This window comes from Procambarus clarkii, chromosome 20 (genome assembly GCF_040958095.1).
Source record: "Procambarus clarkii isolate CNS0578487 chromosome 20, FALCON_Pclarkii_2.0, whole genome shotgun sequence".
NCBI lineage: Eukaryota > Metazoa > Arthropoda > Malacostraca > Decapoda > Cambaridae > Procambarus > Procambarus clarkii.
The window spans coordinates 4,792,449-5,080,806 of record NC_091169.1 but is presented as its reverse complement, the minus strand read 5'-3'; positions in this window follow the sequence as shown (position 1 = coordinate 5,080,806).

Below are 288,358 nucleotides of genomic sequence, written 5' to 3'. Positions count from 1 at the left end.
TTTTATGATGTGCGATGTTAGTGCAACTGGTCTATAATTTTTGCCAATGCTTTGCTCCCTCCCTTGTGTAGAGGGGCTATGTCTGCTACTTTAAGTGCATCTGGTATCTCCCCCGTGTCCAAGCTCTTCCTCCACACTATACTGAGTGCCTGTGCTACCGGCACTTTGCATTTCTTCATAAATATTGAATTCCATGAGTCTGGACCAAGGGCCGAGTGCATGGGCATGTTTTCAATTTATTTTTCAAAATTTAGTGCGCTCGTGTTTATATCAGTTATATTTACAGGGGTTTGAATATCCCGCATAAAGAAATTGTCTGGATCTTCCACCTTCATCTTGTTTATTGGAGTGCTAAACATGTCCTCATACTGCTTTTTTAGGATTTCACTAATTTCTTTGTCATCCTCCGTGTATGAACCTTCACTTGTACGAATAGGTCCAATACTGGCAGTGGTTTTTGCTTTTGATTTCGCATATGAGAAGAAATATTTTGGATTTTTCTTTATTTCCTGAATGGCTTTCTGTTCTAACTGCCTTTCTTCCGTTTCATATGAGTGTTTCAATTTCCGCTCGATTTCTTCAATCTCCCTATTTAAATTATTCCTTCTTTGACGGGAAATTCGTGTCTGCATAAGCAGGTCCGTTATTTTTTTCCTGCGTTTATAGTGTCGTCTGCGTTCTCTTTCTACGTTAGATCTCTTTCTGGCTTTCCTCAAAGGAACATATTTCAGACAGGCTTGATACGCTTCTGAAGTCAGTTTTTCTATTCCTTCTGTAGGACTTGTATTACTTAGAACAGTTCCCCATGGAATGTTTGTAAGTTCCCTGTTTATTATCTCCCAGTCTATCCTTTTATTATTAAAATTGAATTTACTGAATAGCCCCTCTCGCTTTATCAACGTTTTAGGTCTATTCTGAGTATTGATGGTCGTTTGCACTTCAATGAGCTTGTGATCTGAATATGTGGTATCTGATATCGTAATGTCTCTGATAATGTCTTCATTGTTCGTAAAGACCAGATCTAGAATATTTTCATTTCTCGTTGGCTCCGATATCTGCTGATTGAGTGAAAATTTGTCACAGAATCTAAGTAGTTCTCTAATCTGTGGTTAGTTAGGTCCTGATAGATTTCCTGGTATAATATTATTGTTTGCTATTTTCCACCTGAGACTAGGCAAGTTGAAGTCACCTAGGAAGATAATATCAGGTATCGGGTTCTCCAAATTATCAAGGCTATTCTCTATTTTGATTATCTGTTCTGTGAATTCCTCAGCCGTTGCATCTGGCGGTTTGTATATTAGTATAATCACTAAATTTATTTTCTCTATTTTTAAACCCAGTACCTCTATCACCTCATTTGTAACGTTTAGGAGCTCCGAGCATACAAGGTCTTCCCTAATATACAGACCCACTCCTCCATGTGACCTAATTTTCCTATCACACCTGTATAGGTTTTATCCTGGAATCCAGATCTCACTGTCCAACAATTCCCCTGCATGGGTTTCTGTGAAAGCTCCAAATACTGCATTTGACTCCGTGAGGAGGCCATTTATGAACTGTACTTTGTTGTTTGTTCTTGTTTTCAGTCCTTGTATGTTGGCAAAGATGAATGAGGTTACTCTATTAGTGATATTTTGAATGGGAGACTTTTTCGGCAAGTCCATTATTCGTGGACATAATGAGTTTGTTCTGACCAGTACTGATTGTTGTAGGGCAGTTGTCTGTCGTAGTTGTAGTTCCCTTTCGGTGGGTAATTGTATCTGTAATTCTGGAATGCAAGTGGATCTGGCATCCAGTTCCATACACTCTCCATGCTGCTCCTTTTGAATTCTCTGCCGGTCTGGTATAAAAAATTTATAGAGTTTCCTCCAAATTCATTATCCTGCTTGCCACTCTTTATGTAGCGTTCCGTGCCTTTCACGTTAAAGTGTGGGCAGCTGAGGTCATAGCATTTTCTGTCCTCCAGTGAGGTTTGGCACATGTCAGGATGGAAAAACCTTCATATTGATCCAAATCGACACTCACCTTTCTTAAGCATATTTAAACATTTTTGGGGATGTTGGTAACTGCATTCTAATCCTTTCTTATTACCAGCATATCTATGTCTGCATATGCCCTTTGCATAAAATTTGCATAAGTCTGTCCTTCTGTTCTGAATTGCTCTATCGGGAACCGTCGTAGTGTCTGTACCTATCGAGCTGTCAGTGCTGTCTGTTACACTTTCTAGTTTACTGTCATCTACATCCTGGCCTACTGAGTCAGAGTTTACAACTTCCTGAGTTTCAGCCTCAGTTTCATCCCTGACTATATCCTCCGCCCCTTGTATATTAATTTTGTTGTTCCTTTCCCACTCCTTCTGGATGGCTGGTAGGCTTCCAATGAATGATGTTTTCCGATCATGCGTCATGTTATCTAGAAGGTTTTTTAGGATATTCCAAGCTGGCAGGTCATTTTTACACACCCAGAGCAAGTGGCCAGCTCTCAGTGCCGTAGTTTTACTCACTCCTGTACAAGCTGAATGGAATCTAGTCTTACAGATATAACATTCAATTCCCGTTACCTTCGTCTTTAAGAAGTTGTTACAGTGGCCACAAATTTGTTTATTTACTCCCATATTGCCTTGTTTTGTTGTATATATCTATATATTTATAATATTATATGTATATTGTATATTTGTAACAATATATATGTATATATATATTTATATGTTTAATATTTATAATATTATATGTATACCGTAAATTTGTAATATTATGTATGTTATTTTGTTCAAATTTTATGGCAGGTACTTAGCGTAGATAGCGAGGCTGGTCCCCCGGTCAGTACAGTGACCTCTTGTGGCCCAGGTTGATGTCACCAGTTTCCAGTTACCCGATTTATAACCACTGATGCCGCCTCTTGCCACTATTTTATATTTCTAGTATTCTATATTTATAATATTCACTTCCAACTTATATGTTGTGTCTGCAGGATCGAGCATTGACTCTTGGATCCCGCCTTTCGAGCATCGGTTGTTTACAGCAATGACTCCTGTCCCATTTCCCTATCATACCTGATTTTAAAATTATGAATATATTTGCTTCCACAACCTGTTCCTGAAGTGCATTCCATTTTCCCACTACTCTCACGCTAAAAGAAAACTTCCTAACATCTCTGTGACTCATCTGAGTTTCAAGCTTCCATCCATGTCCCCTCGTTATGTTACTATTCCGTGTGAACATTTCGTCTATGTCCACTCTGTCAATCCCTCTGAGTATCTTATACGTTCCTGTCATGCCCCCCCTCTCCCTTCTTCTTTCTAGTGTCGTAAGGCACAGTTCCCTCAGGCGCTCCTCGTACCCCATCCCTCGTAGCTCTGGGACGAGTCTCGTTGCAAACCTCTGAACCTTTTCCAGTTTCATAATATGCTTCATCAGATAGGGACTCCATGATGAGGCGGCATACTCTAAGACTGGCCTCACGTAGGCAGTGTAAAGCGCCCTAAATGCCTCCTTACTTAGGTTTCTGAATGATGTTCTAACTTTTGCCAGTGAAGAGTACGCTGCTGTCGTTATCCTATTTATATGTGCCTCAGGAGATAGATTAGGTGTTACGTCCACCCCCAGGTCTCTTTCGCGCGTCGTCACAGGTAGGCTGTTCCCCTTCATCGTGTACTGTCCCTTTGGTCTCCTATCTCCTAGTCCCATTTCCATAAATTTACATTTGCTCGTGTTGAATTCCAATAGCCATTAATACAAATTAATACAAATCACAAAAAGGAAAAGGGGATGATAAACGTCAAAATATTGCTAAATTCGATGATGTTTAGTACGAAACAAAATGCAAGAAAACTTGCTTAAAATGCAATATTATGCGAAAATCTGAGATATGAAGGCAAAATAACATATCGTGATACTATATGAAATAGTATCGAAATATTGGTAAAAATGAATAATTTACGTAATATCAAACTACATGAAAAACGTGAAAAAGTCAATATTATTCCAAATTTGTGGATTTTAACTTCGAATCATAAAGCGAGGTTTCGTATTATTTAGATCCAAGTAAAGATATATGACAATGTTGTTTGGAAAACAAATGATAAAAAATCAATGTGTTTTCATTAGAATTAACTAAAATGTTCCTGATTTTTCGGTTATATTACCGATGGAAGATGTACACGTAAAACCGCTCTATTCCGGCTGAAACGTCGATATATGCAATAAAAACCGAACTTCTCCCCTTTTCAATATCTTACTCAGTATTTTAACGAGAAACAAATAGATGATTGAAAATGAAGTATTTAAGGTTATTATCTAATCAATTATGTGTTTGTATCATTTTTATCGTATATTTAATGAATTAATACCAATAAACTGGAAATTCACAAAAACGTGGAAAAACAGCAAAATATTGCCTAATTCGATGATATTTTGTTTATATCACATAAAAGAAAAGGGAGATGATAAACGTCAAAATATTACTAAATTCGATGATGTTTAGTACGAAACAAAATGCAAGAAAACTTGCTTAAAATGCAATATTATGCGAAATTCTGAGATTTGAAGGCCAAATCACAAATCGTAATACTACATGAAAAAGTATCGAAATATTGGTAAAAATGAATATATTTACGTAATATCAAACTAAATGAAAAACGTGAAAAAGTCACTATTATACCAAATTTGAGGGTTTTAACTTCGAATCATAACGCGAGGTTTCGTATTATTTAGATCCAAGAAAAGACATATGACAATGTTGTTTGCAATACAAATGATAAAAAATCAATGTGTTTTCATTAGAATTAACTAAAATGTTCCTGATTTTTCGTTTATATTACCTATGGAAGATGTACACGTAAAATCGCTCTATTCCGGCTGAAACGTCGATATATGCAATAAAAACCGAACTTCTCCCCTTTTCAATACAGTATCTTACTCAGTATTTCAACGAGAAACAAATAGATGATTGAAGATGAAGTATTTAAGATTATTATCTAATCAATTATGTGTTTGCATCATTTTTATCGTATAATTAATGAATTAATAACAATAAACTGAAAATTTACAAATACGTGGAAAAACAGCAAAATATTGCCTAATTCGATGATATTTTGTTTATATCACATAAAGGAAAAGGGGGATGATAAACGTCAAAATATTACTAAATTCGATGATTTATAATACGAAACAAAATGCAAGAAAACTTGCTTAAAATGCAATATTATGCGAAATTCTGAGATTTGAAGGCCAAATCACATATCGTGATACTACATGAAAAAGTATCGAAATATTGGTAAAAATGAATATATTTACGTAATATCACACTACATGAAAAACGTGAAAAAAGTCACTATTAAACCAAATTTAATGATTTTAACTTCGAATCATAAAGCGAGGTTTCGTATTATTTAGATCCAAGAAAAGACATATGACAATGTTGTTTCCAATACAAATGATGAAAATCAATGTGTTTTCATTAGAATGAACTAAAATGTTCCTGATTTTCCGTTTATATTACCGATGGAAGATGTACACGTAAAACCGCACAATTCCGTCTGAAACGTCGATATATGCAATAAAAACCGAACTTCTCCCCTTTTCAATATCTTACTCAGTATTTCAACGAGAAACAAACAGATGATTGAAGATGAAGTATTTAAGTTTATTATCTAATCAATTACGTGTTTACATCATTTTTATCGTTTATTTAATGAATTAATAACAATAAACTGAAAATTTACAAAAACGTGGAAAAACGGCAAAATATTGCCTAATTCGAGGATATTTTGTTTAAATCACATAAAGGAAAAGGGGATGATAAACGTCAAAATATTGCTAAATTCGATAATGTTTAGTACGAAACAAAATGCAAGAAAACTTGCTTAAAATGCAATATTATGCGAAAATCTGGGATATGTAGGCCAAATCACATATCGTGATACTACATGAAATAGTATCGAAATATTGGTAAAAATGAATATATTTACGTAATATCAAACTACATGAAAAACGTGAAAAAAGTCAATATTATTCCAAATTTGAGAATTTTAACTTCGAATCATAAAGCGAGGTTTCGTATTATTTAGATCCAAGACAATGTTGTTTCCAATACAAATGAAAAAAATCAATGTGTTTTCATTAGAATTAACTAAAATGTTTCTGATTTTTCGTTTATAAAACCGATGGAAGATGTATACGTAAAACAGCTCTATTCCGGCTGAAATGTCGATATATGCAATAAAAACCGAACTTCTCCCCTTTTCAATATCTTACTCAGTATTTCAACGAGAAACAAATAGATGATTGAAAATTAAGTATTTAAGTTTATTATCTAATCAATTACGTGTTTGCATCATTTTTATCGTATATTTAATGAATTAATACCAATAAACTGAAAATTCACAAAAACGTGGAAAAACGACAAAATATTGCCTAATTCGATGATATTTTGTTTGCATCCCTTTTATGAGCCTCTGCATCCCTCTCTTGAACCTTTGCATCACCCTCGTAAGCCTCTGCATCCCTCCCTTGAGCCCCTTCATCCCTCTCTTAAGCCTCTGCATCACTCTCGTAAGCCTCTGCATCACTCTCTTGAGCCTCTGCATCACCCTCTTGAGCCTCTGCATCCCTCTCTTGAGCCTCTGCATCACTCTCTTCAGCCTCTGGATCCCTCTCTTGAGCCTCTGCATCATTCTCCTAGGCCTCTGCATCACTCTCTTGAGCCTCTGCATCACTCTCTTGAGCCTCTACATCCTTCTCTTGAGCCTCGTCATCCCTCTCCTTAGCCTCTGCATCGCTCTCTTGTGCCTCTGAATCACTCTCTTGAGCCTCTGCATCACTCTCTTGAGCCTCTGCTTCTCTCTCTTGAGCCTCTGTATCACTCTCTAGAGCCTCTGCATCACTCTCTTGAGCCTCTGCATACCTCTCTTAAGCCTCTGCAACACTCTTCAGCCACTGCATCACTCACTTAAGCCTTTGCAACACTCTTCAGCCTCTGCATCACTCACTTAAGCCTCTGCGTCCCTCTCCTGATCCTCTGCATCACTCTAGTACGCCTCTGCATCACTCTCTTGAGCCTCTGCATAAATCTGTTTAGCCTCTGCATCACTCTCTTGAGATTCTGCATCTCTCTCTTGAGCCTCTGCAACACTCTCTTCAGCCTCTGCATCACTCTCTTAAGCCTCTGCATCACTCTCTTCTGCCTCTGCATCACTCTCTTAAGACTCTGCTTCCCTCTCTTGATCCTCTGCATCACTCTCTTGAGCCTCTGCATCACTCTCTTGATCCTCTGCATCACTCTCATGAGCCTCTGCATCACTCTCTTGAGCCTCTACATCACTGTCTTGAGCTTCTGCAATACTCTCTTGAGCCTCTGCATCACTCTCTTAAGCCTCTGCATCCCTCTCTTTATCCTCTGCATCACTCTCTTGAGCCTCTGATTCATTCTCTTGATACTCTGCATCCCTCTCTTAAGCCTCTACATCATTCTCTGGAGCCTCTGCATTACTCTCTTGAGCCTCTGCATCACTCTCTTAAGCTTCTGCATCTCTCTCTTCAGCCTCTGCATCACTCTCTTTAGCCTCAGCATCCCTCTCTTGAGCCTCTGCAGCACTCTCTTGAGCCTCTGCATCATTCTCTTGAGCCTCTGCATCCCTCTCTTAAGTCTCTGCATCCCTCTCTTGAGCATCTGCATCACTCTCTTGGGCCCCTGCATCAATCTCTTGAGCCTCTGCATCCCTCTCTTGAGCCTTTGCATCACTCTGTTAAGCCTCTGCCTACCTCTCTTGAGCCTCTGCATCACTCTCGTAAGCTTAAGGAGGCTTAAGAGAGTGTTGCAAAGGATCAAGTGAGGGATGCAGAGGCTCATGAAAGCGATGCAGGAGTTCAAGAGGGTGATGCAGTGGCTCAAGAGAAGGATGCATAGGCTCAAGTGAGGGATGAAAGTGAGGTAATTACCTCAAGTGAGGTAATGAAAACACATTGATTTTTATCATTTGTATTGGAAACAACACCTTTATATATCTTTTCTAGGATCTAAATAATACGAAACCTCGCTTTATGATTTGAAGTTAAAATCCTCAAATTGGTAATATAGCGATTTTTTCACGTTTTTCATGTAGTGTGATTGTACGTAAATATATTCGTTTTACCAATATTTCGCTACTACTTCATGTTTTCTCACGATATGTGATTTGGCCTTCAAATCTCAGAATTTCGCAAATTTTGCATTTTTATGCAAGTTTTCTTGCGTTGTGTTTTGTACTAAAAATCGTCGAATATAGCAATATTTTGACGTTTATCATCCTCTTTTCCTTTATGTGATATAAACAAAATACCATCGAATTAGGCAATATTTTGCCGTTTTCCACGTTTTTGTGAATTTTCATTTTATTGTTAATAGGTCATTAAATATACGATAAAAATGATGCAAACACATAATTGATTAGAAAAAACTTTAAATACTTCTTTTTCAATCAACTATTTGTTTCTCGTTATAATACTCAGTAAGAAATTGGAAAGGGGAGGAGTTCTGTTTTTATTGCATATATCGACGTTTCAGCCGGATTCGAGCGGTTTTACGTGTACATCTTCCATCGGTAATATAAACGGAAAATCAGGAACATTTTAGTTAATTCTAATGAAAACACATTGATTTTTATCATTTGTATTGGAAACAACATTTTTATGTCTTTTCTAGGATCTAAAATATACGAAACCTCGCTTTATGATTTGAAGTAAAAATCCTCAAATTTGGTAATATAGCGACTTTTTTCACGTTTTTCATGTAGTGTTACTTTACGTAAATATATTCGTTTTTACCAATATTTCGATACTACTTCATGTTTTCTCACGATATGTGATTTGGCCTTCAAATCTCAGAATTTCGCAAATTTTTCATTTTTCAGCAAGTTTTCTTGCATTTTGTTTTGTACTGAAAATTATCGAATTTAGCAATATTTTGACGTTTGTTAATCACTCTCTTGAGCCTCTGCATCCCTCTCTTAAGCCTTTACATCGCTCTCTGGTGCCTCTGCATCTCTCTCTGGAGCATCAGCATCCCTCTCATGAGCCTCTGCAGCACTCTCTTGAGCCTCTTCATCATTCTCCTGAGCCTCTGCATCCCTCTCTTGACCCTCTGCATCCCTCTCTTGAGTAATTAGATATTACTAAAGATATTACTAAATTAGATATTACTAAAGATATTACTAAAAAGTCGTAATATCAAACTGCGAATACTAAAGATATTACTAAACTAAAGATATTACTACTAAAGATATTACTAAATTAGATATTACTAAAGATATTACTAAAAAGTCGTAATATCAAACTGCGAATACATGCAGAGAGCCAGAATTTGGCTCCAAAATATGGTTCAAGCGTCGAATTTGGGATGTTTGTGATATTTTTAAAACTGCAGGGAGGGTTTTGGCAAAATGTGACTCATCGGCGCGCTCAGTAATTGGCATATTTTCGGTATAAAAATTCGTAATTTCAAAAAGCGAATACGTGCAGAGAGTCAGAACTTGGCTCCAAAATATGGCCCAAGCATCGAATTTGGGATGTTTTGGATATTTTCAAAACTGCAGGGTGGGTTTTGGCAAACTGTGACCCATCGCCGCTCTCAGCAATTGGCATATTTTCGGTATAAAATTCGCAATTTCAAAATGCGAATACATACAGAGAGCCAGAATTTGGCTCGTTAATATGGCCCAAACGTCGAATTTGGGATGTTTGGGATATTTTGAAAACTGTAGGGAGGGTTTGGGCAAAATGTGACTCATCGGCATATTTTCGGTATAAAATTCGTAATTTCAAACTGCGAAAACGAGCCGGGAGCCAGAATTTGGCTTGTTATTATGGCCCAAGCGTCGAATTTGGGATGTTTGGGATATTTTAAAAACTGCAGGGAGGGTTTGGGCAAAATGTGATCCATCGCCGCTCTCAGTAATTGGCATTTTTTCTTTATAAAAAGTCGTAATTTCAAACTGCGAATACGAGCAGAGAGCCAGAATTTGCTCCAAAATATGGCTCAATAGTCGAATTTGGGATGTTTGGGATATTTTGAAAACTGAAGGGAGGGTTTGGGCAAAATGTGACTCATCGGCATATTTTCGGTATAAAATTCGTAATTTCAAACTGCGAAAACGTTCCGAGAGGCAGAATTTGGCTCCAAAAAATGGCTCAAGCGTCGAATTTGGGTCTTTTGGGATATTTTTAAAACTGCAGGGAGGGTTTGGGCAAAATGTGACCTATCGCTGATCCCAGTAATTGGCATATATTCGGTATAAAAAGTCGTAATTTCAAACAGCGAATACGTGCAGAGAGCGAGAATTTTGCTCCAAAATATTGCTCAAGCGTCAAATTTGGGATGTTTTGGATATTTTCAAAACTGCAGGGTGGGTTTTGGCAAACTGTGAACCATCGCCGCTCTCAGCAATTGGCATATTTTCGGTATAAAATTCGTAATTTCAAAATGCGAATACATACAGAGAGCCAGAATTTGGCTCGTTAATATGGCCCAAACGTCGAATTTGGGATGTTTGGGATATTTTGAAAACTGCAGGGAGGGTTTGGGCAAAATGTGACTCATCGGCATATTTTCGGTATAAAATTCGTAATTTCAAACTGCGAAAACGTGCCGGGAGGCAGAACTTGGCTCCAAAATATGGCTCAAGCGTCGAACTTGGGACTTTTGGGATATTTTGAAAACTGCAGAGGGGTTTGGGCAAAATGTGACCCATCGCCGCTTTCAGTAATTGGTATATTTTCGGTATAAAATGTAGTAATTTCAAACTGCGAATACGTGCAAAGAGCCAGGATTTGGCTACAAAATATGGTTCAAGCGTTGAATTTGGGATGTTTGTGATATTTTTAAAACTGCAGGGAGTGTTTGGGCAAAATGTGACCCATCGCTGATCCCAGTAATTGGCATATATTCAGTATAAAAAGTCGTAATTTCAAACTGCGAATACGTGCAGAGAACCAGAATTTGGCTCCAAAATATTGCTCAATAGTCGAATTTGGGATGTTTGGGATATTTTCAAAACTGCAGGGTGGGTTTGGGCAAACTGTGACCCATCGCCGCTCTCTGTAATTTGCTTATTTTCGGTATAAAATTCGCAATTTCAAACTGCGAAAACGTGCCGAGTGCCAGAATTTGGCTCCAAAATATGGCTCAAGCGCCGAATTTGGGACGTTTGGGATATTTTGAAAACTGCAGGGAGGGATTGAGCAAAATGTGATCCATCGCCGCTTTCAGTGACTGGCTTATTTTCGGTATAAAAAGTCTTTATTTCATACTGCGAATACGTGCAGAAAGCCAGAATTTGGCTCCAAACTATGCCTCAAGGGTCGTATTTTGGATGTTTGGGATATTTTAAAAACTGCAGTGGGGGTTTGGGCACAATGTGACCCAACGCTGCTTTCAGTATTTGGTATATTTTCGGTATAAAAAGTAGTAATTTCAAACTGTGAATACGTGCAGAGAGCCAGAATTTGGCTTCAAAATATGGTGCAAGTGTCGAATTTGGGATGTTTGGGATGTTTTGAAAACTGCAAGGAGGACTTGGGCAAAATGTGACTCAACGGCGCGTTCAGTAATTGGCATATTTTCGGTATAAAAATTCGTAATTTCAAAAAGCGAATACGTGCAGAGAGCCAGAACATGGCTCCAAAATATGGCTCAAGCGTCGAATTTGGGATGTTTGTGATATTTTTAAAACTGCAGGGAGGGTTTGGGCAAACTGTGACTCATCGCCGCTCTCAGTAATTGGCATATCTTCGGTATAAAATTCGTAATTTCAAACTGCGAATACATGCAGAGAGCCAGAATTTGGCTCTTTAATATGGCCCAAGCGTCGAATTAGGGATGTTTGGGATATTTTGAAAACTGCAGGGAGGGTTTGGGCAAAATGTGATCCATCGCCGCTTTCAGTAATTGGCATTTTTTCTGTATACAAAGTCGTAATTTCAAACTGCGAATACGTGCAGAGAGCCAGAATTTGGCTCCAAAATATGGTTCAAGCGTCGAATTTGGGATGTTTGTGATATTTTTAAAACTGCAGGGAGGGTTTGGGCAAAATGTGACCCATCGCTGATCCCAGTAATTGGCATATATTCGGTATAAAAATTCGTAATTTCAAACTGCGAATACGTGCAGAGAGCCAGAGTTTGGCTCCAAAATATGGCTCAATAGTCGAATTTGGGATGTTTGGGATATTTTGAAAACTGCAGGAAGGATTTGGGCAAAATGTGACTCAACGGCGCGTTCAGTAATTGGCATATTTTCGGTATAAAAAGTCGTAATTTCAAACTGCGAATACGTGCAGAGAGCCAGAATTTGGCTACAAAATATGGCTCAAGAGTAGAATTTGGGATGTTTGTGATATTTTTAAAACTACAGGGAGGGTTTTGGCAAATTGTGACCCATCGCTGATCCCAGTAATTGGCATATATTAGGTAAAAAAAGTCATAATTTCAAACTGCGAATACGTACAGAGAGCGAGAATTTTGCTCCAAAATATTGCTCAAGCGTCAAATTTGGGATGTTTTGGATATTTTGAAAAATGCAGGGAGGGTTTGGGCAAAATGTGACTCATCAGCGCGTTCAGTAATTGGCATATTTTGGTATAAAAATTCGTAATTTCAAACTGCGAATACGTGCAGAGAGCAATAATTTGGCTTCAAAATATGGTTCAAGTGTCGAATTTGGGAAGTTTGAGATATTTTGATAACTGCAGGGAGGGTTTAGGCAAAATGTGACTCATCGGCGCGTTCAGTAATTGGCATATTTTGGTATAAAAATTCGTAATTTCAAACTGCGAATACGTGCAGAGAGCCAGAATTTGGCTACAAAATATGGTTCAAACGTCGAATTTTGGATGTTTGGGGTATTTTTAAAACTGCAGGGTGAATTTGTGCAAACTGTGACCCATCGCCGCTCTCAGTAATTGGCATATTTTCGGTATAAAATTCGTAATTTCAAACTGCGAAAACGTGCCGAGAGCCAGAAATTTGCTCCAAAATATGGCTCAAGCGTCGAATTTGGGACTTTTGGGATATTTTGAAAACTGCAGAGAGGGCTTGGGCAAAATGTGATCCATCGCCGCTTTCAGTAACTGGCATATTTACGGTATAAAAATTCGGAATTTCATACTGCGAATACGTGCAGAGAGCCAGAAATTGGATCCAAAAATTTCCTCAAGGGTCGTATTTGGGATGTTTGGGATATTTCGAAAACTGCAAAAGGGTTTGGGCAAAATGTGACCGATCGCTGATCCCAGTAATTGGCATATATTCGGTATAAAAATTCGTAATTTCAAATTGCGAATACGTGCAGAGAGCCAGAGTTTGGCTCCAAAATATGGCTCAATAGTCGAATTTGGGATGTTTGGGATATTTTGAAAACTGCAGGGAGGATTTGGGCAAAATGTGACTCATCGGCGCGTTCAGTAATTGGCATATTTTCGGTATAAAAAGTCGTAATTTCAAACTGCGGATACGTGCAGAGAGCCAGAATTTGGCGCCAAAATATGGCTCAAGCGTCGAATTTGGGATGTTTGGGATAATTTCAAAACTGCAAGGTGGGTTTGGGCAAACTGTGACCCATCGCTACTCTCAGTAATTGGCATATTTTCGGTACAAAATTCGGAATTTCAAACTGCGAATACAAGCAGAGAGCCAGAATTTGGTTCCTTAATATGACCCAAGCGTCGAATTTGTGATATTTGGGATATTTTGAAAACTGCAGGGAGGGTTTGGGATAAATGTGATCCATCGCCGCTTTCAGTAATTGGCATTTTTTTTGTATAAAAAGTCGTAATTTCAAACTGCTAATACGTTCAGAGAGCCAGAATTTGGCTCCAAAATATGGTTCAAGAGTCGAAATTGGGGTGATTGTGATATTTTTAAAACTGCAGGGAGGGTTTGGGCAAAATGTGACCCATCGCTGATCCCAGTAATTGGCATATATTCGGTAAAAAAAAGTCATAATTTCAAACTGTGAATACGTGCAGAGAGCGAGAATTTTGCTGCAAAATATTGCTCAAGCGTCAAATTTGGGATGTTTTGGATATTTCGAAAACTGCAGAGGGGTTTGGGCAAAATGTCACCCATCGCCGCTTTCAGTAATTGGTATTTTTCTGTATAAAAAGTCGTAATATCAAACTGCGAATACGTGCAGAGAGCCAGAATTTGGCTCCAAAATATGGTTCAAGCGTCGAATTTGGGATGTTTGTGATATTTTTAAAACTGCAGGGAGGATTTGGGTAAAATGTGACCCATCGCTGATCCCAGTAATTGGCATACATTCGGTATAAAAAGTCGTAATTTCAAACTGCGAATACATGCAGAGAGCCGGAATTTGGCTCCAAAATATTGCTCAATAGGCGAATTTGGGATGTTTGGGATATTTTGAAAACTGAAGGGAGGGTTTGGACAAAATGTGACTCATAGGCGCGTTCAGTAATTGGCATATTTTGGTATAAAAAGTCGTAATTTCAAACTGCGAATACGTGCAAAGAGCCAGAATTTGGCTACAAAATATGGTTCAAGCGTCGAATTTGGGATGTTTGTGATATTTTTAAAACTGCAGGGAGGGTTTGGTCAAAATGTGACCCATCGCTGATCCCAGTAATTGGCATATATTCGGTATAAAAAGTCGTAATTTCAAACTGCGAATACGTGCAGAGAGCAAGAGTTTGGTTACAAAATATGGCTCAAGAGTTGAATTTGGGATGTTTGAGATATTTTCAAAACTGCAGGGTGAATTTGGGCAAACTGTGACCAATCGCCGCTCTCAGTAATTGGCATATTTTCGGTATAAAATTCTTAATTTCAAACTGCGAAAACTTGCCGAGAGCCAGAATTTGGCTCCAAAATATGGCTCAAACGTCAAATTAGGGACGTTTGGGATATTTTGAAAACTGCAGAGAGGTCTTGGGCAAAATGTGATCCATCGCCGCTTTCAGTAAATGTCATATTTTCGGTATAAAAATTCGTAATTTCATATTGCGAATACGTGCAGAAAGCCGGAAATTGGCTTCAAAATATTCTTCAAGGGTCGTATTTGGGATGTTTGGGATATTTTGAAAACTGCAGATAGGGTTTGGGCAAAATGTGATCCATCGCCGCTTTCAGTAATTGGCATTTTTTCTGTATAAAAAGTCCTAATATCAAACTGCGAATACGTGCAGAGAACCAGAATTTTGCTCCAAAATATGGTTTAAGCGTCGAATTTGGGATGTTTGTGATATTTTTAAAACTGCAGGGAGGGTTTGGGCAAAATGTGACACATCGCTGATCCCAGTAATTGGCATATATTCGGTATAAAAAGTCGTAATTTCAAACTGCGAATACGTGCAGAGAGCCAGAATTTGTCTCTAAAATATTGCTCAATACTCGAATTTGGGATGTTTAGGATATTTCGAGAACTGCAGGGAGGGTTTGGGCAAAATGTGACTCATCGGCGCGTTCAGTAATTGCCATATTTTCGGTATAAAATTCTTAATTTCAAACTGCGAAAACGTGCCGAGAGCCAGAATTTGGCTCCAAAATATGGCTCAAGCGTCGAATTTGGGACGATTGGGATATTTTGAAATCTGCAAAGAGGGCTTGGGCAAAATGTGATCCATCGCTGCTTTCTGTAACTGGCATATTTTCGGTATAAAAAGTCGTAATTTCATACTGCGAATACGTGCAGAGAGCCAGAAATTGGCTCCAAAATATTCTTCAAGGGTCGTATTTGGGATGTTTTTGAAATTTCGAAAACTGCAGAGGGGTTTGGGCAAAATGTGACTCATCGGCGCGTTCAGTAATTGGCATATTTTCGGTATAAAAAGTCGTAATTTCAAACTGCGAATACGTGCAGAGAGCCAGAATTTGGCGCCAAAATATGGCTCAAGCGTCGAATTTGGGATGTTTGGGATATTTTCAAAACTGCAAGGTGGGTTTCTTCAAACTGTGACCCATCGCCGCTCTCAGTAATTGGCATATTTTCGGTATAAAATTCGTAATTTCATACTGCGAATATATGCAGAGAGCCAGAATTTGGCTCGTTAAAATGGCCCAAGCGTCGAATTTGGGACGTTTGGAATATTTTGAAAACTGCAAGGAGGGTTTGGGCAAAATGTGATCCATCGTCGCTTTCAGTAATTGGCATTTTTTCTGTACAAAATGTCGTAATTTCAAACTGCGAATACGTTCAGAGAGCCAGAATTTAGCTCCAAAATATGGGTCAAGAGTCGAATTTGGGATGTTTATGATATTTTTAAAAAACACATTGTTTTTTATCATTTGTATTGGAAACAAAATAGTCATATGTCTTTTCTTGGATCTAAATAATACGAAACCTCGCTCTATGATTTGAAGTTAAAATCCTCAAATATGGTAAAATAGTGACTTTTTCACGTTAATCATGGAGTTTGATATTACGTAAATATATTCATTTTTACCAATATTTCGATACTATTTCATGTAGTATCACGATATGTGATTTGGCCTTCAAATCTCAGAATGTCGCACAATATTGCATTTTAAGCAAGTTTTCTTGCATTTTGTGCCGTACGAAAAACCATCGAATTTAGCAATATTTTGACGTTTATCATCCTCTTTTCCTTTATGTGATATAAACAAAATATCATCGAATTAGGCAATATTTTGCCGTTTTTCCACGTTTTTGTAAATTTTCAGTTTATGGGTATTAATTCATTATATATACGATAAAAATGATGCAAACACATAATTGATTAGATAATAACCTTAAATACTTAATTTTCAATCAAATATTTGTTTCTCGTTAAAATACTGAGTAAGATATTGAAAAGGGGAGAAGTTCGGTTTTTATTGCATATATCAACGTTTCAGCCGGATTAGAGCGGTTTTACGTGTACATCTTCCATCGGTAATATAAATGGAAAATCAAGAACATTTTAGTTAATTCTAATGAAAACACATTGTTTTTTATCATTTGTATTGGAAACAACATTGTCATGTCTTTTCTTGGATCAAAATAATACGAAACCTCGCTCTATGATTTGAAGTTAAAATCCTCAAATATGGTAAAATAGTGACTTTTTCACGTTAAACATGTAGTTTGATATTACGTAAATATATTCATTTCTACCAATATTTCGATACTATTTCATGTAGTATCACGAGATGTGATTTGGCCTTCAAATCTCAGAATGTCGCAAATTTTGAATCTTAAGCAAGTTTTCTTGCATTTTGTTTCGTACGAAAAATCATCGAATTTAGCAATATTTTGACGTTTATCATCCCCTTTTCCTTTATGTGATTTAAACGAAATATCATCAACTTAGGCCATATTTTGCCGTTTTTCCACGTTTTTGTGAATTTTCAGTTCATGGGTATTAATTCATTATATATACGATAAAAATGATGCAAACACATAATTGATTAGATAATAGCCTTAAGTATTTCATTTTCAATCACCTATTTGTTTCTCGTTAAAATACTGAGTAAGATATTGAAAAGGGGAGAAGTTCTATTTTTATTGCAATTATCGACGTTTCAGCCGGATTAGAGCGGTTTTACGTGTACATCTTCCATCGGTAATATAAACGGAAAATCAGGAACATTTTAGTTAATTCTAATGAAAACACATTGATTTTAATTTTTGTATTGGAATCAACATTGTCATATGTCTTTTCTTGGATCTAAATAATATGAAACCTCGCTCTATGATATGAAGTTAAAATCCTCATATATGGTTAAATAGTGACTTTTCACGTTAATCATGTAGTTTGATATTACGTAAATATATTCATTTTTACCAATATTTCGATACTATTTCATGTAGTATCAAGATATGTAATTTGGCCTTCAAATCTCAGAATATCGCATAATATTGCATTTTAAGCAAGTTTTCTTGCATTTTGTTTCGTACGAAAAATCATCAAATTTAGCAATATTTTGACGTTTATCATCCCCTTTTCCTTTATGTGATTTAAACAAAATATCATCGAATTAGGCAATATTTTGCCGTTTTTCCACGTTTTTGTGAAATTTCAGTCTAATGGTATTAATTCATTATATATACGATAAAAATGATGCAAACACATAATTGATTAGATAATAGCCTTAAATATTTAATTTTCAATCATCATTTGTTTCTCGTTAAAATACTGAGTAAGATATTGAAAAGGGGAGAAAATCTGTTTTTATTGCATTTATCGACGTTTCAGCCGGATTAGAGCGGTTTTACGTGTACATCTTCCATCGGTAATATAAACGGAATATCAAGAACATTTTAGTTAATTCTAATGAAAACACATTGTTTTTTATCATTTGTATTGGAAACAACATTGTCATATGTCTTTTCTTGGATCTAAACAATACGAAACCTCGCTCTATGATTTGAAGTTAAAATCCTCAAATATAGTAAAATAGTGACTTTTTCACGTTAATCATGTAGTTTGATATTACGTAAATATATTCATTTTTACCAATATTTCGATACTATTTCATGTAGTATCACGATATGTGATTTGGCCTTCAAATCTCAGAATGTCGCATAATATTGCATTTTATGCAAGTTTTCTTGCATTTTGTGCCGTACGAATAGTCATCGAATTTAGCAATATTTTGACGTTTATCATCTCCTTTTCCTTTATGTGATTTAAACAAAATATCATCGAATTAGGCAATATTTTGCCGTTTTTCCACATTTTTGAAAATTTTCAGTTTATGGGTATTAATTCATTATATATACGATAAAAATGATGCAAACACATAATTGATTAGATAATAGCCTTAAATACTTCATTTTCAATCATCTATTTGTTTCTCGTTAAAATACTGAGTAAGATATTGAAAAGGGGAGAAGTTCTGTTTTTATTGCAAATATCGACGTTACAACCGGTATAGAGATGTTTTCGTGTACATCTTCCATCGGTAATATAAACGGAAAATCAGGAACATTTTAGTTAATTCTAATGAAAACACATTGATTTTAATCTTTGTATTGGAATCAACATTGTCATATGTCTTTTCTTGGATCTAAATAATATGAAACCTCGCTCTATGATATGAAGTTAAAATCCTCATATATGGTTAAATAGTGACTTTTCACGTTAATCATGTAGTTTGATATTACGTAAATATATTCATTTTTACCAATATTTCGATACTATTTCATGTAGTATCAAGATATGTGATTTGGCCTTCAAATCTCAGAATATCGCATAATATTGCATTTTAAGCAAGCTTTCTTGCATTTTGTTTCGTACGAAAATCATCAAATTTAGCAATATTTTGACGTTTATCATCCCCTTTTCCTTTATGTGATTTAAACAAAATATCATCGAATTAGGCAATATTTTGCCGTTTTTCCACGTTTTTGTTAAATTTCAGTCTAATGGTATTAATTCATTATATATACGATAAAAATGATGCAAACACATAATTGATTAGATAATAGCCTTAAATATTTCATTTTCAATCATCTATTTGTTTCTCGTTAAAATACTGAGTAAGATATTGAAAAGGGGAGAAAATCTGTTTTTATTGCAATTATCGACGTTTCAGCCGGATTAGAGCGGTTTTACGTGTACATCTTCCATCGGTAATATAAACGGAATATCAAGAACATTTTAGTTAATTCTAATGAAAACACATTGTTTTTTATCATTTGTATTGGAAACAACATTGTCATATGTCTTTTCTTGGATCTAAACAATACGAAACCTCGCTCTATGATTTGAAGTTAAAATCCTCAAATATGGTAAAATAGTGACTTTTTCACGTTAATCATGTAGTTTGATATTACGTAAATATATTCATTTTTACCAATATTTAGATACTATTTCATGTAGTATCACGATATGTGATTTGGCCTTCAAATCTCAGAATGTCGCATAATATTGCATTTTATGCAAGTTTTCTTGCATTTTGTGCCGTACGAATAGTCATCGAATTTAGCAATATTTTGACGTTTATCATCCCCTTTTCCTTTATGTGATTTAAACGAAATATCATCAACTTAGGCCATATTTTGCCGTTTTTCCACGTTTTTGTGAATTTTCAGTTTATGGGTATTAATTCATTATATATACGATAAAAATGATGCAAACACATAATTGATTAGATAATAGCCTTAAATACTTCATTTTCAATCATCTATTTGTTTCTCGTTAAAATACTGAGTAAGATATTAAAAAGGGGAGAAGTTCTGTTTTTATTGCATATATCGATGTTTCAGCCGGTATAGAGATGTTCTCGTGTACATCTTCCATCGGTAATATAAACGGAAAATCAGGAACATTTTAGTTAATTCTAATGAAAACACATTGATTTTTATCATTTGTATTGGAAACAACATTGTCATATGTCTTTTCTTGGATCTAAATAATATGAAACCTCGCTCTATGATATGAAGTTAAAATCCTCATATATGGTTAAATAGTGACTTTTCACGTTTTTCATGTCGTTTGATATTACCTAAATATATTCATTTTTACCAATATTTCGATACTATTTTATGTAGTATCACGATATGTGATTTGGCCTTCAAATCTCTGAATGTCGCATAATATTGCATTTTAAGCAAGTTTTCTTGCATTTTGTTTCGTACGAAAAATCATCAAATTTAGCAATATTTTGACGTTTATCATCCCCTTTTCCTTTATGTAATTTAAACTAAATATCATCAACTTAGGCAATATTTTGCCGTTTTTCCACGTTTTTGTGAATTTTCAGTTTATTGGTATTAATTCATTATATATACGATAAAAATGATGCAAACACATAATTGATTAGATAATAGCCTTAAATACTTCATTTTCAATCATCTATTTGTTTCTCGTTAAAATACTGAGTAAGATATTAAAAAGGGGAGAAGTTCTGTTTTTATTGCATATATCGATGTTTCAGCCGGTATAGAGATGTTCTCGTGTACATCTTCCATCGGTAATATAAACGGAAAATCAGGAACATTTTAGTTAATTCTAATGAAAACACATTGATTTTTATCATTTGTATTGGAAACAACATTGTCATATGTCTTTTCTTGGATCTAAATAATATGAAACCTCGCTCTATGATATGAAGTTAAAATCCTCATATATGGTTAAATAGTGACTTTTCACGTTTTTCATGTCGTTTGATATTACGTAAATATATTCATTTTTACCAATATTTCGATACTATTTTATGTAGTATCACGATATGTGATTTGGCCTTCAAATCTCTGAATGTCGCATAATATTGCATTTTAAGCAAGTTTTCTTGCATTTTGTTTCGTACGAAAAATCATCAAATTTAGCAATATTTTGACGTTTATCATCCCCTTTTCCTTTATGTAATTTAAACTAAATATCATCAACTTAGGCAATATTTTGCCGTTTTTCCACGTTTTTGTGAATTTTCAGTTTATTGGTATTAATTCATTATATATACGATAAAAATGATGCAAACACATAATTGATTAGATAATAGCCTTAAATACTTCATTTTCAATCATCTATTTGTTTCTCGTTAAAATACTGAGTAAGATATTGAAAAGGGGAGAAGTTCTGTTTTTATTGCATATATCGACGTTAAAACCGGTATAGAGATGTTTTCGTGTACATCTTCCATCGGTAATATAAACGGAAAATCAGGAACATTTTAGTTAAATATAATGAAAACACATTGATTTTTATCATTTGTATTGGAAACAACATTGTCATATGTCTTTTCTTGGATCTAAATAATATGAAACCTCGCTCTATGATATGAAGTTAAAACCCTCATATATGGTTAAATAGTGACTTTTCACGTTTTTCATGTAGTTTGATATTACGTAAATATATTCATTTTTACCAATATTTCGATACTATTTTATGTAGTATCACGATATGTGATTTGGCTTTCAAATCTCAGAATTTCGCATAATATTGCATTTTAAGCAAGTTTTCTTGCATTTTGTTTCGTACGAAAAATCATCATATATAGCAATATTTTGACGTTTATCATCCCATTTTCCTTTATGTGATTTAAACAAAATATCATCGAATTAGGCAATATTTTGCCGTTTTTCCACGTTTTTGAGAAATTTCAGTCTATGGGTATTAGTTCATTATATATACGATAAAAATGATGCAAACACATAATTGATTAGATAATAGCCTTAAATACTTCATTTTCAATCATCTATTTGTTTCTCGTTAAAATACTGAGTAAGATATTGAAAAGGGGAGAAGTTCTGTTTTTATTGCAATTATCGACGTTTCATCCGGATTAGGGCGGTTTTACGTGTACATCTTCCATCGGTAAAATAAACGGAATATCAAGAACATTTTAGTTAATTCTAATGAAAACACATTGTTTATTATCATTTGTATTGGAAACAACATTGTCATATGTCTTTTCTTGGATCAAAATAATACGAAACCTCGCTCTATGATTTGAAGTTAAAATCTTCAAATATGGTAAAATAGTGACTTTTTCACGTTAATCATGTAGTTTGATTTTACGTAAATATATTCATTTCTACCAATATTTCGATACTATTTCCTGTAGTATCACGATATGTGATTTGGCCTTCAAATCTCAGAAGGTCGCATAATATTGCATTTTAAGCAAGTTTTCTTGCATTTTGTTTCGTACGAAAAATTATCATATTTAGCAATATTTTGACGTTTATCATCCCCTTTTCCTTTATGTGATTTAAACAAAATATCATCGAATTAGGCAATATTTTGCCGTTTTTCCACGTTTTTGTGAAATTTCAGTCTAATGGTATTAATTCATTATAAATACGATAAATATGATGCAAACACATAATTGATTAGATAATAGCCTTAAATATTTCATTTTCAATCATCTATTTGTTTCTCGTTAAAATACTGAGTAAGATATTGAAAAGGGGAGAAAATCTGTTTTTATTGCAATTATCGACGTTTCAGCCGGATTAGAGCGGGTTTTACGTGTACATCTTCCATCGGTAATATAAACGGAATATCAAGAACATTTTAGTTAATTCTAATGAAAACACATTGTTTTTTATCATTTGTATTGGGTACCACATTGTAATATGTCTTTTCTTGGATCTAAACAATACGAAACCTCGCTCTATGATTTGAAGTTAAAATCCTCAAATATGGTAAAATAGTGACTTTTTCACGTTAATCATTTAGTTTGATATTACGTAAATATATTCATTTCTACCAATATTTCGATACTATTTCATGTAGTGTTACGATATGTGATTTGGCCTTCAAATCTCAGAATGTCTCAAATTTTGCATCTTAAGCAAGTTTTCTTGCATTTTGTTTTGTACGAAAAATCATCGAATTTAGCAATATTTTGACGTTTATCATCCCCTTTTCCTTTATGTGATTTAAACGAAATATCATCAACTTAGGCCATATTTTGCCGTTTTTCCACGTTTTTGTGAATTTTCAGTTTATGGGTATTAATTCATTATATATACGATAAAAATGATGCAAACACATAATTGATTAGATAATAGCCTTAAATACTTCATTTTCAATCATCTATTTGTTTCTCGTTAAAATACTGAGTAAGATATTAAAAAGGGGAGAAGTTCTGTTTTTATTGCATATATCGATGTTTCAGCCGGTATAGAGATGTTCTCGTGTACATCTTCCATCGGTAATATAAACGGAAAATCAGGAACATTTTAGTTAATTCTAATGAAAACACATTGATTTTTATCATTTGTATTGGAAACAACATTGTCATATGTCTTATCTTGGATCTAAATAATATGAAACCTCGCTCTATGATATGAAGTTAAAATCCTCATATATGGTTAAATAGTGACTTTTCACGTTTTTCATGTCGTTTGATATTACGTAAATAAATTCATTTTTACCAATATTTCGATACTATTTTATGTAGTATCACGATATGTGATTTGGCTTTCAAATCTCAGAATTTCGCATAATATTGCATTTTAAGCAAGTTTTCTTGCATTTTGTTTCGTACGAAAAATCATCATATATAGCAATATTTTGACGTTTATCATCCCATTTTCCTTTATGTGATTTAAACAAAATATCATCGAATTAGGCAATATTTTGCCGTTTTTCCACGTTTTTGAGAAATTTCAGTCTATGGGTATTAGTTCATTATATATACGATAAAAATGATGCAAACACATAATTGATTAGATAATAGCCTTAAATACTTCATTTTCAATCATCCATTTGTTTCTCGTTAAAATACTGAGTAAGATATTGAAAAGGGGAGAAGTTCTGTTTTTATTGCAATTATCGACGTTTCATCCGGATTAGAGCGGTTTTACGTGTACATCTTCCATCGGTAAAATAAACGGAATATCAAGAACATTTTAGTTAATTCTAATGAAAACACATTGTTTATTATCATTTGTATTGGAAACAACATTGTCATATGTCTTTTCTTGGATCAAAATAATACGAAACCTCGCTCTATGATTTGAAGTTAAAATCTTCAAATATGGTAAAATGGTGACTTTTTCACGTTAATCATGTAGTTTGATTTTACGTAAATATATTCATTTCTACCAATATTTCGATACTATTTCCTGTAGTATCACGATTTGTGATTTGGCCTTCAAATCTCAGAAGGTCGTATAATATTGCATTTTAAGCAAGTTTTCTTGCATTTTGTTTCGTACGAAAAATTATCATATTTAGCAATATTTTGACGTTTATCATCCCCTTTTCCTTTATGTGATTTAAACAAAATATCATCGAATTAGGCAATATTTTGCCGTTTTTCCACGTTTTTGTGAAATTTCAGTCTAATGGTATTAATTCATTATAAATACGATAAATATGATGCAAACACATAATTGATTAGATAATAGCCATAAATATTTCATTTTCAATCATCTATTTGTTTCTTGTTAAAATACTGAGTAAGATATTGAAAAGGGGAGAAAATCTGTTTTTATTGCAATTATCGACGTTTCAGCCGGATTAGAGCGGTTTTACGTGTACATCTTCCATCGGTAATATAAACGGAATATCAAGAACATTTTAGTTAATTCTAATGAAAACATATTGTTTTTTATCATTTGTATTGGAAACCACATTGTCATATGTCTTTTCTTGGATCTAAACAATACGAAACCTCGCTCTATGATTTGAAGTTAAAATCCTCAAATATGGTAAAATAGTGACTTTTTCACGTTAATCATTTAGTTTGATATTACGTAAATATATTCATTTCTACCAATATTTCGATACTATTTCATGTAGTGTTATGATATGTGATTTGGCCTTCAAATCTCAGAATGTCTCAAATTTTGCATCTTAAGCAAGTTTTCTTGCATTTTGTTTTGTACGAAAAATCATCGAATTTAGCAATATTTTGACGTTTATCATCCCCTTTTCCTTTATGTGATTTAAACGAAATATCATCAACTTAGGCCATATTTTGCCGTTTTTCCACGTTTTTGTGAATTTTCAGTTTATGGGTATTAATTCATTATATATACGATAAAAATGATGCAAACACATAATTGATTAGATAATAGCCTTAAATACTTCATTTTCAATCATCTATTTGTTTCTCGTTAAAATACTGAGTAAGATATTGAAAAGGGGAGAAGTTCTGTTTTTATTGCAATTATCGACGTTTCAGCCGGATTAGAGCGGTTTTACGTGTACATCTTCCATCGGTAATATAAACGGAATATCAAGAACATTTTAGTTAATTCAAATGAAAAAACATTGTTTTTTATCAATTGTATTTGAAACAACATTGTCATATGTCTTTACTTGGATCTAAATAATACGAAACCTCGTTTTATGATTTGAAGTTAAAAATCCTCAAATATGGTAAAATAGTGACTTTTTCACGTTAATCAAGTAGTTTGATATTACGTAAATATATTCATTTTTACCAATATTTCGATACTATTTCATGTAGTATCAAGATATGTGATTTGGCCTTCAAATCTCCGAATGTCGCATAATATTGCATTTTATGCAAGTTTTCTTGCATTTTGTGCCATACGAATAATCATCGAATTTAGCAATATTTTGACGTTTATCATCTTCTTTTCCTTTATGTGATTTAAACAAAATATCATCGAATTAGGCAATATTTTGCCGCTTTTCCACGTTTTTGTAAATTTTCAGTTTATGGGTATTAAATCATTATATATACGATAAAAATGATGCAAACACATAATTGATTAGATAATAGCCTTAAATACTTCATTTTCAATCATCTATTTGTTTCTCGTTAAAATACTGAGTAAGATATTGAAAAGGGGAGAAGTTCTGTTTTTATTGCATATATCGACGTTAAAACCGGTATAGAGATGTTTTCGTGTACATCTTCCATCGGTAATATAAACGGAAAATCAGGAACATTTTAGTTAATTCTAATGAAAACACATTGATTTTTATCATTTGTATTGGAAACAACATTGTCATATGTCTTTTCTTGGATCTAAATAATATGAAACCTCGCTCTATGATATGAAGTTAAAATCCTCATATATGGTTAAATAGTGACTTTTCACGTTTTTCATGTAGTTTGATATTATGTAAATATATTCATTTTTACCAATATTTCGATACTATTTTATGTAGTATCACGATATGTGATTTGGCTTTCAAATCTCAGAATTTCGCATAATATTGCATTTTAAGCAAGTTTTCTTGCATTTTGTTTCGTACGAAAAATCAAATATAGCAATATTTTGACGTTTATCATCCCATTTTCCTTTATGTGATTTAAACAAAATATCATCGAATTAGGCAATATTTTGCCGTTTTTCCACGTTTTTGAGAAATTTCAGTCTATGGGTATTAGTTCATTATATATACGATAAAAATGATGCAAACACATAATTGATTAGATAATAGCCTTAAATACTTCATTTTCAATCATCTATTTGTTTCTCGTTAAAATACTGAGTAAGATATTGAAAAGGGGAGAAGTTCTGTTTTTATTGCAATTATCGACGTTTCATCCGGATTAGAGCGGTTTTACGTGTACATCCTCCATCGGTAAAATAAACGGAATATCAAGAACATTTTAGTTAATTCTAATGAAAACACATTGTTTATTATCATTTGTATTGGAAACAACATTGTCATATGTCTTTTCTTGGATCAAAATAATACGAAACCTCGCTCTATGATTTGAAGTTAAAATCTTCAAATATGGTAAAATAGTGACTTTTTCACGTTAATCATGTAGTTTGATTTTACGTAAATATATTCATTTCTACCAATATTTCGATACTATTTCATGTAGTATCACGATATGTGATTTGGCCTTCAAATCTCAGAAGGTCGCATAATATTGCATTTTAAGCAAGTTTTCTTGCATTTTGTTTCGTACGAAAAATTATCATATTTAGCAATATTTTGACGTTTATCATCCCCTTTTCCTGTATGTGATTTAAACAAAATATCATCGAATTAGGCAATATTTTGCCGTTTTTCCACGTTTTTGTGAAATTTCAGTCTAATGGTATTAATTCATTATAAATACGATAAATATGATGCAAACACATAATTGATTAGATAATAGCCTTAAATACTTAATTTTCAATCAACTATTTGTTTCTCGTTAAAATACTGAGTAAGATATTGAAAAGGGGAGAAGTTCGGTTTTTATTGCATATATCGACGTTTCAGCCGGATTAGAGCGGTTTTACGTGTACATCTTCCATCGGTAATATAAACGGAAAATCAAAAACATTTTAGTTAATTCAAATGAAAAAACATTGTTTTTTATCAATTGTATTTGAAACAACATTGTCATATGTCTTTACTTGGATCTAAATAATACGAAACCTCGTTTTATGATTTGAAGTTAAAAATCCTCAAATATGGTAAAATAGTGACTTTTTCACGTTAATCATTTAGTTTGATATTACGTAAATATATTCATTTCTACCAATATTTCGATACTATTTCATGTAGTCTTACGATATGTGATTTGGCCTTCAAACCTCAGAATGTCTCAAATTTTGCATCTTAAGCAAGTTTTCTTGCATTTTGTTTTGTACGAAAAATCATCGAATTTAGCAATATTTTGACGTTTATCATCCCCTTTTCCTTTATGTGATTTAAACGAAATATCATCAACTTAGGCCATATTTTGCCGTTTTTCCACGTTTTTGTGAATTTTCAGTTTATGGGTATTAATTCATTATATATACGATAAAAATGATGCAAACACATAATTGATTAGATAATAGCCTTAAATACTTCATTTTCAATCATCTATTTGTTTCTCGTTAAAATACTGAGTAAGATATTGAAAAGGGGAGAAGTTCTGTTTTTATTGCATATATCGACGTTAAAACCGGTATAGAGATGTTTTCGTGTACATCTTCCATCGGTAATATAAACGGAAAATTAGGAACATTTTAGTTAATTCTAATGAAAACACATTGATTTTTATCATTTGTATTGGAAACAACATTGTCATATGTCTTTTCTTGGATCTAAATAATATGAAACCTCGCTCTATGATATGAAGTTAAAATCCTCATATATGGTTAAATAGTGACTTTTCACGTTTTTCATGTAGTTTGATATTACGTAAATATATTCATTTTTACCAATATTTCGATACTATTTTATGTAGTATCACGATATGTGATTTGGCTTTCAAATCTCAGAATTTCGCATAATATTGCATTTTAAGCAAGTTTTCTTGCATTTTGTTTCGTACGAAAAATCAAATATAGCAATATTTTGACGTTTATCATCCCATTTTCCTTTATGTGATTTAAACAAAATATCATCGAATTAGGCAATATTTTGCCGTTTTTCCACGTTTTTGAGAAATTTCAGTCTATGGGTATTAGTTCATTATATATACGATAAAAATGATGCAAACACATAATTGATTAGATAATAGCCTTAAATACTTCATTTTCAATCATCTATTTGTTTCTCGTTAAAATACTGAGTAAGATATTGAAAAGGGGAGAAGTTCTGTTTTTATTGCAATTATCGACGTTTCATCCGGATTAGAGCGGTTTTACGTGTACATCTTCCATAGGTAAAATAAACGGAATATCAAGAACATTTTAGTTAATTCTAATGAAAACACATTGTTTATTATCATTTGTATTGGAAACAACATTGTCATATGTCTTTTCTTGGATCAAAATAATACGAAACCTCGCTCTATGATTTGAAGTTAAAATCTTCAAATATGGTAAAATAGTGACTTTTTCACGTTAATCATGTAGTTTGATTTTACGTAAATATATTCATTTCTACCAATATTTCGATACTATTTCATGTAGTATCACGATATGTGATTTGGCCTTCAAATCTCAGAAGGTCGCATAATATTGCATTTTAAGCAAGTTTTCTTGCATTTTGTTTCGTACGAAAAATTATCATATTTAGCAATATTTTGACGTTTATCATCCCCTTTTCCTGTATGTGATTTAAACAAAATATCATCGAATTAGGCAATATTTTGCCGTTTTTCCACGTTTTTGTGAAATTTCAGTCTAATGGTATTAATTCATTATAAATACGATAAATATGATGCAAACACATAATTGATTAGATAATAGCCTTAAATACTTAATTTTCAATCAACTATTTGTTTCTCGTTAAAATACTGAGTAAGATATTGAAAAGGGGAGAAGTTCGGTTTTTATTGCATATATCGACGTTTCAGCCGGATTAGAGCGGTTTTACGTGTACATCTTCCATCGGTAATATAAACGGAAAATCAAAAACATTTTAGTTAATTCAAATGAAAAAACATTGTTTTTTATCAATTGTATTTGAAACAACATTGTCATATGTCTTTACTTGGATCTAAATAATACGAAACCTCGTTTTATGATTTGAAGTTAAAAATCCTCAAATATGGTAAAATAGTGACTTTTTCACGTTAATCATTTAGTTTGATATTACGTAAATATATTCATTTCTACCAATATTTCGATACTATTTCATGTAGTCTTACGATATGTGATTTGGCCTTCAAACCTCAGAATGTCTCAAATTTTGCATCTTAAGCAAGTTTTCTTGCATTTTGTTTTGTACGAAAAATCATCGAATTTAGCAATATTTTGACGTTTATCATCCCCTTTTCCTTTATGTGATTTAAACGAAATATCATCAACTTAGGCCATATTTTGCCGTTTTTCCACGTTTTTGTGAATTTTCAGTTTATGGGTATTAATTCATTATATATACGATAAAAATGATGCAAACACATAATTGATTAGATAATAGCCTTAAATACTTCATTTTCAATCATCTATTTGTTTCTCGTTAAAATACTGAGTAAGATATTAAAAAGGGGAGAAGTTCTGTTTTTATTGCATATATCGATGTTTCAGCCGGTATAGAGATGTTCTCGTGTACATCTTCCATCGGTAATATAAACGGAAAATCAGGAACATTTTAGTTAATTCTAATGAAAACACATTGATTTTTATCATTTGTATTGGAAACAACATTGTCATATGTCTTTTCTTGGATCTAAATAATATGAAACCTCGCTCTATGATATAAGGTTAAAATCCTCATATATGGTTAAATAGTGACTTTTCACGTTTTTCATGTCGTTTGATATTACGTAAATATATTCATTTTTACCAATATTTCGATACTATTTTATGTAGTATCACGATATGTGATTTGGCCTTCAAATCTCAGAATTTCGCATAATATTGCATTTTAAGCAAGTTTTCTTGCATTTTGTTTCGTACGAAAAATCATCAAATTTAGCAATATTTTGACGTTTAGCATCCCCTTTTCCTTTATGTGATTTAAACAAAATATCATCGAATTAGGCAATATTTTGCCGTTTTTCCATGTTTTTGTGAAATTTCAGTCTATGGGTATTAATTCATTATATATACGATAAAAATGATGCAAACACATAATTGATTAGATAATAGCCTTAAATACTTCATTTTCAATAATCTATTTGTTTCTCGTTAAAATACTGAGTAAGATATTGAAAAGGGGAGAAGTTCTGTTTTTATTGCAATTATCGACGTTTCAGCCGGATTAGAGCGGTTTTACGTGTACATCTTCCATCGGTAATATAAACGGAATATCAAGAACATTTTAGTTAATTCTAATGAAAACACATTGTTTTTTATCATTTGTATTGGAAACAACATTGTCATATGTCTTTTCTTGGATCAAAATAATACGAAACCTCGCTCTATGATTTGAAGTTAAAATCCTCAAATATGGTAAAATAGTGACTTTTTCACGTTAATCATGTAGTTTGATATTACGTAAATATATTCATTTCTACCAATATTTCGATACTATTTCATGTAGTATCACGATATGTGATTTGGCCTTCAAATCTCAGAATGTCGCATAATATTGCATTTTAAGCAAGTTTTCTTGCATTTTTTTTCGTACGAAAAATCATCAAATTTAGCAATATTTTGACGTTTATCATCCCCTTTTCCTTTATGTAATTTAAACTAAATATCATCAACTTAGGCAATATTTTGCCGTTTTTCCACGTTTTTGTGAATTTTCAGTTTATTGGTATTAATTCATTATATATACGATAAAAATGATGCAAACACATAATTGATTAGATAATAACCTTAAATACTTATTTTTCAATCAACTATTTGTTTCTCGTTAAAATACTGAGTAAGATATTGAAAAGGGGAGAAGTTCGGTTTTTATTGCATATATCGACGTTTCAGCCGGATTAGAGCGGTTTTACGTGTACATCTTCCATCGGTAATATAAACGGAAAATCAAAAACATTTTAGTTAATTCAAATGAAAAAACATTGTTTTTTATCAATTGTATTTGAAACAACATTGTCATATGTCTTTACTTGGATCTAAATAATACGAAACCTCGTTTTATGATTTGAAGTTAAAAATCCTCAAATATGGTAAAATAGTGACTTTTTCACGTTAATCAAGTAGTTTAATATAACGTAAATATATTCATTTTTACCAATATATCGATACTATTTCATGTAGTATCAAGATAAGTGATTTGGCCTTCAAATCTCCGAATGTCGCATAATATTGCATTTTATGCAAGTTTTCTTGCATTTTGTGCCATACGAATAATCATCGAATTTAGCAATATTTTGACGTTTATCATCTTCTTTTCCTTTATGTGATTTAAACAAAATATCATCGAATTAGGCAATATTTTGCCGCTTTTCCACGTTTTTGTAAATTTTCAGTTTATGGGTATTAAATCATTATATATACGATAAAAATGATGCAAACACATAATTGATTAGATAATAGCCTTAAATACTTCATTTTCAATCATCTATTTGTTTCTCGTTAAAATACTGAGTAAGATATTGAAAAGGGGAGAAGTTCTGTTTTTATTGCATATATCGACGTTAAAACCGGTATAGAGATGTTTTCGTGTACATCTTCCATCGGTAATATAAACGGAAAATCAGGAACATTTTAGTTAATTCAAATGAAAACACATTGATTTTTATCATTTGTATTGGAATCAACATTGTCATATGTCTTTTCTTGGATCTAAATAATACGAAACCTCGCTCTATGATATGAAGTTAAAATCCTCATATATGGTTAAATAGTGACTTTTCACGTTTTTCATGTAGTTTGATATTACGTAAATATATTCATTTTTACCAATATTTCGATACTATTTTATGTAGTATCACGATATGTGATTTGGCTTTCATATCTCAGAATTTCGCATAATATTGCATTTTAAGCAAGTTTTCTTGCATTTTGTTTCGTACGAAAAATCATCAAATATAGCAATATTTTGACGTTTATCATCCCATTTTCCTTTATGTGATTTAAACAAAATATCATCGAATTAGGCAATATTTTGCCGTTTTTCCACGTTTTTGAGAAATTTCAGTCTATGGGTATTAGTTCATTATATATACGATAAAAATGATGCAAACACATAATTGATTAGATAATAGCCTTAAATACTTCGTTTTCAATCATCTATTTGTTTCTCGTTAAAATACTGAGTAAGATATTGAAAAGGGGAGAAGTTCTGTTTTTATTGCAATTATCGACGTTTCATCCGGATTAGAGCGGTTTTACGTGTACATCTTCCATCGGTAATATAAACGGAATATCAAGAACATTTTAGTTAATTCTAATGAAAACACATTGTTTATTATCATTTGTATTGGAAACAACATTGTCATATGTCTTTTCTTGGATCAAAATAATACGAAACCTCGCTCTATGATTTGAAGTTAAAATCTTCAAATATGGTAAAATAGTGACTTTTTCACGTTAATCATGTAGTTTGATTTTACGTAAATATATTCATTTCTACCAATATTTCGATACTATTTCATGTAGTATCACGATATGTGATTTGGCCTTCAAATCTCAGAAGGTCGCATAATATTGCATTTTAAGCAAGTTTTCTTGCATTTTGTTTCGTACGAAAAATTATCATATTTAGCAATATTTTGACGTTTATCATCCCCTTTTCCTTTATGTGATTTAAACAAAATATCATCGAATTAGGCAATATTTTGCCGTTTTTCCACGTTTTTGTGAAATTTCAGTCTAATGGTATTAATTCATTATAAATACGATAAATATGATGCAAACACATAATTGATTAGATAATAGCCTTAAATATTTCATTTTCAATCATCTATTTGTTTCTCGTTAAAATACTCAGTAAGATATTGAAAAGGGGAGAAGTTCTGTTTTTATTGCAATTATCGACGTTTCAGTCGGATTAGAGCGGTTTTACGTGTACATCTTCCATCGGTAATATAAACAGAATATCAAGAACATTTTAGCTAATTCTAATGAAAACACATTGTTTTTTATCATTTGTATTGGAAACAACATTGTCATATGTCTTTTCTTGGATGTAAACAATACGAAACCTCGCTCTATGATTTGAAGTTAAAATCCTCAAAGATGGTAAAATAGTGACTTTTCACGTTTTTCATGTAGTTTGATATTACGTATATATATTCATTTTTACCAATATTTCGATACTATTTTATGTAGTATCACGATATGTGATTTGGCTTTCAAATCTCAGAATGTCGCATAATATTGCATTTTAAGCAAGTTTTCTTGCATTTTGTGCCGTACGAAAAACCATCGAATTTAGCAATATTTTGACGTTTATCATCCCCTTTTCCTTTATGTCCTTTATAAACAAAATATCATCGAATTAGGCAATATTTTGCCGTTTTTCCACGTTTTTGTAAATTTTCAGTTTATGGGTATTAATTCATTATATATACGATAAAAATGATGCAAACACATAATTGATTAGATAATAACCTTAAATACTTAATTTTCAATCAAATATTTGTTTCTCGTTAAAATACTGAGTAAGATATTGAAAAGGGGAGAAGTTCGGTTTTTATTGCATATATCAACGTTTCAGCCGGATTAGAGCGGTTTTACGTGTACATCTTCCATCGGTAATATAAATGGAAAATCAAGAACATTTTAGTTAATTCTAATGAAAACACATTGTTTTTTATCATTTGTATTGGAAACAACATTGTCATATGTCTTTTCTTGGATCAAAATAATACGAAACCTCGCTCTATGATTTGAAGGTAAAATCCTCAAATATGGTAAAATAGTGACTTTTTCACGTTAATCATGTAGTTTGATATTACGTAAATATATTCATTTCTACCAATATTTCGATACTATTTCATGTAGTATCACGATATGTGATTTGGCCTTCAAATCTCAGAATGTCGCAAATTTTGCATCTTAAGCAAGTTTTCTTGCATTTTGTTTCGTACGAAAAATCATCGAATTTAGCAATATTTTGACGTTTATCATCCCCTTTTCCTTTATGTGATTTAAACGAAATATGATCAACTTAGGCCATATTTTGCCGTTTTTCCACGTTTTTGTGAATTTTCAGTTTATGGGTATTAATTCATTATATATACGATAAAAATGATGCAAACACATAATTGATTAGATAATAGCCTTAAATACTTCATTTTTAATCATCTATTTGTTTCTCGTTAAAATACTGAGTAAGATATTGAAAAGGGGAGAAGTTCTGTTTTTATTGGATGAAGAGGGATGCAGAGGCTTAAGAGAGGGATGCAGGAGTTCAAGAGAGTAATGCAGAGGCTCAAGAGAGTGATTCAGAGGCTTACGAGAGTGATGCAGAGGCTAAAGAAAGTGATGCAGAGGCTTAAGAGAGGGATGGAGGGGCTCAAGAGAGGGATTCAAAGGCTCTTGAGAGTGATGCAAAGGCTCAAAAGAGGGATGCAGAGGCTCATGAGAGGGATGCAGGAGTTCAAGAGAGGGATGCAGAGGCTCAAGAGAGTGATTCAGAGGCTTACGAGAGTGATGCAGAGGCTTAAGAAAGTGATGCAGAGGCTTAAGAGAGGGATGCAGGGGCTCAAGAGAGGGATTCAGAGGCTCTTGAGAGTGATGCAAAGGCTCAGGAGAGGGATGCAGAAGCTCATGAGAGGGATGCAGGAGTTAAAGAGAGTGATGCAGAGGCTCAAGAAAGGAATGCAAAGGCTTAAGAAAGTGATGCAGAAGCTCAAAAAAGGGATGCAGAGGCTTAAGAGAGTGATGCAGAGGCTGAAGAGAGTGTTGCAGAGGCTCAAGAGAGGGATGCAGAGGCTCAAGAGAGTGATGCAGAGACTGATTTTCCGTTTATATTACCGACGGAAGATGTACACGTAAAACCGCTCTAATCCGGCAGAAACGTCGATATATGCAATAAAAACATAAATTCTCCCCTTTTCAATATCTTACTGAGGATTTTACCGAGAAACAAATATTTGATTGAAAATTAAGTATTTAAGGTTAATTTCTAATCAATTATGTGTTTGCATCATTTTTATCGTATAATTAATGAATTAATAACAATAAACTGAAAATTTACAAAAACGTGGAAAAACGGCAAAATATTGCCTAATTCGATGATATTTTGTTTATATCACATAAAGGAAAAGGGGGATGATAAACGTCAAAATATTACTAAATTCGATGATTTTTAGTACGAAACAAAATGCAAGAAAACTTGCTTAAAATGCAATATTATGCGAAATTCTGAGATATGAAGGCCAAATCACATATCGTGATACTGTATGAAATAGTATCGAAATATTGGTAAAAATTAATATATTTACGTAATATCAAACTACATGAAAAACGTGAAAAAAGTCAATAGTATTCCAAATTTGAGGATTTTTACTTCGAATTATAAAGCGAGGTTTCGTATTATTTAGATCCAAGAAAAGACATGATAATGTTGTTTGCAATGCAAATGATAAAAAATCAATGCGTTTTCATTAGAAATAACTAAAATGTTCGTGATTTTTCGTTTATATTACCGATGGAAGATGTACATGTAAAACCGCTCTATTCCGGCTGAAACGTCGATATATGCAATAAAAACCGAACTTCTCCACTTTTTAATATCTTAGTATTTCAACGAGAAACAAATAGATGATTGAAAATAAAGTATTTAAGGTTATTATCTAATCAATTATGTGTCTGTATCATTTTTATCGTATATTTAATGAATTAATACCAATAAACTGGAAATTCACAAATACGTGGAAAAAGAGCAAAATATTGCCTAATTCGATGATATTTTGTTTATATCACTTAAAAGAAAAGGGAGATGATAAACGTCAAAATATTACTAAATTCGATGATTTTTAGTACGAAACAAAATGCAAGAAAACATGCTTAAAATGCAATATTATGCGAAATTCTGAGATTTGAAGGCCAAATCACAAATCGTAATACTACATGAAAAAGTATCGAAATATTGGTAAAAATGAAAATATTTACGTAATATCAAACTACATGAAAAACGTGAAAAAAGTCAATATTATTTCAAATTTGAGGATTTTAACTTCGAATCATAAAGCGAGGTTTCGTATTATTTAGATCCAAGAAAAGACATATGACAATGTTGTTTCCAATACAAATGATAAAAATCAATGTGTTTTCATTAGAATTAACTAAAATATTCCTGATTTTCCGATTATATTAATGATGGAAGATTTAGACGTAAAACTGCACAATTCCGGCTGGAACTTCGATATATGCAATAAAAACTTAACTTCTAGCCTTTTCAATATCTTACTCAGTATTTCACCGAGAAACAAATAGATAATTGAAGATGAAGTATTTAAGGTTATTATCTAATCAATTATGTGTTTGCATCATTTTTATCGTATATTTAATGAATTAATACCAATACACTGAAAATTCACAAAAACGTGGAAAAAACGGCAAAATATTGCCTAATTCGATGATATTTTGTTTAAATCACATAAAGGAAAAGGGGATGATAAACGTCAAAATATTGCTAAATTCGATGATGTTTAGTACGAAACAAAATGCAAGAAAACTTGCTTAAAATGCAATATTATGCGAAAATCTGAGATATGAAGGCCAAATCACATATCGTGATACTATATGAAATAGTATCGAAATATTGGTAAAAACGAATATATTTACGTGATATCAAACTACATGAAAAACGTGAAAAAAGTCAATAGTATTCCAAATTTGAGGATTTTAACTTCGAATCATAAAGCGAGGTTTCGTATTATTTAGATCCAAGAAAAGACATATGACAATGTTGTTTGAAATACAAATGATAACAAATCAATGTGTTTTCATTAGAATTAACTAAAATGTTTCTGATTTATCGTTTATATTACCGATGGAAGATGTACACGTAAAACCGCTCTATTCCGGCTGAAACGTCGATATATGCAATAAAACCCGAACTTCTCCCCTTTTCAATATCTTACTCAGTATTTCAACGAGAAACAAATAGATGATTGAAGATGAAGTATTTAAGGTTATTATCTAATCAATTATGGGTTTGCATAATTTTAATAGTACATTTTATGAATTAATACCAATAAACTGAAAATTCACAAAAACGTGGAAAAACGGCAAAATATTGCCTATTTCGAGGATATTTTGTTTAAATCACATAAAGGAAAAGGGGATGATAAACGTCAAAATATTGCTAAATTCGATGATGTTTAGTACGAAACAAAATGCAAGAAAACTTGCTTAAAATGCAATATTATGCGAAAATCTGAGATATGAAGGCCAAATCACATATCGTGATACTATATGAAAAAGTATCGAAATATTGGTAAAAATGAATATATTTACGTAATATCAAACTACATGAAAAACGTGAAAAAAGTCAAAAGTATTCCAAATTTGAGGATTTTAACTTCGAATCATAAAGCGAGGTTTCGTATTATTTAGATCCAAGAAAAGACATATGACAATGTTGTTTCCAATACAAATGATAAAAATCAATGTGTTTTCATTAGAATTAACTAAAATGTTCCTGATTTTTCGTTTATATTACCGATGGAAGATGTACACGTAAAACCGCTCTATTCCGGCTGAAACGTCGATATATGCAATAAAAACCGAACTTCTCCACTTTTCAATATCTTACTTAGTATTTCAACGAGAAACAAATAGATAATTGAAAATAAAGTATTTAAGGTTATTATCTAATCAATTATGTGTTTGTATCATTTTTATCGTATATTTAATGAATTAATACCAATAAACTGGAAATTCATAAAAACGTGGAAAAAGAGCAAAATATTGCCTAATTCGATGAAATTATGTTTATATCACATAAAAGAAAAGGGAGATGATAAACGTCAAAATATTACTAAATTCGATGATTTTTAGTACGAAACAAAATGCAAGAAAACTTGCTTAAAATGCAATATTATGCGAAATTCTGAGATTTGAAGGCCAAATCACAAATCGTAATACTACATGAAAAAGTATCAAAATATTGGTAAAAATTAATATATTTGCGTAATATCAAACTAAATGAAAAACGTGAAAAAAGTCACTGTTATACCAAATTTGAGGATTTTAACTTCGAATCATAACGCGAGGTTTCGTATTATTTAGATTCAAGAAAAGACATATGACAATGTTGTTTGAAATACAAATGATAAAAAATCAATGTGTTTTCATTAGAATTAACTAAAATGTTTCTGATTTATCGTTTATATTACCGATGGAAGATGTACACGTAAAACCGCTCTATTCCGGCTGAAACGTCGATATATGCAATAAAACCCGAACTTCTCCCCTTTTCAATATCTTACTCAGTATTTCAACGAGAAACAAATAGATGATTGAAGATGAAGTATTTAAGGTTATTATCTAATCAATTATGGGTTTGCATAATTTTAATAGTATATTTTATGAATTAATACCAATAAACTGAAAATTCACAAAAACGTGGAAAAACGGCAAAATATTGCCTAATTCGAGGATTTTTTGTTTAAATCACATAAAGGAAAAGGGGATGATAAACGTCAAAATATTGCTAAATTCGATGATGTTTAGTACGAAACAAAATGCAAGAAAACTTGCTTAAAATGCAATATTATGCGAAAATCTGAGATATGAAGGCCTAATCACATATCGTGATACTATATGAAAAAGTATCGAAATATTGGTAAAAATGAATATATTTACGTAATATCAAACTACATGAAAAACGTGAAAAAAGTCAATAGTATTCCAAATTTGAGGATTTTAACTTCGAATCATAAAGCGAGGTTTCGTATTATTTAGATCCAAGAAAAGACATATGACAATGTTGTTTCCAATACAAATGATAAAAATCAATGTGTTTTCATTAGAATTAACTAAAATGTTTCTGATTTTTCGTTTATATTACCGATGGCAGATGTACACGTAAAACCGCTCTATTCCGGCTGAAACGTCGATATATGCAATAAAAACCGAACTTCTCCACTTTTCAATATCTTACTTAGTATTTCAACGAGAAACAAATAGATAATTGAAAATAAAGTATTTAAGGTTATTATCTAATCAATTATGTGTTTGTATCATTTTTATCGTATATTTAATGAATTAATACCAATAAACTGGAAATTCATAAAAACGTGGAAAAAGAGCAAAATATTGCCTAATTCGATGAAATTTTGTTTATATCACATAAAAGAAAAGGGAGATGATAAACGTCAAAATATTACTAAATTCGATGATTTTTAGTACGAAACAAAATGCAAGAAAACTTGCTTAAAATGCAATATTATGCGAAATTCTGAGATTTGAAGGCCAAATCACAAATCGTAATACTACATGAAAAAGTATCAAAATATTGGTAAAAATTAATATATTTGCGTTATATCAAACTAAATGAAAAACGTGAAAAAAGTCACTGTTATACCAAATTTGAGGATTTTAACTTCGAATCATAACGCGAGGTTTCGTGTTATTTAGATCCAAGAAAAGACATATGACAATGTTGTTTGAAATACAAATGATAAAAAATCAATGTGTTTTCATTAGAATTAACTAAAATGTTTCTGATTTATCGTTTATATTACCGATGGAAGATGTACACGTAAAACCGCTCTATTCCGGCTGAAACGTCGATATATGCAATAAAACCCGAACTTCTCCCCTTTTCAATATCTTACTCAGTATTTCAACGAGAAACAAATAGATGATTGAAGATGAAGTATTTAAGGTTATTATCTAATCAATTATGGGTTTGCATAATTTTAATAGTATATTTTATGAATTAATACCAATAAACTGAAAATTCACAAAAACGTGGAAAAACGGCAAAATATTGCCTAATTCGAGGATTTTTTGTTTAAATCACATAAAGGAAAAGGGGATGATAAACGTCAAAATATTGCTAAATTCGATGATGTTTAGTACGAAACAAAATGCAAGAAAACTTGCTTAAAATGCAATATTATGCGAAAATCTGAGATATGAAGGCCAAATCACATATCGTGATACTATATGAAATAGTATCGAAATATTGGTAAAAATGAATATATTTACGTAATATCAAACTACATAAAAAACGTGAAATAAGTCAATATTATTCCAAATTTGAGGATTTTAACTTCGAATCATAAAGGGAGGTTTCGTATTATTTAGATCCAAGAAAAGACATATGACAATGTTGTTTCCAAAGCAAATGATAAAAATCAATGTGTTTTCATGAGAATTAACTAAAATGTTCCTGATTTTTCGTTTATATTACCGGTGGAAGATGTACACGTAAAACCGCTCTATTTCGGCTGAAACGTCGATATATGTAATAAAAACCGAACTTCTCCACTTTTCAATATCTTACTTAGTATTTCAACGAGAAACAAATAGATAATTGAAAATAAAGTATTTAAGGTTATTATCTAATCAATTATGTGTTTGTATCATTTTTATCGTATATTTAATGAATTAATACCAATAAACTGGAAATTCACAAAAACGTGGAAAAAGATCAAAATTTTGCCTAATTCGATGATATTTTGTTTATATCACATAAAAGAAAAGGGAGATGATAAACGTCAAAATATTACTAAATTCGATGATTTTTAGTACGAAACAAAATGCAAGAAAACTTGCTTAAAATGCATTATTATGCGAAATTCTGAGATTTGAAGTCAAAATCACAAATCGTAATACTACATGAAAAAGTATCGGAATATTGGTAAAAATGAATATATTTACGTAATATCAAACTAAATGAAAACGTGAAAAAAGTCACTATTATACCAAATTTGAGGATTTTAACTTCGAATCATAACGCGAGGTTTCGTATTATTTAGATCCAAGAAAAGACATATGACAATGTTGTTTGCAATACAAATGATAAAAAATCAATGTGTTTTCATTAGAATTAACTAAAATGTTCCTGATTTTTCTTTTATATTACCGATGGAAGATGTACACGTAAAACCGCTCTATTTCGGCTGAAACGTCGATACATGCAATAAAAAGCCTCTAAATACCTCTCTTGAGCCTCTGCATCACTCTCTCGAGCCTCTGCATCACTCTCTTGATCCTCTGCATTACTATCTTGAGCCTCTGCATCACTCTCTTAATCCTCTGCATCACTCTCTTGAGCCTCTGCATTCCTCTCTTGAGCCTTTGCGTCACTCTCTTATGCCTCTGCATACCTCTCATGAGCCTCTGCATCACTCTCAAGAGCCTCTGCATCCCTCTCTTGTGCCTCTGCATCCCTCACTTGAGCCTCTGCATTCTTCTCTTGAGCCTTTGCGTCACTCTCTTATGCCTCTGCATCACTCTCTTGAGCCTCTGCATCACACTCTTAAGCCTGTGCATCCGTTTCGTGATCCTCTTGAGCCTCTGCATCCCTCTCCTAAGCCTCTACATCATTCTCTTGAGCCTCTGCATCACTCTCTTAAGCCTCTGCATCTCTCTCTTCAACCTCTGCATCACTCTCTTTAGCCTCTGCATCCCTGTCTGGAGCGTCAGCATCCCTCTCTTGAGCCTCTGCAGCACGCTCTTGAGCCTCTGCATCATTCTCTTGAGCCTGTGCATCCCTCTCTTGAGCCTCTGCATCACTCTCCTGAGCCTCTGCTTCCTTCTCTTGAGACTCTGCATCCCTCTCTTGAGCTCCTGCATCCCTCTCATGAGCCTCTGCATCCCTCTCTTGAGCCTTTGTATCACTCTCTTAAGCCTCTGCATCCCTCTCTTGAGCCCCTGCATCCCTCTCTTCTGCCTCTGCGTCGCTCTCTTGAGCCTCTGCAACCCTCTCTCTTAAGCCTCTGCCTCACTCTCTTAAGCCTCTCCATTACTCTCGTAAGCCTTTGCATCATTCTCTTGAGCCTCTGCATCCCTCTCTTGAGCATCTGCATCCCTCTCTTAAGCATCTGCATCACTCTCCTGGGCCCCTGCATCCCTCTCTTGAGCCTCTGCATCACTCTCTTGAGCCTCTTCATCACCCTCTTAAGCCTCTGCATCCCTATTTTGAGCCTTTGCATCACTCTCGTAAGCCTCTGCATCACTCTCTTTAGCCTCTGCATTACTCTCGTGAGTCTCTGCTTCATTCTCTTGAGCCTCTGCATCCCTCTCTTGAGACTCTGCAACACCCTCTTCAGCCTCTGCATCACTCTCCTAAGCCTCTGAATACCTCTCCTGAGCCTCTGCATCACTCTCTCGAGCCTCTGCATCACTCTCGTGATCCTCTGCATTACTATCTTGAGCATCTGCATCACTCTCTTAACCCTCTGCATCACTCTCTTGAGCCTCTGTATCCCTCTCTTGAGCCTTTGCATCACTCTCTTATGCCTCTGCATACCTCTCATGAGCCTCTGCATCACTCTCTTAACCCTCTGCATCCCTTACTTGAGCCTCTGAATCCTTCTTTTGAGCCTCTGCATCCCTCTCAGGAGCCTCTGCATCCCTTCCTTGAGCCTCTGCATCCCTCTCTTAAGCCTCTGCATCACTCTCTTAAGCCTCTGCATCACTCTCGTAAGCCTCTGAATCACTCTCTGAAGCCTCTGGATCCCTCTCATGAGCCTCTGCATCACTCTCAAGAGCCTCTGCATCCCTCTCTTGTGCCTCTGCATCCCTCACTTGAGCCTCTGCATCCTTTTCTTGAGCCTCTGCGTCCCTCTCTTGAGCCTCTGCATCCCTAGCTTGAGCCTTTACATCCCTCTATTGAGCCCCTGCATCCCTCTCTTGAGCCTCTGCATCACTCTCTTGAGCCTCCGCATCACCCTTTTAAGCCTCTGCATCCCTCTTTTGAGTCTTTGCAATACTTTCTTAAGCCTCTGCATCACTCTCTTGAGCCTCTGCATCACTCTCTTGAACTCCTGCATCTCTCTCATGAGCCTCTGCATCCCACTCTTGAGCCTTTGCATCACCCTGTTAAGCCTCTGCATCCTTCTCTTGAGCCCCTGCATACCTCTCTTGAACATCTGCATCCCTCTCTTGAACTCCTGCATCCCTCTCATGAGCCTCTGCATCCCTCTCTTGAGCCTTTGCATCACCCTCTTAAGCCTCTGCATCCCTCCCGTGAGCCCCTGCATCCCTCTCTTAAGCCTCTGCATCACTCTCTTAAGCCTCTGCATCACACTCTTCAGCCTCTGGATCCCTATCTTGAGACTCTGCATCATTCTCTTAGGCCTCTGCATCACTCTCTTGAGCCTCTACGTCCTTCTCTTGAGCCTCTTCATCACTCTTTTGAGCCTCGTCATCCCACTCCTAAGCCTCTGCAACACTCTCTTGAGCCTCTGCATCCCTCTCTTGAACCTCTGTATCACTCTCTTGAGCCTCTGCACCACTCTCAAGAGCCTCTGCATCCCTCTCTTGTGCCTCTGCATCCCTCACTTGAGCCTCTGCTTCCCTCTCTTGAGCCTCTGCATCCCTCTCTTGATCCTCCGCATCACCCTTTTAAGCCTCTGCATCCCTCTTTTGAACCTTTGCATTACTTTCTTAAGCCTCTGCATTCCTCTCTTGAGCCTCTGCATCCCACTATTGAGCCTTTGCATCACCCTGTTAAGCCTCTGCATCCTTCTCTTGAGCCCCTGCATACCTCTCCTGAACCTCTGCATCCCTCTCTTGAACTCCTGCATCCCTCACATGCGCCTCTGCATCCCTCTATTGAGCCTTTGCATCACCCTCTTAAGCCTCTGCATCCCTCCGTTGAGCCCCTGCATCCCTCTCTTAAGCCTCTGCATCACTCTCTTAAGCCTTTGCATCACACTCTTCAGCCTCTGGATCCCTCTCTTGAGCCTCTGCATCATTCTCTTAGGCCTCTGCATCACTCTCTTTAGCCTCTACGTCCTTCTCTTGAGCCTCTTCATCACTCTTTTGAGCCTCGTCATCCCACTCCAAAGCCGCTGTAACACTCTCATGAGCCTCTGCATCACTCTCTTTAAACTCTGCATCCCTCTCTTGAGCCTCTGCATCACTCTCTTGAGCCTCTGCATCACTCTCTTGAGCCTCTGTATCACTCTCTTGAGCCTCTGCATCACTCTCAAGAGCCTCTGCATCCCTCTCTTGTCCCTCTGCATCCCTCACTTGAGCCTCTGCTTCCCTCTCTTGAGCTTCTGCATCCCTCTCTTGAGCCTCTGCATCCCTCTCTTGGGCCTCTGCATCCCTCTCTAAAGCCTCTGCATCACTCTCTTAAGCCTCTGCATCACTCTCGTAAGCCTCTGAATCACTCTCTTGAGCTTCTGCATCACTCTCTTGAGCTTCTGCATCACTCTCTTGAGCCCCTGCATCCCTCTTTAGAGCCTCTGCATCACTCTATGAGCCTCTACATCATTCTCTTGAGCCTCTGCATCCCTCTCTTGAGCTCCTTCATCCCTCTCATGAGCCTCTGCATCCCTCTCTTGAGCCTTTGCATCACTCTCTTAAGCCTCTGCATCCCTCTCTTAAGCCTCTGCATCCCTCTCTTGAGCCCCTGCATCCCTCTCTTCAGCCTCTGCATCGCTCTCTTGAGCCTCTGCATCACTCTCTTAAGCCTCTGCATCACTCTCTTAAGCCTCTGCACCACTCTCTTAAGAATTTGCATCATTCTCTTGAGCCTCTGCATCACTCTCTTCAGCCTCTGAATCCCCCTCTTGAGCCTCTGCATCATTCTCTTAGCCCTCTGCATCACTCTCTTGGGCCTCTGCATCACTCTCCTGAGCCTCTACATCCCTCTCTTGAGCCTCTACATCACTCTCATGACCCTCGGCATCCTTCTCATAAGTATCTACATCACTCTCTTGATTCTCTGCATCACTCTCTTAAGCCTCTGCATCCCTCTTTTGAGCCTCTGCATCACTCTCTTGGGCCTCTGCATCACTCTCTTTAGCCTCTGCATCACTCTCTTGAGCCTCTGCATCACTCCCTTGAGCCTCTGCATCCCTCTCTTAAGCCTCTGCATCACCCTCTTGAGCCTCTGTATCACTCTCTTTAGCCTCTGCATCACTTTCTTGAGCCTCGGCATCACTCTCTTGAGCCTCGGCATCCATCTCATAAGTCTCTGCATCACTCTCTTGAGCCTCGGCATCACTCGCTTGAGCCTCTGCATTCCTCTCATAAGCCTATGCAACACTTTCTTCAGCCTCTGCATCACTCTCTTAAGCCTCTGCATCCCTCTCTTGATCCTCTGCATCACTCTCGTAAGCCTCCGCATCACTCACTTGACCCTCTGCATAACTCTTTTTAGCCTCTGCATCACTCTCTTGAGCCTCTGCTTCCTTCTCTTGAGCCTCTGCAACACTCTCTTCAGCCTCTGCATAACTCTCTTAAGCCTCTGCATCACTCTCTTCGGCCTCTGCATCACTCTCTTAAGCCTCTGCTTCCTCTCATGATCCTTTGCATCACTCTCTTGAGCCTCTGCATCACTCTCTTGATCCTCTGCATCACACTCTTGAGCCTCTGCATCACTCTCTTAAACCTCTGCACCACTCTCTTGAGCCTCTGCATCACTCTCTTAAGCCTCTGCTTCCTCTCATGATCCTCTGCATCACTCTCTTGAGCCTCTGCACCACTCTCTTGAGCCTCTTCATCACTATCTTGAGCCTCTGCATCACTCTTAAGCCTGTGCATCCGTCTCTTGATCCTCTTGAACCTCTGCATCAATCTCCTAAGCCTCTACATCATTCTCTTGAGCCTCTACATCACTATCTTAAGCCTCTGCATCTCTCTCTTCAACCACTGCATCACTCTCTTTAGCCTCTGCATCCCTGTCTGGAGCGTCAGCATCCCTCTCTTGAACCTCTGCAGCACGCTCTTGAGCTTTTGCATCATTCTCTTGAGCCTGTGCATCCCTCTCTTGAGCCTCTGCATCACTCTCTTGAGCCTCTACATCCATTTCCTAAGCCTTTGCATCACTCTCTTAAGCCTCTGCATCCCTCTTTTGAGCCTCTGCATTACTCTCAAGAGCCTCTGCATCCCTCTCTTGAGCCTCTGCATCCTGCTCTTGAGCCACTGCATCACTCTTTTGAGCCTCTGCATCCCTCACTTAAGCCTCTGCATCACTCTCTTCAGCCTCTGCATCACTGTCTTGAGCCTCTGCATCCCCTCTCTTAAGCCTCTGCATCACTCTCTTAAGCCTCATCATCGCTTTCAGTAATTGGCATATTTTCTGTATAAAATGTCGTAATTTCAATCTGCGAATACGTGCAGAGAGCCATAATTTGGCTCCAAAATATGCCTCAAGGGTCAAATTTGAGATGTTTGGGAAATTTTGAAAACTGCAGGGGGGGGGGGGGTTGAGCAAAATGTGACCCATCGCAGCTCCGAGTAATTGGCATATATTCTGTACAAAGTTCGTAATTTAAAACTGCGAATACGTGCTGAGAGCCAGAATTTGCCTCTAAATATGGCTCAACGCTTGAATTTTGGATGTTTGAGATATTTAAAAAACTGCCTGGGAGGGTTTGGGCAAAAATTGACCCATCGCCGCTCTCAGTAATTGCCATATTTACGGAATAAAAAGTCGTAATTTTAAACTGCGAATACGTGCAGAGAGCGAGAATTTGGCTCCAAAATATGGCTCAAGCGTCGAAATTGGGAGGTTTGGGATATTTTGAAAACTGCAGGGGGGTTTGGGCAGAATGTGACCCATCGCAGCTCTCAGTAATTAGCATATTTTCGGTATAAAAAAGCCAGAATTTGGTTCTTAAAAATGGTTCAAGCGTCGAATTTTGGATGTTTTTGAAATTTTGAAAACTGCAGGGGGGGTTTGGGCAAAATGTGAATTATCACCGCTGTCATTAATTGGCATATTTTCGGAAAAAAAGTCGTAATTTCAAACTTCGAATACGTGCTGAGAGCGAGAATTTGGCTCCAAAATATGGCTTAAGGGTCGAATTTTGGATGTTTAGGATATTTTGAAAACTGCAGGAGGGGTTTGGCCAAAATATAACCCATCGCCACTCTCAGTTATTGGCATACTTTTGGTATAGTCGTATAACCGAAGATACCGGTATACTTCGTATACCGAAGTCGTAATGTCAAACTGCGAATACGTGCACACAGCCAGAATTTGGCTCCAAAATATGGCTCAAACGTCGAATTTGGAGTGTTTGGGATATTTTGAAAACTGCAGGGTGGGTTTGGGCAAAATGTAACATTGACCGCTCTCATTAATTGGCATATTTTCGGTATAAAAATTCGTAGTTTCAAACAGCGAATACGTGCAGAGAGACAGAATTTTGCTCCAAAATATGACTCAAGGCTCGAATTTGGGATGTTAGGGATATTTTGAAAACTGAACGGGGGTTTGGGCAAAATGTGACCCATCTCCGCTCTCAGTAATTGGCATATTTTCTGTATAAAAAACTGAAATTTCAAACTGCGAATACGTGCAAAGAGCCAGAATTCGGCTCCTACATATGGCTCAAGCGCGAATTTGGGTTGTTTGGGATATTTTGAAAACTTCCGGGTAGGGTTTAGGCAAAATTTGACCCATCGCGGCTCTCAGTAATTGACATATTTTCTGTATAAAAGTCGTAATTTCATACTTCGAATACGTGCAGAGAGCGAGAATTTGGCTCAAAAATATGGGTCGAGCGTCGAAATTAGGAAGTTTGGGATATTTTGAAAACTGCAGGGAGTGTTTGGGCAAAATGTGATCCATCGCCGCCTAAAGTAATTGGCATATTTTCTGAATAAAAAGTAGTATTTTCAAACTGCGAAAAAGTGCAGAGAGCCAGAATTTGGCTCCAAAATATGGCTAAAGGGTCGAATTTGGGATGTTTGGGATATTTTGAAAACTGCTGGGGGGGTTTGGGCAAAATGTAACCCATCGTAACTCTGAGTAAAGGCATATTTTCGGTATAAAAAGTCGTAATTTCAAAATGCAAATACTTCCAGAGAGCCAGAAGTTGGCTCCAAAATATGGCTCAAACGTCGAATTTGGAGTGTTTGGGATATTTTGAAAACTGCAGGGTGGGTTTGGGCAAAATGTGACCATCACCGCTCTCAAAAATTGGCGTATTTTCGGTATAAAAATTCGTAATTTCAAACAGCGAATACGTGCAGAGAAAAAGAATTTTGCTCCAAAATTTGGCTCAAGGGTCGAATTTGGGATGTTTGAGATATTTTGAAAACTCCTGAGGGGTTTGGGCAAAATGTGATCCATCGCTGCTTTCAGTAATTGGCATATTTTCTGTATAAAAGTCGTAATTTCAATCTGCGAATATGTGCAGAGAGCCATAATTTGGCTCCAAAATATGACTCAAGGGTTGAATTTGAGATGTTTGGAATATTTTGAAAACTGCTGGAGGAGGGGGGGGGGGTCAAAATGTGACCCATCGCCACTCCCAGTAATTGGCGTATATTCGGTATAAAATTCGTAATTTCAAACTGCGAATACGTGCAGAGAGCCAGAATTTGGCTCCAAATATGGCTCAAGGCTCGAATTTGGGATGATTGGGGTATTTTAAAAACTACCGGGGAGGGTTTGGGCAAAAATTGACCCATCGCCACTCCCAGTAATTTACATATTTTCGGTAAAAAAAAGTCGTAATTTCAAACGGCGAATACGTGCAGAGTCAGAATTTGGCTCCAAATTGTGGCTCCAGCGTCGAATTTGGGATGTTTGGGATATTTTGAAAACTGCCGGGAGGGTTTGGGCAAAATGTGATCCATCGCCGCCTATAGTAATTGGAATATTTTCTGTATAAAAAGTAGTATTTTCAAACTGGGAATACGTGCAGAGAGCCAGAATTTGGCCGCAAAATATGGCTCATAGGTCGAATTTTGGATGTTTTCTATATTTTGAAAACTGCATGGGGGTTTGGGCAAAATGTGACCTATCGCTGCTCTCAGTAATTATCATATTTTCGGTATAAAAAGTCGTAATTTCAAACTGCGAATACGTGCAGAGAGCCAGAATTTTGTTTCTAAAAATGGTTCAAGCGTCGAATTTGGGATGTTTGGGATATTTTGAAAACTGCAGGGAGGGTTTGGGCAAAATGTGATCCATCGCTGCTCTCACTAGTTTGCATATTTTCGGTATAAAAAGTGGTAATTTCAAACGGCGAATACGTGCTGAGTGCGAGAATATGGCTAGAAAATTTTGCTCAAGCGTCGAATTTAGGATGTTTAGGATATGAGCAGTTTTACGTGTACATCTTCTCCTGGTAATATTACTGGAAAATCACGAACATTTTAGTTAATTCTAATGAAAACACATTGATTTATATAATTTGTACTGAGAACATTTTCAAATGCTCTTTTAATGGTCTAAATAACTCGAAACCTCGCAGTATGATTTAAAGTAAAAATCCCCGAATATGGTAATATAGTGATTTTTTCACGTTTTTCATGTTTTGTGAATTTAAGCAAATGTATTCGAATTAACTAATAATTCGTCAGTACTTCACGTTTTCTCGTGATATGTGATTTGGCCTACAAATCTCAGGATTTCGCATAATATTGCATTTTTAAGCAAGTTTTCTTGCATTATGATTTGTTCTTAAAATCTTCGAATTTAGCAATATTTTGACGTTTATCATCCCTTTTTCCTTTATGTGTTTTGAACCACATATCAACGATTTTGGCAATATTTTACCATTTTCCTACTTTCTGAAGAATTTTTAGTTTATTGTTATTAATTCATTGAATATACGATATATATGATGCAAACCCGTAATTGATTGCAAATTCAATTTAAATACTTGATTTTCATTCAACCATTTGTACCTCGTTATAATAGTAAGTAAAATATAGATTTAGGAGAGATTAATCTTTTTTTTTTTTTTGCATATTTCGACGTTTCAATGGAATTAGAGCAGTTTTACGTGTAAATCTTCTCCCGGTATAATTAATGGAAAATCACGAACATTTTAGTTAATTCTAATGAAAACACATTGATTTTTATAATTTGTACTGAAAACACATTGATTTTTAAAATTTGTACTGAAAACAATATTTTCATATGCCCTTTTAATGGTCTAAATAACTCGAAACCTCGCTGTATGATTTGAAGTTAAATTCCCCGAATATGGTAATATAGTGACTTTTTTACGTTTTTCATGTTGTGTGATTTTTAGCAAAAATATTCGAATTTACTAATAATTCGATACTACTTCATGATTTCTCGCGATATGTGGTTTGGCCTACAACTCTCAGAATTACGCATAATATTGCGTTTTTAAGGAAGTTTTCTTGCATTATGGTTTGTACTGAAAATCTTAAAATTTAGCAATATTTTGACGTTGATCATCCTTATTTTCCATTATGTGATTTAAACGAAATATCAACGATTTAGGCAATATTTTGCCACTTTTCCACCTTGTAAAGATTTTTTTGTTTATTGTTATTAATTCTTTGAATACACGATAAATATGATGCAAACCCGTAATTGATTGCACATTCACTTTAAATACTTGATTTTCAATCAGCCATTTGTATCTAGTTATAATAGTGAGTAAAATGATGATAGGGAGAGCAATCCTGTTTTTATTGCATATTTCGACGTTTTAGCGGGAATAGAAAAGTTTTACGTGTACATCTTCTCCCAATAACGATAAAGGAAAATCACGAACATTTAATTAATTCTAATGAAAACACATTGATTTTTATAATTTGTACTGAAAACAACATTTTCATATACCCTTTTAATGGTCTAAATAACAAGAAAACTCGCTGTAGGATTTGTAGTAAAAATCCCCGAATATGGTAATATAGCGACTTTTTTCACGTTTTTCATGTTGTATGATTTTAAGCAAAAATATTTGAATTTACTAATAATTGGATACTGCTTCATGTTTTCTCGTGATATGCGATTTGGGCTACAAACCTCAGAATTACGCAAAATATTGTTTTTTTAAGCACGTTTTCTTGCATTATGTTTTGTACTGAAAATCTTCGAATTTAGCAAAATTTTGACGTTTATCATTCTTTTTTCCTTTATGTGATTTAAACGAAATATCAACGATTTAGGCAATATTTTGCCATTTTTCCACTTTTTTAAGATTTTTTTATTTTTGTTATTAAATCATTGAATACACGATAAATATGATGCAAACCCGAAATTGATTGCAAATTCACTTTAAATACTTTTTTTTCAATCAACCATTTATACCTCGTTATAATAGTAAAATATTGATTAGGAGAGCAATCCTGTATTTATTGCATATATCGACATTTCAGCCGGATTAGAGCAGTTTTACGTGTACATCTTCTTCCGGTAATATTATTGGAAAATCGCGAACATTTTAGTTAATTCTAATGAAAACACATTGATATTTTTAATTTATACTGAGAACAACATTTTCATAAACCTTCCCCGGAAGTTTTCAAAATATCCCAAACATCCCAAATTCGACGCTTGAGCCATATGTAAGAGCCAAATTCTTGCTCTCTGCACGTATTCGCCGTTTGAAATTACCACTTTTTATACCGAAAATATGCAAATTACTGAGAGCAGCGATTGGTCACATTTTGCCACCCCCCCCCCCCCCTGCAGTTTTCAAAATATTCTAAACATCCCAAATTCGACGCTTGAGCCATATTTTGGAGCCTAATTCTGGCTCTCTGCACGCATTCGCAGTTCGAAATAACGACTTTTTATACCGAAAATATGCCAATTACTGAGAGCGGAGATGGGTCACATTTTGCCCAAAACACCCCCTGCAGTTTTCAAAATAACATCCCAAATTCGACACTTGGGCCATATTTTGGAGCCAAATTCTGGCTCATTTGAGGTATTCGCAGTTTGAAATTACTACTTTTTATACTAAAAATATGCCAATTATTGAGCCAAGAGAGTGATGCAGAGGGTTAAGAGAGTGATGCAGTGGCTCAAGATAGTGATGCAGAGAATCAAGAGAGTGATGCAGAGGCTTGAGCGAGTGATGCAGAGGCTCAAGAGAGGGATTCAGAGGATTAGGAGAGTGATGCAGAGGTTGAAGAGGGTGTTGCAGAGGCTCATGAGAGGGATGCAGAGGCTCAAGAGAGTAATGCAGAGGCTTAGGAGAGAGTTGACGAGGCTCAAAAGAGTGATGAAGAGGCTCAAGAGAAGGATGTAGAGGCTCAAGAGAGTGATGCAGAGGCTGAAGAGAGTGATGCAGAGGCCTAGGAGAATGATGCAGAGGCTCAAGAGAGGGATCCAGAGGCTGAAGAGAGTGATGCAGAGGCTCAAAAGAGGGATGCAGAGGCTCAAGAGAGTGATGCAGAGGCTCAAGCGACTGATGCAGAGGCTTAAGAGAGTGATGCAGAGGCTTAAGAGAGGGATGCAGGGGCTCAAGGGAGGGATGCAGAAGCTTAAGAGGGTGATGCAGAGGGTGGTGATTACCATGATTGGGATGCAGAGGCTCATGAGAGGTATGCAGGAGTTCAAGAGAGGGATGCAGAGGTTCAAGAGAGGTATGCAGAGGCTCAAGAGAGTGATGCAGAGACTCAAGAGAGTTATGCAGAGGCTCAAGAAAGTGATGCAGAGGCTTACTAGAGTGATGCAGAGGCTCAAGGGAGGGATGCAGAGGCTTAAGAAAGGGATGCAGAGGCGTAAGAAAGTGATGCAAAGGCTCAAAATAGGGATGCAGAGGCTTACGAGGGTGATGAAGAGGCTCAAGAGAGTGATGCAGAGGCTCAAGAGAGGGATGCAGGGGCCCAAGAGAGTGATGCAGATGCTCAAGAGAGGGATGCAGAGGATGATGAGAATGATGCATAGGCTCGAGAGAGGGATGCAGGGGCCCAAGAGAGTGATGCAGATGCTCAAGAGAGGGATGCAGAGGATGATGAGAATGATGCATAGGCTCGAGAGAGTGATGCAGAGGCTCAAGAGAGGGATTCAGAGGCTCAAGAGAGGGATTCAGAGGCTTAAAAGAGTGATGCAGAGGCTCAAGAGAGTGTTGCAGAGGCTCAAGATAGGGATGCAGAAGCTCAAGAGAGTGATGCAGAGACTCAAGAGAGTTATGCAGAGGCTCAAGAGAATGTTGCATAGGCTTACGAGAGTGGTACAGAGGCTCCAGTGAGGGATGTAGAGGCTCAAGAGAATGATGCAGAAGCTCAAGGGAGTGATACCGCATCACTCTCTTGAGCCTCTGCATAACACTTTTTAGCCTCTGCATCACTCTCTTGAGCCTCTGCATCCTTCTCTTGAGCCCCTGCAACACTCTCTTCAGCCTCTGCATCACTCTCCTAAGCCTCTGCATCACTGTCTTCGGCCTCTGCATCACTCTCTTGAGCCTCTGCATCAACCTCTTACGCCTCTGCATCACTCTCTTGAGCCTCTGCATCCCTCTCCTAAGCCTCTGCCTCACTCTCTTAAGCCTCTGCATCACTCTCGTAAGCCTCTGAATCACTCTCTTGAGCCTCTGCATCCCTCTTTTGAACCTCTGCATCACTCTCTTCAGATTCTTCATCCCTCTCTTGAGCCTCTGCAACACACTCTTCAGCCTCTACATTACTCTCTTAAGCCTCTGAATCCCTCTCTTTAGGCCTCTGCATAACTCTCTCGAGCCTCTGCATCACTCTCTTGATCCTCTGCATTACTCTCGTAAGCCTCTGAATCACTCACTTGAGCCTCTTCATCCCTCTCGTGAGCCTCTGCATCCCTCTCTTAAGCTTCTGCATCACTCTCTTAAGCCTCTGCATCAGTCTCTAGAGCCTCTGCATCATTCTCTTCAGCCTCTGCATCACTCTCATGAGCCTCTGCATCACTCTCTTAAGCATATGTCTTTCTCTCTTGAGCCTTTGCATCACTCTCTTGAGCCTTTGCATCCCTCTCTGGAGCCTCGGCATCCCTCTCTTGAGCCTTTTGCAGCACTCTCTTGAGGCTCTGCATCACTCTCTTAAGCCTCTGCATCACTCTCTAGAGTTTCTGCATCACTCTCTTCAGCCTCTGCATCCCTCTCTTGAGCCTTTGCATCACTCTCTTAAGCCTCTGCATCCCTCTCTTGAGCCTCTGCATCACTCTCAAGTGCCTCTGCATCTTTCTCTTGTGCCTTAGCATCACTCACTTTAGCCTCTGCATCCCTTTCTTGAGACTCTGCATCCCTCTCTTGAGCCTATTCATCCCTCTCATGAACCTCAGCATCCCTCTCTTGAGCCTTCGCATCACTCTCTTAAGCCTCTGAATCACTCTCGTAAGCCTCTGCATCACTCTCTTAAGAATCTGCATCACTCTCTTAAGCCTCTGAATCACTCTCTTGAGCCTCTCCATCCCTCTCTTGAGCCTCTGCATCACTTTCTTAAGCCTCTGCATCACTCTCGTAAGCCTCTGCATAACTCTCTTAAGCCTCTGCATCACTCCCGTTAACCTCTGAATCACTCTCTTGAGCCTCTCCATCACTCTCTTGAGCCTCTGCATCCCTCTATTGAGCCTTTGCATCACTCTCTTGAGCCTCTGCATAACCCTCCTAAGCCTCTGCATCCCTATTTTGAGCCTCTGCATCACTTTCTGAAGCCTCTGCATCCCTTTCATGAGCCTTTGCATCTCTCTCCTGAACTCCTGCATCCCTCGTATGAGCCTCTGCATCCCTCTCTTGAGCCTTTGCATCACTCGCTTTAGCCTCTGCATCCCAGTTTTGAGCCTCTGCATTACTCTCTTAAGCCTCTACATCCCTCTCTTGATCCTCTGCATCACTCTCTTGAGCCTCTGCATCATTCTCTTGAGCCTTTGCATCCCTCTCGTAAGCCTCTGCATCACTCTTTTGAGCCTCTGCATCTCGTAAGCCTGTGCATCACTCTCTTAAGCCTCTGCATCACTCCCGTAAACCTCTGAATCACTCTCTTGAGCCTCTCCATCACTCTCTTGAGCCCCTGCATCCCACTATTGAGTCTCTGCATCACTCTCCTGAGCCTCTGCATCACTTTCTTAAGCCTTTGCATCCCTCTCTTGAGCCTTTACGTCACTCGCTCAAGCCTCTGCATCCCTCTCTTGAGCCTCTGCATCAATCTATTAAGCCTCTGCATCCCTCTCTTGATCCTCTGCATCACTCTCTTGAGCCTCTGCATCATTCTCTTGAGCCTCTGCATCCCTCTAGTAAGCCTCTGCATCACTCTCTTGAGCCTCTGCATCACTCTCTTAAGCCTCTGCATCACTCTCGTAAGCCCCTGCATCACTCTCTTAAGCCTCTGCATCACTCCCATAAACCTCTGAATCACTCTCTTGAGCCTCTCCATCACACTCTTGAGCCCCTGCATCCCTCTATTGAGCCTCTGCATCACTCTCTTGAGCCTCTGCATCACCCTTATAAGCCTCTGCATCCCTCTTTTGAGCCTCTGCATCACCCTTATAATCCTCTGCATCCCTCTTTTGAGCCTCTGCATCACTTTCTTAAGCCTCTGCATCCCTTTCATGAGCCTTTGCATCTCTCACTTGACCTCCTGCATCCCTCTTATGAGCCTCTGCATCCCTCTCTTGAACCTTTGCATCACTCTCTTAAGCCTCTGCATCCCTCTCTTGTGCCTCTGCATCTCTCACTTGAGCTTCTGCATCCCTCTCTTCAGCCATTGCATCCCTCTCTTAAGCCTCTGCATCCCTCTCTTGAGCCTCTGCATCCCTCTCTTAAGCCTCTGCATCACTCTCTTGAGCCCCGGCATCCCTCTTTTGACCCTCTGCATCACTCTCTTGAGCCTCTGCATCCCTCTCTTAAGCCTCTGCATCACTCTCATGAGCCTCTGCATCACTCCCTTGAGACTCTGCATCACTCTCTTGAGCCTCTGCATCACTCCCTTGAGACTCTGCATCACTCTCTTGAGCCTCTGCATTCATCTCTTAAGCCTCTGCTTCCCTCTCATGATCCCCTACATCACTGTCTTGAGCCTCTGCATCACTCTCTTGATCCTCTGCATCACTCTCTTGAACCTCTGCATCACTCTCCAGAACCTCTACATCACTCTCTTGAGCATCTACATCACTCGCTTCAGCCTCTGCACCACTCTCTTAAGCCTCTGCATCACTCTCTTGATCCTCTGCGTCACTCTCTTAAGGCCTCTTCATCATTCTCTTGAGCCTCTGCATCCCTCTCTTAAGTCTCTGCATCACTCTCTTTAGCCTTTGCATCCCTCTATTAAGCCTCTGCATCTCTCTCTAGAACCTCTGCATCACTCTCAGGAGCCTCTGCATCCCTCTCTTGTGCCTCTTCATCCCTCACTTGAGCTTCTGCATCCCTCCATTGAGCATCTGCATCCCTCTCTTGAGCCTCTGCATCCGTCTCTTACGCCTCTGCCTTTCTGTCTTGAGCCTCTGCATCACTCTCTTGAGCCTCTGCATCCCTCTCTGGAGCCTCATCATCCCTCTCTTGAGCCTTTTGCAGCACTCTGTTGAGCCTCTGCATCACTCTCTAGAGTCTCTGCATCACTCTCTTCAGCCTCTGCATCCGTATCTTGAGCCTTTGCGTCACTCTCTTAAGCCTCTGCATCCCTCTCTTGAGCCTCTGCATCACTGTCAAGTGCCTCTGCATCTTTCTCTTGTGCCTCTACATCACTCACTTTAGCCTCTGTATCCCTCTCTTGACCCTCTGCATCCCTCTCTTGAGCCTATTCATCCCTCTCTTGAGCCTCTGCATCACTCTCTTAAGCCTCTGCATCACTCTTCTGAGCCTCTGCATCACTCTCCTGAGCCTCTGCATCACCTTCTTAAGCTTCTTCATCCCTCTTTTGAGCCTCTGCGTCACTTTCCTAAGCCACTGCATCTCTTTTATGAGCCTTTGCATCTCTCTCTTGATTTCCTGCATCCCTCTTACGAGCCTCTGCATCCCTCTCTTGAGCCTTTGCATTACTCGCTTTAGCCTCTGCATCTCTTTCTTGAGCCTCTGCATCACTATCTTAAGCTTCTACATCCCTCTCTTGAGCCTATTCATCCCTCTCATGAACCTCTGCATCCCTCTCTTGAGCCTCTGCATCACTCTCTTAAGCCTCTGCATCACTCTCGTAAGCCTCTGCATCACTCTCTTAAGCCTCTGCATCACTCTCTTAAGCCTCTGCATCACTCCCGTAAACCTCTGAATCACTCTCTTGAGCCTCTCCATCACACTCATGTGCCCCTGCATCCCTTTATTGAGCCTCTGCATCATTCTCTTGAGCCTCTGCATCACCCTCTTAAGCCTCTGCATCCCTCTTTTGAGCCTCTGCATCACCTTCTTATGCCTCTGCATCCCTTTCATGAGCCTTTGCATCTCACTCTTGACCTCCTGCATCCCTCTTATGAGCCTCTGCATCCCTCTTTTAAACCTTTGCATCACTCGCATAAGCCTCTGCATCCCTCACTTGAGCCTCCGCATTCCTTTCTTGAGCCATTGCATCACTCTCTTGAGCGACTGCATCACTCTCATGACCCTCTGCATCACTCCCTTGAGATTCTGCATCACTCTCTTGAGCCTCTGCATCCCTCCCTTAAGCCTCTGCAACACTCTTTTCAGCCTATGCATCACTCTCTTAAGCCTCTGCTTCCCTCTCATGATCCTCTGCATCACTCACTTGAGCCTCTGCATCACTCTCTTGATCCTCTGCATCACTTTCTTGAGCCTCTGCATCACTCTCCAGAACCTCTACATCACTCTCTTGAGCCTCTACATCACTCGCTTCAGCCTCTGCATCACTCTCTTAAGCCTCTGCATCACTCTCTTTAGCCTTTGCATCCCTCCCTTAAGCCTCTGCATCACTCTCTTGAGCTTCTGCATTCCTCTCTTGAACTCCTGCATCCCTCTCATGATTCTCTGCATCCCTCTCTTGAGCCTTTGCATCACTCTCTTAAGCCTCTGCATCTCTCTCTTGAACCTCTGCATCACTCTCAAGAGCCTCTGCATACCTCTCTTGTGCCTCTTCATCCCTCACTTGAACCTCTGCATCCCTCTCTTGAGCCTCTGCATCCCTCCCTTGAGCCTCTTCATACCTCTCTTGAGCCTCTGCATCCGTCTCTTAAGCCTCTGCATCACTCTCGTAAGCCTCTGCATCACTCTCGTAAGCCTCTGCATCACTCTCTTAAGCCTCTGCATCCCTCTCTTGATCCTCTGCATCCCTCTCATAAGCCTATGCATCACTGTCTGTTGCCTCTTCATCACTCTCTTAAGCCTCTGATTCACTCTCCTGAGCCTCCGCATCACTCTCTTGAGCCCCTGCATCCCTCTCCTGAGCCACTGCATCACTCTCTTGAGACTCTGCATCCATCTCTTGAGTCTATTCATCCCTTTCATGAACCTCTGCATCCCTCTCTTGAGCCTCTGCATCACTCTCTTAAGCCTCTGCATCACTCTCGTAAGCCTCTGCATCACTCTCTTAAGCCTCTGCATCACTCCCGAAAACCTCTGAATCACTCTCTTGAGCCTCTCCATCACTCTCTTGAGCCCCTGCATCCCTCTATTGAGCCTTTGCATCACTCTTTTGAGCCTCTGCATCACCCTCTTAAGCCTCCGCATCCCTCTTTTGAGCCTCTGCATCCCTCTCTTGACCCTCAGCATCACTCTTTTGAGTCTCTGCATCCCTCTCCTAAGCCTCTGCATCCCCTGTCTTGAGCCTCTGCATCACTCTCTTGAGTCTCTTCATCCCTCTCTTAAGCCTCTGCATCATTCCCTTCAGCCTCTGCATCACTCACTTAAGCCTTTGCATCATTCTCTTGAGCCTCTGCATCACTCTCTTGAGCCTCTGCATCACTCTCCTTAGCCTCTGCATCACTCTTTTAAGCCTCTGCATCATTCTCTTCAGCCTCTGCATCCCTCTCTTAAGCCTCTGCACCACTCTCTTGAACCTCTGCATCATTCTCTTCAGCTTCTGCATCACTTTCTTAAGCCTTTGCTTTCCTCTTTTGATCCTCTGCATCACTCTCTTTAGCCTCTGCATCACTCTCTTGAGCCTCTGCATCACCCTCTTAAGCCTCTGCATCCCTTTTTTGAGCCTCTGCATCACTCTCGTAAGCCTCTGAATCACGCTTTTGAGCCTCTGCATCCCTCTCTTGAACTCCTATATCCCTCTCATGAGCCTCTGCATCTCTCTCTTGAGCCTTTGCATCACTCTCAAGAGCCTCTGAATCCCTCTCTTGAGCCTCTGCATCACTCTTGAGCCTCTGCATCACCCTCTTAAGCCTCCGCATCCCTCTTTTGAGCCTCTGCATCCCTCTCTTGACCCTCAGCATCACTCTTTTGAGTCTCTGCATCCCTCTCCTAAGCCTCTGCATTCCCTGTCTAGAGCCTCTTCATCACTCTCTTGAGTCTCTTCATCCCTCTCTTAAGCCTCTGCATCATTCCCTTCAGCCTCTGCATCATTCTCTTGAGCCTCTGCATCACTCTCCTTAGCCTCTGCATCACTCTTTTAAGCCTCTGCATCATTCGCTTCAGCCTCTGCATCCCTCTCTTAAGCCTCTGCACCACACTCTTGAACCTCTGCATCAATCTCTTAAAGCTCTGCATCTCTCTCTTCAGCCTCTGCATCACTCTCTTGAGCCTCTGCATCACTCTCTTGAGCCTCTACATCTCTCTCTTGAGCCTCTGCATCCCTCTCCTAAGCCTCTGCATCCCTCTCTTGATCCTCTGCATCACTCTCCTGAGCCTCTGCATCACCCTCTTAAGCCTCTGCATCCCTTTTCTGAGCCTCTGCATCACTCTCGTAAGCCTCTGAATTACTCTCTTGAGCCTCTGCATCCCTCTCTTGAACTCCTACATCCCTCTCATAAGCCTCTGCATCCCTCTCTTGAGCCTTTGCATCACTCTCTTAAGCCTCTGAATTCCTCTCTTGAGCCTCTGCATCACTCTCCAGAACCTCTGCATCCCTATCTTGTGCCTCTGCATCCCTCACTTGAGCCTCTGCATCCCTCTCTTGAGCCTCTGCATCCCTCTCTTGAACCTTTGCATCCCTCTCCTAAGCCTCTGCATCCCTCTCTTGGTCCTCTGCATCACTCTCTTGAGCCTCTGCATCACCCTCTTAAGCCTCTGCATCCCTTTTCTGAGCCTCTGTATCACTCTCGTAAGCCTCTGAATCACTCTCTTGAGCCTCTGCATCCCTCTCTTGAACTCCTACATCCCTCTCATAAGCCTCTGCATCCCTCTCTTGAGCCTTTGCATCACTCTCTTAAGCCTCTGAATTCCTCTCTTGAGCCTCTGCATCACTCTCCAGAACCTCTGCATCCCTCTCTTGTGCCTCTGCATCCCTCTCTTGAGCCTCTGCATCCCTCTCTTGAGCCTCTGCATCCCTCTCTTGAGCCTCTGCATCCCTCTCCTAAGCCTCTGCATCCCTCTCTTGATCCTCTGCATCACTCTCTTGAGCCTCTGCATCACCCTCGTAAGCCTCTGCATCCCTTTTCTGAGCCTCTGCATCACTCTCGTAAGCCTCTGAATCACTCTCTTGAGCCTCTGCATCCCTCTCTTGAACTCCTACATCCCTCTCATAAGCCTCTGCATCCCTCTCTTGAGCCTTTGCATCTCTTTCTTAAGCCTCTGAATTCCTCTCTTGAGCCTCTGCATCACTCTCCAGAACCTCTGCATCCCTCTCTTGTGCCTCTGCATCCCTCACTTGAGCCTCTGCATCCCTCTCTTGAGCCTCTGCATCCCTCTCTTGAGCCTCTGCATCCCTCTCCTAAGCCTCTGCATCCCTCTCTTGATCCTCTGCATCACTCTCTTGAGCCTCTGCTTCACCCTCGTAAGCCTCTGCATCCCTTTTCTGAGCCTCTGCATCACTCTCGTAAGCCTCTGAATCACTCTCTTGAGCCTCTGCATCCCTCTCTTGAACTCCTACATCCCTCTCATAAGCCTCTACATCCCTCTCTTGATCCTTTGCATCACTCTCTTAAGCCTCTGAATTCCTCTCTTGAGCCTCTGCATCACTCTCCAGAACCTCTGCATCCCTCTCTTGTGCCTCTGCATCCCTCATTTGAGCCTCTGCATCCCTCTCTTGAGCCTCTGCATCCCTCTCTTGAGCCTCTGAATCCCTCTCTTGAGCCTCCGCATCACTCTAGTGAGCCTCTACATCACTCTCTTGAGCCCCTGCATCCCTCTCTCTTTAGCTTCTGCATCCCTCTCCTAAGCCTCTGCCTCACTCTCTTTGGCCTCTGCATCACTCTATTAAGCCTCTGCATCACTCTCTTCAGCCTCTTCAACCATCTTTTGAGCCTCTGCAACACTTTCTTCAGCCTCTGTATCACTCTCTTAAGCCTCTGAATCCCTCTCCTGAGGCCTCTGCATAACACTCTCGGGCCTCTGCTTCACTCTCTTTATCCTCTGCATCACTCTCGTAAGCCTCTGAATCACTCTCTTGAGCCTCTGCATCCCTCTCTTGAGCCTCTGCATCCCTTTATTAAGCCTCTGCATCACTCGCTTAAGCCTCTGTATCACTCTCTAGAGCCTCCGCATCACTCTCTTCAGCCTCTGCATCATTCTCATAAGCCTCTGCTTCCCTCTCTTGATCCTCTGCATCACTCTCTTGACCCTCTGCATCACTTTCTTGATCGTCTGCATCACACTCTTGAGTCTCCGCATCAATCTCTTGAGGCTCTGCATCACTCTCTTGAGCCTCTGCATAACTCTCTTAAGCCTCTGCCTTTCTCTCTTGAGCCTCTGCATCACTCTCTTGAGCCTCTGCATCCCTCTCTGGAGCCTCAGCATCACTCTCTTGATCCTCTGCATCACTCTCTTGAGCCTTTTGCAGCACTCTCTTCAGCCTCTGCATCATTCTCTTGAGCCTCTGCATCCCTCTCTTTAGCCTCTGCATCACTCTCTTGAGCCTCTGCATCCCTCTATTAAGCCTCTGTATCACTCTCTTGAGCCTCTGCATCTCTCTCTTGATCCTCTGCATCACTCTCTAGAGCCTCTGCATCACTCTCTTGAGCCTCTGCATCACTCTCTTGAGCCTCTGCATCACTCTCTTAAACCTCTGCATCCCCCTCTTGATCCTCTGCATCACTCTCTTGAGCCTCTGCATCATTCTCTTGAACGTCTACATCCCTCTCTTAAGCTTCTGCATCATTCTCATGAGCCCATTCATCACACTTTTGAGCCTCTGCATCACTCTCTTGAGCCTCTGCATCACTCTCTTAAGCCTCTGCATCTCTCTCTTCAGCCTCTGCATCACTCTCTTGAGCCTCTGCATCATTCTCTTGAGCCTCTGCATCCCGCTCTTGAGTCTCTACATCATTCTCTTGAGCCTTTTCATCCTTCTCCTGAGCCTTTGCATCACTCTCTTAAGCCTCTGCATCACTCTCTTACGCCTCTGCATCACTCTCTTAGGCCTCTAAATCAATCTCTTGAGCCTCTGCATCACTCTCTTGAGCCTCTGCATCACTCTCTTGAGCTCCTGCATCCCTCTCTTGAGCATCTGCATCCCTCTCCTGAGCCTCTGCCTAACTCTCTTAGGCCTCTGCATCACTCTCTTAAGCCTCTGCATCACTCTCGTAATCCTCTGAATCACTCTCTTGAGCCTCTGCATCCCTGTCTTGAGCCTCTGCTTCACTCTCTTAAGCCTCTTCAACCATCTCCTGAGCCTCTGCAACACTCTCTTCAGCCTCTGTATCACTCTCTTAAGCCTCTGAATCCCTCTCTTGTGGCCTCTGCATAACTCTCTCGAGCCTCTCATCACTCTCTTGATCCTCTGCATCACTCTCTTGAGCCTCTGCATCACTCTCTTGAGCCTCTGCATTACTTTCTTGAGCCTATTGAGCCTATTACTTGAGTTCAGTAATTGGCATCTTTTCGGTATAAAAAGTCGTAATTTCAAACTGCGAATACGTGCAGAGAGCCAAAATTTGGCTCCAAAATATGGCACAAGCTTCGAATTTGGGATGTTTGGAATATTTTCAAAACTGCAGGGAGGGTTTGGGCAAAATGTGACTCATCGGCGCGTTCAGTAATTGGCATATTTTCGGTATAAAAAGTCGTAATTTCAAACTGCGTATACGTGCAGAGAGCCAGAATTTGGCGCCAAAATATGGCTCAAGAGTCGAATTTGGGATGTTTGGGATATTTTGAAAACTGTAGGGAGGGTTTGGACAAAATGTGACCCATCGCCGCTTTCAGTAATTGGCATTTTTTCTGTATAAAAAGTCGTAATTTCAAACTGCGAATACGTGCAGAGAGACTGAATTTGGCTCCAAAATATGGTTTAAGAGTTGAATTTGGGATGTTTGTGATGTTTTTAAAACTGCAGGGAGGGTTTGGGCAAAATGGGACACATCGGCGCGTTCAGTAATTGGCATATTTTCGGTATAAAATTTCGTAATTTCAAACGGGGAATACGTGCAGAGAGCCAGAAATTGACGCCAAAATATGGCTCAAGAGTCGAATTTGGGATGTTTGGGATATTTTGAAAAATGCAGGGAGGACTTGGGCAAAATGTGATCCATCGCTGCTTGCAGTAACTGGCATATTTTCGGTATAAAAATTCGTAATTTCAAAAAGCGAATACGTGCAGAGAGCCAGATCTCGGCTTCAAAATATGGCTCAAGCGTCGAATTTGGGATGTTTGGGATATTTTGAAAACTGCAGGGAGGGTTTGGGCAAAACGTGACACATCGCTTATCCAAGTAATTTGCATATATTCGGTATAAAAAGTCGTAATTTCAAACTGCGAATACGTGCAGAGAGCAAGAATTTGGCTCCAAAATATTGCTCAAGCGTCAAATTTGGGATGTTTGGGATATTTTGAAAACTGCAGGGAGGGTTTGGGCAAAATGTGACTCATCGGCGCGTTCAGTAATTGGAAATATTTTGGTATAAAACGTAGTAATTTCAAACTGCGAATACGTGCAGAGAGCCAGAATTTGGCTCCAAAATATGGCTCAAGGGTCGAATTTGGGATGTTTTGGATATTTTGAAAACTACCGGGGGGTTTAGGCAAAATGTGACTCATCACTGCTTTAAGAATTTGGCACATTGTCGGTATAAAAAGTCGTAATTTCAAACTGCGAATACGTGCAAAGAGCCAGAATTTGGATACAAAATATGGTTCAAGCGTCGAATTTGGGATGTTTGTGATATTTTTAAATCTGCAGGGAGGGTTTGGGCAAAATGTGACCCATCGCTGATCCCAGTAATTGGCATATATTCGGTATAAAATGTCATATTTCAAACTGCGAATACGTGCAGAGAGCCAGAGTTTGGTTCCAAAATATGGCTCAAGAGTCGAATTTGGGATGTTTGGGATATTTTCAAAACTGCAGGGTGGGTTTGGGCAAACTGTGACCCATCGCCGCTCTCTGTAATTGGCATATTTTCGGTATAAAATTCGTAATTTCAAACTGCGAAAACGTGCAGAAAGCCAGAATTTGGCTCCAAAATATGGCTCAATAGTCGAATTTCGGATGTTTGGGATATTTTGAAAACTGCAGGAAGGGTATGGGCAAAATATGACTCATCGGCGCGTTCAGTAATTTGCATATTTTCGGCATAAAAAGTCGTTATTTCAAACTGCGAATACATGCAGAGAGCCAGAATTTGGCGCCAAAATATGGCTCAATTGTCGAATTTGGGATGTTTGGGATATTTTGAAAACTGAAGCGTGGGTTTGGTCAAACTGTGACCCATCGCTGCTCTCAGTAATTGGCATATTTTCGGTATAAAATTCGTAATTTCAAACTGCGAATACATGCAGAGAGCCAGAATTTGGCTCCTTAATAAGGCCCAAGCGTCGAATTTGGGATGTTTGGGATATTTTGAAAACTGCGGGGAGGGTTTGGGCAAAAGGTTATCCATCGCTGCTTTCAGTAATTGGCATTTTTTCTGTATAAAAAGTCGTAATTTAAAACTGCGAATAAGTGCAGAGAGCCAGAATTTGGCTCCAAAATATGGTTCAAAGGTCGAATTTGGGATGTTTGGGATATTTTGAAAACTGCAGGGAGGACTTGGGCAAAATGTGACTCATCTGCGCGTTCAGTAATTGGCATATTTCCGTTATAAAAAGTCGTAATTTCAAACTGCGAATACGTGCAGAGAGCCAGAATTTGGCTCCTAATTATGGTTCAAGCGTCGAATTTGGGATGTTTGTGATATTTTCAAAACTGCAGGGAGGGTTTGGGCAAAATGTAACCCATCGCTGATCCCATTAATTGGCATATATTCGGTATAAAAAGTCGTAATTTCAAACTGCGAATACGTGCAGAGAGCGAAAATTTTGCTCCAAAATATTGCTCAAGCGTCAAATTTGGGATGCTTGGGATATTTTAAAAGCTGCAGGGAGGGTTTGGGCAAAATGTGACACATCGGCGCGTTCAGTAATTGGCATTTTTTCGGTATAAAAAGTTGTAATTTCAAAATGCGAATACGTGCAGAGAGCCAGAATTTAGCTCCAAAATATGGCTCAAGAGTAGAGTCGAATTTGGGATGTTTGGGATATTTTCAAAACTGCAGGGTGGGTTTGGGCAAACTGTGACCCATCGCAGCTCTCAGTAATTGGCTTTTTTCGGTATAAAATTCGTAATTTATAACTGCGAAAACGTGCCGAGAGACAGAAATTGGCTCCAAAATATGGCTCAAGCGTCGGATTTGGGACGTTTGGGAAATTTTGAAAACTGCAGGGAGGGCTTGGGCAAAATGTGATCCATCGACGCTTTCAGTGACTGGCATATTTTCGGAATAAAAAGTCGTAATTTCAAACTGCGAATACATGCAGAGAGCGAGAATTTGGCTCCAAAATATTGCTCATGCGTCAAATTTGGGATGTTTGGGATATTTTGAAAACTGCAGAGAGGGTTTGGGCAAAATGTGACTCGTCGGCGCGTTCAGTAATTGGCATATTTTCGGTATAAAAATTCGTTATTTCAAACTGCGAATACGTGCAGAGAGCCAGAATTTGGCGCCAAAATATGGCTCAAGCGTCGAATTTGGGATGTTTGGGATATTTTCAAAACTGCAGGGTGGGTTTGGTCAAACTGTGACCCATCGCCGCTCTCAGTAATTGGCATATTTTCGGTATAAAATTCGTAATTTCAAACTGGGAATACATGCAGAGAGCCAGAATTTGGCTCGTTAATATGGCCCAAGCGTCGAATTTGGGATGTTTGGGATATTTTGAAAACTGCAAGCAGGGTTTGGGCAAAATGTGATCCATCGCCGCTTTAAGTAATTGGCATTTTTTCTGAATAAAATATCGTAATTTCAAACTGCGAATATGTGCAGAGAGCCAGAATTTGGCTTCTAAATATGGTTCAAGAGTCGAATTTGGAATGTTTGTGATATTTTTAAAACTGCAGGGAGGGTTTAGGCCAAATGTGACCCATCGCTGATCCCAGTAATTGGCATATATTCGGTATAAAAAGTCATAATTTCAAACTGCGAATACGTGCAGAGAGCCAGAATTTGGCTCCAAAATATGGTTCAAGGGTCGAATTTGGGATGTTTGGGATTTTTTGAAAACTGCAGGGAAGGTTTTGGCAAAATGTGACTCATCGGCGCGTTCAGTAATTGGCATATTTCTGTTATAAAAATTCGTAGTTTCAAACTGCGAATACGTGCAGAGAGCCAGAATTTGGCTCCAAAATATGGTTAAAGAGTCGAATTTGGGATGTTTGGGATATTTTCAAAACTGCAAGGTGGGCTTGGTCAAACTGTGACCCATCGCCGCTCTCAGTAATTGGCATATTTTCGGTATAAAACTCGTAATTTCAAACTGCGAATACATGCAGTGAGCCAGAATTTGGTTCCTTAATATGACCCAAGCGTCGAATTTGGGATGTTTGGGATATTTTGAAAACTGCAGGAAGGGTTTGGGCAAAATGTGACTCATCGGCGCGTTCAGTAATTGGCATATTTTCGGTACAAAAAGTCGTTATTTCAAACTGCGAATACGTGCAGAGAGCCAGAATTTGGCCCCAAAATATGGTTCAAGCATCGAATTTGGGATGTTTGGGATATTTTCAAAACTGAAGGGTGGATTTGGTCAAACTGTGACCCATCGCTGCTCACAGTAATTGGAATATTTTCGGTATAAAATTCGTAATTTCAAACTGCGAATACATGCAGAGAGCCAGAATTTTCCTCCTTAATATGGCCCAAGCATCGAATTTGGGATGTTTGGGATATTTTATAAACGGCAGGGAGGGTTTGGGCAAAATGTGATCAATCGCCGCTTTCAGCATTTTTGCATATTGTCGGTATAAATAGTCGTAACTTCAAACTGCGAATACGTGCAAAGAGCCAGAATTTGGCTACAAAATATGGTTCAAGCGTCGAATTTGGGATGTTTGTGATATTTTTAAAACTGCAGGGAGGGTTTAGGCAAAATGTGACTCATCGCTGATCCCAGCAATTGGCATATATTCGGTAAAAAAAGTCGTATTTTCAAGCTGCGAATACATGCAGAGAGTCAGAGTTTGATTCCAAAATATGGCACAAGAGTCGAATTTGGGATGTTTGAGATATTTTCAAAACGGCAGGGTGAATTTGGGCAAACTGTGACCCATCGCCGCTCTCAGTAATTGGCATATTTTCGGTATAAAATTCGTAATTTCAAACTGCGAAAACGTGCCGAGAGCCAGAATTTGGCCCCAAAATATGGCTCAAGCGTCGATTTTGGGACGTTTGGGATATTTTGAAAACTGCAGAGAGGGCTTGGGCAAAATGTGATCCATCGCTGCTTTCAGTAACTGGCATATTTTCGGTATAAAAAGTCGTAATTTCATACTGCGAATACGTGCAGAGAGCCAGAAATTGGCTCCAAAATATTCCTCAAGGGTCGTATTTGGGATGTTTGGGATATTTCGAAAACTGCAGAGGGGTTTTGGCAAAATTTGACCCATCGCTTCTTTCAGTAATTGGTATATTTTCGGTATAAAATATCGTAATTTCAAACTGCGAATTCGTGCAGAGAGCCAGAATTTGGCTCCAAAATATGGTTCAAGGGTCGAATTTGGGATGTTTGGGATATTTTGAAAACTGCAGAGAGGGTTTGGGCAAAATGTGATCCATCGGCGCTTTCAGTAATTGGCATTTTTTCTGTATAAAACTCGTAATATCAAACTGCGAATACGTGCAGAGAGCAAGAATTTAGCTCCAAAATATGGTTCAAGCGTCGAATTTGGGATGTTTGCGATATTTTTAAAACTGCAGTGAGGACTTGAGCAAAATGTGACTCATCGGCGCGTTCACTAATTGGCATATTTTCGGTATAAAAAGTCATAATTTCAAACTGCGAATACGTGCAGAGAGCCAGAATTTGGCTCCAAAATATGGCTCAAGCGTCGAATTTGGGACGTTTGGGATATTTGGAAAACTGCAGGGAGGGCTTGGGCAAAATGTGATCCATCGCTGCTTTAAGTAAATGGAATATTTTCATTATAAAAAGTCGTAATTTCATACTGCGAATACGTGCAGAGAACCAGAATTTGGCTCCAAAATATGGTTCAAGGGTCGAATTTGGGATGTTTGGGATATTTTGAAAACTGCAGGGAGGACCTGGGCAAAATATGACTCATCTGCGCGTTAAGTAATTGGCATATTTCCGTTATAAAAAGTCGTAATTTCAATCTGCGAATACGTGCAGAGAGCTAGAATTTGGCTCCAAAATATGGTTCAAGGGTCGAATTTGGGATGTTTGGGATATTTTCAAAACTGCAGGGAGGGTTTGGGCAAACCGTTACCCATCGCTGATCCCAGTAATTGGCATATATTCGGTATAAAAAGTCATAATTTCAAACTGCGAATACGTGCAGAGAGCGATAATTTTGCTCCAAAATATTCCTCAAGCGTCAAATTTGGGATGTTTTGGATATTTTGAAAACTGCAGGGAGGGTTTGGGCAAAATGTGACTCATCGGCGCGTTCAGTAATTGGCATATTTTCGGTATAAAAAGTCGTAATTTTAAACTGCGAATACGTGCAGAGAGCCAGAATTTGGCGCCAAAATATGGCTCAAGAGTCGAATTTGGGATGTTTGGGATATTTTGAAAACTGTAGGGAGGGTTTGGACAAAATGTGACCCATCGCCGCTTTCAGTAATTGGCATTTTTTCTGTATAAAAAGTCGTAATTTCAAACTGCGAATACGTGCAGAGAGACTGAATTTGGCTCCAAAATATGGTTTAAGAGTTGAATTTGGGATGTTTGTGATGTTTTTAAAACTGCAGGGAGGGTTTGGGCAAAATGGGACACATCGCTAATCCCAGTAATTGGCATATATTCGGTATAAAAAGTCATAATTACAAACTGCGAATAAGTGCAGAGAGCGATAATTTTGCTCCAAAATATTGCTCAAACGTCAAATTTGGGATGTTTTGGATATTTTGAAAATTGCAGGGAGGGTTTGGGCAAAATGTGACTCATCGGCGCGTTCAGTAATTGGCATATTTTCGGTATAAAATTTCGTAATTTCAAACGGGGAATACGTGCAGAGAGCCAGAAATTGACGCCAAAATATGGCTCAAGAGTCGAATTTGGGATGTTTGGGATATTTTGAAAAATGCAGGGAGGACTTGGGCAAAATGTGATCCATCGCTGCTTGCAGTAACTGGCATATTTTCGGTATAAAAATTCGTAATTTCAAAAAGCGAATACGTGCAGAGAGCCAGATCTCGGCTTCAAAATATGGCTCAAGCGTCGAATTTGGGATGTTTGGGATATTTTCAAAACTGCAGGGAGGGTTTGGGCAAACTGTGACCCATCACCGCTCTCAATAATTGGCATATTTTCGGTATAAAATTCGTAATTTCAAACTGTGAATACATGCAGAGAGCCAGAATTTGGCTACTTAATATGGCCCAAGCGTCGAACTTGGGATGTTTGGGATATTTTGAAAACTGCAGGGAGGGATTGGGCAAAACGTGACACATCGCTTATCCAAGTAATTTGCATATATTCGGTATAAAAAGTCGTAATTTCAAACTGCGAATACGTGCAGAGAGCAAGAATTTGGCTCCAAAATATTGCTCAAGCGTCAAATTTGGGATGTTTGGGATATTTTGAAAACTGCAGGGAGGGTTTGGGCAAAATGTGACTCATCGGCGCGTTCAGTAATTGGAAATATTTTGGTATAAAACGTAGTAATTTCAAACTGCGAATACGTGCAGAGAGCCAGAATTTGGCTCCAAAATATGGCTCAAGGGTCGAATTTGGGATGTTTTGGATATTTTGAAAACTACCGGGGGGTTTAGGCAAAATGTGACTCATCACTGCTTTAAGTATTTGGCACATTGTCGGTATAAAAAGTCGTAATTTCAAACTGCGAATACGTGCAAAGAGCCAGAATTTGGATACAAAATATGGTTCAAGCGTCGAATTTGGGATGTTTGTGATATTTTTAAATCAGCAGGGAGGGTTTGGGCAAAATGTGACCCATCGCTGATCCCAGTAATTGGCATATATTCGGTATAAAATGTCATATTTCAAACTGCGAATACGTGCAGAGAGCCAGAGTTTGGTTCCAAAATATGGCTCAAGAGTCGAATTTGGGATGTTTGGGATATTTTCAAAACTGCAGGGTGGGTTTGGGCAAACTGTGACCCATCGCCGCTCTCTGTAATTGGCATATTTTCGGTATAAAATTCGTAATTTCAAACTGCGAAAACGTGCAGAAAGCCAGAATTTGGCTCCAAAATATGGCTCAATAGTCGAATTTCGGATGTTTGGGATATTTTGAAAACTGCAGGAAGGGTATGGGCAAAATATGACTCATCGGCGCGTTCAGTAATTTGCATATTTTCGGTATAAAAAGTCGTTATTTCAAACTGCGAATACATGCAGAGAGCCAGAATTTGGCGCCAAAATATGGCTCAATCGTCGAATTTGGGATGTTTGGGATATTTTGAAAACTGAAGCGTGGGTTTGGTCAAACTGTGACCCATCGCTGCTCTCAGTAATTGGCATATTTTCGGTATAAAATTCGTAATTTCAAACTGCGAATACATGCAGAGAGCCAGAATTTGGCTCCAAAATATGGCTCAAGCGTCGGATTTGGGACGTTTGGGAAATTTTGAAAACTGCAGGGAGGGCTTGGGCAAAATGTGATCCATCGACGCTTTCAGTGACTGGCATATTTTCGGTATAAAAAGTCGTAATTTCAAACTGCGAATACATGCAGAGAGCGAGAATTTGGCTCCAAAATATTGCTCAAGCGTCAAATTTGGGATGTTTGGGATATTTTGAAAACTGCAGAGAGGGTTTGGGCAAAATGTGACTCGTCGGCGCGTTCAGTAATTGGCATATTTTCGGTATAAAAAGTCGTTATTTCAAACTGAGAATACGTGCAGAGAGCCAGAATTTGGCGCCAAAATATGGCTCAAGCGTCGAATTTGGGATGTTTGGGATATTTTCAAAACTGCAGGGTGGGTTTGGTCAAACTGTGACCCATCGCCGCTCTCAGTAATTGGCATATTTTCGGTATAAAATTCGTAATTTCAAACTGGGAATACATGCAGAGAGCCAGAATTTGGCTCGTTAATATGGCCCAAGCGTCGAATTTGGGATGTTTGGGATATTTTGAAAACTGCAAGCAGGGTTTGGGCAAAATGTGATCCATCGCCGCTTTAAGTAATTGGCATTTTTTCTGTATAAAATATCGTAATTTCAAACTGCGAATATGTGCAGAGAGCCAGAATTTGGCTCCTAAATATGGTTCAAGAGTCGAATTTGGAATGTTTGTGATATTTTTAAAACTGCAGGGAGGGTTTAGGCCAAATGTGACCCATCGCTGATCCCAGTAATTGGCATATATTCGGTATAAAAAGTCATAATTTCAAACTGCGAATACGTGCAGAGAGCCAGAATTTGGCTCCAAAATATGGTTCAAGGGTCGAATTTGGGATGTTTGGGATTTTTTGAAAACTGCAGGGAAGGTTTTGGCAAAATGTGACTCATCGGCGCGTTCAGTAATTGGCATATTTCTGTTATAAAAATTCGTAGTTTCAAACTGCGAATACGTGCAGAGAGCCAGAATTTGGCTCCAAAATATGGTTAAAGAGTCGAATTTGGGATGTTTGGGATATTTTCAAAACTGCAAGGTGGGCTTGGTCAAACTGTGACCCATCGCCGCTCTCAGTAATTGGCATATTTTCGGTATAAAACTCGTAATTTCAAACTGCGAATACATGCAGTGAGCCAGAATTTGGTTCCTTAATATGACCCAAGCGTCGAATTTGGGATGTTTGGGATTTTTTGAAAACTGCAGGGAAGGTTTTGGCAAAATGTGACTCATCGGCGCGTTCAGTAATTGGCATATTTCTGTTATAAAAATTCGTAGTTTCAAACTGCGAATACATGCAGAGAGCCAGAATTTGGCCCCAAAATATGGTTCAAGCATCGAATTTGGGATGTTTGGGATATTTTCAAAACTGAAGGGTGGATTTGGTCAAACTGTGACCCATCGCTGCTCACAGGAATTGGAATATTTTCGGTATAAAATTCGTAATTTCAAACTGCGAATACATGCAGAGAGCCAGACTTTTGCTCCTTAATATGGCCCAAGCATCGAATTTGGGATGTTTGGGATATTTTATAAACGGCAGGGAGGGTTTGGGCAAAATGTGATCAATCGCCGCTTTCAGCATTTTTGCATATTGTCGGTATAAATAGTCGTAACTTCAAAATGCGAATACGTGCAAAGAGCCAGAATTTGGCTACAAAATATGGTTCAAGCGTCGAATTTGGGATGTTTGTGATATTTTTAAAACTGCAGGGAGGGTTTAGGCAAAATGTGACTCATCGCTGATCCCAGCAATTGGCATATATTCGGTATAAAAAGTCGTATTTTCAAACTGCGAATACATGCAGAGAGTCAGAGTTTGGTTCCAAAATATGGCTCAAGAGTCGAATTTGGGATGTTTGAGATATTTTCAAAACGGCAGGGTGAATTTGGGCAAACTGTGACCCATCGCCGCTCTCAGTAATTGGCATATTTTCGGTATAAAATTCGTAATTTCAAACTGCGAAAACGTGCCGAGAGCCAGAATTTGGCCCCAAAATATGGCTCAAGCGTCGATTTTGGGACGTTTGGGATATTTTGAAAACTGCAGAGAGGGCTTGGGCAAAATGTGATCCATCGCTGCTTTCAGTAACTGGCATATTTTCGGTATAAAAAGTCGTAATTTCATACTGCGAATACGTGCAGAGAGCCAGAAATTGGCTCCAAAATATTCCTCAAGGGTCGTATTTGGGATGTTTGGGATATTTCGAAAACTGCAGAGGGGTTTTGGCAAAATTTGACCCATCGCTTCTTTCAGTAATTGGTATATTTTCGGTATAAAATATCGTAATTTCAAACTGCGAATTCGTGCAGAGAGCCAGAATTTGGCTCCAAAATATGGTTCAAGGGTCGAATTTGGGATGTTTGGGATATTTTGAAAACTGCAGAGAGGGTTTGGGCAAAATGTGATCCATCGGCGCTTTCAGTAATTGGCATTTTTTCTGTATAAAACTCGTAATATCAAACTGCGAATACGTGCAGAGAGCAAGAATTTAGCTCCAAAATATGGTTCAAGCGTCGAATTTGGGATGTTTGCGATATTTTTAAAACTGCAGTGAGGACTTGAGCAAAATGTGACTCATCGGCGCGTTCAGTAATTGGCATATTTCTGTTATAAAAATTCGTAGTTTCAAACTGCGAATACGTGCAGAGAGCCAGAATTTGGCTCCAAAATATGGTTAAAGAGTCGAATTTGGGATGTTTGGGATATTTTCAAAACTGCAAGGTGGGCTTGGTCAAACTGTGACCCATCGCCGCTCTCAGTAATTGGCATATTTTCGGTATAAAACTCGTAATTTCAAACTGCGAATACATGCAGTGAGCCAGAATTTGGTTCCTTAATATGACCCAAGCGTCGAATTTGGGATGTTTGGGATTTTTTGAAAACTGCAGGGAAGGTTTTGGCAAAATGTGACTCATCGGCGCGTTCAGTAATTGGCATATTTCTGTTATAAAAATTCGTAGTTTCAAACTGCGAATACATGCAGAGAGCCAGAATTTGGCCCCAAAATATGGTTCAAGCATCGAATTTGGGATGTTTGGGATATTTTCAAAACTGAAGGGTGGATTTGGTCAAACTGTGACCCATCGCTGCTCACAGGAATTGGAATATTTTCGGTATAAAATTCGTAATTTCAAACTGCGAATACATGCAGAGAGCCAGACTTTTGCTCCTTAATATGGCCCAAGCATCGAATTTGGGATGTTTGGGATATTTTATAAACGGCAGGGAGGGTTTGGGCAAAATGTGATCAATCGCCGCTTTCAGCATTTTTGCATATTGTCGGTATAAATAGTCGTAACTTCAAAATGCGAATACGTGCAAAGAGCCAGAATTTGGCTACAAAATATGGTTCAAGCGTCGAATTTGGGATGTTTGTGATATTTTTAAAACTGCAGGGAGGGTTTAGGCAAAATGTGACTCATCGCTGATCCCAGCAATTGGCATATATTCGGTATAAAAAGTCGTATTTTCAAACTGCGAATACATGCAGAGAGTCAGAGTTTGGTTCCAAAATATGGCTCAAGAGTCGAATTTGGGATGTTTGAGATATTTTCAAAACGGCAGGGTGAATTTGGGCAAACTGTGACCCATCGCCGCTCTCAGTAATTGGCATATTTTCGGTATAAAATTCGTAATTTCAAACTGCGAAAACGTGCCGAGAGCCAGAATTTGGCCCCAAAATATGGCTCAAGCGTCGATTTTGGGACGTTTGGGATATTTTGAAAACTGCAGAGAGGGCTTGGGCAAAATGTGATCCATCGCTGCTTTCAGTAACTGGCATATTTTCGGTATAAAAAGTCGTAATTTCATACTGCGAATACGTGCAGAGAGCCAGAAATTGGCTCCAAAATATTCCTCAAGGGTCGTATTTGGGATGTTTGGGATATTTCGAAAACTGCAGAGGGGTTTTGGCAAAATTTGACCCATCGCTTCTTTCAGTAATTGGTATATTTTCGGTATAAAATATCGTAATTTCAAACTGCGAATTCGTGCAGAGAGCCAGAATTTGGCTCCAAAATATGGTTCAAGGGTCGAATTTGGGATGTTTGGGATATTTTGAAAACTGCAGAGAGGGTTTGGGCAAAATGTGATCCATCGGCGCTTTCAGTAATTGGCATTTTTTCTGTATAAAACTCGTAATATCAAACTGCGAATACGTGCAGAGAGCAAGAATTTAGCTCCAAAATATGGTTCAAGCGTCGAATTTGGGATGTTTGCGATATTTTTAAAACTGCAGTGAGGACTTGAGCAAAATGTGACTCATCGGCGCGTTCAGTAATTGGCATATTTCTGTTATAAAAATTCGTAGTTTCAAACTGCGAATACGTGCAGAGAGCCAGAATTTGGCTCCAAAATATGGTTAAAGAGTCGAATTTGGGATGTTTGGGATATTTTCAAAACTGAAGGGTGGATTTGGTCAAACTGTGACCCATCGCTGCTCACAGTAATTGGAATATTTTCGGTATAAAATTCGTAATTTCAAACTGCGAATACATGCAGAGAGCCAGAATTTTGCTCCTTAATATGGCCCAAGCATCGAATTTGGGATGTTTGGGATATTTTATAAACGGCAGGGAGGGTTTGGGCAAAATGTGATCAATCGCCGCTTTCAGCATTTTTGCATATTGTCGGTATAAATAGTCGTAACTTCAAACTGCGAATACGTGCAAAAAGCCAGAATTTGGCTACAAAATATGGTTCAAGCGTCGAATTTGGGATGTTTGTGATATTTTTAAAACTGCAGGGAGGGTTTAGGCAAAATGTGACTCATCGCTGATCCCAGCAATTGGCATATATTCGGTATAAAAAGTCGTATTTTCAAACTGCGAATACATGCAGAGAGTCAGAGTTTGGTTCCAAAATATGGCTCAAGAGTCGAATTTGGGATGTTTGAGATATTTTCAAAACGGCAGGGTGAATTCGGGCAAACTGTGACCCATCGCCGCTCTCAGTAATTGGCATATTTTCGGTATAAAATTCGTAATTTCAAACTGCGAAAACGTGCCGAGAGCCAGAATTTGGCCCCAAAATATGGCTCAAGCGTCGATTTTGGGACGTTTGGGATATTTTGAAAACTGCAGAGAGGGCTTGGGCAAAATGTGATCCATCGCTGCTTTCAGTAACTGGCATATTTTCGGTATAAAAAGTCGTAATTTCATACTGCGAATACGTGCAGAGAGCCAGAAATTGGCTCCAAAATATTCCTCAAGGGTCGTATTTGGGATGTTTGGGATATTTCGAAAACTGCAGAGGGGTTTTGGCAAAATTTGACCCATCGCTTCTTTCAGTAATTGGTATATTTTCGGTATAAAATATCGTAATTTCAAACTGCGAATTCGTGCAGAGAGCCAGAATTTGGCTCCAAAATATGGTTCAAGGGTCGAATTTGGGATGTTTGGGATATTTTGAAAACTGCAGAGAGGGTTTGGGCAAAATGTGATCCATCGGCGCTTTCAGTAATTGGCATTTTTTCTGTATAAAACTCGTAATATCAAACTGCGAATACGTGCAGAGAGCAAGAATTTAGCTCCAAAATATGGTTCAAGCGTCGAATTTGGGATGTTTGCGATATTTTTAAAACTACAGTGAGGACTTGAGCAAAATGTGACTCATCAGCGCGTTCAGTAATTGGCATATTTTCGGTATAAAAAGTCATAATTTCAAACTGCGAATACGTGCAGAGAGCCAGAATTTGGCTCCAAAATATGGCTCAAGCGTCGAATTTGGGACGTTTGGGATATTTGGAAAACTGCAGGGAGGGATTGGGCAAAATGTGATCCATCGCTGCTTTAAGTAAATGGAATATTTTCATTATAAAAAGTCGTAATTTCATACTGCGAATACGTGCAGAGAGCCAGAATTTGGCTCCAAAATATGGTTCAAGGGTCGAATTTGGGATGTTTGGGATATTTTGAAAACTGCAGGGAGGACCTGGGCAAAATATGACTCATCTGCGCGTTAAGTAATTGGCATATTTCCGTTATAAAAAGTCGTAATTTCAAACTGCGAATACGTGCAGAGAGCCAGAATTTGGCTCCAAATTATGGTTCAAACGTCGAATTTGGGATGTTTGTGATATTTATAAAACTGCAGGGAGGGTTTGGGCAAAATGTAACCCATCGCTGATCCAAGTAATTGGCATATATTCGGTATAAAAAGTCGTAATTTCAAACTGCGAATACGTGCAGAGAGCGAGAATTTTGCTCCAAAATATGGCTCAAGCGTCAAATTTGGGATGTTTGGGATATTTTGAAAACTGCAGGGAGGGTTTGGGCAAAATGTGACTCATTGGCGCTTTCAGTAATTGGCATGTTTTCGGTATAAAAATCGTAATTTCATACTGCGAATACGTGCAGAGAGCCAGAATTTGGCGCCAAAATATGGCTCAAGCGTCGAATTTAGGACGTTTGGGATATTTTGAAAACTGCAAAGAGAGCTTGGGCAAAATGTGATCCATCGCTGCTTTCAGTAACTGGCATATTTTTGGTATAAAAAGCCGTAATTTCATACTGCGAATACGTGCAGAGAACCAGCAATTGGCTCCAAAATTCTTCAAGGGTCGTATATGGGATGTTTTTGATATTTCGAAAACTGCAGAGGGGTTTGGGCAAAATGTGACTCATCGGCGCGTTCAGTAATTGGCAAATTTTCGGTATAAAAAGTCATAATTTCAAAATGCGAATACGTGCAGAGAGCCAGAATTTGGCGCCAAAATATGGCTCAAGCGTCGAATTTGGAATGTTTGGCATATTTTCAAAACTGCAGGGTGGGTTTGGTCAAACTGTGACCCATCGCCGCTCTCAGTAATTGGCATATTTTCATAATAAAATTCGTAATTTCAAACTGCGAATACTTGCAGAGAGCCAGAATTTGGCTCGTTAATATAGCCCAAGCGTCGAAGTTGGGATGTTTGGGATATTTTGAAAACTGCAAGGAGGGTTTGGGCAAAATGTGATCCATCGCCGCTTTCAGTAATTGGCATTTTTTCTGTATAAAATGTCGTAATTTCAAACTGCGAATACGCGCAGAGAGCCAGAATTTCGCTCCAAAATATGGTTCAAGAATCGAAATTGGGATGTTTGTGATATTTTTAAAACTGCAGGGAGGGTTTAGGCAAAATGTGACTCATCGCTGATCCCAGTAATTGGCATATATTCGGTATAAAAAGTCATAATTTCAAACTGCGAATACGTGCAGAGAGCCAGAATTTTGCTCCAAAATATTGCTCAAGCGTCAAATTTGGGATGTTTTGGATATTTTGAAAACTGCAGGGAAGGTTTGGGCAAAATGGGACTCATCGGCGCGTTAAGTAATTGGCATATTTTGGTATAAAACGTCGTAATTTCAAACTGCGAAAACTTGCAGAAAGCCAGAATTTGGCTCCAAATTATGGTTCATGCGTCGAATTTGAGATGTTTGTGATATTTTTAAAACTGCAGGGAGGATTTGGGCAAAATGTAACCCATCGCTGATTCCATTAATTGGCATATATTAGGTATAAAAAGTCGTAATTTCAAACTGCGAATACGTGCAGAGAGCCAGAATTTATCTCCAAAATATGGCTCAAGAGTCGAATTTATGATGTTTGGGATTTTTTCAAAACTGCAGGGTGGGTTTGGGCAAACTGTGACCCATCGCTGCTCTCAGTAATTGGCTTGTTTTCGGTATAAAATTCGTAATTTATACCTGCGAAAAGGTGCCGAGAGCCAGAAATTTGCTCCAAAATATGGCTCAAGCGTCGAATTTGGGACGGTTGGGATATTTTGAAAACTGCAGGGAGGGCTTGGGCAAAAAGTGATCCATCACCGCTTTCAGTGACTGGCATATTTTCGGTATAACAAGTCGTTATTTCATGCTGCGAATACGTGCAGAAAGCCAGAATTTGGCTCCAAATTATGCCTCAAGGATCGTATTTGGGATGTTTGGGATATTTTTAAAACTGCAGGGGGGGTTTGGGCAAAATGTGACCCATCGCTGCTTTCAGTATTTGGAATATTTTCGGTATAAAAAGTAGTAATTTCAAACTGCGAATACGTGCAGAGAGCCAGAATTTGGCTTTAAAATATGGTTCAAGTGTTTAATTTAGGATGTTTGGGATATTTTGAAAACTGCAGGGAGGACTTGGGCAAAATGTCGGCGGCGCGCTCAGTAATTGGCATATTTTCGGTATAAAAATTCGTAATTTCAAAAAGCGAATACGTGCAGAAAGCCAGAACTTGGCTCTAAAATATGGCTCAAGCGTCTAATTTGGGATGTTTGCGTTATTTTCAAAACTGCAGGGTGGGTTTGGGCAAACTGTGAGCCATTGCTGCTCTCAGTAATTGGCATATTTTCGGAATAAAATTCGTAATTTCAAACTGCGAAAACATGCAGAGAACCAGAATTTGGCTCCTTAATATGGCCCAAGCGTCGAATTTGGGATGTTTGGGATATTTTGAAAACTGCACGGAGGGTTTGGGCAAAATGTGATCCATCGCCGCTTTCAGTAATTGGCATTTTTTCTGTATAAAAAGTCGTAATTTCAAACTGCGAATACGTGCAGTGAGCGAGAATTTGGCTCCAAAATATTGCTCAAGCGTCAAATTTGGGATGTTTGGGATATTTTGAAAACTGCAGAGAGGGTTTGGGCAAAATGTGATTCATCGGCGCGTTCAGTAATTGGCATATTTTAGGTATAAAAAGTCGTAATTTCAAACTGAGAATACGTGCAGAGAGCCAGAATTTGGTGCCAAAATATGGCTCAAGCGTCGAATTTGGGATGTTTGGGATATTTTCAAAACTGCAGGATGGGTTTGGTCAAACTGTGACCCATCGCCACTCTCAGAAATTGGCATATTTTCGGTATAAAATTCGTAATTTCAAACTGCGAATACATGCAGAGAGCGAGAATTTGGCTCGTTAATATGGCCCAAGCGTCGAATTTGGGATGTTTGGGATATTTTGAAAACTGCAAGCAGGGTTTGGGCAAAATGTGATCCATCGCCGCTTTCAGTAATTGGCATTTTTTCTGTATAAAATGTAATTTCAAACTGCGAATACGTGCAGAGAGCCAGAATTTGGCACCAAAATATGGTTCAAGGGTCGAATTTGGGATGTTTTAGATATTTTGAAAACTGCAGGGAGTACTTGGGCAAAATGTGACTCATCTGCACGTTCAGTAATTGGCATATTTCCGTTATAACAAGTCGTAATTTCAAACTGCGAATATGTGCAGAGAGCCAGAATTTGGCTCTAAAATATGGCACAAGAGTCGAATTTGGGATGTTTGGGATATTTTCAAAACTGCAGGGTGGGTTTGGGCCATCAGTGACATATCGCTGGTCTCAGTAATTGGATATTTTCGGTATAAAATTCGTAATTTCAAACAGCGAAAAGGTGCCGAGAGCCAGAATTTGGCTCATAAATATAGCTCAAGCGTCGAATTTTGGACGTTTGGGATATTTTGAAAACTGCTGGGAGGGTTTGGGCAAAACGTGATCCATCGCCGCTTTTAGTAATTAGCATTTTTTCTGTATAAAAATTCGTAATTTCAAACTGCGAATACGTGCAGAGAGCCAGAATTTGGCTCCAAATTATGGTTCAAGCGTCGAATTTGGGATGTTTGTGATATTTTTAAAACTGCAGGGAGGGTTTGGGCAAAATGTAACCCATCGCTGATCCCATTAATTTGCATATATTCGGTATAAAAAGTCGTAATTTCAAACTGCGAATACGTGCAGAGAGCGAGAATTTTGCTCCAAAATATTGCTCAAGCGTCAAATTTGGGATGTTTAGGATATTTTGAAAACTGCAGGGAGGGTTAGGGAAAAATGTAACTCATCGGCGCGTTCTGTAATTGGCATATTCTCTGTACAAAAAGTTGTAATTTCAAAATGCGAATACGTGCAGAGAGCCAGAATTTAGCTCCAAAATATGGCTCAAGCGTCGAATTTGGGATGTTGGGGATATTTTCAAAACTGCAGGGTGGGTTTGGGCAAACTGTGACCCATCGCCGCTCTCAGTAATTGGCTTATTTTCGGTATAAAATTCGTAATTTCAAACTGCGAAAACGTGCCAAGAGCCAGAATTTGGCTCTAAAATATGGCTCAAGCGTCGAATTTGGGATGTTTGGGATATTTTGAAAACTGCAAGCAGGGTTTGGGCAAAATGTGATCCATCGCCGCTTTCAGTAATTGGCATTTTTTCTGTATAAAATGTAATTTCAAACTGCGAATACGTGCAGAGAGCCAGAATTTGGCTCCAAAATATGGTTCACGGGTCGAATTTGGGATGTTTTAGATATTTTGAAAACTGCAGGGTGGGTTTGGGCAAACTGTGACATATCGCTGGTCTCAGTAATTGGATATTTTCGGTATAAAATTCGTAATTTCAAACAGCGAAAACGTGCCGAGAGCCAGAATTTGGCTCCAAAATATAGCTCAAGCGTCGAATTTTGGACGTTTGGGATATTTTGAAAACTGCAGGGAGGGATTGGGCAAAACGTGATCCATCGCCGCTTTCAGTAATTAGCATTTTTTCTGTATAAAAAGTCGTAATTTCAAACTGCGAATACGTGCAGAGAGCCAGAATTTGGCTACAAATTATTGTTCAAGCGTCGAATTTGGGATGTTTGTGATATTTTTAAAACTGCAAGGAGGGTTTGGGCAAAATGTAACCCATCGCTGATCCCATTAATTTGCATATATTCGGTATAAAAAGTCGTAATTTCAAACTGCGAATACGTGCAGAGAGCGAGAATTTTGCTCCAAAATATTGCTCAAGCGTCAAATTTGGGAGTTTGGGATATTTTGAAAACTGCAGGGAGGGTTAGGGAAAAATGTGACTCATCGGCGCGGTTAGTAATTGGCATATTTTCGGTATAAAAATTCGTAATTTCAAAAAGAAAATACGTGCAGAGAGCCAGAATTGAGCTCCAAAATATGGCCCAAGAGTCGAATTTGGGATGTTTGGGATATTTTCAAAACTGGAGGGTGGGTTTGAGCAAACTGTGACCTATCGCCGCTCGCAGTAATTGGCATATCTTTGGTATAAAATTCGTAATTTCAAACTGCGAATACATGCAGAGAGCAAGAATTTGGCACTTTCGCTCGGGGATGACGCAGCATTGCGTCATCCGTTTACTGGCGGTAATGCCGGGGATGACGCAGCATTGCGTCATCCACTTTAAAAATTCGCCAAAAATCAGGTTTGTATCCGATTTTTTGGGGACTGGTTTTAAAATGTGCGCCGATGTCTTCCCATTTCCTTTGTTGAGCCTCGTGGCCCTCAGGCGGCTTGGCACACGCCGTGGGCCCATTGTCTTTGCTCCACTGTTGTGACCAATGTCGTCTCCCCTCGCATCTCAAACGTGTGAACATTTCGGCTATTTTCCGTGGCTATATTTCTTACTGCGGCTTTAGAAACTATCTACGCTTACTCCACGATGGATAGTAATCATGAACAAGGCCCTTCCAGGAAGAAAATTGCGAAAGAAAGGCTTGAAAAGGGTGGGAATTGGGAGTGTAGTAGGAAGGCCTCTGAGCGCTCACTCACGGCTAACGCGTGGCCCGTCTTCAACTCGTCGGCGGTTGGAGCGTGACCAGGTGTTTTTTTTTATATGCTAATGTTCCTCTAGAGAATTTTATTACGAACCCATTGAGACCAAAATGAAAGACCTAGGACAAAAATTGAGGTGACCAGAGTGAAAATAGTGAAAACATTTTATCCCGTTTGCGCGCTCCCGGGTAACTCGTTCGCACTTTCTCTGTTTGCTGCGGGTAATTAGCCGGGCTTTTGGAGTTTATATGCAATTAGTGCTGTAGAGAATTTTATTGCGAACACAATGATACCAAATTTATTCTCGTAGAAGGAGAATTGAGGTGACAAAGTTGAAGAGAGTATACACTTTTCGGAATTAACGCGCGCTTCCGTGACACGCTGGGGCCCATATCGCCCTGTCGAGGGGTGGCGCGCGGGGTGAGCGAAAGTGTTAATATGGCCCAAGCGTCGAATTTGGGATGTTTGGGATATTTTGAAAACTGCAAGCAGGGTTTGGGCAAAATGTGATCCATCGCCGCTTTCAGTAATTGGCATTTTTTCTGTATAAAATGTAATTTCAAAATGCGAATACGTGCAGAGAGCCAGAATTTGGCTCCAAAATATGGTTCACGGGTCGAATTTGGGATGTTTTAGATATTTTGAAAACTGCAGGGTGGGTTTGGGCAAACTGTGACATATCGCTGGTCTCAGTAATTGGATATTTTCGGCATAAAATTCGTAATTTCAAACAGCGAAAACGTGCCGAGAGCCAGAATTTGGCTCCAAAATATAGCTCAAGCGTCGAATTTTGGACGTTTGGGATATTTTGAAAACTGCAGGGAGGGATTGGGCAAAACGTGATCCATCGCCGCTTTCAGTAATTAGCATTTTTTCTGTATAAAAATTCGTAATTTCAAACTGCGAATACGTGCAGAGAGCCAGAATTTGGCTCCAAATTATTGTTCAAGCGTCGAATTTGGGATGTTTGTGATATTTTTAAAACTGCAAGGAGGTTTTGGGCAAAATGTAACCCATCGCTGATCCCATTAATTTGCATATATTCGGTATAAAAAGTCGTAATTTCAAACTGCGAATACGTGCATAGAGAGAGAATTTTGCTCCAAAATATTGCTCAAGCGTCAAATTTGGGATGTTTGGGATATTTTGAAAACTGCAGGGGGGGTTAGGGAAAATTGTGACTCATCGGCGCGTTCAGTAATTGGCATATTTTCGGTATAAAAATTCATTATTTCAAAAAGCAAATACGTGCAGAGAGCCAGAATTTAGCTCCAAAATATGGCCCAAGAGTCGAATTTGGGATGTTTGGGATATTTTCAAAACTGCAGGGTGGGTTTGGGCAAACTGTGACCTATCGCCGCTCTCAGTAATTGGCATATCTTCGGTATAAAATTCGTAATTTCAAACTGCGAATACATGCAGAGAGCCAGAATTTGGCTCCTTAATATGGCCCAAGCGTCGAATTTGGGATGTTTGGGATATTTTGAAAACTGCGGGGAGGGTTTGGGCAAAATGTGATCCATCGCCGCTTTCAGTAATTAGCATTTTTTCTGTATAAAAAGTCGTAATTTCAAATTGCGAATACATGCAGAGAGCCAGAATTTCTCTCCTTAATATGGCTCAAGAGTCGAATTTGGGATGTTTGTGATATTTTTAATACTGCAGGGAGGGTTTTGGCAAAATGTGACCCATCGCTGATCCCAGTAATTGGCATATATTAGGTATAAAAATTCCAAATTTCTAACTGCGAATACGTGCAGAGAGCAAGAATTTGGCTTCAAAATATGGTTCAAGTGTCGAATTTTGGATGTTTGAGATATTTTGAAAACTGCAGGGAGGGTTTGGGCAAAATGTGACTCATCGGCGCGTTCAGTAATTGGCATATTTTGGTATAAAAAGTCGTAATTTCAAACTACGAATACGTGCAGAGAGCCAGAATTTGGCTACAAAATATGGTTCAAGCGTCGAATTTGGGATGTTTGGGGTATTTTTAAAACTACAGGGTGAATTTGGGCAAACTGTGACCCATCGCCGCTCTCAGTAATTGGCATATTTTCGGTATAAAATTCGTAATTTCAAACTGCGAAAACGAGCCGAGAGCCAGAATTTTGCTCCAAAATATGGCTCAAGCGTCGAATTTGGGACTTTTGGGATATTTTGAAAACTGCAGAGAGGGCTTGGGCAAAATGAGATCCATCGCCGCTTTCAGTAACTGGCATATTTTTGGTATAAAAATTCGGAATTTCATACTGCGAATACGTGCAGAGAGCCAGAAATTGGTTCCAAAAATTTCCTCAATGGTCGTATTTGGGATGTTTGGGATATTTCGGAAACTGCAAAAGAGTTTGGGCAAAATGTGACCGATCGCTGATCCCAGTAATTGGCATATATTCGGTATAAAAATTCGTAATTTCAAACTGCGAATACGTGCAGAGAGCCAGAGTTTGGCTCCAAAATATGGCTCAATAGTCGAATTTGGGATGTTTGGGATATTTTGAAAACTGCAGGGAGGATTTGGGCAAAATGTGACTCATCGGCGCGTTCAGTAATTGGCATATTTTCGGTATAAAGGTCGTAATTTCAAACTGCGAATACGTGCAGAGAGCCAAAATTTGGAGCCAAAATATGGCTCAAGCGTCAAATTTGGGATGTTTGGGATAATTTCAAAACTGCAAGGTGGGTTTGGGCAAACTGTGACCCATCGCCGCTCTCAGTAATTGGCATATTTTCGGTACAAAATTCGGAATTTCAAACTGCGAATACATGCAGAGAGCCAGAATTTGGTTCCTTAATATGACCCAAGCGTCGAATTTGTGATGTTTAGGATATTTTGAAAACTGCAGGGAGGGTTTGGGATAAATGTGATCCATCGCCGCTTTCAGTAATTGGCATTTTTTTTTTATAAAAATTCGTAATTTCAAACTGCTAATACGTTCAGAGAGCCAGAATTTGGCTCCAAAATATGGTTCAAGAGTCGAAATTGCTGTGATTGTGATATTTTTAAAACTACAGGGAGTGTTTGGGCAAAATGTGACCCATCGCTGATCCCAGTAATTGGCTTATATTAGGTATAAAAAGTCATAATTTCAAACTGCGATTACGTGCAGAGAGCCGGAATTTGGCTCCAAAATATTGCTCAATAGGCGAATTTGGGATGTTTGGGATATTTTGAAAACTGAAGGGAGGGTTTGGGCAAAATGTGACTCATCGGCGCGTTCAGTAATTGGCATATTTTGGTATAAAAATTCGTAATTTCAAAATGCGAATACGTGCATAGAGCCAGAATTTGGCATCAAAATATTGCTCAAGGGTAGAATTTGGGATGTTTGGGATATTTTGAAAACTGCAGGGTGGGTTTGGGCAAAATGTGACTCACCGCCGCTTTTGGCATACTGTCGGTATAAAAAGTCGTAATTTCAAACTGCGAATACGTGCAAAGAGCCAGAATTTGGCTACAAAATATGGTTCAAGCGTCGAATTTGGGATGTTTGTGATATTTTTAAAACTGCAGGGAGGGTTTGGTCAAAATGTGACCCAACGGTGATCCCAGTAATTGGCATATATTCGGTATAAATAGTCGTAATTTCAAACTGCGAATACGTGTAGAGAGCAAGAGTTTGGTTACAAAATATGGCTCAAGAGTTGAATTTGGGATGTTTGAGATATTTTCAAAACTGCAGGGTGAATTTGGGCAAACTGTGACCAATCGCCGCTCTCAGTAATTGGCATATTTTCGCTATAAAATTCTTAATTTCAAACTCCGAAAACGTGCCGAGAGCCAGAATTTGGCTCCAAAATATGGCTCAAACGTCGAATTAGGGACATTTGGGATATTTTGAAAACTGCAGAGAGGTCTTGGGCAAAATGTGATCCATCGCCGCTTTCAGTAACTGGCATATTTTCGGTATAAAAAGTCTTAATTTCATATTGCGAATACGTGCAGAAAGCCAGAAATTGGCTCCAAAATATTCTTCAAGGGTCGTATTTGGGATGTTTGGGATATTTTGAAAACTGCAGATAGGGTTTGGGCAAAATGTGATCCATCGCCGCTTTCAGTAATTGGCATTTTTTCTGTATAAAAAGTCGTAATATCAAACTGCGAATACGTGCAGAGAGCCAGAATTTGGCTCCAAAATATGGTTTAAGCGTCGAATTTGGGATGTTTGTGATATTTTTAAAACTGCAGGGAGGGTTTGGGCAAAATGTGACCCATCGCTGATCCCAGTAATTGGCATATATTCATTATAGAAAGTCGTAATTTCAAACTGCGAATACGTGCAGAGAGCCAGAATTTGGCTCTAAATATTGCTCAATACTCGAATTTGGGATGTTTAGGATATTTCGAGAACTGCAGGGAGGGTTTAGGCAAAATGTGACTCATCGGCGTGTTCAGTAATTGGCATATTTTCGGTATAAAATTCTTAATTTTAAACTGCGAATACGTGCAGAGAGCCAAAATTTGGCGCGAAAATATGGCTCAAGCGTCGAATTTGGGTTGTTTGGGATATTTTCAAAACTGCAAGGTGGGTTTCTTCAAACTGTGACCCATCGCCGCTCTCAGTAATTGGCATATTTTCGGTATAAAATTCGCAATTTCAAACTGCGAATACATGCAGAGAGCCAGAATTTGACTCGTTAAAATGGCCCAAGCGTCGAATTTGGGATGTTTGGGATATTTTGAAAACTGCAAGGAGGGTTTGGGCAAAATGTGATCCATCGTCGTTTCAGTAATTGGCATTTTTTCTGTATAAAATGTCGTAATTTCAAACTGCGAATACGTTCAGAGAGCCAGAATTTGGCTCCAAAATATGGTTCAAGAGTCGAATTTGGGATGTTTGTGATATTTTTAAGAAACACATTGTTTTTTATCATTTGTATTGGAAACAACATTGTCATATGTCTTTTCTTGGATCTAAATAATACGAAACCTCGCTCTATGATTTGAAGTTAAAATCCTCAAATATGGTAAAATAGTGACTTTTTCACGTTAATCATGAAGTTTGATATTACGTAAATATATTCATTTTTACCAATATTTCTATACTATTTTATGTAGTATCACGATATGCGATTTGGCCTTCAAATCTTAGAATGTCTCATAATATTGCATTTTAAGCAAGTTTTCTTGCATTTTGTGCCGTACGAAAAATCATCGAATTTAGCAATATTTTGACGTTTATCATCCCCTTTTCCTTTATGTGATTTAAACAAAATATCATCGAATTAGGCAATATTTTGCCGTTTTTCCACGTTTTTGTAAATTTTCAGTTTATGGGTATTAATTTATTATATATACGATAAAAATGATGCAAACACATAATTGATTAGATAATAACCTTAAATACTTAATTTTCAATCAACTATTTGTTTCTCGTTAAAATACTGAGTATGATATTGAAAAGGGGAGAAGTTCGGTTTTTATTGCATATATCAACGTTTCAGCCGGATTAGAGCGGTTTTACGTGTACATCTTCCATCGGTAATATAAACGGAAAATCAAGAACATTTTAGTTAATTCTAATGAAAACACATTGTTTTTTATCATTTGTATTGGAAACAACATTTTGTCATATGTCTTTTCTTGGATCTAAATAATACGAAACCTCGCTCTATGATTTGAAGTTAAAATTCCCAAATATGGTATAATAGTGACTTTTTCACGTTAATTATGTAGTTTGATATTACGTAAATATATTCATTTTTACCAATATTTCGATACTATTTCATGTAGTATCACGATATGTGATTTGGCCTTCAAATCTCAGAATGTCGCAAATTTTGCATTTTAAACAAGTTTTCTTGCATTTTGTTTCGTACGAAAAATCATCGAATTTACCAAAATTTTGACGTTTATCATCCCCTTTTCCTTTATGTGATTTAAACGAAATATCATCAACTTGGGCAATATTTTGCCGTTTTCCACGTTTTTGTGAATTTTCAGTTTATGGCTTTTAATTCATTATATATACGATAAAAATGATGCAAACACATAATTGATTAGATAATAACCTTAAATTTTTAATTTTCAATCAACTATTTGTTTCTCGTTAAAATACTGAGTAAGATATTGAAAAGGGGAGAAGTTCTGTTTTTATTGCATATATCATCGTTTCAGCCGGTATAGAGATGTTATCCTGTACATCTTCCATCGGTAATATAAACGGAAAATCAGGAACATTTTAGTTAATTCTAATGAAAACACATTGATTTTTATCATTTGTATTGGAAACAACATTGTCATATGTCTTTTCTTGGATCTAAATAATACGAAACCTCGCTCTATGATATGAAGTTAAAATCCTCAAATATGGTAAAATAGTGACTTTTTCACGTTAATCATGTAGTTTGATATTACGTAAATATATTCATTTTTACCAATATTTCGATACTATTTCATGTAGTATCACGATATGTGATTTGGCCTTCAAATCTCAGAACGTCGCATATTATTGCTTTTTATGCAAGTTTTCTTGCATTTTGTGCCGTACGAATAATCATCGAATTTAGCAATATTTTGACGTTTATCATCCCTTTTTCCTTTATGTGATTTAAACAAAATATCATCGAATTAGGCAATATTTTGCCGTTTTTCCACGTTTTTGTGAAATTTCAGTCTATGGGTATATTCATTATATATACGATAAAAATGATGCAAACACATAATTGATTAGATAATAGCCTTAAATACTTCATTTTCTATCATCTATTTGTTTCTCGTTAAAATGCTGAGTAAGATATTGAAAAGGGGAGAAGTTCTGTTTTTATTGCATATATCAACGTTTCAGCCGGATTAGAGCGGTTTTACGTGTACATCTTCCATCGGTAATATAAACGGAAAATCAAAAACATTTTAGTTAATTCTAATGAAAACACATTGTTTTTTATCATTTGTATTGGAAACAACATTGTCATATGTCTTTTCTTGGATCTAAATAATACGAAACCTCGCTCTATGATTTGAAGTTAAAATCCCCAAATATGGTAAAATAGTGACTTTTTCACGTTAATCATGTAGTTTGATATTACGTAAATATATTCATTTTTACCAATATTTCGATACTATTTCATGTAGTATCACGATATGTGATTTGGCCTTCAAATCTCAGAATGTCGCATAATATTGCATTTTAAGCAAGTTTTCTTGCATTTTGTTTCGTACGAAAAATCATCGAATTTACCAATATTTTGACGTTTATCATCCCCTTTTCCTTTATGTGATTTAAACGAAATATCATCAACTTAGGCAATATTTTGCCGTTTTTCCACGTTTTTGTGAATTTTCAGTTTATGGGTATTAATTCATTATATATACGAAAAAAATGATGCAAACACATAATTGATTAGATAATAACCTTAAATACTTCATTTTCAATCAACTATTTGTTTCTCGTTAAAATACTGAGTAAGATATTGAAAAGGGGAGAAGTTCTGTTTTTATTGCATATATCGACGTTTCAGCCGGTATAGAGATGTTTTCGTGTAAATCTTCCATCGGTAATATAAACGGAAAATCAGGAACATTTTAGTTAATTCTAATGAAAACACATTGATTTTTATCATTTGTATTGGAAACAACATTGTCATATGTCTTTCCTTGGATCTAAATAATACGAAACCTCGCTCTATGATATGAAGTTAAAATCCTCATATATGGTTAAACAGTGACTTTTCACGTTTTTCATGTAGTTTGATATTACGTAATTATATTCATTTTTACCAATATTTCGATACGATTTTATGTAGCATCACGATATGTGATTTGGCCTTCAAATCTCAGAATGTCGCATAATATTGCATTTTAAGCAATTTTTATTGCATTTTGTTTCGTTCGAAAAATCATCGAATTTAGCAATATTTTGACGTTTATCATCCCCTTTTCCTTATTTGATTTAAACATAATATCATCGAATTAGGCAATATTTTGCCGTTTTTCCACGTTTTTGTGAATTTTCAGTTTATTGTTATTAATTCATTAAATATACGATAAAAATGATGCAAACACATAATTGATTAGAAATTAACATTAAATACTTCATTTTCAGTCAACCATTTGTTTCTCGTTAAAATACTGAGTAGGATATTGAAAAGGGGAGAAGTTCGGTTTTTATTGCATATATCGACGTTTCAGCCGGATTAGAGCGGTTTTACGTGTACATCTTCCATCGGTAATATAAACGGAAAATCAAGAACATTTTAGTTAATTCAAATGAAAACACATTGTTTTTTATCATTTGTATTGGAAACAACATTGTCATATGTCTTTTCTTGGATCTAAATAATACGAAACCTCGCTCTATGATTTGAAGTCTAAATCCTCATATATGGTAAAATAGTGACTTTTTCACGTTAATCATGTAGTTTGATATTATGTAAATATATTCATTTTTACCAATATTTCGATACTATTTTATGTAGTATCACGATATGTGATTTGGCCTTCAAATCTCAGAATTTCGCATAATATTGCATTTTAAGCAAGTTTTCTTGCATTTTGTTTCGTACGAAAAATCATCAAATTTAGCAATATTTTGACGTTTATCATCCCCTTTTCCTTTATGTGATTTAAACAAAATATCATCGAATTAGGCAATAATTTGCCGTTTTTTCCACGTTTTTGTGAAATTTCAGTCTATGGGTATTAATTCATTATATATACGATAAAAATGATGCAAACACATAAATGATTAGATAATAGCCTTAAATGCTTCATTTTCAATCATCTATTTGTTTCTCGTTAAAATACTGAGTAAGATATTGAAAAGGGGAGAAGTTCTGTTTTTATTGCAATTATCGACGTTTCATCCGGATTAGAGCGGTTTTACGTGTACATCTTCCATCGGTAATATAAACGAAATATCAAGAACATTTTCGTTAATTCTAATGAAAACACATTGTTTTTTATCATTTGTATTGGAAACAACATTGTCATATGTCTTTTCTTGGATCAAAATAATACGAAACCTCGCTCTATGATTTTAAGTTAAAATCCTCAAATATGGTAAAATAGGGAATTTTTCACGTTAATCATGTAGTTTGATATTACGTAAAAATATTCATTTCTACCAATATTTCGATACTATTTCATGTAGTATCACGATATGTGATTTGGCCTTCAAATCTCTGAATGTCGCATAATATTGATTTTTATGCAAGTTTTCTTGCATTTTGTGCCGTACGAATAATCATCGAATTTAGCAATATTTTGACGTTTATCATCCCTTTTTCCTTTATGTGATTTAAACAAAATATCATCGAATTAGGCAATATTTTGCCGTTTTTCCACGTTTTTGTAAATTTTCAGTTTATGGGTATTAATTCATTATATATACGATAAAAATGATACAAACACATAATTGATTAGATAATAACCTTAAATACTTCATTTTCAATCAACTATTTGTTTCTCGTTAAAATAATGAGTAAGATATTGAAAAGGGGAGAAGTTCTGTTTTTATTGCATATATCATCGTTTCAGCCGGTATAGAGATGTTTTCCTGTACATCTTCCATCGGTAATATAAACGGAAAATCAGGAACATTTTAGTTAATTCTAATGAAAACACATTGATTTTTATCATTTGTATTGGAAACAACATTGTCATATGTCTTTTCTTGGATCTAAATAATACGAAACCTCGCTCTATGATATGAAGTTAAAATCCTAAAATATGGTAAAATAGTGACTTTTTCACGTTAATCATGTAGTTTGATATTACGTAAATATATTCATTTTTACCAATATTTCGATACTATTTTATGTAGTATCACGATATGTGATTTGGCCTTCAAATCTCAGAATGTCGCATAATATTGCATTTTAAGCAAGTTTTCTTGCATTTTGTTTCGTACGAAAAATCATCAAATTTAGCAATATTTTGACGTTTATCATCCCCTTTTCCTTTATGTGATTTAAACAAAATATCATCGAATTAGGCAATATTTTGCCGTTTTTCCACGTTTTTGTGAAATTTCAGTCTATGGGTATATTCATTATATATACGATAAAAATGATGCAAACACATAATTGACTAGATAATAGCCTTAAATACTTCATTTTCTATCATCTATTTGTTTCTCGTTAAAATACTGAGTAAGATATTGAAAAGGGGAGAAGTTCGGTTTTTATTGCATATATCAACGTTTCAGCCGGATTAGAGCGGTTTTACGTGTACATCTTCCATCGGTAATATAAACGGAAAATCAAAAACATTTTAGTTAATTCTAATGAAAACACATTGTTTTTTATCATTTGTATTGGAAACAACATTGTCATATGTCTTTTCTTGGATCTAAATAATACGAAACCTCGCTCTATGATTTGAAGTTAAAATCCTCAAATATGGTAAAATAGTGACTTTTTCACGTTAATCATGTAGTTTGATATTACGTAAATATATTCATTTCTACCAATATTTCGATACTATTTCATGTAGTATCACGATATGTGATTTGGCCTTCAAATCTCAGAATTTCGCATAATATTGCATTTTAAGCAAGTTTTCTTGAATTTTGTTTCGTACGAAAAATCATCAAATTTAGCAATATTTTGACGTTTATCATCCCCTTTTCCTTTATGTGATTTAAACAAAATATCATCGAATTAGGCAATATTTTGCCGTTTTTCCACGTTTTTGTGAAATTTCAGTCTATGGGTATTAATTCTTTATATATACGATAAAAATGATGCAAACACATAATTGATTAGATAATAGCCTTAAATACTTCTTTTTCTATCATCTATTTGTTTCTCGTTAAAATACTGAGTAAGATATTGAAAAGGGGAGAAGTTCTGTTTTTATTGCATATATCGACGTTTCAGCCGGATTAGAGCGGTTTTACGTGTACATCTTCCATCGGTAATATAAACAGAAAATCAAGAACATTTTAGTTAATTCTAATGAAAACACATTGTTTTTTATCATTTGTATTGGAAACAACATTGTCATATGTCTTTTCTTTTATCTAAATAATACGAAACCTCGCTCTATGATTTGAAGTTAAAATCCTCAAATATGGTAATATAGTGACTTTTTCACGTTAATCATGTTGTTTGATATTACGTAAATATATTCATTTTTACCAATATTTCGATACTATTTCATGTAGTATCACGATATGTGATTTGGCCTTCAAATCTCAGAATGTCGCATAATATTGCATTTTATGCAAGTTTTCTTGCATTTTGTGCCGTACGAATAATCATCGAATTTAGCAATATTTTGACGTTTATCATCCCCTTTTCCTTTATGTGATTTAAACAAAATATCATCGAATTAGGCAATATTTTGCAGTTTTTCCACGTTTTTGTAAATTTTCAGTTTATGGGTATTAATTCATTATATATACGATAAAAATGATGCAAACACATAATTGATTAGATAATAACCTTAAATACTTCATTTTCAATCAACTATTTGTTTCTCGTTAAAATACTGAGTAAGATATTGAAAAGGGGAGAAGTTCTGTTTTTATTGCATATATCGACGTTTCAGCCGGTATAGAGATGTTATCCTGTACATCTTCCATCGGTAATATAAACGGAAAATCAGGAACATTTTAGTTAATTCTAATGAAAACACATTGATTTTTATCATTTGTATTGGAAACAACATTGTCATATGTCTTTTCTTGGATCTAAATAATACGAAACCTCGCTCTATGATATGAAGTTAAAATCCTCAAATATGGTAAAATAGTGACTTTTTCACGTTTAATCATGTAGTTTGATATTACGTAAATATATTCATTTTTACCAATATTTCGATACTATTTCATGTAGTATCACGATATGTGATTTGGCCTTCAAATCTCAGAACGTCGCATATTATTGCATTTTTATGCAAGTTTTCTTGCATTTTGTGCCGTACGAATAATCATCGAATTTAGCAATATTTTGACGTTTATCATCCCTTTTTCCTTTATGTGATTTAAACAAAATATCATCGAATTAGGCAATATTTTGCCGTTTTTCCACGTTTTTGTGAAATTTCAGTCTATGGGTATATTCATTATATATACGATAAAAATGATGCAAACACATAATTGATTAGATAATAGCCTTAAATACTTCATTTTCTATCATCTATTTGTTTCTCGTTAAAATGCTGAGTAAGATATTGAAAAGGGGAGAAGTTCTGTTTTTATTGCATATATCAACGTTTCAGCCGGATTAGAGCGGTTTTACGTGTACATCTTCCATCGGTAATATAAACGGAAAATCAAAAACATTTTAGTTAATTCTAATGAAAACACATTGTTTTTTATCATTTGTATTGGAAACAACATTGTCATATGTCTTTTCTTGGATCTAAATAATACGAAACCTCGCTCTATGATTTGAAGTTAAAATCCCCAAATATGGTAAAATAGTGACTTTTTCACGTTAATCATGTAGTTTGATATTACGTAAATATATTCATTTTTACCAATATTTCGATACTATTTCATGTAGTATCACGATATGTGATTTGGCCTTCAAATCTCAGAATGTCGCATAATATTGCATTTTAAGCAAGTTTTCTTGCATTTTGTTTCGTACGAAAAATCATCGAATTTACCAATATTTTGACGTTTATCATCCCCTTTTCCTTTATGTGATTTAAACGAAATATCATCAACTTAGGCAATATTTTGCCGTTTTTCCACGTTTTTGTGAATTTTCAGTTTATGGGTATTAATTCATTATATATACGAAAAAAATGATGCAAACACATAATTGATTAGATAATAACCTTAAATACTTCATTTTCAATCAACTATTTGTTTCTCGTTAAAATACTGAGTAAGATATTGAAAAGGGGAGAAGTTCTGTTTTTATTGCATATATCGACGTTTCAGCCGGTATAGAGATGTTTTCGTGTAAATCTTCCATCGGTAATATAAACGGAAAATCAGGAACATTTTAGTTAATTCTAATGAAAACACATTGATTTTTATCATTTGTATTGGAAACAACATTGTCATATGTCTTTCCTTGGATCTAAATAATACGAAACCTCGCTCTATGATATGAAGTTAAAATCCTCATATATGGTTAAACAGTGACTTTTCACGTTTTTCATGTAGTTTGATATTACGTAATTATATTCATTTTTACCAATATTTCGATACGATTTTATGTAGCATCACGATATGTGATTTGGCCTTCAAATCTCAGAATGTCGCATAATATTGCATTTTAAGCAATTTTTATTGCATTTTGTTTCGTTCGAAAAATCATCGAATTTAGCAATATTTTGACGTTTATCATCCCCTTTTCCTTATTTGATTTAAACATAATATCATCGAATTAGGCAATATTTTGCCGTTTTTCCACGTTTTTGTGAATTTTCAGTTTATTGTTATTAATTCATTAAATATACGATAAAAATGATGCAAACACATAATTGATTAGAAATTAACATTAAATACTTCATTTTCAGTCAACCATTTGTTTCTCGTTAAAATACTGAGTAGGATATTGAAAAGGGGAGAAGTTCGGTTTTTATTGCATATATCGACGTTTCAGCCGGATTAGAGCGGTTTTACGTGTACATCTTCCATCGGTAATATAAACGGAAAATCAAGAACATTTTAGTTAATTCAAATGAAAACACATTGTTTTTTATCATTTGTATTGGAAACAACATTGTCATATGTCTTTTCTTGGATCTAAATAATACGAAACCTCGCTCTATGATTTGAAGTCTAAATCCTCATATATGGTAAAATAGTGACTTTTTCACGTTAATCATGTAGTTTGATATTATGTAAATATATTCATTTTTACCAATATTTCGATACTATTTTATGTAGTATCACGATATGTGATTTGGCCTTCAAATCTCAGAATTTCGCATAATATTGCATTTTAAGCAAGTTTTCTTGCATTTTGTTTCGTACGAAAAATCATCAAATTTAGCAATATTTTGACGTTTATCATCCCCTTTTCCTTTATGTGATTTAAACAAAATATCATCGAATTAGGCAATAATTTGCCGTTTTTCCACGTTTTTGTGAAATTTCAGTCTATGGGTATTAATTCATTATATATACGATAAAAATGATGCAAACACATAAATGATTAGATAATAGCCTTAAATGCTTCATTTTCAATCATCTATTTGTTTCTCGTTAAAATACTGAGTAAGATATTGAAAAGGGGAGAAGTTCTGTTTTTATTGCAATTATCGACGTTTCATCCGGATTAGAGCGGTTTTACGTGTACATCTTCCATCGGTAATATAAACGAAATATCAAGAACATTTTCGTTAATTCTAATGAAAACACATTGTTTTTTATCATTTGTATTGGAAACAACATTGTCATATGTCTTTTCTTGGATCAAAATAATACGAAACCTCGCTCTATGATTTTAAGTTAAAATCCTCAAATATGGTAAAATAGGGAATTTTTCACGTTAATCATGTAGTTTGATATTACGTAAAAATATTCATTTCTACCAATATTTCGATACTATTTCATGTAGTATCACGATATGTGATTTGGCCTTCAAATCTCTGAATGTCGCATAATATTGATTTTTATGCAAGTTTTCTTGCATTTTGTGCCGTACGAATAATCATCGAATTTAGCAATATTTTGACGTTTATCATCCCTTTTTCCTTTATGTGATTTAAACAAAATATCATCGAATTAGGCAATATTTTGCCGTTTTTCCACGTTTTTGTAAATTTTCAGTTTATGGGTATTAATTCATTATATATACGATAAAAATGATACAAACACATAATTGATTAGATAATAACCTTAAATACTTCATTTTCAATCAACTATTTGTTTCTCGTTAAAATAATGAGTAAGATATTGAAAAGGGGAGAAGTTCTGTTTTTATTGCATATATCATCGTTTCAGCCGGTATAGAGATGTTTTCCTGTACATCTTCCATCGGTAATATAAACGGAAAATCAGGAACATTTTAGTTAATTCTAATGAAAACACATTGATTTTTATCATTTGTATTGGAAACAACATTGTCATATGTCTTTTCTTGGATCTAAATAATACGAAACCTCGCTCTATGATATGAAGTTAAAATCCTAAAATATGGTAAAATAGTGACTTTTTCACGTTAATCATGTAGTTTGATATTACGTAAATATATTCATTTTTACCAATATTTCGATACTATTTTATGTAGTATCACGATATGTGATTTGGCCTTCAAATCTCAGAATGTCGCATAATATTGCATTTTAAGCAAGTTTTCTTGCATTTTGTTTCGTACGAAAAATCATCAAATTTAGCAATATTTTGACGTTTATCATCCCCTTTTCCTTTATGTGATTTAAACAAAATATCATCGAATTAGGCAATATTTTGCCGTTTTTCCACGTTTTTGTGAAATTTCAGTCTATGGGTATATTCATTATATATACGATAAAAATGATGCAAACACATAATTGACTAGATAATAGCCTTAAATACTTCATTTTCTATCATCTATTTGTTTCTCGTTAAAATACTGAGTAAGATATTGAAAAGGGGAGAAGTTCGGTTTTTATTGCATATATCAACGTTTCAGCCGGATTAGAGCGGTTTTACGTGTACATCTTCCATCGGTAATATAAACGGAAAATCAAAAACATTTTAGTTAATTCTAATGAAAACACATTGTTTTTTATCATTTGTATTGGAAACAACATTGTCATATGTCTTTTCTTGGATCTAAATAATACGAAACCTCGCTCTATGATTTGAAGTTAAAATCCTCAAATATGGTAAAATAGTGACTTTTTCACGTTAATCATGTAGTTTGATATTACGTAAATATATTCATTTCTACCAATATTTCGATACTATTTCATGTAGTATCACGATATGTGATTTGGCCTTCAAATCTCAGAATTTCGCATAATATTGCATTTTAAGCAAGTTTTCTTGAATTTTGTTTCGTACGAAAAATCATCAAATTTAGCAATATTTTGACGTTTATCATCCCCTTTTCCTTTATGTGATTTAAACAAAATATCATCGAATTAGGCAATATTTTGCCGTTTTTCCACGTTTTTGTGAAATTTCAGTCTATGGGTATTAATTCTTTATATATACGATAAAAATGATGCAAACACATAATTGATTAGATAATAGCCTTAAATACTTCTTTTTCTATCATCTATTTGTTTCTCGTTAAAATACTGAGTAAGATATTGAAAAGGGGAGAAGTTCTGTTTTTATTGCATATATCGACGTTTCAGCCGGATTAGAGCGGTTTTACGTGTACATCTTCCATCGGTAATATAAACAGAAAATCAAGAACATTTTAGTTAATTCTAATGAAAACACATTGTTTTTTATCATTTGTATTGGAAACAACATTGTCATATGTCTTTTCTTTTATCTAAATAATACGAAACCTCGCTCTATGATTTGAAGTTAAAATCCTCAAATATGGTAATATAGTGACTTTTTCACGTTAATCATGTTGTTTGATATTACGTAAATATATTCATTTTTACCAATATTTCGATACTATTTCATGTAGTATCACGATATGTGATTTGGCCTTCAAATCTCAGAATGTCGCATAATATTGCATTTTATGCAAGTTTTCTTGCATTTTGTGCCGTACGAATAATCATCGAATTTAGCAATATTTTGACGTTTATCATCCCCTTTTCCTTTATGTGATTTAAACAAAATATCATCGAATTAGGCAATATTTTGCAGTTTTTCCACGTTTTTGTAAATTTTCAGTTTATGGGTATTAATTCATTATATATACGATAAAAATGATGCAAACACATAATTGATTAGATAATAACCTTAAATACTTCATTTTCAATCAACTATTTGTTTCTCGTTAAAATACTGAGTAAGATATTGAAAAGGGGAGAAGTTCTGTTTTTATTGCATATATCGACGTTTCAGCCGGTATAGAGATGTTTTCGTGTACATCTTCCATCGGTAATATAAACGGAAAATCAGGAACATTTTAGTTAATTCTAATGAAAACACATTGATTTTTATCATTTGTATTGGAAACAACATTGGCATATGTCTTTTCTTGGATCTAAATAATACGAAACCTCGCTCTATGATATGAAGTTAAAATCCTAAAATATGGTTAAATAGTGACTTTTCACGTTTTTCATGTAGTTTGATATTACGTAAATATATTCATTTTTACCAATATTTCTATACTATTTTATGTAGTATCACGATATGCGATTTGGCCTTCAAATCTTAGAATGTCTCATAATATTGCATTTTAAGCAAGTTTTCTTGCATTTTGTTTCGTACGAAAAATCATCGAATTTAGCAATATTTTGACGTTTATCATCCCCTTTTCCTTTATGTGATTTAAACAAAATATCACCGAATTAGGCAATATTTTGCCGTTTTTCCACGTTTTTGTGAAATTTCAGTCTATGGGTATATTCATTATATATACGATAAAAATGATGCAAACACATAATTGACTAGATAATAGCCTTAAATACTTCATTTTCTATCATCTATTTGTTTCTCGTTAAAATACTGAGTAAGATATTGAAAAGGGGAGAAGTTCGGTTTTTATTGCATATATCAACGTTTCAGCCGGATTAGAGCGGTTTTACGTGTACATCTTCCATCGGTAATATAAACGGAAAATCAAAAACATTTTAGTTAATTCTAATGAAAACACATTGTTTTTTATCATTTGTATTGGAAACAACATTGTCATATGTCTTTTCTTGGATCTAAATAATACGAAACCTCGCTCTATGATTTGAAGTTAAAATCCTCAAATATGGTAAAATAGTGACTTTTTCACGTTAATCATGTAGTTTGATATTACGTAAATATATTCATTTCTACCAATATTTCGATACTATTTCATGTAGTATCACGATATGTGATTTGGCCTTCAAATCTCAGAATTTCGCATAATATTGCATTTTAAGCAAGTTTTCTTGAATTTTGTTTCGTACGAAAAATCATCAAATTTAGCAATATTTTGACGTTTATCATCCCCTTTTCCTTTATGTGATTTAAACAAAATATCATCGAATTAGGCAATATTTTGCCGTTTTTCCACGTTTTTGTGAAATTTCAGTCTATGGGTATTAATTCTTTATATATACGATAAAAATGATGCAAACACATAATTGATTAGATAATAGCCTTAAATACTTCTTTTTCTATCATCTATTTGTTTCTCGTTAAAATACTGAGTAAGATATTGAAAAGGGGAGAAGTTCTGTTTTTATTGCATATATCGACGTTTCAGCCGGTATAGAGATGTTTTCGTGTACATCTTCCATCGGTAATATAAACGGAAAATCAGGAACATTTTAGTTAATTCTAATGAAAACACATTGATTTTTATCATTTGTATTGGAAACAACATTGTCATATGTCTTTCCTTGGATCTAAATAATACGAAACCTCGCTCTATGATATGAAGTTAAAATCCTCATATATGGTTAAACAGTGACTTTTCACGTTTTTCATGTAGTTTGATATTACGTAAATATATTCATTTTTACCAATATTTCGATACTATTTTATGTAGCATCACGATATGTGATTTGGCCTTCAAATCTCAGAATGTCGCATAATATTGCATTTTAAGCAATTTTTATTGCATTTTGTTTCGTTCGAAAAATCATCGAATTTAGCAATATTTTGACGTTTATCATCCCCTTTTCCTTATTTGATTTAAACATAATATCATCGAATTAGGCAATATTTTGCCGTTTTTCCACGTTTTTGTGAATTTTCAGTTTATTGTTATTAATTCATTAAATATACGATAAAAATGATGCAAACACATAATTGATTAGAAATTAACATTAAATACTTCATTTTCAGTCAACCATTTGTTTCTCGTTAAAATACTGAGTAGGATATTGAAAAGGGGAGAAGTTCGGTTTTTATTGCATATATCGACGTTTCAGCCGGATTAGAGCGGTTTTACGTGTACATCTTCCATCGGTAATATAAACGGAAAATCAAGAACATTTTAGTTAATTCAAATGAAAACACATTGTTTTTTATCATTTGTATTGGAAACAACATTGTCATATGTCTTTTCTTGGATCTAAATAATACGAAACCTCGCTCTATGATTTGAAGTCTAAATCCTCATATATGGTAAAATAGTGACTTTTTCACGTTAATCATGTAGTTTGATATTATGTAAATATATTCATTTTTACCAATATTTCGATACTATTTTATGTAGTATCACGATATGTGATTTGGCCTTCAAATCTCAGAATTTCGCATAATATTGCATTTTAAGCAAGTTTTCTTGCATTTTGTTTCGTACGAAAAATCATCAAATTTAGCAATATTTTGACGTTTATCATCCCCTTTTCCTTTATGTGATTTAAACAAAATATCATCGAATTAGGCAATAATTTGCCGTTTTTCCACGTTTTTGTGAAATTTCAGTCTATGGGTATTAATTCATTATATATACGATAAAAATGATGCAAACACATAAATGATTAGATAATAGCCTTAAATGCTTCATTTTCAATCATCTATTTGTTTCTCGTTAAAATACTGAGTAAGATATTGAAAAGGGGAGAAGTTCTGTTTTTATTGCAATTATCGACGTTTCATCCGGATTAGAGCGGTTTTACGTGTACATCTTCCATCGGTAATATAAACGAAATATCAAGAACATTTTCGTTAATTCTAATGAAAACACATTGTTTTTTATCATTTGTATTGGAAACAACATTGTCATATGTCTTTTCTTGGATCAAAATAATACGAAACCTCGCTCTATGATTTTAAGTTAAAATCCTCAAATATGGTAAAATAGGGAATTTTTCACGTTAATCATGTAGTTTGATATTACGTAAAAATATTCATTTCTACCAATATTTCGATACTATTTCATGTAGTATCACGATATGTGATTTGGCCTTCAAATCTCTGAATGTCGCATAATATTGATTTTTATGCAAGTTTTCTTGCATTTTGTGCCGTACGAATAATCATCGAATTTAGCAATATTTTGACGTTTATCATCCCTTTTTCCTTTATGTGATTTAAACAAAATATCATCGAATTAGGCAATATTTTGCCGTTTTTCCACGTTTTTGTAAATTTTCAGTTTATGGGTATTAATTCATTATATATACGATAAAAATGATACAAACACATAATTGATTAGATAATAACCTTAAATACTTCATTTTCAATCAACTATTTGTTTCTCGTTAAAATAATGAGTAAGATATTGAAAAGGGGAGAAGTTCTGTTTTTATTGCATATATCATCGTTTCAGCCGGTATAGAGATGTTTTCCTGTACATCTTCCATCGGTAATATAAACGGAAAATCAGGAACATTTTAGTTAATTCTAATGAAAACACATTGATTTTTATCATTTGTATTGGAAACAACATTGTCATATGTCTTTTCTTGGATCTAAATAATACGAAACCTCGCTCTATGATATGAAGTTAAAATCCTAAAATATGGTAAAATAGTGACTTTTTCACGTTAATCATGTAGTTTGATATTACGTAAATATATTCATTTTTACCAATATTTCGATACTATTTTATGTAGTATCACGATATGTGATTTGGCCTTCAAATCTCAGAATGTCGCATAATATTGCATTTTAAGCAAGTTTTCTTGCATTTTGTTTCGTACGAAAAATCATCGAATTTAGCAATATTTTGACGTTTATCATCCCCTTTTCCTTTATGTGATTTAAACAAAATATCATCGAATTAGGCAATATTTTGCCGTTTTTCCACGTTTTTGTGAAATTTCAGTCTATGGGTATATTCATTATATATACGATAAAAATGATGCAAACACATAATTGACTAGATAATAGCCTTAAATACTTCATTTTCTATCATCTATTTGTTTCTCGTTAAAATACTGAGTAAGATATTGAAAAGGGGAGAAGTTCGGTTTTTATTGCATATATCAACGTTTCAGCCGGATTAGAGCGGTTTTACGTGTACATCTTCCATCGGTAATATAAACGGAAAATCAAAAACATTTTAGTTAATTCTAATGAAAACACATTGTTTTTTATCATTTGTATTGGAAACAACATTGTCATATGTCTTTTCTTGGATCTAAATAATACGAAACCTCGCTCTATGATTTGAAGTTAAAATCCTCAAATATGGTAAAATAGTGACTTTTTCACGTTAATCATGTAGTTTGATATTACGTAAATATATTCATTTCTACCAATATTTCGATACTATTTCATGTAGTATCACGATATGTGATTTGGCCTTCAAATCTCAGAATTTCGCATAATATTGCATTTTAAGCAAGTTTTCTTGAATTTTGTTTCGTACGAAAAATCATCAAATTTAGCAATATTTTGACGTTTATCATCCCCTTTTCCTTTATGTGATTTAAACAAAATATCATCGAATTAGGCAATATTTTGCCGTTTTTCCACGTTTTTGTGAAATTTCAGTCTATGGGTATTAATTCTTTATATATACGATAAAAATGATGCAAACACATAATTGATTAGATAATAGCCTTAAATACTTCTTTTTCTATCATCTATTTGTTTCTCGTTAAAATACTGAGTAAGATATTGAAAAGGGGAGAAGTTCTGTTTTTATTGCATATATCGACGTTTCAGCCGGATTAGAGCGGTTTTACGTGTACATCTTCCATCGGTAATATAAACAGAAAATCAAGAACATTTTAGTTAATTCTAATGAAAACACATTGTTTTTTATCATTTGTATTGGAAACAACATTGTCATATGTCTTTTCTTTTATCTAAATAATACGAAACCTCGCTCTATGATTTGAAGTTAAAATCCTCAAATATGGTAAAATAGTGACTTTTTCACGTTAATCATGTAGTTTGATATTACGTAAATATATTCATTTTTACCAATATTTCGATACTATTTCATGTAGTATCACGATATGTGATTTGGCCTTCAAATCTCAGAATGTCGCATAATATTGCATTTTATGCAAGTTTTCTTGCATTTTGTGCCGTACGAATAATCATCGAATTTAGCAATATTTTGACGTTTATCATCCCCTTTTCCTTTATGTGATTTAAACAAAATATCATCGAATTAGGCAATATTTTGCAGTTTTTCCACGTTTTTGTAAATTTTCAGTTTATGGGTATTAATTCATTATATATACGATAAAAATGATGCAAACACATAATTGATTAGATAATAACCTTAAATACTTCATTTTCAATCAACTATTTGTTTCTCGTTAAAATACTGAGTAAGATATTGAAAAGGGGAGAAGTTCTGTTTTTATTGCATATATCGACGTTTCAGCCGGTATAGAGATGTTTTCCTGTACATCTTCCATCGGTAATATAAACGGAAAATCAGGAACATTTTAGTAAATTCTAATGAAAACACATTGATTTTTATCATTTGTATTGGAAACAACATTGTCATATGTCTTTTCTTGGATCTAAATAATACGAAACCTCGCTCTATGATATGAAGTTAAAATCCTCATATATGGTTAAATAGTGACTTTTCACGTTTTTCATGTAGTTTGATATTACGTAAATATATTCATTTTTACCAATATTTCGATACTATTTTATGTAGTATCACGATATGTGATTTGGCCTTCAAATCTCAGAATTTCGCATAATATTGCATTTTAAGCAAGTTTTCTTGCATTTTGTTTCGTACGAAAAATCATCGAATTTAGCAATATTTTGACGTTTATCATCCCCTTTTCCTTATTTGATTTAAACATAATATCATCGAATTAGGCAATATTTTGCAGTTTTTCCACGTTTTTGTAAATTTTCAGTTTATGGGTATTAATTCATTATAAATACGATAAAAATGATGCAAACACATAATTGATTAGATAATAACCTTAAATACTTCATTTTCAATCAACTATTTGTTTCTCGTTAAAATACTGAGTAAGATATTGAAAAGGGGAGAAGTTCTGTTTTTATTGCATATATCGACGTTTCAGCCGGTATAGAGATGTTTTCGTGTACATCTTCCATCGGTAATATAAACGGAAAATCAGGAACATTTTAGTTAATTCTAATGAAAACACATTGATTTTTATCATTTGTATTGGAAACAACATTGGCATATGTCTTTTCTTGGATCTAAATAATACGAAACCTCGCTCTATGATATGAAGTTAAAATCCTAAAATATGGTTAAATAGTGACTTTTCACGTTTTTCATGTAGTTTGATATTACGTAAATATATTCATTTTTACCAATATTTCTATACTATTTTATGTAGTATCACGATATGCGATTTGGCCTTCAAATCTTAGAATGTCTCATAATATTGCATTTTAAGCAAGTTTTCTTGCATTTTGTTTCGTACGAAAAATCATCGAATTTAGCAATATTTTGACGTTTATCATCCCCTTTTCCTTTATGTGATTTAAACAAAATATCACCGAATTAGGCAATATTTTGCCGTTTTTCCACGTTTTTGTGAAATTTCAGTCTATGGGTATATTCATTATATATACGATAAAAATGATGCAAACACATAATTGACTAGATAATAGCCTTAAATACTTCATTTTCTATCATCTATTTGTTTCTCGTTAAAATACTGAGTAAGATATTGAAAAGGGGAGAAGTTCGGTTTTTATTGCATATATCAACGTTTCAGCCGGATTAGAGCGGTTTTACGTGTACATCTTCCATCGGTAATATAAACGGAAAATCAAAAACATTTTAGTTAATTCTAATGAAAACACATTGTTTTTTATCATTTGTATTGGAAACAACATTGTCATATGTCTTTTCTTGGATCTAAATAATACGAAACCTCGCTCTATGATTTGAAGTTAAAATCCTCAAATATGGTAAAATAGTGACTTTTTCACGTTAATCATGTAGTTTGATATTACGTAAATATATTCATTTCTACCAATATTTCGATACTATTTCATGTAGTATCACGATATGTGATTTGGCCTTCAAATCTCAGAATTTCGCATAATATTGCATTTTAAGCAAGTTTTCTTGAATTTTGTTTCGTACGAAAAATCATCAAATTTAGCAATATTTTGACGTTTATCATCCCCTTTTCCTTTATGTGATTTAAACAAAATATCATCGAATTAGGCAATATTTTGCCGTTTTTCCACGTTTTTGTGAAATTTCAGTCTATGGGTATTAATTCTTTATATATACGATAAAAATGATGCAAACACATAATTGATTAGATAATAGCCTTAAATACTTCTTTTTCTATCATCTATTTGTTTCTCGTTAAAATACTGAGTAAGATATTGAAAAGGGGAGAAGTTCTGTTTTTATTGCATATATCGACGTTTCAGCCGGATTAGAGCGGTTTTACGTGTACATCTTCCATCGGTAATATAAACAGAAAATCAAGAACATTTTAGTTAATTCTAATGAAAACACATTGTTTTTTATCATTTGTATTGGAAACAACATTGTCATATGTCTTTTCTTTTATCTAAATAATACGAAACCTCGCTCTATGATTTGAAGTTAAAATCCTAAAATATGGTAAAATAGTGACTTTTTCACGTTAATCATGTAGTTTGATATTACGTAAATATATTCATTTTTACCAATATTTCGATACTATTTCATGTAGTATCACGATATGTGATTTGGCCTTCAAATCTCAGAATGTCGCATAATATTGCATTTTATGCAAGTTTTCTTGCATTTTGTGCCGTACGAATAATCATCGAATTTAGCAATATTTTGACGTTTATCATCCCCTTTTCCTTTATGTGATTTAAACAAAATATCATCGAATTAGGCAATATTTTGCAGTTTTTCCACGTTTTTGTAAATTTTCAGTTTATGGGTATTAATTCATTATATATACGATAAAAATGATGCAAACACATAATTGATTAGATAATAACCTTAAATACTTCATTTTCAATCAACTATTTGTTTCTCGTTAAAATACTGAGTAAGATATTGAAAAGGGGAGAAGTTCTGTTTTTATTGCATATATCGACGTTTCAGCCGGTATAGAGATGTTTTCCTGTACATCTTCCATCGGTAATATAAACGGAAAATCAGGAACATTTTAGTAAATTCTAATGAAAACACATTGATTTTTATCATTTGTATTGGAAACAACATTGTCATATGTCTTTTCTTGGATCTAAATAATACGAAACCTCGCTCTATGATATGAAGTTAAAATCCTCATATATGGTTAAATAGTGACTTTTCACGTTTTTCATGTAGTTTGATATTACGTAAATATATTCATTTTTACCAATATTTCGATACTATTTTATGTAGTATCACGATATGTGATTTGGCCTTCAAATCTCAGAATTTCGCATAATATTGCATTTTAAGCAAGTTTTCTTGCATTTTGTTTCGTACGAAAAATCATCGAATTTAGCAATATTTTGACGTTTATCATCCCCTTTTCCTTATTTGATTTAAACATAATATCATCGAATTAGGCAATATTTTGCAGTTTTTCCACGTTTTTGTAAATTTTCAGTTTATGGGTATTAATTCATTATATATACGATAAAAATGATGCAAACACATAATTGATTAGATAATAACCTTAAATACTTCATTTTCAATCAACTATTTGTTTCTCGTTAAAATACTGAGTAAGATATTGAAAAGGGGAGAAGTTCTGTTTTTATTGCATATATCGACGTTTCAGCCGGTATAGAGATGTTTTCGTGTACATCTTCCATCGGTAATATAAACGGAAAATCAGGAACATTTTAGTTAATTCTAATGAAAACACATTGATTTTTATCATTTGTATTGGAAACAACATTGGCATATGTCTTTTCTTGGATCTAAATAATACGAAACCTCGCTCTATGATATGAAGTTAAAATCCTAAAATATGGTTAAATAGTGACTTTTCACGTTTTTCATGTAGTTTGATATTACGTAAATATATTCATTTTTACCAATATTTCTATACTATTTTATGTAGTATCACGATATGCGATTTGGCCTTCAAATCTTAGAATGTCTCATAATATTGCATTTTAAGCAAGTTTTCTTGCATTTTGTTTCGTACGAAAAATCATCGAATTTAGCAATATTTTGACGTTTATCATCCCCTTTTCCTTTATGTGATTTAAACAAAATATCACCGAATTAGGCAATATTTTGCCGTTTTTCCACGTTTTTGCGAAATTTCAGTCTATGGGTATATTCATTATATATACGATAAAAATGATGCAAACACATAATTGACTAGATAATAGCCTTAAATACTTCATTTTCTATCATCTATTTGTTTCTCGTTAAAATACTGAGTAAGATATTGAAAAGGGGAGAAGTTCGGTTTTTATTGCATATATCAACGTTTCAGCCGGATTAGAGCGGTTTTACGTGTACATCTTCCATCGGTAATATAAACGGAAAATCAAAAACATTTTAGTTAATTCTAATGAAAACACATTGTTTTTTATCATTTGTATTGGAAACAACATTGTCATATGTCTTTTCTTGGATCTAAATAATACGAAACCTCGCTCTATGATTTGAAGTTAAAATCCTCAAATATGGTAAAATAGTGACTTTTTCACGTTAATCATGTAGTTTGATATTACGTAAATATATTCATTTCTACCAATATTTCGATACTATTTCATGTAGTATCACGATATGTGATTTGGCCTTCAAATCTCAGAATTTCGCATAATATTGCATTTTAAGCAAGTTTTCTTGAATTTTGTTTCGTACGAAAAATCATCAAATTTAGCAATATTTTGACGTTTATCATCCCCTTTTCCTTTATGTGATTTAAACAAAATATCATCGAATTAGGCAATATTTTGCCGTTTTTCCACGTTTTTGTGAAATTTCAGTCTATGGGTATTAATTCTTTATATATACGATAAAAATGATGCAAACACATAATTGATTAGATAATAGCCTTAAATACTTCTTTTTCTATCATCTATTTGTTTCTCGTTAAAATACTGAGTAAGATATTGAAAAGGGGAGAAGTTCTGTTTTTATTGCATATATCGACGTTTCAGCCGGATTAGAGCGGTTTTACGTGTACATCTTCCATCGGTAATATAAACAGAAAATCAAGAACATTTTAGTTAATTCTAATGAAAACACATTGTTTTTTATCATTTGTATTGGAAACAACATTGTCATATGTCTTTTCTTTTATCTAAATAATACGAAACCTCGCTCTATGATTTGAAGTTAAAATCCTAAAATATGGTAAAATAGTGACTTTTTCACGTTAATCATGTGGTTTGATATTACGTAAATATATTCATTTTTACCAATATTTCGATACTATTTTATGTAGTATCACGATATGTGATTTGGCCTTCAAATCTCAGAATGTCGCATAATATTGCATTTTAAGCAAGTTTTCTTGCATTTTGTTTCGTACGAAAAATCATCAAATTTAGCAATATTTTGACGTTTATCATCCCCTTTTCCTTTATGTGATTTAAACAAAATATCATCGAATTAGGCAATATTTTGCCGTTTTTCCACGTTTTTGTGAAATTTCAGTCTATGGGTATATTCATTATATATACGATAAAAATGATGCAAACACATAATTGACTAGATAATAGCCTTAAATACTTCATTTTCTATCATCTATTTGTTTCTCGTTAAAATACTGAGTAAGATATTGAAAAGGGGAGAAGTTCGGTTTTTATTGCATATATCAACGTTTCAGCCGGATTAGAGTGGTTTTACGTGTACATCTTCCATCGGTAATATAAACGGAAAATCAAAAACATTTTAGTTAATTCTAATGAAAACACATTGTTTTTTATCATTTGTATTGGAAACAACAGTCATATGTCTTTTCTTGGATCTAAATAATACGAAACCTCGCTCTATGATTTGAAGTTAAAATCCTCAATTATGGTAAAATAGTGACTTTTTCACGTTAATCATGTAGTTTGATATTACGTAAATATATTCATTTCTACCAATATTTCGATACTATTTCATGTAGTATCACGATATGTGATTTGGCCTTCAAATCTCAGAATTTCGCATAATATTGCATTTTAAGCAAGTTTTCTTGAATTTTGTTTCGTACGAAAAATCATCAAATTTAGCAATATTTTGACGTTTATCATCCCCTTTTCCTTTATGTGATTTAAACAAAATATCATCGAATTAGGCAATATTTTGCCGTTTTTCCACGTTTTTGTGAAATTTCAGTCTATGGGTATTAATTCTTTATATATACGATAAAAATGATGCAAACACATAATTGATTAGATAATAGCCTTAAATACTTCTTTTTCTATCATCTATTTGTTTCTCGTTAAAATACTGAGTAAGATATTGAAAAGGGGAGAAGTTCTGTTTTTATTGCATATATCGACGTTTCAGCCGGATTAGAGCGGTTTTACGTGTACATCTTCCATCGGTAATATAAACAGAAAATCAAGAACATTTTAGTTAATTCTAATGAAAACACATTGTTTTTTATCATTTGTATTGGAAACAACATTGTCATATGTCTTTTCTTTTATCTAAATAATACGAAACCTCGCTCTATGATTTGAAGTTAAAATCCTCAAATATGGTAATATAGTGACTTTTTCACGTTAATCATGTTGTTTGATATTACGTAAATATATTCATTTTTACCAATATTTCGATACTATTTCATGTAGTATCACGATATGTGATTTGGCCTTCAAATCTCAGAATGTCGCATAATATTGCATTTTATGCAAGTTTTCTTGCATTTTGTGCCGTACGAATAATCATCGAATTTAGCAATATTTTGACGTTTATCATCCCCTTTTCCTTTATGTGATTTAAACAAAATATCATCGAATTAGGCAATATTTTGCAGTTTTTCCACGTTTTTGTAAATTTTCAGTTTATGGGTATTAATTCATTATATATACGATAAAAATGATGCAAACACATAATTGATTAGATAATAACCTTAAATACTTCATTTTCAATCAACTATTTGTTTCTCGTTAAAATACTGAGTAAGATATTGAAAAGGGGAGAAGTTCTGTTTTTATTGCATATATCGACGTTTCAGCCGGTATAGAGATGTTTTCCTGTACATCTTCCATCGGTAATATAAACGGAAAATCAGGAACATTTTAGTTAATTCTAATGAAAACACATTGATTTTTATCATTTGTATTGGAAACAACATTGTCATATGTCTTTTCTTGGATCTAAATAATACGAAACCTCGCTCTATGATATGAAGTTAAAATCCTCATATATGGTTAAATAGTGACTTTTCACGTTTTTCATGTAGTTTGATATTACGTAAATATATTCATTTTTACCAATATTTCGATACTATTTTATGTAGTATCACGATATGTGATTTGGCCTTCAAATCTCAGAATTTCGCATAATATTGCATTTTAAGCAAGTTTTCTTGCATTTTGTTTCGTACGAAAAATCATCGAATTTAGCAATATTTTGACGTTTATCATCCCCTTTTCCTTATTTGATTTAAACATAATATCATCGAATTAGGCAATATTTTGCAGTTTTTCCACGTTTTTGTAAATTTTCAGTTTATGGGTATTAATTCATTATATATACGATAAAAATGATGCAAACACATAATTGATTAGATAATAACCTTAAATACTTCATTTTCAATCAACTATTTGTTTCTCGTTAAAATACTGAGTAAGATATTGAAAAGGGGAGAAGTTCTGTTTTTATTGCATATATCGACGTTTCAGCCGGTATAGAGATGTTTTCGTGTACATCTTCCATCGGTAATATAAACGGAAAATCAGGAACATTTTAGTTAATTCTAATGAAAACACATTGATTTTTATCATTTGTATTGGAAACAACATTGGCATATGTCTTTTCTTGGATCTAAATAATACGAAACCTCGCTCTATGATATGAAGTTAAAATCCTAAAATATGGTTAAATAGTGACTTTTCACGTTTTTCATGTAGTTTGATATTACCTAAATATATTCATTTTTACCAATATTTCTATACTATTTTATGTAGTATCACGATATGCGATTTGGCCTTCAAATCTTAGAATGTCTCATAATATTGCATTTTAAGCAAGTTTTCTTGCATTTTGTTTCGTACGAAAAATCATCGAATTTAGCAATATTTTGACGTTTATCATCCCCTTTTCCTTTATGTGATTTAAACAAAATATCACCGAATTAGGCAATATTTTGCCGTTTTTCCACGTTTTTGTGAAATTTCAGTCTATGGGTATATTCATTATATATACGATAAAAATGATGCAAACACATAATTGACTAGATAATAGCCTTAAATACTTCATTTTCTATCATCTATTTGTTTCTCGTTAAAATACTGAGTAAGATATTGAAAAGGGGAGAAGTTCGGTTTTTATTGCATATATCAACGTTTCAGCCGGATTAGAGCGGTTTTACGTGTACATCTTCCATCGGTAATATAAACGGAAAATCAAAAACATTTTAGTTAATTCTAATGAAAACACATTGTTTTTTATCATTTGTATTGGAAACAACATTGTCATATGTCTTTTCTTGGATCTAAATAATACGAAACCTCGCTCTATGATTTGAAGTTAAAATCCTCAAATATGGTAAAATAGTGACTTTTTCACGTTAATCATGTAGTTTGATATTACGTAAATATATTCATTTCTACCAATATTTCGATACTATTTCATGTAGTATCACGATATGTGATTTGGCCTTCAAATCTCAGAATTTCGCATAATATTGCATTTTAAGCAAGTTTTCTTGAATTTTGTTTCGTACGAAAAATCATCAAATTTAGCAATATTTTGACGTTTATCATCCCCTTTTCCTTTATGTGATTTAAACAAAATATCATCGAATTAGGCAATATTTTGCCGTTTTTCCACGTTTTTGTGAAATTTCAGTCTATGGGTATTAATTCTTTATATATACGATAAAAATGATGCAAACACATAATTGATTAGATAATAGCCTTAAATACTTTTTTTTCTATCATCTATTTGTTTCTCGTTAAAATACTGAGTAAGATATTGAAAAGGGGAGAAGTTCTGTTTTTATTGCATATATCGACGTTTCAGCCGGATTAGAGCGGTTTTACGTGTACATCTTCCATCGGTAATATAAACAGAAAATCAAGAACATTTTAGTTAATTCTAATGAAAACACATTGTTTTTTATCATTTGTATTGGAAACAACATTGTCATATGTCTTTTCTTTTATCTAAATAATACGAAACCTCGCTCTATGATTTGAAGTTAAAATCCTCAAATATGGTAAAATAGTGACTTTTTCACGTTAATCATGTTGTTTGATATTACGTAAATATATTCATTTTTACCAATATTTCGATACTATTTCATGTAGTATCACGATATGTGATTTGGCCTTCAAATCTCAGAATGTCGCATAATATTGCATTTTATGCAAGTTTTCTTGCATTTTGTGCCGTACGAATAATCATCGAATTTAGCAATATTTTGACGTTTATCATCCCCTTTTCCTTTATGTGATTTAAACAAAATATCATCGAATTAGGCAATATTTTGCAGTTTTTCCACGTTTTTGTAAATTTTCAGTTTATGGGTATTAATTCATTATATATACGATAAAAATGATGCAAACACATAATTGATTAGATAATAACCTTAAATACTTCATTTTCAATCAACTATTTGTTTCTCGTTAAAATACTGAGTAAGATATTGAAAAGGGGAGAAGTTCTGTTTTTATTGCATATATCGACGTTTCAGCCGGTATAGAGATGTTTTCCTGTACATCTTCCATCGGTAATATAAACGGAAAATCAGGAACATTTTAGTTAATTCTAATGAAAACACATTGATTTTTATCATTTGTATTGGAAACAACATTGTCATATGTCTTTTCTTGGATCTAAATAATACGAAACCTCGCTCTATGATATGAAGTTAAAATCCTCATATATGGTTAAATAGTGACTTTTCACGTTTTTCATGTAGTTTGATATTACGTAAATATATTCATTTTTACCAATATTTCGATACTATTTTATGTAGTATCACGATATGTGATTTGGCCTTCAAATCTCAGAATTTCGCATAATATTGCATTTTAAGCAAGTTTTCTTGCATTTTGTTTCGTACGAAAAATCATCGAATTTAGCAATATTTTGACGTTTATCATCCCCTTTTCCTTATTTGATTTAAACATAATATCATCGAATTAGGCAATATTTTGCAGTTTTTCCACGTTTTTGTAAATTTTCAGTTTATGGGTATTAATTCATTATATATACGATAAAAATGATGCAAACACATAATTGATTAGATAATAACCTTAAATACTTCATTTTCAATCAACTATTTGTTTCTCGTTAAAATACTGAGTAAGATATTGAAAAGGGGAGAAGTTCTGTTTTTATTGCATATATCGACGTTTCAGCCGGTATAGAGATGTTTTCGTGAACATCTTCCATCGGTAATATAAACGGAAAATCAGGAACATTTTAGTTAATTCTAATGAAAACACATTGATTTTTATCATTTGTATTGGAAACAACATTGGCATATGTCTTTTCTTGGATCTAAATAATACGAAACCTCGCTCTATGATATGAAGTTAAAATCCTAAAATATGGTTAAATAGTGACTTTTCACGTTTTTCATGTAGTTTGATATTACCTAAATATATTCATTTTTACCAATATTTCTATACTATTTTATGTAGTATCACGATATGCGATTTGGCCTTCAAATCTTAGAATGTCTCATAATATTGCATTTTAAGCAAGTTTTCTTGCATTTTGTTTCGTACGAAAAATCATCGAATTTAGCAATATTTTGACGTTTATCATCCCCTTTTCCTTTATGTGATTTAAACAAAATATCACCGAATTAGGCAATATTTTGCCGTTTTTCCACGTTTTTGTGAAATTTCAGTCTATGGGTATATTCATTATATATACGATAAAAATGATGCAAACACATAATTGACTAGATAATAGCCTTAAATACTTCATTTTCTATCATCTATTTGTTTCTCGTTAAAATACTGAGTAAGATATTGAAAAGGGGAGAAGTTCGGTATTTATTGCATATATCAACGTTTCAGCCGGATTAGAGCGGTTTTACGTGTACATCTTCCATCGGTAATATAAACGGAAAATCAAAAACATTTTAGTTAATTCTAATGAAAACACATTGTTTTTTATCATTTGTATTGGAAACAACATTGTCATATGTCTTTTCTTGGATCTAAATAATACGAAACCTCGCTCTATGATTTGAAGTTAAAATCCTCAAATATGGTAAAATAGTGACTTTTTCACGTTAATCATGTAGTTTGATATTACGTAAATATATTCATTTCTACCAATATTTCGATACTATTTCATGTAGTATCACGATATGTGATTTGGCCTTCAAATCTCAGAATTTCGCATAATATTGCATTTTAAGCAAGTTTTCTTGAATTTTGTTTCGTACGAAAAATCATCAAATTTAGCAATATTTTGACGTTTATCATCCCCTTTTCCTTTATGTGATTTAAACAAAATATCATCGAATTAGGGAATATTTTGCAGTTTTTCCACGTTTTTGTAAATTTTCAGTTTATGGGTATTAATTCATTATATATACGATAAAAATGATGCAAACACATAATTGATTAGATAATAACCTTAAATACTTCATTTTCAATCAACTATTTGTTTCTCGTTAAAATACTGAGTAAGATATTGAAAAGGGGAGAAGTTCTGTTTTTATTGCATATATCGACGTTTCAGCCGGTATAGAGATGTTTTCCTGTACATCTTCCATCGGTAATATAAACGGAAAATCAGGAACATTTTAGTTAATTCTAATGAAAACACATTGATTTTTATCATTTGTATTGGAAACAACATTGTCATATGTCTTTTCTTGGATCTAAATAATACGAAACCTCGCTCTATGATATGAAGTTAAAATCCTCATATATGGTTAAATAGTGACTTTTCACGTTTTTCATGTAGTTTGATATTACGTAAATATATTCATTTTTACCAATATTTCTATACTATTTTATGTAGTATCACGATATGCGATTTGGCCTTCAAATCTTAGAATGTCTCATAATATTGCATTTTAAGCAAGTTTTCTTGCATTTTGTTTCGTACGAAAAATCATCGAATTTAGTAATATTTTGACGTTTATCATCCCCTTTTCCTTATTTGATTTAAACATAATATCATCGAATTAGGCGATATTTTGCCGTTTTTCCACGTTTTTGTGAATTTTCAGTTTATTGTTATTAATTCATTAAATATACGATAAAAATGATGCAAACACATAATTGATTAGAAATTAACCTTAAATACTTCATTTTCAGTCAACCATTTGTTTCTCGTTAAAATACTGAGTAGGATATTGAAAAGGGGAGAAGTTCGGTTTTTATTGCATATATCGACGTTTCAGCCGGATTAGAGCGGTTTTACGTGTACATCTTCCATCGGTAATATAAACGGAAAATCAAGAACATTTTAGTTAATTCAAATGAAAACACATTGTTTTTTATCTTTTGTATTGGAAACAACATTGTCATATGTCTTTTCTTGGATCTAAATAATACGAAACCTCGCTCTATGATTTGAAGTTAAAATCCTCATATATGGTAAAATAGTGACTTTTTCACGTTAATCATGTAGTTTGATATTAAATAAATATATTCATTTTTACCAATATTTCGATACTATTTTATGTAGTATCACGATATGTGATTTGGCCTTCAAATCTCAGAATTTCGCATAATATTGCATTTTAAGCAAGTTTTCTTGCATTTTGTTTCGTACGAAAAATCATCAAATTTAGCAATATTTTGACGTTTATCATCCCCTTTTCCTTTATGTGATTTAAACAAAATATCATCGAATTAGGCAATATTTTGCCGTTTTTCCACGTTTTTGTGAAATTTCAGTCTATGGGTATTAATTCATTATATATACGATAAAAATGATGCAAACACATACTTGATTAGATAATAGCCTTAAATACTTCATTTTCTATCATCTATTTGTTTCTCGTTAAACTACTGAGTAAGATATTGAAAAGGGGAGAAGTTCTGTTTTTATTGCATATATCGACGTTTCAGCCGGATTAGAGCGGTTTTACGTGTTCATCTTCCATCGGTAATATAAACGGAAAATCAAGAACATTTTAGTTAATTCTAATGAAAACACATTGTTTTTTATCATTTGTATTGGAAACAACATTGTCATATGTCTTTTCTTGGATCTAAATAATACGAAACCTCGCTCTATGATTTGAAGTTAAAATCCTCAAATATGGTAAAATAGTGACTTTTTCACGTTAATCATGTAGTTTGATATTACGTAAATATATTCATTTTTACCAATATTTCGATACTATTTCATGTAGTATCAAGATATGTGATTTGTCCTTCAAATCTCAGAATGTCGCATAATATTGCATTTTATGCAAGTTTTCTTGCATTTTGTGCCGTACGAATAATCATCGAATTTAGCAATATTTTGACGTTAATCATCCCCTTTTCCTTTATGTGATTTAAACAAAATATCATCGAATTAGGCAATATTTTGCCGTTTTTCCACGTTTTTGTAAATTTTCAGTTTATAGGTATTAATTCATTATATATACGATAAAAATGATGCAAACACATAATTGATTAGATAATAACCTTAAATACTTCATTTTCAATCAACTATTTGTTTCTCGTTAAAATACTGAGTAAGATATTGAAAAGGGGAGAAGTTCTGTTTTTATTGCATATAACGACGTTTCAGCTGGTATAGAGATGTTTTCGTGTTCATCTTCCATCGGTAATATAAACGGAAAATCAGGAACATTTTAGGTAATTCTAATGAAAACACATTGATTTTTTTCATTTGTATTGGAAACAACATTGTCATATGTCTTTTCTTGGATCTAAATAATACGAAACCTCGCTCTATGATATGAAGTTGAAATCCTCATATATGGTTAAATAGTGACTTTTCACGTTTTTCATGTAGTTTGATATTACGTAAATATAATTATTTTTAACAATATTTCGATACTATTTTATGTAGTATCACGATATGTGATTTGGCCTTCAAATCTCAGAATGTCGCATAATATTGCATTTTAAGCAAGTTTTCTTGCATTTTGTTTCGTACGAAAAATCATCGAATTTAGCAATATTTTGACGTTTATCATCCCCTTTTCCTTATTTGATTTAAACATAATATCATCGAATTAGGCAATATTTTGCCGTTTTTCCACGTTTTTGTGAATTTTCAGTTTATTGTTATTAATTCATTAAATATACGATAAAAATGATGCAAACACATAATTGATTAGAAATTAACCTTAAATACTTCATTTTCAGTCGTCAACCATTTGTTTCTCGTTAAAATACTGAGTAGGATATTGAAAAGGGGAGAAGTTCGGTTTTTATTGCATATATCGACGTTTCAGCCGGATTAGACCGGTTTTACGTGTACACCTTCCATCGGTAATATAAACGGAAAATCAAGAACATTTTAGTTAATTCAAATGAAAACACATTTTTTTTTATCATTTGTATTGGAAACAACATTGTCATATGTCTTTTCTTGGATCCAAATAATACGAAACCTCGCTCTATGATTTGAAGTTAAAATCCTCATATATGGTAAAATAGTGACTTTTTCACGTTAATCATGTAGTTTGATATTATGTAAATATATTCATTTTTACCAATATTTCGATACTATTTTATGTAGTATCACGATATGTGATTTGGCCTTCAATTCTCAGAATTTCGCATAATATTGCATTTTAAGCAAGTTTTCTTGCATTTTGTTTCGTACGAAAAATCATCAAATTTAGCAATATTTTGACGTTTATCATCCCCTTTTCCTTTATGTGATTTAAACAAAATATCATCGAATTAGGCAATAATTTGCTGTTTTTCCACGTTTTTGTGAAATTTCAGTCTATGGGTATTAATTCATTATATATACGATAAAAATGATGCAAACACGTAATTGATTAGATAATAGCCTTAAATACTTCATTTTCAATCATCTATTTGTTTCTCGTTAAAATACTGAGTAAGATATTGAAAAGGGGAGAAGTTCTGTTTTTATTGCAATTATCGACGTTTCATCTGGATTCGAGCGGTTTTACGTGTACATCTTCCATCGGTAATATAAACGAAATATCAAGAACATTTTAGTTAGTTCTAATGAAAACACATTGTTTTTTTTCTTTTGTATTGGAAACAACATTGTCATATGTCTTTTCTTGGATCTAAATAATACGAAACCTCGCTCTATGATTTGAAGTCTAAATCCTCATATATGGTAAAATAGTGACTTTTTCACGTTAATCATGTAGTTTGATATTTCGTAAATATATTCATTTTTACCAATATTTCGATACTATTTCATGTAGTATCACGATATGTGATTTGGCCTTCAAATCTCAGAATGTCGCATAATTTTGCATTTTATGCAAGTTTTCTTGCATTTTGTGCCGTACGAATAATCATCGAATTTAGCAATATTTTGACGATTATCATCCCCTTTTCCTTTATGTGATTTAAACAAAATATCATCGAATTAGGCAATATTTTGCCGTTTTTCCACGTTTCTGTGAAATTTCAGTCTATGGGTATTAATTCATTATATATACGATAAAAATGATGCAAACACATAATTGATTAGATAAGAGCCTTAAATACTTCATTTTCTATCATCTATTTGTTTCTCGTTAAAATACTGAGTAAGATATTGAAAAGGGGAGAAGTTCTGTTTTTATTGCATATATCGACGTTTCAGCTGGTATAGAGATGTTTTCGTGTACATCTTCCATCGGTAATATAATCGGAAAATCAGGAACATTTTAGGTAATTCTAATGAAAACACATTGATTTTTATCATTTGTATTGGAAACAACATTGTCATATGTCTTTTCTTGGATCTAAATAATACGAAACCTCGCTCTATGATATGAAGTTAAAATCCTCATATATGGTTAAATAGTGACTTTTTCACGTTAATCATGTAGTTTGATATTACGTAAATATATTCATTTTTACCAATATTTCGATACTATTTCATGTAGTATCACGATATGTGATTTGGCCTTCAAATCTCAGAATGTCGCATAATATTGCATTTTATGCAAGTTTTCTTGCATTTTGTGCCGTACGAATAATCATCGAATTTAGCAATATTTTGACGTTTATCATCCCCTTTTCCTTTATGTGATTTAAAGAAAATATCATCGAATTAGGCAATATTTTGCCGTTTTTCCACGTTTTTGTGAAATTTTCAGTTTATAGGTATTAATTCATTATATATACGATAAAAATGATGCAAACACATAATTGATTAGATAATAACCTTAAATACTTCATTTTCAATCAACTATTTGTTTCTCGTTAAAATACTGAGTAAGATATTAAAAAGGGGAGAAGTTCTGTTTTTATTGCATATATCGACGTTTCAGCTGGTATAGAGATGTTTTCGTGTACATCTTCCATCGGTAATATAATCGGAAAATCAGGAACATTTTAGGTAATTCTAATGAAAACACATTGATTTTTATCATTTGTATTGGAAACAACATTGTCATATGTCTTTTCTTGGATCTAAATAATACGAAACCTCGCTCTATGATATGAAGTTTAAATCCTCATATATGGTTAAATAGTGACTTTTCACGTTTTTCATGTAGTTTGATATTACGTAAATATATTCATTTTTACCAATATTTCGATACTATTTTATGTAGTATCACGATATGTGATTTGGCCTTCAAATCTCAGAATGTCACATAATATTGCATTTTAAGCAAGTTTTCTTGCATTTTGTTTCGTACGAAAAATCATCGAATTTAGCAATATTTTGACGTTTATCATCCCCTTTTCCTTATTTGATTTAAACATAATATCATCGAATTAGGCAATATTTTGCCGTTTTTCCACGTTTTTGTGAATTTTCAGTTTATTGTTATTAATTCATTAAATATACGATAAAAATGATGCAAACACATAATTGATTAGAAATTAACCTTAAATACTTCATTTTCAGTCAACCATTTGTTTCTCGTTAAAATACTGAGTAGGATATTGAAAAGGGGAGAAGTTCGGTTTTTATTGCATATATCGACGTTTCAACCGGATTAGAGCGGTTTTACGTGTACATCTTCCATCGGTAATATAAATGGAAAATCAAGAACATTTTAGTTAATTCAAATGAAAACACATTGTTTTTTTATCATTTATATTGGAAACAACATTGTCATATGTCTTTTCTTGGATCTAAATAATACGAAACCTCACTCTATGATTTGAAGTTAAAATCCTCATATATGGTAAAATAGTGACTTTTTCACGTTAATCATGTAGTTTGATATTATGTAAATATATTCATTTTTACCAATATTTCGATACTATTTTATGTAGTATCACGATATGTGATTTGGCCTTCAAATCTCAGAATTTGGCATAATATTGCATTTTAAGCAAGTTTTCTTGCATTTTGTTTCGTACGAAAAATCATCAAATTTAGCAATATTTTGACGTTTATGATCCCCTTTTCCTTTATGTGATTTAAGCAAAATATCATCGAATTAGGCAATATTTTGCCGTTTTTCCACGTTTTTGTGAAATTTCAGTCTATGGGTATTAATTCATTATGTATACGATAAAAATGATGCAAACACATAATTGATTAGATAATAGCCTTAAACACTTCATTTTCTATCATCTATTTGTTTCTCGTTAAACTACTGAGTAAGATATTGAAAAGGGGAGAAGTTCTGTTTTTATTGTATATATCGACGTTTCAGCCGGATTAGAGCGGTTTTACGTGTACATCTTCCATCGGTAATATAAACGGAAAATCAAAAGTAAGTAAGTAATTATCAAAAGAAGGCACCAAACCGGGAAGGCTATGTAGCACCATCAAATACGCAAAATAATCAGAGGGCGCTAAATATCACCAAGGATGCCAATACGAGAACAAAAACGCATAAGGCGAACGATATCAAAAGTATCCGAGTCACCAAGAATTCTATTGAGGGACAGGTGACCGCGAGGGGCGGTCGGAAAGCAAGACACACGCTCGTCCTGGAAGTCAGGACATTCAAGAAGGACATGCACGACCGTAAGAGGGACAATGCAACTAGGACAATAAGGAGCAGGGCGGCGCTCCATCAAGTGACCATGGGTTAAGCGAGTATGGCCAATACGCAACCTCGCCAGAGCTGTTTCCCACCGCCGGTTACGGTGGAAGGAGGACGGCCACGAGGAAACACAACATTTAAGAGTACGTAGCTTGTTACCAGTAACAGACAACCAAGAAGCCTGCCAACGGGTAAGGACTGAGGAATGGATAACTGGGTAAAAGTCGGAATACGGAATGCCTTTACGAGAGATGGGACAAGAGCGGACAGCTTCCTTAGCGGCAGGAAAATCAAAAATCAAAAACATTTTAGTTAATTCTAATGAAAACACATTGTTTTTTATCATTTGTATTGGAAACAACATTGTCATATGTCTTTTCTTGGATCTAAATAATACGAAACCTCGCTCTATGATATGAAGTTTAAATCCTCATATATGGTTAAATAGTGACTTTTCACGTTTTTCATGTAGTTTGATATTACGTAAATATATTCATTTTTACCAATATTTCGATACTATTTTATGTAGTATCACGATATGCCATTTGGCCTTCAAATCTCAGAATGTCACATAATATTGCATTTTAAGCAAGTTTTCTTGCATTTTGTTTCGTACGAAAAATCATCGAATTTAGCAATATTTTGACGTTTATCATCCCCTTTTCCTTATTTGATTTAAACATAATATCATCGAATTAGGCAATATTTTGCCGTTTTTCCACGTTTTTGTGAAATTTCAGTCTATGGGTATTAATTCATTATATATACGATAAAAATGATGCAAACACATAATTGACTAGATAATAGCCTTAAATACTTCATTTTCAATCATCTATTTGTTTCTCGTTAAAATACTGAGTAAGATATTGAAAAGGGGAGAAGTTCTGTTTTTATTGCATATATCGACGTTTCAGCTGGTATAGAGATGTTTTCGTGTACATCTTCCATCGGTAATATAAACGGAAAATCAGGAACATTTTAGGTAATTCTAATGAAAACACATTGATTTTTATCATTTGTATTGGAAACAACATTGTCATATGTCTTTTCTTGGATCTAAATAATACGAAACCTCGCTCTATGATATGAAGTTAAAATCCTCATATATGGTTAAATAGTGACTTTTCACGTTTTTCATGTAGTGTGATATTACGTAAATATATTCATTTTTACCAATATTTCGATACTATTTTATGTAGTATCACGATATGTGATTTGGCCTTCAAATCTCAGAATGTCGCATAATATTGAATTTTAAGCAAGTTTTCTTGCATTTTGTTTCGTACGAAAAATCATCGAATTTAGCAATATTTTGACGTTTATCATCCCCTTTTCCTTATTTGATTTAAACATAATATCATCGAATTAGGCAATATTTTGCCGTTTCTCCACGTTTTTGTGAATTTTCAGTTTATTGTTATTAATTCATTAAATATACGATAAAAATGATGCAAACACATAATTGATTAGAAATTAACCTTAAATACTTCATTTTCAGTCAACCATTTGTTTCTCGTTAAAATACTGAGTAGGATATTGAAAAGGGGAGAAGTTCGGTTTTTATTGCATATATCGACGTTTCAGCCGGATTAGAGAGGTTTTACGTGTACATCTTCCATCGGTAATATAAACGTAAAATCAAGAACATTTTAGTTAATTCAAATGAAAACACATTGTTTTTTATCATTTGTATTGGAAACAACATTGTCATATGTCTTTTCTTGGATCTAAATAATACGAAACCTCGCTCTATGGTTTGAAGTTAAAATCCTCATATATGGTAAAATAGTGACTTTTTCACGTTAATCATGTAGTTTGATATTATGTAAATATATTCATTTTTACCAATATTTCGATACTATTTTATGTAGTATACGATATGTGATTTGGCCTTCAAATCTCAGAATTTCGCATAATATTGCATTTTAAGCAAGTTTTCTTCCATTTTGTTTCGTACGAAAAATCATCAAATTTAGCAATATTTTGACGTTTATCATCCCCTTTTCCTTTATGTGATTTAAACAAAATATCATCGAATTAGGCAATAATTTGCCGTTTTTCCACGTTTTTGTGAAATTTCAGTCTATGGGTATTAATTCATTATATATACAATAAAAATGATGCAAACACATAATAGATTAGATAATAGCCTTAAATACTTCATTTTCAATCATCTATTTGTTTCTCGTTAAAATACTGAGTAAGATATTGAAAAGGGGAGAAGTTCTGTTTTTATTGCAATTATCGATGTTTCATCCGGATTAGAGCGGTTTTACGTGTACATCTTCCATCAGTAATATAAACGAAATATCAAGAACATTTTAGTTAATTCTAATGAAAACACATTGTTTTTTATCATTTGTATTGGAAACAACATTGTCATATGTCTTTTCTTGGATCAAAATAATACGAAACCTCGCTCTATGATTTGAAGTTAAAATCCTCATATATGGTAAAATAGTGACTTTTTCTCGTTAATCATGTAGTTTGATATTACGTAAATATATTCATTTCTACCAATATTTCGATACTATTTCATGTAGTATCACGATATGTGATTTGGCCTTCAAATCTCAGAATGTCGCATAATATTGCTTTTTATGCAAGTTTTCTTGCATTTTGTGCCGTACGAATAATCATCGAATTTAGCAATATTTTGACGTTCATCATCCCTTTTTCCTTTATGTGATTTAAACAAAATATCATCGAATTAGGCAATAATTTGCCGTTTTTTCACGTTTTTGTGAAATTTCAGTCTATGGGTATTAATTCATTATATATACGATAAAAATGATGCAAACACATAATTGATTAGATAATAGCCTTAAATACTTCATTTTCAATCATCTATTTGTTTCTCGTTAAAATACTGAGTAAGATATTGAAAAGAGGAGAAGTTCGGTTTTTATTGCATATATCAACGTTTCAGCCGGATTAGAGCGGTTTTACGTGTACATCTTCCATCGGTAATATAAACGGAAAATCAAAAACATTTTAGTTAATTCTAATGAAAACACATTGTTTTTTATCATTTGTATTGGAAACAACATTGTCATATGTCTTTTCTTGGATCTAAATAATACGAAACCTCGCTCTATGATTTGAAGTTAAAATCCCAAAATATGGTAAAATAGTGAATTTTTCACGTTAATCATGTAGTTTGATATTACGTAAATATATTCATTTTTACCAATATTTCGATACTATTTTATGTAGTATCACGATATGTGATTTGGCCTTCAAATCTCAGAATGTCGCATAATATTGCATTTTAAGCAAGTTTTCTTGCATTTTGTTTCGTACGAAAAATCATCGAATTTACCAATATTTTAACGTTTATCATCCCCTTTTCCTTTATGTGATTTAAACGAAATATCATCAACTTAGGCAATATTTTGCCGTTTTTCCACGTTTTTGTGAATTTTCAGTTTATGGGTATTAATTCATTATATATACGATAAAAATGATGCAAACACATAATTGATTAGATAATAACCTTAAATACTTAATTTTCAATCAACTATTTGTTTCTCGTTAAAATACTGAGTAAGATATTGAAAAGGGGAGAAGTTCTGTTTTTATTGCAGATATCGACGTTTCAGCCGGTATAGAGATGTTTTCGTGTACATCTTCCATCGGTAATATAAACGGAAAATCAGGAACATTTTAGTTAATTCTAATGAAAACACATTGATTTTTATCATTTGTATTGGAAACAACATTGTCATATGTCTTTTCTTGGATCTAAATAATACGAAACCTCGCTCTATGATTTGAAGTTAAAATCCTCATATATGGTAAAATAGTGACTTTTTCACGTTAATCATGTAGTTTGATATTACGTAAATATATTCATTTTTACCAAAATTTCGATACTATTTTATGTAGTATCACGATATGTGATTTGGCCTTCAAATCTCAGAATTTCGCATAATATTGCATTTTAAGCAAGTTTTCTTGCATTTTGTTTCGTACGAAAATTCATCAAATTTAGCAATATTTTGATGTTTATAATCCCCTTTTCCTTTATGTGATTTAAGCAAAATATCATCGAATTAGGCAATATTTTGCCGTTTTTCCACGTTTTTGTGAAATTTCAGTCTATGGGTATTAATTCATTATGTATACGATAAAAATGATGCAAACACATAATTGATTAGATAATAGCCTTAAACACTTCATTTTCTATCATCTATTTGTTTCTCGTTAAACTACTGAGTAAGATATTGAAAAGGGGAGAAGTTCTGTTTTTATTGTATATATCGACGTTTCAGCCGGATTAGAGCGGTTTTACGTGTACATCTTCCATCGGTAATATAAACGGAAAATCAAAAGTAAGTAAGTAATTATCAAAAGAAGGCACCAAACCGGGAAGGCTATGTAGCACCATCAAATACGCAAAATAATCAGAGGGCGCTAAATATCACCAAGGATGCCAATACGAGAACAAAAACGCATAAGGCGAACGATATCAAATGTATCCGAGTCACCAAGAATTCTATTGAGGGACAGGTGACCGCGAGGGGCGGTCGGAAAGCAAGACACACGCTCGTCCTGGAAGTCAGGACATTCAAGAAGGACATGCACGACCGTAAGAGGGACAATGCAACTAGGACAATAAGGAGCAGGGCGGCGCTCCATCAAGTGACCATGGGTTAAGCGAGTATGGCCAATACGCAACCTCGCCAGAGCTGTTTCCCACCGCCGGTTACGGTGGAAGGAGGACGGCCACGAGGAAACACAACATTTAAGAGTACGTAGCTTGTTACCAGTAACAGACAACCAAGAAGCCTGCCAACGGGTAAGGACTGAGGAATGGATAACTGGGTAAAAGTCGGAATACGGAATGCCTTTACGAGAGATGGGACAAGAGCGGACAGCTTCCTTAGCGGCAGGAAAATCAAAAATCAAAAACATTTTAGTTAATTCTAATGAAAACACATTGTTTTTTATCATTTGTATTGAAAACAACATTGTCATATGTCTTTTCTTGGATCTAAATAATACGAAACCTCGCTCTATGATTTGAAGTTAAAATCCTCAAATATGGTAAAATAGTGACTTTTTCACGTTAATCATGTAGTTTGATATTACGTAAATATATTCATTTTTAACAATATTTCGATACTATTTCATGTACTATCACGATATGTGATTTGGCCTTCAAACCCAGAATGTCGCATAATATTGCATTTTATGCAAGTTTTCTTGCATTTTGTGCCGTACGAATAATCATCGAATTTAGCAATATTTTGACGTTTATCATCCCCTTTTCCTTTATGTGATTTAAACAAAATATCATCGAATTAGGCAATATTTTGCCTTTTTTCCACGTTTTTGTAAATTTTCAGTTTATAGGTATTAATTCATTATATATACGATAAAAATGATGCAAACACATAATTGATTAGATAATAACCTTAAATACTTCATTTTCAATCAACTATTTGTTTCTCGTTAAAATACTGAGTAAGATATTAAAATGGGGAGAAGTTCTGTTTTTATTGCATATATCGACGTTTCAGCTGGTATAGAGATGTTTTCGTGTACATCTTCCATAGGTAATATAATCGGAAAATCAGAAACATTTTAGGTAATTCTAATGAAAACACATTGATTTTTATCATTTGTATTGGAAACAACATTGTCATATGTCTTTTCTTGGATCTAAATAATACGAAACCTCGCTCTATGATATGAAGTTTAAATCCTCATATATGGTTAAATAGTGACTTTTCACGTTTTTCATGTAGTTTGATATTACGTAAATATATTCATTTTTACCAATATTTCGATACTATTTTATGTAGTATCACGATATGTCATTTGGCCTTCAAATCTCAGAATGTCACATAATATTGCATTTTAAGCAAGTTTTCTTGCATTTTGTTTCGTACGAAAAATCATCGAATTTAGCAATATTTTGACGTTTATCATCCCCTTTTCCTTATTTGATTTAAACATAATATCATCGAATTAGGCAATATTTTGCCGTTTTTCCACGTTTTTGTGAAATTTCAGTCTATGGGTATTAATTCATTATATATACGATAAAAATGATGCAAACACATAATTGACTAGATAATAGCCTTAAATACTTCATTTTCAATCATCTATTTGTTTCTCGTTAAAATACTGAGTAAGATATTGAAAAGGGGAGAAGTTCTGTTTTTATTGCATATATCGACGTTTCAGCTGGTATAGAGATGTTTTCGTGTACATCTTCCATCGGTAATATAAACGGAAAATCAGGAACATTTTAGGTAATTCTAATGAAAACACATTGATTTTTATCATTTGTATTGGAAACAACATTGTCATATGTCTTTTCTTGGATCTAAATAATACGAAACCTCGCTCTATGATATGAAGTTAAAATCCTCATATATGGTTAAATAGTGACTTTTCACGTTTTTCATGTAGTGTGATATTACGTAAATATATTCATTTTTACCAATATTTCGATACTATTTTATGTAGTATCACGATATGTGATTTGGCCTTCAAATCTCAGAATGTCGCATAATATTGAATTTTAAGCAAGTTTTCTTGCATTTTGTTTCGTACGAAAAATCATCGAATTTAGCAATATTTTGACGTTTATCATCCCCTTTTCCTTATTTGATTTAAACATAATATCATCGAATTAGGCAATATTTTGCCGTTTCTCCACGTTTTTGTGAATTTTCAGTTTATTGTTATTAATTCATTAAATATACGATAAAAATGATGCAAACACATAATTGATTAGAAATTAACCTTAAATACTTCATTTTCAGTCAACCATTTGTTTCTCGTTAAAATACTGAGTAGGATATTGAAAAGGGGAGAAGTTCGGTTTTTATTGCATATATCGACGTTTCAGCCGGATTAGAGAGGTTTTACGTGTACATCTTCCATCGGTAATATAAACGTAAAATCAAGAACATTTTAGTTAATTCAAATGAAAACACATTGTTTTTTATCATTTGTATTGGAAACAACATTGTCATATGTCTTTTCTTGGATCTAAATAATACGAAACCTCGCTCTATGGTTTGAAGTTAAAATCCTCATATATGGTAAAATAGTGACTTTTTCACGTTAATCATGTAGTTTGATATTATGTAAATATATTCATTTTTACCAATATTTCGATACTATTTTATGGAGTATACGATATGTGATTTGGCCTTCAAATCTCAGAATTTCGCATAATATTGCATTTTAAGCAAGTTTTCTTCCATCTTGTTTCGTACGAAAAATCATCAAATTTAGCAATATTTTGACGTTTATCATCCCCTTTTCCTTTATGTGATTTAAACAAAATATCATCGAATTAGGCAATAATTTGCCGTTTTTCCACGTTTTTGTGCAATTTCAGTCTATGGGTATTAATTCATTATATATACAATAAAAATGATGCAAACACATAATAGATTAGATAATAGCCTTAAATACTTCATTTTCAATCATCTATTTGTTTCTCGTTAAAATACTGAGTAAGATATTGAAAAGGGGAGAAGTTCTGTTTTTATTGCAATTATCGATGTTTCATCCGGATTAGAGCGGTTTTACGTGTACATCTTCCATCAGTAATATAAACGAAATATCAAGAACATTTTAGTTAATTCTAATGAAAACACATTGTTTTTTATCATTTGTATTGGAAACAACATTGTCATATGTCTTTTCTTGGATCAAAATAATACGAAACCTCGCTCTATGATTTGAAGTTAAAATCCTCATATATGGTAAAATAGTGACTTTTTCTCGTTAATCATGTAGTTTGATATTACGTAAATATATTCATTTCTACCAATATTTCGATACTATTTCATGTAGTATCACGATATGTGATTTGGCCTTCAAATCTCAGAATGTCGCATAATATTGCTTTTTATGCAAGTTTTCTTGCATTTTGTGCCGTACGAATAATCATCGAATTTAGCAATATTTTGACGTTCATCATCCCTTTTTCCTTTATGTGATTTAAACAAAATATCATCGAATTAGGCAATAATTTGCCGTTTTTTCACGTTTTTGTGAAATTTCAGTCTATGGGTATTAATTCATTATATATACGATAAAAATGATGCAAACACATAATTGATTAGATAATAGCCTTAAATACTTCATTTTCAATCATCTATTTGTTTCTCGTTAAAATACTGAGTAAGATATTGAAAAGAGGAGAAGTTCGGTTTTTATTGCATATATCAACGTTTCAGCCGGATTAGAGCGGTTTTACGTGTACATCTTCCATCGGTAATATAAACGGAAAATCAAAAACATTTTAGTTAATTCTAATGAAAACACATTGTTTTTTATCATTTGTATTGGAAACAACATTGTCATATGTCTTTTCTTGGATCTAAATAATACGAAACCTCGCTCTATGATTTGAAGTTAAAATCCCAAAATATGGTAAAATAGTGAATTTTTCACGTTAATCATGTAGTTTGATATTACGTAAATATATTCATTTTTACCAATATTTCGATACTATTTTATGTAGTATCACGATATGTGATTTGGCCTTCAAATCTCAGAATGTCGCATAATATTGCATTTTAAGCAAGTTTTCTTGCATTTTGTTTCGTACGAAAAATCATCGAATTTACCAATATTTTAACGTTTATCATCCCCTTTTCCTTTATGTGATTTAAACGAAATATCATCAACTTAGGCAATATTTTGCCGTTTTTCCACGTTTTTGTGAATTTTCAGTTTATGGGTATTAATTCATTATATATACGATAAAAATGATGCAAACACATAATTGATTAGATAATAACCTTAAATACTTAATTTTCAATCAACTATTTGTTTCTCGTTAAAATACTGAGTAAGATATTGAAAAGGGGAGAAGTTCTGTTTTTATTGCAGATATCGACGTTTCAGCCGGTATAGAGATGTTTTCGTGTACATCTTCCATCGGTAATATAAACGGAAAATCAGGAACATTTTAGTTAATTCTAATGAAAACACATTGATTTTTATCATTTGTATTGGAAACAACATTGTCATATGTCTTTTCTTGGATCTAAATAATACGAAACCTCGCTCTATGATTTGAAGTTAAAATCCTCATATATGGTAAAATAGTGACTTTTTCACGTTAATCATGTAGTTTGATATTATGTAAATATATTCATTTTTACAAATATTTCGATACTATTTCATGTAGTATCACGATATGTGATTTGGCCTTCAAATCTCAGAATGTCGCATAATATTGCTTTTTATGTAAGTTTTCTTGCATTTTGTGCCGTACGAATAATCATCGAATTTAGCAATATTTTGACGTTTATCATCCCTTTTTCCTTTATGTGATTTAAACAAAATATCATCGAATAAGGCAATATTTTGCCGTTTTTCCACGTTTTTGTAAATTTTCAGTTTATGGGTATTAATTCATTATATATACGATAAAAATGATGCAAACAAATAATTGATTAGATAATAACCTTAAATACTTCATTTTCAATCAACTATTTGTTTCTCGTTAAAATACTGAGTAAGATATTGAAAAGGGGAGAAGTTCTGTTTTTATTGCATATATCGACGTTTCAGCCGGTATAGAGATGTTTTCCTGTACATCTTCCATCGGTAATATAAACGGAAAATCAGGAACATTTTAGTTAATTCTAATGAAAACACATTGATTTTTATCATTTGTATTGGAAAGAACATTGTCATATGTCTTTTCTTGGATCTAAATAATACGAAACCTCGCTCTATGATATAAAGTTAAAATCCTAAAATATGGTTAAATAGTGACTTTTCACGTTTTTCATGTAGTTTGATATTACATAAATATATTCATTTTTGCCAATATTTCGATACTATTTTATGTAGTATCACGATATGTGATTTGGTTTCAAATCTCAGAATTTCGCATAACATTGCATTTTAAGCAAGTTTTCTTGCATTTTGTTTCGTACGAATAATCATCAAATTTAGCAATATTTTGACGTTTATCATCCCCTTTTCCTTTATGTGATTTAAACAAAATATCATCGAATTAGGCAATAATTTGCCGTTTTTCCACGTTTTTGTGAAATTTCAGTCTATGGGTATTAATTCATTATATATACGATGAAAATGATGCAAACACATAATTGATTATATAATAACCTTAAATACTTAATTTTCAATCAACTATTTGTTTCTCGTTAAAATACTGAGTAAGATTTTGAAAAGGGGAGAAGTTCGGTTTTTATTGCATATATCGACGTTTCAGCCGGATTAGAGCGGTTTTACGTGTACATCTTCTATCGGTAATATAAACGGAAAATCAGAAACATTTTAGTTAATTCAAATGAAAAAAACATTGTTTTTTATCATTTGTTTTGGAAACAACATTGTCATATGTCTTTTCTTGGATCTAAATAATACGAAGCCTCGCTCTATGATTTGAAGTTAAAATCCTCAAATATGGTAAAATAGTGACTATTTCACGTTAATCATGTAGTTTGATATTACGTAAATATATTCATTTTTACCAATATTTCGATACTATTTCATGTAGTATCAAGATATGTGATTTGGCCTTCAAATCTCAGAATGTCGCATAATATTGCATTTTATGCAAGTTTTCTTGCATTTTGTGCCGTACGAATAATCATCGAATTTAGCAATATTTTGACGTTTATCATCTCCTTTTCCTTTATGTGATTTAAACAAAATATCATCGAATTAGGCAATATTTTGCCGTTTTTCCACGTTTTTGTAAATTTTCAGTTTATAGGTATTAATTCATTATATATACGATAAAAATGATGCAAACACATAATTGATTAGATAATAACCTTAAATACTTCATTTTCAATCAACTATTTGTTTCTCGTTAAAATACTGAGTAAGATATTGAAAAGGGGAGAAGTTCTGTTTTTATTGCATATATCGACGTTTCAGCCGGTATAGCGATGTTTTCGTGTACATCTTCCATCGGTAATATAAACGGAAAATCAGGAACATTTTAGTTAATTCTAATGAAAACACATTGATTTTTATCATTTGTATTGGAAACAACATTGTCATATGTCTTTTCTTGGATCTAAATAATACGAAACCTCGCTCGATGATATGAAGTTAAAATCCTCATATATGGTTAAATAGTGACTTTTCACGTTTTTCATGTAGTTTGATATTACGTAAATATATTCATTTTTACCAATATTTCGATACTATTTCATGTAGTATCACGATATGTGATTTGGCCTTCAAATCTCAGAATTTCGCATAACATTGCATTTTAAGCAAGTTTTCTTGCATTTTGTTTCGTACGAAAAATCATCATATTTAGCAATATTTTGACTTTTATCATCCCCTTTTCCTTTATGTGATTTAAACATAATATCATCGAATTAGGCAATATTTTGCCGTTTTTCCACGTTTTTGTGAATTTTCAGTTTATTGTTATTAATTCAATAAATATATCCCAATTATCCAAAATTCCACCCTTGAGCCAAATTTTGGAGCCAAATTCTGGCTCTCTGCACGTCTTCGCAGTTTTATATTAGGATTTTTTTATACCGAAAATATGCCAATTACTTAGAGCGGCGATGGATCACATTTTGCCTAAACCCTCCTTGCAGTTTTCAAAATATCCATAACATCCCAAATTTGACCCTTGAGCCATATGTTGGAGCCAAATTCTGGCTCTCTGCACGTATTCGCTGTTTGAAATTACGAATTTTTATACCAAAAATATGCAAATTACTGAAAGCGGCAATGAATCACATTTTACCCAAACCCTCCCTGAAGTTTTCAAAATATTCCAAACATCCCAAATTCAACCCTTGAGAATTATTTTGGAGGCAAATTCTGGCTCTCTGCACGTATTCGCAGTTTGAAATTTCGACTTTTTATCGAAAACATCCCAAATTTGTCGCTTGAAAATATGCCAATTACTGAAACAAGCGATGTGTCACATTTTGACCAAACCCCCCTGCAGTTTGCAAAATATCCCAAACGTCCCAAATTCGACCAATGAGCAATATTTTAGAACCAAATTCTGGCTTTCTGTGCGAATTCGCAGTATGAAATTACGATTTTTTATTCCGAAAACATGACAATTACTGAAAGCAGCGATGGATCACATTTTGCCAAAACCCTCCCTGCAGTTTTCAAAATCTCCCAAACATCCCAAATTCGAAGCTTGAGCCATATTTTGGAGCCAAATTCGGGCTCTCTGTACGTATTCGCAGCTTGAAATTACGACTACTTATACCGAAATTACGCCAATTACTGAAAGCAGCGATGGAATACACATTGCCAAACCCTCCCTGCAGTTTTCAAAATATCCCAAACATCTCAAATTCGTCCCTTGAGCTATATTTTGGAACCAAATTCTTGCTCTCTACATATATTCGCAGTTTGAAATTACGAATTTTTATACCGAAAATATGTCACGATATGTCACGATCACGATATGTGATTGGGCCTTCATATCTCAGATTTTCGCATAATATTGCATTTTAAGCAAGTTTTCTTGCATTTTGTGCCGTACGAATAATCATCGAATTTAGCAATATTTTGACGTTTATCATCCCCTTTTCCTTTATGTGATTTAAACAAAATATCATCGAATTAGGCAATATTTTTCCGTTTTTCTACGTTTTTGTAAATTTTCAGTTTATAGGTATTAATTCATTATATATACGAAAAAAATAATGCAAACACATAATTGATTAGATAATAACTTTAAACACTTCATTTTCAATCAACTATTTGTTTCTCGTTAAAATACTGAGTAAGATATTGAAAAGGGGAGAAGTTCTATTTTTATTGCATATATCGACGTTTCAGCCGGTATAGAGATGTTTTCGTGTACATCTTACATCGGTAATATAAACGGAAAATCAGGAACATTTTAGTTAATTCTAATGAAAACACATTGATTTTTATCATTTGTATTGGAAACAACATTGTCATATGTCTTTTCTTGGATCTAAATAATACGAAACCTCGCTCTATGATATGAAGTTAAAATCCTCATATATGGTTAAATAGTGACTTTTCACGTTTTTCGTGTAGTTTGATATTACGTAAATATATTCATTTTTACCAATATTTCGATACTATTTTATGTAGTATCACGATATGTGATTTGGCCTTGAAATCTCAGAATTTCGCATAACATTCCATTTTAAGCAAGTTTTCTTGCATTTTGTTTCGTACGAAAAATCATCAAATTTAGCAATATTTTGACGTTTTTCATCCCCTTTTCCTTTATGTGATTTAAACAAAATATCATCGAATTAGGCAATAATTTGCCGTTTTTCTACGTTTTTGTGAAATTTCAGTCTATGGGTATTAATTCATTATATATACGATAAAAATGATGCAAACACATAATTGATTAGATAATAGCCTTAAATACTTTATTTTCAATCATCTATTTATTTCTCGTTAAAATACTGAGTAAGATATTGAAAAGGGGAGAAGTTCTGTTTTTATTGCATATTTCGACGTTTCAGCCGGATTAGAGCGGTTTTACGTGTACATCTTCTATCGGTAATATAAACGGAAAATCAAAAACATTTTAGTTAATTCAAATGAAAACACATTGTTTTTTATCATTTGTAATGGAAACAACATTGTCATATATCTTTTCTTGGATCTAAATAATACGAAACCTCGCTCTATGATTTGAAGTTAAAATCCTCAAATATGGTAAAATAGTGACTATTTCACGTTAATCATGAAGTTTGATATTACGTAAATATATTCATTTTTATCAATATTTCGATACTATTTCATGTAGTATCAAGATATGTGATTTGGCCTTCAAATCTCAGAATGTCGCATAATATTGCATTTTATGCAAGTTTTCTTGCATTTTGTGCCGTACGAATAATCATCGAATTTAGCAATATTTTGACGTTTATCATCCCCTTTTCCTTTATGTGATTTAAACATAATATCATCGAATTAGGCAATATTTTGCCGTTTTTCCACGTTTTTGTGAATTTTCAGTTTATTGTTATTAATTCAATAAATATATCCCAATTATCCAAAATTCCACCCTTGAGCCAAATTTTGGAGCCAAATTCTGGGTCTCTGCACGTCTTCGCAGTTTTACATTAGGATTTTTTTATACCGAAAATATGCCAATTACTTAGAGCGGCGATGGATCACATTTTGCCTAAACCCTCCTTGCAGTTTTCAAAATATCCATAACATCCCAAATTTGACCCTTGAGCCATATGTTGGAGCCAAATTCTGGCTCTCTGCACGTATTCGCTGTTTGAAATTACGAATTTTTATACCGAAAATATGCCAATTACTGAAAGCGGCAATGAATCACATTTTACCCAAACCCTCCCTGAAGTTTTCAAAATATTCCAAACATCCCAAATTCAACCCTTGAGAATTATTTTGGAGGCAAATTCTGGCTCTCTGCACGTATTCGCAGTTTGAAATTTCGACTTTTTATCGAAAACATCCCAAATTTGTCGCTTGAAAATATGCCAATTACTGAAGCAAGTGATGTGTCACATTTTGACCAAACCCCCCTGCAGTTTGCAAAATATCCCAAACGTCCCAAATTCGACCAATGAGCAATATTTTAGAACCAAATTCTGGCTTTCTGTGCGAATTCGCAGTATGAAATTACGATTTTTTGTTCCGAAAACATGACAATTACTGAAAGCAGCGATGGATCACATTTTGCCAAAACCCTCCCTGCAGTTTTCAAAATCTCCCAAACATCCCAAATTCGAAGCTTGAGCCATATTTTGGAGCCAAATTCGGGCTCTCTGTACGAATTCGCAGCTTGAAATTACGGCTACTTATACCGAAATTACGCCAATTACTGAAAGCAGCGATGGAATACACATTGCCAAACCCTCCCTGCAGTTTTCAAAATATCCCAAACACCCCAAATTCGACCCTTGAGCCATATTTTGGAACCAAATTCTTGCTCTCTACATATATTCGCAGTTTGAAATTACGAATTTTTATACCAAAAATATGTCACGATATGTCACGATCACGATATGTGATTGGGCCTTCATATCTCAGATTTTCGCATAATATTGCATTTTAAGCAAGTTTTCTTCCATTTTGTTTCGTACGAAAAATCATCAAATTTAGCAATATTTTGACGTTTATGATCCCCTTTTCCTTTATGTGATTTAAACAAAATATCATCGAATTAGGCAATAATTTGCCGTTTTTCCACGTTTTTGTGAAATTTCAGTCTATGGGTATTAATTCATTATATATACGATAAAAATGATGCAAACACATAATTGATTAGATAATAGCCTTAAATACTTCATTTTCTATCATCTATTTGTTTCTCGTTAAAATACTGAGTAAGATATTGAAAAGGGGAGAAGTTCGGTTTTTATTGCATATATCAACGTTTCAGCCGGATTAGAGCTGTTTTACGTGTACATCTTCCATCGGTAATATAAACGGAAAATCAAAAACATTTTAGTTAATTCTAATGAAAACACATTGTTTTTTATCATTTGTATTGGAAACAACATTGTCATATGCCTTTTCTTGGATCTAAATAATACGAAACCTCGCTCTATGATTTGAAGTTAAAATCCCCAAATATGGTAAAATAGTGACTTTTTCACGTTAATCATGTAGTTTGATATTATGTAAATATATTCATTTTTACCAATATTTCGATACTATTTTATGTAGTATCATGATATGTGATTTGGCCTTCAAATCTCAGAATTTCGCATAATATTGCATTTTAAGCAAGTTTTCTTGCATTTTGTTTCGTACGAAAAATCATCAAATTTAGCAATATTTTGACGTTTATCATCCCCTTTTCCTTTATGTGATTTAAACAAAATATCATCGAATTAGGGAATAATTTGCCGTTTTTCCACGTTTTTGTGAAATTTCAGTCTATGGGTATTAATTCATTATGTATACGATAAAAATGATGCAAACACATAATTGATTAGATAATAGCCTTAAACACTTCATTTTCTATCATCTATTTGTTTCTCGTTAAACTACTGAGTAAGATATTGAAAAGGGGAGAAGTTCTGTTTTTATTGTATATATCGACGTTTCAGCCGGATTAGAGCGGTTTTACGTGTACATCTTCCATCGGTAATATAAACGGAAAATCAAAAGTAAGTAAGTAATTATCAAAAGAAGGCACCAAACCGGGAAGGCTATGTAGCACCATCAAATACGCAAAATAATCAGAGGGCGCTAAATATCACCAAGGATGCCAATACGAGAACAAAAACGCATAAGGCGAACGATATCAAAAGTATCCGAGTCACCAAGAATTCTATCGAGGGACAGGTGACCGCGAGGGGCGGTCGGAAAGCAAGACACACGCTCGTCCTGGAAGTCAGGACATTCAAGAAGGACATGCACGACCGTAAGAGGGACAATGCAACTAGGACAATAAGGAGCAGAGCGGCGCTCCATCAAGTGACCATGGGTTAAGCGAGTATGGCCAATACGCAACCTCGCCAGAGCTGTTTCCCACCGCCGGTTACGGTGGAAGGAGGACGGCCACGAGGAAACACAACATTTAAGAGTACGTAGCTTGTTACCAGTAACAGACAACCAAGAAGCCTGCCAACGGGTAAGGACTGAGGAATGGATAACCGGGTAAAAGTCGGAATACGGAATGCCTTTACGAGAGATGGGACAAGAGCGGACAGCTTCCTTAGCGGCAGGAAAATCAAAAATCAAAAACATTTTAGTTAATTCTAATGAAAACACATTGTTTTTTATCATTTGTATTGGAAACAACATTGTCATATGTCTTTTCTTGGATCTAAATAATACGAAACCTCGCTCTATGATATGAAGTTAAAATCCTCATATATGGTAAAATAGTGACTTTTTCACGTTAATCATGTAGTTTGATATTATGTAAATATATTCATTTTTACCAATATTTCGATACTATGTTATGTAGTATCACGATATGTGATTTGGCCTTCAAATCTCAGAATTTGGCATTATATTGCATTTTAAGCAAGTTTTCTTGCATTTTGTTTCGTACGAAAAATCATCAAATTTAGCAATATTTTGACGTTTATGATCCCCTTTTCCTTTATGTGATTTAAACAAAATATCATCGAATTAGGCAATATTTTGCCGTTTTTCTACGTTTTTGTGAAATTTCAGTCTATGGGTATTAATTCATTATGTATACGATAAAAATGATGCAAACACATAATTGATTAGATAATAGCCTTAAACACTTCATTTTCTATCATCTATTTGTTTCTCGTTAAACTACTGAGTAAGATATTGAAAAGGGGAGAAGTTCTGTTTTTATTGTATATATCGACGTTTCAGCCGGATTAGAGCGGTTTTACGTGTACATCTTCCATCGGTAATGTAAACGGAAAATCAAAAACATTTTAGTAATTCTAATGAAAACACATTGTTTTTTATCATTTGTATTGAAAACAACATTGTCATATGTCTTTTCTTGGATCTAAATAATACGAAACCTCGCTCTATGATTTGAAGTTAAAATCCTCAAATATGGTAAAATAGTGACTTTTTCACGTTAATCATGTAGTTTGATATTACGTAAATATATTCATTTTTACCAATATTTCGATACTATTTCATGTACTATCACGATATGTGATTTGGCCTTCAAACCCAGAATGTCGCATAATATTGCATTTTATGCAAGTTTTCTTGCATTTTGTGCCGTACGAATAATCATCGAATTTAGCAATATTTTGACGTTTATCATCCTTTTTTCCTTTATGTGATTTAAACAAAATATCATCGAATTAGGCAATATTTTGCCTTTTTTCCACGTTTTTGTAAATTTTCAGTTTATAGGTATTAATTCATTATATATACGATGAAAATGATGCAAACACATAATTGATTAGATAATAACCTTAAATACTTCATTTTCAATCAACTATTTGTTTCTCGTTAAAATACTGAGTAAGATATTAAAAAGGGGAGAAGTTCTGTTTTTATTGCATATATCGACGTTTCAGCTGGTATAGAGATGTTTTCGTGTACATTTTCCATCGGTAATATAATCGGAAAATCAGGAACATTTTAGGTAATTCTAATGAAAACACATTGATTTTTATCATTTGTATTGGAAACAACATTGTCATATGTCTTTTCTTGCATCTAAATAATACGAAACCTCGCTCTATGATATGAAGTTTAAATCCTCATATATGGTTAAATAGTGACTTTTCACGTTTTTCATGTAGTTTGATATTACGTAAATATATTCATTTTTACCAATATTTCGATACTATTTTATGTAGTATCACGATATGTGATTTGGCCTTCAAATCTCAGAATGTCACATAATATTGCATTTTAAGCAAGTTTTCTTGCATTTTGTTTCGTACGAAAAATCATCGAATTTAGCAATATTTTGACGTTTATCATCCCCTTTTCCTTATTTGATTTAAACATAATATCATCGAATTAGGCAATATTTTGCCGTTTTTCCACGTTTTTGTGAATTTTTAGTTTATTGTTATTAATTCATTAAATATACGATAAAAATGATGCAAACACATAATTGATTAGAAATTAACCTTAAATACTTCATTTTCAGTCAACCATTTGTTTCTCGTTAAAATACTGAGTAGGATATTGAAAAGGGGAGAAGTTCGGTTTTTATTGCATATATCGACGTTTCAGCCGGATTAGAGCGGTTTTACGTGTACATCTTCCATCGGTAATATAAACGGAAAATCAAGAACATTTTAGTTAATTCAAATGAAAACACATTGTTTTTTATCATTTGTATTGGAAACAACATTGTCATATGTCTTTTCTTGGATCTAAATAATACGAAACCTCGCTCTATGATTTGAAGTTAAAATCCGCATATATGGTAAAATAGTGACTTTTTCACGTTAATCATGTAGTTTGATATTATGTAAATATATTCATTTTTACCAATATTTCGATACTATTTTATGTAGTATCACGATATGTGATTTGGCCTTCAAATCTCAGAATTTCGCATAATATTGCTTTTTATGCAAGTTTTCTTGCATTTTGTGCCGTACGAATAATCATCGAATTTAGCAATATTTTGACGTTCATCATCCCTTTTTCCTTTATGTGATTTAAACAAAATATCATCGAATTAGGCAATAATTTGCCGTTTTTTCACGTTTTTGTGAAATTTCAGTCTATGGGTATTAATTCATTATATATACGATAAAAATGATGCAAACCCATAATTGATTAGATAATAGCCTTAAATACTTCATTTTCAATCATCTATTTGTTTCTCGTTAAAATACTGAGTAAGATATTAAAAAGGGGAGAAGTTCGGTTTTTATTGCATATATCAACGTTTCAGCCGGATTAGAGCTGTTTTACGTGTACATCTTCCATCGGTAATATAAACGGAAAATCAAAAACATTTTAGTTAATTCTAATGAAAACACATTGTTTTTTATCATTTGTATTGGAAACAACATTGTCATATGTCTTTTCTTGGATCTAAATAATACGAAACCTCGCTCTATGATTTGAAGTTAAAATCCCCAAATATGGTAAAATAGTGACTTTTTCACGTTAATCATGTAGTTTGATATTACGTAAATATATTCATTTTTACCAATATTTCGATACTATTTTATGTAGTATCACGATATGTGATTTGGCCTTCAAATCTCAGAATGTCGCATAATATTGCATTTTAAGCAAGTTTTCTTGCATTTTGTTTCGTACGAAAAATCATCGAATTTACCAATATTTTAACGTTTATCATCCCCTTTTCCTTTATGTGATTTAAACGAAATATCATCAACTTAGGCAATATTTTGCCGTTTTTCCACGTTTTTGTGAATTTTCAGTTTATGGGTATTAATTCATTATCTATACGATAAAAATGATGCAAACACATAATTGATTAGATAATAACCTTAAATACTTAATTTTCAATCAACTATTTGTTTCTCGTTAAAATACTGAGTAAGATATTGAAAAGGGGAGAAGTTCTGTTTTTATTGCATATATCGACGTTTCAGCCGGTATAGAGATGTTTTCGTGTACATCTTCCATCGGTAATATAAACGGAAAATCAGGAACATTTTAGTTAATTCTAATGAAAACACATTGATTTTTATCATTTGTATTGGAAAGAACATTGTCATATGTCTTTTCTTGGATCTAAATAATACGAAACCTCGCTCTATGATATAAAGTTAAAATCCTAAAATATGGTTAAATAGTGACTTTTCACGTTTTTCATGTAGTTTGATATTACATAAATATATTCATTTTTGCCAATATTTCGATACTATTTTATGTAGTATCACGATATGTGATTTGGTTTCAAATCTCAGAATTTCGCATAACATTGCATTTTAAGCAAGTTTTCTTGCATTTTGTTTCGTACGAAAAATCATCATATTTAGCAATATTTTGACTTTTATCATCCCCTTTTCCTTTATGTGATTTAAACAAAATATCATCGAATTAGGCAATAATTTGCCGTTTTTCTACGTTTTTGTGAAATTTCAGTCTATGGGTATTAATTCATTATATATACGATAAAAATGATGCAAACACATAATTGATTAGATAATAGCCTTAAATACTTTATTTTCAATCATCTATTTATTTCTCGTTAAAATACTGAGTAAGATATTGAAAAGGGGAGAAGTTCTGTTTTTATTGCATATTTCGACGTTTCAGCCGGATTAGAGCGGTTTTACGTGTACATCTTCTATCGGTAATATAAACGGAAAATCAAAAACATTTTAGTTAATTCAAATGAAAACACATTGTTTTTTATCATTTGTAATGGAAACAACATTGTCATATATCTTTTCTTGGATCTAAATAATACGAAACCTCGCTCTATGATTTGAAGTTAAAATCCTCAAATATGGTAAAATAGTGACTATTTCACGTTAATCATGAAGTTTGATATTACGTAAATATATTCATTTTTATCAATATTTCGATACTATTTCATGTAGTATCAAGATATGTGATTTGGCCTTCAAATCTCAGAATGTCGCATAATATTGCATTTTATGCAAGTTTTCTTGCATTTTGTGCCGTACGAATAATCATCGAATTTAGCAATATTTTGACGTTTATCATCCCCTTTTCCTTTATGTGATTTAAACATAATATCATCGAATTAGGCAATATTTTGCCGTTTTTCCACGTTTTTGTGAATTTTCAGTTTATTGTTATTAATTCAATAAATATATCCCAATTATCCAAAATTCCACCCTTGAGCCAAATTTTGGAGCCAAATTCTGGGTCTCTGCACGTCTTCGCAGTTTTACATTAGGATTTTTTTATACCGAAAATATGCCAATTACTTAGAGCGGCGATGGATCACATTTTGCCTAAACCCTCCTTGCAGTTTTCAAAATATCCATAACATCCCAAATTTGACCCTTGAGCCATATGTTGGAGCCAAATTCTGGCTCTCTGCACGTATTCGCTGTTTGAAATTACGAATTTTTATACCGAAAATATGCCAATTACTGAAAGCGGCAATGAATCACATTTTACCCAAACCCTCCCTGAAGTTTTCAAAATATTCCAAACATCCCAAATTCAACCCTTGAGAATTATTTTGGAGGCAAATTCTGGCTCTCTGCACGTATTCGCAGTTTGAAATTTCGACTTTTTATCGAAAACATCCCAAATTTGTCGCTTGAAAATATGCCAATTACTGAAGCAAGTGATGTGTCACATTTTGACCAAACCCCCCTGCAGTTTGCAAAATATCCCAAACGTCCCAAATTCGACCAATGAGCAATATTTTAGAACCAAATTCTGGCTTTCTGTGCGAATTCGCAGTATGAAATTACGATTTTTTGTTCCGAAAACATGACAATTACTGAAAGCAGCGATGGATCACATTTTGCCAAAACTCTCCCTGCAGTTTTCAAAATCTCCCAAACATCCCAAATTCGAAGCTTGAGCCATATTTTGGAGCCAAATTCGGGCTCTCTGTACGAATTCGCAGCTTGAAATTACGGCTACTTATACCGAAATTACGCCAATTACTGAAAGCAGCGATGGAATACACATTGCCAAACCCTCCCTGCAGTTTTCAAAATATCCCAAACACCCCAAATTCGACCCTTGAGCCATATTTTGGAAACAAATTCTTGCTCTCTACATATATTCGCAGTTTGAAATTACGAATTTTTATACCGAAAATATGTCACGATATGTCACGATCACGATATGTGATTGGGCCTTCATATCTCAGATTTTCGCATAATATTGCATTTTAAGCAAGTTTTCTTGCATTTTGTGCCGTACGAATAATCATCGAATTTAGCAATATTTTGACGTTTATCATCCCCTTTTCCTTTATGTGATTTAAACAAAATATCATCGAATTAGGCAATATTTTGCCGTTTTTCCACGTTTTTGTAAATTTTCAGTTTATAGGTATTAATTCATTATATAAACGATAAAAATGATGCAAACACATAATTGATTAGATAATAACCTTAAATACTTCATTTTCAATCAACTATTTGTTTCTCGTTAAAATACTGAGTAAGATATTGAAAAGGGGAGAAGTTCTGTTTTTATTGCATATATCGACGTTTCAGCCGGTATAGAGATGTTTTCGTGTACATCTTCCATCGGTAATATAAACGGAAAATCAGGAACATTTTAGTTAATTCTAATGAAAACACATTGATTTTTATCATTTGTATTAGAAACAACATTGTCATATATCTTTTCTTGGATCTAAATATTACGAAACCTCGCTCTATGATATGAAGTTAAAATCCTCATATATGGTTAAATAGTGACTTTTCACGTTTTACATGTAGTTTGATATTACGTAAATATATTCATTTTTACCAATATTTCGATACTATTTTATGTAGTATCACGATATATGATTTGGCCTTCAAATCTGAGAATTTCGCATAACATTGCATTTTAAGCAAGTTTTCTTGCATTTTGTTTCGTACGAAAAATCATCAAATTTAGCAATATTTTGACGTTTATCATCCCCTTTTCCTTTATGTGATTTAAACAAAATATCATCGAATTAGGCAATAATTTGCCGTTTTTCCACGTTTTTGTGAAATTTCAGTCTATGGGTATTAATTCATTATATATACGATGAAAATGATGCAAACACATAATTGATTAGATAATAACCTTAAATACTTCATTTTCAATCAACTATTTGTTTCTCGTTAAAATACTGAGTAAGATATTGAAAAGGGGAGAAGTTCTGTTTTTATTGCATATATCGACGTTTCAGCCGGTATAGAGATGTTTTCGTGTACATCTTCCATCGGTAATATAAACGGAAAATCAGGAACATTTTAGTTAATTCTAATGAAAACACATTGATTTTTATCATTTGTATTAGAAACAACATTGTCATATATCTTTTCTTGGATCTAAATATTACGAAACCTCGCTCTATGATATGAAGTTAAAATCCTCATATATGGTTAAATAGTGACTTTTCACGTTTTACATGTAGTTTGATATTACGTAAATATATTCATTTTTACCAATATTTCGATACTATTTTATGTAGTATCACGATATATGATTTGGCCTTCAAATCTGAGAATTTCGCATAACATTGCATTTTAAGCAAGTTTTCTTGCATTTTGTTTCGTACGAAAAATCATCAAATTTAGCAATATTTTGACGTTTATCATCCCCTTTTCCTTTATGTGATTTAAACATAATATCATCGAATTAGGCAATATTTTGCCGTTTTTCCACGTTTTTGTGAATTTTCAGTTTATTGTTATTAATTCAATAAATATATCCCAATTATCCAAAATTTCACCCTTGAGCCAAATTTTGGAGCCAAATTCTGGCTCTCTGCACGTCTTCGCAGTTTTACATTGGGATTTTTTTATACCGAAAATATGCCAATTACTTAGAGAGGCGATGGATCACATTTTGCCTAAACCCTCCTTGCAGTTTTCAAAATATCCATAACATCCCAAATTTGACCCTTGAGCCATATGTTGGAGCCAAATTCTGGCTCTCTGCACGTATTCGCAGTTTGAAATTACGAATTTTTATACCGAAAATATGCCAATTACTGAAAGCGGCAATGAATCACATTTTACCCAAACCCTCCCTGCAGTTTTCAAAGTATTCCAAACATCCCAAATTAAACCCATGAGAATTATTTTGGAGGCAAATTCTAGCTCTCTGCACGTATTCGCAGTTTGAAATTTCGACTTTTTATCGAAAACATCCCAAATTTGTAGCTTGAAAATATGCCAATTACTGAAACAAGCGATGTGTCACATTTTGACCAAACCCCCCTGCAGTTTGCAAAATATCCCAAACGTCCCAAATTCGACCAATGAGCAGTATTTTAGAACCAAATTCTGGCTTTCTGTGCGAATTCGCAGTATGAAATTACGATTTTTTATTCCGAAAACATGACAATTACTGAAAGCAGCGATGGATCACATTTTGCCCAAACCCTCCCTGCAGTTTTCAAAATCTCCCAAACATCCCAAATTCGACGCTTGAACCATATTTTGGAGCCAAATTCGGGCTCTCTGTACGTATTCGCAGCTTGAAATTACGACTGCTTTTACCGAAATTACGCCAATTACTGAAAGCTGCGATGGAATACACTTTGCCAAACCCTCCCTGCAGTTTTCAAAATATCCCAAACATCCCAAATTCGACCCTTGAGCCATATTTTGGAACCAAATTCTTGCTCTCTACATATATTCGCAGTTTGAAATTACGAATTTTTATACCGAAAATATGTCAAGATATGTCACGATCACGATATGTTATTGGGCCTTCATATCTCAGATTTTCGCATAATATTGCATTTTAAGCAAGTTTTCTTGCATTTTGTGCCGTACGAATAATCATCGAATTTAGCAATATTTTGCCGTTTATCATCCCCTTTTCCTTTATGTGATTTAAACAAAATATCATCGAATTAGGCAATATTTTTCCGTTTTTCTACGTTTTTGTAAATTTTCAGTTTATAGGTATTAATTCATTATATATACGATAAAAATAATGCAAACACATAATTGATTAGATAATAACCTTAAATACTTCATTTTCAATCAACTATTTGTTTCTCGTTAAAATACTGAGTAAGATATTGAAAAAGGGAGAAGTTCTGTTTTTATTGCATATATCGACGTTTCAGCCGGTATAGAGATGTTTTCGTGTACATCTTCCATCGGTAATATAAACGGAAAATCAGGAACATTTTAGTTAATTCTAATGAAAACACATTGATTTTTATCATTTGTATTGGAAACAACATTGTCATATGTCTTTTCTTGGATCTAAATAATACGAAACCTCGCTCTATGATATGAAGTTAAAATCCTCATATATGGTTAAATAGTGACTTTTCACGTTTTTCATGTAGTTTGATATTACGTAAATATATTCATTTTTACCAATATTTCGATACTATTTTATGTAGTATCACGATATGTGATTTGGCCTTCAAATCTCAGAATTTCGCATAACATTGCATTTAAAGCAAGTTTTCTTGCATTTTGTTTCGTACGAAAAATCATCAAATTTAGCAATATTTTGACGTTTATCATCCCCTTTTCCTTTATGTGATTTAAACATAATATCATCGAATTAGGCAATATTTTGCCGTTTTTCCACGTTTTTGTGAATTTTCAGTTTATTGGTATTAATTCATTAAATATACGATAAAAATGATGCAAACACATAATTGATTAGATAATAACCTTAAATACTTCTTCTTCAATTATCTATTTGGTTCTCGTTGAAATACTGAGTAAGATATTGAAAAGGGGAGAAGTTCAGTTTTTATTGCATATATCAACGTTTCAGCTGGAATTGTGCGGTTTTACGTGTACATCTTCCATCGGTAATATAAACGGAAAATCAGGAACATTTTAGTTCATTCTAATGAAAACACATTGATTTTTATCATTTGTATTTAAAACAACATTGTCATATGTCTTTTCTTGGATCTAAATAATACGAAGCCTCGCGTTATGATTCGAAGTTAAAATCCTCAAATTTGGTATAATAGTGACTTTTTTCACGTTTTTCATTTAGTTTGATATTACGTAAATATATTCATTTTTACCAATATTTCGATACTTTTTCATGTAGTATTACGATTTGTGATTTGGCCTTCAAATCTCAGAATTTCGCATAATATTGAATTTTAAGCAAGTTTTCTTGCATTTTGTTTCGTACTAAAAATCATCGAATTTAGTAATATTTTGACGTTTATCATCTCCCTTTTCTTTTATGTGATATAAACAAAATATCATCGAATTAGGCAATATTTTGCTCTTTTTCCACGTTTTTGTGAATTTCCAGTTTATTGGTATTAATTCATTAAATATACGATAAAAATGATACAAACACATAATTGATTAGATAATAATATTAAATACTTTATTTTCAATCATCTATTTGTTTCTCGTTGAAATACTGAGTAAGATATTGAAAAGGGGAGAAGTTCGGTTTTTATTGCATATATCGACGTTTCAGCCGGAATAGTTTTACGTGTACATCTTCCATCGGTAATATAAACGGAAAATCAGGAACATTTTAGTTCATTCTAATGAAAACACATTGATTTTTATCATTTGTATTAAAAACAACATTGTCATATGTCTTTTCTTGGATCTAAATAATACGAAACCTCGCTTTATGATTCAAAGTTAAAATCCACAAATTTGGAATAATATTGAATTTTTCACGTTTTTCATGTAGTTTGATATTACGCAAATTATTCATTTTTACCAATATTTCGATAAAATTTCATTTAGTATCACGATATGTGATTTGGCCTTCATATCTCAGATTTTCGCATAATATTGCATTTTAAGCAAGTTTTCTTGCATTTTGTTTCGTACTAAACATCATCGAATTTAGCAATATTTTGACGTTTATCATCCCCTTTTCCTTTTTGTGATTTAAACAAAATATCATCGAATTAGGCAATATTTTGCCGTTTTTCCACGTTTTTGTGAATTTTCAGTTTATTGGTATTAATTCATTAAATATACGATAAAAATGATGCAAACACATAATTGATTAGATAATAACCTTAAATACTTCATCTTCAATCATCAATTTGTTTCTCGTTGAAATACTGAGTACGATATTGAAAAGGGGAGAAGTTCGGTTTTTATTGCATATATCGACGTTTCAGCCGGAATAGGGCGGTTTTACGTATACATCTTCCATCGGTAATATAAACGAAAAATCAGGAACATTTTAGTTATTTCTAATGAAAACACATTGATTTTTTATAATTTACATTGCAAACAACATTGTCATGCCTTTTCTTTGATTTAGATCCGAAATAATAATTTAGATAACACGAAACCTAGTTTTATGATTCGAAGTTAAAATCCTCAAATTTGGAATACTATTGACTTTTTTCACGTTTTTCATGTAGTTTGATATTACGTAAATATATTCATTTTTACCAATATTTCGATACTATTTCATACAGAATCACGATATGTGATTTGGCCTTCATATCTCAAAATTTCGCATAATATTGCATTTTAAGCACGTTTTCTTCTGCATATTGAGCCTCTGCATCACTCTCTTAACCCTCTGCATCACTCTCTTGAGCCTCTGCATCCCTCTCTTGAGCCTTTGCCTCACTCTCTTATGCCTCTGCATACCTATCATGAGCCTCTGCATCACTCTCAAGAGCCTCTGCATCCCTCTGTTGTGCCTCTGCATCCCTCACTTGAGCCTCTGCATCCTTCTCTTGAGCCTCTGCATCCCTCTCAGGAGCCTCTGCATCCCTTTCTTGAGCCTCTGCATCCCTCTCTTAAGCCTCTGCATCTCTCTCTTAAGCCTCTGCATCACTCTCGTAAGCCTCTGAATCACTCTCTGAAGCCTCTGGATCCCTCTTATGAGCCTCTGCATCCCTCTCTTGTGCCTGTGCATCCCTCACTTGAGCCTCTGCATCTTTCTCTTGGGCCTCTGCGACCCTCTCTCGAGCCTCTGCATCCCTAGCTTGAGCCTCTGCATCCCTCTCTTGAGCCCCTGCAGCCCTCTCTTGAGCCTCTGCATCACTCTCTTGAGCCTCCGCATCATCCTTTTAAGCCTCTGCATCCCTCTTTTGAGCCTTTGCATTACTTTCTTAAGCCTCTGCATCCCTCTCTTGAGCCTCTGCATCACTCTCTTGAACTCCTGCATCTCTCTCATGAGCTTCTGCATCCCACTCTTGAGTCTTTGCATCACCCTGTTAAGCCTCTGCTTCCTTCTCTTGAGCCCCTGCATACTTCTCTTGAACCTCTGCATCCCTCTCTTGAACTCCTGCATCCCTCTCATGAGCCTCTGCATCCCTCTCTTGAGCCTTTGCATCACCCTCTTAAGCCTCTGCATCCCTCCCTTGAGCCCCTGCATCCCTCTCTTAAGCCTCTGCATCACTCTCTTAAGCCTCTGCATCACACTCTTCAGCCTCTGGATCCCTCTCTTGAGCCTCTGCATCACTCTCTTAGGCCTCTGCATCACTCTCTTGAGCCTCTACGTCCTTCTCTTGAGCCTCTGTATCACTCTCTTGAGCCTCTGCATCACTCTCTTAGCCCTCTGCATCACTCTTTTGAGCCTCGTCATCCCACTCCTAAGCCTCTGCAACACTCTCTCGAGCCTCTGCATCACTCTCTTTAAACTCTGCATCCCTCTCTTGAACCTCTGCATCACTCTCTTGAGCCTCTGCATCACTCTCTTGAGCCTCTGTATCACTCTCTTGAGCCTCTGCATCACTCTCGTAAGCCTCTGAATCACTCTCTTGAGCTTCTGCGTCACTCTCTTGATCCCCTGCATCCCTCTCTAGAGCCTCTGCATCACTCTATGGGCCTCTACATCATTCTCTTGAGCCTCTGCATCCCCCTCTTGAGCTCCTGCATCCCTCTCATGAGCCTCTGCATCCCTCTCTTGAGCCTTTGCATCACTCTCTTAAGCCTCTGCATTCCTCTCCTGAGCCCCTGCATCCTTCTCTTCAGCCTCTGCATCGCTCTCTTGAGCCTCTGCATCCCTCTCTCTTAAGCCTCTGCATCACTCTCATAAGCCTCTACATCACTCTCGTAAGAATTTGCCTCATTCTCTTGAGCCTCTGCATCACTCTCTTCAGCCTCTGAATCCCTCTCTTGAGCCTCTGCATCACTCTCTTAGCCCTCTGCATCACTCTCTTGAGCCTCTGCATCATTCTCCTGAGCCTCTACATCCCTCTCTTGAGCCTCTGCATCACTCTCTAGACCCTCGACATCCTTCTCATAAGTCTCTGCATTACTCTCTTGATTCTCTGCTTCACTCTCTTAAGCCTCTGCATCCCTCTCTTGAGCCTCTGCATCACTCTCTTGAGCCTCTGCATCACTCTCTTTAGCCTCTGCATCACTCTCTTGAGCCTCTGCATCTTTCCCTTGAGCCTCTGCATCCCTCTCTTAAGCCTCTGCATCACTCTCTTGACCCTCTGCATCACTATCTTGAGCCTCTGTATCACTCTCTTTAGCCTCTGCATCACTTTCTTGAGCCTCGGCATCACTGTCTTGAGCCTCGGCATCCATCTCATAAGTATCTGCATCACTCTCTTGAGCCTCGGCATCACTCGCTTGAGCCTCTGCATTCCTCTCATAAACCTATGCAACACTCTCTTCAGCCTCTGCATCACTCTCTTAAGCCTCTGCATCCCTCTCTTGATCCTCTGCATCACTCTCGTAAGCCTCCGCATCACTTACTTGAGCCTCTGCATAACTCTTTTTAGCCTCTGCATCATTCTCTTGAGCCTCTGCATCACTCTCTTGCGCCTCTGCATCACTCTCTTCGGCCTTTGCATCACTCTCTTATGCCTCTGCTTCCTCTCATGATCCTTTGCATCACTCTCTTGAGCCTCTGCATCACTCTATTGATCCTCTGCATCACTCTCTTGCGCCTCTGCATCACTCTCTTAAACCTCTGCACCACTCTCTTGAGCCTCTGCATCACTCTCTTAAGCCTCTGCTTCCTCTCATGATCCTGTGCATCACTCTCTTGAGCCTCTGCACCACTCTTGAGCCTCTGCATCACTCTCTTGAGCCTCTGCATCATTCTCTTGAGCGTCTGCATTACTCTCTTGAGCCTCTGCATCCATCTCCTAAGCCACTGCATCCTTCTCTTGAGGCTCTGCATTACTCTCATGAGCCTCTGCATCACTCTCTTAAGCCTCTGCATCTCTCTCTTCAACCTCTGCATCACTCTCTTTAGCCTCTGCATCCCTGTCTGGAGCGTCAGCATCCCTCTCTTGAGCCTCTGCAGCACGCTCTTGAGCCTCTGCATCATTCTCTTGAGCCTGTGCATCCCTCTCTTGAGCCTCTGCATCACTCTCTTGAGCCTCTACATCCCTTTCCTAAGCCTTTGCATCACTCTCTTAAGCCTCTGCATCCCTCTTTTGAGCCTCTGCATTACTCTCAAGAGCCTCTGCATCCCTCTCTTGAGCCTCTGCATCCTTCTCTTGAGCCACTGCTTCCCTCTCTTGAGCCTCTGCATCCCTCACTTAAGCCTCTGCATCACTCTCTTCAGCCTCTGCATCACTCTCTTAAGCCTCATCATCGCTTTCAGTAATTGGCATATTTTCTGTATAAAATGTCGTAATTTCAATCTGCGAATACGTGCAGACAGCCATAATTTGGCTCCAAAATATGCCTCAAGGGTCAAATTTGAGATGTTTGGGAAATTTTGAAAACTGCAGGGGGGGGGGGGGGGTTTGAGCAAAATGTGACCCATCGCAGCTCCCAGTAATTGGCATATATTCTGTACAAAGTTCGTAATTTAAAACTGCGAATACGTGCAGAGAGCCAGAATTTGGCTCTAAATATGGCTCAACGCTCGAATTTGGGATGTTTGAGGTATTTTAAAAACTTCCGGGGAGGGTTTGGGCAAAAATTGACCCATCGCCGCTCTCAGTAATTGCCATATTTACGGAATAAAAATTCGTAATTTCAAACTGCGAATACGTACAGAGAGCGAGAATTTGGCTCCAAAATATGGCTCAAGCGTCGAAATTGGGAGGTTTGGGATATTTTGAAAGCTGCAGGGGGGTTTGGGCAGAATGTGACCCATCGCAGCTCTCAGTAATTAGCATATTTTCGGTATAAAATTCTTAATTTCAAACTGCGAATACATGCAGAGAGCGAGAATTTGGCTCGTTAATATGGCCCAAGCGTCGAATTTGGGATGTTTTTGAAATTTTGAAAACTGCAGGGGGGGTTTGGGCAAAATGTGAATTATCACCGCTGTCATTAATTGGCATATTTTCGGAAAAAAAGTCGTAATTTCAAACTTCGAATACGTGCTGAGAGCGAGAATTTGGCTCCAAAATATGGCTCAAGGGTCGAATTTTGGATGTTTAGGATATTTTGAAAACTGCAGGAGGGGTTTGGCCAAAATATAACCCATCGCCACTTTCAGTTATTGGCATATTTTCGGTATAGTCGTATAACCGAAGATACCGGTATACTTCGTATACCGAAGTCGTAATGTCAAACTGCGAATACGTGCAGAGAGACAGAATTTTGCTCCAAAATATAGCTCAAGCGTCAAATTTGGGATGTTTGGGATATTTTGAAAACTACAGAGAGGGTTTGGGCAAAATGTGACTCATCGGCGCGTTCCGTAATTGGCATATTTTAGGTATAAAAAGTCGTAATTTCAAACTGCGAATACGTGCAGAGAGCCAGAATTTGGCGCCAAAATATGGCTCAAGCGTCGAATTTGGGATGTTTGGGATATTTTCAAAACTGCAGGATGGGTTTGGTCAAACTGTGACCCATCGCCGCTCTCAGTAATATGCATATTTTCGGTATAAAATTCTTAATTTCAAACTGCGAATACATGCAGAGAGCGAGAATTTGGCTCGTTAATATGGCCCAAGCGTCGAATTTGGGATGTTTGGGATATTTTGAAAACTGCAAGCAGGGTTTGGGCAAAATGTGATCCATCGCCGCTTTCAGTAATTGGCATTTTTTCTGTAAAAAATGTAATTTCAAACTGCGAATACGTGCAGAGAGCCAGAATTTGGCTCCAAAATATGGTTCAAGGGTCAAATTTGGGATGTTTTAGATAATTTGAAAACTGCAGGGTGGGTTTGGGCAAACTGTGACATATCGCTGGTCTCAGTAATTGGATATTTTCGGTATAAAATTCGTAATTTCAAACAGCGAAAACGTGCCGAGAGCCAGAATTTGGCTCCAAAATATAGCTCAAGCTTCGAGTTTTGGACGGTTGGGATATTTTGAAAACTGCAGGGAGGGTTTGGGCAAAACGTGATCCATCGCCGCTTTCAGTAATTAGCATTTTTTCTGTATAAAAAAGTCGTAATTTCAAACTGCGAATACGTGCAGAGAGCCAGAATTTGGCTCCAAATTATGGTTCAAGCGTCGAATTTGGGATGTTTGTGATATTTTTAAAACTGCAGGGAGGGTTTTTGCAAAATGTAATCCATCGCTGATCCCATTAATTTGCATATATTCGGTATAAAAATTCGTAATTTCAAACTGCGAATACGTGCAGAGAGCGAGAATTTTGCTCCAAAATATTGCTCAAGCGTCAAATTTGGGATGTTTGGGATATTTTGAAAACTGCAGGGAGGGTTAGGGAAAAATGTGACTCATCGGCGCGTTCAGTAATTGGCATATTTTCGGAACAAAAAGTTGTAATTTCAAAATGCGAATACGTGCAGAGAGCCAGAATTTAGCTCCAAAATATGGCTCAAGAGTCGAATTTGGGATGTTTTGGATATTTTCAAAACTGCAGGGTGGGTTTGGGCAAACTGTGACCCATCGCCGCTCTCAGTAATTGGCTAATTTTCGGTATAAAATTCGTAATTTCAAACTGCGAAAAGGTGCCGAGAGCCAGAATTTGGCTCCAAAATATGGCTCAAGCGTCGAATTTGGTACGTTTGGGATATTTTGAAAACTGCTGGGAGGGTTTGGGCAAAATGTGATCCATCGCCGCTTGCGGTGACTGCCATATTTTCGGTATAAAAAGTCGTTATTTCATACTGCGAATACGTGCAGAAAGCCAGAATTTGGCTCCAAACTATGCCTCAAGGGTCGTATTTGGGATGTTTGGGATATTTTAAAAACTGCAGGGGGGGTTTGGGCACAATGTGACCCATCGCTGCTTTCAGTATTTGGCATATCTTCGGTATAAAATTCGTAATTTCAAACTGCGAATACATGCAGAGAGCCAGAATTTGGCTCCAAAATATGGCTCAAGATTCGTATTTGGGATGTTTGGGATGTTTTGAAAACTGCAAGGAGGACTTAGGCAAAATGTGACTCAACGGCGCGATCATTAATTGGCATATTTTCGGTATAAAAATTCGTAATTTCAAAAAGCGAATACGTGCAGAGAGCCCTAATTTGGCTCAAAAATATGGCTCAAGCGTCGAATTTGTGATGTTTGGGATATTTTCAAAACTGCAGGGTGGGTTTGGGCAAACTGTGACCCATCGCCGCTCTCAGTAATTGGCATATCTTCGGTATAAAATTCGTAATTTTAAACTGCGAATAACTGCAGAGAGCCAGAATTTGGCTCCTTAATATGGCCCAAGCGTCGAATTTGGGATGTTTGGGATATTTTGAAAACTGCAGGGAGGGTTTGGGCAAACTGTGCCCCATCGCCGCTCTCAGTAATTGGCATATCTTCGGTATAAAATTAGTAATTTCAAACTGCGAATACATGCAGAGAGCCAGATTTTGGCTCCAAAATATGGCTCAAGAGTCGTATTTGGGATGTTTGTGATATTTTTAAAACTGCAGGGAGGGTTTTGGCAAAATTTGACCCATCGCTGATCCCAGTAATTGGCATATATTAGGTAAAAAAAGTCATAATTTTAAACTGCGAATACGTACAGAGAGCGAGAATTTTGCTCCAAAATATTGCTCAAGCGTTAAATTTGGGATGTTTTGGATATTTTGAAAACTGCAGGGAGGGTTTGGGCAAAATGTGACTCATCAGCGTGTTCAGTAATTGGCATATTTTCGGTATAAAAAGTCGTAATTTCAAACTGGAAATACGTGCAGAGAGCCAGAGTTTGGCTCCAAAATATGGCTCAATAGTCGAATTTGGGATGTTTGGGATATTTTGAAAACTGCAGGGAGGATTTGGGCAAAATGTGACTCATCAGCGCGTTCAGTAATTGGGATATTTTCGGTATAAAAAGTCGTAATTTCAAACTGCGAATACGTGCAGAGAGCCAGAATTTGGCTCCAAAATATGGTTCAAGCGTCGAATTTGGGATGTTTGTGATATTTTTAAAACTGCAGGGAGGATTTGGGCAAAATGTGACCCATCGCTGATCCCAGTAATTCGCATATATTCGGTATAAAAAGTCGTAATTTCAAACTGCGAATACGTGCAGAGAGCCAAAATTTGGCTCTAAATATGGCTCAACGCTCGAATTTGGGATGTTTGAGGTATTTTAAAAACTTCCGGGGAGGGTTTGGGCAAAAATTGACCCATCGCCGCTCTCAGTAATTGCCATATTTACGGAATAAAAATTCGTAATTTCAAACTGCGAATACGTACAGAGAGCGAGAATTTGGCTCCAAAATATGGCTCAAGCGTCGAAATTGGGAGGTTTGGGATATTTTTAAAACTGCAGGGTGAATTTGGGCAAACTGTGACCCATCGCCGCTCTCAGTAATTGGCATATTTTCGGTATAAAATTCGTAATTTCAAACTGCGAAAACGTGCCGAGAGCCAGAATTTTGCAACAAAATATGGCTCAAGCGTCGAATTTGGGACGTTTGGGATATTTTGAAAACTGCAGAGAGGACTTGGGCAAAATGTGATCCATCGCCGCTTTCAGTAACTGGCATATTTTCGGTATAAAAATTCGGAATTTCATATTGCGAACACGTGCAGAGAGCCAGAAATTGGCTCCAAAAATTTCCTCAAGGGTCGTATTTGGGATGTTTGGGATATTTCGAAAACTGCAAAGGGGTTTGGGCAAAATGTGACCGATCGCTGATCCCAGTAATTGGCATATATTCGGTATAAAAATTCGTAATTTCAAACTGCGAATACGTGCATAGAGCCAGAGTTTGGCTCCAAAATATGGCTCAATAGTCGAATTTGGGATGTTTGGGATATTTTGAAAACTGCAGGGAGGATTTGGGCAAAATGTGACTCATCAGCGCGTTCAGTAATTGGCATATTTTCGGTAAAAAAAAGTCGTAATTTCAAACTGCGAATACGTGCAGAGAAGCCAGAGAGCCAGAGTGCAGAGAGCCAGAGCCAGAGCCAGACCACCAGCCGCCACCACCACCACCACCAGCCGCCATCACCGCCACCAGCTGCCACCACCACCAGCCGCCATCACCGCCACCAGCTGCCACCACCACCAGCCGCCACCACCAGCCGCCACCACCACCACCTGCCACCAGCCGCCACCACCGCCCGCTATCAGCCGTCACCGCCCGTTGCCACAGTCGCCACCGGAAGCCGCCACCGCCAGCCGCCACCAGCCCCCCCTACCGCCGATCGTCACCACCCATCACAGCCGCCGCCACCCGCCACCACCCGCCACCACCCACCACCACCCACCACAGCCGCCACCACCCACCACCCGCCGCCACCACCACCAGCAGCCGCCGCCACCACTATCCGCCACAGCCGCCACTGTCCGCCCGCCGCCACTGTCCGCCCGCCGCCACTGTCCGCCCGCCGCCACTATCCGCCTCCACTGTCCTCCCGCCGCCACTGTCCGCCCGCCGCCACTGTCCGCCCGCCGCCACTGTCCGCCCGCCGCCACTGTCCGCCCGCCGCCACTATCCGCCACCGCCGCCACTGTCCGCCCCCCCGCCACTGTCCGCCCGCCGACACTATCCGCCACCGCCGCCACTGTCCGCCCGACGCCACTGTCCGCCCGCCGCCACTATCCGCCACCGCCGCCACTGTCCGCCCGCCGCCACTGTCCGCCCGCTGCCACTGTCTGCCACCGCCACCACTGTCTGCCACCGCCACCACTGTCCGCCCGCCGCCACCACTGTCCGCCCGCCGCCACCACTGTCCGCCCGCCGCCACCACTGTCCGCCCGCCGCCACCACTGTCCGCCCGCCGCCACCACTGTCCGCCCGCCGCCGCCACTGTCCGCCCGCCGCCGCCACTGTCCGCCCGCCGCCGCCACTGTCCGCCCGCCGCCGCCACTGTCCGCCCGCCGCCGCCACTGTCCGCCCGCCGCCACTGTCCACCACCGCCGCCAAAGCCGCCACGGTCCGCCCATCGCCACTATCCGCCACAGCCGCCACTATCCGCCACCGCCGCCACTGTCCGCCCGCCGCCACTATCCGCCACCGCCGCCACTGTCCGCCACAGCCGCCACTCTCCGCCGTACAGCCTCCCTTCTCTCCGTTAGTAAATAATTATAATTGTTAGTAAATAATAAAAGAAATATAAATTATTAGATTTGTTTACCCTTAAATTGGTTTTAATATTTAAATTGAAAATAATAATATAATATAAAATATAATAAAAATAATATAATATAAAATATAAAAATAATATAATATAAAATATAATAAAAATAATATAATAAAAATAATATAATATAAAATATAATAAAAATAATATAATATAAAATATAATTTAATTTCAAGAAATTTAACTTTAAACACAAAGAAGTGAAAAGGGTTCAGATTATTGGCTCAAACCTTTCATAAGAGATTCATATTGGCATATGAATGGATTATGAATGACTCATGTTAGGAGTGTAAAGTTGCCACAACATCTCAAATTAGTGTTAGATACATGTGTCTTGGTTATAAGTTTAGGAAACCTATTTAAGTCCACACACAATATCGTATCTGATACGATAAAACAAACGTTTCCAATACTTTCAAATACTTTCCAGATATGTTGGGGCAAAATAAAATTGTTTGCTGGGAAGCCTCTGCATCACTCTCGTAAGCCTCTGTATCACTCTCTTAAGCCTCTGCATCACTCTCGTAAACCTCTGAATCACTGTCTTGAGCCTCTGCATCACCCTCCTAAGCCTCTGCATCCCTCTTTTGAACCTCTGCATCACTTTCTTAAGCCTCTGCATCCCTTTCTTGAGCCTCTTCATCTCTCCCTTGAACTCCTGCATCCCTCTCATGAGCCTCTGAATCCCTCTCTTGAGCCTCTGCATCACTCACAAGAGCCTATGCATCCCTCTCTTGTGCCTCTGCATCCCTCACTTGGGCCTCTGCACCCCTCTCTTGAGCCCCTGCATCCCTCTCTTAAGCCTCTGCATCACTCTCGTAAGCCTCTGAATCACTCTCTTGAGCCTCTGCATCCCTCTCTTGAGCCTCTGCATCACTCTCTTGAGCCTCTGCATCACTCTCTTGAGCCTCTGCATCCCTCTCTTGAGCCTCTGCATCACTCTCTTGAGCCTCTGCATCACGCTCTTGAGCATGTACATCCCACTCTTGAGCCTCTGCATCCCTCTCTTGAGCCTCTGCATCACTCTCTTAACCCTCTGCAACACTCTCTTCAGCCTCTGCATCACTCTCTTGAGCCTCTGCATCACTCTCTTAACCCTCTGCATCACTCTCTTAAGCCTCTGCATCCCTCTCTTGATCATCTGCATCACTCTCGTAAGCCTCTGCATCAATCTCTTGAGCCTCAGCATAACTCTCTTGAGCCTCTGCATAACTCTCTTGAGCCTCTGCATCCCTCTCTTGAGCCTCTGAATCCCTCTCTTGATGCCTCTGCATCACTCTCTCGAGCCTCTGCATCACTCTCTTGATCCTCTGCATCACACTCTTGAGCCTCTGCATCACTCTCTTAAGTCTCTGCTTCACTCTCTTGATCCTCTGCATCTCTCTCATGAGCCTCTGCATCCATCTCTTGAGCCTTTGCATCACTCTCTTAAGCCTCTGCATCCTTCTCTTGAGCCTCTGCATCACTCTCAAGATCCTCTGCATCCCTCTCTTGAGCCTTGCATCCCTCTCTTGGCCCTCTGCATCCCTCTCTTGAGCCTCCGCATCCCTCTTTTAAGCCTCTGCATCACTCTTGAGTCTCTGCATCCCTCCCTAGAGCATCAGCATCCCTCTCATGAGCCTTTTGAAGCACTCTCTTGAGTCTGCATCATTCTCTTGAGCCTCTGCATCCCTCTCTTAAGCCTCTGCATCACTCTTTTGAGCCTCTGCATCCCTCTATTAATCCTCTGCATCACTCTCTTGAGCCTCTGCATCCCTCTCCTGAGCCTCTGCATCACTCTCTTGAGCCTCTGCATCACTCTCTCTCTGCATTACTCTCTTGATCCTCGGCATCCCTCTCCTAAGTCTCTGCCTCACTCTCTTAAGCCACTGCATCACTCTCTTGAGCCTCTGCATCATTCTCCTGAGCCTCTACATCCTTCTTCTAAGCCTCTACACCATTCTCTTTAGCCCCTGCATCACTCTCTTGAGCCTCTGCATCACTCTCTTAAGCCTCTGCATCTCTCTCTGGAGCCTCTGCATCCCTCTCTTGAGCCTTTTGCAGCACTCTCTTGAGTCTCTGCATCATCCTCTTGAGCCTCTGCATCCCTCTCTTAAGCCTCTGCATCACTCTCTAGAGCCTCTGCATCCCTCTATTAATCCTCTGCATCACTCTCTTGAGCCTCTGCATCCCTCTCCTGAGCCTCTGCATCACCCTCTTGAGTCTCTGCATCACTCTCTTGAGCCTGTGCATTACTCTCTTAAGCCTCTGCATCTCTCTCTTCAGCCTCTGCATCACTCTCTTGATCGTCTGCATCACTCTCGTGAGCCTCTGCATCATTCTCTTGACCCTCTGCATCCCTCTCTTAAGCCTCTACATCATTCTCTTGAGCCTCTGCATCCCTCTCATGAGCTTTTGCATCACTCTCTTAAGCCTCTGTATCACTTTCTTAAGCCGCTGCATCTCTCTCTTCAGCATCTCACTCTCTCTGCATCTCACTCTGGATGTTTTTTATATTTTGAAAACTGCAGGGGGGTTTGAGCAAAATGTGACCTATCGCTGCTCTCAGTAATTGGCATATTTTCTGTATAAAAAGTCGTAATTTCAATCTGCAAATACGTGCAGAGAGCCATAATTTGGCTCCAAAATATGCCTCAAAGGTCGAATTTGAGATGTTTTGGATATTTTGAAAACTGCAGTGGGGGTTTGGGCAAAATGTGACCCATCGCAGCTCCCAGTAATTAGCATATATTCGGTACAAAGTTCGTAATTTAAAGCTGCGAATACGTGCGGAGAGCCAGAATTTGGCTCTAAATATGGCTCAACGGTCGAATTTGGGATGTTTGGGGTATTTGAAAAACTGCCGGGGAGGGTTTGGGCAAAAATTGCCCCATCGCCGCTCCCAGTAATTTACATATTTTCGGTAAAAAAAAGTCGTAATTTCAAACGGCGAATACGTGCAGAGTCAGAATTTGGCTCCAAATTGTGGCTCCAGCGTCGAATTTGGGATGTTTGGGATATTTTGAAAACTGCCGGGAGGGTTTGGGCAAAATGTGATTCATCGCCGCCTATAGTAATTGGAATATTTTCTGTATAAAAAGTAGTATTTTCAAACTGGGAATACGTGCAGAGAGCCTGAATCTGGCTCCAAATATGGCTCATGGGTCGAATTTGGGATGTTTGGTATATTTTGAAAACTGCATGGGGGTTTGGGCAAAATGTGACCTATCGCTGCTCTCAGTAATTATCATATTTTCGGTATAAAAAGTCGTAATTTCAAACTGCGAATACGTGCAGAGAGCCAGAATTTTGTTTCTAAAAATGGCTCAAGCGTCGAATTTGGGATTTTTGGGATATTTTGAAAACTGCAGGGAGGGTGTGGGCAAAATGTGATCCATCGCTGCTCTAAGTAGTTTGCATATTTTCGGTATAAAAAGTGGTAATTTCAAACTGCGAATACGTGCTGAGAGCCAGAATATGGCTAGAAAATATTGCTCAAGCGTCGAATTTAGGATGTTTAGGATAAGAGCAGTTTTACGTGTACATCTTCTCCTGGTAATATTACTGGAAAATCACGACCATTTTAGTTAATTCTAATGAAAACACATTGATTTATATAATTTGTACTGAGAACAACTTTTTCAAATGCCCTTTTAAGGGTCTAAATAACTCGAAACCTCGCAGTATGATTTAAAGTAAAAATCCCCGAATATGGTAATATAGTGATTTTTTCACGTTTTTCATGTTTTGTGAATTTAAGCAAATGTATTCGAATTAACTAATAATTCGTCAGTACTTCACGTTTTCTCGTGATATGTGATTTGGCCTACAAATCTCAGGATTTCGCATAATATTGCATTTTTAAGCAAGTTTTCTTGCATTATGATTTGTTCTTAAAATCTTCGAATTTAGCAATATTTTGACGTTTATCATCCCTTTTTCCTTTATGTGTTTTGAACCACATATCAACGATTTTGGCAATATTTTACCATTTTCGTACTTTCTGAAGAATTTTTAGTTTATTGTTATTAATTCATTGAATATACGATATATATGATGCAAACCCGTAATTGATTGCAAATTCAATTTAAATACTTGATTTTCATTCAACCATTTGTACCTCGTTATAATAGTAAGTAAAATATAGATTTAGGAGAGATTAATCTTTTTTTTTTTTGCATATTTCGACGTTTCAGTGGAATTAGAGCAGTTTTAGGTGTAAATCTTCTCCCGGTATAATTAATGGAAAATCACGAACATTTTAGTTAATTCTAATGAAAACACATTGATTTTTATAATTTGTACTGAAAACACATTGATTTTTAAAATTTGTACTGAAAACAATATTTTCATATGCCCTTTTAATGGTCTAAATAACTCGAAACCTCGCTGTATGATTTGAAGTTAAATTCCCCGAATATGGTAATATAGTGACTTTTTTACGTTTTTCATGTTGTGTGATTTTTAGCAAAAATATTCGAATTTACTAATAATTCGATACTACTTCATGATTTCTCGCGATATGTGGTTTGGCCTACAACTCTCAGAATTACGCATAATATTGCGTTTTTAAGGAAGTTTTCTTGCATTATGGTTTGTACTGAAAATCTTAAAATTTAGCAATATTTTGACGTTGATCATCCTTATTTTCCATATGTGATTTAAACGAAATATCAACGATTTAGGCAATATTTTGCCACTTTTCCACCTTGTAAAGATTTTTTTGTTTATTGTTATTAATTCTTTGAATACACGATAAATATGATGCAAACCCGTAATTGATTGCACATTCACTTTAAATACTTGATTTTCAATCAGCCATTTGTACCTAGTTATAATAGTGAGTAAAATGATGATAGCGAGAGCAATCCTGTTTTTTTTTTTGCATATTTTGACGTTTTAGCCGGAATAAAAAAGTTTTACGTGTACATCTTCTCCCAATAACGATAAAGGAAAATCACGAACATTTAATTAATTCTAATGAAAACACATTGATTTTTATAATTTGTACTGAAAACAACATTTTCATATACCCTTTTAATGGTCTAAATAACTAGAAAACTCGCTGTAGGATTTGTAGTAAAAATCCCCGAATATGGTAATATAGTGACTTTTTTCACGTTTTTCATGTTGTATGATTTTAAGCAAAAATATTTGAATTTACTAATAATTGGATACTGCTTCATGTTTTCTCGTGATATGCGATTTGGGCTACAAACCTCAGAATTACGCAAAATATTGTTTTTTTAAGCACGTTTTCTTGCATTATGTTTTGTACTGAAAATCTTCGAATTTAGCAAAATTTTGACGTTTATCATTCTTTTTTCCTTTATGTGATTTAAACGAAATATCAACGATTTAGGCAATATTTTGCCATTTTTCCACTTTTTTAAGATTTTTTTTATTTTTGTTATTAAATCATTGAATACACGATAAATATGATGCAAACCCGAAATTGATTGCAAATTCACTTTAAATACTTTTTTTTCAATCAACCATTTATACCTCGTTATAATAGTAAAATATTGATTAGGAGAGCAATCCTGTATTTATTGCATATATCGACGTTTCAGCCGGATTAGAGTAGTTTTACGTGAACATCTTCTTCCTGTTATATTATTGGAAAATCGCGACCATTTTAGTTAATTCTAATGAAAACACATTGATATTTATAATTTATACTGAGAACAACATTTTCATAAACCTTCCCCGGCAGTTTTCAAAATATCCCAAACATCCCAAATTCGACGCTTGAGCCATATGTAGGAGCCAAATTCTGGCTCTCTGCACGTATTCGCCGTTTGAAATTACCACTTTTTATACCGAAAATATGCAAATTACTGAGAGCGGCGATTGGTCACATTTTGCCGCCCCCCCCCCCCATGCAGTTTTCAAAATATTCTAAACATCCCAAATTCGACGCTTGAGCCATATTTTGGAGCCTAATTCTGGCTCTCTGCACGCATTCGCAGTTCGAAATAACGACTTTTTATACCGAAAATATGCCAATTACTGAAAGCGGCGATCGGTCACATTTTGCCCAAAATACCCCCTGCAGTTTTCAAAATAACATCCCAAATTCGACCCTTGAGGAATATTTTGGAGCCTAATTCTGTCTCTTTGCACGTATTCGCAATTTGAAATTACGAATTCTATACCGAATATATGGCAATTACTGGGAGCGGTGATGGGTCACATTTTGCCCCCCTCCCCCCCCCCCCCCCCTTGTTTTCAAAATATCACAAACATCCCAAATTCGACACGTATGCCATATTTTGGAGCCAAATTCTGGCTCTTTTGAGGTATTCGCAGTTTGAAATTACTACTTTTTATACTAAAAATATGCCAATTATTGAGGCAAAATCTGGACCTCTGCACTTATTCGCAGTTTGAAATTATAACTTTTTATACCGAAAATATGCCAATTACTGAAAGAGGCGATGCAAAACTGCACATTTTGCAGTTTTCAAAATATCCCAAACATCCCAAATTCTACCCTTGGGCCATATTTTTAAGCCAAATTCCGGACATCTGCACGTATTCGCAGTGTGAAATTACGACATTTTATACCGAAAATATGCCAATTACTGTAAGCAGCGATGGATCACATTTTGCCCAAACCCTCCCTGCAGTTTTAAAAATATCCCAAACATCCCAAATTCGACGCTTGAGAATATTTTGGAGCCAAACTCTTGCTCTTTGCACTTATTCCCAGTTTGAAATTACGAATTTTAATACCAAAAAAATCCTATTACTCAGTGCAGCGATTGGTCACATTTTGCCCAAACCCTCCATGCACATTTCAAAATATCCCAAACATCCCAAATTCGACGCTTGAGCAACATTTTGCAGCCAAATTCTCGCTCTCGGCATGTATTCGCAGTTTGAAATTACGAGTTTTTTTTTACCGAAAATATGCCAATTACTATTGGCGGCGATGGATCACATTTTGCCCAAACCCTCCCTGCAGTTTTCAAAATATCCCAAACATCCCAAATTCGACGCTTGAACTATATTTTGGAGCCAAATTCTGGCTCTCTGCACGTATTCGCAGTTTGAAATTACGACTTTTAATACCGAAAATATGCCAATGACAGAAATTACCTAAGGGTCACATTTTGACCAAACCCTCCCAGCAGTTTTCAAAATATCCCAAACTTCCTAAATTCGACGCTTGAGCCATATTTTGGAGCCATATTCTGGCTCTCAGCACGTATTCGCCGTTTGAAGATACCACTTTTTGTACCGAAAATATGCAAAAAACTGAGAGCAGCGATGGATCACATTTTGCCCAAACCCTCCCTGCAGTTTTCAAAATATACCAAACATCCCAAATTCGACTTATGAGCCATATTTTAGAGCCAAATTCTGGCTCTCTGCACGTATTCCCAGTTTGAAAATACTACTTTTTATACAGAATATATTCCAATTACTATAGGCGGCGATGGATCACATTTTGCCCAATCACTCCCTGCAGTTTTCAAAATATCCTTAACTTCCCAATTTCGACGCTAGATCCATAATTTGGAGCCAAATTCTCGCTCTCTGCACGTATTCGCCGTTTGAAATTACCACTTTTTATACCGAAAATATGCAAATTACTGAGAGCAGCGATGAATCACATTTTGCCAAAAAAAGTCACTATTTTACCATATTTGAGGATTTTATCTTCAAATCATAGAGCGAGGTTTCGTATTATTTAGATACAAGAAAAGACATATGACAATGTTGTTTCCAATACAAATGATAAAAAACAATGTGTTTTCATTAGAATAAACTAAAATGTTCTTGATTTTCCGTTTATATTACCGATGGAAGATGTACACGTAAAACCGCTCTAATCCGGCTGAAACGTCGATATATGCAATAAAAACCGAACTTCTCCCCTTTTTAATATCTTACTCAGTATTTTAACGAGAAACAAATAGTTGATTGAAAATTAAGTATTTAAGGTTATTATCTAATCAATTATGTGTTTGCATCATTTTTATCGTATATATAATGAATTAATACCCATAAACTGAAAATTTACAAAAACGTGGAAAAACGGCAAAATATTGCCTAATTCGATGATATTTTGTTTAAATCACATAAAGGAAAAGGGGATGATAAACGTCAAAATATTGCTAAATTCGATGATTTTTCGTACGGCACAAAATGCAAGAAAACTTGCTTAAAATGCAATATTATGCGACATTCTGAGATTTGAAGGCCAAATCACATATCGTGATACTACATGAAATAGTATCGAAATATTGGTACAAATGAATATATTTACGTAATATCAAACTCCATGATTAACGTGAAAAAGTCACTATTTTACCATATTTGAGGATTTTAACTTCAAATCATAGAGCGAGGTTTCGTATTATTTAGATCCAAGAAAAGACATATGACAATGTTGTTTCCAATACAAATGATAAAAAACAATGTGTTTTCATTAGAATTAACTAAAATGTTCTTGATATTCTGTTTATATTACCGATGGAAGATGTACACGTAAAACTGCTCTAATCCGGCTGAAACGTCGATAATTGCAATAAAAACAGAACTTCTCCCCTTTTCAATATCTTACTCAGTATTATAACGAGAAACAAATAGATGATTGAAAATTAAGTATTTAAGGTTATTATCTAATCAATTATGTGTTTGTATCATTTTTATCGTATATATAATGAAATAATACCCATAAACTGAAAATTCACAAAAACGTGGAAAAACGGCAATATATTGCCTAAGTTGATGATATTTCGTTTAAATCACATAAAGGAAAAGTGGATGATAAACGTCAAAATATTGGTAAATTCGATGATTTTTCGTACGAAACAAAATGCAAGAAAACTTGCTTAAAATGCAAAATTTGCGACATTCTGAGATTTGAAGGCCAAATCACATATCGTGATACTACATGAAATAGTATCGAAATATTGGTAAAAATGAATATATTTACGTAATATCAAACTCCATGATTAACGTGAAAAAGTCACTATTTTACCATATTTGAGGATTTTAACTTCAAATCATTGAGCGAGGTTTCGTATTATTTAGATCCAAGAAAAGACATATGACAATGTTGTTTCCAATACAAATGATAAAAAACAATGTGTTTTTTAAAAATATCACAAACAACCCAAATTCGACTCTTGAACTATATTTTGGAGCCAAATTCTGGCTCTCTGAACGTATTCGCAGTTTGAAATTACGACTTTTATACTGAAAATATGCCAATTACTGAGAGCGGCGATGGGTCACAGTTTGAAGAAACCCACCTTGCAGTTTTGAAAATATCCCAAACATCCCAAATTCGACACTTGAGCCATATTTTGGCGCCAAATTCTGGCTCTCTGCACGTATTCGCAGTTTGAAATTACGACTTTTTATACCGAAAATATGCCAATTACTGAACGCGCCGATGAGTCACATTTTGCCCAAACCCCTCTGCAGTTTTCGAAATATCAAAAACATCCCAAATACGACCCTTGAAGAATATTTTGGAGCCAATTTCTGGCTCTCTGCACGTAATCGCAGTATGAAATTACGACTTTTTATACCGAAAATATGCCAGTTACTGAAAGCGGCGATGGATCACATTTTGCCCAAGCCCTCTTTGCAGATTTCAAAATATCCCAATCGTCCCAAATTCGACGCTTGAGCCATATTTTGGAGCCAAATTCTGGCTTTCGGCACGTTTTCGCAGTTTGAAATTAAGAATTTTATACCGAAAATATGCCAATTACTGAACGCGCTGATGAGTCACATTTTGCCCAAACCCTCCCTGCAGTTTTCGAAATATCCTAAACATCCCAAATTCGAGTATTGAGCAATATTTTAGAGCCAAATTCTGGCTCTCTGCATGTATTCGCAGTTTGAAATTACGACTTTTTATACCGAATATATGCCAATTACTGGGATAAGCGATGGGTCACATTTTGCTCAAACCCTCCCTGCAGTTTTAAAAATATCACAAACATCCCAAATTCGACGCTTAAACCATATTTTGGAGCCAAATTCTGGCTCTCTGCACGTATTCGCAGTTTGATATTACGACTTTTTATACAGAAAAAATGCCAATTACTGAAAGCGGCGATGGATCACATTTTGCCCAAACCCTATCTGCAGTTTTCAAAATATCCCAAACATCCCAAATACGACCCTTGAAGAATATTTTGGAGCCAATTTCTGGCTTTCTGCACGTATTCGCAATATGAAATTACGACTTTTTATACCGAAAATATGCCAGTTACTGAAAGCGGCGATGGATCACATTTTGCCCAAGACCTCTCTGCAGTTTTCAAAATATCCCAAACGTCCCTAGGTCGACGTTTGAGCCATATTTTGGAGCCAAATTTTGGCTCTCGGCACGTTTTCGCAGTTTGAAATTAAGAATTTTATACCGAAAATATGCCAATTACTGAGAGCGGCGATTGGTCACAGTTTGCCCAAATTCACCCTGCAGTTTTCAAAATATCCCAAACATCCCAAATTCTACGCTTGAGCCATATTTTGGAGCCATGTTCTGGCTCTCTGCACGTATTCGCTTTTTGAAATTACGAATTTTTATACCGAAAATATGCCAATTACTGATCGCGCCGTTGAGTCACATTTTGCCCAAGTCCTCCTTGCAGTTTTCAAAACATCCCAAACATCCCAAATTCGACACTTGAACCATATTTTGAAGCCAAATTCTGGCTCTCTGCACGTATTCGCAGTATGAAATAACGACTTTTTATACCGAAAATATGCCAAATACTGAAAGCACCGATGGGTCAAATTGTGCCCAAACCCCCCCTGCAGTTTTTAAAATATCCCAAACATCCCAAATACGACCCTTGAGGCATAGTTTGGAGCCAAATTCTGGCTTTCTGCACGTATTCGCAGTATGAAATAACGACTTTTTATACCGAAAATATACCAGTCACTGAAAGCGGCGATGGATCACATTTTGCCCAATCCCTCCCTGCAGTTTTCAAAATATCCCAAACGTCCCAAATTCGACGCTTGAGCCATATTTTGGAGCCAAATTCTGGCTCTCGGCACGTTTTCGCAGTTTGAAATTACGAATTTTATACCGAAAATAAGCTAATTACTGAGAGCGGCGATGGGTCACAGTTTGCCCAAACCCACCCTGCAGTTTTGAAAATATCCCAAACATCCCAAATTCGACGCTTGAACCATAATTTGGAGCCAAATTCTGGCTCGCTGCACGTATTCGCATTTTGAAATTACAACTTTTTGTACCGAAAATATGCCAATTACTGAACGCGCCGATGAGTCACATATTTCCCTAACCCTACCCTGCAGTTTTCAAAATATCCCAAACATCCCAAATTTGACGCTTGAGCAATATTTTGGAGCAAAATTCTCACTCTCTGCACGTATTCGCAGTTTAAAATTACGACTTTTTATACCGAATATATGCAAATTAATGATCACAGCGATGGGTTACATTTTGCCCAAACCCTCCCTGCAGTTTAAAAATATCACAAACATCCCAAATTCGACGCTTGAACCATAATTTGGAGCCAAATTCTGGCTCGCTGCACGTATTCGCAGTTTGATATTACGACTTTTTATAACGGAAATATGCCAATTACTGAACGCGCAGAGGAGTCACATTTTGCCCAAGTCCTCCCTGCAGTTTTCAAAATATCCCAAACATCCCAAATTCGACCCTTGAACCATATTTTGGAGCAAAATTCTGCCTCTGCACGTATTCTATGTTTGAAATTATGACTTTTTATACCGAATATATGCCAATAACTGGGATCAGCGATGGGTCACATTTTGCCTAAACCCTCCCTGCAGTTTTAAAAATATCACAAACATACCAAATTCGATGCTTGGGCCATATTAAGGAGCAAAATTCTGGCTCTCTGCATGTATTCGCAGTTTGAAATTACGAATTTTATACCGAAAATATTCCAATTATTGTGAGCAGCGATGGGTCACAGTTTGACCAAATCCACCCTTCAGTTTTAAAAATATCCCAAACATCCCAAATTCGATGCTTGATCCATATTTTGGGGCCAAATTCTGGCTCTCTGCACGTATTCGCAGTTTGAAATAACGACTTTTTATACCGAAAATATGCCAATTACTGAACGCGCCGATGAGTAACATTTTGCCCAAACCCTTCCTGCAGTTTTCAAAATATCCCAAACATACAAAATTCGACGCTTGGGTCATATTAAGGAACCAAATTCAGGCTCACTGCATGTATTCGCAGTTTGAAATTACGAATTTTATACCGAAAATATGCCAATTACTGAGAGCGGCGATGGGTCACAGTTTGACCAAGCCCACCTTGCAGTTTTGAAAATATCCCAAACATCCCAAATTCGACTATTGAGCCATATTTTGGAGCCAAGTTCTGGCTCTCTGCACGTATTCGCTTTTTGAAATTACAAATTTTTATACCGAAAATGTGCCAATTACTGAGCGCGACGGTGAGTCACATTTTGCCCAAATCCTCCCTGCAGTTTTCAAAATATCCCAAACATCCCAAATTCGACACTTGAACAATATTTTGAAGCCAAATTCTGGCTCTCTGCACGTATTCGCAGTTTGAAATTACTACTTTTTATACCGAAAATATGCCAAATACTGAACTCGCCGATGAGTCTCATTTTGCCCAAACCCTCTCTGCAGTTTTCAAAATATCCAAAACATCCCAAATTTGACGCTTGAGCAATATTTTGGAGCCAAATTCTCGCTCTCTGCATGTATTCGCAGTTTGAAATTAAGACTTTTTATACCGAATATATGCCAATTACTGGGATCAGCGATGTGTCACATTTTGCCCAAACTATCCCTGCAGTTTTAAAAATATCACAAACATCCCAAATTCGACTCTTGAACCATATTTTGGAGCCAAATTCTGGCTCTCTGCACGTATTCGCAGTTTGAAATGCGACTTTTTATCAATTCCTCCCTGCAGTTTTCAAAATATCCCAAACATCCCAAATTCGACTATTGAGCCATATTTTGGAGCCAAGTTCTGGCTCTCTGCTCGTATTCGCTTTTTGAAATTACAAATTTTTATACCGAAAATATGCCAATTACTGAGCGCAACGATGAATCACATTTTGCCCAAGTCCTCCCTGCAGTTTTCAAAATATCCCAAACATCCCAAATTCGACGCTTGAACCATATTTTGAAGCCAAATTCTGGCTCTCTGCACGTATTCGCAGTTTGAAATTACTACTTTTTATACCGAAAATATGCCAAATACTGAAAGCAGCGGGTATGGTGGTGGGCATGTGGGTTTGCGGGCCGCTCCAAGCAACAGCCTGGTGGACCAAACTCTCACAAGTCGAGCCTGGCCTCGGGCCGGGCTTGGGGAGTAGAAGAACTCCCAGAACCCCATCAACCAGGTATCAACCAGGTATCAGCGATGGGTCACATTTTGCCCAAACCCCCCTTGCAGTTTTAAAAATTTCCTAAATATCCCAAATACGACCCTTGAGGCATAATTTGGAGCCAAATTCTGGCTTTCTGCACGTATTCGCAGTATGAAATAACGACTTTTTATACAGAAAAAATGCCAATTACTGAGGGCAGCGATGGATCACGTTTTGCCGAAACCCTTCCTGCAGTTTTCAAAATATCCCAAACGTCCAAAATTCGAAGCTTGAGCCATATTTTGGAGCCAAATTCTGGTTCTCGGCACGTTTTCGCTGTTTCAAATTACGAATTTTATATCGAAAATATGCCAATTACTGAGAGCAGCGATATGTCACAGTTTGCCCAAACCCACCCTGCAGTTTTTAAATATCCCAAACATCCCAAATTCGACTCTTGAACCATAATTTGGAGCCAAATTCTAGCTTTCTGCACGTATTCGCAGTTTGAAATTACGATTTTTTTTAACGGAAATATGCAAATTACTTAACGCGCAGATGAGTCACATTTTGCCCAAGTCCTCCCTGCAGTTTTCAAAATATCCCAAACATCCCAAATTCAACCCTTGAACCATATTTTGGAGCCAAATTCTGGCTCTCTGCACGTATTCGCAGTTTGAAATTATGTCTTTTTATACCGAATATATGCCAATTACTGGGATCAGCGATGGGTCACATTTGGCCTAAACCCTCCCTGCAGTTTTAAAAATATCACAAACATCCCAAATTCGACTCATGAACCATATTTTGGAGCCAAATTCTGGCTCTCTGCAAGTATTCGCAGTTTGAAATTACGACATTTTATACAGAAAAAATGCCAATTACTTAAAGCGGCGATGGATCACATTTTGCCCAAACCCTGCTTGCAGTTTTCAAAATATCCCAAACATCCCAAATCCGACGCTTGGGCCATATTAACGAGCCAAATTCTGGCTCTCTGCATGTATTCGCAGTTTGAAATTACGAATTTTATACCGAAAATATACCAATTACTGAGAGCGGCGATGGGTCACAGTTTGACCAAACCCACCCTGCAGTTTTATAAATATCCCAAACATCCCAAATTCGACGCTTGAGCCATATTTTGGCGCCAAATTCTGGCTCTCTGCACGTATTCGCAGTTTGAAATAATGACTTTTTATGCCGAAAATATGCCAATTACTGAACGCGCCGATGAGTCTCATTTTGCCCAAACCCTCTCTGCAGTTTTCAAAATATCCCAAACATCCCAAATTTGACGCTTGAGCAATATTTTGGAGCAAAATTCTCGCTCTCTGCATGTATTCGCAGTTTGAAATTACGACTTTTTATACCGAATATATGCCAATTACTGGGATCAGCGATGTGTCACATTTTGACCCAAACCATCCCTGCAGTTTTAAAAATATCACAAACATCCCAAATTCGACTCTGGAACCATATTTTGGAGCCAAATTCTGGCTCTCTGCACGTATTCGCAGTTTGAAATTACGACTTTTTATCTAATCCTCCCTGCAGTTTTCAAAATATCCTGAACATCCCAAATTCGACTATTGAGCCATATTTTGGAGCCAAGTTCTGGCTCTCTGCACGTATTCGCTTTTTGAAATTACAAATTTTTATTCCGAAAATATGCCAATCACTGAGCGCGCCGATGAATCACAATTTGCCCAAGTCCTCCCTGCAGTTTTCAAAATATCCCAAACATCCCAAATTCGACACTTGAACCATATTTTGAAGCCAAATTCTGACTCTCTGCACGTATTCGCAGTTTGAAATTACTACTTTTTATACCGAAAATATGCCAAATACTGAAAGCAGCGGGTATGGTGGAAGGTATGTGGGCCTGCGGGCCGGTCCAAGAAACAGCCTGGTGAACCAAACTCTCACAAGTCGAGACTGGCCTCGGGCCGGGCTTGGGGAGTAGAAGAACTCCCAGAACCCCATCAACCAGGTATCAACCAGGTATCAGCTATGGGTCACATTTTGCCCAAACCCCCCATGCAGTTTTAAAAATATCCCAAATATCCCAAATACGACCCTTGAGGCATAATTTGGAGCCAAATTCTGGCTTTCTGCACGTATTCGCAGTATGAAATAACGACTTTTTATACCGAAAATATGCCAGTCACTGAAAGCGTTGATGGATCACATTTTGCCCAAGCCCTCCCTGTAGTTTTCAAAATTTCCCAAACGTCCCAAATTCGACGCTTGAGCCATATTTTGGAGCCAATTTCTGTCGCTCGGCACGTTTTCGCAGTTATAAATTACGAATTTTATGCCGAAAATAAGCCAATTACTGAGAGCTGCGATGGGTCACAGTTTGCCCAAACCCTGCAGTTTTGAAAATATCCCAAACATCCCAAATTCGACTCTACTCCTGAGCCATAGTTTGGAGCTAAATTCTGGCTCTCTGCACGTATTCGCATTTTGAAATTACAACTTTTTATACCGAAAAAATGCCAATTACTGAACGCGCCGATGAGTCACATTTTGCCCAAACCCTCCCTGCAGTTTTCAAAATATCCCAAGCATCCCAAATTTGACGCTTGAGCAATATTTTGGAGCAAAATTTTCGCTCTCTGCAAGTATTCGCAGTTTGAAATTACGACTTTTTATGCAGAGAAAATGCCAATTACTGAAAGCGGCGATGGATCACGTTTTGCCGAAACCCTCCCTGCAGTTTTCAAAATATCCCAAACGTCCAAAATTCGACGCTTGAGCCATATTTTGGAGCCAAATTCTGGCTCTCGGCACGTTTTCGCTGTTTCAAATTACGAATTTTATACCAAAAATATGCCAATTACTGACAGCAGCGATATGTCACAGTTTGCCCAAACCCACCCTGCAGTTTTGAAAATATCCCAAACATCCCAAATTCGACCCTTGAACCATATTTTTGCACCAAATTCAGGCTCTCTGCACGTATTCGCAGTTTGAAATAACGACTTTTTATACCGAAAATATGCAAATTACTGAACGCGACGATATGTCATATTTTGCCCATACCCTTCCTGCAGTTTTCAAAATATCCCAAATATCCCAAATTCGACTATTGAGCCATATTTTGGAGCCAAATTCTGGCTCTCTGCACGTTTTTGCAGTTTGAAATTACGAATTTTATACCGAAAATATGCCAATTACTGAGAGCGGCGATGGGTCACAGTTTGCCCAAACCCACCCTGCAGTTTTGAAAATATCCCAAACAACCCAAATTCGACTCTTGAACCATATTTTTTTAGCCAAATTCTGGCTCTCTGCACGTATTCGCAGTTTGGAATTACGACTTTTTATACAAAAAAAATGCCAATTACAGAAAGCGGCGATGGATCACATTTTGCCCAAACCCTCCCTGCAGTTTTAAAAATATCCCAAACATCCCAAATTCAACGCTTGGGCCATATTAAGGAGCCAAATTCTGACTCTCTGCATGTATTCGCAGTTTGAAATTACGAATTTTATACCGAAAATATGCCAATTACTTAGAGCGGCGATGGGTCACAGTTTGCCCAAACACACCCTGCAGTTTTGAAAATATCCCAAACATCCCAAGTTCGACGCTTGAGCCATATTTTGGCGCCAAGTTTTGGCTCTCTGCACGTATTCGTAGTTTGAAATTACGACTTTTTATACCGAAAATATGCCAATTATTGAACGCGCCGATGAGTCACATTTTGCCCAAACCCTCCCTGCAGTTTTCAAAATATCCAAAACATCCCAAATTTGACGCTTGAGCAATATTTTAGAGCAAAATTATCGCTCTCTGCACGTATTCGCAGTTTGAAATTATGAATTTTTATACCGAATATATGCCAATTACTGGGATCAGCGATAGATCACATTTTGCCCAAACCCTCCCTGCAGTTTTCAAAATATCCCCAACCTCCCAAATTCGACGCTTGGGCCATATTAAGGAGCCAAATTCTGGCTCTCTGCATGTATTCGCAGTTTGAAATTACGAATTTTTTACCGAAAATATGCCAATTACTGAGAGCGGCGATGGGTCACAGTTTGACCAAACCCACCCTGCAGTTTTCAAAATATTCCAAACATCCCAAATTCAACGCTTGAGCCATATTTTGGCGCCAAATTCTGGCTCTCTGCACATATTCGCAGTTTGAAATTACAACTTTTTATACCGAAAATATACCAATTAATGAACGCGCCGATGAGTCACATTTTGCCTAAACCCTCCCTGCGGTTTTCAAAATATCCCAAACATCCCAAATTCGCCTATTGAGCCATATTTTGGAGCCAAATTCTGGCTGTCTGCACGTATTCGCAGAATGAAATTACGACCTTTTATACCGAAAATATGCCAATTACTGGGATCAGCGATGGGTCACACTTTGCCAAAACCCTCCCTGCAGTTTTAAAAATATCACAAACATCCCAAATTCGACCATTGAGGAATATTTTGGAGCCAATTTCTGGCTCTCTGCACGTATTCGCAGAATGAAATTACGACCTTTTATACCGAAAATATGCAAGTTACTGAAAGCGGCGATGGATCACATTTTGCTAAAGCCCTCTCTGCAGTTTTCAAAATATCTCAAACGTCTCAAATTCGATGCTTGAGCCATATTTTGTAGCCAATTTCTGGCTCTTTGCACGTATTCGCAGATTGAAATTACGACTTTTTATACCAAAATATGCCAATTACTGAACGCGCTGACGAGTCAAATTTTGCCTAAACCCTCCCTGCAGTTTTCAAAATATCCCAAACATCCCAAATTTGACGCTTGAGCAATATTTTGGATCAACATTCTCGCTCTCTGCACGTATTCGCATTTTGAAATTACGACTTTTTATACCGCATATATGCCAATTACTGGGATCAGCGATGGGTCACATTTTGCCCAAACCCTCCCTGCAGTTTTAAAAATATCACAAACATCCCAATTTCGACTCTTGAACCATATTTTGGAGCCAAATTCTGGCTCTCTGCACGTATTCGCAGTTTGAAATTACGACTTTTTATACAGAAAAAATGCCAATTACTGAAAGCGGCGATGGATCACATTTTGCCCAAACCCTCCCTGCAGTTTTCTAAATATCCTAAACATCCCAAATTCGACGCTTGGGCCATATTAAGCAGCCAAATTCTGGCTCTCTGCATGTATTCACAGTTTGAAATTACGTATTTATACCGAAAATATGCCAATTACTGAGAGCGGCGATGGGTCACAGTTTGCCCAAGTTCACCCTGCACCTCTTAAATTATCCCAAACATCCCAAATACGACCCTTGAGGCATATTTTGGAGCCAATTTCTGGCTCTCTGCACGTATTCGCTTTTTGAAATTACGACTTTTTATACCGAAAATATGCCAGTTCTTTTAAATTTCCAACACTAATACAATACAATTGTATTATTATAAACTAGTATTAAAATATACTAATTACTGTAGTAACTAAAATTAACTAATAATAGTGTTCGCATGAACTAATTATTATGTCTGTATGAGAATACTGGAATTCTTACGAAACCAAGCACCAGTATTGCGTCAGATTCTACTAGTTAAACACATTTATATCCAGTGAGTTAGAGAATTGAATGTGATTCTCTAAAATCATCATTATTCCGTGTGATAATTATTTACGGATAGCATAACTCCCAAATAATTCCAAATCGAGAGTTTTTAGTTACAATTGTTATCAAGTAATAATTTTACCGTCACGCGTGAATGCCATGGAGAAAACTAAAATCTTCTCCATTTCTTGTTTACTACCAAAAGACGAGAAAGTAATAATATTTAACTCCCTAGAATAACAACCCAGTCTTTATTAAAGCATTTTAGCCACAACTGCGCGAAATAATATTATTCGTGATAAATAATTTTTGTGGCGAATGCGGGACGCTAGTGGGTGAGGGGGAGAAGCCATTGTTGTTGAGGAGGACGAGACGCCTGAGTGCGGCGTGAAGTCTCGTATTGCGGAATTGAGCAACAAGGTCTTGGTGTCAGAGTCCGGGACACGTTACGGTGAAGTTATCAGCAAGAATTACCCTGATACTCATCATAGAACTAGTTAATATTGTTCTACGTGATCTGTAGTGACCGGCCAACTAAAACGCGTCGACATTCAAGCCAAGCTATCAACCACGTGTACGCCATTGTGAGAGTGGGAGCTTGGGACGCGATTTCGGCAAGCTTCAACATAATCTGTACCCCTTAACTAAGTACATGATTCCCTTTTGATGCATCATTAGAGATTGTATATGTCGGGGCAGCTTGTCGTTATATCGAGCGACCTCAACAAAACCCAAGTTAGTATTATAACTAATTTATTTTCCATTTCCATGAATATAGATATTTCAGTAGCCTAGTTCAATGCTAAGTAATATGCCTTAAATTACAGCTCGCGTGTGAGGAATCCACGAGCTGTTACCTTACCCGTGTTATTCATCTCCCAGTGTTCTACGAGGAATTCCGGTGATCCCGAGGATGATTCGTAAATAGTGTCATTGAAATCGTCTTAAAGCTAAGACTTTTCGTATTCATTTATTTTATTCAAATTTTCATTAATTCTATCCTATCATTTAATTGGATGCTGTGTACACTGGAGATAATACGTGTTTTATTAGAATGATTAATTTCTGATGCTAATGATCTTTATAATTACTGGTGATATTCTTCTATAGATTTCTTTAATTTGGTCATAAGGTTAGTTATTACACAATGGACTGGTGCTCGAACCACACTAGTTCCTAGACGTATATGAAGTTCTAGCAATAACCCCCCAATGTAGGTGTTTGAGGCTTTGATTCAAGTTAATTATCTGTACAGCCCATTAATTATTTAAGTGATTATACTTCCGAATATATAACCATAGACACTGGTTCTCACTGAAGTTTCTGATGATCACTTTTTTCATAGTTTCCCTCTTTTCTTAAAAGTGGGTGGTCCTTCGTAATTACTTTCATTAATTTGATAATCAAATAAATAGAGTCAAACCCCAAATGTCCCACACCAGTCACTGAAAGCGTCGATGGATCACATTTTGCCCAAGCCCTCCCTGCAGTTTTCAAAATATCCCAAACGCCCAAAATTTGACGCTTGAGCAATATTTTGGCGCAAAATTCTCGCTCTTTGCACGTATTTGCAGTTTGAAATTACGACTTTTTATACCGAATATATGCCAATTACTGGCATCGGCGATGGGTCACATTTTGCCCAAACCCTCCCTGCACTTTTGAAAATATCCCAAACATCCCAAATTCGACCCTTGAACCATATTTTGGAGCCAAATTCTGGCTCTCTGCCCGTATTCGCAGTTTGAAATTACGATTTTTATACCGAAAATATGCCAAATACTGAAAGTGGCAATGAGTCACATTTTGCCCAAACCCCCCCTGCAGTTTTCAAAATATTCCAAACATCCCAAATTCGACCCTTGAGTCATATTTTGGAGTCAAATTCTGGCTCTCGGCACGTTTTCGCAGATTGAAATTACGAATTTTATGCCAAAAATATGCCAATTACTGAGAGCGGCGATGGGTCACAGTTTCCCAAACCCACCCTGCTTTTTTGAAAATATTCCAAACATCCCAAATTCGATTCTTGAGCCATATTTTGGAGCCAAATTCTGGCTCTCTGCACGTATTCGCAGTTTGAAATTACGATTTTTTATACCGAGAAGATGCCAATTACTGAACGCACCGATAGGCTCAAGAAAGTAATGCAGAGGCTCAAGAGAGTGATGCAGAGGCTCAAGAGAGTGATGCAGAGGATCAAGAGAGTGATGCAGAGGCTCGAGAGAGTTATGCAGAGGCCCCAAGAGAGGGATTCAGAGGCTTAAGAAAGTGATACAGAGGCTGAAGAGAGTGTTGCAGAGGCTCAAGAGATGGTTGAAGAGGCTGAAGAGAGTGAAGCAGAGGCTCAAGAGAGGGATGCAGAGGCTCAAGAGAGTGATTCAGAGGATTACGAGAGTGATGCAGAGGCATAAGAGAGTGATGCAGAGGCCTAAGAGAGTTAGGCAGAGGCTCAGGAGAGGGATGCAGATGCTCAAGAGAGGGATGCAGGGGCTCAAGAGAGTGATGCAGAGGCTCAAGAGAGTGATGCAGAGGCTCAAGAGATTGATTTAGAGGCTTAAGAGAGTGATGCAGAGGCGTGAGAGAGTGATGCAGAGGCTTAAGAGAGGGATGCAGAGGCTCAAGAGAGGGATGCAGAGGCTCAAGAGAGGGAAGCAGAGGCTCAAGAGAGGGATGAAGAGGCTCAAGTGAGGGATGCAGAGTCACAAGAGAAAGATGCAGAGGCACTTGAGAGTGATGCAAAGGCTCAAGAGAGGGATGCAGAGGCTTAAGAGAGTGATGCAAAGGCTCAAGAGAGGGATGAAAAGGCTCAAGAGAATGATGTAGAGGCTCAAGAGAGGGATGCAGAGGCTCAAAAGAATGATGCAGAGGCTAAAGAGAGCGATGCAGAGGATGAAGAGAGTGATGCAGAGGCTGAAGAGAGAGATGCAGAGGCTTAAGAGAGTGATGCAGAGGCTCAAAAGTGTGATGCATGGGCTCATGAGAATGATGCAGAAGCTTAAGAGAGGGATGTAGACGTTCAAGAGAATGATGCAGAGGCTCAAGAGAGTGATGCAGAGGCTCAAGAGAGTGATGCAGAGGCTCTAGAGAGTGATGGAGAGGATCAAGAGAGGGATGCAGAGGCTCAAGAGAGTGATGCAGAGGCTTAATAGAGGGATGCAGAGGCTCAAGAGAGTGATGCAGAGGCTTAAGAGAGGGATGCAGAGGCTCAAGAGAATGATGCAGAGGCTGAAGAGAGTGCTGCAAAAGGCTCAAGAGTGATGCAGAGGATCAAGAGAGTGATGCTGAGGCTCCAGAGAGGGATGCAGAGGCTCAAGAGAGTGATGCAGAGCCTCAAGAGATTGATGCGGAGACTCAAGAGTGTGTGATGCAGACGATCAAGAACGTGATGCAGAGGGTCAAGAGAGTGATGCAGAGGATCAAGAGAGGGAAGCAGAGGGTTATGAGAGTGATGCAGAGGCTGAAGAGAGTGATGCGGAGGCTCTAGAGAGTGATACAGAGGCTTAAGCGAGTGATGCAGAGGCTTAATAAAGGGATGCAGAGGCTCAAGAGAGGGATGCAGAGGCTCAAGAGAGTGATTCAGAGGCTTACGAGAGTGATGCAGAGGATAAAGAGAGTGAAGCAGAGGCCCGAGAGAGTTATGCAGAGGCCTCAGGAGAGGGATTCAGAGGCTTAAGGGAGTGATACAGAGGCTGAAGAGAGTGTTGCAGAGGCTCAAAAGATGGTTGAAGAGGCTGAAGAGAGTGATGCAGAGGCCAAAGAGAGTGAGGCAGAGGCTTAGGAGAGGGATGTAGAAGCTCAAGAGAGGGATGCAGGGGCTCAAGAGAGTGATGTAGAGGCTCACGAGAGTGATGCAGAGGCTCAAGAGAGGGATTCAGAGGCTCAAGAGAGGGATGCAGAGGCTCAAGAGAGGGATGCAGAGGCTTATGAGAGGGATGTAGGAGTTCAAGAGAGGGATGCAGAGGCTCAAGAGAGTGATTCAGAGGCACAAGAGAGGGATGCAGAGATTCTGGAGAGTGATGCAGAGGCTCAGGAGAGGAATTCAGAGGCTTAAGAGAGTGATGCAAAGGCTCAAGAGTGGGATGCAGAGGCTTATGAGAGGGATGTAGGAGTTCAAGAGAGGGATGCAGAGGCTCAAGAGAGTGATTCAGAGGCTTACGAGAGTGATGCAGAGGCTCAAAAAAGGGATGCAGAGGCTTAAGAGGGTGATGCAGAGGCTCAAGAGAGTGATGCAGAGGATCAAGAGAGGGATGCAGAGGCTTAGGAGAGAGATGCAGAGGCTCATGAGAGAGATGTAGAGGCTCAAGAGAGTGATGCTGAGGCTCAAGAGAGTGATGCAGAGGCTGAAGAGAGAGATGCAGAGCTTTAAGAGATTGATGCAGAGGTTCAAGAGAGTGGTGCTGAGGCTTAAGAGAGGGATGCAGAGGCTGAAGCGAATGATGCAGAGGCTTAAAAGAGTGATGCAGACGCTAAGGAGAGTGATGCAGAGGCTCAAGAGAATGATGCAGAGGCTCACGAGAATGATGCAAAGGCTTAAGTGAGTGATGCAGAGGCTGAAGGGAATGATGCAGAGGCTTAAGAGAGGGATGAAGAGACTCAAGAAAGTGATGCAGAGGCTCAAGACAGGGGATGCAGAAGCTTAGGAGAGGGATGCAGAGACTCAAAAGAGTGATGCTGAGGGTCAAGAGAGGGATGCAGAGGCTTAGGAGAATGATGCAAAGGCTCAAGAGAGGGATGCAGAGGCTCACGAGAGGGGTGCAGAGGCTCAAGTTAGGGATGGGGAGACTTAGGAGAATGATGCAGAGGCTCAGGAGAGGGATGCAAAGGCTCAAGAGAGTGATGCAGAGGCTCAAAAGAGTGATGCAGAGGCTCAAGAGAGGGATGCAGAGGCTCACGAAAGTGATGCAGAGGCTCAAGAGAGTGATGCAGAGGCTCAAAAGGGTGATGCAGAGGCTTAAGAGAGTGATGCAGAGGCTTAGGGGAATGATGCAGAGGCTCAAGAGAGGGATGCAGAGGCTGAAGAGAGTGATGCAGAGGCTGAAGAGAGAGATGCAGAGGCTCGAGAGTGATGCAGAGGCTCAAGAGAGGGATTCAGAGGCTCTTGAGTGTGATGCAAAGGCTCAAGAGAGGGATGCAGAGGCTCATGAGAGGGATGTAGGAGTTCAAGAGAGGGATGCAGAGGCTCAAAAGTGTGATTCAGAGGCTTACGAGAGTGATGCAGAGGCTGAAAAAAGGGATGCAGAGGCTTAAGAGGGCGATGCAGAGGCTCAAGAGAGTGATGCAGAGGCTCAGGAGAGTGATGCAGAGGATCAAAAGAGGAAAGCAAAGGCTTAAGAGAGTGATGTAGAAGCTGAACAGAGTGATGCAGAGGTTCAAGAGAGTGGTGCAGAGGCTCAAGAGAGGGATGCAGAGGCTCAAGAGAGTGATGCAGAGGCTCAAGCGAGTGATGCAGACGATCAAGAGAGTGATGCGGAGGCTCGAAAGAGTTATGCAGAGGCCTAAATAGTGAAATTCAGAGGCTTAATAGAGTGATGCAGAGGCTGAAGAGAGTGTTGCAGAGGCTCAAGAGTGGGATGCAGAGGCTTATAAGGGTGATGCAGAGGCTCAAAAGAGGGATGCAGAGGCTTATAAGGGTGATGCAGAGGCTCAAGAGAGTGATGCAGAGGCTCAATAGAGGGATGCAGGGGCTCAAGAGTGTGATGGAGAGGCTCAAGAGAGTGATGCAGAGGATCAAGAGAGGGATGCAGAGGCTTAATAGATTGATGCAGAGGCTCAAGAGAGGGATGCAGAGGCTTGAGCGAGTGATGTAAAGGCTCAAGAGAGGGATGCAGAGGCTTAAGAAAGTGATGCAGAGGCTCAAAGGAGGGATGCAGAGGCTTAAGAGGTTGATGCAGAGGCTCAGGAGAGTGATGCAGAGACTCAATAGAGGGATGCAGGGGCTCAAGAGAGTGATGGAGAGGCTCAAGAGAGTGATTCAGAGGTTTACGGGAGGCTACCTACCTTGAGGTGCTTCCGGGGCTTAGTGTCCCCGCGGCCCGGTCGTCGACCAGGCCTAATGCAGGAGTGATGCAGAGGCTTAAGAGAGTGATGCACAGGCTTACGAGAGTGATGCAGAGGCTTAAGTGAGTGATGCAGAGGCTCAAAAGAGGGATGGACCCAGCAAACACAAATCATCTACACAACGTTCGCCTATCTCTTCCCATAGGTGTGGGAATGATTTGCATTGAGAATGGTGCAGGAGAGCCTTTGAGAAACTTTTACTCAAAAAATCCAAACACAAAGGTTTAATTATAAATTGTTTTTCTACAATTATTTTCTTCCAAATGTAAAACAAATAGTTTTTACATGTTTAAATATAAAATTTATGGTGTTTTTTTTGTAAAATTCATTAATAAATTGTGAATGATATATATTGGCTGAGTGAAACCTTTAAAATCCATTTAGTTATAATATGAACAGAAAAAAGTAGTTTTCCAAATTTTCTAAAAATCGCTCTTTTTAACACAATTTGACTCCTTATGCATTCCACTAAACACTAATATCATGTTTAAATATATAATTTATGTATTATTCCCTAAGATAATTTATATAAATTTTAAAAGTTGCTGGAAAGTGGTGAGAAAGAATCTGAAAACGTTTTGTTGTCTTATATTGGCGTGTTCTTATTAACTAGAGTGAGTAAGAGTGAGCGAGAGTGGGTAAGAGTGAGTAAGAGTGACTGAAGGTGAGTGAGAGTGCCAGAGTGTGTGTAAGTGTGAGTAAGAGTGAGTATAAGTAAGAGTGACAGAGTGAGTAAGAGTGAGAGTAAGGGTGACAGAATGAGTAAGAGTGAGAGTAAAGTGATTGAGAGTAAGGGTGAGTATGAGAGTAAGAGTGATTGAGAGTTAGAGTGACAGAGAGTAAGAGTGACAGAGTAAGAGTGACAGAGTAAGAGTGACAGAGTAAGAGTGACAGAGATTAAAAGTGACAGAGAGTAAGAGTGACAGAGTAAGAGTGAGTATGAGAGTGAGTAAGGATGACTGAGAAAAAGAGTGAGTAATAGTGCGTAAGAGTGATTGAGAGTTAGAGTGAGAGTAAGAGTGATTGAGAGTTAGTGAGAGTAAGAGTGATTGAGAGTAAGAGTGATTGAGAGTAAAAGTGATTGAGAGTAAGAGTGATTGAGAGTAAGAGTGATTGGGAGTAAGAGTGATTGAGAGTAAGAGTGATTGGGAGTAAGAGTGATTGGGAGTAGGAGTAAGAATGAGAATAAGAGTGATTGAGAGTAAGAGTGAGTAAGAGTAAGAATGAGAGTAAGAGTGACTGAGAGTAAGAGTGATTGAGAGTAAGAGTGATTGAGAGTAAGAGTGATTGGGAGTAAGAGTGATTGAGAGTAAGAGTGATTGGGAGTAAGAGTGATTGGGAGTAGGAGTAAGAATGAGAATAAGAGTGATTGAGAGTAAGAGTGATTGAGAGTAAGAGTGATTGGGAGTAAGAGTGATTGGGAGTAAGAGTAATAGTGAGAGTAAGAATGAGAATAAGAGTGATTGAGAGTAAGAGTGATTGGGAGTAAGAGTGATTGAGAGTAAGAGTATGAGAGTAAGAGTGAGAGAGTGAGTATGAATGGGTAAGGGTGACTGAGAGTGAGTAAGAATGACAGAGTAAGAGTGACAGAGTAAGAGTGACAGAGAGTAAGAGTGACAGAGTAAGAGTGACAGAGTAAGAGTGACAGAGAGTAAGAGTGACAGAGAGTAAGAGTGACAGAGAGTAAGAGTGACAGAGAGTAAGAGTGACAGAGTAAGAGTGACAGAGTAAGAGAGTGAGAGTGATTATGAGAGAGTTAAGAGTGTGAGGTGTGAGAGAGTAGCAGGGCAGGGAGGCAGGATGTGTGGTCACAGGCGAGGCCTAGGCCTCGTGATCTCTAATGTTGGTTTTTATATATACGTGGGATTTTTTATCCTGTTTCAAATTATAATTATTTAGCAGGAACGTAATAAGATATTGCACAGTATTAATGTGACAATAATATATGCATTATTTCCTTGATAATCAAACTTGTTGTTCAAAGATAATATACAACCTTTGAAGGAAACATTTTGAGAGCGCGAGCTGGCAACACTGGGCTGGTGGGTGAGAGAGACATATGGTTAGTTGTACTCAGACCTTCACTGGTGAAGGGTGTGTCCCAGTTGGCCGCCACCAGCCGCCACCCGCCGCCCACCACCCGCCGCCACCCGCCGCCACCCGCCACCCGCCGCCACCCGCCACCACCCGCCGCCACCACCCACCACCAGCCGCCACCCGCCACCACCACCCACCACCAGCCGCCACCCGCCACCACCAGCCGCCACCCACCACCAGCCGCCACCCGCCACCACCAGCCGCCACCCACCACCAGCCGCCACCCGCCGCCACCCGCCGCCGCCACCCACCACCCGCCGCCACCCGCCGCCACCAGCCGCCACCCGCCGCCACCAGCCACCACCAGCCGCCACCCGCCACCACCAGCCACCACCAGCCGCCACCCGCCACCACCAGCCACCACCAGCCGCCACCCGCCACCACCAGCCACCACCAGCCGCCACCCGCCACCACCAGCCACCACCAGCCGCCACCCGCCACCACCCGCCACCACCAGCCGCCACCCGCCACCACCAGCCGCCACCCGCCACCACCAGCCGCCACCCACCACCACCAGCCGCCACCCACCACCAGCCACCACCAGCCGCCACCCGCCACCACCAGCCGCCACCCGCCACCACCCACCACCAGCCGCCACCCGCCACCACCAGCCGCCACCCGCCACCACCAGCCGCCACCCGCCACCACCCAACACCAGCCGCCACCCGCCACCCGCCACCCACCACCAGCCTCACCCGCCGCCACCCACCACCAGCCGCCACCCACCACCAGCCGCCACCCGCCGCCGCCCACCACCAGCCGCCACCCACCACCAGCCGCCACCCGCCACCACCCACCACCAGCCGCCACCCGCCACCACCAGCCGCCACCCGCCACCACCAGCCGCCACCCGCCACCACCAGCCGCCACCCGCCACCACCCGCCACCAGCCGCCACCCGCCACCAGCCACCGCCACCCACCACCGCCACTCACCACCCGCCGCCACCACCCACCACCAGCCGCCACCCGCCACCACCCACCACCAGCCGCCAGCCGCCACCCACCACCAGCCGCCACCCGCCACCACCCACCACCAGCCGCCACCCGCCACGACCCACCGCCACCCGCCACCCGCCACCCGCCACCACCCACCACCAGCCGCCACCCGCCACCACCCACCACCAGCCGCCACCAGCCACCGCCACCCACCACCGCCACTCACCACCCGCCGCCACCACCCACCACCCGCCGCCACCCGCCACCCACCACCAGCCGCCACCCGCCACCACCAGCCGCCACCCGCCACCACCCGCCACCCGTCACCACCCGCCACCAGCCACCGCCACCCACCACCCGCCGCCACCACCCACCACCAGCCGCAACCCGCCACCAGCCACCGCCACCCACAACCGCCACCCGCCGCCACCACCCACCACCACCACCCACCACCACCAGCCGCCGCCGCCACCACCACCCACCACCACCGCCGCCACCACCCATCACCGCCGCCGCCACCACCACCCACCACCACCGCCGCCGCCACCACCCATCACCGCCGCCGCCACCACCACCCACCACAGCCGCCGCCGACACCACCGCCACCACCCACCACAGCCGCCGCCACCACCCACCATCACCACCACCACCCACCACCGCCGCCACCACCAGCCGCCACCGCCCGCCACCGCCCGCCACCAGCCGCCATCACCACCACCACCACCACCAGCCGCCACCAGCCGCCACCAGCTGCCACCAACACCAGCCGCCACCACCACCACCACCAGCTGCCACCACCGCCAGCCGCCATCACCGCCACCAGCCGCCATCACCGCCGCCAGCCGCCATCACCGCCACCAGCCGCCACCACCACCAGCCGCCATCACCGCCACCAGCTGCCACCACCACCAGCCGCCACCACCAGCCGCCATCACCGCCACCAGCTGCCACCACCACCAGCCGCCACCACCAGCCGCCACCACCGCCACCACCACCTGCCACCAGCCGCCACCACCGCCCGCTATCAGCCGTCACCGCCCGTTGCCACAGTCGCCACTGCAAGCCGCCGCCACAGCCCCCCCCACCGCCGATCGTCACCACCCACCACAGCCGCCGCCGCCCGCCACCGCCCGCCACCACCCACCACAGCCGCCACCACCCACCACCCGCCGCCACCACCCACCACCACCAGCCGCCGCCGCCGCCACCCACCACCGCCAGCCGCCACCGCCAGACACAGCCGCCAGTGTCCGCCACCGCCGCCACTGTCCGCCACCGCCGCCACTATCCGCCACCGCCGCCACTGTCCACCCGCCGCCACTATCCGCCACCGCCGCCACTATCCGCCACCGCCGCCACTGTCCGCCCGACACCACTGTCCGCCCGCCGCCACTATCCGCCACCGCCGCCACTGTCCGCCCGCCGCCACCGCCGCTACTGTCCGCCCGCCGCCGCCACTGTCCGCCCGCCGCCGCCACTGTCCGCCCGCCGCCACTGTCCGCCCGCCGCCACTGTCCGCCCGCCGCCACTATCCGCCACCGCCGCCACTGTCCGCCCGCCGCCACCGCCGCTACTGTCCGCCCGCCGCCACCGCCGCTACTGTCCGCCCGCCGCCACTGTCCGCCCGCCGCCACTATCCGCCACCGCCGCCACTGTCCGCCACAGCCGCCACTCTCCGCCGTACAGCCTCCCCTCTCTCCGTTAGTAAATAATTATAATTGTTAGTAAATAATAAAAGAAATATAAATTATTACATTTTTTTTACCCCTTAAATTGGTTTTAATATTTAAATTGAAAATAATAATATAATGTAAAATATAATAAAAATAATATAATATAAAATATAATTTAATTTCAAGAAATTTAACTTTAAACACAAAGATGTGAAAAGGGTTCAGATTATTGGCTCAAACCTTTCATAAGAGATTCATATTGGTATATGAATAGATTATGAATGACTCATGTTAGGAGTGTAAAGTTGCCACAACATCTCAAATTAGTGTTAGATACATATGTCTTGGTTATAAGTTTTGGAAACCTATTTAAGTCCACACACAATATCGTATCTGATACGATAAAACAAACGTTTCCAATACTTTCAAATACTTTCCAGATATGTTGTTTCAACCTAAAATTGTTTGCTGGGGAGATGCTCAAGAGTGTGAGTCAGAGGCTTAAGAGAGTGATGCCGGGGGTTACGAGAGTGATGCAGAGGCTTATGAGAGTGATGCAGAGGCTTAAGAGAGTGATGCAGAGGCTCAAGAGAGGGATGCAGAGGCTCAAGAGAGGGATGAATAGACTCTAGAGAGGGATGCAGAGGCTCAAGAGAGGAATGCAGAGGCTAAAGTGAGTGACGCAGAGGCACAAAAGAAAGATGCAGAGGCACTTGAGAGTGATGCAGAGGCTCAAGATAGGGATGCAGAGGCTTAAGAGAGTGATGCAAAAGGCTCAAGAGAGGGATGCTGAGGCTCCAGAGAGGGATGCAGAGGCTCAAGAGAGAGATGCAGAGGCTCAAGAGAGTGATGCAGAGGCTCAAATGAATGATGCAGAGGCTCAAGGGAGTGATGCAGAGGATCAAGAACGGGATGCAGAGGCTTAAGAGAGTGATAGAGAGGCTCAAGAGAGTGATGCAGAGGCTTAAGAGAGTGATGCAGAGGCTTACGAGAGTGATGCAGAGGCTTAGGAGAGTGATGCAGAGGCTCAAGAGAGGGATGCAGAGGCTCAAGAGAGGGATGAATAGGTTCTAGAGAGGGATGCAGAGGCTCAAGAGAGGAATGCAGAGGCTAAAGTTAGTGATGCAGAGGCACAAGAGAAAGATGCAGAGGCACTTGAGAGTGATGCAGAGGCTCAAGAGAGTGAATCAGAGGCTTAAGAGAGTGAAGAAGAGGCATAAGAGAGTGATGCATAGGCTTAAGAGAGGGATGCAGTGGATCAAGAGAGGGATGCAGAGGCTCAAGAGAGGGATGCAGAGGCTCAAGAGAGGGATGCAGAGGCTCAAGTGAGGGATGCAGAGGCACAAGAGAGGGATGCAGAGGCTCTTGAGAGTGAGGCAGAGGCTCAAGAGAGGGATGCAGAGGCTTAAGAGAGTGATGCAGAGGCTTAAGAGAGGGATGCAGAGGTCAAGAGAGGGATGCAGGGGGCTCAAGAGAGGGATGCAGAGGCTCAAGAGAGTGACGCAGAGGCTCATGAGAGGGATGAAGAGGCTTAAGAAAGTGATGCAAAGGCTCCGGGGATGGATGCAGAGGCTCATGAGAGGGATGCAGGAGTTCAAGAGAGTGATGCAGAGGCTCAAGAAAGGGATGCAGAGGCTTAAGAAAGTGATGCAGAGGCTCAAAAAAGAGATGCAGAGCTTTAAGAGGGTGATGCAGAGGCTCAAGAGAGTGATGCAGAGGCTCCAGAGAGGGATACAGGGGCTCAAGTGAGGGATGCAGAGGCTCAAAAGAATGATGCATTGGGTCAAGGGACTGATGCAGCGGATCAAGAACGGGATGCAGAGGCTTAAGAGAGTGATAGAGAGGCTCAAGAGAGTGATGCAGAAGCTCAAGAGAGTGATGCAGACGATCCAGAGAGTGATGCAGAGGCTCAAGTGAGTGATGCAGTGGATCAAGAGTGGGAAGCAGAGGCTTTAGAGAGTGATGCAGAGGCTTAAAAGACGGATGCAGAGGCTCTAGAGAGTGATGCAGAGGCTCAAGGGAGGGATGCAGAAGCTAAAGAGAGGGATGCAGAGGCTCAATTGAGGGATGAAGATGCACAAGAGAGGGATGCAGAGGCTCTTGAGAGTGATGCAGAGGTTCAAGAGAGAGATGCAGAGGCTTAAGAGAGTGATGCAAAGGCTCAAGAGAGGGATGCAGAGGCTAATGAGAGAGATGCACGAGTTCAAGAGAGGGATGCAGAAGCTCAAGAGAGTGATGCAAAGGCTTAAGAGAGGGATGAAAAGGCTAAAGAGAGTGATACAGATCCTTCAGAGAGGGATGCAGAGGCTCAAGAGAATGATGAAGAGGCTCAAGAGAGTGATGCAGACGATCAAGAGAGTGATGCAGAGGCTTACGAGAGTGATGCAGAGGCTGAAGCAAGTGATGCAGAGGCTGAAGCAAGTGATGCAGAGGCTGAAGCAAGTGATGCAGAGGCTCAGGGGAGTGATGTAGAGGCTCTGGAGAGTGATGCATAGGCTGAAGAGAGTGATGCAGAGGATCATGAGAGGGAAGCAGAGGCTTAAGAGAGGGATGATGAGGCTCAAGAGAGGGCTGTATAGGCTCAAGAGAGTGATGCAGAGGCTGAAGAGAATGATGCAGATGCTCAAGAGAGGGATGCAGTGGCTCAAGAGAGTGATTCAGAGGATTGCGAGAGTGATGCCGAGGCTTAAGAGAGGGATGCAGAGGCTCAAGAGGGGGATGCAGAGGCTCAAGAGAGGGATGCAATGGCTCAAGAGAGGGATGCTGAGGCTCAAGTGAGGGATGCAGAGGCACAAGAGAGGGATGCAGAGGCTTAAGAGAGTGATGCAGAGGCTCAAGAGAGTGCTGCAAAAGGCTCAAGAGAGGGATGCTGAGGCTCCAGAGAGGGATGCAGAGGCTCAAGTGAGTTATGCAGAGGCTCAAGAGACGGATGCAGAGGCTTATGCGAGTGATGCAAAGGTTCAAAAGAGGGATGCAGAGGCTCATAAGAGGGTGTTGCAGAGGCTCAAGAGAGGGATGCAGAGGGTCAAGAGTGTGATGCAGAGACTCAAGAGAGATATTCAGAGCCTCAAGAGAGTGATGCAGAGGCTCAATAAAGGGATGCAGGGGCTCAAGAAAGTGATGGAGACGCTCAAGAGAGTGATTCAAAGGTTTATGGGAGTGATGCAGAGGCTTAAGAGAGTGATGCAGAGGCTTACGAGAGTGATGCAGAAGCTTACGAGAGGGATGCAAAGGCTCAAGAGAGTGATGCAGAGGATCAAGAGAGGGATGTAGAGGCTTAAGAGAGTAATGCAGAGGCTCAAAAGAGGGATGCAGAGGCTAAAGCGAGTGATGCAGAGGCTCAAAAGAGGGATGCAGAGGCTTAAGAGGGTTATGCAGAGGCTCAAGAGAGTGATGCAAAGGCTCAATAGAGGGATGCAGAGGCTCAAGAGATTGATGAAGAGGCTCAAGAGAGTGATTCAGAGGTTTACGGGAGTGATGCAGAGGTTAAGAGAGTGATGAATAGGCTTACGAGAGTGATGCAGAGGCTTAAGCGAGTGATGCAGAGGCTCAAGAGAGGGATGGAGAGGCTCAAGAGAGTGATTCAGAGGCTTAAGAGAGATGCAGAGGCTTAAGAGAGTGATGCAGAGGTTTACGAGAGTGATTCAGAGGCTTGAGAGAGTGATGCGAAGGCTCAAGAGAGGGATGCTGAGGTTCATGAGAGGGATGAATAGGCTCAAGAGAGGGATGCAGAAGCTCAAGAGAGGGATGCAGAGGCTAAAGTGAGTAATGCTAAGGCACAAGAGAAAGATGCAGAGGCACTTGAGAGTGATGCAGAGGCTCAAGAGAGGGATGCAGAGGCTTAAGAGAGTGATGCAAAGGCTCAAGAGAGGGATGCAGAGGCTGAAGAGAGTGATACAGAGGCTCAAGAGAGTGCTGCAAAAGGCTCAAGAGAGGGATGCCGAGGCTCCAGAGAGGGATGCAAAGGCTCAAGAGAGTGATGCAAAGGCTCAAGAGAGAAAGACAGATGCTTAAGAGAGTGATGCAGAGGCTCATGACAGTGATGCAGAGGCTGAAGAGAATGATGCAGAGGCTCTAGAGACTGATGCAGAGGCTTAAGAGATTGATGCAGAAGCTTAAGAGAGGGATGCAGAGGCTCATGAGAGGGATGAAGAGGCTGAAGTGAGTGATTCAGAGGCTTACGAGAGTGATGCAGAGGATCAAGAGAGTGATGCAGAGGCTCGAGAGAGTTATGCAGAGGCCTAAAGAGAGGGATTCAGAGGCTTAAGAGAGTAATGCAGAGGCTGAAGAGTGTGTTGCAGAGGCTCAAGAGAGGGATGAAGAATCTGAAGAGAGTGATGCAGAGGCTCAAGTGAGGGATGCAGAGGCTCAAGAGAGTGATTCAGAGGCTTACGAGAGTGATGCAGAGGCTTAAGAGAGTGAGGCAGAGGCTTAGGAGAGGGATGCAGAGGCTCAAGAGAGTGATGCAGAGGCGTAAGAGGTTGATGCAGAGGCTCAAGAGAGTGATGCAAAGGCCGAAGAGAGTGATGCAGAGGCTTAAGAGAGTGATGCAGAGGCTGAAGAGAGTGTTGCAGGGGCTGAAGAGACGGATGCAGAGGCTCAAGAGAGTGATGCAGAGGCTAAAAAGTGTTATGCAGAGGCTCAAGAGAGTGATGCGGTATCACTCTCTTGAGCCTCTGCATCATTCTCTTGAGCCTCTACATCCCTCTCTCGAGCCTATGCATCATTCTCATCATCCTCTGCATCTTGCATCTCTGCTCAATCTTTAGCATCTGCATCACTCTCTAGGGCCCCTGCATCCCTCTCTTGAGCCTCTGCATCACTCTCCTGAGCCTCTTCATCACCCTCGTAAGCCTCTGCATCCCTATTTTGAGCCTTTGCATCACTTTCTTACGCCTCTGCATCACTCTCGTAAGCCTCTGCATCACTTTCTTGAGCCTCTGCATGACTCTCTTGAGTCTCTGCATCACTCTCTTGAGCCTCTGCATCCCTCTCTTGAGCCCATGCATACCTCTCTTGAACCTCTGCATCCCTCTCTTGAACTCCTGCATACCTCTCATGAGCCTCTGCATCCTTCTCTTGAGCCTTTGCATCACCCTCTTAAGCTTCTGCATCCCTCCCTTGAGCCCCTGCATCCCTCTCTTAAGCCTCTGCATCACTCTCTTAAGCCTCTGCATCAGTCGCTTGAGCCTCTGCATCACTCTCTTGAGCCTCTGCATCCCTCTTTTGAGCCTCTGCATCACTCTCTTCAGCCTCTGGATCCCTCTCTTGACCCTCTGCATCATTCTCCTTGGCCTCTGCATCACTCTTCAGCCTCTGCATCACTCTCTTGAGCCTCTACATCCTTCTCTTGAGCCTCTTCATCACTCTTTTGAGCCTCGTCATCCCCTCTCCTAAGCCTCTGCATCCCTCTCATGAGCCTCTGCAACACCCTCTTCAAACTCTGCATCACTCCCCTAATCCTCTGAATCCCTCTCTTGAGCCTCTGCATCACTCGCTCAAGCCTCTGCATCACTCTCTTGATCCTCTGCATCACTATCTTGAGCAACTGCATCACTCTCTTAACCCTCTGCATCACTCTCTTGGCTCAATAATTGGAATATTTTTTGTATAAAAAGTAGTAATTTCAAACTACGAATACCTCAAAAGAGCCAGAATTTGGCTCCAAAATATGGCCCAAGTGTCGAATTTGTGATGTTTGTGATATTTTGAAAACAAGGGGGAAGGGGGCAAAATGTGACCCATCGCCGCTCCCAGTAATTGGCAAATATTCGGTATAGAATTCGTAATTTCAAACTGCGAATACGTGCAAAGAGACAGAATTAGGCTCCAAAATATTCCTCAAGGGTCGAATTTGGGATGTTATTTTGAAAACTGCAGGGGGTGTTTTGGGCAAAATGTGACCGATCGCCGCTTTCAGTAATTGGCATATTTTCGGTATAAAAAGTCGTTATTTCGAACTGCGAATGCGTGCAGAGAGCCAGAATTAGGCTCCAAAATATGGCTCAAGCGTCGAATTTGGGATGTTTAGAATATTTTGAAAACTGCAGGGGGGGGGGCGGCAAAATGTGACCAATCGCTGCTCTCAGTAATTTGCATATTTTCGGCATAAAAAGTGGTAATTTCAAACGGCGAATACGTGCAGAGAGCCAGAATTTGGCTCCTACATATGGCTCAAGCGTCGAATTTGGGATGTTTGGGATATTTTGAAAACTTCCGGGGAAGGTTTATGAAAATGTTGTTCTCAGTATAAATTATAAATATCAATGTGTTTTCATTAGAATTAACTAAAATGTTCGCGATTTTCCAATAATATTACCGGAAGAAGATGTACACGTAAAACTGCTCTAATCCGGCTGAAACGTCGATATATGCAATAAATACAGGATTGCTCTCCTAATCAATATTTTACTATTATAACGAGGTATAAATGGTTGATTGAAAAAAAAGTATTTTAAGTGAATTTGCAATCAATTTCGGGTTTGCATCATATTTATCTTGTATTCAATGATTTAATAACAAAAATAACAAAATCTTAAAAAAGTGGAAAAATGGCAAAATATTGCCTAAATCGTTGATATTTCGTTTAAATCACACATAGGAAAAAAGAATGATAAACGTCAAAATTTTGCTAAATTCGAAGATTTTCAGTACAAAACATAATGCAAGAAAACGTGCTTAAAAAAACAATATTTTGCGTAATTCTGAGGTTTGTAGCCCAAATCGCATATCACGAGAAAACATGAAGCAGTATCCAATTATTAGTAAATTCAAATATTTTTGCTTAAAATCATACAACATGAAAAACGTGAAAAAAGTCGCTATATTACCATATTCGGGGATTTTTACTACAAATCCTACAGCGAGTTTTCTAGTTATTTAGACCATTAAAAGGGCATATGAAAATGTTGTTTTCAGTACAAATTATAAAAATCAATGTGTTTTCATTAGAATTAATTAAATGTTCGTGATTTTCCTTTATCGTTATTGGGAGAAGATGTACACGTAAAACTTTTGTATTCCGGCTAAAACGTCGAAATATGCAATAAAAACAGGATTGCTCTCCCTATCATCATTTTACTCACTATTATAACTAGGTACAAATGGCTGATTGAAAATCAAGTATTTAAAGTGAATGTGCAATCAATTACGGGTTTGCATCATATTTATCGTGTATTCAAAGAATTAATAACAATAAACAAAAAAATCTTTACAAGGTGGAAAAGTGGCAAAATATTGCCTAAATCGTTGATATTTCGTTTAAATCACATAATGGAAAATAAGGATGATCAACGTCAAAATATTGCTAAATTTTAAGATTTTCAGTACAAACCATAATGCAAGAAAACTTCCTTAAAACGCAATATTATGCGTAATTCTGAGAGTTGTAGGCCAAACCACATATCGCGAGAAATCATGAAGTAGTATCGAATTATTAGTAAATTCGAATATTTTTGCTAAAAATCACACAACATGAAAAACGTAAAAAAGTCACTATATATCACACCATATTCGGGGAATTTAACTTCAAATCATACAGCGAGGTTTCGAGTTATTTAGACCATTAAAAGGGCATATGAAAATATTGTTTTCAGTACAAATGTTAAAAATCAATGTGTTTTCAGTACAAATTATAAAAATCAATGTGTTTTCATTAGAATTAACTAAAATGTTCGTGATTTTCCATTAATTATACCGGGAGAAGATTTACACGTAAAACTGCTCTAATTCCACTGAAACGTCGAAATATGCAAAAAAAAAAAAAAAAAAAAAAAAAATTAATCTCGCCTAAATCTATATTTTACTTACTATTATAACGAGGTACAAATGGTTGAATGAAAATCAAGTATTTAAATTGAATTTGCAATCAATTACGGGTTTGCATCATATATATCGTATATTCAATGAATTAATAACAATAAACTAAAAATTCTTCAGAAAGTAGGAAAATGGTAAAATATTGCCAAAATCGTTGATATGTGGTTCAAAACACATAAAGGAAAAAGGGATGATAAACGTCAAAATATTGCTAAATTCGAAGATTTTAGGAACAAATCATAATGCAAGAAAACTTGCTTAAAAATGCAATATTATGCGAAACCCTGAGATTTGTAGGCCAAATCACATATCACGAGAAAACGTGAAGTACTGACGAATTATTAGTTAATTCAAATACATTTGCTTAAATTCACAAAACATGAAAAACGTGAAAAAATCACTATATTACCATATTCGGGGATTTTTACTTTAAATCTTACTGAGAGGTTTCGAGTTATTTAGACCGATAAAAGGGCATTTGAAAATGTTCTCAGTACAAATTATATAAATCAATGTGTTTTCATTAGAATTAACTAAAATGTTCGTGATTTTCCAGTAATATTACCAGGAGAAGATGTACACGTAAAACTGCTCTTAACCTAAACATCCTAAATTCGACGCTTGAGCAATATTTTCTAGCCATATTCTGGCTCTCAGCACGTATTCGCCGTTTGAAATTACCACTTTTTATACCGAAAATATGCAAACTACTGAGAGCAGCGATGGATCACATTTTGCCCAAACCCTCCCTGCAGTTTTCAAAATATCCCAAACATCCCAAATTCGACGCTTGAGCCATTTTTAGAAACACAATTCTGGCTCTCTGCACGTATTCGCAGTTTGAAATTACGACTTTTTATACCGAAAATATGATAATTACTGAGAGCAACGATAGGTCACATTTTGCCCAAACCCCCATGCAGTTTTCAAAATATACCAAACATCCCAAATTCGACCCATGAGCCATATTTGGAGCCAGATTATGGCTCTCTGCACGTATTCCCAGTTTTAAAATACTACTTTTTATACAGAAAATATTCCAATTACTATAGGCGGCGATGGATCACATTTTGCCCAAACCCTCCCGGCAGTCTTCAAAATATCCCAAACATCCCAAATTCGACGCTGGAGCCACAATTTGGAGCCAAATTCTGACTCTGCACGTATTCGCCGTTTGAAATTACGACTTTTTTTTACCGAAAATATGTAAATTACTGGGAGCGGCGATGGGTCAATTTTTGCCCAAACCCTCCCCGGCAGTTTTTAAAATACCCCAAACATCCCAAATTCGAGCGTTGAGCCGTATTTAGAGCCAAATTCTGGCTCTCTGCACGTATTCGCAGTTTGAAATTACGAATTTTATACCGAATATATGCCAATTACTGGAAGCGGCGATGGGTCACATTTTGACTCCCCCCCCTCCCCCAGCAGTTTTCAAAATATTCCAAACATCTCAAATTCAACCCTTGAGTCATATTTTGGAGCCAAATTATGGCTCTCTACACATATTCGCAGATTGAAATTACGACTTTTATACAGAAAATATGCCAATTACTGAAAGCAGCGATTTTTCAAAATATCTCAAAACATCCCAAATTCGACCCTTGAGCCATATTTTGGAGCAAAATTCTTTCTCTCTGCACGTATTCGGTGTTTGAAATTACGAATTTTTATACCGAAAATATGCCAATTTTTGAGAGCGGTGATGGTCACATTTTGCCCAAACCCACCCTGCAGTTTTCAAAATATCCCAAACACTCCTAATTCGATGTTTGAGCCATATTTTGGAGCCAACTTCTGGCTCTCTGGACGTATTTGCATTTTGAAATTACGACTTTTTATACCGAAAATATGCCTTTACTCAGAGTTACGATGGGTTACATTTTGCCCAAACCCCCCCTGCAGTTTTCAAAATATCCCAAACATCCCAAATTCGAGCCTTGAGTCATATTTTGGAGCCAAATTCTGGCTCTCTGCACGTATTCGCAGTTTGAAATTACGAATTTTATACCGAATATATGCCAATTACAGGGAGCGGCGATGGTTCACATTTTGCCCCCCCCCCCCCAGCCGTTTTCAAAATATCCCAAACATCCCAAATTCGAGCCTCGAGTCATATTTTGGAGCCAAATTCTGACTCTCTGCACGTATTCGCAGTTTGAAATTACGAATTTTATACCGAATATATGCCAATTACAGGGAGCGGCGATGGTTCACATTTTGCCCCCCCCCCCCAGCCGTTTTCAAAATATCCCAAACATCCCAAATTCGAGCCTTGAGTCATATTTTGGAGCCAAATTCTGACTCTCTGCACGTATTCGAAGTTTGAAATTACGAATTTTTTCCGAAAATAAGCCAATTAATGACAGCGGTGATAATTCACATTTTGCCCAAACCCCCCCTGCAGTTTTCAAAATTTCAAAAACATCCCAAATTCGACGCTTGAACCATTTTTAAGAACCAAATTTTGGCTCTGCACGTATTCGCAGTTTAAAATTACGACTTTTTTATACCGAAAATATGCTAATTACTGAGAGCTGCGATGGGTCACATTCTGCCCAAACCCCCCTGCAGTTTTCAAAATATCCCAAACCTCCCAATTTCGACGCTTGAGCCATATTTTGGAGCCAAATTCTCGCTCTCTGCACGTATTCGCAGTTTGAAATTACGACTTTTTATTCCGTAAATATGACAATTACTGAGAGCGGCGATGGGTCAATTTTTGCCCAAACCATCCCCGGCAGTTTTTAAAATACCTCAAACATCCCAAATTCGAGCGTTGAGCCATATTTAGAGCCAAATTCTGGCTCTCTGCACGTATTCGCAGTTTTAAATTACGAACTTTGTACAGAATATATGCCAATTACTGGGAGATGCGATGGGTCACATTTTGCTCAAACCCCCCCCCCTGCAGTTTTCAAAATTTCCCAAACATCTCAAATTTGACCCTTGAGGCATATTTTGGAGCCAAATTATGGCTCTCTGCACGTATTCGCAGATTAAAATTACGACATTTTTTACAGAAAATATGCCAATTACTGAAAGCGATGATGAGGCTTAAGAGAGTGATGCAGAGGCTTAAGAGAGGGGATGCAGAGGCTGAAGAGAGTGATGCAGAGGCTGAAGAGAGTGATGCAGAGGCTTAAGTGAGGGATGCAGAGGCTCAAGAGAGGGATGCAGTGGCTCAAGAGAACGATGCAGAGGCTCAAGAGAGGGATGCAGAGGCTCTTGAGAGTAATGCAGAGGCTCAAAAGAGGGATGCAGAGGCTTAAGAGAGTGATGCAAAGGCTTAGGAAAGGGATGTAGAGGCTCAAGAGAGTGATGCAGAGGCTCAAGAGAGGGATGCACAGGCTCAAGAGAATGATGCAGAGGCTCAAGAGCGTGCTGCAGAGGCTAAAGAGAGTGATGCAGAGGTTGAAGAGAGAGATGCAGAGGCTAAAGAGAGTGATGCAGAGGTTGAAGAGAGAGATGCAGAGGCTCAAGAGAGTGATGCAGAGGCTCATGAGAGTAATGCAGAGCCTCAAGAGAAGGATGCAGTGGCTTAGGAGAGGGATGCAGAGGCTCAAGAGAGTAATGCAGAGGCTCAAGAGAATGATGTAGAGGCTTAGGAGAGGGATGCAGAGGCTCAGGAGGATCAAGAGACAGATGCACAGGCTTAAGAGAGTGATGCAGAGGCTCAAGAGAGTGATGCAGAGGCTCAAGAGAGTGGTGCAGAGGCTCAAGAGAGTGATGCAGAGGATCATGAGAGGAAGCAGAGGCTTAAGAGAGTGATGCAGAGGATCAAGAGAGTGGTGCAGAGGTTTAAGAGAGTGATGCAGAGGCTCAAGAGAGAGATGCAAAGGATCATGAGAGGAAGCAGAGGCTTAAGAGAGTGATGCAGAGGCCGAAGAGAGTGATGCAGAGGCTTAAGAGAGTGATGCAGAGGCTGAAGAGAGTGTTGCAGAGGCTTATGAGAGGAATGCAGAGGCTCAAGCGAGTGATGCCGAGGCTCATGAGAGTGATGCAGAGACTTATGAGATGGATTCCGAGGCTCAAGAGAGTGAAGCAGAGGCTAAAAAGAGTTATGCAGAGGTTCAAGTGAGTGATGCGGAGGCTTACGAGAGTGATGCAGAGGATCAAGAGAGGGATGCAGAGGCTTAAGAGTGATGCAGAGGCTGAAGAGAGTGTTGCATAGGCTTATGAGAGGAATGCAGAGGCTCAAGCGAGTGATGCCGAGGCTCAAGAGAGTGATGCAGAGACTTATGAGATGGATGCCGAGGCTCAAGAGAGTGATGTCGAGGCTCAAGAAAGTGATGCAGAGGCTAAAGAGAGTGATACAGAGGCTCAAGAGAGTGATGCAGAGGGTCAAGAGAGTGATGCAGAGGCTTAAGAGAGGGATGCAGAGGCTCAAGGGAGTGATGCAGAGGCTCAAGAGAGTGATGCAGAGGCTAAAGAGAGTGATGCAGAGGCTCAAGAGAGGGATGCACAGGCTCAAGAGAATGATGCAGAGGCTCAAGAGCGTGCTGCAGAGGCTAAAGAGAGTGATGCAGAGGTTGAAGAGAGAGATGCAGAGGCTAAAGAGAGTGATGCAGAGGTTGAAGAGAGAGATGCAGAGGCTCAAGAGAGTGATGCAGAGGCTCATGAGAGTAATGCAGAGCCTCAAGAGAAGGATGCAGTGGCTTAGGAGAGGGATGCAGAGGCTCAAGAGAGTAATGCAGAGGCTCAAGAGAATGATGTAGAGGCTTAGGAGAGGGATGCAGAGGCTCAGGAGGATCAAGAGACAGATGCACAGGCTTAAGAGAGTGATGCAGAGGCTCAAGAGAGTGATGCAGAGGCTCAAGAGAGTGGTGCAGAGGCTCAAGAGAGTGATGCAGAGGATCATGAGAGGAAGCAGAGGCTTAAGAGAGTGATGCAGAGGATCAAGAGAGTGGTGCAGAGGTTTAAGAGAGTGATGCAGAGGCTCAAGAGAGAGATGCAAAGGATCATGAGAGGAAGCAGAGGCTTAAGAGAGTGATGCAGAGGCCGAAGAGAGTGATGCAGAGGCTTAAGAGAGTGATGCAGAGGCTGAAGAGAGTGTTGCAGAGGCTTATGAGAGGAATGCAGAGGCTCAAGCGAGTGATGCCGAGGCTCATGAGAGTGATGCAGAGACTTATGAGATGGATTCCGAGGCTCAAGAGAGTGAAGCAGAGGCTAAAAAGAGTTATGCAGAGGTTCAAGTGAGTGATGCGGAGGCTTACGAGAGTGATGCAGAGGATCAAGAGAGGGATGCAGAGGCTTAAGAGTGATGCAGAGGCTGAAGAGAGTGTTGCATAGGCTTATGAGAGGAATGCAGAGGCTCAAGCGAGTGATGCCGAGGCTCAAGAGAGTGATGTCGAGGCTCAAGAAAGTGATGCAGAGGCTAAAGAGAGTGATACAGAGGCTCAAGAGAGTGATGCAGAGGGTCAAGAGAGTGATGCAGAGGCTTAAGAGAGGGATGCAGAGGCTCAAGGGAGTGATGCAGAGGCTCAAGAGAGTGATGCAGAGGCTAAAGAGAGTGATGCAGAGGCTAAAGAGAGTGATGCAGAGGCTAAAGAGAGTGATGCAGAGGCACAAGAGAGGGATGCAGAGGCTTAAGAGAGGGATGCAGAGAATCAAGAGAGTGATGCAGAGACTTATGAGAAGGATGCCGAGGGTCAAGAGAGTGATGCAGAGGCTCAAGAGAGGGATGTAGAGGCTCAGGAGAGTGATGCAGAGGCTCAAGAGAGTGATGCAGAGGACTAAGAGAATGATACAGAGGCTCAAGAGAGGTATTCAGAGGCTGAAGAGAGTGATGCAGAGGCTCAAGAGAATGATGCAAATTCTTACGAGAGTGATGCAGAGGCTTAAGAGAGAGGGATGCAGAGGCTCAAGAGAGCGATGCAAAGGCTGAAGAGAGGGATGCAGGGGCTCAAGAGAGGGATGCAGAGGCTTAAGAGAGTGATGCAAAGGCTCAAGAGAGGGATGCAGAGGCTCATGAGAGGGATGCAGGAGCTCAAGAGAGGGATGCAGAGGCTCAAGAGAATGATGTAGAGGCCCATAGAGTGATGCAAAGGCTCTAGAGAGGGATGCAGGGGCTCAAGAGAGTGATGCAGAAGCTCATGAGAGTGATTCAGAGGCTTACGAGAGTGATGCAGAGGCTTAAGAGAGTGATGCAGAGGCTTAAGAGAGTGATGCAGAGGCTTAAGAGAGTGATGCAGAGGCTTTAGAGAGGGATGCGGAGGCCCAAGAGAGGGATGCAGAGGCTCAAGAGAGGGATGCAGAGACTCAAGAGAGGGATGCAGAGACTCAAGAGAGGGAAGCAGAGGCTCAAGTGAGGGATGCAGAGGCACAAGAGAGGGATGCAGAGGCTCTTGAGAGTGATGCAGAGGCTCAAGAGAGTGATACAGAGGCTCAAGAGAGTGATGCAGAGGCTCAAGAGAGTGATGCAGAGGCTCGAGAGAGGGATGCAGAGTTTAAAGAGAGTGATGCAGAGGCTCAAGAGAGTGTTGCAGAGGCTTAGGAGTGGGATGACGAGGCTCAAAAGAGTGATGAAGAGGCTCAAGAGAAGGACGTAGAGGCTCAAGAGAGTGATGCAGAGGCCTAAGAGAATGATGCAGTGGCTCAAGAGAGGGATCCAGAGGCTGAAGAGTGTGATGCAGGGACTCAAGGGAGGGATGCAGAGGCTTAAGAGGGTGATGCAAAGGCTCAAGAGAGGGATGCAGAGGCTCATGAGAGGGATGCAGGAGTTCAAGAGAGGGATGCAGAGGTTCAAGAGAGGTATGCAGGGCCTCAAGAGAAGGATGCTGAGGCTTAACAGGGTGATGCAAAGGTCAAGAGTGGGATGCAGAGGCTCATGAGAGAAATGCCGGAGTTCAAGAGAGTGATGCAGAGGCTCAAGAGAGGGATGCAGAGGCTTAAGAAAGTAATGCAAAGGCTCAAAAGAGGGATGCAGAGGCTTAAAAGGGTGATGCGGAGGCTCAAGAGAGTGATGCAGAGGCTCAAGAGAGGGCCGCAGGGGCTACCTTACCTTGAGGTGCTTCCGGGGCTTAGCGTCCCCGCGGCCCGGTCGTCAACCAGGCCTCCTGGTTGCCGGACTGATCAACGAGGCTGTTGGACGCGGCTGCTCGCAGCCTGACGTACGAGTCACAGCCTGGTTGATCAGGTATCCTTTGGAGGTGCTTATCCAGTTCTCTCTTGAACACTGTGAGGGGTCGGCCAGTTATGCCCCTTATGTGTAGTGGAAGCGTGTTGAACAGTCTCGGACCTCTGATGTTGATAGAGTTTTCTCTCAGAGTACCAGTTGCACCTCTGTTTTTCAACGGGGGTATTCTGCACATCCTGCCATGTCTTCTGGTCTCATGTGATGTTATTTCTGTGTGCAGGTTTGGGACCAGCCCCTCTAATATTTTCCACGTGTAAATTATTATGTACCTCTCCCGCCTGCGCTCAAGGGAGTACAGTTTTAGGCTCTTTAGTCGGTCCCAATAGTTTAGATGTTTTACTGAGTGGATTCTAGCAGTAAAGGATCTCTGCACGCTCTCCAGGTCAGTAATTTCTCCAGCTTTGAAAGGGGCTGTCATTGTGCAGCAGTACTCCACTCTAGAGAGCACAAGCGTTTTGAAAAGTATCATCATCGGTATAGCATCTCTAGTGTGAAATGTTCTTGTTATACAACCTGTCATTTTTCTTGCAGTTGTGACGGCTACTTTGTTGTGTTCTTTAAAGGTAAGGTCTTCCGACATGAGTACACCCAGATCCTTTACATTGCCTTTTCGTTCTATGTTATGATTTGCCTGAGTTTTGTACGTGGTTTCCGTTTTTATATTTTCATTTTTTCCATAGCGCATGAGCTGGAACTTATCTTCGTTAAACACCATATTATTTTCTGTAGCCCATAGAAAGACCTGATCTACATCTGACTGGAGGTTCGCCGTGTCCTCTATGTTGCCTACTCTCATGAAGATCCTAGTGTCATCTGCAAAGGACGATACAGTGCTATAGGTTGAGTTCTTGTCTATGTCCGAAATGAGGATGAGAAAAAGTACTGGAGCAAGCACAGTACCCTGGGGGACTGAGCTCTTCACGGTTGATGGGCTGGATTTTATTTTGTTGACTATTACACATTGGGTTCTGTTGGTCAGGAAATTGTAGATCCACCGGCTTATTTTACGGTAATTCCTTTTGAACGCATTTTATGTGCAATAACACCATGGTCACATTTATCAAAAGCTTTTGCGAAATCTGTGTAAATTACATCCGCGTTATGTTTGTCTTCCATAGCATCTAATGCCATATCATAGTGGTCCAGCAACTGCGACAGGCAAGAGCGCCCTGTTCTGAAACCATGTTGTCCGGGGTTATGGAGTTGCTGTGATTCCATGTATTTTGTGATTTTACTTCTTAGCACTCTCTCAAAAATTTTTATGATGTGCGATGTTAGTGCTATCGGTCTGTAGTTTTTTGCCTCTGCCTTATTTCCTCCTTTATGAAGTGGTGCTATCTCTGCTGTTTTTAGTATATCAGGAATAACGCCAGTATCTAGGCTTTGTCTCCACAGAATGTGGAGGGCCTGCGATAGTGGTTTTTTACAGTTCTTTATGAATATGGAGTTCCAAGAATCAGGGCCTGGTGCAGAGTGCATAGGCATACTGTTTATGGCTTCTTCAAAATCCAGTGGGGATAGGGTGACGTCTGATATATGATTTGATGTTGGTATCGTATCCATGAAAAATTCATTTGGGTTATCAATCTTTAGTGTGTTTAATGGCTCGCTGAAAACAGAGTCGTACTGCGTCCTCAGTAGCTCGCTCATTTCTTTGTTGTCATCGGTGAAAGTTCCATCTCCCTTTCGCAGGGGCCCGATACTAGATGTGGTTTTTGATCTTGATTTTGCATAGGAGAAAAAATATTTCGGATTTCTTTCTATTTCACTGATGGCCTTTTGCTCTCTTTGCCTCTCCTGGGTTTTGTATGATTCTTGTAGCTTCCGTTCAATTGTTTCTATTTCTCTACCTAACCTTCTTCGCCGTTCTTGAGATAGGGTGCGACTCTCAAGTTGTTCCGCGATTCGTTTTCTTCGCCTATATAGGGAACGACGTTCCCGTTCCAATCTGCATCTCTTCCTCTTTTTTCTTAGAAGTATGCGGTTTGAACATATTTCTAGTGCTACTGAGCTTATTTTTCCCAGGCACTGGTGCAGGTTTGCATTTTCTAGCTGTTCTTCCCAGTTTATTTCTGTGAAGTCCTGGTTTATTTGCTCCCAGTTTATCTGTTTATTATTGAAGTTGAATTTGCTGAAATCTCCTCCACTGGGAATCTGGACTGGTTTTGAAGGTCTACTCCCCATGGTTGTCATAACTTCAATTAAGTTGTGATCTGAGTAACAGGTATTTGTAATCATTATGTTCCTGATCAATTTATCATTATTAGTGAAAATGAGGTCCAGCGTGTTCTCCTTCGTAGTTGGTTCTACTATTTGCTGGTTTAAGGCAAACCTGTCGCACATCCGTAGCAGGTCATTTGCATGTGCCTGTTCATTTAGGCTACTTCCTGGTATTCTTTCTGATATTACTGTATTAGCCAGGTGCTTCCATTTCAGGTGCCGTAGGTTGAAGTCCCCAAGCAGGATGATGTTCGGAGCTGGATTTGTTAGGTTTTCCAAGCAGTGTTCTATTTTCATTAGTTGGTCTTTAAACTGCTGAGGGTTTGCCTCCGGTGACTTATATACAAGGACAATAACTACATTTAAAATCTCTATTTGGATTATCAGCACTTCCACCATGTCATTTGAGGTGTTTAGCAGCTCAGTACAGATGAGTGTGTCTTTGATGTAGAGGCTGACCCCACCCTGAAGCCGGTGTTTCCTATCACATCTGAAAAGATTGTACTCTGAGATCCATATTTCACCATCATGGTAGTCCTTTGTGTGGGTTTCTGTTAGGGCTGCAAACACTGCATTTGCCTCATGAAGGAGACCATCTATAAATTGAACTTTGTTGGTTTTGCGTGTTTTTATACCCTGGATGTTGGCAAATATAAATGATGTTATCGTGTTAGTGGAAGTGCTGGAAGCCTTACTTGGTGGTAATATCTGAGGCTCTGGTAAGGAGGCCACTGTGTTTGCGTCCAGGGTGTGTCGTTTTGGAAGTGATTCGTCCAGTTTTGGTAGTAGGACGGGTGTTGTCTGGTGTAGTACCTGTGTGCTTGTTGGTAATTTGAATTCCAGTCTTGTGGGTATCTCCGTTCCCCTCTGTAATCCTGTAGTGGTTCCATCTGACTGTTCCTCTCTCTTATATTTGCTACTCTGTTTCTGCCTTCCTCTAAAAAATTTCCAGTAGTGTCATATTGATCTTCCCGTCTATAACGCTCTGTACCTCTCACATGGAATTCCGGACACTGAAGATTGTAGCATTTTTTGTCCCTAATTGAAAATTGACATAATTTAGGGTGGAAGTATCTACACCCTGTTCCAAAACGGCATGTACCCCTCTCCAACATGTTCCTGCACTCTCTTGGCTCAAGAGAGGGATGCAGAGGCTCAAGCTAGGGATGCAGAGGCTCAAGAGAGGGACGCAAAGGCTCAAGAGAAGGATGCAGAGGCTCAAGTGAGGGATGCAGAGGCACAAGAGAGGGATGCAGAGGCTCATGAGAGGGATCCAGAGGCTTCAGAGAGTGATTCAGAGGCTTACGAGAGTGATGCAGAGGCTTAAGAGAGTGATGCAGAGGCTTAAGAGAGGGATGCAGAGGCTCAAGAAAGGGATGCAGAGGCTCTTGAGAGTGATGCAGAGGCTCATGAGAGGTATGCAGAGGCATAAGAGAGTGATGCAGAGGCTCAAGAGAGGGATGCAGAGGCTCAAGAGAGTGATGCAGAGGGTTAAGAGAGTGATGCAGAGGCTCAAGATAGTAATGCAGAAGAAAACTTGCTTAAAATGCAATATTATGCGAAATTCTGAGATATGAAGGCCAAATCACATATCGTGATACTGTATGAAATAGTGTTGAAATATTGGTAAAAATTAATATATTTACGTAATATCAAACTACATGAAAAACGTGAAAAAAGTCAATAGTATTCAAAATTTAAGGATTTTAACTTAGAATCATAAAGCGAGGTTTCGTATTATTTAGATCCAAGAAAAGACATATGATAATGTTGTTTTTAATACAAATGATAAAAATCAATGTGTTTTCATTAGAATTAACTAAAATGTTCCTGATTTTCCGTTTATATTACCGATGGAAGATGTACACGTAAAACCGCTCTATTCCGGCTGAAACGTCGATATATGCAATAAAAACCGAACTTCTCCCCTTTTCAATATCTTACTCAGTACTTCAACGAGAAACAAATAAATGATTGAAAATGAAGTATTTAAGGTTATTATCTAATCAATTATGGGTTTGTATCATTTTTATCGTATATTTAATGAATTAATACCAATAAACTGGAAATTCACAAAAACGTGGAAAAACAGCAAAATATTGCCTAATTCGATGATATTTTGTTTATATCACATAAAAGAAAAGGGAGATGATGAACGTCAAAATATTACTAACTTCGATGATTTTTAGTACGAAACAAAATGCAAGAAAACTTGCTTAAAATGCAATATAATGCGAAATTCTGAGATTTGAAGGCCAAATCACAAATCGTAATACTACATGAAAAAGTATCGAAATATTGGTAAAAATGAGTATATTTAAGTAATATAAAACTGTATGAAAAACGTGAAAAAAGTCACTATTATACCAAATTTGAGGATTTTAACTTCGAATCATAACGCGAGGTTTCGTATTATTTAGATCCAAGAAAAGACATATGATAATGTTGTTTTTAATACAAATGATAAAAATCAATGTGTTTTCATTAGAATTAACTAAAATGTTCCTGATTTTCCGTTTATATTACCGATGGAAGATGTACACGTAAAACCGCTCTATTCCGGCTGAAACGTCGATATATGCAATAAAAACCGAACTTCTCCCCTTTTCAATATCTTACTCAGTACTTCAACGAGAAACAAATAAATGATTGAAAATGAAGTATTTAAGGTTATTATCTAATCAATTATGTGTTTGTATCATTTTTATCGTATATTTAATGAATTAATACCAATAAACTGGAAATTCACAAAAACGTGGAAAAACAGCAAAATATTGCCTAATTCGATGATATTTTGTTTATATCACATAAAAGAAAAGGGAGATGATGAACGTCAAAATATTACTAACTTCGATGATTTTTAGTACGAAACAAAATGCAAGAAAACTTGCTTAAAATGCAATATAATGCGAAATTCTGAGATTTGAAGGCCAAATCACAAATCGTAATACTACATGAAAAAGTATCGAAATATTGGTAAAAATGAGTATATTTAAGTAATATAAAACTAAATGAAAAACGTGAAAAAAGTCACTATTATACCAAATTTGAGGATTTTAACTTCGAATCATAACGCGAGGTTTCGTATTATTTAGATCCAAGAAAAGACATATGACAATCTTGTTTGCAATACAAATGATAAAAAATCAATGTGTTTTCATTAGAATTAACTAAAATGTTCCTGATTTTTCGTTTATATTACCGATGGAAGATGTACACGTAAAACCGCTCTATTTCGGCTGAAACGTCGATATATGCAATAAAAACCGAACTTCTCCCCTTTTCAATATCTTACTCAGTATTTCAACGAGAAACAAATAGATGATTGAAGATCAAGTATTTAAGGTTATTATCTAATCAATTATGTGTTTGCCCCATTTTTATCGTATATTTAATGAATTAATAGCAATAAACTGAAAATTCACAAAAACGTGGAAAAACGGCAAAATATTGCCTAATTCGATGATATTTTGTTTAAATCACAAAAAGAAAAAGGGGATGATAAACGTCAAAATATTGCTAAATTCGATGATGTTTAGTACGAAACAAAATCGAGAAAACTTGCTTAAAATGCAATATTATACGAAAATCTGAGATATGAAGGCCAAATCACATATCGTGATACTATATGAAATAGTATCGAAATATTGGTAAAAATGAATAATTTACGTAATATCAAACTACATGAAAAACGTGAAAAAGTCAATATTATTCCAAATTTGTGGATTTTAACTTTGAATCATAAAGCGAGGTTTCGTATTATTTAGATCCAAGAAAAGACATATGACAATGTTGTTTCCAATACAAATGATAAAAATCATTGTGTTTTCATTAGAATTAACTAAAATGTTCCTGATTTTCCGTTTATATTACCGATGGAATATGTACACGTAAAACCGCTCTATTTCGGCTGAAACGTCGATATATGCAATAAAAAGCCTCTGAATACCTCTCTTGAGCCTCTACATCACTCTCTCGAGCCTCTACATCACTCTCTTGATCCTCTGCATTACTATCTTGAGCCTCTGCATCACTCTCTTAACCCTCTCCATCACTCTCTTGAGCCTCTGCATCCCTCTCTTGAGCCTTTGCATCACTCTCTTATGCCTCTGCATACCTCTCATGAGTCTCTGCATCACTCTCAAGAGCCTCTGCATCCCTCTCTTGTGCCTCTGCATCCCTCACTTGAGCCTCTGCATCCTTCTCTTGAGCCTCTGCATCCCTCTCAGGAGCCTCTGCATCCCTTTCTTGAGCCTCTGCATCACTCTCTTAAGCCTCTGCATCACTCTCGTAAGCCTCTGAATCACTCTCTGAAGCCTCTGGATCCCTCTCATGAGCCTCTGCATCACTCTCAAGAGCCTCTGCATCCCTCTCTTGAGCCTTTGCATCACTCTCTTATGCCTCTGCATACCTCTCATGAGCCTCTGCATCACTCTCAAGAGCCTCTGCATCCCTCCCTTGTGCCTCTGCATCCCTCACTTGAGCCCCTGCATCCTTCTCTTGAGCCTCTGCGTCCCTCTCTTGAGCCTCTGCATCCCTAGCTTGAGCCTCTGCATCCCTCTCTTGAGCCCCTGCATCCCTCTCTTGAGCCTCTGCATCACTCTCTTGAGCCTCCACATCACCCTTTTATGCCTTTGCATCCCTCTTTTGAGCGTTTGCATTACTTTCTTAAGCCTCTGCATCTCTCTCATGAGCCTCTGCATCCCACTCTTGAGCCTTTGCATCACCCTGTTAAGCCTCTGCATCCTTCTCTAGAGCCCCTGCATACCTCTCTTAAACCTCTGCATCCCTCTCTTGAACTCCTGCATCCCTCTCATGAGCCTCTGCATCCCTCTCTTGAGGCTTTGCATCACCCTCTTAAGCCTCTGCATCCCTCCCTTGAGCCCCTGCATCCCTCTCTTAACCCTCTGCATCACTCTCTTAAGCCTCTGCATCACACTCCTCAGCCTCTGGATCCCTCTCTTGAGCCTCTGCATCATTCTCTTAGGCCTCTGCATCACTCTTTTGAGCCTCGTCGTCCCACTATTAAGCCTCTGCAACACTCTCTTGAGCCTCTGCATCACTCTCTTTAAACTCTGCATCCCTCTCTTGAGAATCTGCATCACTCTCTTGAGCCTCTGCATCACTCTCTTGAGCCTCTGTATCGCTCTCTTGAGCCTCTGCATCACTCTCAAGAGCCTCTGCATCCCTCTCTTTTGCCTCTGCATCCCTCACGTGAGCCTCTGCTTCCCTCTCTTGAGCCTCTGCATCCCTCTCTTGAGCCTCACATCCCTCTCTTGGGCCTCTGCATCACTCTCTTGAGCCTCTGCATCACTCTCTTTAGCCTCTGCATCACTCTCTTGAGCCTCTGCATCACTCCCTTGAGCCTCTGCATCCCTCTCTTAAGCCTCTGCATCACTCTCTTGACCCTCTGCATCACTCTCTTGAGCCCCTGTATCACTCTCTTGGGCCTCTGCATCACTCTCAAGAGCCTCTGCATCCCTCTCTTTTGCCTCTGCATCCCTCACTTGAGCCTATGCTTCCCTCTCTTGAGCCTCTGCATCCCTCGCCTGAGCTCCTGCATCCCTCTCATGAGCCTCTGCATCCCTCTCTTGAGCCTTTGCATCACTCTCTTAAGCCTCTGCATCCCTCTCTTGAGCCCCTGCATCCCTCTCCTGAGCCTCTGCATCGCTCTCTTGAGCCCCTGCATCCCTCTCTCTTAAGCCTCTGCATCACTCTCTTAAGCCTCTTCATCACTCTCGTAAGAATTTGCATCATTCTCTTGAGCCTCTGCATCACTCTTCAGCCTCTGCATCCCTCTCTTGAGCCTCTGCATTATTCTCTTAGCCCTCTGCATCACTCTCTTGAGCCTCTGCATCACTCTCCTGAGCCTCTACATCCCTCTCTTGAGCCTCTGCATCACTCTTGTACCTCGGCATCCTTCTCATAAGTCTCTGCATCACTGTACTCCCTGTACTCCCTTGAGTGCAGGCGGGAGAGGTACATAATAATTTACACGTGGCAAATATTAGAGGGGCTTGTCCCAAACCTGCACACAGAAATAACATCACATGAGACCAGAAGACATGGCAGGATGTGCAGAATACCCCCGTTGAAAAACAGAGGTGCAACTGGTAATCTGAGAGAGAACTCTATCAACATCAGAGGTCCAAGACTGTTCAACACGCTTCCACTACACATAAGGGGCATAACTGGCCGACCCCTCACAGTATTCAAGAGAGAACTGGATAAGCACCTCCAAAGTATACCTGATCAACCAGGCTGTGACTCATACGATAGGCTGCGAGCAGCCGCGTCTAACAGCCTGGTTGATCAGTCCGGCAACCAGGAGGCCTGGTCGACGACCGGGCCGCGGGGACGCTAAGCCCCGGAAACACCTCAAGGTAACCTCAAGGTATCACTCTCTTTATTCTCTGCATCACTCTCTTAAGCCTCTGCTTCCCTCTCTTGAGCCTCTGCATCACCCTCTTGAGCCTCTGCATCACTCTCTTTAGCCTCTGCATCACTCTCTTGAGCCTCTGCATCACTCCCTTGAGCCTCTGCATCCCTCTCTTAAGCCTCTGCATCACTCTCTTGACCCTCTGCATCACTCTCTTGAGCCTCTGTATCACTCTCTTTAGCCTCTGCATCACTTTCTTGAGCCTCGGCATCACTCTCTTGAGCCTCAGCATCCATCTCATAAGTCTGCATCACTCTCTTGAGCCTCGGCATCACTCGCTTGAGCCTCTGCATTCCACTCATAAGCCTATGCAACACTCTCTTCAGCCTCTGCATCACTCTCTTAAGCCTCTGCATCCCTCTCTTGATCCTCTGCATCACTCTCTTGAGCCTCTGCTTCCTTCTCTTGAGCCTCTGCAACACTCTCTTCAGCCTCTGCATCACTCTCTTAAGCCTCTGCATCACTCTCTTCGGCCTCTGCATCACTCTCTTAGGCCTCTGCTTCCTCTCATGATCCTTTGCATCACTCTCTTGATCCTCTGCATCACTCTCTTGATCCTCTGCATCACTCACTTGAGCCTCTGCATCACTCTCTTAAACCTCTGCACCACTCTCTTGAGCCTCTGCATCAGTCTCTTAAGCCTCTGCTTCCTCTCATGATCCTCTGCATCACTCTCATGAGCCTCTGCACCACTCTCTTGAGCCTCTGCATCACTCTCTTGAGCCTCTGCACCACTCTCTTGAGCCTCTGCACCACTCTCTTGAGCCTCTGCACCACTCTCTTGAGCCTCTGCATCACTCTCTTGAGCCTCTGCATCCCTCTCCTAAGCCTCTACATCATTCTCTTGAGCCTCTGCATTACTCTCTTGAGCCTCTGCATCCCTCTCCTAAGCCACTGCATCCTTCTCTTGAGGCTCTGCATTACTCTCATGAGCCTCTGCATCTCTCTCTTCAACCTCTGCATCTCTCTCTTTAGCCTCTGCATCCCTGTCTGGAGCGTCAGCATCCCTCTCTTGAGCCTCTACATCACTCTCTCGAGCCTCTACATCACTCTCTTGATCCTCTGCATTACTATCTTGAGCCTCTGCATCACTCTCTTAACCCTCTCCATCACTCTCTTGAGCCTCTGCATCCCTCTCTTGAGCCTTTGCATCACTCTTATGCCTCTGCATACCTCTCATGAGCCTCTGCATCACTCTCAAGAGCCTCTGCATCCCTCTTTTGTGCCTCTGCATCCCTCACTTGAGCCTCTGCATCCTTCTCTTGAGCCTCTGCATCCCTCTCAGGAGCCTCTGCATCCCTTTCTTGAGCCTCTGCATCACTCTCTTAAGCCTCTGCATCACTCTCGTAAGCCTCTGAATCACTCTCTGAAGCCTCTGGATCCCTCTCATGAGCCTCTGCATCACTCTCAAGAGCCTCTGCATCCCTCTCTTGAGCCTTTGCATCACTCTCTTATGCCTCTGCATACCTCTCATGAGCCTCTGCATCACTCTCAAGAGCCTCTGCATACCTCCCTTGTGCCTCTGCATCCCTCACTTGAGCCCCTGCATCCTTCTCTTGAGCCTCTGCGTCCCTCTCTTGAGCCTCTGCATCCCTAGCTTGAGCCTCTGCATCCCTCTCTTGAGCCCCTGCATCCCTCTCTTGAGCCTCTGCATCACTCTCTTGAGCCTCCACATCACCCTTTTATGCCTTTGCATCCCTCTTTTGAGCGTTTGCATTACTTTCTTAAGCCTCTGCATTCCTCTCTTGAGCCTCTGCATCACTCCCTTGAACTCCTGCATCTCTCTCATGAGCCTCTGCATCCCACTCTTGAGCCTTTGCATCACCCTGTTAAGCCTCTGCATCCTTCTCTTGAGCCCCTGCATACCTCTCTTAAACCTCTGCATCCCTCTCTTGAACTCCTGCATCCCTCTCATGAGCCTCTGCATCCCTCTCTTGAGGCATTGCATCACCCTCTTAAGCCTCTGCATCCCTCCCTTGAGCCCCTGCATCCCTCTCTTAACCCTCTGCATCACTCTCTTAAGCCTCTGCATCACACTCCTCAGCCTCTGGATCCCTCTCTTGAGCCTCTGCATCATTCTCTTAGGCCTCTGCATCACTCTTTTGAGCCTCGTCGTCCCACTATTAAGCCTCTGCAACACTCTCTTTAAACTCTGCATCCCTCTCTTGAGAATCTGCATCACTCTCTTGAGCCTCTGCATCACTCTCTTGAGCCTCTGTATCACTCTCTTGAGCCTCTGTATCACTCTCTTGAGCCTCTGCATCACTCTCAAGACCCTCTGCATCCCTCTCTTGTGCCTCTGCATCCCTCACGTGAGCCTCTGCTTCCCTCTCTTGAGCCTCTGCATCCCTCTCTTGAGCCTCACATCCCTCTCTTGGGCCTCTGCATCACTCTCTTGAGCCTCTGCATCACTCTCTTTAGCCTCTGCATCACTCTCTTGAGCCTCTGCATCACTCCCTTGAGCCTCTGCATCCCTCAAGCCTCTGCATCACTCTCTTGACCCTCTGCATCACTCTCTTGAGCCCCTGTATCACTCTCTTGGGCCTCTGCATCACTCTCAAGAGCCTCTGCATCCCTCTCTTGTGCCTCTGCATCCCTCACTTGAGCCTATGCTTCCCTCTCTTGAGCCTCTGCATCCCTCTCTTGAGCCTCTGCATCCCTCTCTTGGGCCTCTGCATCCCTCTCTAAAACCTCTGCATCCCTCTCCTAAGCCCCTGCATCCCTCTCTAGAGCCTCTGCATCACTCTATGGGCCTCTACATCATTCTCTTGAGCCTCTGCATCCCTCTCCTGAGCTCCTGCATCCCTCTCATGAGCCTCTGCATCCCTCTCTTGAGCCTTTGCATCACTCTCTTAAGCCTCTGCATCCCTCTCTTGAGCCCCTGCATCCCTCTCCTGAGCCTCTGCATCGCTCTCTTGAGCCTCTGCATCCCTCTCTCTTAAGCCTCTGCATCACTCTCTTAAGCCTCTTCATCACTCTCTTAAGAATTTGCATCATTCTCTTGAGCCTCTGCATCACTCTCTTCAGCCTCTGCATCCCTCTCTTGAGCCTCTGCATTATTCTCTTAGCCCTCTGCATCACTCTCTTGAGCCTCTGCATCACTCTCCTGAGCCTCTACATCCCTCTCTTGAGCCTCTGCATCACTCTCTTGTACCTCGGCATCCTTCTCATAAGTCTCTGCATCACTGTACTCCCTGTACTCCCTTGAGTGCAGGCGGGAGAGGTACATAATAATTTACACGTGGAAAATATTAGAGGGGCTTGTCCCAAACCTGCACACAGAAATAACATCACATGAGACCAGAAGACATGGCAGGATGTGCAGAATACCCCCGTTGAAAAACAGAGGTGCAACTGGTAATCTGAGAGAGAACTCGATCAACATCAGAGGTCCAAGACTGTTCAACACGCTTCCACTACACATAAGGGGCATAACTGGCCGACCCCTCACAGTATTCAAGAGAGAACTGGATAAGCACCTCCAAAGTATACCTGATCAACCAGGCTGTGACTCATACGATAGGCTGCGAGCAGCCGCGTCTAACAGCCTGGTTGATCAGTCCGGCAACCAGGAGGCCTGGTCGACGACCGGGCCGCGGGGACGCTAAGCCCCGGAAACACCTCAAGGTAACCTCAAGGTATCACTCTCTTTATTCTCTGCATCACTCTCTTAAGCCTCTGCTTCCCTCTCTTGAGCCTCTGCATCACCCTCTTGAGCCTCTGCATCACTCTCTTTAGCCTCTGCATCACTCTCTTGAGCCTCTGCATCACTCCCTTGAGCCTCTGCATCCCTCTCTTAAGCCTCTGCATCACTCTCTTGACCCTCTGCATCACTCTCTTGAGCCTCTGTATCACTCTCTTTAGCCTCTGCATCACTTTCTTGAGCCTCGGCATCACTCTCTTGAGCCTCAGCATCCATCTCATAAGTCTGCATCACTCTCTTGAGCCTCGGCATCACTCGCTTGAGCCTCTGCATTCCACTCATAAGCCTATGCAACACTCTCTTCAGCCTCTGCATCACTCTCTTAAGCCTCTGCATCCCTCTCTTGATCCTCTGCATCACTCTCTTGAGCCTCTGCTTCCTTCTATTGAGCCTCTGCAACACTCTCTTCAGCCTCTGCATCACTCTCTTAAGCCTCTGCATCACTCTCTTCGGCCGCTGCATCACTCTCTTAGGCCTCTGCTTCCTCTCATGATCCTTTGCATCACTCTCTTGATCCTCTGCATCACTCTCTTGATCCTCTGCATCACTCACTTGAGCCTCTGCATCACTCTCTTAAACCTCTGCACCACTCTCTTGAGCCTCTGCATCAGTCTCTTAAGCCTCTGCTTCCTCTCATGATCCTCTGCATCACTCATGAGCCTCTGCACCACTCTCTTGAGCCTCTGCATCACTCTCTTGAGCCTCTGCACCACTCTCTTGAGCCTCTGCACCACTCTCTTGAGCCTCTGCACCACTCTCTTGAGCCTCTGCATCCCTCTCCTAAGCCTCTACATCATTCTCTTGAGCCTCTGCATTACTCTCTTGAGCCTCTGCATCCCTCTCCTAAGCCACTGCATCCTTCTCTTGAGGCTCTGCATTACTCTCATGAGCCTCTGCATCTCTCTCTTCAACCTCTGCATCACTCTCTTTAGCCTCTGCATCCCTGTCTGGAGCGTCAGCATCCCTCTCTTGAGCCTCTGCATCATTCTCTTGAGCCTGTGCATCCCTCTCTTGAGCCTCTGCATCCCTTTCCTAAGCCTTTGCATCACTCTCTTAAGCCTATGCATCCCTCTTTTGAGCCTCTGCATTACTCTCAAGAGCCTCTGCATCCCTCTCTTGAGCCTCTGCATCCTTCTCTTGAGCCACTGCATCCCTCTCTTGAGCCTCTGCATCCCTCACTTAAGCCTCTGCATCACTCTCTTCAGCCTCTGCATCACTGTCTTGAGCCTCTGCATCCCCTCTCTTAAGCCTCTGCATCACTCTCTTAAGCATCTGTATCACTCTCTTGAGCTTCTGCATCATTCTCTTGAGCCTCTACATCCCTCACTTGAGCCTCTGTACCACTCTCGTAAGCCTATGCAACATTCTCTTGAGCCTCTGCATAACTCTCTTGAGCTTCTGCATCCCTATCTTGAGCCTCTGCAACACTCTCTTCAGCCTCTGCATCACTCTTTTAAGCCTCTGAATCCCTCTCTTGAGCCTGTGAATCCCTCTCTTGAGCCTCTGCATCACTCTCTTGAGCCTCTTCTTCACCCTCGTAAGCCTCTGCATCCCTATTTTGAGCCTTTGCATCACTTTCTTACGCCTCTGCATCCCTTTCTTAAGCCTCTGCATCCCTCCCTTGAGCCTCTGCATCACTTTCGTAAGCCTCTGCATCACTTTCTTGAGCCTCTGCATAACTCTCTTGAGTCTCTGCATCACTCTCTTGAGCCTCTGCATCCCTCTCTTGAGCCCCTGCATACCTCTCTTGAACCTCTGCATCCCTCTCTTGAACTCCTGCATACCTCTCATGAGCCTCTGCATCCCTCTCTTGAGCCTTTGCATCACCCTCTTAAGCTTCTGCATCCCTCCCTTGAGCCCCTGCATCCCTCTCTTAAGCCTCTGCATCACTCTCTTAAGCCTCTGCATCAGTTGCTTGAGCCTCTGCATCACTCTCTTGAGCCTCTGCATCCCTCTTTTGAGGCTCTGCATCACTCTCTTCTGCCTCTGGATCCCTCTCTTGAGCCTCTGCATCATTCTCCTAGGCCTCTGCATCACTCTCTTCAGCCTCTGCATCACTCTCTTGAGCCTCTTCGTCACCCTCGTAAGCCTCTGCATCCCTATTTTGAGCCTTTGCATCACTTTCTTACGCCTCTGCATCCCTTTCTTAAGCCTCTGCATCCCTCCCTTTAGCCTCTGCATCACTCTCGTAAGCCTCTGCATCTCTTTCTTGAGCCTCTGCATCACTCTCTTGAGCCTCTGCATCCCTCTCTTGAGCCCCTGCATACATCTCTTGAACCTCTGCATCCCTCGTTTGAACTCCTGCATACCTCTCATGAGCCTCTGCATCCCTCTCTTGAGCCTTTGCATCACCCTCTTAAGCTTCTGCATCCCTCCCTTGAGCCCCTGGATCCCTCTCTTAAGCCTCTGCATCACTCTCTTAAGCCTCTGCATCAGTCGCTTGAGCCTCTGCATCACTCTCTTGAGCCTCTGCATCCCTCTTTTGAGCCTCTGCATCACTCTCTTCAGCCTCTGGATCCCTCTCTTGAGCCTCTGCATCATTCTCCTAGGCCTCTGCATCACTCTCTTCAGCCTCTGCATCACTCTTTTGAGCCTCGTCATCCCTCTCCTAAGCCTCTGCCTCACTCTCTTGAGCCTCTGCATCCCTCTCATGAGCCTCTGCAACACCCTCTGCATCACTCTCCTAATCCTCTGAATCCCTCTCTTGAGCCTCTGCATCACTCTCTTGAGCCTCTGCATCCCTCTCTTGAGCCCCTGCATACCTCTCTTGAACCTCTGCATCCCTCTCTTGAACTCCTGCATACCTCTCATGAGCCTCTGCATCCCTCTCTTGAGCCTTTGCATCACCCTCTTAAGCTTCTGCATCCCTCCCTTGAGCCCCTGCATCCCTCTCTTAAGCCTCTGCATCACTCTCTTAAGCCTCTGCATCAGTTGCTTGAGCCTCTGCATCACTCTCTTGAGCCTCTGCATCCCTCTTTTGAGGCTCTGCATCACTCTCTTCTGCCTCTGGATCCCTCTCTTGAGCCTCTGCATCATTCTCCTAGGCCTCTGCATCACTCTCTTCAGCCTCTGCATCACTCTCTTGAGCCTCTTCATCACCCTCGTAAGCCTCTGCATCCCTATTTTGAGCCTTTGCATCACTTTCTTTCGCCTCTGCATCCCTCTCTTGAGCCCCTGCATACCTCTCTTGAACCTCTGCATCCCTCTCTTGAACTCCTGCATACCTCTCATGAGCCTCTGCATCCCTCTCTTGAGCCTTTGCATCACCCTCTTAAGCTTCTGCATCCCTCCCTTGAGCCCCTGCATCCCTCTCTTAAGCCTCTGCATCACTCTCTTAAGCCTCTGCATCAGTTGCTTGAGCCTCTGCATCACTCTTGAGCCTCTGCATCCCTCTTTTGAGGCTCTGCATCACTCTCTTCTGCCTCTGGATCCCTCTCTTGAGCCTCTGCATCATTCTCCTAGGCCTCTGCATCACTCTCTTCAGCCTCTGCATCACTCTCTTGAGCCTCTTCATCACCCTCGTAAGCCTCTGCATCCCTATTTTGAGCCTTTGCATCACTTTCTTTCGCCTCTGCATCCCTTTCTTAAGCCTCTGCATCCCTCCCTTGAGCCTCTGCATCACTCTCGTAAGCCTATGCATCCCTTTCTTAAGCCTCTGCATCCCTCTCTTGATCCTCTGCATCACTATCTTGAGCCACTGCATCACTCTCTTAACCCTCTGCATCACTCTCTTGGCTCAATAATTGGCATATTTTTGGTATAAAAAGTAGTAATTTCAAACTGCGAATACCTCAAAAGAACCAGAATTTGGCTCCAAAATATGGCCCAAGTGTCGAATTTGGGATGTTTGTGATATTTTGAAAACAAGGGGGGGGCAAAATGTGACCCATCGCCGCTCCCAGTAATTGGCATATATTCGGTATAGAATTCGTAATTTCAAACTGCGAATACGTGCAAAGAGACAGAATTAGGCTCCAAAATATTCCTCAAGGGTCGAATTTGGGATGTTATTTTGAAAACTGCAGGGGGTGTTTTGGGCAAAATGTGACCCATCGCCGCTTTCAGTAATTGGCATATTTTTGGTATAAAAAGTCGTTATTTCGAACTGCGAATGCGTGCAGAGAGCCAGAATTAGGCTCCAAAATATGGCTCAAGCGTCGAATTTGGGAAGTTTAGAATATTTTGAAAACTGCAGGGGGGGGGGGGGCGGCAAAATGTGACCAATCGCTGCTCTCAGTAATTTGAATATTTTCGGTATAAAAAGTGGTAATTTCAAACGGCGAATACGTGCAGAGAGCCAGAATTTGGCTCCTACATATGGCTCAAGCGTCGAATTTGGGATGTTTGGGATATTTTGAAAACTTCCGGGGAAAGTTTATGAAAATGTTGTTCTCATTATAAATTATAAATATCAATGTGTTTTTATTAGAATTAACTAAAATGTTCGTGATTTTCCAATAATATTACCGGAAGAAGATGTACACGTAAAACTGCTCTAATCCGGCTGAAACGTCGATATATGCAATAAATACAGGATTGCTCTCCTAATCAATATTTTACTATTATAACAAGGTATAAATGGTTGATTGAAAAAAAAGTATTTAAAGTGAATTTGCAATCAATTTCGGGTTTGCATCATATTTATCGTGTATTCAATGATTTAATAACAAAAATAAAAAAAATCTTAAAAAAGTGGAAAAATGGCAAAATATTGCCTAAATGGTTGATATTTCGTTTAAATCACAAAGAAAAAAAGAATGATAAACGTCAAAATTTTGCTAAATTCGAAGATTTTCAGTACAAAACATAATGCAAGAAAACGTGCTTAAACAATATTTTGCGTAATTCTGAGGTTTGTAGCCCAAATCGCATATCACGAGAAAACATGAAGCAGTATCCAATTATTAGTAAATTCAAATATTTTTGCTTAAAATCATACAACATGAAAAACGTGAAAAAAGTCACTATGTTACCATATTCGGGGATTTTTACTACAAATCCTACAGCGAGTTTTCTAGTTATTTAGACCATTAAAAGGGTATATGAAAATGTTGTTTTCAGTACAAATTATAAAAATCAATGTATTTTCATTAGAATTAATTAAATGTTCGTGATTTTCCTTTATCGTTATTGGGAGATGTACACGTAAAACTTTTGTATTCCTGCTAAAACGTCGAAATATGCAATAAAAACAGGATTGCTCTCCCTATCATCATTTTACTCACTATTATAACTAGGTACAAATGGCTGATTGAAAATCAAGTATTTAAAGTAAATGTGCAATCAATTACGGGTTTGCATCATATTTATCGTGTATTCAAAGAATTAATAACAAACAAAAAAATCTTTACAAGGTGGAAAAATGGCAAAATATTGCCTAAATCGTTGATATTTCGTTTAAATCACATAATGGAAAATAAGGATGATCATCGTCAAAATATTGCTAAATTTTAAGATTTTCAGTACAAACCATAATGCAAGAAAACTTCCTTAAAAACGCAATATTATGTGTAATTCTGAGAGTTGTAGGCCAAACCACATATCGCGAGAAATCATGAAGTAGTATCGAATTATTAGTAAATTCGAATATTTTTGCTAAAAATCACACAACATGAAAAACGTAAAAAAGTCACTAAATTACCATATTCGGGGAATTTAACTTCAAATCATACAGCGAGGTTTCGAGTTATTTAGACCATTAAAAGGGCATATGAAAATATTGTTTTCAGTACAAATTTTAAAAATCAATGTGTTTTCAGTACAAATTATAAAAATCAATGTGTTTTCATTAGAATTAACTAAAATGTTCGTGATTTTCCATTAATTATACCGGTAGAAGATTTACACGTAAAACTGCTCTAATTCCACTGAAACGTCGAAATATGCAAAAAAAAAAAAAAAGATTAATCTCACCTAAATCTATATTTTACTTACTATTATAACGAGGTACAAATGGTTGAATGAAAATCAAGTATTTAAATTGAATTTGCAATCAATTACGGGTTTGCATCATATATATCGTATATTCAATGAATTAATAACAATAAACTAAAAATTCTTCAGAAAGTAGGAAAATGGTAAAATATTGCCAAAATCGTTGATATGTGGTTCAAACCACAAAAAGGAAAAAGGGATGATAAACGTCAAAAAATTGCTAAATTCGAAGATTTTAAGAACAAATCATAATGCAAGAAAACTTTCTTAAAAATGCAATATTATGCGAAATCCTGAGATTTGTAGGCCAAATCACATATCACGAGAAAACGTGAAGTACTTACGAATTATTAGTTAATTCGAATACATTTGCTTAAATTCACAAAACATGAAAATCGTGAAAAAATCACTATATTACCATATTCGGGGATTTTTACTTTAAATCATACTGCGAGGTTTCGAGTTATTTAGACCATTAAAGGGCATTTGAAAATGTTCTCAGTACAAATTATATAAATCAATGTGTTTTCATTAGAATTAACTAAAATGTTCGTGATTTTCCAGTAATATTACCAGGAGAAGATGTACACGTAAAACTGCTCTTATCCTAAACATCCTAAATTCGACGCTTGAGCAATATTTTCTAGCCATATTCTGGCTCTCAGCACGTATTCGCAGTTTGAAATTACGACTTTTTATACCGAAAATATGATAATTACTGAGAGCAGCGATAGGTCACATTTTGCCCAAACCCCCATGCAGTTTTCAAAATATACCAAACATCCCAAATTCGACCCATGAGCCATATTTGGAGCCAGATTCTGGCTCTCTGCACGTATTCCCAGTTTGAAAATACTACTTTTTATACATTAAATATTCCAATTACTATAGGCGGCGATGGATCATATTTTGCCCAAACCCTCCCGGCAGTTTTCAAAATATCCCAATCAACCCAAGTTCGACGCTGGAGCCACAATTTGGAGCCAAATTCTGACTCTGCACATATTCGCCGTTTGAAATTACGACTTTTTTTTACCGAAAATATGTAAATTACTGGGAGCAGCGATGGGTCAATTTTTGCCCAAACACTCCCCGGCAGTTTTTAAAATACCCCAAACATCCCAAATTCGAGCGTTGAGCCATATTTAGAGCCAAATTCTGGCTCTCCGCACGTATTCGCAGCTTTAAATTACGAACTTTGTACCGAATATATGATAATTACTGGGAGCAGCGATGGGTCACATTTTGCCCAAACCCCCACTGCAGTTTTGAAAATATCCCAAACATCTCAAATTCGACCCTTGAGGCATATTTTGGACCCAAATTATGGCTCTCTGCACGTATTTGCAGATTGAAATTACGACTTTTTATACAGAAAATATGCCAATTACTGAGAGCAGCGATAGGTCACATTTTGCCCAAACCCCCCTGCAGTTTTCAAAATATAAAAAACATCCAAAATTCGACCTATGAGCCATATTTTGGGGCCAAATTCTGGCTCTCTGCACGTATTCCCAGTTTGAAAATACTACTTTTTATACATTAAATATTCCAATTACTATAGGCGGCGATGGATCACATTTTGCCCAAACCCTCCCTGCAGTTTTCAAAATATCCCAAACATCCCAAACACGACGCTGGAGCCACAATTTGGAGCCAAATTCTGACTCTTTTCACGTATTCGCCGTTTGAAATTACGACTTTTTTTTACCGAAAATATGTCAATTACTGAGAGCGGCGATGGGTCATTTTTGCCCAAACCCTCCCTGTGAGTTTTCAAAATATCCCAATCATCCCAAATTCGAGCCTTGAGCCATATTTGGAGCCAAATTCTGGTTCTCAGCACGTATTCGCCGTTTGAAATAACGACTTTTTTTTACCGAAAATATGCAAATTACTGAGAGCAGCGATGGATCACAAATAGATGATTGAAGATGAAGTATTTAAGTTTATTATCTAATCAATTATGTGTTTGCATCATTTTTATTGTATAATTAATGAATTAATAACAATAAACTGAATATTTACAAATACGTGGAAAAACAGCAAAATATTGCCTAATTCGATGATATTTTGTTTATATCACATAAAGGAAAAGGGGGATGATAAACGTCAAAATATTACTAAATTAGATGATTTATAGTACGAAACAAAATGCAAGAAAACTTGCTTAAAATGCAAAATTATGCGAAATTCTGAGATTTGAAGGCCAAATCACATATCGTGATACTACATGAAAAAGTATCGAAATATTGGTATAAATGAATATATTTACGTAATATCAAACTACATGAAAAACGTGAAAAAAGTCACTATTAAACCAAATTTAAGGATTTTACCTTCGAATCATAAAGCGAGGTTTCGTATTATTTAGATCCAAGAAAAGACATATGACAATGTTGTTTGGAAAACAAATGATAAAAAATCAATGTGTTTTCATTAGAATTAACTAAAATGTTCCTGATTTTTCTTTTATATTACCGATGGAAGATGTACACATAAAACCGCTCTATTCCGGCTGAAACGTCGATATATGCAATAAAAACCGAACTTCTCCCCTTTTCAATATCTTACTCAGTATTTCAACGAGAAACAAATAGATCATTGAAAATGAAGTATTTAAGGTTATTATCTAATCAATTATGTGTTTGTATCATTTTTATCGCATATTTAATGAATTAATACCAATAAACTGAAAATTCCCAAAAACGTGGAAAAACAGCAAAATATTGCCTAATTCGATGATATTTTGTTTATATCACATAAAAGAAAAGGGAGATGATAAACGTCAAAATATTACTAAATTCGATGATTTTTAGTACGAAACAAAATGCAAGAAAACTTGCTTAAAATTGCAATATTATGCGAAATTCTGAGATTTGAAGGCCAAATCACAAATCGCAATACTACATGAAAAAGTATCGAAATATTGGTAAAAATGAATATATTTACGTAATATCAAACTAAATGAAAAACGTGAAAAAAGTCACTATTATACCAAATTTGAGGATTTTAACTTCGAATCATAAAGCGAGGTTTCGTATTATTTAGATCCAAGAAAAGGCATATGACAATGTTGTTTTTAATACAAATGATAAAAATCAATGTGTTTTCATTAGAATGAACTAAAATGTTCCTGATTTTCCGTTTATATTACCGATGGAAGATGTACACGTAAAACCACACAATTCCGGCTGAAACGTTGATATATGCAATAAAAACCGAACTTCTCCCCTTTTCAATATCTTACTCAGTATTTCAACGAGAAACAAATAGATAATTGAAGAAGAAGTATTTAGGGTTATTATCTAATCAATTATGTGTTTGCATCATTTTTATCGTATATTTAATGAATTAATACCAATAAACTGAAAATTCCCAAAAACGTGGAAAAACGGCAAAATATTGCCTAATTCGATGATATTTTGTTAAATCAAATAAAGGAAAAGGGGATGATATACGTCAAAATATTGCTAAATTCGATGATGTTTAGTACGAAACAAAATGCAAGAAAACTTGCTTAAAATGCAATATTATGCGAAAATCTGAGATATGAAGGTCCAATCACATATCGTGATCGTGACATATCGTGACATATTTTCGGTATAAAAATTCGTAATTTCAAACTGCGAATATATGTAGAGAGCAAGAATTTGGCTCCAAAATATGGCTCAAGGGTCGAATTTGGGATGTTTGGGATATTTTGAAAACTGCAGGGAGCGTTTGGCAAAGTGTATTCCATCGCAGCTTTCAGTAATTAGCGTAATTTCGGTATAAGTAGTCGTAATTTCAAGCTGCGAATACGTACAGAGAGCCGGAATTTGGCTCCAAAATATGGCTCAAGCGTCGAATTTGGGATGTTTGGGAGATTTTGAAAACTGCAGGGAGGGTTTGGGTAAAATGTGATCCATCGCTGCTTTCAGTAATTGTCATGTTTTCGGAATAAAAAATCGTAATTTCATACTGCGAATTCGCACAGAAAGCCAGAATTTTGTTCTAAAATATTGCTCATTGGTCGAATTTGGGACGTTTGGGATATTTTACAAACTGCAGGGGGGTTTGGTCAAAATGTGACACATCGCTTGTTTCAGTAATTGGCATATTTTCAAGCGACAAATTTGGGATGTTTTCGATAAAAAGTCGAAATTTTAAACTGCGAATACGTGCAGAGAGCCAGAATTTGCCTCCAAAATAATTCTCAAGGGTTGAATTTGGGATGTTTGGAATATTTTGAAAACTGCAGGGAGAGTTTGGGTAAAATGTGATCCATCGCCACTCTCAGTAATTGGCATATTTTCGGTATAAAAAGTCGTAATTTCAAACTGCGAATACGTGCAGAGAGCCAGAATTTGGCTCCAAAATATAGTTCAAGCGTCTAATTCGGGATGCATGGGATATTTTAAAAACTGCAGGGAGTGCTTGGGCAGAATGTGATTCATTGCCGCTTTCAGTAATTGGCATATTTTCGGTATAAAAATTCGTAATTTCAAACTGCGAATACGTGCAGAGAGCCAGAATTTGGCTCCAACATATGGCTCAAGGGTCAAATTTGGGATGTTATGGATATCTTGAAAACTGCAAGGAGGGTTTAGGCAAAATGTGATCCATCGCCGCTCTAAGTAATTGGCATATTTTCGGTATAAAAAAATCCTAAAGTAAAACTGCGAAGACGTGCAGAGAGCCAGAATTTGGCTCCAAAATTTGGCTCCAGGGTGGAATTTTGGATAATTGGGATATATTTATTGAATTAATAACAATAAACTGAAAATTCACAAAAACGTGGAAAAACGGCAAAATATTGCCTAATTCGATGATATTATGTTTAAATCACATAAAGGAAAAGGGGATGATAAACGTCAAAATACTGCTAAATTTTAATGATTTTTCGTACGAAACAAAATGCAAGAAAACTTGCTTAAAATGCAATGTTATGCGAAATTCTGAGATTTGAAGGCCAAATCACATATCGTGATACTGTATAAAATAGTATCGAAATATTGGTAAAAATGAATGTATTTACATAATATCAAACTACATGAAAAACGTGAAAAGTCACTATTTAACCATATATGAGGATTTTAACTTCATATCATAGAGCGAGGTTTCGTATTATTTAGATCCAAGAAAAGACATATGACAATGTTGTTTCCAATACAAATGATAAAAATCAATGTGTTTTCATTAGAATTAACTAAAATGTTCCTGATTTTCCGTTTATATTACCGATGGAAAATGTACACGAAAACATCTCTATACCGGCTGAAACGTCGATACATGCAATAAAAACAGAACTTCTCCCCATTTTAATATCTTACTCAGTATTTTAACGAGAAACAAATAGTTGATTGAAAATGAAGTATTTAAGGTTATTATCTAATCAATTATGTGTTTGCATCATTTTTATCGTATATATAATGAATTAATACCCATAAACTGAAAATTTACAAAAACGTGGAAAAACGGCAAAATATTGCCTAATTAGATGATATTTTGTTTAAATCACATAAAGGAAAAGGGGATGATAAACGTCAAAATATTGCTAAATTCGATGATTATTCGTACGGCACAAAATGCAAGAAAACTTGCATAAAATGCAATATTATGCGACATTCTGAGATTTGAAGGCCAAATCACATATCGTGATACTACATGAAATAGTATCGAAATATTGGTAAAAATGAATATATTTACGTAATATCAAACTACATGATTAACGTGAAAAAGTCACTATTTTACCATATTTGAGGATTTTAACCGCAAATCATAGAGCGAGGTTTCGTATTATTTAGATCCAAGAAAAGACATATGACAATGTTGTTTATAATACAAATGCTAAAAGACAATGTGTTTTCATTTGAATTAACTAAAATGTTCTTGATTTTCCGTTTATATTACCGATGGAAGTTGTACACGTAAAACCGCTCTAATCCGGCTGAAACGTCGATATATGCAATAAAAACTGAACTTCTCCCTTTTTCAATATCTTACTCAGTATTTCATTTTAATATCATATTACGTAAATATATTCATTTTTACCAATATTTCGATACTATTTTATGTAGTATCACGATATGTGATTTGGCCTTCAAGTCTCAGAATTTCGCATAATATTGCATTTTAAGCAAGTTTTCTTGCATTTTATTTCGTACGAAAAATCATCAAATTTAGCAATATTTTGACGTTAATCATCCCCTTTTCCTTTATGTGATTTAATCAAAATATCATCGAATTAGGCAATAATTTGCCGTTTTTCCACGTTTTTGTGAAATTTCAGTCTATGGGTATTAATTCATTATATATACGATAAAAATGATGCAAACACATAATTGATTAGATAATAGCCTTAAATACTTCATTTTCAATCTTCAATTTGTTTCTCGTTAAAATACTGAGTAAGATATTGAAAAGGGGAGAAGTTCTGTTTTTATTGCATATATCGACGTTTCAGCCGGTATAGAGATGTTTTCGTGTTCATCTTCCGTCGGTAATATAAACGGAAAATCAGAAACATTTTAGTTAATTCTAATGAAAACACATTGATTTTTATCATTTGTATTGGAAACAACATTGTCATATGTCTTTTCTTGGATCTAAATAATATGAAACCTCGCTTTATGATATGAAGTTAAAATCCTCATATATGGTTAAATAGTGACTTTTCACGTTTTTCATGTAGTTTGATATTACGTAAATATAATCATTTTTACCAATATTTCGATACTATTTCATGTAGTATCACGATATGTGATTTGTCCTTCAATTCTCAGAATGTCGCATAATATTGCATTTTATGCAAGTTTTCTTGCATTTTGTGCGTACGAATAATCATCGAATTTAGCAATATTTTGACGTTTATCATCTCCTTTTCCTTTATGTAATTTAAACAAAATATCATCAACTTAGGCAATATTTTGCCGTTTTTCCACGTTTTTGTGAATTTTCAGTTTATTGGTATTAATTCCTTATATATACGATAAAAATGATGCAAACACATAATTGATTAGAAATTAACCTTAAATACTTCATTTTCAATCAACCATTTGTTTCTCGTTAAAATACTGAGTAGGATATTGAAAAGGGGAGAAGTTCGGTTTTTATTGCATATATCGACGTTTCAGCCGGATTAGAGCGGTTTTACGTGTACATCTTCCATCGGTAATATAAACGGAAAATCAAGAACATTTTAGTTAATTCTAATGAAAACACATTGTTGTTTCCAATACAAATGATAAAAAACAATGTCATATGTCTTTTCTTAGATCAAAATAATACGAAGCCTCGCTCTATGATTTGAAGTTAAATCCTCAAATATGGTAAAATAGTGACTTTTTCACGTTAATCATGTAGTGTGATATTACGTAAATATATTCATTTTTACCAATATTTCGATACTATTTCATGTTGTATCACGATGTGATTTTGCCTTCAAATCTCAGAATTTCGCATAATATTGCATTTTAAGCAAGTTTTCTTGCATTTTGTTTCGTACGAAAAATCATCGAAAATAGCAATATTTTGACGTTTATCACTTGGCATATGTTGGGTATAAAAAGTCGTAATTTCAAACTGCGAATAGGTGCAGAGAGCCAGAATTTGGCTCCAAAATATGGTTCAGGCCTCGAAACTGGGATATTTGGGATATTTCGAAAACTGCAGGGAGGTTTGGGACAAATGTGACCAAACGCCGCTTTCAGTACTTCGCATATGTTGGGTATAAAAAAGTCGTAATTTCAAACTGCGAATACGTGCAGAGAGCCAGAATTTGGCTCCAAAATATTGCTCAAGCCTCGAAATTGAGATATTTGGGATATTTCGAAAACTGCAGGGGAGTTCGTGCAAAATGTGACTCACTGCCACTTTCAGGACTTGGCATATGTTGGGTATAAAAAGTCGTAATTTCAAACTGCGAATACGTGCAGAGAGCCAGAATTTGGCTCTAAAATATAGTTCAGGCCTCGAAATTGGGATGTTTGTGATGTGTTGAAAACTGCAAGTTGGTTTGGTACAAATGTGACCAAACGCCGCTTTCAGTACTTGGCATATGTTTTGTATCAAAAGTCGCAATTTCAAACTGCGAATGCGTGCAGAGAGCCAGAATTTGGCTCCAAAATATGGCTCAGGCCTCGATATTGGGATGTTTGGGATATTTTGAAAACTGCAGGGAGGTTTGGGACAAATGTGACCAAACGCTGCTTTCAGTACTTCGCATATGTTGGTTATAAAAAAGTCGTAATTTCAAACTACGAATACGTGCAGAGAGCCAGAATTTGGCTCTAAAATATGGCTCAGGCCTCGAAATTGGGATATTTGGGATATTTTGAAAACTGCAGGGGAGTTTGTGCGAAATGTGACTCACTGCCGCTTTCAGGTCTTGGCATAAGTTGGGTATAAAAAGTCGTAATTTCAAACTGCGAATACGTTCAGAGAGCCAGAATTTGGCTCCAAAATATAGTTCAGGCCTCGAAATTGGGATGTTTGTGATGTGTTGAAAACTGCAGGTTGGTTTGGTACAAATGTGACCAAACGCCGCTTTCAGTACTTGGCATATGTTGGGTATAAAAAGGCATAATTTCAAACTGTGAATACCTGTAGAGTTCCACACCATATTGAACTTGGTCCCAACTGTCAATTAGGTTAACCCATGTATAGGATTCCAAAAATGTACAACCATGTTAGAACACTTGTTAGCATCATTTTTGGAAGCAAGTGCTCTATGTTAAGGGGACAGGCAGCCAGAGTGTATTTACCTGAATTTACTGCATTTTAGCTGAGAGCCACTAACACACTAATGGCCTCAACGAAGACAGGAAGCTGGCAGCTTGTCAAAGGTCCGACATTTGCCATGATGATTTTTTCAAACTGGACTTTAAAATATAATGGAGTTTTGGCATGAACAGCTTCAGTGGGTAGTTGGTTCCAAGGGTTTATAACCCGGTAGGTGAAAAAAAACATCTGTTTTCAGTCGTACATTGTGGCTTGTTGAGTTTGACACCATTGAGCCTTGTTTGTGTTACATCTGACCTTTTGAGAAAGTTGTCTGGATCAACATCCTCCAAATTGTTAAGTATTTTAAATGTTTCGATGAGATCTGCCTCGCCATGCCTGGCTTGCAGTGTTAGCCCCAAGGCACCCGATCGTTCCTGGTACGAGAGTTTACTTAGCTTTGGAATGATTTTTGTCGCTTAGTGCTGTACTCTCTCCAAAGTAGCCATGTCCTTCTGAAGGTCTCCATGCTAGGATACAATAATCTAAGTTAAGGCACACCAGAGATTCATGCAGTTGTATCAACACCAACTTTTACTTGAAGTCCTAGGGATTGGTTAGGTCTTTTTGGTACTGCTGCTTCCACCTGTTGTGCAACTTTCAGTGAATTTTGACTCGTGTCTTTTTCTTCATCTATCTACTGCAAGGTAATGTTATTAATTTGGTAGCTGTGATGTAGGTTGTTATGCCCCACATGCAAAGTCTTGCATTTCTTGAGATTAAAAAAAGCATTTGCCAGTCTAATGACCTCTTGTCAAATTCATATACAGTAGATCACTTTGTAAGGCTTCAATATCATTTTCATTTCCCAATTTACCATAGATTTTGTCATTTGAAAATTTGATCATGTGGTTTATAATCTCATCTGTCATTTATGTATATAACAAAAAAAGGGTTGGCCCCAAAATGGACCCCTGTGGCACCCCACTCGCCACATTTCTCCAGCCAGATTCATTCCCATTTAACATGACTGTGTTGTCTTTGTTTTATCCATAATAGTATTCTACCATTTATTCCAAGTGCCCAAATTTCTTTGCTAGTTTTGCATATGGTACCTTATCAAAATCAATGTTTTCTACATCCACAGAAAGTCCTTTGTCTAAGTAGCTGGTTACCATTTACAAACATGTAAGCAGGTTTATAATACAGGATCTATTTTAACAAAGCCATGCTGTATGGATTTAACAAGATTGTTTGCAGTGAGTTCGTGAATGATTCCTTCCCCTAGAATTGTCTCCGTGAGCTTGCAGGTGTATGATGCCAAGCTGATAGGACAGTAGTTTTCAGCAGATTTTTTTAATAGGGGTGACATTTGCATACTTCCAAGTTATGGTTACTATCCCTTGGTCCAGAGATTTTCTGATAACCAGTTTCAGTGGTAGGCATAGTTCATCTGCTGGTTCCTTTATGATTTTGGATTGAATTCCATCCACACCTGGGGCTTTTGAGCCTTTTAATTTGTCAATGCTCTTGCAGATTATGTCGCACATTGTGGGTATATTTCTTAATTAATTCCCTTCACCTCCTTCAAACATTTGTGTGGGTGTTGGGATGTCATCTAACCTTTCTAGTGTGCACACTGATGTAAAGTATTCATTCTATGAGTTTGCTGCCCCTTTATCGTCCATTATAACTTGGTTAGTCTTATCTTTTATCTGTTCTACCAAGTACTGTTTTGGTTTTACTTCTTATACAGTTAAGTATAGGCATAGAACGACTTGGGATCATACTTTATTTTGGGAAAGTTTTCTTTCATTGTTTCTTTTGGCTGATCTGATTACCTGGGTGGCTGAGTTTAGTGCCCTTTTATACATATATCATAATCAATGATGTTCATAGATTCATACCTTCTCCAGAGGGTCTGCTTAATTATCAAAGCTCATTTTACTACATGTTTCGTCCATCTAGTTCCCTTTTTTATCGATTTCTCCTTTTTGGCCCATATATTTTGAACGAGTTCAGGAATGACCCATTATTTATTTCCACTTAGGCTTATATCAAGGTCCGCTGGTGTTGGTATAGGATTGTAAGTGTTTGCTGGGGGCATGTTGGATGGCAATTGTTCGCTGTCGTTATGTTGGACAGTAAGTGTTCGCTGTCGTTGTGTTGGACAGTAAGTGTTCGCTGTCGTTGTGTTGGACAGTAAGTGTTCGCTGTCGTTGTGTTGGACAGTAAGTGTTCGCTGTCGTTGTGTTGGACAGTAAGTGTTCGCTGTCGTTGTGTTGGACAGTAAGTGTTCGCTGTCGTTGTGTTGGACAGTAAGTGTTCGCTGTCGTTGTGTTGGACAGTAAGTGTTCGCTGTCGTTGTGTTGGACAGTAAGTGTTCGCTGTCGTTGTGTTGGACAGTAAGTGTTCGCTGTCGTTGTGTTGGACAGTAAGTGTTCGCTGGGATGTATCGTGCAAACAGAGAGGTCCCAGGACAGAGCCCCGAGGCACTCCACCCACAACACCCATTAGTGGTACGACGGTGTTATGGGTGGTAAATTTAATATGTAAATTTAAAGTGGTCTCTCCTAACCTACCAGAGGACCCAAAACAGAAAACGGGACAGTAAGTAAGTAATTATCAAAAGAAGGCACCAAACCGGGAAGGCTATGTAGCACCATCAAATACGCAAAATAATCAGAGGGCGCTAAATATCACCAAGGATGCCAATACGAGAACAAAAACGCATAAGGCGAACGATATCAAAAGTATCCGAGTCACCAAGAATTCTATCGAGGGACAGGTGACCGCGAGGGGCGGTCGGAAAGCAAGACACACGCTCGTCCTGGAAGTCAGGACATTCAAGAAGGACATGCACGACCGTAAGAGGGACAATGCAACTAGGACAATAAGGAGCAGGGCGGCGCTCCATCAAGTGACCATGGGTTAAGCGAGTATGGCCAATACGCAACCTCGCTAGAGCTGTTTCCCACCGCCGGTTACGGTGGAAGGAGGACGGCCACGAGGAAACACAACATTTAAGAGTACGTAGCTTGTTACCAGTAACAGACAACCAAGAAGCCTGCCAACGGGTAAGGACTGAGGAATGGATAACCGGGTAAAAGTCGGAATACGGAATGCCTTTACGAGAGATGGGACAAGAGCGGACAGCTTCCTTAGCGGCAGCATCCGCACGCTCATTTAAAGACACGCCAATATGGCTGGGAACCCAACAAAACTCAACCGACTTAAATTTACTGTGAACGAGAAACAGCCAATGCTGGATCTCGACAACTACCGGATGAACTGGATTAAAGCACCCGAGAGCCATGAGGGCACTACGAGAGTCAACAACAACCACAAAGGAAGACTGACAACGAGAAAGCAGGAGACGAAGAGCATAGAGAATAGCATAAAGTTCCGCTGTAAAGATGCTAGTCTCCGGAGGCAAGCGACACATATAAGTGCGATCAGGAAAAAACAACAGAGTAGCCAACACCGTCCGCTGACTTAGACCCATCGGTGAAGACAGAAACGGAGCGGGAGTGAGAAAGTGCTCGAGGAAAAGGCGTTTTAGAACTGTAGGAGGGGTAAAAGCTTTAGTGATACGAGTCAAGGATGTACAAAACCGCGGAAGAGGGACCCTCCACGGGGGCAAAGAAGGAACAACACGAGGAGAAACATCAGAAATACGAACGGAAAGAGAATCCTGCAGGCGAGATAACCGGACAGAAAGAGGGAGGTGGTGAAGAGGAACAGGAACCGCAGGAGGGGTAAAAGTTAAAGCACGACAGAGACGAGAGGAAGGATGTTGCAAGGACCGCGCAAGATAGCGAAGACAGTAGCGATCACGGCGGTCCTGGAGAGACAGGAAGCCAGTGTCAACATACAAGCTAAGGACGGGAGTCAAACGAAAGGCACCAGAACTGAGGCGCAACCCAGTATGGTGCAAAGCATCAAGACGGCGAAGAGTAGAAGGAGAAGCAGACGAGTAAGCAGGGCAACCATAATCGAGCTTAGACAGGACGAGAGAGGAATGTAAAGCAAGGAGAGTGCGCCTATCTGCCCCCCAAGAAGTATGGGACAAGACCCGAAGGAGGGTAAGGGACTTAGAGCACTCAACACGGAGGTAAGAGATATGGGGAGACCAAGACAAACGAGTGTCAAGGAATAACCCCAAAAGCTTCGCGGAATCTTTGTATTCAAGGGGATGACCATAAAGTGACAAAGAGGGACGAAGAACAACCCGTTTCCGCGTAAAAGTCATGGCACAAGTCTTAGAAGTAGAGAACTTGAAGCCATGACCTGTGGCCCAAGACGACACGGCATCAATCGCAAGTTGAAGCCGGCGTTGAAGGAGAGGCGAATCATCACCCTGACAACAAAGGGTAAGATCATCGACATAGAGAGCGGAGAAGACACCAGAAGGAAGAGAGGAAAGAAGACCATTGAGGGCAACCAGAAAAAGAGTAGTGCTCAGAACACTACCCTGGGGCACACCTTCGTATTGCTGAAAAGAGGGAGAGAGAGCGGTACCAAGGCGCACCCGAAAGGAACGACGAGAGAGGAAGCTGCGGAGAAAGAGAGGGAGATGACCACGAAGGCCAAAAGAATGAAGTTGAGATAGGATATGATAACGCCAAGTGGTGTCGTAAGCCTTTTCTAGGTCAAAAAGGACGGCAACAACGGAGGTCTTCGCAGCAAAAGCAGTACGTATATAGACCTCCAAGTTCACCAGGACATCTGTCGTGCTGCGGCACTTGCGGAAACCAAATTGAGAAGGGGAGAGGAGGTGATGGTGTTCCAGGAACCACATCAGACGAACGTTAACCATACGTTCAAAGAGTTTGCAGACACAACTTGTGAGAGCAATAGGGCGAAAGTCCTTAGGGGAAGTACCCAGAGACCCCGGTTTGCGAACAGGGAGGACAACGGCATCGAGCCAGTCCTCAGGGACTGACGACTACTCCCAGATCCGATTATACAGACTCAGTAAATACTGAGACGTGCTCGGAGGGAGATGGCGAAGCATCTCATAATGAATACCATCGGAGCCCGCCGCCGTAGAACCGCAGAGGGCCAGGGCAGAACGAAGTTCAGAGAGAGAGAAGGGATCATTATAGGGAAGCTGAAGATGAGTGCAGAAATCCAAAGGACGAGACTCAAGGACAGGTTTACGAAGAAGGAAAGATTGGGGAAGATGAAGACCAGAGCTAACAGAAGAAAAGTGGGAACCCAGTTCGGAAGCGACCTGCAACGGGTCCGCCACAAGAGTATCATGGAGGTGAAGGACCGGTGAAACATCGGGAACGAACTTACCCGCTATCTTGCGGATACGCTTCCAGATCTGGGCCAGAGGGGTTTCGGACGTAATTGTCGAGACATAAGATGCCCAACATTCACGTTTAGCCGTACGGATGGCCCTACGGGCCACCGCACTCACTTTCCGAAAGAAAAGAAAAGAATCGGTCGTCTGCCTACGCCGGTGCTTCTTCCAGGCTGCACGCTTACAGCGGACAGCCCGAGCACAGTCCGCATTCCACCAGGGAACGCACTTCCGTGGACCCCGAGAGGAAGAGCGAGGAATAGAGCGGAGGGCAGCGTCGAAGACAGTGTCATGAAAAAGGAGGAGAGCGCGAGAGAGGGGCAGAAGGGAGAGGTCAGAGAGAGTAGCACTGAGGGAAAATAGGGTCCAGTCCGCCTTAGCAAACTGCCACCTAGGGAAAGAGAGGGAAGGGCGAAAAGAGAAAAAGGAAACAAGGATGGGGAAATGATCACTTCCATGGAGGTCATCAAGAACCTGCCATGTGAAATCTAAGTAAAGAGAAGAAGAGCAGAGAGAAAGATCAAGACAAGAAAGGGTGCGAGTTCGAGAGTCCAAATGAGTGGGCTCACCAGAATTCAGAAGAGACAGGGAAGAAGAGAGGAGAAACGGCTCAAGGAGGCGACCCCGGGTATTCGTCAGAACGTCACCCCAAAGAGAATGACGACAATTGAAGTCACCCAGCAGGAGCACAGGCTCCGGCAAGGAGTCTAGGAGGTGTTTCAAATCAGGAAGAGAGAGCGGGACACTCGGGGGGAGATAAATGGAACAAACTGTGTACCATTTCCCCACAAAGATACGAGCAGCAGAACAATGGAGAGGCGAAGGAAAAAGTAAAGGAACAAAGGGAACATCAGCCCGAATCAAGAGAGCAGAAGAATTAGAAGCCCCAGCAATGGCTGGGGGGGGGGGAGAGAAAGGAATAGCCACGAAAACGATCAGGACGAGCACCAAGCATCGGCTCCTGGAGACAGACACAAAGGGGCGAAAACCGCGAAACCAGAAGTTGGAGTTCGAGGAAATTGGCGTAATAACCTCGAACGTTCCATTGAAGAATGGACAACGACGAGAAGAGAAAGGACAAAAACAGAGAACAAGGAAGAAACAAAGGCGAAAGACCAACAGAGCACGTTAAAGAATATCAGGGTCGGGATCAGGGTCAGCAAAGTCAGGGTTAGGGGGCATGGGTAAACTGAGCAAAGACGGAGGGAAGGAAACGGGAGAACAGATCAGAGGTGGGCGGGCAGGGTCCGGAGGAGGAGGAGGAGGAGGAGACAACGGAGAGGAGCAGTCAAGGACAGCAGCAGGAAGAGGGGGAGTAGAAAGAGAGGAGCGCACCCCAGCAAGAGCAGCAACCGAAAGGGAAGCAGGGGCCAAAGAAACCTCCATAGCAGGAACAGGGGGCGCAAGCACTGAAACGGGAGTGGAAGGAGCAACAGAGCCAGAAGGAGGAGCTGAGGAAGAAAGTGAAGCCTTCTTACCCGCCGGGGAAGAGGAAGGAGAGGAGCCAGGCTTACGCTTCTGACTTAAAGAGACCGGTGTCCCAGCAACTACGTACCGGGCAACGGATTCCAGTGTCTCAACAGGAGAAGCCGAACGAGAGCACACACGACGGCCGTTAGGAGAGCGATGGACATCCGCCCGCACCGACAGGCGGCGGGGAGAGCCGATAGATGGAGGAAGAGGATGGGAAGGAGGATCGGAGGGGGACGAGGAAGGAGACACAGAAGACACGACAGACCGGGTAGAAGGAAGGGGAACCCCAGACAGAGGACCAGGAGGAGGATCCTTCGGGAGAGAACCCAAAGGGACAGAGGAGGGGGCAGTGGGCGCATCAGGGTCCAAGGCCTGGAAACGGTTGTGAGTCTGAGGAAGGCGGGAAGGACGAGGAGAGGAAGAGCGCAACACGCGAGCATAAGAGATATTAGCATAAGGCGGGAGCCGGCGAACCTGGCGCCTCGCCTCAGGAAAAGATAAACGCTCCCGGTGCTTCAAGTTGAGGACGGCTGCCTCAAGCTTGTAATGGACACACGCACGGGAGAAGGTAGGATGGGCCTCACCGCAGTTGAGGCAACGAGCCTGGGGAGAAGCGCACTCCGACTTAGAGTGACCTTCGCCACCACACAAAGGACAGAGAGAAACAGTCCCGGAGCAGCGGAGGGCACCATGCCCAAACCTCCAGCACTTGTTGCAGAGCCGAGGAGAAGGAATGTACTCCTGGACAGAGCACCTGGCACCAGCAAGAATGACAGAGGGTGGAAGGGTCCTACCATCAAAGGTAATCTTCACAACCCGGAGGGGTTGACGGCGACTACCACGAGGGGGACGAGTAAACGTGTCCACCTGGAGAATAGAATGGCCCTGGGCAGCGAGGATATGTCGAATATCGTCGTGGCAGTCGCGTAGGTCCCGAACACCGGTCGCAACATGGGGCGGGAGCAAAATAGTGCCAACACTGGCATTCAACTGAACGTTCTTCGAGACCCGAACGGGGGTCTCGCCAAGGCAGGATAAGGCAGCCAAGCGGGAAGCAGCATCCTGAGAAGGAGCAGCAACGACACGCGTACCGAGACGAGTGGGGTTAAAAGTAATGGAGGCATCCACGGAATCAATGAGATGTCGATGAAGGGAGAAATCGTCAGGAGGCGCAGAATCAAGAGGGAGGAGATCAAAATATTTGGCCCACGAAGCGGGACCAAATAAGGCTTGATAGGTAGCAGAACTGGAAGGAATCGAGCGAGGGCGGCCGTGACGAGAACGGCGGTGAGAACCCCCAGAGAGAGAGGGGTTAAAAGGCGCAGTAGTTACAACTAGAGAAGGAGCCGCACCAGGGGACGAGGTAGTCACCACTGGGGGCTTGGGGCTCGACCCAACCACAGAGGAGGGAGGGGAGCCAGGGGAAGGAGTCAGAGAGGCCAAAGGAGGAGCAAGGTCGGGGCCCAATGCAGCGGAGGCTACAGAGCCCGGTCTTCCAATACGGACCGACTCGGGGGCTTGGTCGCCCACCCCACGAGCCTGAAAAGGTAAGCCAGAAGCAGCCGAAACAGGGGTTATCAACTTGACGAAATTACGAATTCACTCACGAATGTGCCCCCACACCCACCATGGAGCCACAATTAGAGGCAGGACACCCAACAAGAAGCTATCGCCGATCTTGTCGGGGCCTCCTAGGGGTGCGTCGTGAGTATACGCCCCACAAACGCCACCTTAAGAAACCGACAGTCCGTCGAGATCGGGTTCAGTGACGAAGTGGGGAATGACAATAAAAGGTTCCCCTCGCTCTCGACGTCGGGTACTGCAGTTCTACGGGTGCAAGAGTATGCCTCCTCAAGCACCCGGGCGTCAAAGTAGAAGTAGTCCAAGGGAAGAACCAGAACGAGCAAAAGGTCGGCAGGAAACGGCAAGCAGATAGGAGAAGAGGGGGGAGAAAAACGAAACAGAAGGAAAAGGAAAAGATGCCCAGCAGAATTGGAGAGGACGGCAGCAGGAGCACAAGGCTAGAAAAGGACAGAGGACTGTCCCAAGGAGCATCACACTCCGGCAGCCGCCCACTAAGCCCCCAGACGGCGACAACGAGCTGAGCGGGGAGGGGGACGGGACAGTAAGTCACTTTCGCCAGCCGCCTCCATTTTGTAGTACGACAATTTTTGGCCTTATGTAACGCCTACGATCGAAATGCGACGTTCTTTGTAGGACGACAGGTTGGCCTACCCAATAAATGTGTAAGTGTATTACACATTATCTGACGTAACCTACAACCTTTCTCAAGGTAGTGTATACAATGTTGTGATTATACAGTGTTGTAGTCTGTATACAGTACCCCAGGATGCCTCCCACAACAGTTAACTAACTCCCGGGTACCTACCTACCTCCACTCTTTCTTTACACCACTAAACACGACTACAGGAAGGATTGGGCTACAGGAAGGATTGGGGTACAGGAAGGATTGAGCTATAAGAAGGATTGGGCTACAGGAAGGATTGGGATACAGGAATGATTGGGCTACAGGAAGGATTGGGCTACAGGAAGGATTGGGGTACAGGAAAGATTGGGCTACAGGAAGGATTGAGCTATAAGAAGGATTGGGCTACAGGAAGGTTTTGGCTATAGGAAAGATTGGGCTACAGGAAGGATTGGGCTACAGGAAGGATTGGGCTACAAGAAGGATTAGGCTACTGGAAGGACTGGGCTACAGGAAGGATTGGGCTACATCTCCAAATGTATATTTGCCAGATAATTTGGCACTAAAAACAAAACGCATATATTATTGTTTAGACATAATCCGCTACTCATTACTTTCCTGAAGTTGTCGTATATACACTACAAAATCTGCGTGTAAATCACGACAATTAACACGTGATGAAAAATGTGACAGTGTCAGACCACGAAGGAAGAATTGAAACTGGAATTTCCTTAAGTATTTTCGTATTTAATAATACATCTTCAGAAGGGTGTTTCATTTCTTACTTCCTTCGAGGTCTGACACTCTCACTACTACACAACATGAATGTATTTAAACGTTGCAACAATGAATAATGACAACAATCATTATATGGATGGCGTAATAACAGGGGAGCATTAGCGCCTCTGGTGGTCAGATGCTTAACTGTATTAGAGGTTGACAGTTTAGATATTATGGTGAAGTAAGGGTGAGTGGCGCGTCTGGGAGTCCCGCTTCTTAACGTGTGGCTCAGTTGTCGACCAGCCGCCGCCTGGCAAGGGTCACGTTGATTTCCAGTGAGCAAAAAATAAATGTGTTACAGATATCATTAATCAATCATAATATAGAAAGGATTTTTCGGGGTGTGTACTTCATGTTGTTATTCGTTATTATTTTGTATATGTATTTTGACAAAATATAGAGGTGGCAGCCATAGGTGTACCCACTAGTTAAGTCATTAGGGGCGCTTGTGGTGGCCTTAATAGCCATGCCTGTAGTTAGCCATCAATCTTAAGGTTATCTTGAGATGATTTCGGGGTTTAGCGTCCCCCGCGGCCCGGTCCTCGACCAGGCCTTCTTTTTCTTACACATCCCCAGGAAGCAGCCCATAGCAGCTGTCTAACTCCCAGGTACTTATTTACTGATAGGTAAACAAGGTCATCAGGGTGAAAGAAAGTGCCCATTTGTTTCAGCCTCCACCGGGGATCGAACCCGGAACCTCAGGATTACGAATCCGAAGCGCTGTCGACTCGGCTGTCAGGCCCCTTAAAACAACCCAAAGAGAAATCTTCGACATCATTTCATGAAAATCTGAATGAAACGAGAAATTTTGGCCACAGATTGTGTGAAGATGGTGGGGGGGGGGGGAATTGAGGGGGTACAGGTTAGTACGATGAGCATGATTCAGAATGATGGAAGGATAAGGGCTCCTATGATGAATTGACCTAAGGGCCACCATCTACAGTGGCCTCGGCGGGGACAGGACGGCGGCACCTTGTCAAAGGTCAGCCTTCCTACTCCCTCCACCCTTATTTTATTGAGGATTTGTCTTGTGTATATTGTGAACAAGAGGAATGACTCGGCATTTACGACTTGAGTGGTTAAGCGGGTTCATGGGTTAATAATCCTATGGGGGAAACAACACATCTATTTTCTGTGTTACATTGTGGCTTGTTGAGCTTGAAGCTGTTGTCCAGCCTGTCTGTGTCAAATATGACATTTTAGAGAAGTGGTCTGTATTAATGACCTCCAACTTGGTCAGTATTACAAAGGCCTCGGCTGTTATTTATTTATTTATATAATTACAAGTTATATTGGGTTTCTGATCAACCCGTCCTCTTAAAACTAACGTCACTTTTGGCTCGTATGCGCGGCGCTATGGCCAAATTTGGACGTAATTTGAAATGAAATCGACTCACAAAAGTGACGCACTGTTCCGTTTTCTGTTTAAGTCGTCCGGCTTACTCAGAGGATTAGCTTAGAAGAGGATTCTTTCCATTAACATTTTTCATAACGTTTTGAAACTTTATGAGAATTTCCTGCCCACCTAACCTATCAGAGGACCCTTAACTTATTGTTGTTGAAAAAAAAAATTCCAAATTTATTTTCATTTTGTTTTCATTTTCAAATTACGTCCATATTCGGCCATACGGGTAAACGGCCAAAAGCGAGGCTATTTTTAAGAGGACAGGTGACAAGGAGTACATAGCACTATGTGTTTACATTCTTGTAAAGCCACTAGTACGCATAGGACTTCGGGCAGGTCCTTAATTTAACAGATAATATTAAGTAGGTAATTTCTAGGAAAATTTATAGGCTAATCTATCTAAATCTATAACAATTTAAACTTTTATAGTGTTAGTCCTTCAAAGATTCGAGGTAGTGACAGTTGAACAAGTTCTGGCATGATTGTTGTTGCTGTCTTGAACTTTATCCAAAGCGGAAAATCATTGATGTGTTTTTGAAGTGAGGTTTCCATATTAGGACACAGTAGGCCAGATGGGGCCACAAGAGACTCTTACAGTTCAATATTCAATGTTGTTCGTTTAAGTCAATGATTCGTTTAACTATTCTTAAGGATTGTTTTCATATTATCTGTGAGTCCCAGATGTTTAATGGCTGGTACATCATAACTCCTAGGTAATATTTACTTAAATTTACCAGAGGGCCACCATTTCTCCATGGTGCCATCTACGGCAACAGGAAGCCGGCGGTTTGTCAAAAGTTCCCCTACGGTTCCTGAGGAGTTTGTCAATCTGTATTTTGAGCGCGCAAACTGCTGCATTATGACATTAAAGGTAGTTTCATAATATGTACAACGTGTCTTGTAGCTAAGGTAAAGGTGGAATATAATGTTTAGCAACAAGTCACCCTAGATTGTTTAGTGTTAACGACTAGGGCGATGGAGTGGTCATAGCAGGAAAGCAATTGTGCAGATAAATGGGGAAGATAATTGCAGACGAGGAGTCACAATAACGGGGGCTGAAATATGTTGACCAAACCACACACTAGAAAGTGAAGGGACGACTAGATAATTGTTTATCTAATAGATGGAAGATGTTAATTGTTTGCATCTTGTTTACTCTGCGATGTAAAATGAATTCGCCTGTAAATGGTCATTTTTGACAATGTAATCACTAGGCTTCTAACGTTAGTTTACTGCTCAGAGACCATATACTGTACTTAAGAGGTTTTAAACATGTTATTTATATAATTTAGGCCAATAGACAGCTAAATAAATTAATAATACACAGTACGTTTATCTAAGGTTAGCTAAAGGTTTGTTATAGTGGAAGACCCTAATAAGGTAATGTGTTTCTATGTAACTTTAAAAGAACATTGATGCTTAACCATAGCCTCATGAGTCGGAGACAAAAATGTATTCCGTTAGGCTATTGCAGTCTTATCAGTCTTGCCTACTCGCTATTGTTGATACAATCTGTAATTAATCTCCATTGCAATTTCACCTTTTCCAGTGATTGGTTCCAGTGTTCTTGAAATTCATAATTGTATTTTCCTACTCGATTGTATTTGAAATAAACTGTTTATACTTACCCTGGTGCTACATAGTCTTCCTGGTTTGGTGCATTCTTTTGATAATTACTTATACTTGCCCTTAATATATGTAAAAAATATTTTTTCAGGAGTGTGACACGTGTGGACAAGTATTGGATCAAAATTGTCAAGGTAAAGTGCTTATTTAACAACTAGATCTGGGGAGGAGCGGGTGGAACTAGATGGACGTAGAAAACTTCACATTCTTGTTACACTAACACTGGTTTGTGCCTCGGAGAGGCTGCAGGATCCAGTAAGTTCAGTAGAACTTCGGTTTCAACTCCTTTTGGCCATGTAGATCAGTCGATTACGGCAGCGTCTGGGATGCTCTCGGATGCAGGTTTGAATCCTCGTCCCGGCCCTTGTGAATTTGTACACTCTTGTTAGCAGGCTGAGAGCTTTTCTTTCCCATAGATTTATTTATAGAAGAGTTAGCAATAAGTCGGCTGGGTTTATTAACGTATTGTTTTTAGGTCCCATTTATATTATGCCGTTCAGTTTTGGTCACCATGCTAAAGAATGGACATAATTCACTAGAACACGTCAGTTAGGATGACAAAGTTAATCCCGCAAATTAGAAAGCTCCCGTATGAAGAGATGTTGGAAAAACCTTAACGTGACATGACTGAAGTGTACAAGTGGATGAATGGGCATAACAAGGAAGCTATTGATAAGGCTTTAAATGAAGATAAGTTAAGCTTTAGGAAATACCTGGGTAAATACTGGTTTGGTAACTGGGTTGTGGATTTGTGGAACAAATTACTGGATCATGTGCAGACGACGAGTCACAATAACGTGGCTGAAGTATGTTGACCAGACCACACACTAGAAGGTGAAGGGACAACGACGTTTCGGTCCGTCCTGGACCATTCTCCAATCGATTGTGGATCATACTACTGGATCACTGGATCCATATTACTGGATCATAATAGGCATAGGAATCTTTGATTGGTTGAAGCTTAGGTTAGACGTATATGAATGAGTGTGGGTGGATATAAATAGGAGGTGCCACGTGCAGAACAATAGGCCATCTGCAGTTTCTTGACTTACGTTCTACTAGTTTACACTCAGAACGCGACTCTCCAATCAGCTTACATCTGTATCCTCAATTGCTGCTAGGTGATCAAGGGCAAACATTTAACCTTGAATGTTTAATACAAACCAAATTATGGGTAGCAAAGATGTATGATAAGGTAAAAGCTGGGTGGCGAGGCAAGTTTTGGGGTAGTGAAGACTTAGAATATTGTTCAATGTGCGTGACAAAGACTTGCTGTGAAGAGTAGGTAAAGAATAAATTGAGAGATAGGAGAATTATCTTAAGATTAGACTTGGACTGGCTGGCATATGCATTATATATCATTAATGCATATGCAAGGGGGGGAGGAGATCTCCCCAAAGGCATAAACTGCTAGGTCAGGTCATCCACAAACCCATATCCAATGACTCTAAGGTCATGGGAATCTTGACCTTCCCATGAAGTTGGAGGATTGTTGGTGGGTTTGTGGATTTGGAATGAGGGAAGAGGCGGGCTGGATGAGGCAGTTTATGTCTTTGGAAATATTTGTAATCATTTCATTTAGAGATGAGTGTGAGCAGAAATGACACGCTATAGTAGTCATTTATAGTGAAGATGATAATGTATTTTCCATATGAGAAAAAAATATGCGTGGCGAAAACTTAAGTTGAGATAAAAGTATGTTGTCAACAGCTCTACAATAAAAGATTTCGTTGTGGAGGAGATTCCCGCCCGAAAGGTCGGCCATCTTGACGCGCAGTTTGAACGCTCCAGGCAGGACTTTCTTTCCACACCTCGCCTGGAGCTCATCTTTGAATTCATCTGGCTTTTTTGAGCCAGTGTTTGCTCACTGCAGCTACCCAGGGGCTCACAGCATCGGGGAAGGCCAGAGCCTCCCTAATGGACGCCTCCCAGAGCGGGGGCGCCATGTACGTTGACAACAAGTCCCAGAGAGGAAAACGGCGTTTGGTCACATTTGTCCCTAACCTCCCTGCAGTTTTCAAAACATCCCAAACATCCAAATTTCGAGGCCTGAGCATTATTTTGGAGCCTAATTCCGGCTCTCTGCACGTATTCGCAGTTTGATATTACGAATTTTTATACCCAACATATGCCAAGTACTGAAAGCGGCAGTGAGTCACATTTTGCACAAACTCCCCTGCAGTTTACAAAATATCCCAAACATCCCAATTTCAAGGCCTGAGCCATATTTTGGAGTCAAATTCAGGCTCTCTGCACGTATTCGCAGTTTGAAATTACGAATTTTATACTCAACATATGTCAAGTACTGAAAGCGGCATTTGGTCACATTTGTTCCAAGCCTCCCTGCAACATTCAAAATATCCCAAACATCCCAATTTCGAGGCTTGAGCCATATTTGGAGCCAAATTCTGGTTCTCTGCACGTATTCGCAGTTTGAAATTACGACTTATTATACCCAACATATGCCAAGTACTGAAAGCGGCAATGAGTCACATTTTTCACAAACTCCCCTGCAGTTTTCAAATAATCACAAACATCCCAATTTTGTGGCCTGAGCTATATTTTGGAGCCAAATTCAGGCTCTCTAAACGTATTCGCAGTTTGAAATTACGACTTTTTATACGCAACATGTGCCAAGTACTGTAAGCGGCAGTGAGTCACATTTTGCACAAACTCCCCTGTAGTTTTCAAAATATCCCAAACTTCCCAATTTCGAGGCCTGAACCTTATTTTGGAGCCAAATTCTGGCTCTCTGCACGTATTCGTAGTTTGAAATTACGACTTTTTTATACCCAACATATGCGAAGTACTGAAAGCGGCGTTTGGTCACATTTGTCCCAAACCTCCCTGCAGTTTTCAAAATATCCCAAACATCTCAATACCGAGGCCTGAGCCATATTTTGGAGCCAAATTCTGGCTCGCTGCACGTTTTCGCAGTTTGAAATTACGACTTTTTTATACCCAATATATGCCAAGTACTGAAAGCGGCAGTGAGTCACATTTGTCACAAACTCCCCAGCAGTTTTCTAAATATCCCAAATATCCCAATTTCGAGGCCTGAACAATATTTTGGAGCCAAATTCTAGCTTTCTGCACGTATTCGCAGTTTGAAATTACGACTTTTTTATACCCAACATATGCCAAGTCCTGAAAGCGGCAGTGAGTCACATTTTGCACAAACTCCCCTGCAGTTTTCGAAATATCCCAAATATCCCAATTTTGAGGCCTGAGCTATATTTTGAAGTCAAATTCTGGCTCTCTGCACGTATTCGAAGTTTGAAATTACGACTTTTTATACCCAACATATGCCAAGTACTGAAAGCGGCGTTTGGTCACATTTGTCCCAATTCCCCCCTGCAGTTTTCAAAATATCTCAAACATCCTAATTTCGAGGCCTGAGCAATATTTTGGAGCCAAATTCTGGCTCTCTGCACGTATTCGCAGTTTGAAATTACGGCTTTTTTTATACCCAACATATGCCAAGTACTGAAAGCGGCCTTTGGTTGCATTTGTCCCAAACCTCTCAGCAGTTTTCAAAATATCCCAAACATCACAATAGCGAGGCCTGAGCCATAGTTTGGAGCCAAATTCTGGCTCTCTGCACGTATTCGCAGTTTGAAATTACGACTTTTTTATACCCAGCATATGCCAAGTCCTGAAAGCGGCAGTGAGTCACATTTCGCACAAACTCCCCTGCAGTTTTCGAAATATCCCAAATATCCCAATTTTGAGGCCTGAGCTATATTTTGGAGTCAAACTCTGGCTCTCTGCACGTATTCGAAGTTTGAAATTACGACTTTTTATACCCAACATATGCCAAGTACTGAAAGTGGCATTTAGTCACATTTGTCCCAAACCTTCCTGCAGTTTTTAAAATATCCCAAACATCCCAATTTCGAGGCATGAACCATATTTTGGAGCCAAATTTTAGATCTCTGCACGTATTCGCAGTTTGAAATTACGAATTTATATACCCAACATATGCCAAGTACTGAAAGCGGCATTTCGTCACATTTGTCCCAAACCTCCCTGCAGTTTTCAAAATATCCCAAACATCCCAATTTCGAGGCCTGAGCCATATTTTGGAGCCAAATTCTGGCTCTCTGCACGTATTCGCAGTTTGATATTACGACTTTTTTATACCCAACATATGCCAAGTACTGAAAGCGGCAGTGAGTCACATTTGTCACAAACTCCCCAGCAGTTTTCTAAATATCCCAAATCTCCCAATTTCGAGGCCTGAACAATATTTTGGAGCCAAATTCTAGCTTTCTGCACGTATTCGCAGTTTGAAACTACGACTTTTTTATGCCCAACATATGCCAAGTAATGAAAGCGGAGTTTGGTCACATTTGTCCCAAACCCCCCTGCAGTTTTCAAAATATCTCAAACATCCCAATTTCGAGGCCTGAGCAATATTTTGGAGCCAAATTCTGGCTCTATGCACGTATTCGCGGTTTGAAATTCTGACATTTTATACCCAACATATGCCAAGTCCTGAAAGCGGCAGTGAGTCACATTTCGCACAAACACACCTGCAGTTTTCGAAATATCCCAAATATTCCAATTTTGAGGCCTGAGCCATATTTTGGAGCCAAATTCTGGCTCTCTGCACGTATTCACAGTTTGAAATTACCACTTTTTTATACCCAACATATGCCAAGTACTGAAAGCGTCGTTTGGTCACATTTGTCTCAGTCCCCCCTGCTGTTTTCAAATTATCCCAAACATCCCAATTTCGATGCCTGAGCCATATTTTGGAGCCAAATTCTGGCTCTCTGCACGCATTCGCAGTTTGAAATTACAACTTTTTTATACCCAACATATGCCAAGTACTGAACGCGGCATTTGGTCACATTTGTCCAAAAAAAACCCTGCAGTTTTCAAAATATCCCAAACATCCCAATTTCGAGGCCTGAGCCATATTTTGGAGCCAAATTCTGGCTCTATGCTTGTATTCGCGGTTTGAAATTACAACATTTTATACCCAACATATGCCAAGTACTGAAAGCGGCGTTTGGTCACATTTGCCTCAATCCACCTTGCAGCTTTCAAAATAAACCCAAACATCCCAATTTCTAGGCCTGAGCCATATTTTAGAGCCAAATTCTGGCTCTCTGCACGTATTCGCAGTTTGAAATTACGACTTTTTTATACCCAACATATGCCAAGTACTGAAAGCGGCGATTGATTACATTTGTCCCAAACCTCCCTGCAGTTTTCAAAATATCCCAAACATCACAATATCGAGGCCTGAGTCATATTTTGGAACCAAATTCTGGCTCTCTGCACGTATTCGCAGTTTAAAATTGCGACTTTTTTATACCCAACATATGCGACGTCCTGAAAGCGGCGTTTGGTCACATTTGGCCCAATCCCCCCTGCAGTTTTCCAAATATCCCAAACATCCCAATTTTAAGGCCTGATTCACATTTTGGAGCCAAATTCTGGCTCTATGTACGTATTCTCAGATTGAAATTACGACTTTTTATACCCAACATATGCCAAGTCTTAAAAGCGGCATTGAGTCACATTTTGCACAAACTCCCCTGCAGCTTTCGAAATATCCCAAATATCCCAATTTCGAGGCCTGAACCATAATTTGGAGCCAAATTCTGGGTCTCTGCACGTATTTGCAGTTTTTAATTGCGAATTTTATACTCAACATATGCCAAGTACTGAAAGCGGCGTTTGGTCACATTTGTCCCAATACCCCCTGCAGTTTTCAAAATATCCCAAACATCTCAATTTCGAGGCCTGAGCAATATTTTGTAGCCAAATTCTGGCTCTCTGCACACATTCGCAGTTTGAAATTACGACTTTATATACCCAACTTATGCCAAGTACTGAAAGCGGCGTTTGGTCACATTTGTCCCAAACCTCCCTGCAGTTTTCAAAATATCACAAACATCCCAATTTCGAGACCTGAGCCATATTTTCGAGCCAAATTCTGGCTCTCTGCACGTATTCGCAGTTAGAAATTACGACTTTTTTATACCCAACATATGCGAAGTACTGAAAGCGGCGTTTTGTCACATTTGTCCCAAACCTCCCTGCAGTTTTCAAAATATCCCAAACATTCCAATTTCGAGGCCTGAGCCACTTTTTGGAGTCAACGTCTGGATCTCTGCACGTATTCACAGTTTGATATTATTACTTTTTATACCCAACATATGCCAAGTACTGAAAGTGGCAGTGAGTCACATTTTGCACAGACGCCCCTGCAGTTTTCAAAATATCCCACACATCCCAATTTAGAGGCCTGAGCCATATTTTGGAATCAAATATTGGCTCTCTGCACGTATTCGCCGTTTGAAATTACGACTTTTTATACCCAACATATGCCAAGTACTGAAAGCGGCAGTGACTCAAATTTTGCTAAACTCCCTTGCAGTTTTCAAAATATCCCAAACATCGCAATTTTGAGGCCTGAGCCATATTTTGTAGCCAAATTCTGGCTCTCTGCACGTATTCGCACTTTGAAATTACGACTTTTTATACCCAACATTTGCCAAGATCTGAAAGCGGCGTTTGGTCATATTTGTCCCAAACCTCCCTGCAGTTTTCAAAATATCACAAACACCCCAATTTCGAGGACTGAGCCATATTTTCGAGCCAAATTCTGGCTCTATGCACGTATTCGCAGATAGAAATTACGACTTTTTGTACCCAACATATGCCAAGTCCTGAAAGTGGCAGTGAGTCACATTTTGCAAAAACTCCCCTGCTGTTTTCGAAATATCCCAAATATCCCAATTTCGAGGCCCGAGCTATATTTTGGAGCCAAATTTTGGCTCTCTGCACGTATTCACAGTTTGAAATTACGACTTTTTTATACCCAACAAATGCGAAGTACTGAAAGCGGCGTTTTGTCACATTTGTCCCAAACCTCTCTGCAGTTTTCAAAATATCCCAAACACCCCAATATCGAGGTCTGAGCCATATTTTGGAGTCAACGTCTGGATCTCTGCACGTATTCACAGTTTGATATTACGACTTTTTATACCCAACATATGCCAAGTACTGAAAGTGGCAGTGTGTCACATTTTGCGCAAACTCCCCTGCAGTTTTCAAAATATCCCAAACATCTCAATTTCGAGGCCTGAGCCATATTTTGTAACCAAATTCTGGCTCTCTGCATGTATTCGCAGTTTGAAATTACGAATTTTTATACCCAACATATATATACCAACTGCTGAAAGCGGCGTTTTGTCACATTTGTCCCAATCCCCCCTGCAGTTTTCAAAATATCTCAAACATCTCAATTTCGAGGCTTCAGTCATATTTTGGAGCCAAATTCGGACTCTCTGCTCGTGTTCGCAGTTTGAAATTACTACTTTTTATACCCAACATATGCCAAGTTCTGAAAGCGCGTTTGGTCACATTTGTCCCAAACCTCCCTGCAGTTTTCAAAATATCCCAAACATCCCAATTTCGAGGCCTGAGCCATATTTTGGAGCCAAATTCTGGCTCTCTGCACGTATTCGCAGTTTGATATTACGACTTTTTTATACCCAACATATGCCAAGTACTGAAAGCGGCAGTGAGTCACATTTGTCACAAACTCCCCAGCAGTTTTCTAAATATCCCAAATCTCCCAATTTCGAGGCCTGAACAATATTTTGGAGCCAAATTCTAGCTTTCTGCACGTATTCGCAGTTTGAAACTACGACTTTTTTATGCCCAACATATGCCAAGTAATGAAAGCGGAGTTTGGTCACATTTGTCCCAAACCCCCCTGCAGTTTTCAAAATATCTCAAACATCCCAATTTCGAGGCCTGAGCAATATTTTGGAGCCAAATTCTGGCTCTATGCACGTATTCGCGGTTTGAAATTCTGACATTTTATACCCAACATATGCCAAGTCCTGAAAGCGGCAGTGAGTCACATTTCGCACAAACACACCTGCAGTTTTCGAAATATCCCAAATATTCCAATTTTGAGGCCTGAGCCATATTTTGGAGCCAAATTCTGGCTCTCTGCACGTATTCACAGTTTGAAATTACCACTTTTTTATACCCAACATATGCCAAGTACTGAAAGCGTCGTTTGGTCACATTTGTCTCAGTCCCCCCTGCTGTTTTCAAAATATCCCAAACATCCCAATTTCGATGCCTGAGCCATATTTTGGAGCCAAATTCTGGCTCTCTGCACGTATTCGCAGTTTGAAATTACAACTTTTTTATACCCAACATATGCCAAGTACTGAACGCGGCATTTGGTCACATTTGTCCCAAAAAAACCCTGCAGTTTTCAAAAAATCCCAAACATCCCAATTTTGTGGCCTGAGCCATATTTTGTAACCAAATTCTGGCTCTCTGCATGTATTCGCAGTTTGAAATTACGAATTTTTATACCCAACATATATATACCAACTGCTGAAAGCGGCGTTTTGTCACATTTGTCCCAATCCCCCCTGCAGTTTTCAAAATATCCCAAACATCTCAATTTCGAGGCCTGAGCCATATTTTGGAGCCAAATTCTGGCTCTCTGCACGTATTCGCAGATTGAATTTATGACTTTTTATACCCAACATATGCCAAGTCCTTAAAGTGGCGGTGAGTCACATTTTGCACAAACTCCCCTGCAGTTTTCAAAATATCCCAAATATCCCAATTTCGAGGCCCGAGCCATGTTTTGGAGCCAAATTCTGGCTCTCTGCATGTATTCGCAGTTTGCAATTACGACTTTTTATACCCAATATATTCTTAGTACTGAAAGAAGCAGTGAGTCACATTTTGCACAAACTCCCCTGCAGTTTTTAAAATATCCCAAATATCCCAATTTCGAGGCTTTAGCCATGTTTTGGAGCCAAATTCTGGCTCTTTGCACGTATTCGCAGTTTGAAGTTGTGACTTTTTTATACCCAACATATGCCAAGTACTGAAAGCGACATTTGGTCACATTTGACCCAATCCCCCCTGCAGTTTTCAAAATATCCCAAACATCCCAATTTCGAGGCCTGAGCCATATTTTGTAGCCAAATTCTGGCTATCTACACTTATTCGCAGTTTGAAATTACGGCTTTATATACCCAACATATGCCAAGTACTGAAAGCGGCGTTTGGTCATATTTGTCCCAAACCTCCCTGCAGTTTTCAAAATATCCTAAACATGCCAATTTCGAGGCCTGAGCAATATTTTGGAGCCAAATTCTTGCTCTATGCACTTATTCGCAGATTGAATTTACGACTTTTTATACACAAGATATGCCAAGTCCTGAAAGCGGCAGTGAGTCACATTTTGAACAAACTCCCCTGCAGTTTTCGAAATATTCCAAATATCCCAATTTCGAGGCCTGAGCCATATTTTGGAGCCAAATTCTGGCTATCTACACTTATTCGCAGTTTGAAATTATGGCTTTATATACCCAACATATGCCAAGTACTGAAAGCGGCGTTTGGTCATATTTGTCCCAAACCTCCCTGCAGTTTTCAAAATATCCCAAACATGCTAATTTCAAGGACTGAGCCATATTTTGGAGCCAATTTCTGGCTCTATGCACGTATTCGCAGATTGAATTTATGACTTTTTATACCCAACATATGCCAAGTCCTTAAAGCGGCACCGAGTCACATTTTGCGCAAACTCCCCTGCAGTTTTCAAAATATCCCAAATATCCCAATTTCGAGGCCTGAGCCATATTTTGGAGCCAAATTCTAGCTCTCTGCACGTATTCACAGTTTGAAATTACGACTTTTTATACTCAACATATGCCAGTACTGAAAGCAGCAGTGAGTCACATTTTGCACAAACTCCCCTGCAGTTTTCAAAATATCCTAAATATCCCAATTTCGAGGCCTGAGTCATAATTTGGAGCCAACGTCTGGCTCTCTGCACGTATTCATATTTTGATATTACGACTTTTTATACCCAAAATATGCCAAGTACTGAAAGAGGCAGTGAGTCACAATTTGCGCAAACTCCCCTGCAGTTTTCAAAATATCCCAAACATTCCAGTTTCGAGGCCTGAGCCATATTTTGGAGCCAAATTTTGGCTCTCTGCACGTATTCGCAGTTAAAGTCGCTCCAAAATATGGTTCAGGCCTCGAAATTGGAAAGTTTGGGATATTATGAAAACTGCAGGGGAGTTTGTGCCAAATATGACTCACTGCCGCTTTCAGTACTTGGCATATGTTGGGAATAAAAAGTCGTAATTTCAAACTGCGAATACGCACAGAGAGCTTAAATTTGGCTCCAAAATATGGCTCAGGCCGCGAAATTGGGATGTTTGGGATATTTTGAAAACTGCAGGGGGGTTTGGGACAAATATGACCAAACGCCGCTTTCATTACTTGGCATATGTTCCGTATAAAAATTCGTAATTTCAAACTGCGAATACGTGCAGAGAGCCAGAATTTGGCTCCAAAATAGGGATCTGGCCTCGATATTGGGATGTTTGGGATATTTTGAAAATTGCTGGGTGGTTTGGGACAAATGTGACCAAACGCCGCTTTCAGTACTTGGCATATGTTGGGTATAAAAAATTCGCAATTTCAAACTGCGAATACGCGCAGAGAGCCAGAATTTGGCTCCAAAATATGGCTCAGGCCTCGAAATTGGGAAGTTTAGGATATTATGAAAACTGCAGGGGAGTTTGTGCCAAATGTGACTCGCTGCCGCTTTCAGTACTTGGCATTTGTTGGGTATAAAAAGTCGTAATTTAAAACTGCGAATACGTGCAGAAAGCCTGAATTTGGCTTCAAATTATGGATCAGGCCACAAAATTGGGATGTTTGGGAATTTTTGAAAACTGCAGGGAAGTTTGTGCATAATGTGACTCATTGCCGCTTTCAGGAATTGGCATATGTTGGGTATAAAAAGTCGTAATTTCAAACTGCGAATACGTGCATAGAGCCAGAATTTGGCTCCAAAATATGGCTCAGGCCTCGATACTGGAATGTTTGGGATACTTTGAAAACTGCAGGGAGGTTTGGGACAAATGTGACAAAACGCCGCTTTCAGTACTTCACATATGTTGGGTATAAAAAAGTCGTAATTTCAAACTGCGAATACGTGCAGAGAGCCAGAATTTGGCTCCAAAATATGGTTCAGGCCTCGAAATTGGGAAGTTTGGGATGTTTTGAAAACTGCTGGGGAGTTTGTGCAAAATGTGACTCACTGCCGCTTTCAATACTTGGCACATGTTGGGTATAAAAATTCAAAATTTCAAACTGCGAATACGTGCAGAGAGCCTAAATTTGGCTCCAAAATATGGCTCAGGCCACAAAATTGGGATGTTTGGGATTTTTTGAAAACTGCATTGGAGTTTGAGCAAATTTTGACCTCTGCGAGCCTGAACACCCTACTGCTGTTAGCTTCCTCAACTGTATGAATTCCTGCTTCCTCATACCCTTAATCACTAGACCAACTAGAATCACTGATAGTACTGCTACGACTCTAGATCACATCTGGACCAACATAACCTCTCCGCTTACTTCAGGTATAATCACCGATAGCACTACAGACCCCCACATTTCTCTTAACTAACATTAGCAAACCACCTCTAGAGACAAGGGAGTTAAGCTTTAGGCTGCACAATGAAACTGCTATAAACAATTTTATAACTGCTGCTGATAATGTCAACTGGGAGTCCGAGTTAGGTAACATAGGGGACATCAACCTAGCAGTGAAATCTTTTCTACAATCAACTCTTAGCCTTTATAACACCCACTGTCCTATGCTTACAAAACAAGTCACAAGCAAAAGACTTAACAATCCTTGGCTTACAAAGGGAATACTTAAATCCATTAACAAAAAACACGACCTTGAGAAGAAGTATAGGCTAGGAACAGTCTCCAAAGAATTCTCAAAGAATTACTCGTTATTGCTATCTAAAATAATTAGACGAGCCAAAACTAAATACTATGAAGATAAATTTACCCAAATAAAGAGCAACATTAAAAAAACTTGGAGCACAATTTCACAAATATTGGGATCAAAGAAGATTTTAAATAACAAACCAACACTCCTTTCCAATAACGTTGGTCAGCTTTCAGCCTCTGATTCTGCTATTGAGTTCAATAGGTTCTTCTCTTCCATTGGGTCATCCCTTGCAAATGATATTCCATCTTCCTGTACTGATGTTAAGGACTATCTTACAGGTAACTATCCACAGTCTCTGTACCTAAAGCCTACTAGTTCCACTGATGTCAATGAAATAATCCTTTCCCTTAAAACCAAGTCTAGTGCCCTCGAGGAGATACCAACTTTAATTTACAAAAAAGCCTCCAGATCTCTAGCCCCTGCTATTGCATTGCTCTTCAACAAGTCACTTGAACTCCAAACCTTTCCTGACATTCTAAAAAAAGCAAGAGTAACCCCTGTCTACAAATGTGGTGATCTCACTGATGTTAACAACTATAGACCTATATCAATCCTGCCTAACTTGTCAAAAATATTCGAAAAGCTAATCTACAAGCAGCTTTACTCTTTTCTAGCCAAACACAATATACTTAGCTCTTGTCAATATGGCTTCAGACCCAAAAAAAGCACTAACGATGCACTTATTAGTATGATTAACGTAATTCACGCAGCTCTTGATAAAAAGGAGTTTCCTGTTGGGTTATTTGTGGACCTGCGTAAGGCTTTTGACACTGTCAACCATCAAAACCTTCTTCTTAAATTACATCATTATGGAGTCAGAGGACACTCCCTGCAATACCTCAAATCTTATCTTACTGACAGGCTCCAGTATGTTTCTGTGAATAATACAATTTCTCCCACCCTACCCATCAACATTGGTGTTCCTCAGGGCAGCATACTTGGCCCTCTCCTCTTTCTCATCTACATTAATGACCTTCCAAATGCCTCCCAACACCTCAAACCAATTCTATTTGCTGACGACACAACCTTCATTTACTCCAGTCCTGACCCCCTTGCTCTAAATACCACAGTAAATACTGAGCTAGAGAAAGTCCATCTTTGGCTAACTGCCAACAAACTCACCCTTAACATTGACAAAACGTTTTATATTCTGTTTGGCAATAAATCCTCTAATCAGATAAATCTCAAAATAAACAATACCCAAATTTGTAACAAATTAGATGGCAAATTCCTTGGCGTTCTCATCGACCAGAAGCTGAATTTCCAGGGTCACATTCTAAATATATCAAAAAAAGTTTCAAAAACTGTTGGCATTCTTTCTAAGATCAGATATTATGTACCCCGCCCTGCCCTGGTTACTCTCTATTACTCCCTCATCTATCCATACCTCAACTATGGTATTTGTGCTTGGGGTTCTACTACCCAAAATCATTTACGTCCTCTCATTACCCAACACAAAGCTGCTATTAGGACAATAACCAACTCTGGCCCCAGACATCACTCGGTACCCTTACTCAAATCTCTGAATATGTTAGATATTAAGTCACTGCACATTCTCTCTTGTGTATTATACATATATAAAACGCTGAACTGTAATGCCAATCCTGACCTCAAAAGCTTCATTGAAGGTTGTAACAGAACCCATGAGCACCACACCAGGAATAAATACAGTTTTGATATTCCTAGAGTACGACTTAATCAAACTAGAAATGCTCTACAAATCAAGGGACCCAGAATGTGGAATGACCTTCCCAACCATGTTAAAGACTGTACCTCTCTCAACCAGTTTAAGATAAAAACTAAACAATACCTAATAAATTCCCTGTAACCCACCTCACTCCTTTATTGTCAACCCATGTCTGTTATTTTATTTTATTATTATTATTTTTTTTTTTAATCAACACTGTTTGTCAACCTATTGTATTTGTGCTGCTTTTTCAGTCATGTTCCCCCTTTTTTTTATCTTTATTTGAATTTGTTTTCAACACTTTTTATTCTTTATGCTCAATTAGTATTAAGTTCTAGCTATTAATGTTTTTCTTGCCCGAAACGCATTGCGTAATAGTGGCTTTAGGCATTGTATGTACTAGCTCTATCTATATATCAATCCATTAATGTAACATCACTTGTATGTATGTACCTTACCTGAATAAACATATTTATTTATATTTATTTAATTGTGACTCATTGCTTCTTTCAGTACTTGGGATATGTTGGGTAAAATAAGTCGTAATTTCAAACTGCGAATACATGCAGAAAGCCAGAATTTGGCTCCAAAATATGTCTCAAGCCTCGAAATTGGGAAGTTTAGGATATTATGAAAACTGCAGGGGAGTTTGTGCCAAATGTGACTCACTGCCGCATTCAGTACTTGGCATATGTTGGGTATAATAAGTCGTTATTCAAACTGCGAATACCTTCAGAGAGCAGGAATTTGGCTCCAAAATATGGTTCTGGCCTCGATATTGGGATGTTTGGGATATTTTGAAAACTGCAAGGGAGTTTGTGCAAAATGTTACTCACTGCCGCTTTCAGGAATTGGCATATGTTGGGTATAATAAGTCGTAATTTCAAACTGCGAATACGAGCAGAGAGCCAGAATTTAACTCCAAAATATGGTTCCGGCCTCGAAATTGGGAAGTTTTGGATATTTTGAAAACTGCAGGGGAGTTTGTGCAAAATGTGACTCACTGCCGCTTTCAATACTTGGCATATGTTGGGTATAAAAATTCGTAATTTCAAACTGCGAATACGTGCATAAAGCCAGAATTTGGCTCCAAAATATGGCTCAGGCCTCGAATTTGGGATGTTTGGGATATTTTGAAAACTGCAGGCGGGTTTGGGACAAATGTGACCAAACACTGCTTTCAGTACTTGGCATATGTTGGGTATAAAAATTCGTAATATCAAACTGCGAATACGTGCAGAGAGCCAGAATTAGGCTCCAAAATAATGCTCAGGCCTCGAAATTTGGATGTTTGGTATGTTTTGAAAACTGCAGGGAGGTTAGGGACAAATGTGACCAAACGCCGTTTTCCTCTCTGGGACTTGTTGTCAACGTACATGGCGCCCCCGCTCTGGGAGGCGTCCATTAGGGAGGCTCTGGCCTTCCCCGATGCTGTGAGCCCCTGGGTAGCTGCAGTGAGCAAACACTGGCTCAAAAAAGCCAGCTGAATTCAAAGATGAGCTCCAGGCGAGGTGTGGAAAGAAAGTCCTGCCTGGAGCGTTCAAACTGCGCGTCAAGATGGCCGACCTTTCGGGCATGAATCTCCTCCACAACGAAATCTTTTATTGTAGAGCTGTTGACAACATACTTTTATCTCAACTTAAGTTTTCGCCACGCATATTTTTTTCTCATATGGAAAATACATCATCATATTCACTATAAATGACTACTATAGCGTGTCATTTCTGCTCACACTCATCTCTAAATGAAATGATTACAAATATTTCCAAAGACATAAACTGCCTCATCCAGCCCGCCTCTTCCCTCATTCCAAATCCACAAACCCACCAACAATCCTCCAACTTCATGGGAAGGTCAAGCTTCCCATGACCTTAGAGTCATTGGATATGGGTTTGTGGATGACCTGACCTAGCAGTTTATGCCTTTGGGGAGATCTCCTCCCCCCCTTGCATATGCATTAATGATATATAATGCATATGCCAGCCAGTCCAAGTCTAATCTTAAGATAATTCTCCTATCTCTCAATTTATTCTTTACCTACTCTTCACAGCAAGTCTTTGTCACCCACATTGAACAATATTCTAAGTCTTCACTACCCCAAAACTTGCCTCGCCACCCAGCTTTTACCTTATCATACATCTTTGCTACCCATCATTTGGTTTGTATTAAACATTCAAGGTTAAATGTTTGCCCTTGATCACCTAGCAGCAATTGAGGATACAGATGTAAGCTGATTGGAGAGTCGCGTTCTGAGTGTAAACTAGTAGAACGTTAGTCAAGAAACTGCAGATGGCCTATTGTTCTGCACGTGGCACCTCCTATTTATATCCACCCACACTCATTCATATACGTCTAACCTAAGCTTCAACCAATCAAAGATTCCTATGCCTATTATGATCCAGTAATATGGATCCAGTGATCCAGTAGTATGATCCACAATCGATTTGAGAATGGTCCAGGACGGACCGAAACGTCGTTGTCCCTTCACCTTCTAGTGTGTGGTCTGGTCAACATACTTCAGCCACGTTATTGTGACTCGTCGTCTGCACATGATCCGGTAATTTGTTCCACAAATCCACAACCCAGTTACCAAACCAGTATTTACCCAGGTATTTCCTAAAGCTTAACTTATCTTCATTTAAAGCCTTATCAATAGCTTCCTTGTTATGCCCATTCATCCACTTGTACACTTCAGTCATGTCACGTTAAGGTTTTTCCAACATCTCTTCATACGGAAGCTTTCTAATTTGCGGGATTAACTTTGTCATCCTAACTGACGTGTTCTAGTGAATTATGTCCATTCTTTAGCATGGTGACCAAAACTGAACGGCATAATATAAATGGGACCTAAAAACAATACGTTAATAAACCCAGCCGACTTATTGCTAACTCTTCTATAAATAAATCTATGGGAAAGAAAAGCTCTCAGCCTGCTAACAAGAGTGTACAAATCCACAAGGGCCGGGACGAGGATTCAAACCTGCATCCGAGAGCATCCCAGACGCTGCCGTAATCGACTGATCTACGACATGGTCAAAAGGAGTTGAAACCGAAGTTCTACTGAACTTACTGGATCCTGCAGCCTCTCCGAGGCACAAACCAGTGATAGTGTAACAAGAATGTGAAGTTTTCTACGTCCATCTAGTTCCACCCGCTCCTCCCCAGATCTAGTTGTTAAATAAGCACTTTACCTTGACTCTTTTTATCCAATACTTGTCCACACGTGTCACACTCCTGAAAAAATATTTTTTACATATATTAAGGGCAAGTATAAGTAATTATCAAAAGAATGCACCAAACCAGGAAGACTATGTAGCACCAGGGTAAGTATAAACAGTTTATTTCAAATACAATCGAGTAGGAAAATACAATTATGAATTTCAAGAACACTGGAACCAATCACTGGAAAAGGTGAAATTGCAATGGAGATTAATTACAGATTGTATCAACAATAGCGAGTAGGCAAGACTGATAAGACTGCAATAGCCTAACGGAATACATTTTTGTCTTCGACTCATGAGGCTATGGTTAAGCATCAATGTTCTTTTAAAGTTACATAGAAACACATTACCTTATTAGGGTCTTCCACTATATCTAAGGTTAGCTAAAGGTTTGTTAAACGTACTGTGTATTATTAATTTATTTAGCTGTCTATTGGCCTAAATTATATAAATGACATGTTTAAAACCTCTTAAGTACAGTATATGGTCTCTGAGCAGTAAACTAACGTTAGAAGCCTAGTGATTACATTGTCAAAAATTACCATTTACAGGCGAATTCATTTTACATCGCAGAGTAAACAAGATGCAAACAATTAACATCTTCCATCTATTAGATAAACAATTATCTAGTCGTCCCTTCACTTTCTAGTGTGTGGTTTGGTCAACATATTTCAGCCCCCGTTATTGTGACTCCTCGTCTGCAATTATCTTCCCCATTTATCTGCACAATTGCTTTCCTGCTATGACCACTCCATCGCCCTAGTCGTTAACACTAAACAATCTAGGGTGACTTGTTGCTAAACATTATATTCCACCTTTACCTTAGCTACAAGACACGTTGTACATAATATGAAACTACCTTTAATGTCATAATGCAGCAGTTTGCGCGCTCAAAATACAGATTGACAAACTCCTCAGGAACCGTAGGGGAACTTTTGACAAACCGCCGGCTTCCTGTTGCCGTAGATGGCACCATGGAGAAATGGTGGCCCTCTGGTAAATTTAAGTAAATATTACCTAGGAGTTATGATGTACCAGCCATTAAACATCTGGGACTCACAGATAATATGAAAACAATCCTTAAGAATAGTTAAACGAATCATTGACTTAAACGAACAACATTGAATATTGAACTGTAAGAGTCTCTTGTGGCCCCATCTGGCCTACTGTGTCCTAATATGGAAACCTCACTTCAAAAACACATCAATGATTTTCCGCTTTGGATAAAGTTCAAGACAGCAACAACAATCATGCCAGAACTTGTTCAACTGTCACTACCTCGAATCTTTGAAGGACTAACACTATAAAAGTTTAAATTGTTATAGATTTAGATAGATTAGCCTATAAATTTTCCTAGAAATTACCTACTTAATATTATCTGTTAAATTAAGGACCTGCCCGAAGTCCTATGCGTACTAGTGGCTTTACAAGAATGTAAACACATAGTGCTATGTACTCCTTGTCACCTGTCCTCTTGAAAATAGCCTCGCTTTTGGCCGTTTACCCGTATGACCGAATATGGACGTAATTTGAAAATGAAAACAAAATGAAAATAAATTTGGATTTTTTTTTTTCAACAACAATAAGTTAAGGGTCCTCTGATAGGTTAGGTGGGCAGGAAATTCTCAAAGTTTCAAAACGTTATGAAAAATGTTAATGGAAAGAATCCTCTTTAAGCTAATCCTCTGAGTAAGCCGGACGACTCAAACAGAAAACGGAACAGTGCGTCACTTTTGTGAGTCGATTTCATTTCAAATTACGTCCAAATTTGGCCATAGCGCCGCGCATACGAGCCAAAAGTGACGTTAGTTTTAAAAGGACGGGTTGATCAGAAACCCAATATAACTTGTAATTATATAAATAAATAAATAACAGCCGAGGCCTTTGTAATACTGACCAAGTTGGAGGTCATTAATACAGACCACTTCTCTAAAATATCATATTTGACACAGACAGGCTGGACAACAGCTTCAAGCTCAACAAGCCACAATGTAACACAGAAAATAGATGTGTTGTTTCCCCCATAGGATTATTAACCCTTGAACCCGCTTAACCACTCAAAGCATATGCCGAGTCATTCCTCTTGTTCACAATATACACAAGACAAATCCTCAATAAAATAAGGGTGGAGGGAGTAGGAAGGCTGACCTTTGACAAGGTGCCGCCGTCCTGTCCCCGTCGAGGCCACTGTAGATGGTGGCCCTTAGGTCAATTCATCATAGGAGCCCTTATCCTTCCATCATTCTGAATCATGCTCATCGTACTAACCTGTACCCCCTCAATTCCCCCCCCCCCCACCATCTTCACACAATCTGTGGCCAAAATTTCTCGTTTCATTCAGATTTTCATGAAAATATGTCGAAGATTTCTCTTTGGGTTGTTTTAAGGGGCCTGACAGCCGAGTCGACAGCGCTTCGGATTCGTAATCCTGAGGTTCCGGGTTCGATCCCCGGTGGAGGCTGAAACAAATGTGCACTTTCTTTCACCCTGATGACCTTGTTTACCTATCAGTAAATAAGTACCTGGGAGTTAGACAGCTGCTATGGGCTGCTTCCTGGGGATGTGTAAGAAAAAGAAGGCCTGGTCGAGGACCGGGCCGCGGGGGACGCTAAACCCCGAAATCATCTCAAGATAACCTTAAGATTGATGGCTAACTACAGGCATGGCTATTAAGGCCACCACAAGCGCCCCTAATGACTTAACTAGCGGGTACACCTATGGCTGCCACCTCTATATTTTGTCTAAATACATATACAAAATAATAACGAATAACAACATGAAGTACACACCCCGAACAATCCTTTCTATATTATGATTGATTAATGATATCTGTAACACATTTATTTTTTGCTCACTGGTAATCAACGTGACCCTTGCCTGGCGGCGGCTGGTCGACAACTGAGCCACACGTTAAGAAGCGGGACTCCCAGACGCGCCACTCACCCTTACTTCACCATAATATCTAAACTGTCAACCTCTAATACAGTTCAGCATCTGACCACCAGAGGCGCTAATGTTCCCCTATTATTACGCCATCCATATAATGATTGTTCTCATTATTCATTGTTGCAACGTTTAAATACATTCATGTTGTGTAGTAGTGAGAGTGTCAGACCTCGAAGGAAGGAAGAAATGAAACACCCTTCTGAAGATGTATTATTAAATACGAAAATACTTAAGGAAATTCCTGTTTCAATTCTTCTTTCGTGGTCTGACACTGTCACATTTTTCATCACGTGTTAATTGTCGTGATTTACACGCAGATTTTGTAGTGTATATACGACAACTTCAGGAAAGTAATGAGTAGCGGATTAAGTCTAAACAATAATATATGCGTTTTGTTTTTAGTGCCAAATTATCTGGCAAATATACATTTGGAGATGTAGCCCAATCCTTCCTGTAGCCCAGTCCTTCCAGTAGCCTAATCCTTCTTGTAGCCCAATCCTTCCTGTAGCCCAATCCTTCCTGTAGCCCAATCTTTCCTATAGCCAAATCCTTCCTGTAGCCCAATCCTTCTTATAGCTCAATACTTCCTGTAGCCCAATCCTTCCTGTAGCCCAATCTTTCCTGTACCCCAATCCTTCCTGTAGCCCAATCCTTCCTGTAGCCCAATCTTTCCTTTACCTCAATCATTCATGTAGCCCAATCCTTCCTGTAGCCCAATCATTCCTGTAGCCCAATCCTTCCTGTAGCCCAATCCTTCTTATAGCTCAATCATTCCTGTACCCCAATCCTTCCTGTAGCCCAATCCTTCCTGTAGTCGTGTTTAGTGGTGTAAAGAAAGAGTGGAGGTAGGTAGGTACCCGGGAGTTAGTTAACTGTTGTGGGAGGCATCCCGAGGTACTGTATACAGACTACAACACTGTATAATCACAACATTGTATACACTACCTTGAGAAAGGTTGTAGGTTACGTCAGATAATGTGTAATACACTTAGACATTTATTGGGTAGGCCAACCTGTCCTCCTACAAAGAACGTCGCATTTCGATCGTAGGCGTTAAATAAGGCCAAAAATTGTCGTACTAGAAAATGGAGGCGGCTGGCGAAGGTGACTTACTGTCCTTACTGATTTTTCTGTTTTGGGTCCTCTGGTAGGTTAGGAGAGACCACTTTAAATTTACAGATTAAATTTACCACCCATAACACCGTCGTACCACTAATGGGTGTTGTGGGTGGAGTGCCTCGGGGCTCTGTCCTGGGACCTCTCTGTTTGCACGATACATCCCAGCGAACACTTACTGTCCAACACAACGACAGCGAACACTTACTGTCCAACACAACGACAGCGAACACTTATTGTCCAACACAACGACAGCGAACACTTACTGTCCATCACAACGACAGCGAACACTTACTGTCCAACACAACGACAGCGAACACTTACTGTCCAACATGCCCCCAGCAAACACTTACAATCCTATACCAACACCAGCGGACCTTGATATAAGCCTAAGTGGAAATAAATAATGGGTCATTCCTAAACTCGTTCAAAATATATGGGCCAAAAAGGAGAAATCAATAAAAAAGGGAACTAGATGGACGAAACATGTAGTAAAATGAGCTTTGATAGTTAAGCAGACCCTCTGGAGAAGGTATGAACCTATGAACATCATTGATTATGATATATGTATAAAAGGGCACTAAACCCAGCCACCCAGGTAATCAGATCAGCCAAAAGAAACAATGAAAGAAAACTTTCCCAAAATAAAGTATGATCCCAAGTTGTTCTATGCCTATACTTAACTGTATAAGAAGTAAAACCAAAACAGTACTTGGTAGAACAGATAAAAGATAAGACTAACCAAGTTATAATGGACGATAAAGGGGCAGCAAACTCATAGAATGAATACTTTACATCAGTGTGCACACTAGAAAGGTTAGATGACATCCCAACACCCACACAAATGTTTGAAGGAGGTGAAGAGAATGAATTAAGAAATATACCCACAATGTGCGACATAATCTGCAAGAGCATTGACAAATTAAAAGGCTCAAAAGCCCCAGGTGTGGATGGAATTCAATCCAAAATCATAAAGGAACCAGCAGATGAACTATGCCTACCACTGAAACTGGTTATCAGAAAATCTCTGGACCAAGGGATAGTAACCATAACTTGGAAATATGCAAATGTCACCCCTATTAAAAAAATCTGCTGAAAACTACTGTCCTATCAGCTTGGCATCATACACCTGCAAGCTCACAGAGACAATTCTAGGGGAAGGAATCATTCACGAACTCACTGCAAACAATCTTGTAAAATCAATACAGCATGGCTTTGTTAAAATAGATCCTGTATTATAAACCTGCTTACATGTTTGTAAATGGTAACCAGCTACTTAGACAAAGGACTTTCTGTGGATGTAGAAAACATTGATTTTGATAAGGTACCATATGCAAAACTAGCAAAGAAATTTGGGCACTTGGAATAAATGGTAGAATACTATTATGGATAAAACAAAGTCAACAGACAGTCATGTTAAATGGGAATGAATCTGGCTAGAGAAATGTGGCGAGTGGGGTGCCACAGGGGTCCATTTTGGGGCCAACCCTTTTTTTGTTATATACATAAATGACAGATGAGATTATAAACCACATGATCAAATTTTCAAATGACAAAATCTATGGTAAATTGGGAAATGAAAATGATATTGAAGCCTTACAAAGTGATCTACTGTATATGAATTTGACAAGAGGTCATTAGACTGGCCAATGCTTTTTTTAATCTCAAGAAATGCAAGACTTTGCATGTGGGGCATAACAACCTACATCACAGCTACCAAATTAATAACATTACCTTGCAGTAGATAGATGAAGAAAAAGACACGAGTCAAAATTCACTGAAAGTTGCACAACAGGTGGGAGCAGCAGTACCAAAAAGACCTAACCAATCCCTAGGACTTCAAGTAAAAGTTGGTGTTGATTCAACTGCATGAATCTCTGGTGTGCCTTAACTTAGATTATTGTATCCAAGCATGGAGACCTTCAGAAGGACATGGCTACTTTGGAGAGAGTACAGCACTAAGCGACAAAAATCATTCCAAAGCTAAGTAAACTCTCGTACCAGGAACGATCGGGTGCCTCGGGGCTAACACTGCAAGCCAGGCATGGCGAGGCAGATCTCATCGAAACATTTAAAATACTTAACAATTTGGAGGATGTTGATCCAGACAACTTTCTCAAAAGGTCAGATGTAACACAAACAAGGCTCAATGGTGTCAAACTCAACAAGCCACAATGTAGGACTGAAAACAGATGTTTTTTTTTTCACCTACCGGGTTATAAACCCTTGGAACCAACTACCCACCGAAGCTGTTCATGCCAAAACTCCATTATATTTTAAAGTCCAGTTTGAAAAAAACATCATGGCAAATGTTGGACCTTTGACAAGCTGCCAGTTTCCTGTCTTCGTTGAGGCCATTAGTGTGTTAGTGGCTCTCAGCTAAAATGCAGTAAATTCAGGTAAATACACTCTGGCTGCCTGTCCCCTTAACATAGAGCACTTGCTTCCAAAAATGATGCTAACAAGTGTTCTAACATGGTTGTACATTTTTGGAATCCTATACATGGGTTAACCTAATTGACAGTTGGGACCAAGTTCAATATGGTGTGGAACTCTACAGGTATTCACAGTTTGAAATTACGCCTTTTTATACCCAACATATGCCAAGTACTGAAAGCGGCGTTTGGTCACATTTGTACCAAACCAACCTGCAGTTTTCAACACATCACAAACATCCCAATTTCGAGGCCTGAACTATATTTTGGAGCCAAATTCTTGCTCTCTGCACGTATTCGCAGTTTGAAATTACGACTTTTTATACCCAACATATGCCTAGACCTGAAAGCAGCAATGAGTCACATTTTGCACTAACTCCCCTGCAGTTTTCAAAATATCCCAAATATCCCAATTTCGAGGCCTGATCTATATTTTAGAGCCAAATTCTGGCTCTCTGCACATATTCGTAGTTTGAAATTACGACTTTTTTATAACCAACATATGTGAAGTACTGAAAGCAGCGTTTGGTCACAATTGCCCCAAACCTCACTGCAGTTTTCAAAATATCCCAAACATCCCAATATCGAGACCTGAGCCATATTTTGGAGCCAAATTCTGGCTCTCTGCACGCATTCGCAGTTTGAAATTGCGACTTTTGATACGAAACATATGCCAAGTACTGAAAGCGGCGTTTGGTCACATTTGTACCAAACCAACCTGCAGTTTTCAACACATCACAAACATCCCAATTTCGAGGCCTGAACTATATTTTAGAGCCAAATTCTGGCTCTCTGCACGTATTCGCAGTTTGAAATTATGACTTTTTTATACCCAACATATGCAAAGTACTGAAAGCGGCGTTTGGTCACATTTGTCCCAAACCTCCCTGCAGTTTTCGAAATATCCCAAATATCCCAGTTTCGAGGCCTGAACCATATTTTGGAGCCAAATTCTGGCTCTCTGCACGTATTCGCAATATGAAATTACGACTTTTTATACGAAACATATGCCAAGTACTGAAAGTGGCATTTGGACACATTTGTCCCAATCCCCCCTGCAGTTTTCAAAATATCCCAAACATCCCAATTTCGAGGCCTGAGCCATATTTTGGAGCCAAATTCTGGCTCTATACACGTATTCGCAGTTTGATATTACGACTTTTTATACCCAACATATGCCAAGTCCTGAGAGTGGCAGTGAGTCACATTTTGCACAAACTCCCCTGCAGTTTTCGAAATATCCCAAATATCCCAATTTCGAGGCCTGAGCCATATTTTTGTGCCAAATTCTGGCTCTCTGTACGTATTCGCAGTTTGGAATTTCGACTTTTTTATACCCAACATATGCCAAGTACTGAAAGCGGCGTTTGGACACATTTGTCCCAATCCCTCTGCAGTTTTCAAAATATCCCAAACATCCCAATTTCGAGGCCTGAGCCTTATTTTGGAGCCAAATTCAGGCTCTCTGCACGTATTCGCAGTTTGAAATTACGACTTTTTATACCCAACATATGCCAAGTACTGAAAGCGGCAGTGAGTCACATTTTGCACAAACTCCCCTGCAGTTTTCAAAATATCCCAAACATCCCAATTTCGAGACCTGAGCCATATTTTGGAGCCAAATTCTGGCTCTCTGCACGTATTCGCAGTTTGAAATTACGACTTTTTATACCCGACATATGCGAAGTACTGAAAGCAGCGTTTGGTCACATTTGTCCCAAACCTCCCTGCAGTTTTCAAAATATGCCAAACATCCCAATATCGAGGCCTGAGCCATATTTTGGAGCCAAATTCTGGCTCTCTGCACGTATTCGCAATTTGAAATTACGACTTTTTATACGAAACATATGTAAAGTAATGAAAGCGGCGTTTGGTCATATTTGTCCCAAACCCCCCCGCAGTTTTCAAAATATCCCAAACATCCCAATTTCGAGGCCTGAGCCATATTTTGGAGCCAAATTCTGGCTCTCTGCACGTATTCGCAGTTTGAATTTACGACTTTTTTATACCCAACATATGCGAAGTACTGAAAGCAGCGTTTGGTCACATTTGTCCCAAACCTCCCTGCAGTTTTCAAAATATCCCAAACATCCCAATTTCGAGGCCTGAGAAAAATTTTGGAGCCAAATTCTGGCTCTATGCACGTATTCGCAGTTTGATATTACGACTTTTTATACCCAACATATGCCAAGTCCTGAAAGCGGCAGAGAGTCACATTTTGCACAAACTCCCCTGCAGTTTTCAAAATATCCCAAACATCCCAATTTCGAGGCCTGAGCCATATTTTGGAGCCAAATTCAGACTCTCTGCACGTATTCGCAGTTTGAAATTACGACTTTTTATACCCAACATATGCGAAGTACTGAAAGCAGCGTTTGGTCACATTTGTCCCAAACCTCCCTGCAGTTTTCAAAATATCCCAAACATTCCAATATCGAGGCCTGAGCCATATTTTGGAGCCAAATTCTGGCTCTTGGCACATATTCGCAATTTGAAATTACGACTTTTTATACGAAACATATGTAAAGTAATGAAAGCGGCGTCTGGTCATATTTGTCCAAACGCCCCCTGCAGTTTTCAAAATATCAGAAACATCCCAATTTCGAGGCCTGAGCCATATTTTGGAGCCAAATTCTGGCTCTATGCACGTATTCGCAGTTTGAAATTACGACTTTTTTATACCCAACATATATGCCAAGTACTGAAAGCGGCGTTTGGTCAAATTTGTCCCAAACCTCCCTGCAGTTTTCAAAATATCCTTAACACCCCAATTTCGAGGCCTGAGCCATATTTTGGAACCAAATTCTGGCTCAATGCACGTATTCGCAGTTTGATATTACGACTTTTTATACCCAACATATGCCAAGTCCTGAAAGCGGCAGTGAGTCACATTTTGCACAAACTCCCCTCCAGTTTTCAAAATATCCCAAACATCCCAATTTCGCGGCCTGAGCCATATTTTGGAGCCAAATTCTGGCTCTCTGCACGTATTCGCAGTTGAAATTACGACATTTTATACCCAATATATGCCAAGTCCTGAAAGTGGCAGTGAGTCACATTTTGCACAAACTCCCCTGCAGTTTTCGAAATATCCCAAATATCCCAATTTCGAGGCCTGAGCCATATTTTGGAGCCAAATTCTGGCTCTCTGCACGTATTCTCAGTTTGAAATTAATATTTTTATACCAACATATGCCAAGTACTGATAGCGGCAGTGAGTCACATTTTGCACAAACTCCCCTGCAGTTTTCAAAATATCCCAAACATCCTAATTTCGAGGCCTGAGAAATATTTTGGAGCCAAATTCTGGCTCTCAGCACGTATTCGCAGTTTGAAATCACGACTTTTTATACCCAACATATGCGAAGTACTGAAAGCATCGTTTGGTCAAATTTGTCCCAAACCTCCCTGCAGTTTTCGAAATATCCCAAATATCCTAATTTCGAGGCCTGATCAATATTTTGTAGCGAAATTCTGGCTCTCTGCCCGTATTCGCAGTTTTATATTACGATTTTTTATACCCAATATATGCCAAGTACTGATAGCGGCAGTGAATCACATTTTGCACAAACTCCCCTGCAGTTTTAAAAATATCCCAAACATCCCAATTTCGAGGCTTGAGCCATATTTTGGAGCCAAATTTAGGCTATCTGCACGTATTCGCAATTTGAAATTACGACTTTTTATACCCAACATATGCCAAGTACTGAAAGCAGCAGTGAGTCACATTTTGCACAAACTCCCCTGCAGTTTTCAAAATATCCAAAATATCCCAATTTCGAGGCCTGAGCCATATTTTTTTGCTAAATTCTGGCTCTCTGTACGTATTTGCAGTTTGAAATTACGACTTTTTTATACCCAACATATGCAAAGTACTGAAAGTGGCGTTTGGACACCTTTGTCCCAATCCTCCCTGCAGTTTTCAAAATATCCCAAACATCCCAATTTCGAGGCCTGAGCCATATTTTGGAGCCAAATTCTGGCTCTCTGCACGTATTCACAGTTGAAAATTAGGACTTTCGTATACACAATATAAGCGAAGTATTGAAAGCAGCGTTTGGTCACATTTGTCCCAAACCTCCCTGCAGTTTTCAAAATATCCCAAACATCCCAATATCGAGGCCTGAGCAATCTTTTGGAGCCAAATTCTGGCTCTCTGCACGTATTTGCAATTTGAAATAACGAGTTTTTATACGAAACATATGCAAAGTAATGAAAGCGGCGTTTGGTCATATTTGTCCCAAACCCCCCCCCTCAGTTTTCAAAATATCCCAAACATCCTAATTTCGAGGCCTGAGCCATATTTTGGAGCCAAATTCTGGCTCTCTACCCGTATTCGCAGTTTGATATATAACGACTTTTTATACCCAACATATGGCAAGTACTGATAGCGGCAGTGAATCACATTTTGCACAAACTCCCCTGCAGTTTTAAAAATATCCCAAACATCCCAATTTCGAGGCCTGAGCCATATTTTGGAGGCAAATTTAGGCTCTCTGCACGTATTCGCAATTAGAAATTACGACTTTTTATACCCAACATATGCCAAGTACTGAAAGCGGCAGCGAGTCACATTTTGCACAAACTCCCCTGCTGTTTTCAAAATATCCCAAACATCCCAATTTCGAGGCCTAGGCCTTCTTTTGGAGCCAAATTCTGGCTCTATGCACGTATTCGCAGTTTGAAATTACGACTTTTTATACCCAACATATGCCAAGTCCTGAAAGTGGACGAGTCACATTTTGCACAAACTCCCCTGCAGTTTTCGAAATATACCAAATATCCCAATTTCGAGGCCTTAGCCATATTTTGGAGCCAAATTGAGGCTCTCTGCCCGTATTCGCAGTTTGAAATTACGATTTTTATACCCAACAAATGCCAAGAACTGAAAGCGGCAGTGAGTCACATTTCGCACAAATTTCCCTGCAGTTTTCTAAATATCCCAAATATCCCAATTTCGAGGCCTGAACAATATTTTGGAGCCAAATTCTGGCTCTATACACGTATTCGCAGTTTGATATTACGACTTTTTATACCCAACATATGCCAAGTCCTGAGAGTGGCAGTGAGTCACATTTTGCACAAACTCCCCTGCAGTTTTCAAAATATCCCAAACATCCCAATTTCGAGGCCTGAGAAAAATTTTGGAGCCAAATTCTGGCTCTATGCACGTATTCGCAGTTTGATATTACGACTTTTTATACCCAACATATGCCAAGTCCTGAAAGCGGCAGTGAGTCACATTTTGCACAAACTCCCCTGCAGTTTTCAAAATATCCCAAACATCCCAATTTCGAGACCTGAGCCATATTTTGGAGCCAAATTCTGGCTCTCTGCACGTATTCGCAGTTTGAAATTACGACTTTTTTATACCCAACATATGCGAAGTACTGAAAGCAGTGTTTGGTCACATTTGTCCCAAACCTCCCTGCAGTTTTCAAAATATCCCAAACATTCCAATATCGAGGCCTGAGCCATATTTTGGAGCCAAATTCTGGCTCTTGGCACATATTCGCAATTTGAAATTACGACTTTTTATACGAAACATATGTAAAGTAATGAAAGCGGCGTCTGGTCATATTTGTCCAAACGCCCCCTGCAGTTTTCAAAATATCAGAAACATCCCAATTTCGAGGCCTGAGCCATATTTTGGAGCCAAATTCTGGCTCTATGCACGTATTCGCAGTTTGAAATTACGACTTTTTTATACCCAACATATATGCCAAGTACTGAAAGCGGCGTTTTGTCAAATTTGTCCCAAACCTCCCTGCAGTTTTCAAAATATCCCAAACACCCCAATTTCGAGGCCTGAGCCATATTTTGGAGCCAAATTCTGGCTCAATGCACGTATTCGCAGTTTGATATTACGACTTTTTATACCCAACATATGCCAAGTCCTGAAAGCGGCAGTGAGTCACATTTTGCACAAACTCCCCTCCAGTTTTCAAAATATCCCAAACATCTCAATTTCGAGGCCTGAGCCATATTTTGGAGCCAAATTCTGGCTCTCTGCACGTATTCGCAGTTGAAATTACGACATTTTATACCCAACATATGCCAAGTCCTGAAAGTGGCAGTGAGTCACATTTTGCACAAACTCCCCTGCAGTTTTCGAAATATCCCAAATATCCCAATTTCGAGGCCTGAGCCATATTTTGGAGCCAAATTCTGGCTCTCTGCACGTATTCTCAGTTTGAAATTAATATTTTTATACCAACATATGCCAAGTACTGATAGCGGCAGTGAGTCACATTTTGCACAAACTCCCCTGCAGTTTTCAAAATATCCCAAACATCCCAATTTCGAGGCCTGAGAAATATTTTGGAGCCAAATTCTGGCTCTCAGCACGTATTCGCAGTTTGAAATCACGACTTTTTATACCCAACATATGCGAAGTTCTGAAAGCATCGTTTGGTCACATTTGTCCCAAACCTCCCTGCAGTTTTCGAAATATCCCAAATATCCCAATTTCGAGGCCTGAGCCATATTTTGGAGCCAAATTCTGGCTCTCTGCACGTATTCGCTGTTTGAAATTACGACTTTTTTATACCCAACATATGCCAAGTACTGAAAGCGGCGTTTGATCATTTTTGTCCCAAACCCCCCCCCGCAGTTTTCAAAATATCCCAAACATCCCAATTTCGAGGCCAGAGACATATTTTGGAGCCAAATTCTGGCTCTATTCACGAATTCGCAGTTTGAAATTACGACTTTTTATACCTAACATATGCCAAGTCCTGAAAGTGGCAGTGAGTCACATTTTGCGCAAACTCCCCTGCAGTTTTCGAAATATCCCAAATATCCTAATTTCGAGGCCTGATCAATATTTTGTAGCGAAATTCTGGCTCTCTGCCCGTATTCGCAGTTTTATATTACGATTTTTTATACCCAACATATGCCAAGTACTGATAGCGGCAGTGAATCACATTTTGCACAAACTCCCCTGCAGTTTTCAAAATATCCCAAACATCCCAATTTCGAGGCCTGAGCCATATTTTGGAGCCAAATTCAGGCTCTCTGTACGTATTCGCAGTTGAAATTACGACATTTTATACCCAACATATGCCAAGTCCTGAAAGTGGCAGTGAGTCACATTTTGCACAAACTCCCCTGCAGTTTTCGAAATATCCCAAATATCCCAATTTCGAGGCCTGAGCCAAATTTTGAAGCCAAATTCTGGCTCTCTGCACGTATTCTCAGTTTGAAATTAATACTTTTTATACCAACATATGCCAAGTACTGATAGCGGCAGTGAGTCACATTTTGCACAAACTCCCCTGCAGTTTTCAAAATATCCCAAACGATCCCAATTTCGAGGCCTGAGCCAAAGTTTGGTGCCAAATTCTGGCTCTCAGCACGTATTCACAGTTTGAAATTACGACTTTTTATACCCAACATATGCGATGTACTGAAAGCGGCGTTTGGTCACATTTGTCCCAAACCTCCCTGCAGTTTTCGAAATATCCCAAATATCCCAATTTCGAGACCTGAGCCATATTTTGGAGCCAAATTCTGGCTCTATTCACGAATTCGCAGTTTGAAATTACGACTTTTTATACCAAACATATGCCAAGTCCTGAAAGTGGCAGTGAGTCACATTTTGCACAAACTCCCCTGCAGTTTTCAAAATATCCCAAACATCCCAATTTCGAGGCCTGAGCCATATTTTGGAGCCAAATTCTGGCTCTCTACCCGTATTCGCAGTTTTATATAACGACTTTTTATACCCAACATATGCCAAGTACTGATAGCGGCAGTGAATCACATTTTGAACAAACTCCCCTGCAGTTTTAAAAATATCCCAAACATCCCAATTTCGAGGCCTGAGCCATATTTTGGAGGCAAATTTAGGCTCTCTGCACGTATTCGCAATTAGAAATTACGACTTTTTATACCCAACATATGCCAAGTACTGAAAGCGGCAGTGAGTCACATTTTGCACAAACTCCCCTGCTGTTTTCAAAATATCCCAAACATCCCAATTTCGAGGCCTTAGCCATCTTTTGGAGCCAAATTCTGGCTCTATGCACGTATTCGCAGTTTGATATTACGACTTTTTTATACCCAACATATGCAAAGTATTGAAACGGCATTTGGTCACATTTGTCCCAAACCTCCCTGCAGTTTTCAAAATATCCCAAACATCCCAATTTCGAGGACTGAGCCATATTTTGTAGCCAAATTCTGGCTCTATGCACGTATTCGCAGTTTGAAATTACGACTTTTTATACCCAACATATGCCAAGTCCTGAAAGTGGATGAGTCACATTTTGCACAAACTCCCCTGCAGTTTTCGAAATATACCAAATATCCCAATTTCGAGGCCTTAGCCATATTTTGGAGCCCAATTCAGGCTCTCTGCACGTATTCGCAGTTTGAAATTACGATTTTTATACCCAACAAATGCCAAGTACTGAAAGCGGCAGTGAGTCACATTTCGCACAAACTCCCCTGCAGTTTTCTAAATATCCCAAATATCCCAATTTCGAGGCCTGAACAATATTTTGGAGCCAAATTCTAGCTTTCTGCACATATTCGCAGTTTGAAATTACGACTTTTTTATGCCCAACATATGCCAAGTACTGAAAGCGGCGATTGGTCACATTTGTCTCAATCCCCCTTGCAGTTTTCAAAATATCCCAAACATCCCAATTTCGAGGTCTGAGCCATATTTTGGAGCAAAATTCAGGCTCTCTGCACGTACTCGCAGATTGAAATTACGAGTTTTTATAAAAAACATATGCCAAGTCCTGAAAGTGGATGAGTCACATTTTGCACAAACTCCCCTGCAGTTTTCGAAATATCCCAAATATCCCAATTTCGAGGGCTGAGCCATATTTTGGTGCCAAATTCTGGCTCTCTGTATGTATTCGCAATTTGAAATTGCAACTTTTTTATACCCAACATTTGCCTAGTACTGAAACCGGCGTCTGGACACATTTGTCTTAATCCCCCCTGCAGTTTTCAAAATATCCCAAACATCCCAATTTCGAGGCCTGAGCCATATTTTGGAGCCAAATTCTGGCTCTCTGCACGTATTCACAGTTGAAAATTAGGACTTTCTTATACACAATATAAGCGAAGTATTGAAAGCAGCGTTTGGTCACATTTGTCCCAAACCTCCCTGCAGTTTTCAAAATATCCCAAACATCCCAATATCGAGGCCTGAGCAATCTTTTGGAGCCAAATTCTGGCTCTCTGCACGTATTTGCAATTTGAAATAACGAGTTTTTATACGAAACATATGCAAAGTAATGAAAGCGGCGTTTGGTCATATTTGTCCCAAACCCCCCCCCCCCTCAGTTTTCAAAATATCCCAAACATCCTAATTTCGAGGCCTGAGCCATATTTTGGAGCCAAATTCTGGCTCTCTACCCGTATTCGCAGTTTGATATATAACGACTTTTTATACCCAACATATGGCAAGTACTGATAGCGGCAGTGAATCACATTTTGCACAAACTCCCCTGCAGTTTTAAAAATATCCCAAACATCCCAATTTCGAGGCCTGAGCCATATTTTGGAGGCAAATTTAGGCTCTCTGCACGTATTCGCAATTAGAAATTACGACTTTTTATACCCAACATATGCCAAGTACTGAAAGCGGCAGCGAGTCACATTTTGCACAAACTCCCCTGCTGTTTTCAAAATATCCCAAACATCCCAATTTCGAGGCCTAGGCCATCTTTTGGAGCCAAATTCTGGCTCTATGCACGTATTCGCAGTTTGAAATTACGACTTTTTATACCCAACATATGCCAAGTCCTGAAAGTGGATGAGTCACATTTTGCACAAACTCCCCTGCAGTTTTCGAAATATACCAAATATCCCAATTTCGAGGCCTTAGCCATATTTTGGAGCCAAATTGAGGCTCTCTGCACGTATTCGCAGTTTGAAATTACGATTTTTATACCCAACAAATGCCAAGTACTGAAAGCGGCAGTGAGTCACATTTCGCACAAATTTCCCTGCAGTTTTCTAAATATCCCAAATATCCCAATTTCGAGGCCTGAACAATATTTTGGAGCCAAATTCTGGCTCTATACACGTATTCGCAGTTTGATATTACGACTTTTTATACCCAACATATGCCAAGTCCTGAGAGTGGCAGTGAGTCACATTTTGCACAAACTCCCCTGCAGTTTTCAAAATATCCCAAACATCCCAATTTCGAGGCCTGAGAAAAATTTTGGAGCCAAATTCTGGCTCTATGCACGTATTCGCAGTTTGATATTACGACTTTTTATACCCAACATATGCCAAGTCCTGAAAGCGGCAGTGAGTCACATTTTGCACAAACTCCCCTGCAGTTTTCAAAATATCCCAAACATCCCAATTTCGAGACCTGAGCCATATTTTGGAGCCAAATTCTGGCTCTCTGCACGTATTCGCAGTTTGAAATTACGACTTTTTTATACCCAACATATATGCCAAGTACTGAAAGCGGCGTTTTGTCAAATTTGTCCCAAACCTCCCTGCAGTTTTCAAAATAACCCAAACACCCCAATTTCGAGGCCTGAGCCATATTTTGGAGCCAAATTCTGGCTCAATGCACGTATTCGCAGTTTGATATTACGACTTTTTATACCCAACATATGCCAAGTCCTGAAAGCGGCAGTGAGTCACATTTTGCACAAACTCCCCTCCAGTTTTCAAAATATCCCAAACATCTCAATTTCGAGGCCTGAGCCATATTTTGGAGCCAAATTCTTGCTCTCTGCACGTATTCGCAGTTGAAATTACGACATTTTATACCCAACATATGCCAAGTCCTGAAAGTGGCAGTGAGTCACATTTTGCACAAACTCCCCTGCAGTTTTCGAAATATCCCAAATATCCCAATTTCGAGGCCTGAGCCATATTTTGGAGCCAAATTCTGGCTCTCTGCACGTATTCTCAGTTTGAAATTAATATTTTTATACCAACATATGCTAAGTACTGATAGCGGCAGTGAGTCACATTTTGCACAAACTCCCCTGCAGTTTTCAAAATATCCCAAACATCCCAATTTCGAGGCCTGAGAAATATTTTGGAGCCAAATTCTGGCTCTCAGCACGTATTCGCAGTTTGAAATCACGACTTTTTATACCCAACATATGCGAAGTTCTGAAAGCATCGTTTGGTCACATTTGTCCCAAACCTCCCTGCAGTTTTCGAAATATCCCAAATATCCCAATTTCGAGGCCTGAGCCATATTTTGGAGCCAAATTCTGGCTCTATTCACGAATTCGCAGTTTGAAATTATGAATTTTTATACCTAACATATGCCAAGTCCTGAAAGTGGCAGTGAGTCACATTTTGCGCAAACTCCCCTGCAGTTTTCGAAATATCCCAAATATCCTAATTTCGAGGCCTGATCAATATTTTGTAGCGAAATTCTGGCTCTCTGCCCGTATTCGCAGTTTTATATTACGATTTTTTATACCCAACATATGCCAAGTACTGATAGCGGCAGTGAATCACATTTTGCACAAACTCCCCTGCAGTTTTCAAAATATCCCAAACATCCCAATTTCGAGGCCTGAGCCATATTTTGGAGCCAAATTCAGGCTCTCTGTACGTATTCGCAGTTGAAATTACGACATTTTATACCCAACATATGCCAAGTCCTGAAAGTGCCAGTGAGTCACATTTTGCACAAACTCCCCTGCAGTTTTCGAAATATCCCAAATATCCCAATTTCGAGGCCTGAGCCAAATTTTGAAGCCAAATTCTGGCTCTCTGCACGTATTCTCAGTTTGAAATTAATACTTTTTATACCAACATATGCCAAGTACTGATAGCGGCAGTGAGTCACATTTTGCACAAACTCCCCTGCAGTTTTCAAAATATCCCAAACGATCCCAATTTCGAGGCCTGAGCCAAAGTTTGGAGCCAAATTCTGGCTCTCAGCACGTATTCACAGTTTGAAATTACGACTTTTTATACCCAACATATGCGATGTACTGAAAGCGGCGTTTGGTCACATTTGTCCCAAACCTCCCTGCAGTTTTCAAAATATCCCAAATATCCCAATTTCGAGGCCTGAGAAAAATTTTGGAGCCAAATTCTGGCTCTATGCACGTATTCGCAGTTTGAAATTACGACTTTTTAAACCCAACATATGTCAAGTCCTGAAAGCGGCAGTGAGTCACATTTTGCACAAACTTCCCTGCAGTTTTCGAAATATGCCAAATATCCCAATTTCGAGGCCTGCGCCATATTGTGGATCCAAATTCTGGCTCTCTGCACGTATTCGCAGTTTGAAATTACGACTTATTATACCCAACATATGCCAAGTACTAAAAGCGGCAGTGAGTCACATTTTGCACAAACTCCCCTGCAGTTTTCAAAATATCCCAAACATCCCAATTTCGAGGCCTGACCCATATTTTGGAGCAAAATTCAGGCTATCTGCACGTATTCGCAGATTGATATTACGAGTTTTTATACCAAACATATGCCAAGTCCTGAAAGTGGCAGTGAGTCACATTTTGCACAAACTCCCCTGCAGTTTTCGAAATATCCCAAATATCCCAATATCGAGGCCTGAGCCATATTTTGGAGCCAAATTCTGGCTCTCTGCACGTCTTCGCTGTTTGAAATTACGAATTTTTTATATTCAACATATGCGAAGTACAGAAAACGGCCTTTGGTCACATTTTGCACAAACTCCCTTGCAGTTTTCAAAATATCCCAAACATCCCAATATCGAGGCCTGAGCCATATTTTGGAGCCAAATTCTGGCTCTCTGCACGTATTCGCTGTTTGAAATTACGAATTTTTATACCCAACATATGCCAAGTACTGAGAGCGGCAATGAGTCATATTTTGCACAAACTCCCCTGCAGTTTTCAAAATATCCCAAATATCCCAATTTCGAGGCCTGAGCGATATTTTGGAGCCAAATTCTGGCTTTCTGCACGTATTCGCAGTTTGAAATTGCGAATTTTTTATACCCAACATATGCCAAGTACTGAAAGCGGCGTTTGGTCACATTTTGCACAAACTCCCCTGCAATTTTCGAAATATCCCAAACATCCCAATTTCGAGGCCTGAGCCATATTTTGGAGCCAAATTCTAGCTCTATGCACGTATTCGCAGTTGATATTACGACTTTTTATACCCAACATATGCCATGTCCTGAAAGCGGCAGTTAGTCACATTTTGCACAAACTCCCCTGCAGTTTTCGAAATATCCCAAATATCCCAATATCGAGGCCTGAGCCATATTTTGGAGCCAAATTCTGGCTCTCTGTACGTATTCGCAATTTGAAATTGCGACTTTTTTATACCCAACATATGCCTAGTACTGAAAGCGGCGTCTGGACACATTTGTCTTAATCCCCCCTGCAGTTTTCAAAATATCCCAAACTTCCCAATTTCGAGACCTGAGCCATATTTTGGAGCCAAATTCTGACTCTCTGCACGTATTCGCAGTTTTAAATTACGACTTTTTATACCCAACAAATGCCAAGTACTGAAAGCGGCAGTGAGTCACATTTCACACAAACTCCCCTACAGTTTTCAAAATATCCCAAACATCCCAATTTCGAGGTCTGAGCCATATTTTGGATCAAAATTCAGGCTCTCTGCACGTACTCGCAGATTGAAATTACGTGTTTTTATAAAAAACATATGCCAAGTCCTGAAAGTGGCAGTGAGTCACATTTTGAACAAACTCCTCTGCAGTTTTCGAAATATCCCAAATTTCGAGGCATAAGCAATATTTTGTAGCCAAATTCTGTCTCTCTACCCGTATTCGCAGTTTTATATAACGAATTTTTATACCCAACATATGCCAAGTACTGATAGCGGCAGTGAGTCACATTTTGCACAAACTCCCCTGCTGTTTTCAAAATATCCCAAACATCCCAATTTCGAGGCCTAGGCCATATTTTGGAGCCAAATTCTGGCTCTATGCACGTATTCGCAGTTTGATATTATGACTTTTTTATACCCAACATATGCAAAGTACTGAAACGGCATTTGGTCACATTTGTCCCAAACCTCCCTGCAGTTTTCAAAATATCCCAAACATCCCAATTTCGAGGTCTGAGCCATATTTTGGAGCCAAATTCTGGCTCTATGCACGTATTCGCAGTTTGAAATTACGACTTTTTATACCCAACATATGCCAAGTCCTGAAAGTGGATGAGTCACATTTTGCACAAACTCCCCTGCAGTTTTCGAAATATCCCAAATATCCCAATTTCGAGGCCTTAGCCATATTTTGGAGCCAAATTGAGGCTCTCTGCACGTATTCGCAGTTTGAAATTACGATTTTTATACCCAACAAATGCCAAGTACTGAAAGCGGCAGTGAGTCACATTTTGCACAAACTTCCCTGCAGTTTTCAAAATATCCCAAACATCCCAATTTCGAGGCCTGAGCCATATTTTGGAGCCAAATTCTGGCTCTATGCACATATTCGCGGTTTGAAATTACGAAATTTTATACCCAACATATGCCAAGTCCTGAAAGCGGCAGTGAGTCACATTTCGCACAAACTCCCCTGCAGTTTTCTAAATATCCCAAATATCCCAATTTCGAGGCCTGAACAATATTTTGGAGCCAAATTCTAGCTTTCTGCACGTATTCGCAGTTTGAAATTACGACTTTTTTATGCCCAACATATGCCAAGTACTGAAAGCGGCGATTTTTCACATTTGTCTCAATCCCCCTTGCTGTTTTCAAAATATCCCAAACATCCCAATTTCGAGGCCTGAGCTATATTTTATAGCCAAATTCTGGCTCTCTGCACGTATTCGCAGTTCGATATTACGATTTTTTATACCCAACATATGCCAAGTACTGAAAGCGGCAGTGAGTCACATTTTGCAGAAACTCCCCTGCAGGTTTCGAAATGTCCCAAATATCCCAATTTCGAGGCATGAGACATATTTTGGAGCCAAATTCTGGATCTCTGCATGTATTCGCAGTTTGAAATTGTGAATTTTTTATATTCAACACATGCCAAGTACTGAAAGCGGCGTTTGGACATATTTGTCCCAATCCCCCCTGCAGTTTTCAAAATATCCCAAATATCCCAATTTCGAGGCCTGAGCCATATTTTGGAGCAAAATTCAGGCTCTCTGCACGTACTCGCAGATTGAAATTACGAGTTTTTATACCAAACATATGCTACGTCCTGAAAGTGGCAGTGAGTAACATTTTGCACAAACTCCCCTGCAGTTTTCAAAATATCCCAAACATCCCAATTTCGAGGCCTGAGCCATATTTTGGAGCCAAATTCTGGCTCTCTGCACGTATTCGCAGTTTGAAATTACGACTTTTTAAACCCAACATATGTCAAGTCCTGAAAGCGGCAGTGAGTCACATTTTGCACGAACTCCCCTGCAGTTTTCGAAATATGCCAAATATCCCAATTTCGAGGCCTGAGCTATATTTTGGATCCAAATCCTGGCTCTCTGCACGTATTGGCAGTTTGAAATTACGTCTTTTTATACCCAACATATGCCAAGTACTGAAAGCGGCGTTTGGTCACATTTGTCCCAAACCTCCCTGCAGTTTTCAAAATAAATAAATATCCCTATTTCAAGGACTGAGCCATATTTTAGAGCCAAATTCTGTCTCTATGCACGTATTCGCAGTTTGAAATTACGACTTTTTATACCCAACATTTGCCAAGTCCTGAAAGTGGCAGTGAGTCACATTTTGCACAAACTCCTCTGCAGTTTTCGAAATATCCCAAATATCCCAATTTCGAGGCCTGAGCAATATTTTAGAGCCAAATTCTGGCTCTCTACACGTATTCGCAGTTTGATATTACGACTTTTTATACCCATCGTATGCCAAGTACTGATAGCGGCAGTGAGTCACATTTTGCATAAACTCCCCTGCAGTTTTCAAAATATCCCAAACATCACAATTTCGAGGCCTGCGCCATATTTTGGAACCAAATTCTGGCTCTCTGCACGTATTCGCAGTTTGAAATTACGACTTTTTATACGGAACATATGCCAAGTAATGAAAGCGGCGTTTGGTCATATTTGTCCCAAACCCCCCTGCAGTTTTCAAAATATCTCAAACATCCCAATTTCGAGGCCTGAGCCATATTTTGGAGCAAAATTCTGGCTTTCTGCACGTATTCGCTGTTCGAAATTACGAATTTTTTATATTCAACATATGCGAAGTACAGAAAACGGCCTTTGGTCACATTTTGCACAAACTCCCTTGCAGTTTTCAAAATATCCCAAACATCCCAATATCGAGGCCTGAGCCATATTTTGGAGCCAAATTCTGGCTCTCTGCACGTATTCGCTGTTTGAAATTACGAATTTTTATACCCAACATATGCCAAGTACTGAGAGCGGCAATGAGTCATATTTTGCACAAACTCCCCTGCAGTTTTCAAAATATCCCAAATATCCCAATTTCGAGGCCTGAGCCATATTTTGGAGCCAAATTCTGGCTTTCTGCACGTATTCGCAGTTTGAAATTGCGAATTTTTTATACCCAACATATGCCAAGTACTGAAAGCGGCGTTTGGTCACATTTTGCACAAACTCCCCTGCAATTTTCGAAATATCCCAAACATCCCAATTTCGAGGCCTGAGCCATATTTTGGAGCCAAATTCTGGCTCTATGCACGTATTCGCAGTTGATATTACGACTTTTTATACCCAACATATGCCAAGTCCTGAGAGCGGCAGTTAGTCACATTTTGCACAAACTCCCCTGCAGTTTTCGAAATATCCCAAATATCCCAATATCGAGGCCTGAGCCATATTTTGCAGCCAAATTCTGGCTCTCTGCACATATTCGCAATTTGAATTTCCGACTTTTTATACGAAACATATGCCTAGTACTGAAAGAGGCAGTTAGTCACATTTTGCATAAACTCCCCTGCAGTTTTCAAAATATCCCAAACATCCCAATTTCGAGACCTGAGCCATATTTTGGAGCCAAATTCTGACTCTCTGCACGTATTCGCAGTTTTAAATTACGACTTTTTATACCCAACAAATGCCAAGTACTGATAGAGGCAGTGAGTCACATTTCGCACAAACTCCCCTGCAGTTTTCAAAATATCCCAAACATCCCAATTTCGAGGCCTGAGCCATATTTTGGAGCAAAATTCAGGCTCTCTGCACGTACTCGCAGATTGAAATTACGAGTTTTTATAAAAAACATATGCCAAGTCCTGAAAGTGGCAGTGAGTCACATTTTGCACAAACTCCCCTGCAGTTTTCGAAATATCCCAAATATCCCAATTTCGAGGCCTGCGCCATATTTTGGATCCAAATTCTGGCTCTCCACGTATTCGCAGTTTTAAATTACGAATTTTTATACCCAAAACATGCCAAGTACTGAAAGCGGCGTTTGGTCACATTTGTCCCAAACCTCCTTCCAGTTTTCAAAATATCCCAAATATCCCAATTTCGAGGCCTGAGCCATATTTTGGAGCCAAATTCTGGCTCTCTGCACGTATTCGCAGTTTGATATTACGAATTTTTATACCCAACAAATGCCAAGTACTGAAAGCAGCAGTGAGTCACATTTTGCACAAACTCCCCTGCAGTTTTCAAAATATCCCAAACATCCCAATTTCGAGGCCTGAGCCATATTTTGGAGCCAAATTCTGGCTCTCTGCACTTATTCGCACTTTGAAATTACGACTTTTTATACCTAACATATGCCAAGTCCTGAAAGTGGCAGTGAATCACATTTTGAACAAACTCCCCTGCAGTTTTCGAAATATCCCAAATATCCCAATTTCGAGGCATGAGCAATATTTTGTAGCCAAATTCTGTCTCTCTACCCGTATTCGCAGTTTTATATAACGACTTTTTATACCCAACATATGCCAAGTACTGATAGCGGCAGTGAGTCACATTTTGAACAAACTCCGCTGCAGTTTTAAAAATATCCCAAACATCCCAATTTCGACGCCTGAGCCATATTTGGGAGGCAAATTTAGGCTCTCTGCACGTATTCGCAGTTTTATATAACGACTTTTTATACCCAACATATGCCAAGTACTGAAAGTGGCAGTGAGTCACATTTTGCACAAACTACCCTGCTGTTTTCAAAATATCCCAAACATCCCAATTTCGAGGTCTGAGCCATATTTTGGAGCCAAATTCTGGCTCTATGCACGTATTCGCAGTTTGAAATTACGACTTTTTATACCCAACATATGCCAAGTCCTGAAAGTGGATGAGTCACATTTTGCACAAACTCCCCTGCAGTTTTCGAAATATCCCAAATATCCCAATTTCGAGGCCTTAGCCATATTTTGGAGCCAAATTGAGGCTCTCTGCACGTATTCGCAGTTTGAAATTACGATTTTTATACCCAACAAATGCCAAGTACTGAAAGCGGCAGTGAGTCACATTTTGCACAAACTCCCCTGCAGTTTTCAAAATATCCCAAACATCCCAATTTCGAGGCCTGAGCCATATTTTGGAGCCAAATTCTGGCTCTATGCACATATTCGCGGTTTGAAATTACGAAATTTTATACCCAACATATGCCAAGTCCTGAAAGCGGCAATGAGTCACATTTCGCACAAACTCCCCTGCAGTTTTCTAAATATCCCAAGTATCCCAATTTCGAGGCCTGAACAATATTTTGGAGCCAAATTCTAGCTTTCTGCACGTATTCGCAGTTTGAAATTACGACTTTTTTATGCCCAACATATGCCAAGTACTGAAAGCGGCGATTGGTCACATTTGTCTCAATCCCCCTTGCAGTTTTCAAAATATCCCAAACCTCCCAATTTCGAGGCCTGAGCCATATTTTGGAGCCAAATTCTGGCTCTATGCACGTATTCGCAGTTTGATATTACGACTTTTTATACCCAACATATTCCAAGTCCTGAAAGCGGCAGTGAATCACATTTTGCACAAACTCCCCTGCAGGTTTCGAAATAGGCCTCGAAATTGGGATATTTGGGATATTTCGAAACCTGCAGGGGAGTTTGTGCAAAATGTGACTCACTGCCGCTTTCAGGACTTGGCATATGTTGGGTATAAAATTTCGTAATTTCAAACCGCGAATATGTGCATAGAGCCAGAATTTGGCTCCAAAATATGGCTCAGGCCTCGAAATTGGGATGTTTGGGATATTTTGAAAACTGCAGGGGAGTTTGTGCAAAATGTGACTCACTGCCGCTTTCAGTACTTGGCATTTGTTGGGTATAAAAATCGTAATTTCAAACTACGAATACGTGCAGAGAGCCTCAATTTGGCTCCAAAATATGGCTAAGGCCTCGAAATTGGGATATTTGGGATATTTCGAAAACTGCAGGGGAGTTTGTGCAAAATGTGACTCATCCACTTTCAGGACTTGGCATATGTTGGGTATAAAAAGTCGTAATTTCAAACTGCGAATACGTGCATAGAGCCAGAATTTGGCTCCAAAATATGTCTCAGGCCTCGAAATTGGGATATTTGGGATGAGACATATTTTGGAGCCAAATTCTGCATCTCTGCATGTATTCGCAGTTTGAAATTGTGAATTTTTTATATTCAACAGATGCCAAGTACTGAAAGCGGCGTTTGGACACATTTGACCCAATCCCCCCTGCAGTTTTCAAAATATCCCAAATATCCCAATTTCGAGGCCTGAGCCATATTTTGGAGCAAAATTCAGGCTCTCTGCACGTACTCGCAGATTGAAATTACGAGTTTTTATACCAAACATATGCTAAGTCCTGAAAGTGGCAGTGAGTCACATTTTGCACAAACTCCCCTGCAGTTTTCAAAATATCCCAAACATCCCAATTTCGAGGCCTGAGCCATATTTTGGAGCCAAATTCTGGCTCTCTGCACGTATTCGCAGTTTGAAATTACGACTTTTTAAACCCAACATATGTCAAGTCCTGAAAGCGGCAGCGAGTCACATTTTGCACAAACTCCCCTGCAGTTTTCGAAATATGCCAAATATCCCAATTTCGAGGCCTGAGCTATATTTTGGATCCAAATTCTGGCTCTCTGCACGTATTCGCAGTTTGAAATTACGTCTTTTTATACCCAACATATGCCAAGTACTGAAAGCGGCGTTTGGTCACATTTGTCCCAAACCTCCCTGCAGTTTTCAAAATAAATAAATATCCCTATTTCAAGGACTGAGCAATATTTTGGAGCCAAATTCTGGCTCTCTGCACGTATTCGCAGTTTGATATTACGACTTTTTATACCCAACATGTGCCAAGTCCTGAAAGCGGCAGGCAGCGGCAGCGGCGTCACATTTTACACAAACTCCCCTGCAGTTTTCGAAATATCCTAAATATCCCAATTTCGAGGCCTGAGCCATATTTTGGTGCCAAATTCTGGCTCTCTGTATGTATTCGCAAATTGAAATTGCGACTTTTTTATACCCAACATTTGCCTAGTACAGAAACCGGCGTCTGGACACATTTGTCTTAATCCCCCCTGCAGTTTTCAAAATATCCCAAACATTCCAATTTCATGGCCTGAGCCATATTTTGGAGCCAAATTCTGGCTCTCTGCACATATTCGCAATTTGAATTTACGACTTTTTATACGAAACATATGCAAAAGTAATGAAAGCGGCGTTTGGTCATATTTGTCCCAAACCCACCCGCAGTTATTAAAATATCTCAAACATCCCAATTTCGAGGCCTGAGCCATATTTTAGAGCCAAATTCTGGCTCTATGCACGTATTCGCAGTTTGAAATTACGACTTTTTATACCCAACATATGTCAAGTCCTGAAAGTGGCAGTGAGTCACATTTTGCACAAACTCCCCTGCAGTTTTCAAAATATCCCAAACATCCCAATTTCGAGGCCTGAGCCATATTTTGGAGCCAAATTCTGGCTCTCTGCACGTATTCGCAGTTTGAAATTACGACTTTTTAAACCCAACATATGTCAAGTCCTGAAAGCGGCAGTGAGTCACATTTTGCACAGACTCCCCTGCAGTTTTCGAAATATCACAAATATCCCAATTTCGAGGCCTGAGCAATATTTTAAAGCCAAATTCTGGCTCTCTACACGTATTCGCAGTTTGATATTACGACTTTTTATACCCAACGTATGCCAAGTACCGATAGCGGCAGTGAGTCACATTTTGCACAAACTCCCCTGCAGTTTTCGAAATATGCCGAATATCCCAATTTCGAGGCCTGAGACATATTTTGGAGCCAAATTCTGGATCTCTGCATGTATTCGCAGTTTGAAATTGTGAATTTTTTATATTCAACACATGCCAAGTACTGAAAGCGGCGTTTGGACACATTTGTCCCAATCCCCCCTGCAGTTTTCAAAAT